This window comes from Prionailurus viverrinus, chromosome B4 (genome assembly GCF_022837055.1).
Source record: "Prionailurus viverrinus isolate Anna chromosome B4, UM_Priviv_1.0, whole genome shotgun sequence".
NCBI classification, from domain to species: Eukaryota; Metazoa; Chordata; class Mammalia; order Carnivora; family Felidae; genus Prionailurus; species Prionailurus viverrinus.
Window position 1 is genome coordinate 1,839,075 of NC_062567.1, and position 243,793 is coordinate 2,082,867.

The window sequence follows — 243,793 nt, forward strand, 5'->3', positions numbered from 1 at the left end:
TTTTTTTTTAACCTTATCATCTTTAGCCTGGGGAAAGAGGGACGAGGGGAGAGGGAGGAAGACCCTATTCCCCCTCTGGCCAATCCAACAGGCCACGCAGAAAAACAAGCTGGTCTAGGCTTGCACATTCCCTGGGCGCTGGCAGACCCGAATGGTAAACACCCAAGATGATGGGTGAGCCGCAGAGGAACATTATGAACTCCCAAATCCCAAAAGAATCAGAAAAAGAGAGAGAGAGAGAGAGAGAGGGAAAGAAGAGTTGGAAAGAAAGAGAAAGGCCCCACTAAAGTCTGGAGAGACTCACCGCACCAGGAAAAGAGTTTGGGGTGAGCGAGGGGTCTGAGGCTAAGACCCTGGGGCCACTGGAAATGGTTCTCTTTGCTGCAACTGCTGTCTCAGCACAACGAACCCCACAAATACTGTTCACACGCCCCTGTTTTCTCCCCCACAAGCAGCAGGCAGCACCAGTGTTATGCCCCTTCCCTCCCTTGGCTGCGAGAGTCCGAAATTCAGCGCATTCACGAGTCATTGCCGGGGCACCAGGCTGCGTCCGTGCTGGGCAAGCAAGCTGGTGCAGGAGGGCTCTCGGAAAGTCTAGCGGAACAGACCCGTCCCCCACGCGGCTCAAGCTCCTCCTGGGCCAGGTCCCCGCTGCCAGTCCGAGGACCCCAGGGGCCCAGCACCGGCCAGATCTTGCACCACCCGCCCAGCGGGTTGGGCCTGGGGTCCTCAGAGCTGTCACAGGAGCATCTGAAGCCCCTCCTCCGTTCCTAATCCGCTCACTCCAGGCCCCATCCGTCTTTGCCCGGCGAGAAACATCTGGGTGCATCTCCCTAACTTCAGCGGGGCTGCTGGCACTTTGTGGATGTGACCTTCACTTTGGCTTCCTGGTCTCAGTTGTCCCCCAAAGCATCTCACTGGACGTGACCTTCATGTCTCTGCCCTCTGCCAATCCGACCTTAAGTAAACAAGTTCCCAAACCACCCCCTGCCCCTGAAATAAAGGGCTCAGGCATCAACACTAGGCTTCAAGTTCCTCCTGAGGTATCACTACCTCATCCACAACACAAGTCAAACATCTGCTCGTGACAGAGGAAGTGCTCATGGGAAGTCCCTTCACCTTCCGGGTGCTCGTCGCACTTGGGTCTGCACATAGTCTTCAGACACACCAAAAAACTTAGACTCAAGGAGAGAAAACATTCTGTTCTTGCTGCACACCTTTCTCTAGAGCTGCTGTTGTCAATGACACAACCCTGAACTGCAGTGGACCCAGAAGCCCCAGCTACGGCGTCTTCCCCAAGGGCCTGGAATGTGGGGGTCTGGCAGGCTCAAGTTTGCAATGGATTATAATGAGGACGAGCTCAATTCCCAAAAAGGGCACTGAGGCTCGGTGCGGAAGACAGAGGCCAGACGCCCGACTCTGATCCGGCCTCGAGCAGATCACAGCGCTCGATGTGCCAAAGCCACAGGGTGGTCCTCGCTAATGTTGGCATGGACACCATGCTGCTTTTCTCATCATGGTGGCAGATTGGTGTTAAGGCTGTCACACTCCCATCTCGTTATTCTTCGACCAAGAAAACACATGGGTAACGGACGGTGTGCTCGTGCCCACCCAGAATTCCTGTGTTGAAACCCTCCCTCCAGGGTAATACTATCGAAAGGTGAGGCCTCTGGGAGATAACTGGGGTAGATAAGGCCATGGGGGTGAAGCGTCTCGAATGGGACTAGCGCCCTTCTGAGCATCACAAGAGACCTGGCCTCCTCTCTCTGCTCTCAGCCACAAGAGGACACAATGAGCAGGTGACAGCCTACCCCTCGGAGGGAGGTCTGCCCATGCTGTCGCCCCGATCCAGGACGTCCAGCCCCCAGACTGTGAGAGATAAATGTCTGTTGTGAGTAGGTCTACGATTCTTGTTACAGCAGCCCAAATGGATCGAGACACGCCTGTGCAAAAGGACTGAGAGTTTGGGGTGCAGTCTGCGGTTAATGGGTAAAATTAAACCAACAGGCCACAATGTGTGTCCAAGTATCCAAAGATCCAAGCATCTTCGTTTATGAGCGTTTCCCCAACATATTCCACCCAACCGAGTCCCCCCCCCCTACAATCCACACAGAGATAGGAGTATAGTACATGCACCTTCTCCCAGTTTTAAGCTCGAGTTTGATGTAGAAGAGACATCCTACTGCTTCTTAACATGGCTTCTGCCTGTTATATTTAAAAGCATTATCGACACATTATATGTAAAGTTTCTCTACTGGTCATTATATGGTACTATTTGAGGGGGGTGACTAAAACAATTTTAACACAGACACAGCTTCAAGATATAGGACCTTAGAGGACGAGATTTTGGAGGAGACCAGCCAGATAAGGAGGGCTTCAACACTGAACCTTGAAAACCCTTCCCATGATGACACGAGGCGATTTTTCTCCTTTTCTGGGGTTTTATTTTATACAGAGTCCTTTTCAAGGACCTACGCTTGCTCAAGAGTTTTGTTTATGTTGTTGAGACCTAGGATTGAAAAGGAAAGGCACTGGTGAACAGATGGAGAAAATGCTTCTGTGCCTGCCACCCCATCGTCCCCCGGAGGCCCATGACTGCCTCATCCTTGACAAGGTCCAACTGAGTTCTCATCTTTTGCCCAAACACTTGCCTCCCCAGCTCCCAGGCTCTGAAAATGGTGGCAACTTCCATGGGTTTCCCCAAGTCCCACCCATGAATCATTGCAGACTCCTCCTGTTCCCTTGTCCTTGGTTGATTTGAGCCCTTAATTTACTCCAGATCTGTTCTTCCTCTCCATCCACATGGCCACTGCCAAATTTCAGTCCTACATCGTTGGTTAGGACAGGCCAGGTTGGTTGCAGTATTAAACAATCCCAAAGTCCCGTTGACTTAAACAGCAAGGGTCTATTTCTTGCTCGTGATACAGGTCCAGTGTGGGCTTGAGGGAGGACTAGCCTCACTTAGGACCCCAGATTCACTGAGATTCCTCCGCTTCACCGTGCTGATGTCTCAATCAAAACTTGGAGGTTCACCATGGTCAAGGGTTGGGAAGTTGAACACTAACAATTAAGTGCTTTAGTCTGCAAGTAACACATTGTGATGGTTAACTGTATGTGTCAACTTGGCTGGGCCACAGTGCCCAGGTATTTATTTGGTCAGACATTATTCCGGATGCTTCTGTGAGGGTTTTTGGATGAGACATCAATCCAAAATTTACATTTACATCAATGAACTTTTTGTAAAGCAGACTGCCCTCCTTAATTTGGATGGACCCCATCCAATCAGTTGAAGGCCTGAATAGAACAGAAGACGGACTTTCCCCTGAGCAGGACAGAATTCTACAACAGCAGGTCTGTGGACTAGAACTGCAACACCACCTTCTCCCCGGGTCTCTGATTGGCTAGCCTACCCTGCAGATTTTGGACTTGTCAGACTCCATCATCGTGGGAGCAAATCCCTTAAGACATGTTTCTTTCCGTTTATATCTACAACCCATCAGTTCTGTTTCTCTGGAGGACATGACTGACACATGCACATGACAAATGGAGCTCCTTCCATTTTCGTGTCGTTTCCAGAACAAGTTACCAGCCCTGCGTGCCATCAGGAAGTCACATCAGCCTCAAATTCTAAATCCTTAGACACCCCTGGTTTGGTCCATAGCTACCTTTTATACTTCCTTTTCTATACTTCTAGATTTAACCATCGGTAGGTTGCTGGCCCCAGGCAAGCCATGCCCCCACTCCCCTGATGCCCCCCGTGCAGGGAAAGACACTGGTCTGTTTGTTGACCAGTTCCTGCTCGGCTGTCACACATCGCTCCTCTTCAACGAGGTCTCTCATGAGGCTTCTCTTCATGAGGATGAGCGGAGGTTCTTTGCACATTTCTCTGTCCTGACACATTACATTTTAGGGATCTGTTCCAATAAGAAGAAGAATTCAAAATAATATAAATAACAACATAACATGTTGAATAATGTTTAAATACATAATACAAAATAACTAGTATTTCTTAAGTGCTTGTGATCTAACTGGCCTTTTACCTGCTGAGTCTCATTTAATGACCAAAAAACCTTCTCATTTTGCAGATGAGGAAACTAAGGCTCAAAGAGGTAAAACCCAGTGCCGATCATCTCTCGGGGTTCACGAAGCCTGGCTCGATGTCTCACTCTGGGCTCTCTTCGTGTTCACATAGCCTTGCTGTTCACGATCTGTACACTAACCCCACACCTCCATCGTCTGCCCTTCCAGTCTGTCCCCCTCTGGACAAGAGTCCCTTGAGGGCAGGGACCAGGTGTCTGTCTGCCTTGTGGCCCCAGCCCTTTGCCCACTGCTGACTCACGAGCTATCAGCACCATAGCAGATGCCAGCCAAGGGCTAGAAGGACAGCCAAGGCAAGAAGAGGACATCCGTCCCTGTTCTACAAGACTCTGGAAAGTCAGAAAGGCCGTCAGCCTCCATGGTCACCCAGAGGAACAGAGTGGGAAGAGGAGAGGCGGGAGCAGCAGAGCCCTCCCCCCACCAGGAAGGAAATGAGCAGGTGTCTGCTGGAGGGGACGCTGAGGAACATAGCCCGTCTCTCAGAAAGCCTCCAGCCACGAAAGGAGCCAAGGACCACCGCATGCACACATCAACACACACACAGCTGTGCACACACACGCAGGCATGCTTGTGCACACAGGCGCATACACACAATAGACCCACCATCTACACAGGACCTGTCGTAATGGCAGAGGCCTCGGCGCCCGCAGAACCGGACTGAGACCGGGGGTCACTGCCACCAACCACACTCTCGATCAGGTAAGCCAAACTGCTATGCACCCCCCTTTCTTCTAACTTCTGAAAAATCATAAAGCGTAACGCACATTGAGAAGAGTGCATAAAACACAAGCGTTCAGCGATGTTTGTGAAGGAATAGCAGGTAGGAAGCAACCGCGTCTGCACCCCATCTTGTCTGCTCAGCCGTCACAACCGACCCCTCAGGCTGAGCGGCTTTCGGGACAGACACACACAGATGTCCTCCTCCGTCCTGGTCAGGGCGCTGGGGCCTCCTCTGGGTTTCAGGCTGCCGCCTTCTCCCGGGGCCGACAGCGGGGTCCTCACGTTCTGTTCCTCATTTCTCTGTGTGTCCGGTAGGGTGAAAGAGAAAAGTCTCCTTTTGAGTTAGCGGCGTGAGGAAAACTGAAAGAAAGGTGGTTCGAGGCTTTGGTGACGTGTGGGTTGCTTTAGAGATTTTCTTTTTTTTTTTTTAATTTTTTTTTCAACGTTTATTTATTTTTGGGACAGAGAGAGACAGAGCATGAACGGGGGAGGGGCAGAGAGAGAGGGAGACACAGAATCGGAAACAGGCTCCAGGCTCTGAGCCATCAGCCCAGAGCCCGACGCGGGGCTCGAACTCCCGGACCGCGAGATCGTGACCTGGCTGAAGTCGGGCGCTTAACCGACTGCGCCACCCAGGCACCCCGCTTTAGAGATTTTCAAGGAAGCACGTGAGCTTTTCTCAGGCTGGTGAACGGCAGGCGTCAGGCACACGTCATTCTCAGGAGACATCTGCCTCTTTTCTAAATTACTGGGTCAAGAATTTGGTTAGAGAAGAAAGAGAGGAAGAGGAAGGGGGAGGAAGAGGAAGAAAAGGAAGAGAGAGAGGAGGGAGAGGAAGCCGGCTCCCGGCGACAGCGCGTGCATGGGCTGCAGTGGCTGTGGTCCCTTCACAACGACCTCCTGGGCCAGGACAGGGCTCCCCGCCTGCCTCAGCCACCCCAGCGCTCTGGAAGGTGGGCGAGCCCTGGGAGCCGTGGTGGGACAGCAGGGGACAGCATCGCTCCCGGCTCTGGACCGAGGTTTCCCCGAAACGCCCGCCTTCTGTGCACGCGGTCCTATTTGGAGGTGCCAGTTTTCACAGACATCTGATGACACGACTTCGTCTTCAGGTCCCTCAGAAGAGGAGGGACAGACAACGGCAGCCAGAGGAAGCCAGGCACAAGGCTCTGTCTGCTCCCACTCATCTGAGCTGTAAGGACAAGGCGAACCGACTGGGCCGTTCGCCATGGGCCCCGCAGCTCCCCTGGGGTGGCGGGGGCGTGGAGGGGACAGCCAGGGCACTTCCGGGGGCCCGAGGTTGTGTTTCTTGAGCTGGGTGCTCACGTGTATAAAATTTCACCTAGCTGAACACTCTTGGCGTGGGTGTTTTTCTGTAAGTATATTCACTGGCAAGCTAAAGAGAACAAGAGAGAGAGAGAGAGAGAGAGAGAAGGCCAGCACAGCTAAGCCACTCTTCAAATGTTCGGGGTTTCTGCAGACTTGTGTGCTGGCTTGTCCTCTACGGAGGACTTCCTTCCTGCCCCCCATAAAAGTTGTAGTAATGTCTCATGCCCCAAATCAGGAAGAACCTGCTCTTGGATTTCGCAAGGGGGAAGTTCTGAAGTCCACTGTCCCATTGTCCACACTGGACCCCTCAAAGTGAACCAGCACCGTGATGCGGAGGTCTGGGTGACCCTCGGGCCCTGGGACGCGGAGCAGGGCCCTGTATTCAGCTAATGCGGGCACCTGCACAGACGTGCGTGTGCACTCCCGGCCAAGACCCTCCCCGCCTGTCTCAGAACTAGACTCCGTTCCCCTGACTTCGTCTTGAAGGATCTCCACGTGCGTCACCACAAGGTTCTTCTGAGGAAGACCTGGAATGTGAGGTGTAAACTGAGGCCGCAGGGGGCCAGAATCAGGGTGCAGCCCGAGCAACATTCCTCAGGCAGCTTGATGGCCAAAACTCGGGTGAAAACACCACCTTATTTCCCAGAACAGGCATCAGGCACGCTGAGTCCCACGCCTCATAAAACCTAGTAAATAATATCTATCTCCACCTGAAAATAGAATCGGGATTTAAAACCAGCCCAAAGCTGAGGTGCCTGGGGGGCTCAATCGGCTAAGCGTCCCACTTGAGCTCAGGTCATGATCTTACGGTTCGTGGGTTCAAGCCCCGCCTGGGGCTCTGCGCTGACAGCTCAGAGCCTGCTTCGGATTCTGTGTCTGCCTCTCTCTCTGCCCCTTCCCCGCTCGCGCTCTGTCTCTCTCTCTCTCTCAAAAATAAATACACATTACAAAAAATTAAAACCAGCCCACAGTTACAAAAAGGCATACAGAGCAAGGAAAGTGGAAAGGTAAATTCCTGTTCTCAAATATAAACATCATGCCCACGAGCAAGCGTGGACCTTGTTGGGGAGACCCTGTGAATATCCTCTTGCGCTCTGTCATCCCCTTCAGTGCCCACAATGTCCCCAGGGTAAGTCCTGAGGACTTCAGGATGCCTCCAGAAATACCTCACTGACTCACAGTAAAATCTTTATTTGGCAGACTCTCTCGCGTCACACTTTTCCTAAAGCATCTTAAGGCAAAACTGTCCCCGAAACAGACTGGGGAGCTGCTCCCAAGCCAGTGAGCTCCCTGAAAGCCGGGGCGACCCCTGCCCACCTGAGTTGGGCGTCATGGACAGGTGAGCATCGATCCTGTTGTGAGTGGAAAACCAGAAACAGGGAGGCGATAAGACTCCCCGGGGCTGTTCATACTTCTGCCTTTAGGTCTCAAAAGAGTCAAGAGTGTACAATATTTGAGCCATGAATTCTTCTTTTAAAATTTTTTTTTCAACGTTTATTTATTTTTTGGGACAGAGAGAGACAGAGCATGAACGGGGGAGGGGCAGAGAGAGAGGGAGACACAGAATCAGAAACAGGCTCCAGGCTCTGAGCCATCAGCCCAGAGCCCGACGCGGGGCTCGAACTCCCGGACCGCGAGATCGTGACCTGGCTGAAGTCGGACGCTTAACCGACTGTGCCAACCAGGCGCCCCATGAATTCTTCTTTTAATGTTTATTTATGTTGAGACAGAGAGAGAATGAGTGGGGGAGGGGCAGAGAGAGAGAGAGACAGAGAGAGAGAGAATCGCAAGCAGGCTTCGTGCTGTCCGCGCAGAGCCTGACATGGGACTTGAACCCACAAACCGTAAGATCGTGACCTGAACAGAAATCAAGACTCAGACACTTAACCAACTGAGCCACTCAGGAGCCATAAATTCTTTAAAAGGTGACACGTATCCACGTACATGATACATTTGTAATAAGAAGTCCAGGAACGGAGATCAGGAGGCAGTAAGTCCAAGTTCAAGTTCTAATGGCATCGCTTTCTAGTGCTTAATTTTGGGGGTAAATCTTGTCCTCTTCTCTAGGCATCAATGTCCTTCTATATTAGCTCGAAGGACGGAATCTGATGACCTCTAGGGTCACCTGTGTCTGTTTCAATTCTTCCCGGGTTGTCCTATCTCAGCTTTCAACCCCCCTCAGCAGCGGTGCCTCATGGGGTCCGACAGTCAGTCCCCACAGGGCCCCAGCCGCCGGGTCCAGCCAGGTCACACCGATGGGTCTAATTGCTATGAAACTTGAGGCTCGGCAGGCCCAGTGCCTCCCAGGGGTCGTTGAGTGACCCCCGAGTCAGTGGCCGCGAGTGGGTGCAGAGGCCCCTGTCACAGAGCAGTCAGCACTGAACCACGCGGAACGCAGCTTCCCTGGGAGCCAGAGCCCCTTCCCTTCACCGCACGGATTAATGTGCTTTCCCGCCTAGGAAATGCCGTGGGGCTGGACACCGAGGACAGCAAGTGCCGCCTGTGGCTTCCGGCCTCCAGGAAGCAAAGAACGGAGAGGTCACATATCATCGCGAACTGGGTGGGCAGGGGCCTCTTCCGGACTTTCTGCCATAAAAGAAACAGAAAGGGCTGATACCAGTTCTGAGGAAATCACGTATCAGATCGGTGCTCGAGGTGAAGGCTGGTAACTAGAAGCCTCTCTCCTGGTTTCCTGCTGACTCGTCTCTGCTTCCTCCCTGGAGAAACCGAGGCGTGTAGCTGGGTCAGTGGGAACCAGGTCCAATGCGCTCAGCAAAGGGCTAATTTTAAACTGCCTCACGGGGCGCCTGGGTGGCTCAGTCGGTTAAGCGTCTGACTTCGGCTCAGGTCATGATCTCGAAGTCTGCGTGGTCCGTGAGTTCGAGCCCCGGGTCGGGCTCTATGCTGACAGCTCAGAGCCTGGAGCCTGCTTCCGATCCTGTGTCTCCCCCTCTCTCTGCCGCTCCCCTGCTCGTGCTCTCTCTCTCTCAAAACTATACAAAACGTAAAAAAGATTCACACTGCCAAGAAAGAGTTGGAGGTGTGTTCGAGGTGGAGAGAAACGATTCCAGTCCTTCAGGGCAGCCATACTGGACGTCACCAGTCGGGCTATCCCAGGACGGGCGTCCAGAAGGGGCCCCGCTGCCTGTGTCCCTCTCTTCTTTCCGCAGACGTGATGTGCTCTCAGGTACCTTGCTTGGACTCAAGCCAAACTCGAAGACAAGGTCCTTCTAAACCCACCCTTTCCAAAGCGTAAGTGGTTCTCTCAAGAAGCTCCCCGCACTGTCTCAAATACCGCGTCTTTCTAGAACGGCTCTCTCGTGCCCAGAAGCCTCGCATTTGGGGGCCGGGCAGGAGCTGGGGCTTGAGCATTCCCACACTCACTCATGATCCCCATCAAGTGCCCCCGCCCACACCGCCCTTCGACCTGGGTAACATGTGATGCTATTTTCTCAATCTTATGGACACCGGGGACCATCCCGCCCACGCCGACCGTTTGCACGGGGACTGACACAGCCCCAGGCTCCCGGCGAAGTCTTGCTACAGATGGTTAGGGGAGGGACACGAAAACTCAATCCGTGCGTTCGGAGTGAAACGCAGGCTTTGTTCCCCCTTAAAGAGAAGAGGCGCCCTCCTCCTCCTCCTGGAGGTGAACCAGGAGGCACATGCCTCCCCCCGAGGGTCCCAGCCTAGGGACAGGCTGCCCCTCAGAAGAGCTGGGGGCTCAGCGAAGAACATGCAGGCCCGAAGAGACTGAGAACTCGCAGAGCAAATCACCCGGAAAGAAGCTCACTGCACTCTGGGTGTTTCTGTTGGCCCAGTAGGATGTGGATTTTCTGTTGCTGAACAGAAGCCCTCTGCTAAAATCGCCTTTGGAAGCCTTTGCTGTTCGTAGGCATCTGTGATCGCAAAGAAGTAAAACCAGTATGCCTGCTGCAGAAGTGGCCTCCGAGGTGAGCCCCCACCCCTCCCTCCCGCCAGACTGTCCTCCTATAGATACTCTGGAGCCTCCCAAAAGTCCCATCAGACACCCCGACTTGTCCTGCACCCTGAGACGGTGGGTTCCCGGGCAGGATGGACAGCGTGAAGAGTGAGGTGTTCTAGAAGGCTGGTCTGGAGGGATTCCGCAGACCAGCGGCAGATGGCAGCAACGGAGGCCAAAAGAGAGGAAGGAGGGAGTGCGAGAGCCCCTCCCGGGAGAAATGGCCTGATGCAGTTAGACGGCGGGCTTTCACAAAGGACAAAATGGGCAGGGTGGGGGGTTTAGCGCCTTGGTTACAGGAACCGCGATGCCCACAGGGTGGTAGAGGCGGCTATCTTGGCCTTAGACGGTCCGCAGCGTCGTTCACTCTTTGAGTTCCACGCCCTTTGCTTTGGCAGGGGTGGCGTGGGAGCTCCAGCGGGCACACTGGAGAGTCGCGGGCCTGAGAGCGTGAGAAATCACGATTCTGCTGAAAGCAGCGAAGGCAGAGATGGAGACACCGTTCCTCCTCTTTCACGGCAAACACCCCGTGGGGTCACGGGGCAAATATCACCCGTGCTGACACGTGGCCACGGGGCTTGGCGCCTTACGAGGCAAGCTCAGCTACAAGGCCCTCCCTTCCAGGAGGTGTTCTGGAACACGTGGGGCAGGTCGCCCCTCCGCAGAAACGAGCTGGACTACTGCCGTTCGGGAGCTAGAGGCCAAGCAGCATCCGGTAGAATCACACCGTCCAACAGCCGGGGAAGCCGTGGAGGAAGCCAGGACGGCCCGTGGCCTCGTGGCCTGGCGTGCAGACCTCCTGTGGGCACCCGTCTGGGGCCCCTCCACGTCCGGCGTCGCCACCGCGTACCCCTTTCACTCTGAAAAGGGCCAGATGTGGGCCGCCAATGATCCGGCCCACCACCTCCAGGACTGACGCGTCTGGGAACGTAGCATCACCGAGTCCTTTTCTTCGTTGACCGGGACAGCCCGGAGGAGAGATTGGGGTCCAGTGGAAAGCGACCCCGAGCCTTCCAGCACAGCGTCTCGTGCCTTCGGGGCGCGCTGCGGGGCTGGGAGGGGGGCCCTCTCTCCCGGGGGTGCGTGCTGCGGGCCCTCCCCCCTTCTCTTCTGTGATGGGGGGGTGAGGACAGCGCCTGCACACACGGGGGGGCGTGCTGGTTGCCTCCCCCCAGGCACACACCATCCGCACACCGTGCACGCGGGCTGAGCACTCGAAACACAAGCTCGACTGCGGTCCCGGTCTCCCGGGGCCCTCAGAGGTGTGGGGGGCTAGCCTGGGCCAGTGCCGGGCACGGGGTCAGCAACCGTGAGGCAAGGGCAAGGCCTCGGGGGTTCATGGCTGAGGAAAGCAGGAGAGGGGCTGGAAGGTTCTCACGCGGTTGAAGTCCGTCCGTATGGATTCGGCCAGCAGATGGGGATACTGAGTCACGCCGGGGCCTCCTTGTTCCTCCAGGCAGCTGTGCACGGCTCGACTTCGGGATTTCCCTGTGCATGGGTTACAGAGCAAGGTGGGCATGACCTGTCCAAAGAGGAGAAGGTCAAGGCCCAGGAGAAGAGACCCAGGGCAACTGTCCTGCGCCCCGATCTCCCCCACTGCTGTCCTAGGAGGCAGGAGGGCCCTGCTGGAACCCGTCCCTCTGGTTACTGACCCATCCACAGCGAATCTTGGCATCGGCGCTGCTCGCCGATCCGGACAGCCTCCAGACAGCAGGATGTACCCTCACTTTGCATTTAGAGCCTGAGCTCCGTCTCTCCTAATCTCTCCGCACAGACCGCCGTGCCTGAGACCCCAGCCAGGACAGAGTGAGGGGTCTGACCCCAAAGGCGCAGTCAGGTATCTGAATGCTGACCTCCTCTTTTGCACTAAAATGCTTGTGTGTTATCAGAGGGGAGCGCACAAGAACAAAACCTCTTGAGCCTCTGCGTCCTCAGGCTGTGGTCGGTCCCTGGGGCACACCGCTAGTGGACGTGTTTGCGGACTCGCACGTCCTTCAGGTCTGCTCACCAGCGCAGGAGCCACCAAGTGGCCGGTTTTGATTTATCAGGTCACTTCAGCACCACACACGGAAGCACCTCGGCAAATCTCCTCTTCCCCTGTCTTGCCTTCCAGACTCTCCCAGGCTCTGGCGGACCAGCGAGGACGAGCACGTCTGGTGGTATCCACTCTCTTGTCGGTGTGCCCCGTCTGTGCGTGTGCGTGTGCAATACCATAGTGGACGAGGATCAGGTTGGGGATCTGAGGGGAGGCTCACTGCGGCCCACAGCCCTCAGCGGTCTGTTTGGCTCTTGGCCACTGAGAAGAGAGAACTACGGCCTCTGGGTAACTCCCTCTCTCTTTGGCCTTGTAAGGAAATATCTAGGGAAGACAGCAGAAGGTGTGTCGGTGAGATTTGCAGGTGGCATCAGAAGGTATGAGAGAAAAGTGGGTTCTTCCCCTGCCCCTCCCGCCCCATCCACCCGGCCCCACCCCCTGGCAGATAACTTCTCTTTCTTTTTTTTTGTTTTTTGTTTTAAATATTTATTTATTATTGAGAGACAGAGAGACACAGAGCGTGGGCAGAGGAGGGGCGTAGAGAGGGGGAGACACAGAATCCGAAGCAAGCTCCAGGCCCTGAGCCCGACGCGGGGCTCAAACTCACAAACCGCAAGATCGTGACCTGAGCCGAAGTGGGGCGCTTAACCGACTGAGCCACCCAGGCGCCCCGGTAACTAGTCTTTCTTTCCTCATTTCCCTTGGGCATTTCACCTCCCTCCCTCATCGCCCACTCAACGTATCTGGAACCTACTCTGTGCGACATTTTGTGTGAAGGCCTGAAGATACAAGGATGGATGAGGCCGCATCCCCGCCCGGAAGGTCCAAACGGAGGCCGTCCAGGAGGGTAATCTTGGGTCACGTCACCCCGAGCGCTGGGCAAGGGGAAAACGGAAGCTGAGTCCTTGGCTACTACTTCTTGCTAGTGAACGGTTCGAAGAGGAAAGACTTCCGAGCTTCCGGCCTTACCTGGAAACCTGCAGGCAGCGCAGGGTGTGAGTCAGGTTTGTGGCTCCTTTTTCTGCCTTCACACCGCCGGCCGCCCAGAAGGAACTCGCTGAAGCATAGAGTCTTAAGCTTAGGAGATGGCCTCCGTGTGGTTGGTAATGGCCAACCTGCCCAACCAGACCCCCTAAAGATGGCGGGATGGAACAGGGTTCTCCTGGAAAGGCCTGCCGCCTTCCCACAGAAGCGTGGAAGGAAGGAGGGGTCGCCCGGACAGGTTTCCAAACCCAGGCCACTTAGGCCTGGCATTTTTTTTTTTTATTAAATTTTTGTTTTAAACGTTTATTTATTTTTGAGACAGAGAGAGACAGAGCATGGACGGGGGAGGGTCATAGAGAGAGGGGGACACAGAATCCAAAGCAGGCTCCAGGCTCTGAGCTATCAGCACAGAGCCTGACGCGGGGCTCGAACTCACGGACTGCAAGATCATGACCCAAGCCGAAGTCGGACGCTTAACCGACTGAGCCACCCAGGCACCCCAGGCCTGGCATTTTTGTCTGCATCTTATTGAAGTCCGCAAGCCAAGCCATGTCACGGGGTGACGCTGACAATCAGGAAGCAGACAGAAGACCTGCGTTCACAAGCCCCTTGAATCTGGTGGCTTCTCCGTTAGTCAAGACTGAATTTCCCGAAGCAGACAAGGTCTGGGCATTTGGAAGGCTTTTGTTTGCTTGTGTGTTGTGTTTTGTTTTGTTTGATGGGAGGGGGATGTGGGGGCAGCTTGGAAGTGACAGAGGGTGACCGTTGACCTTTTACCCAGTTAAGGTCCTAAGGGCCCAGAGCCCAAGCGTGTGAACAGGTGGTTAAGGGACCTGGGAAGCCAAGCCACAGGCTCCCCCTTAGCCCTGCTGATCAGGAAGCATAATGCAGATAATAGTCAATCCATGGAATCCTTGGACAGCCATGTGGGGGGTTACCTCTCCCGTTCCAGCAGAATTATGGTGGCCAACTGAGAGACGACTGCCGGGAAGACAGGACTTGGTGCACAGTCCCTCCGGCCTGGAAGCATGCTTCTTCAGGACTGGGCCCCGCCAGAGACTCAGCCTCACATCCGCATCTCTCTGTCCCACCTCCATCACCTCCCTGCAGGCTCCGGGAGGCTTAGCAGCTAGAGGTGATAGACTCTGGTGAGGCTCCAGCCCATCGGAGAGCTTGGTGGTGTCCCCAGGGATGCCGGGGATGGACGTATGCAGGCCTGGTGTGTACAGGGGCCATTACTGAGGCTCACAAGCCCAGAGAACCTGGGCGGGGCTGGGGAGGCAAATGGGAACCTCTCCTGGGCTTTAGGAACATTTGTTCATGTACAAATTCAACAACCTCAAAGCTGCTGCCTGTGGTTAGCGGGGGGGGGGGGGGGGGGGGGGGGGGGGGATCTAATGAGGGCCATTTAGCTAAAGCTGTGTGATCACTTTGTGGAATATTTCTCAGGAAATCGATGTCTGCCAGGAACTCGGAATCTGGGTGTGCTCAGCCCTGCACACTACCCCTGACGGTCATGGGATCCCCTGAAACCCACCCCGCCCGACCCACCCTAAACTCAGCATTTTGGTCAGGTTTGTTTTGCGCTGTCTCATCACAAACCCTGTGGTTTTCAAATGCCTCCTCCCTGCCCTGGTCCACGAGGTTCCTCTATCCCCAGGAGGGTCTGGTGCCCAGAGCCAAAATAAACCCCGGGCATTGGAAAAGAGGGCTGAGAGCCGCGGGTCCTTCTCTCTGTAGGGTTCACACACGTCCACTGCGTTTTAGCTGCGCACCACGGCCGGCTAAAGGCGTCTCCGTGGCCCTGGCTGCTAACGTTCCGTGAGTTTCTTTAGGTCAGCAGCTGCAGTGGAAAAGACCCCTTTCCTCCAATGGTCACGAATGTGGGTGTCCCTGCCCTACCACTGCTGGGAAGCAAGGACAAACCATTAACAGACGCTCGAAGTGGGGTGCAGTCCATGAAGTGGGGCTCAAGGACAGTCTTGGCTGGCTTGGGTAAGGGTTCTGCTTTCGTTATGTCCCTAAAGGATAAACTGCTAGCGTTTCACAGCCGGGGCTCAGATGCCACCAGTCCTCTCCTATAATAACCCACTGCAAGATATAGAATCTTCGTTAAGTAAGCAAATATTTATCATAACTGAGATTCAAATAGGAGCCTGAATAGCAATTGATTTTCATTCTTCTTGGCTGTGATGTTCTAGCTATTTATTTTTCTTTTTTTTTAATGTTTAAAAAAAATTTTTTTTTCATCTTTGAGGGGGGTGGGGGGAGAGTCAGTGGGGGAGGGGCAGAGAGAGAGAGGGAGACACAGAATCCAAAGCAGGCTCCGGGCTCCAAGCGGTCAGCACAGAGCCCGATGCGGGGCTCGAACTCACGAACTGTGAGATCGTGACCTGAGCCGAAGTCAGACACTTGATCGACTGAGCCACCAGGCGCCCCTATGCATTTCTTTTTTTATCTTGAGCCCTAACATCCTTATGATTTTTCAAAGTGTTTAGATAAGGTGGGTCCCCAAAAGGCTGCGGTCACCTATTCCAGTGCCATTCAGTGGCCACAGTCAGCAAGGTCTACCCAGGCTCTAACGTAAACCATGTTGGCAACTGAAATAGGCCTGTCTTCTTGGGTGGGCTCCTGTCCCTGTCATTCTGTATGGACCTCACAAGACTTTGTAACCGAGACCGAAGTTGTGGGAAGAAGAAACACTAAGGAGGGTGAGAAAATGGTATCTCGGTGGATGAAGCAAGAGACTAAGTCTCTCACAGACCCGGCATCAGAAGGAAGCTCAGGAAATAATTTATCAAGTGACTTCTATAGGCCAGTCCTGTGCTAAGCAAGCGCGTATGTATCGCATCATTTCGTCCTCCCAACAGCCCTCTGAAGTAGATCTCCTTACCTCGATCCTACAATCAATAGCTGCGGAAGCTGTGACTGTGCCAAGGACACACGGCCACTCAGAGGCACAACCGGGTCCAGGCTGGGCCGTCTGCCTGGGCTCCTAGTCCCTGGGGTCCTGGGGTCTGGATCTGGTTCCCTTGGTTATATACTCAGCACCTGACAATAAATTACTTTTCTTCCATGGCTTCAGTCTCCTGAACAGCCCTCCTACAACGAACGTCATCGTCAACCATTGGCTCAAGAACCTCCTGGAACCCAGTGCCCGGCACGGGCTGAGCTCTGTGAGCGGGAGGTTCTGCTAAGCTCCCCCGCCCCTCAGCCACAGGTATGGTACAGATTGAACATGATGGGGTAGAGGGATTGATACACAGAGCCGGCTCGTGGTTGGCACCCCATGGATGGCCCCACCAAGCCTTGCTGGAGAGCCCACGGCCACCAAACTTCTCTTCTTCTGAACACGTTGTGACACTCATTTAGCACGTCTGCTCCCCACCACAACACAGGATCTGCCCCTTACCCATCGAGCCTGGCCCTGGCTCACCTCTGTGTCCTCCAGCATCTAGCAAAGTGCTGACAGCATAGACGAGGCCCCCGAACGTTGCTTAGTCGATCCCCAAAACGCTCTCTACCCACAGCACTGGGCATCCCCCCCCCACCCCCTGCACGGCCAGGGCGTGGTTGATTCTATGTGTGACCTTGACTAGTCTAAGGGAGGCCCCGGAGAGCTGGGAAGGATTATTTTTCTGGTGGGTGTCTCAGGGCGGTATAGCATTTGAATGGGTGCTCGGAGTGTGGGAGGAGCCTTCCCCCATGGGGGGGATGGGCATGGGGGGCATCATCAATCCTGAGGGCGCGAATGGAACAAGAGGTAGAGGCAGGGAGAATTAGCTCTCCGAGCTGAGACATCCACTTTGTCCTACCCTCAGAGGGACGCTGTTTCCCAAGCCTGGCCCTTGGGTTTGAAGCGGAACTATGGCGTCCAGCCTGCAGATGGTGGGATTTCTCACGTCCTTAATGGCAAGAACGAGTTCTTCTGTGTATCCTGTGTGTCCCGTTGGTCCTGTTTTTTCCTGGGCTTCCTCACCTAATACACTGAGTCCTCCTCTCTCTCTTCCCACCAAAGCCATTGAGACCATCAACCCCCTTGGCACAGAATGACGCAATTCTCTTCTTTGAATAACTGCAGGGTGGTGGTTGTTGTTCTTGTTTTCCAGTCATTCTTGTCCTGAGCGATCTCAAGTGTTCTTAAGGACTCTTGAAGCTCGAGGAGACTTCTGTTGTATCGGCTGTCAGAGGAACCTTGCGGTCCCTCCGCTGTCGGTGAGCAAACATCAGATGCAGGCGTCTTTAGAAGGGGGTGGTTTGAGTTTTCTTTGGCTTTGGGACCGGGCAGAGACCCCCAGGTACCCCCGGAGGCTGTGGGGGGAGGGGGCGATGAGATCATGTCTGCAGAGGCCCACAGCCCCTTGGAAGGAGGTCCCTCTGTAAGTTCTTGGAAAAGCCCCCCCTTCTAGCCATTTCTGCTCACACCGGCTCGGTTTTCCTGGTCTGGCTGCCGCTACAAATAGCCTGCGTGCTCTCGCCAAGTTTCCGTCTGCTTGCCCTCTGCTCTCTTCTCATGGTTGGGTTTCTCCCTTCGGGACCAGGTGTATGTCTGACACATGAGCCTGGGGGTAAAACTGTGTGGTCTCCCCCCATCCCCGTTACTTAATCCTTCAGATAACTCTAATATAAAGGGTGTTTGGGGATTGGGGGGACATGTTTTGTTTTTTCATTTGAACGCATTCCCTCCCTCTATCCTGATACAGGAGCCTGGGAAGGGAGGGAGAAGGTAAGTTTTCTCAGTAGGAGATGTTTGCCCGTGATTTGGGATTTGGGGACAGTCCTCTGTGGGCTCCTTCTCAGTGCACTGGTGGGGACGCGGGCAGGGAGGCCCTGTGGCTCCCTAAACAGCCCCACCTGGGACCCCACGGGACTGGGCTCCAGTCTGGATTCTCCCGTGGATTTTCTTGGGGGTTGATGGAAAATCCTTTGCATCTTTAGTTTGGATCCTCTCACCTGCAAGATAGTCACGGTCAGCTTTCCACAATTGTCCCTGTGGACATGAAGGTGCTCAGGCAGAAGTCGCTGACCCAAGGAGGTTGGGGGGCGGTGCGGGGCAGAGGGAATGGGAGCTCCCCAGCTGGTGGGGGAGGGTGCGGGCCCTGCGGCCGATGCATGGGCTGGCTGGGGTGGCAGACAGGGATGCAGGTGGCTGCTGGGACAGGGAGGGCTGGACAGGCAAGTCGGGGCAGGTGGTAAGACCTCGAATAACAGGCCAAGGACGTTGGGGTTTGCTCTGAGGACCAAAGGTCCTCAGCAGGATGTCAAGGGGGCTTGGTGAGACTACAGACAGGAAGATTCGGCCAACGCCTGGGGGAGAGGGCGGCCCTCACGTACATGACATTAGAAGAGGGGCCAGGGGGGCCCCTGGGTGGCTCAGTCCATTAAGCATTCGACTCTTGGTTTCAGCTCAGGTCATGATCTCACAGTATGTGAGTTCAAGCCCCACACTGGGCTCTGTGCTGACAGTGCAGAGCCTGCTTGGGATTCTCTCTCTCTCTCCCTCTCCCCCAAAATAAATAAATAAACTTCAAAAAAAAGATTAAAAAAAAGAAGAAGAAGAAGTAGAAGAAGAGGGCCCAGTGGAAACCCAACAACTTTGAGACGTCAAGGCAAGAAGGAGCCTTGACCTCTGGAGACAGGGCTGGAGCCAGAAGCAGGATTTCTGAAGGAAGGAAGAGTGCTATGCTTCAGAGCGAGATCCTCGCCCCCATGCTGGACGGTGGTCACGCAACTGAACCAGCACAGTGACCTCGCCCCATCGCCCAAGGGCGGGAGGGGGAGGGCAGGGCAGGGCAGGACTCGGCATTCTGCTTTGAAGGGAAGGCCAAGGTGCCATAAAGCAGGGGCCCTTGGTGGCTGACCGTCTTTTCCGCACTGGAGGTGGAACGGGGCCATGGCTACTGCGGGCTCTCAGTTGTACCCCTTAAACGGACACGATGTTCTACGTCAAGCGGGCCTCAGGGAGGCCGAGGGGTGCGGCAGGTTGGGGCTCTGGAGTCCCACCAACATCCAGGATGGAATCCCAACTCACCTCTACTAGATACGTGACTCTGCACACATGCTTTACTTTCTCTGGACCTCTGCTCCCTCACTAGCAAGCTGGCCATCCTGGTAACGTCTCTTCTGTAGAGACAGTCTGAGCACGCGTAAAAGCACTGAGCGCCACACCTGGTATTTTGAGAGACCACCATAAAATGAAAATCGAATAATAACGAGCCTCTTGAGATTGCGGAGGTAGGAACGGCAATTACCCTCGCGCTCCTGATGAGGCCATGAACCTTCGAAGGTTAAACAATGTGCAGAATGGCAGGGCCGTGCCAGGGTGATGCTCGGGAGGCTGGCCCCCCTTCGCACACTCGGGTCAGGGAGGAGGGATGTGCCGGCCTGAGCCTCACGCGGTGTCTGGTGTTCAAAAGGAGGGGGACAAAAGCTATGGAGGGCCATGTGCTGGAGGCTGATTTCCTGGAGGGCTCAGGTGGGCAGAATTAGGGCTCCGCCGGCTCCGTGAGAGCACGCACAGCTGCATTTCCGCACAGGTTGTGGGAGGCGCTGGATTTCCCTCTCCGGAGCACGGGCCCCAGGCTGGCCGGAGAGCTCTGGGTGCAGGCCCCACCACGGTCGCGGCTGCGGTCAAGGCGGTCTCGCAGCAGAGGGGACACAGGAGCCCGAGCCTAGAGACCAAGTCTTTCCAGCCCCACACCTGCAGGGCCACCTGCCAGGCTAAGAAAGAGCCTGGAACAGAGCGAGTGCTCAGGAGATGCTCAAAGCCTGGACGCACGAGCGGGTGAGTGACGCCTTCCTCTCCTGGGTGGCAGGGGTACTGGCCCAGTCTGCGGGGGGTGGGGGGGCCAGCTCCAGGCCCCAGGAAGGGGTCCCGCGCCTCCCCTCCTGCGGGGACCCCTCGGGCTCCAGGTGTGCTAGGGCCGGACCCACCCCGCCTCCTGGAAAGGTGAGCAAAGGGGCGCTCCCTTCCCAAAGGAGGCCGCGGGCCAGAGTGCAGTCCCCACCGCGCCAGGGGAGGCCCAGTTCCGCTCGCTCCCCGACCCCCCCCCCCACTCTGCAGGCCCCCTCCCAGCCCTGCCCCACGGGGACTGTCCCTCCTGCGGCACGTTCCCCCGCTTCCCCGGGCAGACCCTCTCCTTACTGGTGCTTTGGAAGTGAACCCAGCTCTGGGCTTTGAGGTCAAGATACATTTTTTAACTTGTCCCCCTTTGTTTTGTGCTGGCGTTAGGGCTGGTTTGGAGCCCCGTGTTGGGGGAGCAGATGCGCCGCAGGGGTGGGGGGCGGTGGGCAGGAGGGGCGCAGCGTCCTGGCTCTGTGAGGTCCCTCAGGTGAGCGGGACAGGGACAGACAGGAAGATGCAGGGAGCCCTTAATGCGAGTACTCGGCATCCCTGTTCTGGAGTGACCTGGGGTGACCCTGGTGCCTGGGGTCGTTGAGGGGCAAGACGCAGGCCTCCCCCCAGGGCCGATGGGGGTGGAGGGGGCGGGGATGTGTGCGGCCCCAGACTAAACAGGAGACTGGAAATGCTGGCTCGCAACGAGGCTATTTTTACATCCTCCATATGCCAGAATTCCAAGGCACTGAGATACGATTTAAAACAAAAAGAAACAAAAAAAGAAAGGGTAGAAGAAAAAAAAATAAAGAACACCCACTAATGAAAATTGTTCTTTCAACAACATTTCTACGGCCTTATTTCACCTGGCCAGCTGGTTGGGAGAATGGCGATTTCTGGCCCCACCCCAGGCCTGGGGAATCAGTCTCAGGAACAGGGCCTAGAACTCTGTTTTCTTCACCAACACCCCCTCTTGTGTGCCACTGCTGTGGGGGGCTGCTGGTGCCAGCCCCTGGGCCCCATGCTGGAGACACGGAAATGTTCAAGTACAAGGCCATTCACAGCACCGTGAAGGCACTGCCATTAAAAAGCAACAATCAGCATTTCTCATTGCAATGGTCTCTGAGCAAGGCTAAGGCAGAGCTCTTGTTGGGAGATGAGTTGTTGGATGAGACCGTGGAATTTGCAACTGGGGCTCGGCCCTCCTCCCATTTTCTGCCTGTACCCCTAAGCCTTAGAACAGCAGAAAGGTGGAAGGTTCTAGTTTCCAGGTGCAGAGGGTCTGGCAGCCACCCTGGGAGGCAGGTGAGAGAAGGCAAAGGTCGTGAGGGCCCGAGGACGCTGTGGACAGGCTGGGGGCCTAGTGAAAGGCCTCTCTCTTACAGAGGAGGCAGGTGAGAGCCACAGAGATTCCCTGGGCAAAACCAGGCCTGGGCAGGGAGGGCAGCAGGCTGGCTCATTGGTGCCCCCATGTGGCCAAACACAAAAAGCCAGTCTGGGGACCCATAGTGCAAGTGCCACTTTGCCCCAACCAACCGGCACCTTTCACCCCTGTGGGTCACTGGCCTTACGCTAAGGAAGCCTTAATTGAGAGTAAGACTCAGGCTATAAATGTGTGTCCTACCCGTGGCTGGCCAATATCTTGGACCGAACCCTTGGCTCCTTTATGAAAGCTGAGGACACGTGGGGGACCCCAAGCTTATAGGAGCAGAATGGTGACATAAAAAGCTAACCTCCAGGGGCACCTGTGTGGCTCAGTTGGTTAAGTGTCCGACTTCAGCTCAGGTCATGATCTCACGGTTCGTGGGTTCGAGCCCCGTGTCGGGCTCTGTGCTGACAGTTCAGACAGAGCCTGGGGCCTGCTTTGGATTCTGTGCCTCCCCTCTCTCTCTGCCCCTCCCCACCCCCTGCTCACACTCTGTCTTTCTCTTTCTCAAAAATAAATAAAACATTAAAAACATTTTTTTCAAAAAGCTAACCTCCAGAACCTCCCCTTTGGTTCTGTCTTCAGCAGTTACAGAATTCCAGAACAGCCTCTTAGCCACCCATCCCAGTGACTAACTTCCTATTCAGTATCAAGGGTTAAGACACACAGGGCCACCTGGTCTCTGTGCACAGTAGGGACAGTGCTTCAGGCCCACAATACTTGTAACGTCGAGCTCTTTTAAAATGAGAAGAAAACATGAATATAATAATAATGAATATATAATAACGAGCCCAGCCTGGATTAAATTCATCTTTGCACCAATACAGTGGTTAATTTAAAAAATTTTTCTTAACGGAGGCAGAGACCATGAGAGCAAAAGTGTGTAGGGCTCACAACACTCATAATGTGGGCCTCAACGCGACATGCCTCCAGAAAGCTCTTATTAAAGTAAAATTATAGAGGTGCCTCAGTTGGTTAAGCATCTGACTTCGGCTCAGGTCATGATCTCACAGTTCATGAGTTCAAGCCCCGCATTGGGCTCTGTGCTGACAGCTCAGAGCCTAGAGCCTGCTTCAGATTCTGTGTGTGTCCCTCTCTCTGTCCTTCCCCTGCTCACACTGTCTCTCTCTGCCTCTCAAAAAAGGAATAAATGTTAAAAAAAAAAAAAAAAGTTCTAGGGGTGCCTGGGTGGTTCAGTTGGTTAAGCATCCAACTTCGGCTCAGGTCACGATCTTGCCGTTCCCGAGTTCAAGCCCCGTGTCGAGCTCTGTGCTGACAGCTCAGAGCCTGGAGCCTGTTTTGGATTCTATGTCTCCCTCTCTTTCCCTGCCCCTCCCTCACTCATGCTCTGTCTATCTCTCTCAAAAATAAACACTAAAAAAATTTTTTTAAATAAATAAAGTAAAATTCTATTTCCAGAGATAAGGAACACGATTAACACATTCTCACCTGTTTGCAAAGAAGTTCATTTGTTCTCTGACGCAGGCAGTCATTTGAGGGAGTGAGGTCAGGCCATGCAGCCAGAAAGGTGAAGTTGTCTGAAGAAGTGATGAAGGGAAGGGAGACACTTAGCATTGAGACAGGAAAACTCAGAGGGTTGGGCAGATGGACTGCGGGGCACGCGAGCCATCTCCACAGGCAACAAAGCAACAAGAAGAAACTAGAAGATACACCCAGGTTCCTCTCCACCTGCCGTCTCTTCCTTACAATGTAATCTTGAGTAAATGGTTTAACTTCTCAGAACCTTCTCTCATCTGAAAACAAGGCAGGCACACTTACCTGGGATAGCTTTGGGGACACATCGTGCATGCTCAAGAAATAGGGCTCAAGGATACAAAACCGGTATACAGAAATCTGTTGCATTTCTACACACTAATCACTAAGTAGGAGAAAGAGAAATTAAGAAAACAATTGCCTCGACAGTTGTACCAGAAATAACGAAATACTCAGGAGTAAACTTAACCAAGGAAGCAAAAGACCTGTATGCTGAAAACTGCAAAATGCTGATGAAAAAAAAAAACTGAAGAGGGCACAAACAAATGGAAAGATATTCCATGTTCATGGATTGGAAGAACAAATATTGTTAAAATGTCCGTACTACCCAAAGTAATCTACAGATTTAATGCAATTCCTATCAAAATACCAGCAGCATTTTTCACAGAACTAGAACAAAGAATCCTCAAATTTGTATGCAACCACAAAAGACCCAGAATAGCCAAAGAAATCTTGAAAAATAACAAAACTGGAGGTATCACAATCCCAGATTTCAAGATATACTACTAAGCTATAGTAATCAAAAATGGTACTGGCACAAGAATAGACACATAGATCAATAGAACAGAATAGAGCTTACACGGTCCATTATGACAAAGGAGGCAAGGATACGCAATGAGAAAAAAGACAGTCTCCTCAACAAATAGTGTTGAGAAAACTGGACAGCTACATGCAAAAGAATGAAACTGAACCGCTTCCTTACACTATACACAAAAATAAACTCAACATGGATTAAAGACCTAAATGTGAGACCTGAAACCATAAAATTCCTAGAAGAAAACCTAGGCAGCAATTTGTTTTTGAAATTAGCCATAGAAACATGTTTCTAGGTATATCGCCTAAGGCAAGCAAAATTAGCAAAATAAGACAAAACAAAAGCAAAATTAAAGTATTGGGATTATACCAAAATAAAAAGCTTCTGCATAGCAAAGGAGAGCATCAACAAAACAAAAAGACAACCTACCAAATGGGAGAAGATATTTGCAAATGATACATCTGCTAAGGGGTTAACGTCCAAAATATATTAAGAACTTATAGAACTCAATATCAGGGAAAAAAACCCAAATAATTAAAAATGGGCAGAAGACATGAACAGACATGTCTCCAAAAAGATGGCCAACACGCACACGAAAATGTGCTCGACATCACTCATCATCAAGGAAATGACAGTCAAAACGACAATGAGATATCATCTCACACCTTTCAGAATGGCTAAAAGAAACAACACAAACAACAGGTATTGGAGAGGATGTGGAGAAAGGGGAACCCTCTTGCACTGTTAGTGGGAATGCAGACTGGTGCAGCCACTCTGGAAGACAGAGGGAGGTTCTTCAAAAAATTAAAAATAGAGTTACTAGGGGTGGGTGCTTGGGTGGTTCAGTTGGTTAAGCGTCCGACTCTTGACTTCAGTTCAGGTGACGATCTCACCATTTGTGGTATCGAGCCCCTTGGGCTCTGTGCTGACACCGTGGAGCTTGCTTGGGATTCTCTGTCTCCCTCCCTCTCTGTCCTCCCCTACCTCGTGCGAGCATGCACTCTCTCATACTCTCTGTTTCTCTCTCTCTCAAAATAAATAAAGTTTTTTTAAAAGATTAAAAAAAATAGAATTACTATAAGATCCAGTAACCCCATTAGTGGGTATTTACCCAAAGAAAACAAAAACACTAATTCGACAAGGTCCATGCACCCCTATGTGTATAGCAGTATTACATACAATAGCCAATTTATGGAAGCGGCCAAAAGTGCCCATCGACAGATGAACAGATAAAGAAGATGTACTATGAATACACAGTGGAAGGTTAGCCATAAAGAAGAATGGAGTCTTGCCATTGGCAACAACACGGATGGATGTGGAGAGGATAATACTAAGTGAAATAAGCCGGTCGGAGAAAGACAAATACCATATGATTTTACTCATGTGGAATTTAAGAAACAAAACAAAGAAAAAGACCAGAAAAACCAGGCTCTTCAATACAGAGGACACACTAATGGTCACCAGGGGGAGGGAGGGACAGCAAGCAGGTAGTGGGGACTAAGAGTACACTCCTCACAATGAGCACTGAGTAGTGTATAGAATTGTTGAATCACTATATTGTCCATCTGAAACCAATACAATGCTGTGTGTTAACTATACGGGAATTTTCAGAATAAATAAACTTTAAAAAAAATAAGAGAGAAATGGAAGCTTCATAATAGTGACAAGGAATCAGGTTGCGGGAGGATTCGTGTCTTTATAAGAGAGACCAGAGCTGACTCTCCCCACCATGTGAGGACATGGCAAGAAGGCTGCCATCTGCATGCTGGGAAGAGAGCTCTTACCAGGAATCAAACCTGCCGGCACTTTGGTCTTGAACTTGCAGCCTCCAGAACCGCGAGGAATAAATGTCTGTGGCTAAGGCGGCCCAAGCTGATGAAGACAAATCATCATCGTCGTCGTTATTTGTGGAAAAAGTAGCCATGTTTCCTTTAGTCCCAAGGATAGAGCAAGACCCATGATTCAAAAGCTTCCCTGTCCTCTGGGAGCAAATCCTGACTTGTCCAAAGACGGGCAGACGCCCTCTGGTGGTGGTGGCCAGTCCCTGCCTCAGGTAGCAGGGCCCCCTCAGCACCGGATGGTGAGGCGGCTAGAGCTCAGGACAGACGGCCAGACCAGGGCACATACACTCCCTTGGGAGATACAGGGGACGGAGGAGGAAGCCTTCTCTCCCTGGGAGAGAGGGAGGACCGGCCTTGGGAGAGAGAACCTTCACAGAAGGTTCCAGAAAAATCGCAAGAGATCTCCTCCATTGATCCTCCAGGAGCTGGCCCATCGCTGACAACCCTGCATGGCAGGGCTGGTCTCTGATATAGAAGCCACCCAGCTTTGTCTCCGGTTGTTACAGACTCCGGCTTGAGGACAAGGTTCTGCAGACTGGTCGTGAGGCCAGGACGTGCCGATCACTACTGGTTCAAAGGTCAGAAAGCCCAAAGGGCAGTTGAACTTCTGTCCACTGTGGGGGTGAAGCTGGTGGTGGCCGACATCTTGGCCAGAAGGCTACTTCTTTCTGGCAGGTTCTGGAAATCTCCATGGAAGGCTTCCTGCCTTGTCTGGTCAACAAGCTCAGGGCAGGGACGTCATCACCTGTTCACGCCACGCTGCAGCTGAAGCTCAAACTCCGCTATGAGGCAGCCCCCTCTCTTTAGCCACTGACCCCAGAAATGGCCTAGCCAAGCTGTCCGCTCTCGGACCTCTCGGCGTCTCCAGGAGGCTTCGCCTGCAGTTGTGCTACTCGTGGCTCAGTGTCTACGTGGAAATGATAACAAAATAAAGTCCTGAGATGTTCAGGCTCTTTCCTCAGTGCCCAGTATGCACCGGAGAGACAGGGAGGGCGCGGCAGCACCCCTCCCCCGCACTGTGGGCACCCGGGGACGGGACACGCCATCCTGAGGCACACCCAGGCAGGTGCACCAGGATTATGGCTGATGAGAGCCAGGACCCGGTCGCCACCCTCAGGGCACCTACGGTTTGGGCAACTCCACAAGCTCATGAATTAATTATTAGAATGGCGTCTGATCAGACTGTCACAGAAACGTCAGGTGCTTTGAGTGCGGTTGTAAGAACACAGGCAGAAGCCCGGAGAGGGAGCGCGTCTTTGGTCAGAGAGAATTTATGAAGATTCCGAAAAGGCCCCACATGAGCTGAAGCCCTGAAAACCGAGTTTAGCTCTGAGCTGGTGAGCCTTCCACACAGTCTGAGCTCATTTTCACAGCGAGACGGAGGAGAGGCAGAGAAGGCCGTGTGGGGTTTGCAGCTGGCCAGACGTCTCCTTGTGTTCACACGGATGTCTGGGGGGGGGGGGGGTACCGATTACGGTGGGAGACACAGATTCCAGTCCCAAAGCCACAGATATCCAGCACGAATCTCCTTCCGGAACCACCAGCTGCACAGACAGGGTCTGAGCCATGCACTAGAAAACATGGAAGCTGGACGAGAAAGTGCCAGAAAGAGTCAGAAGGGAGGGACCCAGATGGGTGTCAGAGTCACTAAAAATATGTAAAAACCAGGGGACGCAAACCACCACCTAGGGCCGTCACTCGACCAAGGGGACAGGCTGGCCGGGGGGCATGGCAGTCCCCTCCTCTTCCCTACCAGCCCTCCCGGGTTCTAATGCTAACTTCTCATCCTGTCCTTGTCACCAGTCGCTCAAAAGAAGGCACCCATTCTGCAGAGGAGAAAGGGATGCTGGGAAAGAGAATGGAAGAGACTATGACACTTTCGTCCCCAAGGACATGGGCCTCCCTGGGTGTGCAGGTCAGGCACTCTCTGCAGCACTCCGTGCCTCGGGACCAAGAGTGTCCGCAGGGTCTCTGCTCTGCAGTTTGGAGACACTTGCAGAAAAACAGAGCAAAACCTGGGGCTCGAGAACTCCCACCCTGTCATAAAATGCTTTTGGAAGAGGGAGCATTAGAAATGACGGCCCAGGGGCGCCTGGGTGGTGCAGTCGATTAAGCGTCCGACTTCAGCCAGGTCACGATCTCGCGGTCCGGGAGTTCGAGCCCCGCGTCGGGCTCTGGGCTGATGGCTCAGAGCCTGGAGCCTGTTTCCGAGACATCATGGAATCTGCTTCCCTGGACACAGTCCCAGGCACCCACCGCGGGCCGTCAGTCCTGTCCCCGAGGCCGGGAGCCTCCAGCTGTCCCCTCCTGCTGCCCACAGTCACTGTGGGCAGCCCCACACCACATCCTTGCTCCCCGGCCTCCGCCTTCTTGTTCCCCACGCAGCTGGACAGGAGTTGTTGACTTGTGTGGCCTCTTGTTTTCGACAAGGATCAGAAAGTTCCAGAAGTCTTTTTGCAGCATTACACTGTGAAAGTTGTACCCTCCTCTGAGGACTTCAGCATGGAGTGAAGTTAGTGACCTGAAATGAGTGAACGGGGGAGACTTTATGGACAGATCCTTGGAGGGTTGTTTCCAAAAAACAAGCAGCAGTGGTAGGAAATGCTGGGTGCTATTTAACATCTGTTATTTGTTTTCTTATAAGTTTTATTCATCTAAGTCTCCCCTTAACTATCTGTTCTTCTTTCTTCGTTAATATCTTCGTTAAATAGAAGCTATTAGGGACGCTTGGGTGGCTCAGTAGGTTAAGTGTCTGACTTGGGCTCAGGTCATGATCTCACAGTTCATGAGTTCAAGCCCCATGTCAGGCTCTGTGTTGACAGCTCAGAGCCTGGATTCTGTGTCTCCCTTTTTCTCTTCCCCTCCCCTGCTCACGTTCTGTCTCTCTCTCTCAAAAATAAACAAAACAATTTTTTTAAATTTTTCAGTTTTTTAAAAAAACTGAAGCTATTGGGTGGGGCCTCCAATAAACAAGGCTTATGTAGCTGGCAGACCTCGCTTTGTCCCTGCTCCTTGCTTTTTCTTCCTGCCTGGAACAAGGACATGATGGTTGGCGCTGTGGCAGCCATCTTGGGACCACGTGGGAAAAGTCAAGAAAGTTAAAAAACTTTGGCTCTGGCATATTTAAGCTTTGACAGCAGGGGTTGGCCAACTATGGCCCACGAGCTGAATCTGGCCCACCACCACCGAGGGAAATTCTAGGAGGAGGATGCGTTTGGCATGTCTCAATACATGCGCATGACCTGGGCACAGTGGCAGACTCTGGCTAGCTGTTCGCCAGTATCCATGCTTGCAAACTCCCCACCAGAGGGCTATGCTACATTCTCAGCCCCGCTCCGTCGAGGGGGAACCTGTTCTCCCCAATAGGCTATAAGTGGCAGTGGCAGGCATCTCCCCCCACTACCCGCCCCGGCTGAGGTGGGGGAGAAGCTGTCTTCCACGTGTCCTTTCTTCCCTTATCTGTGGGAAGAGATTCAGAGAATCCCAAGGCCCCACGTGTTGACCACAGGGAGCAGACCACCAACCCACGTTGTCCAGTGCCATGGAGAAAATGTAAACTATATTGTATTATACCCCTGGGGCTTGGGACTATTTGTTACAGCAGCTGGCTCCCCTGACCACTACAGAGACTGAAGAATGGAGCCTTGGAGAAGGCTCAGAGTGGAACTCTCAGGCTTTCAAGAGGACGGTCCCATTCCTTCTCCCCTGAGGAACCGACTCACAAGGGTGACGAGACTGGACGTCAAGGTTTTTACAGGAGAGAATGAACCTCTAGGCTGAGCTTGTTGCTGGAAACATGTGGAAATAGTGGGACTGCTTTCAGGGGGCTAACTCCCCCAGATAAAGATTGCGGGGACTCTCTTCCTGTCGCTATTTGGGTTACATAAAAGGAGAGAGAACCTTCCCAGCTTGGCCAAGGTCAGAGAGCCAAGGATGCCCTCGAGCTTTTGAGTGCCAGCAAGGACAAGCTCGCCCCTGCGGGGAGAAAGGAAGTTCTGTACTCTGGGAATCTCGGCTCCATTGATGCTACAGGCTGAGTGGGGAGTTAGGCCGTTAGCACACGGGCGGGACCGAGGCTCCCTGGCCCTCATTTCCACCAGTTTCGAAGTCCGTTAGTCTTTTCGTTCTTGACTTGGCTGTTTCACTGCCTCTGCCTCCCGGCTCTGAGCGTCAAGGTCAGATGCGTGACCTTAGAGCGCCCCTGTCAGGTGACTGGGAACCAGGGTCCTCAGGTGGGTGAGGGAGTGGCCGCAGGGCAGCCTGCCCCATTTCTCCATCCCTTTATGTTATTTTATACGGCATCCCATTTTCCCAGGAGCTGAGGCTTGGATTCACCAGGCCAGCCACCCCCACACTTACCCTATTGGTCACCCATCCAGTGGACGGTAGTCCGGATTGACAGGCACCACCCTCCTCACTTTTCTCCCTCCCTCTCCTACCTCTCACAGACCCCGCGCCCCCCTTCGCTGCTTGCTGCCCATCTTCCAGAACATTCCAGAATATGCATGCGTGTTTCTGCTCTTATCACCTCCTGACTGAAATCGGTCCCCGGAATAAAACTCCCCTGTGCTCCTTCCCCTGGCATTTACAGCCCAGCCATCTCCTCCTCCTTATTCACGGGTCAGCACCTCACGTGTCCTGTGCCACGGAAGGTGGTCTTTTCCTCTGTTCCCTGCGCTCCCTTCACGGGGGTCCCCGTGGACTCCCGACACCCACTCCCCCCAGTGATAGTGTGGACAAATCTCAGTGACTCCTTGTTGGTGATCGGTTCAGGGTTGGACGTGAATTCAAATCTACCCCGTGTCTGCTGAGTGGGGCGGGGGGGGGGGGGCGCTGTAGAAAGACGAGGGATGTCAGCTGGGGGGATTTAGGGAATGCTTCCCCCTCCCACAAGAGAACAACAGAAAAGAGATGATGTCGCTTCCTCCCCTGGACACTGTCGTGTGGGGGCGTCACAGTGGCCCTCTGCCCAGGGGACCACCTGCGATGGTCTGGGGCCGGGGGTTAGATGACCTGGGGCCTGCCCGTAGCTCAACTCCCTGTTCCCTGAGAGAACACAGTTAAAAAAAAATTTTTTTTTAATGTTTATTTTTGAGGGGGTGGGGAGACACAGAATCCGAAGCAGGCTGCAGGCCCTGAGCTGTCAGCACAGAGTCCGACACGGGGCTTGAACTCAGGAACCCCGAGATCATGACCTGAGCCAAAGTCGGACGCTCAACCGACTGCTCCACCCGAGTGCCCCAAGAGACCACATTTGTCTTTGATGTCAACTTATTTATTTTGAGAGAGAGAGAGAAAGCGGGAGTGGGGGGGGGGCTGGGGGCGAGGAGAGAACCCCAAGAAGGCTCAGTGCTGTCATTGCAGAGTATAACAGGGGCTCAATCTTATAAACCTTGCGATCATGACTTGAGTCGAAATCAAGAGTCGGATGCTCAACCCACTGAGCCACCCCGACGCCCCCACCCCACTTTGATTCTGGGGGTCTCCTTGTGGTCGAATACACCCTAAATGCTCCTAAAAGCCTCAGCTTTCCTGTCCCTCACCTTGGGCTGCTGTCCCATTCCCTCCCTGTAGGAAATCATCCCGACCCCAGGCAGCGGCCTTCCCCGTGTCCCCCGGGGAGCCCGCCACAAGCCCAGGGGGGCATCCTGATTTCCTAAGGGGACCAGAGGTCCCAGCTTGGGCCAAAGGGCCTCCTGAGGAAATAGGGTGCGGCCCAGGACACAGTCTGGCAAATTCCCAAAAGTGAGAGGCCCTCCCCATCCTGCCATGTGCTTGGATGTGGCTGCTTCCCGATATGAGCGGGTATCTCACGGAGAGACGCTGTCTCAAGGTGACCTTCTGGTGGGCAGCACTGTCCCCCTAAGCTGTGTCTTTGTTCTCCGTGTTTCGGTGCAGAAAGATGGCAGGATTCGTCCCCTTGACCTCACAAAGCTGCGGAGGGCCAGCTTTCCAAAGGGGCCTTGACTTGCTCGGAAGTAGAAGAAACACCAAAGAACCCCGCTTCGCGAGGCAAGGGCTTACCCACTGGTAAGACAGAGATTTATCTGACGTCGCGGGGCCCCTTCCGTTCATCAATCATTTCCTTCAGCGGTCGGAGCGGCCTGAGGAAAATGGTTTGCAGCTGGTGTCAGGTAATGTGCCCTCCTCTGTCGGCACCACATTCACCGGGCAGCTGGGCCACAGCTGGACGCCTAAGCAGAGGGCGGCACGGGGGACAACACCACCGTGTGCCTTACGGTCAAGGCCTGCAGAGCGCGTCTCCAGGGCCTCAGCCTAGGAACCTGGTCCCTGGGGTGCCTGGGGAGGCTCAGGTCATGATCTCGCGGTTCGTGGGTTCGAGCCCCACGTCGGGCTCTGGGCTGACAGCTCGGATTCTGCTTCGGAATCCTGTGTCTGCTTCGGATTCTGTGTCTCTGTCTCTGCCACTTCCCCGCTCGTGCTCTGTCTCCGTCTCTCAAAAATAAACATTAAAAAAAATAATATATTTTAAGAAAGAGAGAGAGAAAGAGAAAAGAGAGAGAGAGGAAGGAAGGAAGGAAGGGAGAGAAAAAGAGAAAGAGAAGGAAGAGAAGGAAGAGAAAGAAGGAAAGAAAGAAATGTGGTCCAAGCGGTTCCTCCAGGAAGCATGGAGCAGGGTCCACACGGGAAACAGCCTGGCTGGGTGCAGTCTCGAAACTCCGTGTTTCCCTAACAAATGAGGCTTCAAGGACATTTCATTACACCCGGGCTAGAAAGTAAAATGACACAGTCTGGTGAAGGGCAGACTGCAGCAGACGAGGGCAGTGGCCTCACGGTGTGGCTTCTCCCGATACCCCCACCAGCAGCAGCAGCCCTGGAACTTACTAGAAATGTACCTCAGGCCCCACCCCAGACCCCCCGAGTCAGAAACTCTGGGAGTGAGGCTCAGCGATCTGTTTGAACAAGCCCTCCAGGTGACTGATCCGCGCTGAGAGCAACTGGAATAGATCAGGAAGGTTGCATGACCACCATTGCCGCCCCCCCTGGTAAATCGGGGTGCGGGATTTGACGTTTCAGCTCCGTCTGACCCTGAGCCCTGGAAATCCCAGCGTAGCTGCTTTCCTACATTACCGCCCTGACAAAAAGCAAAAAGCTCAGGAGGTAATAGGCTATATCTTCACAAATGCCAAATTTAAACAACACTGGTGCATAGCAAATGATGGGTCCTAGGTTCAAGGTCAAACGGGATCACCACGTTGAGTTATGACAGCGAGATTTGCGAACCACTCAGTCATTGTGGTAGCCAGGGTTCTCCAGGGAACTAGAACTAACGGGATATAGAGAGATAAATGCAGATATAAGGGTTTATTATCAGAGTCGGCTCACGTGGTTATGGAGACTGAGAAGTCCCACCGTCTCCCATCTGTGGCTGGAGAACCCGGGAGCCGCTGGTGTGATTCAGTCCAAGCGCAAAAGCCTGAGAAGCAAGGGAACCTGTCGTGTAAGTCCTGGTCTGAGAGCAGGACAAAAGCGATGGCCCAGCTCAGGCAGGAAGGGCAAACTCTCCCTTCCCCCACCTCTCTGTTGTACGTAGGCCCTCAGCCGAGTGGGCGATGCCGGCCTTGCCGACGGCCGCCTGCTTTACCCAGTCTTGCAAACACAGTGCTCATCTCTTGTGAAAACACCCTCACGCGTGTGCCTGGAAATAATAACTGGAAATAATAGCTGGAAAATAACCTTCCAGCTACCTGGGCGTCCCTTGGCCCCGTCAGGGTGACACATAAAATGAACCCTCACACGCCTCATGGAATCCCTTTCTCTCCATCTACCCTCAAGAGTCCTGTCCGTGAATATGTTTCCAGGTAGTAACTAGGCTATGCTGGGCCAGATTTCTGATTATCTCTAACCTATATGTTATTGATTTCTTTATAATCTTTTTAGTGTGTATTTGAGAGAGTAGGGAGGGGGTGGAGGTGAAGGGCAGAGAGAGGGAGACAGAGAATCCCAAGCAGGCTCCACACTGTCAGCGTAGAGTCTGATGTGGGCTCGAACTCACGAACTGTGAGGTCATGCCCTGAGCTGAAACCATGAGTCAGAGGCTTACCTGAGTGACCCACCCAGGCGCCCCAACGTTGTCGCTTTCTCACTTGACTTTTGCCCAGTAGCTTGAGAAACCTTTTTTACATCTCTCTCACTCTCCCCTGCCATTGTTGGCTCAGACTGGCCTCTCTGGTGACACACAATAGATCTGGAAGTGCACCTGTGATGAGAAGGAACCACCCGATGGTACAAACTTGTAAAACCCTTCCAGGTTCCCACAGCCCCTCTAGCATCCCAGGAAAGCTTCCCCGCCCCTCCACCTCTTCCTGCTTTCTCTCACGGTCCGTACAAATCGGAAGCCTATCTTGGAAATCATGTTTTGTTTTGCTGGGCTCGAGTTGATGCAGTCACGTTTCTTGACCATCTGTCCTTTGGACTCCATCATACGTGCTTACGGGACATGGTTGCCCATTCCCGACAGCCCCCAGCAGGAACCTGTGTTTGCAGCTGGCCGGCTGCCTTACTCTGGGTTTCATTCCTCCTGGACCCGGGCAGAAGCCCGCAGAATGTCCTAACCATCACAGTTAAGTGTTTCTAGAATGTGAAGGGATACGTGCTTGGAGGCTGCTGGCCCGGGAACCTGTAATATTTGTTTCTGTGAAGGAACGTGTTCAAAATAAGAACCGAAGGCCCCCATCTTGGGCCACAGTCTCCTCGTCACTACAAATGTCAGTTGGCTTCATTGAGGCTTAGTTATTACACTGCCCTATTGTAGGGCCGCACAGGCGTGATCCGCGGACAAGGTCAGACCGTCTGGGGAAGGCCACCCGAGCCCTTCAGGTGCAGCTCTCGGGTCTGGGAATGGCTCGTTGGTGGGACAGCGGGGGCGGGGAGAGGCGGATGTCATCCAGGCGTTCAGATGACATCGCTCTGGTCGGCGCCATAGGCATCCAAAGCTGCACCCTACTGTCAACCTGCTCTGAGTGGAAAGTTCCCATCCCCACACGGCGCTGGCTGGTGTCCCCTCCGGTGATGCCACAAAGGACAGCTGGTTTCCCTTGCCTGCCCTTCTTCCATTTCCAGTCTGGTATATGGAATTAAAGCATATTGTTGCTATGTTCCTTGAATAAAATTGTATACTCTTTGTTTTAACGTCCATTATTGGAGAGAAGGAGACAGTGTGAGCAGGAGAGGGGCAGAGAGAGAGGGAGACACAGGATCCGAAGCAGGCTCCAGGCTCCGAGCTGTCAGCACAGAGCCCGACGTGGGGCTCGAACTCATAAACCGTGAGATCATGACCTGAGCCGAAGTTGGACACTTAGGTGACTGAGCCCTCCAGGCGCCCCCTCTTTGTTTTTTTAAAAGAAGCAAGGGACCCCTCTGACTTCCATCCCCCACTCACCGCCACCAAAAGAAAAAAACCTAACAATGAGTCATTTACCACAGAAACGTACAGCCAGTAATGGCCATTTTATAAGGCTTTGTAAACTACACAGCACCGTGAATATAAAAATGAACGCAGTTGCACTGATTAACCCAAGACCCGGGAGCCGAATCCCGGGCATCCCGCTTCCCTCCTCTGCCAAGAGCAGAGTTAGCTCTTCGTCCTGTGTGAGGCTCATGCCCCAACCACCACGTTTCTGGACACAGCACTTGCTCCCGTGTCTCCTCCCCGAGAAATGGTCCCTGAAATCCTTCAGAGCCAAGCTTCGTTTTTATGGATTTTTTTTTTTAATCCTTAGTGACCAGCAGAGAACCTAAAATGAAACAACTGCTTTAAAGTAAATAAAAAGAAAGGAACAAAGGATAAATGTACGGAGGGAGGGAGGAGGGATGGCTGGCTGGCTGGATGGATGGGTGGAGAGAGGGCAGGAGGGGAAACTGAGTGCATGGAGGGAGGGAGGGAGGGAGGGCTGGATGGGTGGCTAGAGGGAGGGTAGGCTAGCGGGCGGGCGGGCTGGCTGGCTGCACGAGGAAAGTGAACCGAGGTTTGAGTCAACGTTCCTGCCTCTTGTCCCATCTGGCACTCTGTCTCTAATGCAGCAGAATGAATCTCAGGATTTGCATTAACAACAGGAAGCAATGGGGGTTTTCTGCATCGATCACGCAGAGAGCAGGAAGCAGAAGTAATCGCACAACCTGGCTCAAGGTTCAGCTTCAACTTCTCTCTCCGCTCTGACGTCTGGGTCCCCAGAACCACACACCTGCAGACCAGCTGCTGGAAAGGAAAATTTCATATAAAGAAGTAAGTGTGTGTTTGGGGGGGGGGGGGGGGAGACCTCTCATGAATCTTCTCTCCCTTGATTTATGGTTCTGAGACATTAGGCTTATAGGAGGCGCCTTGTTTAGATTGGACCCACTTAAGACACAGTTTCATTCAAACTGCTGGAGATCACAGGACTTTCACACCAACGTAATGGGGCTCGGCTGTCAATGCCATGAGGTGCCCACACGGAGGAAAGAGAGAAAGCAAAGCCCCAGGGCTGGAGGTGTTTTCTGGGCCATTACAGGGAGAAGAATAAAGGCTACAGAGCCGCCCTGAGGCCGGGACAGCCGCCAGCCTGCTGGCCCTCCTGACGGCTGTGGGACAGCAGCTCATGACGTGAGCACACAGGGGGCCTTGTGTGCAGGGCCCGCGTTAGGCCCACGTTCATGAATAACGGAGCGCAGCGGCTTGAAAGTAAAGGTGGCTTGCTGCCCCCGGACAGAAAGCACAGCCAAGCAACCCAGGAGGGAAAGGGGACGTGCTACGAAAGGCATTCTTTTTGTCCCCAACAACTTCGAAGCTTTGCGCAGACTCATCCCGAAGTAAGGACGGGCTGCCACATGCAGCATTTCAGTGAGTGCGAACATCAGTGCGGGAAGGAGGAAAGGAGGCAACGCCTCGTCCTTCCCTCGTGACAGGAGGGGGCCCAGAGAGGGGCAGGACAGTGCACCTCCCCTCGCTTCAACCTGTGTGTGCGGGGGGGGGGGGGGGGGGGCTGGCAGCGCCCCAGAGCCCGAAGATGGGTCTTCCTAGTGAACCAGGTCCTCAGGCTCCCATCTCTCCAAAGAGGAGGATTTGTGGCTGGGGGCGTTGCCCAGAGCCACATCTAGAAGGTTCACAATCACCTAAGGGCTAAAACCTCAGATGAGAGGCGGGCAGGCCCCGGGAGCCACACGGCACGCTCAGGGCTTTCGGAGTCTAGTTTACCTAAGAAAGTAGCTACAACCTGTTTCCCTGCCCAAAAATATGGGCGGTGAGCGAGTGTCAGCAACTGTTGTGAAACGTAAAGTCTCCCGACCAAAATAGGACCTCGTAGCCGGTATGAAGCTGCAAAGTATTTTTTTTTTAATTTTTTTTCTATGTTTATTTTTTGAGAGCGAGAGACAGCATGAGCTGGAGAGAGGCAGAGAGCGAGGGAGACACAGAATCCAAAGCAGGCTCCAGGCTCTGAGTCATCAGCACAGGGCTCGACGCAGGGCTCGAACTCACAGACCGTGAGATCATGACCTAAGCCGAAGTCGGACGCTCAACCGAATGAGCCACCCAGGTGCGTGCCCCAAGCTGAAAAGTATTCTTAAACAGAGTCCACTTTATAACAGTAGCAGGGATCTCTTCCTCTTTTCTTTTTTTTTTTTTTTTTTTTAATTTTTTTTTTTTTTCAACGGTTATTTTTATTTTTGGGACAGAGAGAGACAGAGCATGAAGGGGGGAGGGGCAGAGAGAGAGGGAGACACAGAATCGGAAACAGGCTCCAGGCTCTGAGCCATCAACCCAGAGCCCGACGCGGGGCTCGAACTCACGGACCGCGAGATCGTGACCTGGCTGAAGTCGGACGCCTAACCGACTGCGCCACCCAGGCGCCCCTCTTCCTCTTTTCTTAAAAGACATTTTTGCCATTTGTTCCTCCTCTGGGCCTTACATTGTTATTATGAAAAAACACAAAACACCAAAACACATAGAGAATACACCCATGTTACCTGTTTGCTGCCCAACCTGAACAAATAGAATTCTGTGTTTGCTTATAACTTTAAGAAATTAAATGTCACAGAGAGATGACACTCCCTTTGTGCCTGTTCCCAAGTCACACGTCCCTTCCTCGCCCGGAGGAGACCCCAGCATGACATTGGCTCCGTGATGGTGTGCATTGACTATACACACAGGTATCCTTAGATACTCAGGACATGAATGGATCCATACTGCACATAAATAAGGTGCACAACTTTTTTTTCCATCTCCCATTCTAAGTCTTAAATCTATTAGCATTTAGATTAGTCTATTAGTGAAAACATGTAACTCTAATTCATCTTCACCTTAACAGAACATAGGCGTTGTAAGAATATACTCTCCAACTTACCCCTTCTAATGGGGTCTTTCACTGTTACCAACGCTACTGTGCTAAACGTCCTCATACACGTCTCCGCAGGATATGCCTGAGTTTAACGTACGTTTATAAAAGGAGAAATACTGAGCACGTGTGGTGTGCGCTTCTAATGGGGCTCAGTATCATCTACTACCCTTCAAAATACACACTTCAACTGACACCCCCATAAGCTGTGTCCCCCTTATGCCCCATCCACATAAACTATCAGACCTTTTAACTGTAATCAGGAAGATGCTATATATTGATATCCTTTTGTTGAATTAAATATTTACTAATTTGCATTTCCTTCATCATTACTAACCACGCTTTCCCTTCAGGGGACATTCGAGGTTTCTCTTTCATAAATTTCTTGTCCAGAGTCTTCGCCAGTTTTCCTTCATCTGTTGGGTTATGAATCCTTTTCTCAATGATTTCTAGGTCTTTATATATCTTGATTACCAGTCATTTGTTATCTGTGCTGCAAATGTCTCTCCAAATCCATCAGCGACACATTGAGTTTTAAAATGTAAACTGAGTGGGGCACCTGGGTGCCTCAGTTAAGTCTGACTCTTGGTTTTGGCTCAGGTCATGATCTCATGGCTTTGTGAGTTTGAGCCCCATGTTGGGCTCTGTGCTGGCAGCGAGAACCTACTTGGGATTCTCTCTCACTTTCTCTGCCCCTCTCCCACTTGTGCTGTCTCTGCATCTCTCAAAATAAATACTCTTAAAATATATATATATATATATATATATATATATATATATATATATATATATAAAATAAGATGTAAACTGAGTGCTCTTTCTGATCTATGAAATAAGTCCGGACCATCCTAAGTCAGGACTATCTTGAAATAAGCCAGGACCATCCCAGGGTCAGAAGAGAATCATTTACACGGCTGTAAAGTCTACAGACATCAACAAAACCACAGTACCGACAGAAACATGTAACTTTTATGTTTGGGGAGCACTTTATACTTTTCAAGGCATCTTTTAATCACCTTATTTTTCAGCTTCACAAGAACATAGGAGGGTGTCGGGGACCCACTTTCAAATGTGTAAGATTGAGGAGTTGGTCACCGATGTCCTCCTAATGATCAGTCAGCCTCCATCCTTCCGCTGCAGTGGGGGACGCCGGGGCTCCGAGAGGCAGAGATGCATCTACGGTCACAGCCCTACTAAGGGTTCGGGTGGGTTCCATGTCGATTACATCTCAATAAAGCCGGGGGCGGGGGAGTGGGGGAGGGACAGGAGGCCCTAAAATCTTAGTCATCTGATCCCCCGGGCAGCGTGTCCCCACCTGAGGGCGGTACATCAGCACGAGGAGACAAGGAGAGGCAGAAGGGAATGAATCTGGGGGGCGGCAGGGCCCCATCACGTGACCTTCTAAAACACGAGACGACGACAGCAGCCCCTCTCGACAGGGCGAAGCCCGTCCCGCGTTTCCGCTCCCGACACAAGGGCCACGGGAACGGAAGGATGGACTCAGACGATTTTTATTGAGCCGTGGGTGTGGGGTCTGATCCTGCACTCGGTGTGCCGCGTGAGGAAGTGTCGTCTGCGTTCACTGCTAGGGGCAAGCTTCTGTTCCAGAGATGCCCGGGCAGATCCCGGTGCTTTGTCGCTGTCGTTACTGGCACATGCAAAAACACGGATTTACCCCCAACTCGGATCTCACACTCTAACGGAACGGGAGTGGCTCATTCTCAGCTCAAACAGCGCAGACAGAAAACACCTGCGGCAGCCATGAAACTCTCCCCAGATGTGGGCCCCACCGAGGAACCGTGAGGAGACCCCGCCGGTCGGTCATGCAGCCCAGCAATCCAGGCTCCTTCTGTTGGGCAGGCCTTCCCGGAAGCGCCTGGGGACATTCGCGTTTCTGGGGACGCCGGCTTCCAGCTTCCGGCTTCCGGCATGACTCACGGGAGGGTGCCTTCCCCGTTCCCTCAGAAACTAGATACACCTGAGCTAACTGTACAACTGTCCTCTAGTTTAACTCCCCGGTTTTGGTTTTTCAATTAGGAGACAGAATCTTAGACAAATGCAATCCGAGTATCAATGAGTTCACCTCCTGCCTACAGTGTGGAATTCGTTGTTTCTAGCACTACAGGAACAGATTCCTTCACTGCCCTGGACAGGGAGCCTGATTCCCACCCGGTTCAAAGCGCCCCGACAACTCCTGAAACGTAACAGATGTCCCGTAAGTGGCTGCAAAATGCACGAATCGGTGGTTGTGAATACCCGCTGGGCGCTGGCGACCTCTTCTACCAACTTCAGAGCTTCAAAGGAGTGAGCAAAATTCAGGGTAGGAGAAGGTTTCAGTCGGCAACAGCAGGAACAGAGGACACCTCATCCCTAAAGTCGGCTAACGGCGCTCCGTGCCGGGAACAACTCCTGGAACACGTCACCTGTAGTAGAGATCCACTGACAGCACCCAAGCACTACAGACTATATACGCTCTGTAAGCGTCTTATCCCCACATAAGCTTTTTCAGAGTTGGGGCCTGAAAAGGTCCCAAGAAGCACTGTGCTGGTTGTGGGGAATAAACGGCCCGAGCCCTTCCCTGACCAAGATCCGTGTAGAGCCCCCTGAGTGACGGGTGCACCTGGGCACAGGTGGGCCCTGGAAAGTGCCAACCGCAGCTCCAGAAAAGAGCATCCAAGCGGCAGGATATCACCAAAGCAGCTGTCCCAGGCCACAGGGTCGGGACCCGACCCTGACCTCCGTAGCTCAGGCTCCTCCCTCCGGATGCCCAGGGCCACCCCGGTGCCTGGTCCCGCCCGGCCCTCCCCTGCGCCCCCTGCAGAGCCCTTCCTGAGAGCGCCGGACGGCTGGGACCAGGCAGGGCCTTCTCAGTGCCTTGGCAACACTGTCCAGGAGTCTGCAGAGAAGACAAAGCAGGCCAGCCAGCACGGCCCCCGGTTGCGTTGCTCTATCTACAGCAGTGGAACGGCCGCAGACGAGGCAGGGCCGAGCGGCCCAGCGCTGGGCTCGGAGAGGCCAGGGGGCCCCCAGCCGGCTCCTGCCTCGCGCGCCTGCAGCTCAGTTGTAGGAAAGGTAATCGATGAGCCGGGGAGGGATGTTCAACTTGCTGATTTTCTCCAGTCCTCGGACGCCAGTGGCCTTCCGCAAGCTCACCCTGCAGAGCTGTGCCAGGGACAGAGGGGTTTCTGAAAGGGAACAGGAAGCACATGAGGTCAGCCTAAGGAAATAGCATAACATCCTTCAACTTAGCAAATACCAAGGTGGAACCGGAAATAGGCCAGCCCTGCATGCTTTCCCTGGATGGCTACCAGGACGGACGGGACGGGACCTAGGAAGGAAGATCAGGAAATGGGATATGGGTGATGTGCGCTGGGGTTTCATTTTTGCGGGATTCTGGGGAGGTTTTTCCTCTTTTCTGTAAAGTTGTAAGTTGACACACAGATTTGTCAGCCAAGGACTAATCTAAGGCTACTAGGCTCGTTTCTCAAACTTGCGGACAAATGAGGGCCAGGGCGAGGGCTAGTGCTGGGCAGGGGCCTGGCCGCCAGCTCCTGTGGGTCCAGGCTCTTGGCACCGTGTGCGGCAGGGCCAAGGCCCCCGACGAGAAGTGACACGCGTCACAAAACTGCTCCGGCTGACACCGTCTGCGCATGCACATCCCAGTGCTGAGGGTCCGGCCTTCAGGACCAGAGACGAAGCCTGCCGCTAGGAGGCCAGCAAACCAGGGCCAAAGATGGAAAGTACCTGGAGGCCCCTGGAGCTGAGGTGCCAGAACATGTGCAGAGTCTGGCCTCACAACTGCCTTTTAGAACGATTTGATTCTTTTTTTTTTAATTTTTTAAAAATCTTTTTCATGTTTATTTTTGAAAGAGAAAGAGAGAGAATGTGTGTGCAAGCAGGGGAGGGGCAGGGAGAGAGGGGGACAGAATAAGAAGCAGGCTCCAGGCTCTGAGCTGTCAGCCCAGAGCCTGATGTGGGGCTCGAGCCCACGGACTATGAGATCATGACCTGAGCTGAAGTCCGCTTAATGGACTGAGCCACCCAGGTGCCCCTAGAACAATTCGATTCTTTACAACCAAGTAGAGGGGTGCCTGGATGGCTCAGTCCATTAAGTCTCCAACTCTTGATTTCGGCTCAGGTCATGATCTCACGGTCATGAGATCAAGCCCCACACTGGGTTCCACGCTGAGCAGTGGAGCCTACGTGGGATTCTCTCTCTTTCCCCCTCACTCTGCCCCTCCCCTCCGCTCGCTCTCTCTCAAAATAAATAAACTTAAAAAAAATATTTAAAAAACCCCCATGTTTGATGCAAATATCTGCTTGATAAAAATATAAATAAGCCAAACACAATATTCTCAACTTCTGCAGATTCATGAAACAAGTTCTTTGAGAGAGAAAAAACAAGTCCTGGAGAAATTCATTTTCCCATGTTCCTTTATCTCCAGACTATTTGGATGCAGGAAAACTGTCTTCCAGGAAACATTTGACAGATGTGGATGGTATTTGCCTCTAAATTCTTTTGGAGTTTGGTTGGTGGGGCCGACAAAAATTTGAATAAATCATTCACCCCCCCCCCCCCCCGCCCGGTAAGCAAGAGGTGTTTGAAAGCCTCATGTGGTTGTAAGGCGGTGTGAACTCATTTAAAAATCTGTACCCAGAGAAGTCTTGTCCTTTTTCCCGATCACTTGCCCCTTGTCCCCTGAAGGGCGAGCGAGGGCTGCTCACAGGGATCGGGACAGCTGACTGCCTTGTACAGGGCTGGACAGACCATCTGGGACAAAGTTTCCTGCACAGGGGACTCGTGCAATTCCAAACAAGCAAGCACCACTCAAACAACAACAACAGGAAAGTGAGTTCTACTCACTTTCGTAGAACTCGAGGCGCTTGGCGGGTGCGCTGCTACTCCACGTGTAGTCAGACGGCTTCTTGCCCCGGTTGTCTCGCGCATAGATGTTGCCTCCGAACTCGACGAGCATCTCAATGAGGTCGACGTTCTTCACCTTGGCTGCGTGATGCAGGGCTGTCTCGTGAAGCTTCGCTGCGTTCACATTGGCCCCTGCGGGTCCAAAGCGAGGAACGGTATCACCGAGGAGGGTACGCGCAGCCAGGAGAAACCCCGACAGGTACCTTCTCGTTCAGCACAGTGCACAGAAGTGATGATCCCGCAGGAGAGAAATTCCAGACAGGCTCTGCCACAGCCTTTTCAAAATCTTTTTGTCTACAAGACCATGGAGCCTTCCACCTGTCTTCTTTTTCTTAATATTTGTTTATTATTTATTTTCAGAGAGAGGTGTGCCCGGGGGGCTCAGTTGATTGAACATCTGACTCCAGCTCAGGCCATGATCTCCTGGTTCATGGGTTCGAGCCCTGCATCGGGCTCTGTGCTGACAGCTCAGAGCCTGGAGCCTGCTTCAGATTCTGGGTCTCCCTCTCTCTCTCTCTGCTCCTCTCCCGATTGTGCTTGCTCTCTCTCTCTCTCTCTCTCTCTCAAAAATGAATAAACACTAAAAAAGAATTTTGAGTGAGAGCACATGCACAAGGAGGGGAGGGCAGAGAGAGAGTAAAAGAGAATCCCAAGCAGGCTCCATGCCGTTAGTGCAGAGCCAGACTCAGGGACTCCATCCCACGAACCATGATATCATGACTGAGCCAAAGTCCAGAGTTGGACACTTAACTGACTGAGCCACCCAGGCGCCCCGCTCAAAATCATTTTCAAGATCCAAATGCAGTAATTAACGTTTTTTCTTATGGCAAGAGAGCTAAACACAGATCGCGGTAAGAAAGTAATATAATTGGAAACAGAAGCAAAAAGAAGAAAAATAAAACAGAAAACTCCCCTGAGTCAGAAGCAGTTCTAAGACCCTATGTAGTCCGTCCCCACTGGTCCTGAGGCTCTCTGATGGTTCCCACACGCGCACGACGGGCGCAGGGCAGGGGCGCTAACAACGTGTGCTGCATGAATGGATGAAGAGTCCTTAAACATAAACATCTTTCACAAAAGAGAAGCTCAAAGGGAAAACAGGTAATGTTCCCCAAACATTGTCCACCAGTTCAGGTAAGAGATGAGGTGTCTCACTTGTGAATCCATCTGTTTTGGGGACAATAGTAGACATACAGAAAGAGGTGAACAAGTAGTAGCTAATTACAGTAGTTTTAGATGCATTAAAAAGTAAAGATTTTGCTAAAACTATGATTTGTGTAAGGCGTCATTCTTAGGGCACGACCACCACCAATTCAATGCAAGGGCATCTCCTACAGCCTTGGAATTTTTTTTTTTTTTTTTAAGAAAATACCAACTTCTTTGAAGTCTGCACCTAATGGATAAGGAGGTTATAAGAGAAAGGGGGGGTAGGAGAAAAGCATTTTATTTTATTTTATTAAATATTTATTTATTCTGGGGACAGCATGAGCAGGAACACAGAGAAAGTAGGACAGAGGATCCGAAACAGGCTCCAGCCTCCCACCTGTCAGCACAGAGCCCAATGTGAGGCTCAAACTCACAAATGGAGATCATGGCCTGAGCCAAAGTCAGATGCTTAACCAACTGGGCCACCCAGGTGGCCAGAAGAATTTTAAAGAAGCCAAGCAAATAGTCCAGCATCACTGAAGCTATCCCCCCAAAATAGATTCAAGTCACAGTCACAAAATATCAGCAAAGTGGGGTTTAAAGAAATCATATCACCGGCCTGTCTCCATGTAATGATAAATTTAGAGGCCCAAAATAGGAAATAAGGGTGTAAGGCTATTAGATTTCCTATCCCACTGAAAATAGTGAGTAATTTGGATTTCTGACTTAAAATAGTTTTAATCCCCTGGTAGACATAAAAACTGTGTACATACACAGAGGTCATCGCGTGACCCTAAGAACACAGCAAGCACCGCAATGAGATAATACAAGTAATGCTCTCCACTGCCCACAGCCCAAACTCCCAAGTCAGGTCCGGGAAAAAAAAAAAAAAAAAAATCCCTCAGGAAGAAGACTACATTACCTAGCTATTCAATTCAACAGCTATGCCTGGTAAAAATAGTACTAAAGAGCAATCCGTTCAAAAACATCCCCGCATCGTGCACCCGCTCCACCACCTGAGGGCGCTCTTCCAACACCTGCCCCGTAGAATACAGACTCGCATAGTTCCGCGGTCATAAAGCAAAGGCAGGTCTGGACGCTAGACGCAAACTTGCAACGAAAAATAAACTGTAAAGTCTAACGGTCTGAAGTGCAGGTAGCTGTCTCGCAGGTCATTAATTGTCACAATAATCTTGCCAAGTGGGGAGGAAAGAGACTGTCTCTACTTATAGCAAGAGAGAAGGGGGCCCAGGCAGTCAAGCTCCTCTCAAGGTCAAGGAGAACACTATGGCTAGGGGTGGCTGTACAACTCACACCTCCCTTCCATCCCGCTTACTAGGACTTCTCACGATTCCAGGCCTCAGAAGGTGACTCTTTCCTCCAGGTGGCATACCAAGGTACACAACAGGACCTTTTTACACCGTGCGCTGGGCTCCCTTGGACGGGGACTAGGAGGGGTCCGGCATGCTCTGCAGCTGGGGAGCCACACCCCTGGGCAAACAGAGTACATGGGGGTGGGGGGGCTTGAGACGACAGAGCAGGACAAAAAACAGCAAAAAGGCAAACTCTGTAACACAGCACCACTTAGGTCGAGTAAAAATACATGCCCCAACCCGTAATAAGTGTCTTACAAAAACACAGATGAAGCACATACACATACACGTTAGAATGGGGGCTGGGGGGCAGGGTAGAGGAAAGAGGGAAGGGGAAGAAGGTGGCTTCGTGGGAACTGATGATGATAATGTGCCTTGAACTGAGAAAGAGAGAGAGGGAGGGGTGCAGGGGGAAAGGGAGAAAGAGGGATGGGGTAGGGGGGAGGAGGAGGGAGGGAGAGGGGAAGAGGGAGGGGAAGAGGATAGGAGGAGGGAGGGGGAGGGGAGAAGAGGGATGGGAGGGGGAGAAAGAGAGGAAGGGGGGAAAGGGGGAGAGGGAGGGAGAGGAGGGGGAGGAGGAGAGAGGGGGTTGGAGGAGACAGGGAGAGGGAAAGAGGGGGAGGGAGCCGGTTCAGGGACATTAAAGCCAAGCAGCTCAGTACCTGGCCCTGTAACACCCATCACTCCTTCTGACCACTTCCTGCGGAGCTAAATGCTGTGGCAGCTGTTAAGCGTCGCTATTACTTCCCCACGCTGCACCTTCACCCTCCCCCTCCTCTGCACAACCAACCTGCAGCTGGGCCATCTGGTGCCCACCCCGTGGGTCGGGGGGCACCTGCTTTCCAGAGATGCCGCTTCCACTGGGCTTTCCAAGGGGCCTGCCCACCCCCCCAACATGAAGAATGGCTACTTTAAGAGGAACCCATGTGCTGCCCTCCCTACTTTTTCTGTATGCTTGAGGTTTCCTGTAGCTGAAAACGTTTTCTTTGAAAAGAATCCATTTGATCTAGGGAGGAGGAGCTGTCACAGGAGAGCTGCAGTCAAGCCCAGAGCTGACGGCCTGGTGGTGGCGGCCACCACTGTCGCATCCGGGGAACCCCTGCTTGAGACCGGCGTGAACCCCACAGCGCCCTCCCACTCTGACCAGCCAGCCCCGCCGCGCTGACAGCCTGCAGTGGCGGCGTGCTATTAGGGTGGGGGTGGGATGACCTAGGCTCCAGCCTTGGGTGTGGGTCCTGATTGGTTAATCCCTCTCCCCAGCCCCAGTAATTGGTTCAAATAATCTGGGCCCCACCCAATCAGAATTCGGCTGAGTCTGGAAGAAGGGCCTGGATTCGGTTTGGACCCAGGTTTCAATCTGGGCGCAGGTTCCTCTTGGACACAAGAGGGAAGGGTTAGGCAGGCATCTGGACAAGTGGTTTTTCACTCTTCTCAGAAAGCTACCAGAAGCCTCCAGAAGCCTCCTGAGCAAAAGTATTTGGATTTCAGCCCGACCCTGATGCAGCCATTTTAACCCCGTTAGGGGCCCCGGGCATAGGATCAAGTGAACACTTTGGACAGGAGACCTCCAAATTTCAGGGAAAGTGAGGGCTCGATGATCTTGCTGACCCTCAGGACAAACTGGCCTCGAAAGCTGCCTCCTTCTGGTCCCCGCAGCCCCTACAGTGGGTTTTCCATTGCTTACACATGAGGAACCATTTCCATTAAGTTAGGACTTTGTGCAGAAAGGATGTTGGGGTTCAAACCCCTAGTCTTATCCTTCCCCCTACAGCCACAAGGAGAGGAAGGAAAAAAGGACGGGCGCTGAGGTGTACTGAGCACACAAGTACCACGCGCTCTGCAGATGGCTGTGGACCAGAAAACTATTTCAAAAGTTCGGCAGTAATGCCCGGCAGGTACCCTAGGCTGACAGAAAAGCTGAGTGAATTGGTCGGAAGATCTAGGGCTGCTTCTCATCTAGACATTCTTTCACTATATAAAAAGTAAAAAACAGTCGGTTAAGCAGCCAACTTTGGCTCAGGTCATGATCTCACAGTTCATGAGTTCGAGCCCCGGGTCATGCTCTGTGCTGACAGCTCGGAGCCTGGAGCCTGTTTCAGATTCTGTGTCTCCCTCTCTCTCTGCCCCTCCCCTGCTCACCCTCTCTCAAAAATAAATAAACATTTAAAAAAATTTTTTTAATATATAAACGACCCCAATGGCAAACCTTATACAAAATGAATCCTTTTTGCTCAAAAGACTTAAAAGTGCACATTAAAGTGAACAAGACTCACAAATAGAAAAGTACATACAACCTAAGCTCAAACGACCGTCCTCTGGAGAGGACGTCAAGCTCCAGACCGTCCTCTGGAGAGAACTGGTAAGCTTTCTATTCCTGACCAGTTTTGTTTTTTTATCCTAAGTTGCACCCAGCATGGCTGAGCTAAAATTTTCCAACAAAATATTTAAGTTGGGTTCATAATGAAAACTCCTTCCCAATACCCAGTTTGGCTACATTTGCAAACTCCTGTGGTAGACAGGTCCCGAAGCCAACCTCCACTTGACTGGGCTGTTTTCCATCTTGTTTTTTATTTTTCACCCTGGGAGCCTCCCTATCCTTTTTTGAACACCCGACAAGGATCTGGATTCCACATGCTGCCAGCTCCATTTCCCTCGGATCCCCGTCTCTTTCTGATTTAGAAGGCACCCGGGGCGCCTGGATGGCTTAGTTGGTTGAGCGTCCGACCTCGGCTCAGGTCATGATCTCACAGTCCGTGGGTTCGAGCCCTGTGCTGACAGCTCGGAGCCTGGAGCCTGCTTCGGATTCTGTGTCTCCCGCTCTCTCTCTGCCCCTCCCCCACTCACACTCTATCTCACTCAATAATAAATAAACATTAAAAAACATTTAGATGGCGATCGAATTAGGAAGGTATTGGGGATGGTCCCGAGGCCACCAAAAATAACGATTAGCATTCACTCAGCATCAGGCCCTGCAGAAACGTGATCACAAATCCTTCTGACAACCCTCCAAAATAAGGTTTCCTTTTCCAGTTGTATAAATACAGAAACTGAGGCCCACGATCTCGGCTGGCAAGAGGGAGAGCCAACTTCCAACCTGGTCTGAGTCCACCGCCCAGCGCTCGGCCAGCGCACGGTGCAGGTAAACAGAACACCTGTGCCGAGCAGGGCGGATACAATCACCAACACCCCTGCAGCGAGCAGGGCAGGCAGAAACAGGACACACCTGCCCTGAGGAGAGCAGCCATAAAAGCCAATGGACTTGCACACCTGCACTGAAGAGCACGAGTAAACACAACACAGCTGCACTGAGGAGCATGCGTATAAATGCAACACCCCACACCGAGCACCACGGGTGTAAACCCACCACGCCTGCGCCGCATAAATACCGACACGCCAGCGGCAGCAGGCGCCAGCACACCTGCGTTAAGCAGCACTTTGACACAGTCCAGATGCTCCCGGGCACAGGCGACGTGAAGAGGGGTCCCGAAGTGGCAGTCGTGTGCTTCCAGATTGGCCCCCACGTCAATAAGAAGCCTCACGCATTCGGAACTTCCTTAAAGCAAGCGGAAAAGGATGGGGACCGTTAATGAGCATACACATCTGAAATAAGCCTGAGAGAAGCACAGCTGAACAGGTAAGCCCACGCCTGCCTGCTGGGGGAGAATGGGGAACCAGAACCGCACCCCAACTGAAAGCAGGTCACAACCCCAAGTTGCCTGGCGGAGCCAGAACGTTGTGCTTTCTGGGCATGCACGGTTCCCCCGGCCTGGCGGCACGAGGGACAGAGGGCACGGGTGAGCCTCTCGTGGGAGAGCAGTAGGTTTGGGAACAGCACCTCTGAGCAGCCAGACCCGGCTCCTCAGCAGGAAGGAAGGTGCTCCCCACCTCCGGGGTCTCCTAAGCGGCATCGGGAGCACCAGGCCTGGAGGTGATAAGCTGAAGCTGCCGGCAGCTCAAGTCCGAGCCCCCTGGAGGAGGTTCCCAAAGCTTTCTGACCTCACAGGTCCCCCAGCCTTCTCCCTGGCAGGTGTTTTTCTGCCTCTTTCCCGGCATCTTTAACTGGGTTTGGGTGGAGGTTCATTCTGTCCCAGGCTCCATCCTCTCTCCTCACTTATTCGTGCTTCATCGTCAGCAGCGGCCAAGTTTTCCAACTGTGGCCCTGAAATCCAGCCTCTTCCCTACAGCCCTCTGCTGGCCACTCTCTTGGGGATGTCTGGACCACTGCGTAGTCCTCTCCCCCGTACTAAATCCTGCTGACTCTTCCCCTAAAGCTTTCTAAATGAATCCACCCTGCCTGGGCTCCAACTCCTCTCTCCACGTCAGGATACCCCAGCCCCATCGCTCCTCTATGGAAGAGCAGCAGCTACGCCACCCCCAAAATCTGCTTCTTTAGCATAAGGATTATTTTGAGCTTAAAGCAATTATATGGCAGATATAAGAAAAGCTCTCTGCCCCCCTCCCCATCTGCCTAATAGCGGGACAGAAATTTATAACGGTCTCCCCATCCCCCTCTACCAGGAAAGACAGAAAGTAATGACCAGAGAAAATTCCAGACCCTTATCAGCCCAGAGCATTGAGAGGACTCTACAGACCAGGTGGAGCACGTAACCTCTAACGGGAGATTCTCCTGTCCCGGCGCTCCAGTCTGCAGAGGTGGGGATCCCAGGCGGAGAGGCAGGTGTGGAAGGGCGGTGGGCACGGAGCAGCTACAGGTGGCACCGGAGAGGGGTCGGTGGTGGGGGAGGGCTCAAAGAGGTGAGCAGGTCCCAGGTCGCCACCCCCGACAGGCCAACGAGTATGACTGGTAGGCCCGTCCAGCAGTGAGGATGACCCAAGGATTTTGAGGAGCGTTGGGACCAACTCTGTGATCCTACGCAGGGTCCTGGGTTTCATAAAGTGCCCTTGGAACTGCTCTTGACTTGAGTGCAAGTGGCATCTCAGCAGAGAATGATGGCTCTGAGTGGAGCCACGAAAGGACATGCACCCACACCTGAACATAACACTGGCCGGCACTGTGCCGGCCAATCAAAATATTGGCCACAAGTTTGCAAACTTTGCTCAGAAGAGTAGAATCCAAACTCCTTAGTATGTCATTTAAAGATTTCCCACCTGCCGGTCTCGCCCTAAATTTCGTCTTCTCTGTCACCCCTCTCCTGGGAGCTTCCGGTCCAATAAGCCTGGACAAGTCACTTTCTCTCGCTTGGAGTGGCCTTCCTCTTCCTCTGAAACCTACTCCTTCTTGCAGGGCGGCTGAAATCCCACCTGTTCCCCGAGCCCCCAGGATGAGCGCCCTGTCCTTGGCCCGTGCTGGGTCTCCTCGAAATACGACAGGGGTCCACAGGGCAGAAGACGGTGAAGACCAAGTGAGCCATCACAGGGTAGGCTGATTTCCAGCGTTAGTATCTGAAAGGCACTGGAGACCCAGCTAAGAAGTAGAATCCTACCCTAGAAACCACGGCCCCTGCTCCTGGCGGGGAAGGGTCTGCAGGAGGAAGAGCTGAGGATTTCCACGGCTGGGTACCCGAGCTCCAGAAACAGAATGGCGGGGGGGCGGGGGGGGGGGGGTGGTTCTCGACCGGCTGACGGCTTCAGCTACAATGCTCGCTTGGCTGGCGCGGACTCACCGCTCATGCAGGCCTCGTGCAACGGGGACGCCGTGTACAGGGGGGGGTTGACCTTGGCCCCGTAGGAGAGCAAGAGCTTCACACACTCGATGCTGCCGGAGGCACAGGCATCGCAGAGGGGCGTGCTGCCGTCGATGTTGCGGGCGTCCACCTGGTGGGGAGGAAGAAACGAGCGTCAGGGTGGAGGGGAAAAGCCCACACGACTCGCTTCCTCATCCTGACACACATTCATCTCTGCAAAGTCCCTTATTAGCAGTTTTGCAGCGTGTGCCAAGGTGCCGTCCCGGGCAAGGGCGTTCAAGGACAAAGGGAGACGGGCTGGCAGCGCCTCTGAGCCCACCAAGTGCGGGAGGGGCCCTTTTCCGGGCTCTTCTCTTGGGACAGGGTCAACTCGGCCTCACTCCTGCCACCTCCTACCCGTCCCCTAGGCCCCCCTCCCCCCCAAGACTGCAAGGTGACGAAGGCAGGATGTAAAAAGGGCGTTTTAATTCCGGCTTAGGGCTGCCCGGAGCTGCTTATCGTGCCCCCTCTAGCCGGGAAATGACCCGGAGGGGAAAGCCAACCCCCAGGCTGGGGGGCTGTGCTCAGACTTCAGCTGCTGCGTGGGTATGCGTGACACCTCGGTCCGCTTCCTGCGGGAGCGACCTCACAGCCAAGCTCCTGGGTGCGTTCGGCCCGGAGGCTGCAGCCCACGCTCCGGGCTCCCGGCCCGCTGCTGCCGCTGCCCTCCGCCCAGCGACTCTGCCCGCGGCAACAGCTGGAGGCTCAAGCCAGCCCGCAAGCAGGAGCAGGTGTGCAGGGAAGCAGATCCCGGTCTTGCGCTTAGAATCCTGCTCTTGGACCCAGGCAGTGGCTCTTCGGCCACGGCCTCCAGCCCTCAGACGTCTCCCTCGCGAGAAACTAGAACCGCCCGCTCTTTGGCCACCCGTGCCCTCCCGGCAGCCCAGCCGTGACCACTGCTGCCCCAGAACCGGCTCCTCTGTTGGCCTCCACTACACCCCACGCTAGAGGCTTCCTTCCCCTCCCCCGTGGTGTCTCTACTTTCTGTGCATTTGCAACTCGAATACCGAGCCTCTTAGTATTTCCCCCCCTCTATACGCGCTCCATCCATTCCCGTCCCTGGGGGTCTGTCCCGAAGGGCCCCTCACCTGGGCCCCAGCGGCCAGCAGCAGCTGAACACACTGCGCCTGGCCCTGCAGGCTGGCCGCGTGCAGGGGCGTGATGGAGTCCACGGTGACCTGGTTGACACAGGCCCCGCTCTCAATCAGCTGCTGCAGCTGCAGGGTCTCGCCACGCTGGGCGGCCTCGTGCACAGGGGTGCGCTCCACCCAGAAACCTGGAAAGGAAGGCAGACCCAGTGCTGAGACCCGGGGACACGTGTACCCAGGTCAGGAGACCATGGCAGTGTCACAAGAACGCTTCATGAAACCCAGCACCCGATGCAGGATCACGGAGTTGGCCGAAACGCTCCTCAAAATGCTCGGGTCATCCCCACTGCCGGAGCGTGGAGGTCATACTCATTGGCACGGCCTGTCGGGGGTGGCGACCTGGGCCCTGCTCACCTCTTTGAGCCCTCCCACCCCCCACTGACCCCTCTCCGGTGCCACCTGTAGCTGCTCCGTGCCCATCGCCCTTCCACACCTGCCTCTCCGCCTGGTATCCCCCCCCTCTGCAGACAGGAGCGCCGGGATGGGAGAATCTCCCGTTAGAATCTCCTGTCACTTGCCGTACCTGCACCCATTTGAAGTCTCCCCTTCCTCCAAGACACTCGAGCACACACCCTCATTTACAGCTTGACGCCCTCTCCACCCCAACCTTGCCCGGGAGTGCCTTGAAAGTGGGGACCACCTTTAATCCACTTTAACAGGTTCTTCAGGACTTTGTACATGTAAAATCGTGTCACCTGCTAACAGAAGTAGTTTCACCACCTCCTTTCCAATCTGGATGCCTCTTCTCTTTCCGGCCTCACTGCCCTGGCTCGGACTTCCAGCTCGATGCTGAACAGAAGCGGTAAGAGCACGTCCCGGCCTTATTCGTCGACTTTCACGTCAGGGATGAGCTTAGCTGTGACTTTTTCACAGGTGGCCTTTATCAGGTGGAGGACATTCACCTCCCTTTCTAGTTGTTGTTTCTAATCACCAGATGGCGTTGGATTTTTGTTCAATGCTTTTTCTGCATCTAATGCAGTGCTCCTGCCGGCGTTCCTTAATTGTGGAAGTGGTTAGTACATTAACAGACTCTCAGATGTTAAGCCAACTATGTATTTCTGGCATAAACCCCCTTGGTCATGATGCCATAGCATGTTTGGTTTGCTAGTGTTCTCAGGACTCTTATAGCTACACTCTTAGGTCAGTTGTCTTATGATTGATGTTTTTATCTGGTTTTTCCGGCTCCATAGAATGAGTCAGGAAATTATTGTCTCTTCCAAAAATTGGAAAGCACTGGTATCGAATCTTTAAATGTTGGGTCAAGTTCATCTGGGAAGATCTCTGGGTCTGGGCTTTCCTTTGCTATAAGCTTTAATTCCTAATTCCACATCTTCATTTGCTACAGGTCTATTCAGAGTTTCTATTTTTTTTTTTTTTGAGTCAGTTTTGGTGTCTATTTTTTGCCAATTTTGGTAGTTTGTGTCTTTATTGGAATTTCTCCACTTCGCGTACATCCTCTAATCTGTTGGCCTACAATTGGTTATGGACTGAATTTTGTCCCCAAAATTCGTAAGCAAAGCCTGAACCCTATATACCTCTGAATGTGACTGCGCTTGGAGTCTGCACGGTTTCAGAAGTAATGAAGTCAAGGTGAGGTCATTAGAGCCGGCCCTAAACCCATCTAAGTGGAGTCTTCATGAGGGGAGATTAGGACACAGACACCTGGGATGGGCTGAACAGAGGAAGGGCCATGTGAGGACACAGTTAGAAAGTGGCCATCTGTAAGCCAAGGGGTGGAGGGGCCTCCGCAAAAACCAGCCCGGCTGAGCCCCTGATCTTGGACTTCCAACCTCCAGAGCTGTGAGAAAATGAACGTGCACTGTGTAGGCCACCCAGTGGCATTTTGTCACAGCAGCCCTGGCAGACTGACACGCCACCGTTCACACTGTCCCTCTGTGGTCCTCGTTTCTAGAAAGGCCAGAGTAACGTCATCCCTTTCCTCCTTGATCTTCGTGATCTGCATCTTTTTCCTTGAGGTTTGTCGATTTCATTGCTCTTTCCAGAGAACGTTTGGTTTTGTTGGCTTTCTGTGTTGTTTTTTCTATTCCCTATTTCACGGATGTCCTGTCTAATCTTTGTTTTTCCCCTTCTACTCCTTCAGCTCCAGTTTTCTATTTCCGGTGTCTTCAGGTGGAAGGATATTGATTTGAGCTGTTTCCTCTTAATATGAATGTTTACGGCTATAAAAGTCCTTCAAGTGCTACTGGGACTCTCCTCTCATGAGTTTGGTAGATTATCCTCATTTTTATTCATCTCAAACTAAAACTTTTCACATTCATTCCAACCTCAATGTATACATTCAACAAACCTGTAACTGATCAAGGCACTGCTCTGATCCCAAAATGGAGTAAAATTCTCTCTCCTACGCTGGCTCACCCCTCCCCATCACTCCCTTTGGCTATACAAAAAGTGTTCTGACCTCCTGATCCCTTTAACCAGTGGCCCTCACACCTGAGCATCCAACAGTGTCACCTGGGGGCTGTAAGAATGGACTGCTGAGCCCCACCCCAGAGTCAGCAGGTCTTGGTGCCTGAGAATCTGCATCTCTAATAAGTTCCCACATGATGCTGATGTTGACGCTGTGGTCTGGGGACTGCACTTTGAGAACCACTGCTTTAGACAATACCTCGCCCTCTGAATGAAGGCCCTTTTCTCTCCCCATCTCCTCACCTCACTCCCACCTTTTCCCACTCACCCTGGATGAGTTCTGCTTGTACCTCTCCACGCTGCAATCCAGTGCTTATTTCTTCCAGGAGGACTTGCCCCACCTCTGCCCCTACCCACCCTGGGTTAGCATCTCGTCTGTGTCCCGTCAGCCTGCCTCCCTGTCCCCACCAGCCTGTGGCAGGGACAGCACGGCGACTAAGCTCTGCTACATCTGAAACTTGGCTCAGCCACTTATCAGCTTCTGTGGGATGTAGCTTCCCTTGACTGTCTCTTCACCTGTACATGGGGATGATGATAATAGTTTATTCATTGGTGGGTTATGAAAATTCAGTAGATTATGGTGAGTGAAAGCACCTAGTGTGGGGACTGGCACAAAGTGCTCAGTAAATGCGGTCTATTTATAATACCCCTCCTCCCCCATCGTGCCTACCTGTCTTGTCCGCTAGCCAAAGAGCCTGTGACCCCATGAAATGGGGACTTGATCGTGTGACTGGCGGGGGGTGGAGGATGGAGCAAAAGGAGAGTTGAAACTCAGATTTGATTCTCACAAAATATAAAAGCCAAGCTTGTGGAACTTTCTATTTACCACTTCAAGAAGGGGACCCCCCAGTATGTTTGTTTAGCAGTGACTACCAGGCATGGGCACACCTGTCTTGGGGGTCAGTGAAAAGTGGCTATCATTCCAGAGTCACACTGGAAGAAGCAAAACCCCACAGGTAGGACGAGGAGTTGCAACCTTCAAAAGAGGAGGGCAGGGCGAGGCCCTCGATCATATAGCAAAAAAGGGAAATGCAGCTCAGGAAAGCCAGTGCACCTTCCATTTCTTGCACTTTGTGGATAATTGGGTTTTTTTCCGAATCGAAGGCTTGTGGCAATCCTGTGTTGCAATGTTTCCAGCAGCGTTTGCTCACTCTGTGTCTGTCATGTTTTGCTAATTCTTGCAATATTTCAGACTTCACTACATCTGTCATGGTGATCTGTGACTAATAATCTTTGTTAGTATGGTGATGTTTCAGGATGCCATGAACCGTGCCCACGTAAGATGGTGAACTTAATCGACAAACATTGTGTTCCAACTTCTCCACCAACCAGCTCTTTTCCCCAGCCTCCCTATTCCCTAAGACCACCACACTGAAATTACGACCAATTAATAACCCTACGATGGCCTCTGGGTCTTCAAGTGAAGGGAAGAGTCCTACATCCCTCACCTTAAATCAAAAGCTAGAAATGATTAAGTTCGGTAAGGGAGGCATGTCGGAGGCGAAGACGGGCTGAAAGCTAGGCTTCTTGACCCCAAGAGCCAAGGTGTGAATGCAAAATTTTCTTGAAGAAAATTAAAAGTGCTACTCCAGCGAACACGTGGATGATAAGAAAATGAAACCGACTTACAGCTGATCTGGAGAAAGTTCAGATGGTCTGGACAGAAGAGCAAAGCAGCCACAACATTCCCTTAAGCCAGAGCCTAACCTAGGGCGAGGCCCCACCTCTCCTCACTTCCACAGAGGCTGAAAGGTGAGGAAGCTGAATAAGAAAAACTGGAGGCTGGCAGAGGTTGGTTTGTGAGGTCTGAGGAAAGAGGACAGCTCTAAAACTTGGAGGCACAGGATGATGCAGCAAGTGCTGATGTCAAAGCTGCAGCAGGCTATCCAGAAGATGTAGCTAAGAAAATTAACGAAGGTGGCTATGCCAAACAGATGATTGGTGGAGATGAAACAGCCTTCTATTGGAAGAAGATGCCATCTAGGACTTTCATAGCTAGAGAGAAGTCAGCCTGACTCTCTTGCTGGGGTTAATGAAGCTGGTGACTTTCAATTGAAGCCAGTGCTCGCTGACCATTTCAAAAATCCCAAGGCCCTTAAGAATTAGGCTACCTGGGCTCTATAAATGGAACGACAAAGCCCAGGTGACAGCACATATGTTTGCAACATGGTTTACTGACTACTTTAGGTCCACTGTTGAGACTTACTCCTTGGAAAAAGATTCCTTCCAAAATATTCATTAATAATGTGCCTGGTCACCCAAGAGCTCCGATGGAGATGAACGAGATTCATGGTTCCATACCTGCTAACACAACGTCATTCTGCAGCCCATGGATCAAGGAGTCATTTCAACTTTCAAGTCTTATTATTTAAGAAATACATTCCATAAGGCTATAGCTACCATAGTGATTCCTCTGATAGATCTGGGCAAAGAAAACTGAAAACCTTCTGGAAAGGATTCACCACTCCAGATGCCATTAAGAACTTTCATAATTCATGGGAAGAGGCCAAAATATCAACATTCACAGGATAACAGGAGTTGGGAGACGTTGGTTCCAGCCCTCGTGGATGACTTTGAGGGGCTCATGACCTCAGTGGAGGGAGTCACTGCAGATGAGATGGAAAGAGAGAGCAGACCAGAATCAGAAGTGGGGCCGTAAAGTGGAATAATAGCTGTAATCTCCTGACAAAACTTGAACGGAAAAGAAGTTGCTTCTCACGGAGGAGCAAAGAAAGTGGTTTCTTGGGGCGCCTGGGTGGCGCAGTCGGTTAAGCGTCCGACTTCAGCCAGGTCACGATCTCGCGGTCTGCGAGTTCGAGCCCCGCGTCAGGCTCTGGGCTCATGGCTCAGAGCCTGGAGCCTGTTTCTGATTCTGTGTCTCCCTCTCTCTCTGCCCCTCCCCCGTTCATGCTCTGTCTCTCTCTGTCCCAAAAATAAATAAACGTTGAAAAAAAAAAAAAAAAAGTGGTTTCTTGAGATGGAATCTACTCCTGGTAAAGACTGTTGAAATGACAGCAAAGGATTTAGAATATAACATAAACTCTGCTGACAAGGCAGCAGCAAGGTTTGAGAAGACTGACTCCAATTTTGAAAGAACTTCTGGGGATAAAGTGCTATCAAACAGTATCACATGCTCCAGAAAAAGTTTGTGAAGGCAAGAGCAACGCAGCCAAGTTCGTTGTTATCTTATTTTAAGAAACTGCCACAGCCACCCCAACTTTCACCACCCTGCTAAATCAGCAGCCATCACCATCGAGGCAGGACCCTCCACCAGCAAGACGATAAGATGACAGCATTCTTCGCACTAAAGCACTTTCACAGTTAAGGTTTGTTTTCAGAGGACCGCATACTCGACAGGCCAGTGTAAACATAACTTTTATATGCACTGGGAACCCCCCAAAATTCATGTGATTCTATTGCAACATCCACTTACTGTGGTGGTCTGGAACTGAACCCAAAATATTTCCAAGGTGTGCCTGTGTAGGTTCCCAGGCACGGGGATGCAGACCAAGCTGTGCTTCTGATCGTGGACCCCACAGGCAGACACATGTCTCACGGCGGGAAAGGCCATATAGTAACAAGTGGAGACGGGAGGTAGGCAGTAAAAGCCCCTGAGAAACCCACAGCAGGACGCGGCTTATCCACCCAGCCCAGCAGTCCAAGTAGCCCTACAAACCGATTACAGATGAATGTACTTGACGTGAAGGGTGTGAGCCTTTTAGCATAAAACCAGCAACCCAGGAAAGCCCCGCCTGGGTTTAAACCTCAGCCTTGCCTCTTTCTAGCTGTGTGAACTCCACCGTACCTCGAAATTATCAATAATCGTATTGCAGCTGCCTCTGGGCTTGTGACCAGCACTGGCACATAACCTAAGCAGCACCAGGCTCTTATCGTGGTCCCAGAAACCGTCTCTCCTTTCTCTCTCCAGCTGACCAGATGGCAGCGTTCCCCCCAGATGGCAGCGAGCTGTGTTTAGAGTTCACGGCTAAGGATGACAGAAAAAATCCAGCTCACCTTGCTTAGAACCTCAAATCCTTAAGGTACCCTTTTATCATTGTCTGCCAGCCTCTCGAATACAGCTCTTGAGTACAGATCCTGAACATAGGATCACCTTTTCCACTTCGCAAAAGGATGCTTGCCCTTGGGTCCGTAACAACCTGTATTACATTGGCTAAGTTATAAATATAGGATTCACTTAGGAGGTGGCTTGCCCTAAATTCTCTGCCGAGCTTTACAATATGGCCTTAATAAGTATAATCTTTACCTCTGTGAGGCGTTCTACTAAAAAAAAAAAAAAAAAATGGAAAAATCTACGTGCTTTGAAGTATATATACACCACACATCTACAATTTCAGATCAGAAAGTTAAAATGGGTTGTAGTCCCTACAGTGGGCCATTGCTTCTGCTGGGATAGCGGTGTTCTGGATTCAATACATTCAGCTTATCCGTTAATGCTGAGAATGAAAATATCAGGAACCTATTTTTAGAGGAAATAAACAATGACAGTCAAAAATATCCATGAACCCCAGAAGCTGTAAAATCCATTGGTTGAGCAAACTCTTCTCTTAAAGATTCCTTAAACCATGCTCAGAAAAGTGAAGGCTGCGCTATTGAAGATTCTCCCTGAACAAAAACATGAAAACGTGTCCACGTGGCCCTGGTTAGCCATTCTTTGCTTATTTTAACTGAACCAAACACACATGCACTGGAGGGGTCAAAGTCTTGCACCTGCCTGCGGTGGAATGCCAAGTACAACCAGATGTTTACTAAATGTCTTTGATCATGTTCAAGGTGGCTATTTTCCAGGATCCATTCAAATATCTGCCTTGCTATGACTTCAAGTCCCCTTACGCCAAATTTACCCTTAAGATGTCTCACTTTTACTGGCACTGTTTTCACCAGTGTAAAAGTACTTTAGTTTTGTTTGGTTGGTTGGTTTTGGTTTTTTGCTTCCAGGCTTTCTAAGTGCTTTCTCGGGTCACTTCATCTGCTGTAGTATTTACTTCGTAGGGAAGTCTCCTTCCCCACAGAATGTCCCTTTGCCCTCGGATCCATTTTATTCTCCCGTAGCCTGAATGGTAGGAAGAACCGAGATGGCTTTTTTTTTTTTAAAAAAACATGGGGTGACCTGTCACAAGGGCATTACCTTCCTTCTGGGGCACACGCCTTCGGTCACAGCCGTCACAGCCGGATAGACCTGTAGGATGCTAATGACAGTGCGACACGACCTTCCCACAGGGTCCCTGGAAGATGTTCCGGCTCCCACACGGGGCTCTGCGGGACTGCCCTAGGAGCGGTCCCGCAGAGGCAACTCTGGGTGCTCTGAACTTGGGGATGACCATGCCCACCCCTCCCTGCGCCTTCCCCAAGGTGCGCCGATGGGTCTGCGGTTGGGAAGTCCCGCGACTGGCGCGTCACAACGCTGACCGGGGCCAAGAGGCCGGACGCAGAGAGCGCCTGAGATGCTTGGGGTTACCGACCTCGCGCCCCGTAAGGACACGGCGGCGCTCCAACCTGGGCCCACCGAAACGCCCCTGCCGGCGTCCTCCGACGCACCTGTCCGGCCGGGAACAGCCCCGCGGTCCCCGCGCCCCCCGCGCCCGAACGTACCCACGTCGCCCAAGAAGCAGCCGTCCGCCGCGCTGGACTCCATGCCGCACGCCCGCCCGCTCGCCGCCGCGCGCCGGCCCGCACACCCCAGCGGCTCGGGCGCCCGCGACCTGGGCGGAGCTCCGCTGGCTGGGCGGGCCTACGGGGCGCGGCGTCCGCCCGAAGGACCACGGGAGTTGTAGTTCCGCCGCGGCCTGGCGCCGGGGAGTCCGTGCGCGCCCCGCGGGTGCTCCCGGCCCCGCTTCGGCTGCAGCCTCCGCGGCGCCCCAGGGCCGCTCCGCCCTTGGGACGCCGAGTCGGGCTTCCTGCCGGAGCGGGGACGCTCCCCGTGTCTGTCACCTGAATCGCTTAGGTTCGGGAGAACCCAGCAGGCGCGCCTTTCCGAGCCTCGCGGCGGGAAAGAGCCGGTTTCCTAATAAGTCCAGGCGGACACCTGAATGAGCCCTTGTGCTTTGCTTTGCTTTTACCAAAGGCAGTTGCGCGATGCGGCAGGTTTAACTTTGTCCAAGTTCCTTGCGGCCTGGTCACGAGGTTTCTCACCCGGTCTGACCTGTGCTGAGCCTACCTGTAGAAGTTAGCTTGGGCTGGAAAGTAAAAATACCAGAAATTATCTGATGCGGAAATACAGGAGGACTACTGGAGTGCGGAAGGTCTGATCTCTCGCTTGGACGACTCGAATGTTCCTCCGGTCCAGACCACAGGCACGCACTGAGTGGAGGCTGAACCTTGTCGGTCTGACCAGAGCTGCTGGGGAGTCACAGCCCCAGCCTTGCAAGTGACATCTCAAGCCTATTAGTGTGGCTTTGCACCCCTTTGCGTACCATAATTAGGCTTTTGCATTTTTCTTGCCAGTTTATTGCATTCTGTATTAGCCGTACGTTTAAAAAATCTGTTTGCTGCGGGATGTTATGTTTTTTCCTATGACGATGCCTTGTTTGTATGTTTGTATTTTCTTTGATTTTTCTTCCTTGGCAAAGTCTCTTCTAGGTCTTAGTATAGACTGTATATTTGTGTAAGCTATATATATATTTATAAACCATATATTTTTGTTTGTATACGTATCTAGTACTTATTTGTTAAATGTTAGCAGATATTTCCTCATTAGCTTATTTTGTAAATTTTTCCTTCTGTTGCTTGATTTCAGTATTACAGAAGAGCTTTAAGTGTTTATATATTCAGACACACATACTCTGAGAGTGTTCCCTCTTCATATTCGGAATGTACTTCCCTAGCAAGGGCCAGAGCAGGTATGTTATTTTTGTTCTGTTCTGCTGGTAAGTATTTAAGTGTGGAATTTTTTGCGGCGGTTAGAATCTAAGTTAATTTTCCTCCAAGTTAAAATAAATTTCTTTAAAATATTATTAAATAGTAACTTATCTATCTTTGTGTTAATTTCCTTTTATTGCATACAGGCATACTCATTTTATTGCATTTCACTTTATTGCACTTTGCAAATCTTGCCTTTTTTTTTCTTAACAAATTGGAGTTTGTGACAAGCCTGTGGCAAGCATCTATCAGCACCATTTTGCCAACAGCATTTGCTCACTTTGTGTCTCAGTGTCACTTTTTGGTAACTTTTGCAGTATTTCAAATGTTTTCAGTATCATGGTGATCTATGATCAATAATTCTCGATGTTACTGTTGTAATTGTTTGGAAGCGCCATGAACCACACCCATGGAAGACCTCAAACTTACTTGATAAATGCTGTGTGCTCCACTGACAGGCTGTTTCCCTCAGTCTCCCCCTCTCGGGCCTCTCTATTCCCTCAGATGCAATAATGTTGAAATCAGGCCAATCAACAACCCTACGATGGCCTCTACCTGTTCAAGTGAAAGGAAGAGTCGCACATCTCTCACTTTAAATGAAAAGCTAGACATGACTGAGCTTAGCGGGGAAAGCATGTCGAAAACCAAGATGGGCTGAAAGCTAGGCCTCTTGCAACAAACAATTAGCCAAGTTGTGAAGGCAAAGGAAAAGTTCTGTTCTTTTTTTTTTTTTTTTAACGTTTATTTCTGAGAGAGTGCATGTGGGGGAGGGGCAGAGAGAGGGAGACACAGAATCCAAAGCAGACTCCAGGCTCCAAGCTGTCAGCACAGAGCCCAACTCAAGGGCTTGAACTCACAGACCGCGTAGATCATGACCTGAGCCTAAGTCGGACACTCAACTGACTGAGCCACCCAGGCACCCCAAGAAAAGTTCTTCAAGGAAACTGAAAGTGCTACTCCAGCAAATACAGGAATGATAAGAAAGCAAACAGCCTTATTGTTGATACAAAGTTTGGTCTAGATGAGAGAGCGAACCAGACACATTCCCTTAAGCCAAAGCCTCATCCAGAGCAAGGCCCTGACTCCTCAATCGCACAAAGGCAGAGAAGTGAGGAAGCCGCAGAAGAAAAACTCACAGACCTGGGTTGCCCGTCTCCCGAACAAAAACCTGCGTGGTGAAGCAGCAAGGTCCAGAAGATCTAGCAAAGAAACCAAAGTTGGCCACGCCAGCTTATCAATGTAGATAAAACAGCCTTATGTTGGAAGAAACCACCACATCAAATTAGTGTCTTCATTTTCTTCCTATGAATACCCAGAAGTGGTAGTTCTATTTTTTTATTTTTTTGAGGAACCTCCATACTGTTTCCCATGATGGCTGTGCCACAGTGTGGTGTTCCCTTTCCTCTGCGTCCTCACCAATGCTTGTTATTTCTTGGGGTTTTTTGTTAATAGCTAGTCTAACAGGTGTGGAGTGATATCCCATTGTGATTTTGATGATTAATGATGTTGAGCACGTTTTCATGTACCTGTTGGCCAATTGTATGTCACCTTTGGAAAAGTGACTGTTCAGGTCCTCTGCCCATGTTTTAATCAGCTTATTTGTTTGCTATTCAGTTGTAGGAGTTCTTTATATATTTTGGGTATTAACTCCTTATCACATCTATGATTTGCAAATATTTTTCTCTCATCCAATAGGTTGGCTTTTTATTTTGCTGATGGTTTCCTTTACTGTGCAGAGGTTTGTACTTTTTTTTTTTAAGTTTATTTATTTTGAGACAGACCGTGATAATGCAAGTGGGAGAAGGGCAGAGAGACAGGGAGACACAGAATCCCAAGCAGTGGGGATTCTGCACCGTCAGTACAGAGCCTGATGGCAGGACTCAAACTCATGAAACCATGAGATCACGACCCGAGGCAAAACCAAGATTTGGACAGTTAACCGACTGAGCCACCCAGGCACCCCAGAAGCTTTTTACTTTGATGTAGTTCCAATTGTTTGTCTTTGCTTTTGTTACCTTTGCTTGTGGTGTGAAATCCAAAAAAAAAGAAAAAAAAGAAAAAAATCACCAAAATCAATGTTCAGGAACTTACCGCTCATTTTCTTCTAGCAGTTTTATGGTTTCAGGTCTTAGGTCCAAGTTTTTAACGTATTTTGAGTTGATTTTTGTGTATTTTATAAGAGTGGTCCAGTTTCATTCTTTTGCATGTAGTTATCCAGTTTCCCCAACACCATTTGTCCAAGAGACTGTCCGTTCCCCATGGTATGGTCTCGGCTCATTTCTTGTGAATTGATTCACCATATACACTCAGGGACTTACTTCTGGGCATGCCGTTCTGTTCCATCAATTTATGCGTCTATTTTGTTAAATTCCAGTGTAGCTAACATACAGTGATATACTAGTCTCAGGTGTAGAATATGGTGACTCAGCAGTTCTGTACCTTACTCGGTGTTCACCACGATAAGTGTGCTCTTGATCCCCTTCGGCTATTTCACCCATCCCCCACCCAGTCGTCTCTGGCAACCATTGGTTCTCTATAGTTAAGAATCTGTTTCTTGATTTGTCTTTCTCTCATTTCCTTTGTTCATTTGTTTCTTAAATACTGCATATAAGTGAGAGCATATGATATTGCCTTTCTCTTTTATTTTGTTTAGCATCATACTCTCTAACCCATTCGTGTTGTTGCAAATGGCAAGATTTCACTTGTTTTATGGCTAAATAATATTCCACTGTGTATATATACCACATATTTATCGATTCATCCATCTACAGATACTTGGGCTGCTTCCATAACTTGGCTGTTGTAAACAATGCTACTATAAGCATGCAGATACATGTATCCCTTTGAATTAATTTTTTGTATTTGGGGGGTAAGTACCCAGTAATGTGATTGCTGGATCATAGAGTACATCTATTTTTAACTTTTTGAGAAATCTCCATACTGTTTTCCACAGTGAATGCACCAGTTTGCATTCCCACCAACTGTGCACAGGGCTTCCTATTTCTCCAGGTGGACATTTGTTATTTATTGTGTTTTTTTATTTTAGCCATTCTGATTGGTGTGAGGTGATCTCTCATAGTGGTTTTGATTTGCATTTCTCTGGTGATGAGTGATGTTGAGCATCTTTTCACGTGTCTGTTGGCCATTGGCATGTATTCTTTGGAAAAATGGATGTTTATGTCTTCTGCCCATTTTTAATTGAATTATTTTTCTTTTGGTGTTGAGTTGTATCAGTTTCTTATATGTTTTGTATACTAACCTGTTATCAGATATGTCATTTACAAATATCTTCTATTCGGTAGGTTGCCTTTCAGTTGTATTGCTTGTTTCCGTTGCAGTGCAGAAGCGTTTATTTGATGTGGTTCCATTAGTTTATATTTGCTTTTATTTCCCATGCCACAGGAGACATAATCTAGAAAAACATTGTTTCATCCAATGTCACACACATTGCTGTGTGTGCTGCCTGTGCTCTCTTCTATGATTTTTATGGTATCACGTTTAGGTTTTTTTTTTTTTATCCATTTTGAATTTATTTTTGTATATGGTGTAAGAAAGTGATTCAGTTTCATTCTTCTGCATGTAGCGAGCTGTCCAGTTTTCCCAACATCATTTACTGAAAATTATCTTTTTTCCATCAGTTATTCTTTCCTGCTTTGTTGGAGATTAATTGACCATATAGTTATGGGATTATTTCTGGATTTTGTATTCATCTGTATTCATCTACATGGCTGTTTTTATGCCAGTACCATACTGTCTTGATTCCTACAGCTTTGTAATAAAACTTGAAGTCAAGAATTGTGATACCTCTAGCTTCGCTTTTCTTTGCCTTTGGATATTCAGAGTCTTTGGTGGTTGCATACAAGTTTTAGGATTATTCTAGCTCTGTGAAAAATGCTGCTGATATTTTGATAGGGATTGTGTTGAATCTGTAGATTGCTTTGGATGGTAGAGTCATCAAAACGATATTTGTTACTCCAACCCATGAGTGTGGGATGTCTTTCCGTTTCTTTGCATCATCTTTAATTTCTCTCATCAGTGTTTTATAGTTTTCAGAGTGGTAGGTCTTCCACCCCTTTGAGTTTATTCCTAGGTGTTTTATTATTTTTGGTGCTATTATGAATATGGTTGTTTTCTTAATTTCTCTTTCTGCAGCTTCATTCTATCATGTATAAAAATGTAATGGATTTCTGTACGTTGATTTTGTATCCTGAGACTTTACTGAATTAATTGACCGGTTCTAGTGGTGTTTTGGTGGAGTCTTTAAAATTTTCTGTATATACTTTCATGCCATCTGCAAATAGTGCAAATTTTACTTCTTCCTTACAATTTGTATTCCTTTTTCTTGTGTGATTGTTGTGGCTAGGACTTCCAGTATGATGGTGAATAAATGTTTTGAGTGGGTATCGTTGTCTTGTCCCTGACCTTAGGGGAAAAGCTCTCAGTTTTTCACCATTGAGTACATTATTAGCTGTGAGTTTTTCAAACATGGCCTTTATTGTATTGAGGTATATTCCCTCTAAGCCTGCTTTGTGGAGGGTTTTCATCATGAATGGATGTTGTGCATTTTCAGCATCTATTGAAATGTCATATGGTTTTTATCTTTTCTCTTGCTGATGTGATGTAGCATGTTGATTGATTTGCAAATACTGAGCCACTTGGCACCTGGAAATAAATCCCACATGATCGTGGTGAATGATTTTTTGGGGTGTTTTATTGGATTTGGTTTGCTAGTATTTTGTTGCGGATTTTTACATCAATGTTCATCAGATATTAGCCTCTACTTCTCTTTTTTTTTTGGTGGTATCTTTATCTGGTTTTAGTAACAGAGTAATGCTGGCCTCATAGATTGAATTTGGAAGTTTTCCTCCCTCTTCAATTATTTGGAATAGTGTCAAAAATAGGTAATAACTCTTCTTTTAAATGTTTTATAGAGGGGCACCTTGGTGACTCAGTCAGTTGAGCATCCAGCTCTCGGCTTTGGTTCAGGTTATGATCTCATGGTTTCAGGGGTTTGAGCCGTGCATCAGGCTCCGAGCTTCCGAGCTGGCAGTGCAGAGGCTGCTTGGGATTCTCTCTCTCTCTCTCTCTCTCTCTCTCTCTCTCTCTGCCCCTCCCCCACTCAAGCTGTCTCTGTCTCTCTCCAAATAAATAAACTTAAAAGAAACTACTTTCTTAAAATTAATATGGGGCGCCTGGGTGGCGGAGTCGGTTAAGCGTCCGACTTCAGCCAGGTCACGATCTCGCGGTCCGTGAGTTCGAGCCCCGCGTCAGGCTCTGGGCTGATGGCTCAGAGCCTGGAGCCTGTTTCCGATTCTGTGTCTCCCTCTCTCTCTGCCCCTCCCCCGTTCGTGCTCTGTCTCTCTCTGTCCCAAAAATAAATAAACGTTGAAAAAAAAATAAAATTAATTAACTAATTGAATGTTTGATAGAATTCTCCAGTGAAGCCATCTTGTCATGACTTTGTCGGGAGTTTTTTGATTACTGATTCAATTTCGTTGCTGGTAATCAGTCTGTTCAAATTTTCTTCCTGTTTCAATTTTGGCAGGTTATATGTTTCTAGGAATTTATCCATTTCTTCTAGGTTGTCTAATTTGTTGGTCAATAGTTTTTCATGATATTCTCTTATAATCGTTTGTATTTTGTGGTATTGGTTAATTCTCCTCTTTCATTTCTGATGTTGTATATTTAAGTCTTCTTTTTTTTTTTTTTTTTTTTTTTTAACGAGTCTGGCTAAAGGATTATCAATTTTGTTGGTCTATTCAACAAACCAGCTTCTGGTTTCATTGATTTGTTCTTTTGTCTTTTTAGTTTCCATTTCATTTATTTCTGCTCTAATCCATTATTTCCTTCATCCTGCTACTTTTGTGTTCTGTTTGTTCTTTTTCTAGCTCCTTTGGCTGTAATGTTAGGTTGTTTGGGATTTTTCTTGCTTCGTAAGGTAGGCCTGCATTGTTATAAATCTCCCTCTTAGAACCACTTTGGCTGTATCCCAAAAGTTTTCAACTGTTGTGTTTTCATTTACATTTGTTTCCATGTATTTTTTATTTCCTCTTTGATTCCTTGGTTGTCTCATTTTTTGTTTAGTAGCATGTTGTTTATTTTCCATGTATTTGTTCTCTTTCCATTACTTTTTCCCTGTGGTTGATTTCTAGCTTCATAATGTTGGTCACTATGGTGAGAAAAGATACATAATATGACTTTTGTCTTTTGGAATCTGTTGAGGCTTGTTTTGTGGCCTAACATGATCTACCCTGGAGACTATTCATGTGCACTTGAAAGAATGCATATTCTTCTCTTTTAAGATGGCATGTTCTGAATATATCTGTTAAATCTATCTGGTGCAATGTGTCATTCAAAGCCACGGTTTCCTTGTTGCTTTTCTGTTTGGATGATCAGTCCGTTGATGTAAATGGGATGTTAACATCAAGTACTAGTATTGTATTACTATAGATTAGTTCCTTTATGTTTGTCACTAGCTGCTTTATGTATTTGGGTTCTTCCATGTTGGGTGCATAAATATTTACAATTGTTATGTGTTCCTGTTGGATTGTTCCCTGGATGATTATATAGAGAGTGTCCTTCTTTGTCTCTTGGTTATAGTCTTTGTTTTAAGACTTTATTTTGTCTGCTATAACTATTGCTATCCCATATTCTTTTCACATCCCATGCATGATAAACGCTTCTCCATCACTTCCCTTTCAATCTGCATGTATGTTTAGGTCAGAATTGAGTCGCTTGTAGGCAGCATATGTATGAATCTTTTTATCCATTCCATCACCCTATGTCTTTTGATTGGAGTATTTAATCCATTAACATTCAAAGTAATTATTGATAACTATGTATTTATTGCCTTTTGTTACTTGTTTCCAAAGGTCTTCTCTGTCCCTTTCTTCCCTTGCTCTCTTCTTTCATAATAAAGTGGCTTCCTTTAGTTATATAATTGGCTTCCTTCCTCTTTATTTTTACAAATCTATTTCTGGTTTTTGAATTGGGGATACCATTAGGTTTGCATATAATATCTTCTGCATATAGTAGTGTATATTAAGTTGATGGTCACGTAAGTTTGAACCTGTTCTTTTTTGGGGAGATGTACCAAATTCCTTAATTTAAAGGAATGGTATAAATGAAAGAAGTTAAGTAGATGTTTTGGTACAACTTATAGAAAAGAGAACCCAGTCTTTACTGCTCTCCCTCCCATCCCCATGTTTTAAGTATATGGTGTCATACTTTACATCCTTTTATTTTGTGAGTCTCTTGACTGATTTTTACGGATATACTTAATTTTCCTGCCTTTATCCTTCCTACTTTTCTTACTCCTGCTTATGTTCTTTCCACTCAGAGTCACCTTTAACATTTCTTGCACAGCTGGTTTAGTGTTGGTAAATTTGTGTTTTGTGTTGGTAAAATTGTGTTTAGTGTTGGTAAAATTGTGTTTTGTGTTTCTGGGAAACTCTCTATCTCTTCCTCTATTCTCAATGATAGCCTTTGGATACAGTATTCTTGGCTGCAGATTTTCCCTTTTGGCACTTCAAATATATCATGCCACTCCCTTCTGGCCTGCCAACTTTCTGTTGAAAGATCCACTGATAGACTTATGGGGTTTCCTTCATATGTAACTGTCATCTTTTCTCTTGCTGCTTTTTTAAAAAAAAATTTTTTTTTAGTGTTTATTTATTTTTGAGAGAGTGTATAAGAGGGGTATGGGCAGAGAGACAGAGGGAGACACAGAATCTGAAGCAGACTCCAGGCTTTGAGCTATCAACACAGAGCCCTACGTGGGGCTCAAACCCACGAACTGTGAGATCATGACCTGAGCCAGAGTCAGATGCCTAACCGACTGAGCCACCCAGGTGCCCTTCTCTTGCTGCTTTTAAGATTTATTTCTTTATTACTACTTTTTGCCATTTTAAGTACCATATGTCTTGGTGTGGACCTTTTTGGGTTGATTATGTTGCAGGCTCTCTGGGCCGCCTAGATCTGGATTTCTGTTTCCTTCCCCATATTGGAACTCTTTTCAGCTGTTATTTCTTCAAGTAATTTTTCTGTCCCCTTTACTCTCTTCTTCTGGGATCCCTATAATGTGAATGTTATCATATTTGATGGTGTCACTGAGTTCCCTAAGTCTATTGTCACTTTGCATAATGTTTTTTCTCTTACTTGCTCAGCTTGAATATTTTCCATCACTCTGTCCTCCAGGTCGCTGATTCATTATTCTGCTCCCTCTCGTCTACTGTTTATTCCACCTAGTGAGTTTTAATTTCATGTATTGTGTTCTTTGTCTCTGGTTGGTTCTTTCGATCTCTTTATTATGGGTCTCATCAGGTTCACCATGCTTTTCTCAAGTCCACTGAGGATCTTTATGACCATTACTTCAAATTCTCTATCATATTACTTGTCTCCATTTCACTTAGGTCTCTTGCTGTGATTTTTCTTTTTCTTGCATCTGGGACATGTTGCTGTGTCTCCTCTTTCTCTCCATGTCTGTTTCTGTATGTCAGGAAATTCAGTTACATCTCCCTATTCTTGAAAGCAATGGCGTTATGAAGAAGAGGTCCTGTAGTACCCTAAAGTGTAGTATCCCCTGTGCACCAGGACCTGGTACTTCTAGGGTGTCTCTTAGGTGTGTTGTGTTACCCTATTTGTGGTTGGGCCACTTTTTCCTCCAGCCCGATTGTCTGCAGTGGCTCTCTTTGCCTGTTGTGAGCAGTGTTTGGTCCCTGTGGTGTTAGTGGGCCAGTCTGGGGCTGCCGTGGGTTTGAGTTGAGTCAGACCAGGCATTTGCCAGAGATGCAGTGGCATTAAACTGCAGGGTGCTTTTCCTGTGTTGTCCCCTGGGAAGCTTTCATTGGTGTGCGGGGCCTCTAGTCAGACCAGATGTCTGCTGGGGCCCAGTCTGACTGCTATGTGTGTTCACCTTTCCCTCTCCCCGGGGCAGGAATCACGGTATAGTGGTGTTGGCCCTTGATGGAGCTTTCACACACTGCCAGGCCTGTGACGCCATCCTGGATGGCCTCTGGCCAAGAGTGTTTTAGAGGGCAGATCATCAACACGCACGGGCTGGCAGGGCAGTGTTGTGACATACTGCACGCCACTGGTCCTCTGCAGGAGGGGCCCTGCTACACTGGGAATGAGACAGGCCTGGCTGGGGTGGGAGGTTGGATCTGCCGAAGCATGCATTTCCCGTGGTGTGAATAAGTTGTATAGTGAGTGCAGGGAACACCGGGTCCCATAGGTGGCTGTGTGTTTATGGTAGGAGGTGCTGTGGGGGATGGGAGAAGGAGGGAGCTCCTGCCAGCTCCTTTGTTCCTGGAGAACCCCCCAAGGATCTCTGCCTCTCTGGGAGTTGCTCTGAGATTAGTAAGTAACTCTCCCTTCTGTATGCCCCAGGAAATTTTCAAACTGCTGCTTCTTGTCTGCATCTCTACAGGGTGTTTGTTGTGCTGCCTCTTTAAGGGTGGGCACTCAGTTGCCTCCTGCTCTCTGGGCTCGCCTTGATCCAGCCTGCCGATTTTTAAAATTCCATGTTTTAAGTCCAGTTTGACAGTGCACCTTCTCTGCACCTGTGGGGCCCTCCCTCCCACGGATAGTCCCTGGGGTCTGTTTAGCTCCCCACCCATCCCTGCCCTTCCCTACCCTCTTGATGTGGGCCCTTCTCTACATTTAGTTGTGGAGTTTGGTTTGCCAGTCTTTGGGTCCTTTTGTGGGTTATACACACTAATGTGAGTGTCCTCTAGTTGTGTCCGTGAAACAAAGTGAGCTCAGGGTCCTCCTACTCTGCCATCTTCCCAGCGATCCCTCTACGTGTTTGTCTTCATGCTAATTTTATAGCGGTTTAATGACCATGGATTCTGCAATATAGTTTGAAGTCAGGAAGTGTGATACCTCCCCCTTTGTTGCTGTTCCTCGAGGCTGCGTTGACTCTTCAGGGTCCTTTTTTGGTTTCAGACCAATTTGAGGCTTGTTCTATTTCTGTGAAATGATGCCACTGGAATTTTGATAGCAATTGCACTGAAGCTATGGATTGCTTTGGGGAGGATGGGCATTCTGACGATATCCTTCAGTCCATGAGTACGAAATACCTTTCCATCTATTTGTGTCTTTCTTTCTCAGCTTATCTCATAAGTGTCATAATTTTCAGTGTACAGGTCTTTCACCTCCTTAGTTCAATTTATTCCTTGGTACTCTTTTTGATGGAATTGTAAATGGGATTGTTCGGTTCTTTTTCTGATAGTTTGTCATTTGTGTATAGAAATGCGACAGATTGTTGTAGAATGATTTTGTATCTTGAAATTGTACTGGATGTATGTATTCTAGCAGATTTTCTGTGGAATACTTTATGGTTTTCTATCATGTCATCTGAAAATGCCTTTTACTTTTCTTGCCTATTCGTTCTGGCTGGGACCTCCAATACTACTTTAAATAAAAGTGGCAAGAGATGGGCATCCTCGTTTCTAATCTGAGAGAAAAACCTTTGGGCTTTTCACTGTTGAGTATATGTTAGCCGTAGGCATGTCACATGTGGCCTTCGTTATGTTGAGGTATGTTCCCTGTATACTCACTTCATTACGAGTGTCTGATTATCTTTCAAATCTATGGTAAGACTCTCTATGATATAATAAAAGTTCTATTCATTTAGCAAATATTTACTGATCGCCTCTTTTTTAAGTAGGTAATTTTTAAACTAACCACTACATTTTTAACATAAATGTCCTTTTATAAGATCATAACTTTTTTCCTTTGAAATAAGACAGCTATTTGGAAAATGGTGTACTAGGGACTCTCACACATCATGAACTAAGAAGTCTTAAAGAGTTAGATTGCCTGCCAGATAACTTTCTGTGAAGTGGCAATTAAGTCGGTAATAAAACAGCATGATAATGTGGAATGTAAAAGAACTTTCCAGAAACAGATTCACTTACATGAGGGAACCTGGTGTTCAGTAGAGGGAGCATCCATGGGAAAGACTGACGCATTTAATAAATTGTATTGAGTCAAATGTCTATGTGAAGAAACATAAAATCACATCACACATGAAAATGAACTCCAGATTAAAAAGTCAAGTGTGAAAAACAACAACGTGAGTATAACATAGAAAAAAAAAACTGTCCTGACACTATGATAGGGAAGAATTTCTTTTTTTTTTTTTAACGTTTATTTATTTTTTGAGAGACAGAGACAGAGCATGAGCTGGGGAGGGGACAGAGAGAGAGGGGGAGCCACAGATTCCAAAGCAGGCTCCAGGCTAGAGTCCGACACGGGGCTCGAACTCATGAACCATGAGATCATGACCTGAGCCGAAGTTGGCGACCTAACTGACTGAGCCACTGGGAAGAATTTCTTCAGACACAAAACACACAAGCCGAAAGGAAAATATTGGTCGTGAAAAACATTGAAGTCAAATAAAAAGCTTTGGTATAACAAAAGACCCCATAAACAGAGAAGATAAACCACAGTCAGAAAGAAGATAGTTGCAATCCACGTAGTCAACAAGATTGATCCGTGGTATAACATAATGAAGTTCTACGGATCCATGAGAAAGAGATAAGCCAATAAAGTATACAGATGGGCAAGTCACAGAGAAAGAAATCATTTGATATGCCAGTGAGATGCCACTTTATACCCATTCGGCTGGGCTTAAAAGTTTAAAGTCTGACAATAAGGGGGGTCAGTGAGGTTGTGAGGAAATACAAACTCTTGTACATAGCTAGCAGAAGGGCAAAATGGTATCACCACTCTAACAAAGCCTAGGAAATCCGAAGAGGCACACACCTAAGGCTCTTTGGGGAAACTCCTGGCTTCAGCCTCTTGTCCCGGAATAATTATTAGTAAGCCTTCCTTTCATCTCCCGAGTGTCCTGGGCCACAGGGTAAATTATATGGTCACCCTATACACACCCTGTGGTGACGCACTTCTGCCTCTCTGCCAAGTATGCTGTGAGAGATGTGCAGAAATCTGCACGGTGGCACTGTTTTCAACAGAAAATCTAGAAGCCATCTAATTGTACGGGATTGAGTGAATTGTATTATTTTATTAATAAACATTTACATGCATCAACCTGAATATATATATATATATATATATATATACATGTTTTTAAATTTTTTTAATATTTTATTTTTAATCTCTCTACCCAACATGGGTGTAGAACTCACAACCCTGAGATCAGGATTGTGATCTCAAACCACAGTCAGATCTCAAAACTGGATCTCAAAACTGTTTTTTTTTTTAAGTTTATTTATTTATTTTGAGAGAGAGAACACCAGCAGGTAAGGGGCAGAGAGAAAGCAGGGAGAAAGAGAATCCCAAGCAGAGTCCAGGTGGAGACTGACATTGGGCTGGATTATGAACTGTCAGATCATGACCTGGGCCCAAATAAAGAACTGGACACTCAATTTATTGAGATACCTAGATGCCCCCCCAAGACTGTTTTTAAACTTTGAGTAAAAAAGGAAGGGGTATTGGGGTGCCTGGATGGCTCATTCAGTTGGAAGTCAGACTTTGGCTCAGGCCATGATCTCGAAGTTCATGGGTCCAGGCCCCGCATCGGGTTCTGTGCCGACAGCTCGGAGCCTGGAGCCTGCTTCGAATTCTGTGTCTCCCTCTTTCTCTGCCCTCCCCCACTTGCAGTCTGTCTCTCTCTCTTTCTCAAAAAAATAAATATAAAAAAATAAAAATAAAAAGGAAGGGGGCAAGTGAATATTTGCAATATGATGTCATTATATAAAGACATACTTTCATTTATGCCCCAAAAGAATAGAAATATATGCAGAGAAATTATAACCCCATATAAGATAATGTTTCCCCAGAGGAGGGGAAATACTTTGTAAAAGTGGAGGTCTATATTAAATATAACATTAGTATCTATTTAATCTTCAGGGTAAGTACATAATCTATTTGTAGTTCTATATGTTTAAAATGCTTCACAATTAAAAATAAACATCTCTGTTCCCTAATTCTCCGAAATAACACAGAAAGAACATGAATAAAATGTTTTTAAATGCCATAAATAAAGTCTAAAATGAAGTTTTTTGGTTTTTTTTTCCAATGTTTTTTATTTATTTTTGGGACAGAGAGAGACAGAGCATGAACGGGGGAGGGGCAGAGAGAGAGAGGGAGACACAGAATCGGAAACAGGCTCCAGGCTCCGAGCCATCAGCCCAGAGCCTGACGCGGGGCTCGAACTCACGGACCGCGAGATCGTGACCTGGCTGAAGTCGGACGCTTAACGGACTGCGCCACCCAGGCGCCCCTGAAATGAAGTTATCTGTCCCATTAGTAGTTAGAGGCTAAATTGCCCAGCTTCCAAAAATAAAAATACAAACTAAAAAAAAAAAAAAACCTGGGAAAATAATTCTAGAAAATGTACTAAATAAACGATTAATTTATTTAATACATTATTAGCTGTAGCAAACAAACAAAAAAAACCCCTCACAAATGGTGAACCTAAAACAGACTGTGGTGTTGTGGTTGTACTGGATCAAACATGAATTGAATATTTACTATATGCTAATTGCTTTACACATGTGGCTGTTAATGCTCATAAAACCCTACCCGGCAGGATTCTTACATGTTGACTTTCCCAAGGTCACATGTAGTAGGGGTCAGAGCTGTGATTATAGCTCAGGTTGGTTTGGGTCCAAAGCCTTCAGTGGGGTTTTTCCTATGAAGTTTCACTGATAGGGTAACCAGATTGGTCAACCATGATATATGCAGACTATTCCTACCTCAGAATCACAAATACGAGAAATAAAACAAGAGTTAACACATTATTTATCCTAATGGGGGATACTTTAATCTTGGTTAGTTTATTTTCTAATATTAAATGAGAATATTTAATATTAAGTAAAAGGCCAGGGAAACCTATTAGAAACGATCACTTTTCAGTTCTGCTGGCAAGTATGTAAATTAAGAAACTTTTTTTAAAGTACGCTCCATGCCCAAAGTGGGGCTTGAACTCAGTTCCTCAAAATCAAGAGTCATACGCTCTTCAGACGGAGCCAGCCAGATGCCCTAAATTAGGAAACTTTTAAAAATCAACTTGGCATTGGGGCGCCCAGGGAGCTCAGTCGGTTAAGCGTCTGACTTTAGCTCAGGTCATGATCTTACTGTCCATGAGTTGGAGCCCCACATCCGGCTCTGTCCTGACAGCTCAGAGCCTGGGGCCTGCTTCGGATTCTGTGTCTCCCTCTCTCTCTGCCCCTCCCCCGCTCATGCTCTGTCTCTCTCACTCTCAAAAATGAATAAATGTTAAAAAAACAATTAAAAATCAACTTGGCATTATATATGAAGTCTTTTTTTTAAATGTTTTTATCTAAATTCTAGTTAAGATATAGTATAATATTGGTTTCAGGAGTAGCATTTAGTGATTCATTACTTACACACTCATCACCAGTGCCCTCCTTAATGCCCATCACCCATTTAGCCCCTCCCCCCCACCCACCTCCCTCCATCAAAGCTCATTTTGTTCTCTGCAGGTAAGAGTCTCCCTTTTCTCCTCCTCCTTTGTTCATCTATTTTGTTTATATTTTTAAAAATTTTTAAACGTTTATTTTTGAGCGAAAGAGAGCATGAGCGGGGGAGGGGCAGAGAGAGAGGGAGACACAGAATCCGAAGCAGGCTCCAGGCTCTGAGCTGTGGCACAGAGCCCAATGTGGGGCTCGAACCCACGAACTGTGAGATCATGACCTGAGCACATTTTTTAATTGGATTATTTGGCTTTTTGCTGTTGATTTTTATAAGCTCTTTATATATTTTGAGTAGTAACCCTTTATCAGATATGTCATTTTCAAATATCTTCTTCCATTCTGTAGCTTGCCCTTTAGTTTTGTTGATTGTTCCCTTCACGGTGCAGAAGTTTTTTATTTTGATGTAGTCCTAATAGTTTATTTTTGCTTTTGTTTCCCTTGCCTTGGGAGCTCTAACTAGGAAAAAGTTGTTACAGTTGATGTCAAAAAAGGTACTGGCTGTGTTCTCTTCTAGGATTTTTACAACTTCAGGTCATACTCTTAGGTCTTTAACCCATCTTGAATTTATTTTTGTTATGGTACAAGAAAGTGGTCCAGTTCGATCTTTTGCATGGAGCTGTCCAGTTTTCCCAACACCACTTGTTTAAGAGATTATCTTTTTCCCATTGGATATGGTTTCCTGCTTTGTTGAAGATTGATTGATCCTATAATTGTGGGTTCATTTCTGGGTTTCCTCTTCTGCTCTCCTCATCTCTGTGTCTATTTTTACACCAATAACATACAGTTATGATGACTGCCACTTTGTAATATAACTTGAAGTCTGGAATGTGTGATACCTCCAGCTTTAGTTTTCTTTTCCAAGATAGCTTTAGCTTTGGGGGGTCATCTTTGGCTCCCTACAAATTTTGGGATTGTTCTAGTTCTGTGAAAAATGCTGCTGGTATTTTTATAGGGATTGCATTGAATATGTAGATAGCTTTGGGTTATATCGACCTTTTAACAATATTTGTTCTTCCATCTTCAATTTACTTCATCAATATTTTATGGTTTTCAGAGAACAGGTCTTTCACCTCTTTGGTTAGGTTTATTCCTAGGTATCTTATTATTTTGGGTACAATTTTAAATGGGACTGATTCCTTATTTTCTCTTTCTGCTGTTTCTTTATTGATAGAATAATAAAGAATTCTGTATAGAATTGCAACAAATTTCTGTACATTGATTTTTGTATCCTGAGACTTTACCAAATTCATTATCAGTTCTGGCAGTGTTTTGGTGGCGTCTTTGGATCTTCTATACATAGTATAATTTGTTCTACAAATAATGCATAGTATAATTTGTTCTACAAATAATGTTCTACAAATAATGTTTTACTTCTTCCTTACTGATTTGGATGCTTTTTATTTCTTTTTGTTGTTTTATTGCTGTGGCTAGAACTTCCAATACTATGGTGAATAAAAGTGGTGAGAGTGGGCATCCTTATCTTGTTCCTGACATTAGAGGAAAGGCTCTCAGTTTTTCACCATTTAAGATGATGTTAGCTGTGTGATTTTCATACATTGCCTTTATTATATTGAGGTATGTTCCCTCTAAACCTAATTTTGGGGGGATTTTTATCATGATGGATGTTGTGTTTTATCAAATGCTTTTTCTACATCTATTGAAATGATCATATAGTTTCTACCCTTTCTTGTATTGAGGTGATATAGCACATTGATTGATTTGCAAATATTGAACCACCCTTGCATTCCTGGAATAAATCCCACTTGATTGTGGTGTATGATTTTTTAAATGTATTGTTGGGGAACCTGGGTGGCTCAGTTGGTTGAGCATCTGAACTCTTGCTTTCAGCCCAGGTCATGATCTCATGGTTCATGGGATTGAACCCTGTGTCAGTCTCTGCACTGACAGGGTAGAGCCTACTTGGTATCTCTCTCTCCCTCTCTCTCTTCCCATCCCCTGCTTTCTCTCTCTCCCTCCCTCCCTCAACATAAATAATTAAGTTCTTTTATTTTTAATTTTTTTAATGTTTATTTATTTTTGACAGAGAGAGAGACAGAGAATGAGCAGGGAAGGGGCAGAGAGAGAGAGGGAGACACAGAATCCGAAGCAGGCTCCAGGCTCTGAGCGGTCAGCACAGAGTGTGAAGCGGGGCTTGAACTCACAGACCGTGAGATCATGACCTGAGCCGAAGTCGGACGCTCAACTGACTGAGCCACCCAGGTGCCCCATAAATAAATAAGTTCTAATAAAATAAAATGTATTGTTGGATTTGGTTTGTAGTATTTTGTTGAGGATTTTTACATCTATGTTCATAATGGATATTGGCCTGTAGTTCTCTTTTGTAGTAGTGTCTTTATCTGATTTTGGTATCAGGGTAATGCTAGCTTCATAAAATAAATTTGGAGGTTTTCTTTCCTTTTCTAATTTTTTGGAATAGTTTGAGAAAAATAGGTAATAACTCTTCTTTATTTTTTTTAATTTAATTTTTTTTAAATTTACATCCAAATTAGCATGCAGTGCAACAATGATTTCAGGAAGTAGGTTCCTTAGTGCCCCTTACCCATTTAGCCCATCCCCCCTCCTACACCCCTCCAGTAACCCTCTGTTTGTTCTCCTTATTTATGAGTCTCTTCTGTTTTGTCCCCCCCCTTGTTTTTATACTATTTTTGTTTCCCTTGCCTTATGTTCATCTGTTTTGTGTCTTAAAGTCCTCATATGAGTGAAGTCATAGGATATTTGTCTTTCTCTCACTAATTTCACTTAGCGTAATTCCCTCCAGTTCCATCCACGTAGTTGCAAATGGCAAGATTTCATTCTTTTTGATTGCTGAGTAATACTCCATTGTGTGTGTGTGTGTGTGTGTGTGTGTGTGTGTGTGTGTGTGTGTGTGTATATATATATATATATATATATATATATATATATATACCATATCTTCTTTATCCATTCATCCATTGATGGACATTTGGGCTCTTTCCATGCTTTGGCTATTGTTCATAGTGCTGCTGTTAACATGGGGGTGCATGTGTCCCTTTGAAACAGCACACCTGCATCCCTTGGATAAATACCTGATAGTGCAATTGCTGGGTCATAGGGTAATTCTATTTTTAGTTTTTTTGAGGAACCTCCATACTGTTTTCCAGAGTGGCTGCACCAGCTTGCATTCCCAGGTAATAACTCTTCTTTAAATGTTTGATAGAATTCACCTGTGAAACCATCTGGTCCTGGACATTGTCGAGAGTTGATTCCTGATTCAATTTTATTGCTGGTTATTAGTCTGTTCAATTTTTCTATTTCTTCCTGTTTCTTTTGATAGTTTATAGGTATATAGGTAGTTTATAGTTTATAGTAATGGGTATGTTTCTAGTATTTTATCCATTTCTTCTAGGTTGTCCAATTTGTTGGCATGTAGTTTTTCATAATGTTCTCTTATAACTTTATATTTCTGTGGTGTTGTTATTTCTCTTCTCTTATTGGTGATTTTAACTGAGTCCCTTCTGATTTTTTTCTGTAAGACTGGCTAAAGGTTTATTAATTTTATTGGTTTGTTCAAAGAAACACCTCCTGGTTTCACTGATCTGTTGTTTTCTAATTTGTTTTTTTGAGAGAGAGAGAGTGCAGAGGGAGAGAAAGAGAGAATTTTAAGCAGGCTCCATGCCCAGCACTGAGTGCAACATGGGGCTCAATTTCACAACCATGAGATCATGACCTGAGCTGAAATCAAGAGTCAGATGCTTAACTGGCTGAGCCACCCAGGCACCCCTCATTGGTCTGTTCTAATGTTTTTTTTTAGTTTCTATATCATTTAATTCTGCTCTAATATTTATTCTTTCCTTGCTTATTCTAGTTTTAGGCTTTGTATATTCTTTTTTTAATGTTTATTTATTTATTTTAAGAGAGCACATGAGTGGGGGAGGGGCAGAGAGAGAGGGAGAGAGAGAATCCCAAGTAGGCACCTTGCAAAGCCTAGTGAAGCACTTGACCTCACAACTGTGAGATCGTGACCTGATCCAAAATCAAGAGTGAGACATTTAACCAACTGAGGCACCCCAGTGGTGTTCTTTTTCTTGGTGTAAGGTAGGTTATTTATTTGAGATTTTCCTTGCTTCTTGGGGTGGGCCTGTATTACTATAAAGTTCCGTCTTAGAACTGGTTTTGGTATATACCAAAGGATTTGGACCATTTTGTTTTCATTTTCATTCATTTCATTGTGTTTTCATTTTCATTTGTTTCCATGTACTTTATTTTTTCTTTTATTTCCTGGTTGAACCATTCACGTTTAATAGCATGTTTTTTAACATCCGTGTATTTGTGGTCATTCCAGATTTTTTCTTGTGGTTGACTTCTATTTTGATTGCATTGTGCTCAGAAAAGTTTCATGGTATGACTTTAATCCTCTTGACGTTGTTGAGGCTTGTTTTGTGTGCTAATATGTGATCTCTTCTGGAAACTGTTACATGTGCATTTGAGAAGAATGTGTATTCCTCCTGTTTGAGGATGGAGTGTTCTGTATATATCTGTTAAATCCATCTGGTGCAATGTGCATCCAAAGCCATTGTTTCCTTGTTGACTTTATGTTTAGATTATCTGTCCATTGATGTAAATGGAGTGTTAAAGTCCCCTAGCATTACTGAATTATTATCAATTAGTTCCTTTGCTAATTTGTTATTTGTTTGGAATTGTTATTTGTTTTAACTGTTATTGTTATTTGTTATTAACTATTTTATATTTCTGTGCTTCTATATTGGGTGCATGAATATTTATAATTTGTTATATCTTCTTGTTGGATTGTCCTCCTTCATTATTATATAGTGTCTTTTTTGTCTCTATTGCAGTCTTTTGTTTTAAAGTCTGTTTTGTCTGATATAAGTATTGCTATCCCAGCTTGCTTGCTTGCTTGCTTGCTTGCTTGCTTGCTTGCTTGATTGGCTGGCTGGCTGGCTGGCTGGCTGATTTATTTATTTGTTTGTTTGTTTGTTTGTTTATTTAAGATTTAGAGAGAGAGTGTGTGAGCAGGGGAGAGAAGCAGATGGAGAGACAGAGAGAACCCAAGAAGACTCCATGCTCAGTGAAGCAACCAATGCAGGGCTCAATCCCATGACCCTGGGATCATGAGCTGAGCCAAAATCAAGAGACAGACACTACACTGACTAGGCACACAGGCACCCAACCCCAGCATTCTTTGACATCTTTGCATGATAGATGTTTCTCTATTCCTTCGATCTTCAGGTGTCTTTAGGTATCTCTTTGAGGAAGCATATAGATGGGTCTTCTTTTTTTTTATATACATTCTATTCTATGTCTTTTGATTTGAGCATTTAGTCTATTTACATTCAAAATAATTATTGATAGATATGTGTTTATTGTCATTTTATTTGTCATTTTGTAGTTGTTTCTGAAGACTTTCTCTGAACTTTGTTTGTCTTACTCTCTTTCCAAGGTGTGCTGCTTTTCTTTGGTGATATATTTAGATTTCCTTCTCTTTATTATTTACATATTTATTAGTGGCTTTGATATATGGTTACCATTAGGTTTGTATATAATCTGTTCTACATATAGCAGTCTATATTGAGTTGATGGTCAATTAATTTTGAACCCATTATTACTGCTGTCTTCCCCAGTTTTAGATGTATGTTATTATATTTTACATCCTTTCATTTTGTGAGTTCTTCCACTGATATCTTACAGAAATATCTTTTTATTTAGTTTCCTACCTTTGTACTATTACTTTTTATCTCCCCTGTCCACTCAAAGAGTCCCCTTTAATATTTCTTACAGGGCTGGTTTAGTGTTCATGAACTCCTTTAGTGTTTGTCTGGGAAACTCTTAATCTCTCCTTTTAAAAAAATCTTTATTTTGCAAGAGAGAGAGAGAGAGAGAACAAATGAGCATGAGTGAGTTTGGGGGAGGGGCAGAGGGAGAAAGGGAAAGAGAGAGAGAGAGAGAATATCAATCCCAAGCAGGTTCCACGCTGTCAGTGCAGAGCCTGATGTGGGGCTTGATCCTATGAACCATGAGGTCATGACCTAAACCCAAATTAAGACATGGATACTTAACAAACTTAGTCACCCAAGTGCCCCTCCCCTTCTATTCTTAATGATAGCCTTGCTGGAAAGAATGTTCTTTGCTGCAGATTTTTCTTATCCAGCACTTTGAATATATCATGCCACTCCCTTCTGACTTGGAAAGTTTCTGCTGAAAAATCCCCCACTAGCTTTAGGGGTTTTCCTTTGTAAGTGCTGTCTTCTTTTGTCTTGTTGATTAAAATACTTTTTCCCATATCACTATATTTGCCAATTTAATGACAACATATCTTGGTGCGGGTCTGCCTTTGTTGATTTTGTTAAGGGTTCTCTGTGCCTCCTGGATCCGGATATCTGTTTCCTTCCCCAGATTAGGGAAGTTTCCAGCTATTATTTCTTCAAATAAATGTTCTAATGTTCTGCCACCTTCTCTCTTCTTCTTCTTCTTCTTCTTCTTCTTCTTCTTCTTCTTCTTCTGGGACTCCTATAATATGAATGCTATTATGCTCAATGGACTCACAGAGTTCCCTAAGTCTAATTGCATTTTGCATAATTCATCTTTTATCTCTTTTGTTCGGCTTGATGACTTTCCATTACTCTGTCTTCTAGGGTATTAATGCATTCCCCTGCTTCTTCCAGCCTGCTGTTCATTCCATCAAGCGTGTTTCTCATTTCATTTGTTGAGCCCTCTATCTCTGTTATTATTCCTTATCTCTGTATTAAGTGTCTCACTTCTCTTCTACTCTTAAGTCTGGTGATCATCCTTATGATCATTACTTTAAATTCTCTATCAGGCATGCATGTTACTTAGATCTGTTTCTCTTAGATCTCTGGTGGTGGCCCTGTCCTGTTCTTTCATTTGGGATAAATTTCTCTGTCTTCTCATTTTCTCTAAGTTCCTGTGCTTGTTTCTGTGTGTTAGGAAAGTCAACTATGTCTCCTGTGCTTTAGGGTAATGACCTTATGAAGAAGAGGTTCTCTAGTGCCCTGCTATGTAGTTTCCCTTGGTCCCCAGGGCCTGTCACTTCAGGGAGTGTCTCTGCTATGTGCTGTGTGTTCTCTGATGATCTGTCCCAGATACTGTATAATTCAGGTCAGTCATCTGCAGAGGCTGTCTTTGCCCTTTGTGGGCAGTGTTTAGTCCCTGGCCTGAATGTGGTGCATTATAACTAGGTGTCCTCTGGTCTATTTGTGAAATGACACGTTTTGCCGCCACCACCAATTGAAGCTCTGCAAAACTCCTACATTGGGAAGGGTGGTATGGACAGAGATATGGGCCAGTCTTCTGGAGGAGGAGGCCCGCTGCTCAGGGGTTGAGGGAAACTTGACTGGGAGGGGCTATTCCACTGGAGTATGGGGGATGGTGTTGGAGTAAAGTTAGTAGGCAGTATCATCTCTGTGCTAGTTATTGCCATTGGCCTGTGCTTATGCTGGAGAAGTGCGGAAGGGAAATGGTGCCTGCCAGTTCCTTTGTTCCTGGAGGGGTCTCTCTGAAGGGTGTCTCTCTGGGATGTACACCAAGATAAGCAAATAACCTTCCCACTGTGTGCCCCAGGAGCTCTTCAGATTGCTGTTTCCACACTATATGTCCAGGAATTGTCTGCCTGCCTTCTCTCCAAGAGCAGTGTAATGCCCTCTGGGCTCTATCCCAGTTATGCCCACTGACCTTAAAAACTCCAGGTTTAAAGCCCCGCTGGTTGCAAGAGCTCACGAAATTCAGCTCCTCTCACTTTCCAAGCCACTTGCTATGGGGACTTGTTTTCCCTGTGAGCTCCCCTGTGTGCTAGTCTGTTTCTAACCCTTCCTCATGACCATGGCTGTCTCCCCATCTCAGTGGACACCATCTGTTTCTCTCCTAAACCAGGTCTCCACACTTCCTACCTCCTTCACTGTGGCCTCTTCTCTACCTCTAGTTGTGGAATTTGTTCTGCCAGTCGTTAGGTCTATTTCTAGAGTATTTAGGATGAATTGATAGTTATCTCATTGTGTTTGTGGGATGAGGAAAGCTAGTATTCTCCTACTCCACTGCCATCTTCCAACCTCCATCCTCACTTAGCATGTTTTTGAAATACATTTATATAAAATGTATCAACAATTTATTTCCTTTTATTACTATATAATATTCCATTGTTTGGAATCTTACATTTGCTTTATAAATTAGTTGATGGGCATTTGGGCTATTTCCAGTTTTGGTCCATCAATGCTGCTATTGACATTTGTGTACAAGTATTTGCATGCACCTATGCTTATATTTCTCTGGGGCAGGATATATAGGATACAGATAAGATATCTATAGGAGTAGAATTGCTGGGTCATATGATAACTATGTGTAATGTTTTTTAAGAACTGTCGACTCATTTTCCAAAGTGGGCTATCTGCATTTTTATTGTTGGCTGGAGTTCTTTCTGAATACAAGTCCCTTATCAGATATATAATTTGAAAATATTTTCTTGAAGTCTTTGTATTGTCATTTTACTTTCTTCATGGTATCATTTAAAATGCAACAGTTTTTAATTTAGTTGAAGTCCATTTATCAATTATTTTGTCACTTCTACTTTTGTGATCAAGTCTAAGAAACCATTGCCTAACACAATGTCACAAAAGTTTAGTCTTAAAGTTCTCCTAAGTGGTTTATAGTATTCTTACATTTAGATCCATAATCCATTTTGAGTCAATTTCTGTGTGAGATACAGATTCAAATGGATTCTTTTTCTTGTGTTTATCCACCTATCCCAAAAATACTGATTGAAAAGACTCTTTTTTTTCCTCCTGGTTGGCATCCTTGTCAAAAATAATTTGACTATAAATGTAAGGGTTTATTTCTGGAATTTTAATTCTATTCCATCAATCTATATGTCTATCCTTATGCCAGTATCATTCTTTCCTGATTATTGTAATGGCATGGTGGATTTTGAAATTGGGAAATATGAATCTCCCAACTTTGTTCTTTTTCAAGATTGTTTTGGATATTCTGGGTCCTTTACATTCACCTTAATTTGAAGATTGGCTTGGCAATTTCTGCAACAAAAAAAAATGCAGCTGGAGTTTTGGTAACAAATACATTGAATCTGTAGATCATTTTCAGGGGTATTGCCTACTTAAAATTCTGGCCCATGAACATGGGATGTCTTTCCATTTATTTACATATTGTTTAATTTATTTCAAAAATATTTTGTAGTTTTCAGTACATGTCTTCCTCTTCTTTTGCTAAATTTATTTCTAAGTATTGTGTTCTTTTTGATGTTATTGTACATAAAGTTTCTTAATTTTGATTTGGATTATTTATGGCTAGCATTTAGAAATACAATTGATTTTTGTATATTATATCCTGCATCCTTGTTGAACTCATTTATCAGTTCGAATAGTTCTTGTGAAGATGCGCACTGCTTAGGGATTCCTATATATAAGATCGTGCTTTTACTTCCTTTCTATCTAGGTTCATTCCCCCCCAACCCAGGATCTTGTGTACTTGCCCTTGGTATAACCTGCAGTTCCATGTTGAAGAGAATTGGTGAAAACAGACATCCTGTCTTGTTCTTGATCTTAATGGTAACATAGTCTCTTACCAGTAAAGTGTGATATTCGAGAGGGTATTTTATAAACACCATTTATTAGTTTGGGGAAGTTCCCTTTTATTCAAGTTTTTTAAAATGCTTTTTCTATCATGAAAGTATGTTGGATTGTGTCACTTTTTTGTATATATTGTGATTCTCTTATAGTTTTAGTATTTTATTCCATTAATATAGTACATTATATTGATTTTAGATATGAAAATACCCCTGTGTTTCTTGGGTAAATCATTTTTGGTCATGGTGTTTAACTCTTTTTTATGTGTTGTAGGTTTCAGTTTGATATTACCTTGTTAAAGATTTTTTAAAAATTTTGTTATATTAATTTCATGTGTACAATACACTGATTCAACAATTCTATATATTACTAAGTGCTCATTAAGTGTACTCTTAATCTTTTCACTTAGTTCACCCATCCCTCTGCCCACCTTCCTTCTAGTAACAATCTGTTGGTTCTCTGTAGTTAAGAGTCTGTTTTTTGGTTTGTATCTCAGTCTTTTCTTTAACGTTTGTTAATTTGTTTTGTCTCTTAAATTCCACATGGGTGAAATCATGCTGTATTTGTCCTTCTCTGACTAGGTGATTTTGCTTAGCATCACTCTCTTGAGCTCCATCCATGTTGTTGTAAATGGCAATATTTAATTCTTTCTTATGGCTGAATAGTATTTCATTATGTGTACATACCACATCTTCTTTACCCACTCAGCTATCAAAGGACATCTGAGTTGCTTCCATAATTTGGCTATTGTAAATAATGCTTCAGTAAATATCGGAGTGCAGGTATTCCTTTGGTCTACTGGTTTTGTATTCTTTGAGTAAATACCCTGTAGTACAATTCATTGCCAGGTCATATAGGAGCTCTATTTTTAATTTTTTAAGGAACCTCTATACTGTTTTCCACAATGGCTATACCAGTTTGCATTCCCAACAGTGCATGAGAGTTCTTATTTCTCCACATCCTCTCCAATACTTATTGTTTTGTGTTTTTATTTTAGCCATTCTGACAGGTTTAAGGTGATATGTTATTGTGGTTGATTTGCATTTTCCTGTGATGAGTGGTGTTGAGCATCTTTTAATGTCTTTGCTGGCCATCTGTAGGTCTTCTTTGGACAAATGTCTGTCCATGTCTTCTGCCTATTTTTTTTATTAAAATTTTTTTTAATGCTTATTTATTTTTGAGAGATACAGAGACAAAATGCGAGTGGGTTAGGGGCAGAGAGAGAGGGAGACACAGAATCCAAAGCAGGCTCCAGGCTCTGAGTGGTCAGCACAGAGCCCGATGCAGGGCTTGAACTCACGAGCTGTGAGATCATGACCTGAGCCGAAGTTGGACGCTCAACCAACTGAGCCACCCAGGCATCCCCTGCCTATCTTTAATTGGATATTTTTGTGTTGAGTTTATAGGTTCCTTATATATTTTGGATACTAACCCTTTTTTGGATATACCATTTGCAAATATTTTCTCCCATTAAGTAGGTTGTCTTTTAGTTGATCATTTCCTTTGCTGTGCAGGAGTTTTATATTTTCATGTATCCCAATAATTTATTTTTGCTTTTGTTGTTTTTGCCTCAGGAGACATGTCTAGAAAGATGTTGTTATGGCCAATGTCAGAGAAATTACTGTCTATGCTCTAAGATTTATATGGTTTAGCAAAGGGATAAAAATCATATCACTTTAATACATGCAGAAAAAGCATTTGACAAAGCACAACATCCATTCATGATTTTTATAAAAAGCCTCAACAAAGTAGGTCTAGAGGAAAATATACCTCAACACAGTAAAAGCCCATATATGGAAAACCCACAGGTAATATCATACTCAAAAAGGTGAAAAACTGGAAGCTTCCCGCTACAATCAGGAAAAAGACAAGGATGTCCACTCTCACCACTTTTACTCAACGTAGTACTGGAAGTCTTAGCCACACCAATCAAACAACAAAAAGAAACAAAAGGTATCCAAATTGATGAAGAAGAGACACAGGGGTGCCTGGTGGCTGAGTCAGTTAAGCGTCCAACTTTGGCTCAGGTCATGACCTCTCCCTTCGTGGGTTTGAGACACCTCCCTTCACCCCCCATGGGATTCTGTGCTGACAGCTCAGAGCCTGGAGCCTCCTTTGGATTCTGTGTCTCCTTCTATCTCTGACCCTCCCCCGCTCATGCTCTATAGCTCTCTCTCTCAAACAAACAAACAAACAAACAAAATAAATAAATAAATAAATAAACGTTAAAACTAATTTTTTAAAAAAAAGAAGAGGTGCAACTTTCACTATCTTCAGATGACATACTATATATAGGAAACCTGAAGGACTCCCCCCACCCCGCCAAAAAAAAATACTAGAACTGATCAATGAATTCAGTAAAGTCACAGGATAGAAAACTCAAAGTATAGAAATTCACTGCATTTCTATACACTAATAAGCTGCAGAAAGAGAAATTAAGAAGACAATCACATTTATAGTTGCACCAAAAGTAATAAAATACATAGGAATAAACTTAACCAAAGAGATGAAAGACCTATACTCTGAAAATTATAAACCATTGGTGAAAGAAAAAAAAAAAAAAGACAACAACACAAAGAAATGGAATGACATTCCATGCTCATGGATTGAGAGAACAAATATTGTTAAAATCTCCATACTACCTATAGCAATCTACTGATTTAATGCAATTCCTATCAAAATACCAGAAGCATTTTTTCACAAAAATAGAACAATCCTAAAATGTGTATGGAACCATAGAAGACCCTGAATAGCCAAAGCAATCTTGAAAAAGAAAAACTGGAGGCATCATAGTTCTGAATTCAAGTTTTATTAAGCTGTATTAATGAAAATGTATGGGATTGGTACAAAAATAGAGATAAATGGAACTAAATTAAGAGCCCAGAAATAAACCTATGACTATATAGTCAATTAGTCTTTGGTAAAGGAGGCAAGAATAAGCAATGGGAAAAAGACAGTCTTCTCAACAAATGGTGTTGGGAAAACTGGACAACTACATTCAAAAGAAACAAATTGGACAACTTTCTTACACCATACACAAAAATAAATTCAAAATGCTTTTAAAGACATAAATGTGAGATTGAAACCATAAAAAATCCTAGAAGAGAGCACAACTATAATTTCTCTGACATTAGCAGTAGCAACATATTTCTAGATATGTCTCCTGAGGCCTCAAGAGAAACAAAAGCAAAAATAAACTATTGGGACCATACAAAATCTGTTGAAGATTTTTGAATCTGTATTTATGAGAGATGTTGGTCTTCAGTTTTCTGGTTATGTTTGTCTACCTCTGGTAAGAGGATTATAAGAGACTTATAAAACAATTTTCCAAGTGTGCCCTTGTCTTCCATTTTTAGGGGGAGACGTTGTAAAATCTTGGTGTTAAATCTTTAAATGCTGGATAGAATTTGTCAATAAGGATGTCTGGGTCTGGGCTTTTGTTAGTGGGAAGTTAATAAATTACTTATTTAATCTCTTTACTTGCTGTAGGTTTCTTATAGTATTACATTATAATCTTTTTATTTCTGTAAAGTTAGTAATGATGCACCCTCTAATATTTCTGATATAATTTCTTTTTTGACCCTTGGTTATTTACCCATGTGTTGTTCAAAATGCAAAAAAAACAAAAAACAAAAAACCAAAAAACACAAAAAACCTATATATTGTTCATTTTCCACACATTTGTGTATTTCCCAAAGGTCCTGCCATTGTGATTGCAGAAAATGCATTCTATGATTTCAATCCTCTCAAAATTATTGAACCTTCTTTTATCACATAGCATATGGTCTATCTGGAGCACCTGAGAAGAATGTGTATTCTGCTGGCTTTGGGTGAATTGTTTCCTCGATGTCCATTAGGTCTCATTGATCAATAGTGTTGGTTAAGTCTTCCAGTCCCTTGTCGATTTTCTAACTGTCCTATCTCTTATTGAAAGTGGGATGTTGAAGTCTTCAACTATTATTGTTGAATTTGTTGACTTGTTTTACCCTTCAATTCCATCAGGTTTTGCTTCATGTGTTTTGGTGCCCTGTTTTTTGATGCATATGTCTATAGTTGTTATGTATTCTTAAAAATTTTTTTAATGTTTATTTATTTTAATTTTATTATTTTAATTTACATCCAAATTAGTTACATAGAGTGCAACAATGATTTCAGGAGTAGATTCCTTAATGCCTCTTACCCATTTATACTACCCCCCCATCCCCCCTCTCACAACCCCTCCAGTAACCCTCTGTTTGTTCTCCATATTTATTTTGTCCGCCTCTGTTTTTATATTATTTTTGCTTCCCTTCCCTTATGTTCATCTGTTCTGTCTTAAAGTCCTCATATAAGTGAAGTCATATGATATTTGTCTTTCTCTAATTTTGCTTAGCATGATACCCTCTACTTCCATCCATGTAGTTGCAAATGGCAAGATTTCATTCTTTTTGATTGCCGAGTAATACCCCATTGTATATATGTACCACATCTTCTTAATCCATTCATCCGTCGATGGACATTTGGGCTCTTTCCATACTTTGGCTATTGTTGATAGTGCTGCTATAATCATGGGGGTGCATGTGTCCCTTCACAACAGCACACCTGTATCCTGTGGATAAATGCCTAGTAGTGCAATTGCTGGGTCATAGGGTAGTTCTATTGTTAGTTTTTTGAGGAACCTTCACACTATTTTCCAGAGTGACTGTACCAGCTTGCATTCCCACCAGTAACACAAAAGAGATCCTCTTTCTCCGCATCCTCGCCAACATCTGTTGTTGCCTGAGTTGTTAATGTTAGCCATTCTGACAGGTGTGAGGTGATATCTCATGGTGGTTTTGGTTTGTATTTCCCTGGTGATGCTCAACAGAGCATTTTTTCATGTGTCGGTTGTCCATCTGGATGTTTTCTTTGGAGAAGTGTCTATTCATGTCTTTTGCCCATTTCTTCACTGGATTATTTGTTTTTGGGGGGTTGAGTTTGATCAGTTCTTTATAGATTTTGGATACTAACCCTTTATCTGATATGTCATTTGTAAATATCATCTCCCATTCCATCAGTTGCCTTTTAGTTTTGCTGATTATTTCCTTTGCTGTGCAGAAGCTTTTTCTTTTGATGAGGTCCCAATAGTTCATTTTTGCTTTTGTTTCCCTCGCCTCCAGAGACGTGTTGAGTAAGAATTTGCTGCGGCCGAGGTCAAAGAGGTTTTTGCCTGCTTTCTCCTCTAGGATTTTAATGGCTTTCTGTCTTTCTGTTTAGGTCTTTCATCCATTTTGAGTTTATTTTTATGTATGGTGTAATAAAGAGGTCCAGGTTCATTCCTCTGCATGTTGTTAGCCAGTTTTCCCAGCACCATTTGCTGAAGAGACTGTCTTTATTCCATTGGATACTCTTTCCTGCTTTGTCAAAGTTTAGTTGGCTATACATTTGTGGGCCCATTTCTGGGTTCTCTATTCTGCTCCATTGATCTGAGTGTCTGTTTTTGTGCCAGTACCATACTGTCTTGATGATTACAGCTTTGTAGTACAACTTGAAGTCTGGGATTGTGATCCCTCCTGCTTTGGTTTTCTTTTTCAAGATTGCTTTGGCTATTTGGGGTCTTTAATGCTTGTTTACTTTTGAGAGAGAGACAGAAAGAATAAGAGTGGTGGAGGGGGAGGGGCAGAGAGAGACACACACACAAAATCCAAAACAGGCTCCAGGCTCTGAGCTGTCAACACAGAATCCAATGTGGGGCTTGAACTCATAGTCCACAAGCTCATGAGATCATGACCTGAGCCGAAGTCAGGTGCTTAACTGACTGAGACACACAGGTGCCCGTATAATCCTGTATTCTTGATGAGCTGACACTTTTATCGTTATAAAATGACCTTCTTTGTCTCTAGCAATAATTTTTCTCTTAAGGTTTCTTTTGTCCGCTATTAGTTATACTGTCCACTCCATCTCCCTTTTGGTTACTTTTTGCAACGGCATATCTTTTTCCATCCTTTAACTTTAAACCTATTTATGTCTTTTAACTTCAGATGTGTCTCTTGTAAACAGTTTATTATATCATGTTTCCTTAACCTATCTGAAAATCTATGCCTTTTTGAATATCTAATCCTTTACAGTTCAGGTAATTACTGATAGACTTTTCACTTGCCATTTTGCTCTTTTCTATATGTTTCTTTCTTTTTGGATCCTTTATTTTTCCATGACTACCTTTTTATATGTTAAATAGATGTTTTCTAGTGCAACATTTAAATTCCCTTTTTACTTATTTTACTGTATATTTTTTTAATTTTTAAATTTTATTTAAATCCAAATATAGTGTAATAATGACTTCAGGAGTGGAATTTAGTGATTCATCACTTGCATATAACACCCAGTGCTCATCCCAACAAGTGCCCTCCTTAGTGCCCACCACCCATTTAGCCATCCCCCCACCTCTCCAGCAACCCTCAGTTTGTCCTCTGTATGTAAGAGTCTTTTATAGTCTGCCTCCCGCTCTGTTTTTATCTTATTTTCCTTCCCTTCCCCGTGTTCATATGTTTTATTTCTTAAATTCCATATAGGAGCGAAATCATATATTTGTCTTTCTCTGACTCATTTTGCTTAGCATAATACACTCTAGTTCCATCCACACTGCTGCAAATGGCAAGATTTCATTCTTTTTTATGGCTGAGTAGTATTCCCTAGTGTGTGTGTGTATGTATATGTATGTGTGTGTGTATCTCACATCTTGTTTTTAAAAATTTTTTTACCTTTTTATAGATTAAATAGATATTTTCTAGTGTAACATTTAAATTCCCATTTTATTTATTTTGCTATATATTTTTAAATTTTTAAATTTTATTTAAGTCCAAGTTAGTTAACCTATAGTATAATGATGATTTCAGGCATGGAATTTAGTGATTCATCACTTACATATGACACCCAGTGCCCATCCCACCAAGTGTCCTCCTTAACACCGATCACCCATTTTCCCCACCCCCATCAACCCTCAGTTTGTTCTTTGTACTTAAGAGTCTCTCATGATTTGCCTCCCTCTCTCTTTTTATCTTATTTTTCCTTCCCTTCCCCTATATTCATCTGTTCTGTTTCTTAAATTCCACATATGAGTGAAATCATATGATATTTATCTTTCTCTGACTGACTTCTTTCACTTAGCATAATACACTCTAGTTCCATCTACAGTGTTGCAAATGACGAGTTTTCATTCATTTTGATCGACAAGTAATAGTCCATTGTGTATATATAGACCACAACTTCTTTATCCATTCATCAGTCGATGGACATTTGGACTCTTACTATACTTTTGAAATTTTTGTTTAATTATTTCCCTGGGGATTACAATTAACATCTTAAGGCAATCTCATTCAGATTAATACCAACTTAATTGCAATAGTGTATTAAAAAACTTGCTCCATTAAAGTTTCATTATCTCACCCTTTTCTTGTGCTGTTACTGTCATACAAACTGTATCTTTTTTTTAATGTTTATTTATTTTTGAGAGAGAATCAGAGGATGAGTGGGGGAGGGGCAGAGAGGGAGGGAGACACAGAATCCCAAGCAGGCTCCATGCTGTCAGTGAGGAGCCCAACACTAAACTTGATCCTACAAACCATAAGATCATGACCTGAGCTGAAATCAAGAGTCAGACATCTAACTGACCAAGCCACCCAGACACCTCAATATATTAGACTTTTAAAATCTCCCTATAGATATCTCATTTACCAGGTTTTCCATTTAAGTTCTTGTCCACCATTCATTTGCCCAAACTGGTATCTTCTCAGATGGCTTCCTGTTAAACACTTGCCACTGATGGTTTTCAACCAATGCTTTTGGGATTGGGCATTTTTCATGGAGTAAAATCTTTCCAGGTGAAATAAAGACAAACTTTGTGAGTGGGATTTTTCTAGGAGCCTCCAGCAGAGTAAATAGTGACAATTCTCTGGTGATGAGGATTTGGGGTAGCTTCAAACCTGTCCTCTCTGATGTCTGCTGGCTACTGGTTCTCATGGCTACCATGGTTGTGAGGCATCTGATTTTACCAAGTACTACATAGCTTGTGCAGGGAGGGAGGAGAGAAGGACAAGTCAAAATACCACAAAGCTTACTCTTTTTACCGTGATCCAGCTATTTCTCTTAAATTTCCTCAGATTATTATAAGCCTTTGGATAAATTCCAGAGTTCTTACAAAATCATTTTGGCTACTTTTACCAGCTGCTTTTTATACAGGAGCGGGTGTTTGAAAGTCTGTACTCTGTCATTCTCAAAGTGCTTCTCCCATCAATTTTCTTCAAAGACATTGTTTAAAAGGAGAAAAATATCCTTTCCGTATGATTGCAATTATGTAATTCCACCGTGGTTTTACCAGTTTGCATTCCCACCAACAGTGCACCTTCATATCCTTGCCAACACTTGTTTCTTGTGTTTTGATTTTAGCCATACTGACAGGTGCGAGGTGACATCTCACCGTGGTTTGATTTTCATTTCCCTGGTGATTAGCGATGGTGAACAAATTTTTCTGTGTCTGTTGGCCATCTGTGTGTCTTCTTTGGAGAAATGGCTGCGCATGTCTTCTGAATTTTTGGTGTTCATTTTTGTAAGCTCTTTATATATTTTGGATACTAACCCTTTATTAGATATGCCATTTGCAAATAACTTCTTCCATTCAGTAGATTACCTTTTAGTTTTGTTGATTATATCCTTGGCTGTGAAGAAGCTTTTTATTTTGATGTAGCTCCAATAATTCATTCCTGCTTTTATTTTCCTTGCCTTGGGAGACATATCTAGAAACATGTTGCTACTGCCAATGTCAGAGAAATTTATGTTCTTTGAGGATCTTTATGCTTTCAGGTCTCACATTTATGTCTTTAATCCATTTTGAATTTATTTTTGTGTATGGTGTAAGAAAATGGTCCAGTTTGATTCTTTTGCGTGTAGTTGTCCAGTCTTCCCAACACCATTTATTGAGGAGACTGTCTTTTTCCCATTGCTTAATCTTGCCTCCTTTGTCAAAGATTAATTGATTATATAACCGTGGGTTTACTTCTGGGCTCTCTATTCTGTTCCATTGATCTGTGTGACTACTTCTGTGCCAGTACCATACTGTTTGGGTTACTACAGTTTTGTAGTATGGTTTGAAGTCCAGAATTGTGATGCCTTGAATTTTGTTCTTTTTCAAGATTGCTTTGGCTATTTGGGGTGTTTTGTGGTTCCATACACATTTTAGGATTATTTATTCTATTTTTGTGAAAAATGCTGCTGGCATTTTGATAGGGATTGCATTAAATGTGTAGATTGCTTTGGGTAATATGGAGACTTTAACAATATTTGTTCTCCCAGTCCATGATCATGGAATGTCTTTTTTTTTTTTAAGTAGGTTTCACACCCAGCACAGAATATGGGGTTTGAACTAACAACCCTGAGATCAAGACCTGAGCTGAGATCAAGAGTTGGACACTTAACCGACTGAACCACCCATGTGTCCTGAGCATAGAATGCCTCTATTTGTTCATGTCATCTTCAATTTCTTTCATCAGTGTTGTATAGTTTTAAGAGTATAGATCTTTCACCGGCTTTTATTATGTTTGGTGCATAGTAAACGGGAATGTTTTCGTAATTTCTCTTTCTGTGCTTCATTATTAGTACATAGAAATGCAACCGATTTCTGTACATTGATTTTGTACCCTGAAGCCTTACTGAATTCATTGATCAGTTCTAGTAGTTTTTTGGTGGACTCTTTAGGATTTTCTCTATGTAGTCTTATCCTTTTGCTTGTCTGATTACTATGGCCTGGACTTCCAGTACTATGTTGAATACAAGTGGTGAGAGTGGACATCCCTTTCCTGTTCCTGATCTCAGGGGAAATGCTCTCAGGTTTTCACCATTTTGAACATGTTACCTGTTTTTCATATATGCTTTTTGTTATGCTGAGGTATGTTTCTTCTAAATCCACTTGGTTGAGTTTTTATCACAAATAGATGTTGTACTTTGTCAAATGCTCTTTCTACATGTATTAATGTGATCGTATGGGTTGTTTTTTTTTTTTTATCCCTTCTCTTGTTGATTTATCACATTGATTGATTTGATTATACTGAGCCACACTTGTATCCCAGGAATAAATCCCACTTGATTGTGATGAATGATTTTTTTAATGTATTTTTGGATTCAGTTTGCTAATATTTTGTTGAGTATTTTTGCATCTGTGTTCATCAGAGTTACTAGCCTATGGTTCTTGCTCTCTCTCTCTCTCTCTCTCTCTCTCTCTCTGTCTCTCTGGCTTTATTTTTTTAATAGTGTCTTTATCTTGTTCTTGTATCAAGGTAATACTGACCTCAGAGAATGAATTCAGAAGCTCTCCTCCCTCTTCAATTTCTGAAATAGTTTGAGAAGAATAGGTATTAACTATTCTTCAAATATTTAATAGAATTTATCTGTGCAGCCATCTGGTCCTGGGCTTTTGTTTGTTGGGATCTTTCTGATTACTGATTCAATTTCATTGGTGGCAGTTGGTGTGTTCAAATTTTCAATTTCTTTCTGATTCAGTTGTGGGAGGCTATGTGTTTCTAGCAATGTATCCATCTTTCTAGGGCTTTATAGGTATTTATTTTCTTATTAAGATTTTAAATTCCAGTAAAGTAAACGTAGTTTTTTACTAGTTTTGGGTGTATGATATAGTGATTCAACAGTTCTATACATTACTCAGTGGTCAGCATGATAAGCATACTTCTTAATACCCATCACCTATTTCACCCATCCCCTGACCCGCATTTCATCTTTGTTGTCCAATTTTGGGGTATATATTTTTTAATAATATTCTCTTACAATTCTTTGTATTTGTGGTATCAGTTGTAATTTCTCCTCTCTCATTTCTGATTTTGTTTCTTAGAGTCCTCTCTCCTTTTCCTTCTTTTTGATGAGTCTGGCTAAACATTTACTAATTTTGTTGATCTTTTCAAAGCACCAGCTACCAGTTTCAATTACTTGTTGTATTGTTCTTTATAGTTTCTGTTTTGCTTATTTCAGCTCTAATCTTTATTTTTTTTCCTTCCTTCTACTGGTTTGGGGTTTTGTTTGTTCTTATCTTTCTAGCTCCATTAAGTATAATATTAGGTTGTTTATTAGAAATGTTTCTTGCTTTTTGAGGTAGGCCTGTATTTCTATCAACTTCCCTCTTAGAACAGCTTTTGCTGCACCCCAAAAATTTGGACCATGTGTTTTCATTTTTATTTGTCTCCATGTTAGACAACTATTCTGGAGGATGTTCCATGTGCACTTGAAAAATATGTGTATTCCCCTGTTCTGGGATGAAATGCTCTGAATACCTCTGTTAGATCCATCTGGTGCAATGTGTCATTCAAAGCCATTGTTTCCTTGTTGATTTTCTGTTTGGATGATCTTTCCATTGGTGTAAGCAGGGTGTTAAAGGTCTCCTACTATTATTGTTTTACTATAATTTAGTTCCTTTATGTTTCATATTAGCTGCTTCATGCATTTGGATGCCCTCATGTTGAGTGTATAAATATTTACAGTTGTTATATCTTCTGGAGGGATTGTTTCCTTTATGACTATGTCATATCCTCCTTTGTCTTTTATTACAATCTTCGTTGTAAAGTCTATATTGTGCCATATAAGTATTGATACCCCATCTTTCTTTTACATCCATTTGCATGATAAATGCTTTTCCATCCTTTTCCTTTCACTCTGCATGTGTCTTTAGGTCTAAAATCGGTCTCCCGTAAGGAGCATATAGATGGGTCTTGCTTTTTATCCATTCCATCACCCTATATCTTTTGATTGGAGCATTTAGTTCATTTACATTTAGGTAATGATTGATAGGTATGTATTTATCGCTATTTTGTTTCTTGTTTTGAGGTTGTTTTTGTAGTTCTTCTCTATTCCCTTCTTGCTCTCTTCTCTGATGGTTTGCTAGCCTTTATAAGTGATAAACTTGGATTCCTTTCTCTTTATTCTTTGCTTATCTATTACCAGTTTTTGATTTCTGTTTACCATTAGGTTTATATATATAGAATCTTAGGTATATACCAGTCTGTATTAAGTTGAGGGCCATATTAAGTTCAACCCATTCTAAAAGCACTAAATTTTTATTTCTTTCTTCCCGCATTTTATGTATTTGGTGTCCTTTTATACATCCTTTTATTTTGTGAATCCCTTGACTGATTTTCACAGATATACTTAATTTTACTGTTTTTGTGCTTTCTACTTTTCTTACTCCTGCTTATAGTCTTTTCTTTCCACACACAGAAACATTTCTTGTACGGTTGGGTTAGTGGTGATGATTTTCTTTAACTTTTATTTGTTTCAGAAACGATTTCTCCCTCTACTCTGAATGATAGCCTTGTTGGGTAGATAGTATTGTTGGCTTCAAATTTTTCCCGTTTACCATTTTGAATATATCATGCTGCTCCCTTATGACCTGCAAGATTTCTGCTGGAAAATCTGCATATTGCCTTATGGGGTTCCCTTGTCTGTAACTGTTTTCTTTTCTCTTGCAGCTTTTTAAATTCTCTCTTTATCACTACTTTTTTGTCACTTTAATTACTATGTGTCTTAGTGTGGACCTCATTGTGTGGATTTTGTGGAGGGCTCCCTGTACTTTTTGGATCTGGATTTCTATTTCCTTCCCTGGATTGTGGCTATTTCTTGAAATAAATTATCTGCCCCCTTTTCTCTTTCTTCCTTTTCTTGTGTCCCTATAATGCTAATATTATTACTCTTAATTGTGTCACTGAGTTCCTTTTATCTATTTTCATTTTTTATTTTTATTTCTTCTATTTAACTTGATTGCTTTCCATTAGTCTGTGCTCCAAGTCACCGAACCATTCTTTCTCTTCCTCTAGTCTACTATTTATTCCCTCTTGTGTATTTTTAATTTCAGTTATTGAGTTATTCATCTCTTCTTAGTTCTTTTTTATTTCTTTGGTATGGGTCTCACTGATGTTCTCCACTCTTTTCTCAAGTCAAGTGAGTATTTTTATGAACATTAGTATAAACTCTCTGTTAGGCATATTACTTATCTCTGTTTAGTTTAGCTCTTTTGTTGTGATTTTGTCCTGCTCTTTCATTTGGGACATATTCCTCTCCCTCCTCATTTTGACCAACTCTCTGTTTCTATTTGTTAGGAAAGTCATATATATCTCTTTTTCTTGAAAGTAGTGTCCTTATGAAAAAGAGGTCCTGTAGTGCCTTGCAGTGCAATGTCCCCTATTCACCAGAACCTGATCCTTCAGTGGTGCCTCCTATTATATGTGTTGTGTACACTCTACTGTTGTGGCTGAGGTGTGTTTGCCTTCATCCCAGTTATTTGCAATGGCCTTTGCCTGTTGTGGACACAGTTTGATCCCTGTTTGTTGGTGAGCCAGTCGGGGGCCACCTTGGGCATGAGTTGTGTCAGACTAGGCATTTGCCAGAGTTGTCGTAGCACCAAATTGCATGGTACTCTACTTGTTGTCTCCTGATAACTTTTTGTTGGTGAGCAGGTCCTGCAGCAAGACTAAATGTCTGCCCCCAGCCCAGTTCTGGGCCACAGTCAGACTGATATGTGTGGTTATCTCTCTCCAAAGCAGGAGTCACTTTAGAGTGGTGCTGACCTCTGTTGGAGCTGCTTGCATACTGCCACACTTGTCTGGCCTGTTTGGATGGATTTCTGCTGTGGGCAGGTCCACAGTAAACAACAGGGGCAGGCCATACGCTGTTAGCAAAGTTTGTGCTGTTCTGCTGTGAGAGAAGGCCAGAATGGAGGAGTCCACGAAAGAGTATGGGGAGGGTGAGAGGTGTTAGCAACCTAGGTTAGAGGGTTGGCTCTATGCTGATTCTCTATCTAAATATATCTAAATACATCTGTCCATGTATCTAGGCTAGGGTGGGTGGAAAGAAATAGTGACTGCCAGCTCTCTCTTTGTTTCTTGGAGAAGTCTCCCAATGATCCCTGCCCCTCTAGCACATGTTTGGAGATTATTAAACAAATCTCTATCTTGTATACCCAAGGAGTTTTCTTTTCTTTCTTTCTTTCTTTTTTAAGTTTTTATTTAATTTTACTTAGTTAAGATATAGTGTAATGTTTCAGGAGTAGATTTAGTAATTCATTACTTACCTATAACACCCAGTGCTCATCACAGCATATGCCCTCCTTAATACCCATCATCCATTTAGCCCATCCCCACCTACCTCCCCTCCAGTAACCCTCAGTTCTCTATACTTAAGAGTCTCTTAAGTTTGCCTCCCTCTCTTTACCCCTGCCCCTCCAATACACTCTTCTGTCTTGTTTCTTAAATTCCACATATGAGTGAAGGCATAGGTATTTATCATTCTCTGGCTGACTTATTTCACTTAGCATAATACATTCTAGCTCCATCCACGTCATTGCAAATGGCAAGATTTCATTCTTTTCGATGGCTAATAATCCATTATTTATACCACATCTTTATCCATTCGTAAGTCAGTGGACATTTGGGCTCTTTTCATAATTTGGCTATTGTTGATAATGCTGCTATAAACATTAGGGTGCATGTGCCCCTTCAAATCAGTATTTTTTTAATCCTTTAGGTAAATACCTCGTAGTGCAATTGCTGGATCATAGGGTAGTTCTATTTTTAACTTTTTTTTTAAATTTTTTTTTCAACGTTTATTTTATTTTTGGGACAGAGAGAGACAGAGCATGAACGGGCGAGGGGCAGAGAGAGAGGGAGACACAGAATCGGAAACAGGCTCCAGGCTCTGAGCCATCAGCCCAGAGCCCGACGCGGGGCTCGAACTCACGGACCGCGAGATCGTGACCTGGCTGAAGTCGGACGCTTAACCGACTGCGCCACCCAGGCGTCCCTCTATTTTTAACTTTTTGAGGAATGTCCATGCTGTTTTGCAAGGTGGCTATACCAGTTTGCATTCCCACCAAGAGTGTAAGAGATTTCCCCAGGTGTTTTTCAAACTGCTCTTTCTATGCTGTATCTCAGCAGAGCTGTTTGTTGTGCCCTCTCTTTAAGGATAGGGACTCAGTTTCCTATCACCTTCTGGCTCTTCCAAAGTCAAGCCCACTGATTTTTTTTTTTAATTCCAGGTGCTAAGCTCCACTGATTGAAAGAGTTCATGTAGTTAGGCCCTTTTGGTTTTCAAAGCCAAATTTTAGGTGATTCATCTTCCCAATGCAGCTCTCCCATGCCTGGGGTACCTGGTGTAGGGTCTGATCCTCTCCCCTCTCTGTGCTCATGGGGTCTCTCCCTCTGCAGACAGGCAAGTGCATCAGTTTGTCTCCTAATTGTGTCTCTATACTTCCTACTCTCTTTGATACAGCTTCTTCTCTACACTTATCTGTGGAGAGTCTGTTCTTCCAGTGTTTGGATCATTTTCTGGGTTATTTACACTGATGTGGGTGTTATCTAGTTGTATCCATAGGAGGAGGTAAGCTTAGGATCCTCCTACTCTGCCATTTTCTGCATATACCATTGTAAGTTAACAGTTATTAATTTCACTACTTTAAAGAAGTACTTCCATTGTTTTATGACTTGAGTTTTTCTTGAAATATCTTTTGCTATTATTGTTGTTTTTTCCATGTATCAAATTTTCCCTTTTCCCTTCTGGTTGTTTTTTGAAGATTTTCTCCTTATCATTGATTTCTAACAATTTCATTATAATGTGCCTAGATACGCTTTTGTGTAAAAAACAAATACTTCTTAGGATTTTTATCGAACTTTGTGGGGCTATGGGTTTATAACTTTCATCAAATTTGGAAATGTTTTAACTATTGTTTCCTTAAGTATGTTCTACTGTCTCCTTTTTTTCTGAAATTCTGATTGTACATATTTTAGGCTTTTTAATATTTCACAAATCACTGGAGTTTTTTTTTTTTTTTAGAATTTTTCTTCTGTACTTAAATGGAGCATCCATTACTATGTCTTCATGTTCACTGATCTTTTCTTCTGCCATGTCTAATCTTCTATTTAGTCCATCTAGTGAATTTTTCATTTTATTTATATTTTAAAATATTGTTTTATTTTGAGAGAGAAAGAAAGAGCATGTGAGAGCAGGGGAGGGACAGAGTGAGAGGGAGAGAGACAATCCCAAGCAGGCTCCATGCTCACACAGAGGCCAACATGGGGCTTGTTTCCACAACCTCAAGATCATGGCCTAGGCTGAAATCAAGAGTTGGATGCTTAACTGATTGAGCCACACAGGTGCCCTGAATTTTTCATTTTAGATATTATTTTTTTCAGTTCTAGAAGTTCCATTTGATTTCTAATGTAGTGTCCATTTCTTTCATTGTTTCATTTTTTCTTTAAATTTTTGATCATATTATAGCAGCAATGTAAAAGTGCTCATATGCCAAGTCCAATGTCTCTGTCATTTCTGACTGTATTTCTATTAACTGATTTCTTTCTCATTATAAGTCACTTTTTTTCTGCTGTGTTCTATGTCTAATGATTATTGAATGCAGAATATTGTGAATTTTACATCATTGTTTGGATTGTGTTGTCTTCAAAGAACATTGAACTTTGTTCTAGCAAGCAGTTAATTTACAGATCCATTTGATTCTTTCAAGTCTTGTCCTTTAACTTTGTTAGAGCATGTGTATGGTAGCTTTCCTTTAGGGCTAGTTTATCCCTACTAATGCATGGCTTTTATAAATTTCTGCTGCATGCCCCTCATGTTCAACAAGGTATTTCTGCTCTGGTAGCTCAGAACTCAAATGTTTCCCAAGCCTGTGTGAGCTCTGGTACTTGATAGTCTTTCCCTGGAATTTTTTCTTCTCCTGACTTCTTGGTCTCTTTCCCTATCCATGTGCAGTTTAGGATTCTGTCAGAGAATCAAGGATATCCCTAAAAAGATTTCTGAAATTCTCTGCATACTTTCTCCTCCTTGGGTGCTGTCCCAAAAATTCAAACCATGTTAGCCTCTTGAAGTTGAAATATGTTTCTTCAGCTCAAGAAAACCATCATTCTATGTAGGGTCCTCCCTTCCTGTCCAAGGTGCAATAAATGCATTCATTCAGAAAACTAGAACAGTTATAAGGCTTGCTTTGTTCACTTTCTTTAGGAAATTAAAGTCTAGGGGCGCCTGGGTGGCGCAGTCGGTTAAGCGTCCGACTTCAGCCAGGTCACAATCTTGCGGTCCGTGAGTTCGAGCCCCGTGTCAGGCTCTGGGCTGATGGCTCAGAGCCTGGAGCCTGTTTCCGATTCTGTGTCTCCCTCTGTCTCTGCCCCTCCCCCGTTCATGCTCTGTCTCTCTCTGTCCCCCCCAAAAAAATAAATAAACGTTGAAAAAAAAAAGAAATTAAAGTCTTGGACTGTGTTGGTCAAAGTCTGAAAATGGTTATTTTGTATATTTTTCCCAGAGTTCCAGAAGTTTATAGTGGGAAAGCTAGACTGGTACCAATTACTCCATCATGGTTAGAAAAAAAAAAAAAGCTGACTTTGGGTTTTTTTTGTTTTTTGTTTTTAGCTTTAACCACTACTAATGCATGGCTAAATTTGTTTTGCCCATAATTTGCTAATTCTTTATGCCACTGGATTATTTTGGATACAATTATTTGGATACTGGATTATAATGTAATATTTAATATTTAAATATTTCAGGACATATCTCTGAAATATAAAGAATTTTTAAATATGAACCCAGTGCCATTATCCTCATCTTAAAAAATATTAATTCCTTAATATTGAAACTCTAGTTAGTATTCCAGTTTTCTATATTATCTCCAAAAAATATTTTTACCATTTATTTAATTGGAGAGTAAAAAAGGTCAATATATTGCTGGTACACTACTTACATCTCTCTTGAACTAGATTTCCTCATCTTCTTTATTTTCCCCCTTGTAATATATTTTTTAAATAAACTAGTCATTTTAACTATAAAATTTTCCCATTCTAGATTTTGCTGCTCACATCTCTGTGGTGTTATTTAACATGTTCCTCTGTTGGGTGTCATTCCTATACACTGGAAACTGGATCTATAGTTCAGATGTCTAATTAGATTCAGGTCATTTGGTAAGAATTCTCCATAGATTGTAAAATTCCTATTGCGTTAAATCAGGATGTTGTGATGTCTGCATTTTCCTCTTTGTATGATAGTTAACTTGATCAATTGGTCTAGGAGTTGTCAGCCTGATCCATCCATTAAAATAACTTAAAAAAAATCTTCTTTACCACATACCAACCCATGTGCAAGAAATTATATAATCACATTTTATTATTATATTAATCCTATGATGTAGGTACTCTTACTATCTCCATTTTATAAATAGAATACTTAAACATAGATTAACTATCTTCTTAGCTGGTGAGTGCCAGAATTAAAACTTGAACTCAGCTAGTCTGTCTCCAGAACTTTCACTAGGTTCACTAGGTTTACTTTATTTTCATTAAGTCTTTATGGCAAAGGTTGACATTTTTTTTTTCTGTAAAAAGTCAGATGGTAAATATTTTAGGCTTTGTGGGACAACTCCCATGGAAAAAATTCAACCTTGCTCTTGAAGTACAAAACATCCATACTCAATACAGAAACAAATGTGTGTGATGGAGTCCCAACAAAACTTTATTTTAAAAGGTAGCAAGCTAGATTTGGCATGTGGGCATAATATGCCAACCCCCACATTATGGAAGTAATTCTACTCTTTTTTTTTTAATGTTTATTTGATTTTGAGAGAGAGAGAGAGAGAGAGAGAGAGAGAGAGAGAGAGAATGAATAAGCAGGAGAGGGGAAGATAGAGAGAGGGAGACACAGAATCTGAAACAGGTTCCAGGCTCTGAGCTGTCATCACAGAGCCCGACTGAGGGCTCACACCCATGAACAGTGAGATCGTGACCTGAGCTGAAGTTGGACGCTTAACCACCACCCAGGTGCCCCAGTAATTCTACTCTTTATACTTGCCATCAATTTTTTCATTTCATCTTTAGCCCTGAAAAGTTTTGCTCTTTCTTTTTTAATGTTTATTTATTTTTGAGAGAGAGAGAGCATGCATGAACAGGAGAGGAGCAGAGAGGGAGATAGAGGATCCAAGTAGGCTCCACTCTGTCAGCACAGAGCCCAAAGTGGGGCTTATACTCATGAACAGTGAGATCATGACTTGAGACAAAGTTGGATGCTTAACTGACTAAGCCACGCAGGTGCCCCTGTTCTTTTTTTTTTTGATATTATAGCAGGTGCTTTTTAGGTTGGAATTTCTTTTGTGTTGTTGTTGTTATTATTATTGTTGTTAAAAAAGAATCAGTTTCAGTGCTCTTAAATTGGGTTGATGGTCTTATACTGATTTTGAGTCATTATTATTGATAAAGTAGTGTCTCATCAAATCTCAACTGCAACAGAAGCACCTGACATGCTAGTGAGAAAGTAATTCCTTGGGGCACCTGGATGGCCTCAGTAGGTTGAGTGTCAGACTTTGGCTTAGGTCATGATCTCATGGTCTGTGAGTTCAAGCCCTGCATCAGGCTCTGTGCTGACAGCACGGAACTTGGAACCTGCTTCAGATTCTGTGTCTCCCTTTCTCTCTGCCACTCCCACCTCTCAAAAATAAACATTAAAAAAATATTTTTTTTTAAGTATTTCCTGGGGCGCCTTGGTGGCTCAGTCAGTTAAGCGTCCGACTTCGGCTCAGGTCATGATCTCATGGTCTGTGAGTTCCAGCCCTGTGTCCAGTTCTGTGCTGACAGCTCAGAACCTGGAGCCTACTTTGGATTCTGTGTCTCCCCCTCTCTCTCTGCCCCTCCCCCATTCTCTCTCTCTCTCAAAAGTGAATAAACATTAAAAAAAATTTTAATGTAGTTCCTGAGCTCTACCTCTTACCTAGTTAAAAATAAGTACCCCAGAGTTGGGGTCCAGGATTTCCATTTCTAACAAGCTCCACAAGTGTGCTGGTTGTGTTCTCTGGGAAGCAGATGCTAAAATTAGTTAGGTTTAGGAATCTAAAATGTTTGTCGAGGAGTGTTCCAGTTTGGGTCCTATAAGAGGCAGACACCAAGATGGATTAAATGTTTAAGAGACTTATTAGGGGAAATTCCACAAAAGATAAGTGGGGAGAGCACAGGGATAGGCAGAGAGAACCTACAGATGGGGCTATAAGTCTAACAACTGTGGAAAAAGAAAAGGAAGGTTTGACTAGAAGGAGTCTCAGGTGGAAGCTAAGGCCTATAGAAGTCTTGACCAGGCTGATGGAGAGTCTCTGAGCAAAAGTTATCCACTATAGGAGTCAGGTAGGAATGAGCCAGCACTAGTAACCCTGATGTGCCCTGTTGCTGTTCGGGAACATCCTGGAGGAAATTTGAATGCCATGATAGGGTTCAATGGTTTGGCAGTTGAAGTCCATGAGTCAACTATGCTTCCACAGCAGGTTCTTTTGAAGGAGATAACTTCTCTTGCTGCCACAGTCTAACTCTTGCACCACATAGATCCATTTCTCAACACATATTTGTGGAGCATTTCCTCCATTGTTACCAGGGGTCTCTCAAGGAGGAATTTGTAAAAAGAAAATTTATAGGCTACACTACAGCCTCTGTCTGTAAAGTTAGTCTCAGGGCTCAATGGGTATCCTTGTTTTCCTCTTCCACTGTCAATTTTAAATTCCCCTCACTATCAGCTATCTTCTCAATCACTTGGTGATGGGACTCAAACCTGGATTCCATAGTAATCATTTCATACATTCATACACTGGAATTGCTGTGTTTGTTCATTCACAGTTATAATGGGAACGGGAGGACCAAGTTGCAACCAACTGGCTCCTCTGGGTACACAGGTATTCTTGTGTGTAAAAATAGCCCTACCTCCTCCTCTTGATCAGTGTCAATTGCAACTGTCAAGACTGTGACTCCTCTTCTCACCTGCTGCTCTTTAGCTGTAAGAGGCCAAAATGTTCTGTGGCAGCTTTAGCTTGCAGTGTGGAGGGCACATAGTGAATCTTCTGATAATAGAATACCTCTTTGAGGAGAGACAGGAAGGTGGGGCAGAGTAGAAGGACCCTAGGCTCACCTCGCCTGATGAATACAACTAGATAACTATCAAATAATCCTAAATACCCCTGAAGTCAACCTACAGATTGGCAGAACAAACTCCACAACTAAAGGGAGAGAAGAGGCCATATCGAAGAAGGTAGAAAGTGTGGAGATGTAGCTTGAGAGAGAAATGGATCCTGGCCTCTGTAGAGGGGAGGGAGCCATGGCCTCAGAGAAGGGAGAGAAGAGAGAATAGGAGAGATAGAGGAGCATACAGGGGAATGCAACACGGAGAATGTTTCCCCATAGCAGTGGGTTTAGAAAAGGAGAGAAGCCAAATTTTGAGTTATTACAACCAGTGGGGGCTTAAATGCTGGAGTTTTAAAGGTCAGTAGGCTTGGCTGAGATAGATCCCAGAGGATACTGCACTGCTCCTGGAGAGAAGGCAGACAAACAACCCAGGGGCAGGCAGTGTGGAAATAGTGATCTGAAGAGTGCCCAGAGCATACAGTGGGGAGAGTATTTGCTTTTCCTGGAGCATGTCCCTGAGAGGCAGCATTCACAGAGAGACCCCTACAGGAAAAAAGGAGCTGGCTAGCACCATTTTCCTCCCCCACCCTTCAACGTAAATACAGAGCCACCTATAAGCAGCAGCACAGCACTGACGCTAGCTGCCTATCTTGCTTATACCAAGCCCCCAACCCTGCTCTGGTGGGACTGTCCCTCTCAGTCAAGCTTACCTCAGTGGAGTAGGCTCCTACTCCAGAAGACCAGCATAAACGCCTGCTGACACCACATCTCCCAACCAATGAGATTTGCAGGCCCTCAGTTCTGGTGGAGGTGGTGACAGGTCTCATTTCACAAACAGACTAAAGAACATCTAGGTAAAACTCACCATATTCAGGCCAGGGACCAAACACTGCCCATAGAAGGTACTCCCTGAAGTACCAAACACCAGGCACTATATAACCTCTTCTTCATAAAGCCATTAGTTTCAGAAGCAGGAGACATAATTGGCTTTTCTAACACAGAGAAGAAGGCAGAGACAGACAAAATGAGAAGGCAGAGGAATTTATCCCAAACGAAAGAACAAAATAAGGCCATGGCCAGAGATCTAAGCAAAACATATAAGTATGATTGTGAGGATGGAAAGGTAAGTAGAGTCAGCTCTCAAAAAGCCTTCTAAAGCATGTAAAATATAATAATTTATCAAGTTAAGGAAGATCCCTTCTATTCCTAGTTTATTGAATGGTTTTTTAAATTATAAAGTGTATTGGATTTTGTTTAAATTATTTTACTAAATCTATTGAAAGAATCATGTGACTTTTGTTTTTTGTTCTATTGATATGATTTATTACATTAATCAATTTTTATATTAAACCAGCTTTGTATTTCTGAGATAATCCCACTTACTCCTGTTGTATAACTCTTTTTATATGTTGCTAGATTCAGTTTGCTAATATTTTGTTGAGAATTTTTGCATTCATATTCATAAGAGATACTGATTTATAGTTTTCCTTTCTTGTGACCATTTTGTCTGTTTTTTTTTTTTTGTTGTTGTTATCATTATAACACTGGTCTCATCAAATGAGTTGGGGATGTTCTCTCCCACTTCTACTTTTTGGAAAAATTTGTGGAATATTGGTACTAATTCTTCTTTATATGTTTGATAGAGTTCAGTTGTGAAGCCCCCTATCTCTGGGCTTTTCTTTGTGGATGTATATTTTTTAAATACTAATTCAATCTTTTCACTTGTTAGATTCCAGTTAGGCTGTTTATTTCTTCTTGAGTCAATTTTCAGTAGCATGTCAGTAGTTCTATGTATTCATCTATTTACCTAATTTATCTGATTTGTTGCCCTACTGTTGTGTATAGTACTCCTTTATAACCCTTTTTATTTTGGTAAGGTTTATGTTAATGCTCTTTCATTTATGATTCTAATAATTTGAATCTTCTCTTTCTTGGTCAGTATCACTAAAGGTTTGTCCATATTTTAAAAGAATCACCTCTTGATTTCATTGATTTTTCTCTATTGTTATTTTATTCTCTATTTTCCTAATTTCTATGCTGATTTTTATTATTTCTATCTTATTGCTTGTATTAAGTTTAGCTTGTTCTTTTATAAGTTTCATCAGGTAGGGGTTAGATTATTAACTTAAAATTTTTTATTTCTTTTTTTTAAGTTTGTTTATTTCTGACAGAGAGAGAGAGGGGGGCAAGCGTGAGCTAGGGAGGGGCAGAGAGAGAGGGAGACACAGAATCCAAAGCAGGCTCCAGGCTCTGACCTGTCAGCACAGAGCTGGACGCGGGGCTTGAACTCACAAACCATGAGATTATGACCTGGGCTGAAGTCGGACATTTAACCGACTGAGCCACCGGCACCCCTAAAATTTTATTTCTTAATATAGGCATTACAGGTATAAATTTCTAAGCATTGCTTTCACTGCATCCCATAGGTTTTCGCATTTAGTGTCTTAATTTTCATTCAACTCAAAATATGTCTTTTAATTCCCTTTTGATTTATTATTAAATCCACTGGCTACTTAGGAGTGTGTTAATTTCCACATACATATAAGTTTCCTAATTTTTTTCTGGCAATCAATTGCTAATTTGATTCCATTGTGCTCAGAGAAAGAGATAAAACTTAATAGGGTTTGTTTTATGACCTAACATATTATCTATTTTGTAAAATGTTCCACATGCATTTGAGAAGAATGTATATTGTTGTGGAGTGTTCTATAGAGGTCTATTAGGTCTAATTGGGTTGTAATGTTCAAGTCTTCTGTTGATATTCTATTTATTTATTCTACCCATTATCAAAAGTGGAGTTTTGAGGCCTCCAACTATTATTGTCTATCTCTCCTTTCATTTCTGCAATTTTTGCTTTATGTATTTTGTAGTTCTGTTATTAGGTGCATATCTATTTAAATTATATTTTCCTCAGAGATTAACCCTTTTAGCATAAAATTTTCCTCTTTATTTCTAGTAACTTTTTTTTTGCTTTAAAGTATATTGTCTTAATATAGCCATTTCAGCTTTCTTATGGATGTTTTCTTCATGATATACGTTTTTCAATATTTTTACTTTCAATATATGTATGCCTTTAAATCCAAAGTTTGTCTCCTGCAGACAGTTTATAGTGGAATCATTTTTTAATCCATTTTATGAATCTTTGCATTTTGATTGTTTAAGCACTCACATTTTACGTTATTGATATAGCTGGATTTAAGTTTGCCATTTTATTTTTTTTTGTTTTATTTTCTATACCTCATGTTTTATTTGTTCCTCTATTCCTTCTTTACTGTTTTCATTTTCTTTAAGTGAACATTTTCTATTGCATCATTTCTACTTCTTTAATTTTATTTGCTTTTTTAATGATTGCTCTAGGATTTGCCAAATACATCTCGTCAGAATCAGATCAGATTTATACTAGCTTAATTCTAATGATGTGCAGAAATGCTATACATATATGGCTCTAATCCTTCCCTCCACCTTTTGTGGTATTATTGTTATTAATGTTAAAACCCAAAAATATATTGCTATAATTATTACTTTACCATCTGATGTCATTTCCTTAGTCAAATACAGCTTTGCTCCCACCTCCTCCTTTGTGTTTTTATTAGCAGATGTATTATGTGTGTATGTATGAATATACACACACACACACATTATATATATATATAATACTATATACATTATGCAATACATTGTATAATGTATATAATATACATGTGTGTATGTAAATTTAATATATATTATACATTATATAGTATACATTATGTTACATTATATATTATATTTCTATATGTTATAAGCCCAATAATCCCAATATTATATACATATTATTCTGTAGATTTAAAATTATTTATGAAAATAAAAGAGAAAATATGCATTTATACTTTTATTTATCATTACATAATTAACTTTACCAGTGTTCTCTATTTTTTCACATGGATTCAGATTACCATTTTGGGTCACTTGGTTTCTTTTTTTTTTTTTTTTTTTCTTTTCAACGTTTTTTTATTTATTTTGGGACAGAGAGAGACAGAGCATGAACAGGGGAGGGGCAGAGAGAGAGGGAGACACAGAATCAGAAACAGGCTCCAGGCTCCGAGCCATCAGCCCAGAGCCTGACGCGGGGCTCGAACTCATGGACCGCGAGATCGTGACCTGGCTGAAGTCGGACGCTTAACCGACTGTGCCACCCAGGCGCCCCGTGGTTTCAACCTGAAGAACTCTTTAGTATTTTTTGTAAGACAGATCTGCTGACAACATAATCTTTTGGTTTTTGTTTATCTGGGACAGTCTTTCATTCACCTTCATTTTGATAGATTTGCTGGATATAAGATTCTTGGTTGATAATTTTTTCCTTTAGATCACTTTGAATATGTCATCCCACTGCCTTCTTGATTCCATTAGCTCTGCTAAGTCAACTTTCAATCTTATCATGTGTCACTTGTAAGTGACAAGTTAGTTTTCTTTTTTTTTTTCCAACATTTATTTATTTTTGGGACAGAGAGAGACAGAGCATGAGCGGGGGAGGGGCAGAGAGAGAGGGAGACACAGAATCGGAAACAGGCTCCAGGCTCTGAGCCATCAGCCCAGAGCCCGACGCGGGGCTCGAACTCACGGACCGCGAGATCGTGACCTGGCTGAAGTCGGACGCTTAACCGACGGCGCCACCCAGGCGCCCCGACAAGTTAGTTTTCTATTGCTGCTTTCAAAGTTTCATCCTTGGCTTTAACTTTCAGCATTGCTACCATGATGTGCATGTTTGTGAATCTCTTTGAATTTATCCCATGTGGAGTTCATTGAGCTTCCTGGATGTGTGTATTATTAATTTTTTTATATAAATTTGGGGAGTTTTCAGCCATTGTTTCTTCAAATATTTTTTCTTTTTTCTCCTCTCTTGGTCCTCCCATTACACATATATTGAGGTACTCAATGTTGTCTCACATTTCTGTGAGGTTTAACATTTTCTTCATTCTTTATCTTTTTTTCAGTTTACATAATCTCTATTGATCTACCTTCAAATTTGGTAATTCTTCCAATTCAAATCTATTGTTGAGTCCCTCTAGTGTTTTTTATTTCAGCTTTTGTGCTTGTCAACTCCACATTTTCCATTTGGCTCTTTTTAAATAATTTCTCTTTGTTGATATTCTCTATTTGACGTGGCATTGTCATATCTTTCTTTTATCACACTTTCCTTTAGTTTGTTGAACATATCTATAAGGGCTACTTGAAGTCTCTGTTAAATCCAAGACTAGTCACTCTCACAGGAGTTTCTGTTGCTTTTTTTTCTCAGTGTCTAGGTCATACTTCCTTGTTTCTTTTCACACATAATAAATTTTGGCTAAAAACTGCTAGAATTTAGATAATAAGTTTATCCAATTCTGTGTATTGGTCTTCCCTCCTCCCTTTGGGTCTTGCTACTGTTATTTGCTTATTTGTTTAGTGACTGGCTGGATTATTTTAGTGATCTCTATTTCCTCATAGGTAACTAGTCTTCTGCTATTCCTTCTCATGGAGGCACACCTGTATGTCAACAGTCATCCTGGTATGACTGTAACATTAGTAGAGCTATCTTTCTTTGAAATATTCGTAATAACTCTATATTATTAGTAAAAAAAAAAAAGTACTAAAAAATCTTTCCATAAAGAAAAAAACAGACACTGATGACTTTGCTGATTAAGTCTATTAAACACTTTTGCAAGAGATATTACCAATTTTAATGAAGGTATTTTGGAAATTAAAAGAAGGAATACTTATCAGCTAATTCTGTGAGGTTGGAGTTACCTGATAACAAAGTAAGATATTACAAGAAAAGTAAAATGTATAGACCAATATCCCTCATGAATGTAAATGCCAAAATTCGTAACAAAATATCTGCAATTTGTGTCCAGTAATATATAAAAAGGATAATACATCCTAATTAAATTGGATTTATCCCAGGAATTCAAGGTTGGCTTAACATCTGAAAATCAATTAATGTAATTCACCAAACTAATAGGCTAAAAAAGAAAACTATATAATCTCAATAGATGCAGACGGAATTCACTTATTTATTTATTTATTTATTTATTTTTATTTTTAATTTTTAAATGTTTATTTTTGAGAGACAGAGAAACAGAGTGTGAGTGGGGGAGGAGCAGAGAGAGAGGGAGACACAGAGTCCAAAGCAGGCTCCAGGCTCTGAGCTGTCAGCACAGAGCCCGATGCGGGACTGGAACCCACAAAGCATGAGATCATGACCTGAGCCAAAGTCGGACACTTAACCGACTAAGCCACCCAAGCACACCAAAATTCACTTATTTGTGATAAAAGTTCTCAAAAACTAGGAATAGAAGGGAAAATCCTCAACCTACAAAGATGTAAAATACTAAAGCCAACATTATACTTACTTAATGGTAAACAACTGAATGCTTTTCCTCTAAGATCAGTGATACACAAAGATGTTTGTTCTCACCTTTTCTATTCATCATTGCATTAGAGGCCATAAGGTAATAAGGAAAAATACAGATTATAAACAAAGAAAAGTATTTTTATGTGCAGTCATTATGTTTACCTCAGAAAATCTTAAAGAATATACATAAATATACTAATAGCCATCAGATCTAATAATTGAATTCAGTAAGTTGCAGGTATAAGGCTAATGTGGAAAAAATCAATTGTATTTCCATATATCAGCAACAAACCATTGTAAATTAAATTTTTAATCATCATAAAAATATAGAGGTAAATATAACAATGTGAATAATACCTGTACACTTAAAGATTTAATATTGCTGGGAAATTTTAAAAGACCTAAGTAGAGATATCATGTTCATGAAGATGGAATATTAAGATGGTAATTCTCCCCAAACTGATCTATATATTGAACAGAAGCCCAAACAAAACACTAGCAGTTTTTTTAGATAGAAAAGTTAATTCTAAAATTTATGTGAAAATTAGACTAGCCTAACATATATGAAAGTTAGACTAGCCTAAACATATATGAAAAAAGAACAAAGTTGGAAATTATGCAAATTCAAACCATAACACACCCTCCAGAGTAACTAAAAAAGCATTGGCAGTTGGGGCACCTGGGTGGCTCAGTTGGTTAAGCTTCCAACTCTTGATTTCAACTCTTGGTCTTGCAATTCATGAATTCTAGCTCTGTGTCAGGCTGTGCTCTGACAGTGTGGCGCCTGCTTGGGTTTCTCTCTCTCTCTCTCTCCCTCCCTCCCTCCCTCCCTGCTTCTCTCTCTCCCTCAAAATAAATAAACTTTAAAAAAAGTTTTAAAGTGTTGGCAAAAATGTAAGGCAACTAGAATTCTCATACATTGCTTGTAGGAATGTACTTGGTAAAACTGATTTATAAAACATTTGGCATTATATTTTGAAGTTGAATATACAACTTTTTTATTGCCACAGTGATGTTGCATAAGAAACCACCCCAAACTCAGTGGCTTAGGACAACAGCATTCTCATTCTCATCAGTCCTCGGGAGGTCTAACATTCTGCAAATCTAAGGTGGGTTTATGCTGCAGGTTGGATTCACATCTGCTCCACACATTTGTTCTGAAGGCCCAGGCTGAAAGGGCACAGTTATTTGAGACATGGTCTCCTTCTGCGCATTATCTGAGTTCAAGAGTCAAATGAACTATATATGGATATTCAAGATTCGTGTTCATAACATGTCTGCAAATAGTCTATCAACCAAAAATATTCACATGACTAAGAGCAGTAATAGTGGAGTAAAGAAATAAACTTGGCCAGCACCATAAGGAGGGAGGGAATAAATATTTGCTGAAACAATTCCAAATTATGTCCAGTATGGTATACACCCAACATAAATGGTGTACATGTGCACCAAGAGACATGGATAATAAGAATGTTCAAGAAGAATTATTCATAACAGCCAAGAACTGGCAACAATCAAAATGTCTGTCAACAGTACAATGGAGGAGTGCCTGGTTGGATCAGTCAGTAGAGCACGAGACTCTTGATCTCAAGGTTGTGAGTTCAAGCCCCACACTGGGCATTGAACGTACATTAAAAAATAATACAATGGATAAAGAAAATGTGCTATAGCCACATCTGTATAGCAATGAAAATGAAAAAATAAGTATCCACAAAAACATGTCTCACTAACCATGTTACTCCAAAGAAACTTGGTACAAAAATCATTCAACTTATGTGAAGTTCAAACCACAGGCAAAACTAATGAATGTTGAAGTTTAGGGATGTATGTTTGGGCACTAAAGCTAATAAGGCAGAGATGATCATGGGAGCTAGATTAGTGGTTAGGTTTGATGGTAGGGAAGGTGGGTAGGTATTGATTGGGAGTGAACACAAGATGGAGCTTCTCAGGTTTAGGCGGTGTTCTATTTCTTGACCACAGTGTTGTTTCATGAATATTTGGTTTGTGATAAATCAGGGAGTTGTACATTTTGGTTTTACGTATTTTAAAAATATTCTATTTCATTCCATTTCTACAGCCAACCCTCTTTAGTTCTTGAACACGCTTAGTTTCATTTCTAGGGACTTTGCACTTGCTTTGCCTTCTGCCTGGAAAGCTCTTCCTCTGCATGTTCCAAGGACTAGTTTGGTCTGTTTTTACTATTGAGCTTTCACATCAAATGTCCCTTATTCAGTGAGATCTTGCAGCTCTGCCTCTCCTGCCCCTGGCCGCCAGCCTCCAACCCCATTCTCCAGCATTTCCAGCTTGCTTTTCAAAGCAGTACTGTTAAATGAAATTCTAGTTTTGTTGTGGTGGTGGTTTACTTGTTAATGTTTGAAATCCACTTCTAGAAAAAGTTCCATTATATGCAGGGTGCTCGTCTAGCTGTTCCCAACTATAATCCTAGTGCTTTAGCAGCTGGCAAGAGTAAACAATAAAAGCTGTTATTTTTTTTAAGGTTTTTCTTTTTTTTCGAAGTTTATTTATTCAGACAAAGAATGAATGGGGGAAGGGCAGAGAGAAAAGAGAGGAAGTGAGAGAATCCCAAGCATGCTCTGCACTGTCATCACAGAGACCAATGTGGAGTTCAATCTCACGACCCTGGGATCATGACCTGAGCTGAAAGAATGGGAGGTGAAAGCTATTGAGTTAATAAATCTATTCCCAGCATGTGGAATAGTGCCTGGTTTCTCATATCTGTAGTACTTAATATCTCTCATTTGTAGAATTAATGCTATATGTGGTCGTTTGTAACCATGTAGAAGTGTTTTCCATGGGAAAATTAATATTACATGCACTTAAATATTACATGTATTTAAATATGCACTTAATTACATGCACTTAATTAAATATTACATGTGAAAATAGAAAAAAAAACTAATTCAAAACGAAGTCAGGAAGCAATGAAGGGTTCTCCATGAGCACCACTCCTGGAATATTAGTTTATTTTTATTTTTAAATTTTTTTCTAAAATTTATTTATTTATTTTTGAGAGACAGAGACAGAGCACAAGTGGGGCATGGGCAGAGAGGGAAGGAGACACAGAATCCGAAGCAGGCTTCAGGCTCCAAGCTGTCAGCACAGAGCCCAACACAGGGCTCAAACTCACAAACTGAGATCATGACCTGAGCCGGAGTCAGATGCTCAACCAACTGAGCCACCCAGGTGGCCCTGGTGGAAGCTTACCCCAGCAGGAAGATTTTTCTCCTTCCAGACAACAACCCAGGCAATGAGAACTGACCACAACGTCTCCTCCAATGAAATGTCACAACTCCCTCTCCCAACTTCCTCCTTTATAAAAGTACACGTTCCTCCTTTGTCCTTTGGATTTGCCTGTAGTTCACCAGGCCTGTCTTGAATGACATTTTGTTGCATCCACACCACTCCTGAAACAGAATGCCACAGGCACCAGTGACAGTCACAACAAAGTTTATTGTAATGAGAGGCAAGGCAGACAGATCGGGACCAACACTCTTGATCAGAGTGCAGCCTCGAACAGTCGGGGTACAGAGTTTTTATAGCCGATCACATCGTTTTATCATCACCTGGGAACAGAACAGAGAAACAGTTCCCAGATGAGTTAGAAACAGTTGCCGGATGAGGTGATTATTTCAGACTTTCTGTGGTTAAGTTGCAACCAGTGGATCTCCTTGACCCTGGCTCTGATGTTTTCTTTGAAGTTTTGTTTCCTTAATTGGTGAAGCCTGATTTACAAGAGTATGAAGCGTAATTCACAAGAGTAAAGCAAGGCTGTTATTTTTCAAACTACAGTGTCAACACAAAGCTGTTCTCTCTCAAGCTACACGTTACCCCTACACTACAATTTAACCCTTACAATTTCGTCTGTTTATAAATAAGCCTGGTAAAATTACAGTTCTATTTTTCAGGTTAACACTTCAACGTTTAAGGTTATTTTTAGGGCTGTAACATTTATTAAGCTACAAGGTTTTATAAATGTCGCTTTGGGGCAAGACAAAACAAGTGTCTCCACCGCACCCTCACGAGACACGATGGGAGACAAACATCCCAGGCCAACGCAAGCCAGAGGCTGGAATATACGCAGAGCCATCATGGCGGCCGGACATGTTCCCGGGAACGTCTTCCGCATCCGGCCACGCACCAAGCCCTGGAGACACCCCGCTCGACTTCGTCCCACCCGCAGCTGCGCACGCCAGACTCCGTACTCCAATCCCAGGGCTCGCTGCAGCGTCGCGCCTGCGCAATGGGGAGAGGCGAACGCCGCGTGGACGCCGGCCGCAGCCCGCGCCTGCGCATAGATTCCCACTCAGTGATTGGCTCCTGCCTTTCACCACGGTTCAGTTTTCACTTTCTCTTTTTTTTTTTTTTTTTTTTCCTCCTCCCAAGCTCTCCGGTTCCTGAGGCCAGGGGTTTTACTTCCGGTTTCGTGCCTCTGTGTCTGAGGTAATCGACATGTTCTCTCAGGCTGGGGCGCGTCTCGGGGTCCGTTCTTTCCTATGAGTTTCTGTGGCAAGAGCGACATTTGGCTGACGAGCGTGGCGGTGCCTGCGGGCTGGGCGCCGGGGCCGCCGGGCGCTGCCGGCGTCGGTGCGGAGGGGAAGGACGCGCGGCGCGCCTCTGGAGAGCCTGTGCAGACCGCGCCGACGGCTCCCTCAGGAGGTCCCGGAGCCGGCGAGTCGGCGGCCGGGGAGAAGGACGGGCTCGGCGGGTGGTGAACCAGCCCGGAAGTCCCTGTCACATTCGGCCGCGGGGACCGCGAGGGAGGAAGCGCCTGCGTGGAGAAGCGGGCGGCTGCGAGCATGGGGAAGAAACTGAACCAGAACCTGAAATTCCGGGGGGCGGCGGCGGCGGCGGCGGCAGCTCCGAAGACAGGTGAGCCTCCCCCGGGCTGGGCGCCCCTCGGTGCACCTGGCAGGCTGGCCGGAGGAGCCGCCGTCCTCCCGGCGGGCGCTTTCGCGGAGGCTCGTCGGGGCTTCGCTATTGTCACTCAAACCCGGTTCTAATTGACGTTTGCCGTCGCCTGCTTTTCTCGCTTGCCGGGTGCCAGACGCTTCCTTGCGGGTTTGCTCGGGGCGGGGGGCGGGGTGGATTTCAGGCTGGCTTGGGCGGCGCTGCTCCTTCGAGGAGTCCACCCTTGGTCGTCCGCGGCCGTTCGGGGTGTTGCTGGCAGAGGGACCCCAGCTCGTGGCCGCGACGTCAGCATTTGGCACGTCCGTGGGGGGGGCTTCCGGAGTGCTCTTTCCCCCTGGGAGGCACAACGTCCAGGGCTGTTGAGGCGCGTCCCCCGAGCTGCGCGTCCCCGGCGGGCGGTGGAACGATCCGTACTCGGGCGAGCTGGGCTCCCCGGGCTCCCCGGGCTCCCCGGGCTCCCCGGGCTCGGACTGGCTATTCGGTCGTTCTTTTTTTTTTTTTTTTTTTTTTTAAGGCTTGTGTGTGAGGTCTGCCTCTCGGGTTTCCTTCCTTCTGGGTGAATCCACGGCGGTGCGGGACCTTTTCTTCCTTCGCGCAGGGCTGGAGGGAGGGGGTCCGTGCACGGGGCGGGTCGTTGGGCAGGAGACTCCAGGGGCGCCTAAGCCGGGTGGTAGTTGTGTCTGTGCACGCCCACCCCGCGCGTTCAGCCCCCCAGCCGCGTTGCGTCGGGGAACGCGGCACGTTTACCTCGGGGCTTGAGGAGGACGCTTTGCACATCCTCAGGTTTCACGGAGTCCGTACTGGTCTGTTTGAAGTCAGAAGCTGAAATAGGCCCGCCTTACCCTTCTTTTACTTTCCCTGTAAGGTACAGTTAGGCCGGTGGGGGTCATGAGCAAAAAAATACACCATGAACTTGAGTGTCGAGAGAGTGTACGGTGTTACTGGGGTAACGTTAGCGATCCAAGGGCCCGCTGGTGCTTTAGGTGTCGGAAGGGGGAAAGGGGGTGTGAGATGGGGAGGAAGCCGACTCCGGAGTTTCCTAACAAAGCAGCTGTGACGATACTCTTCGGTTGGAAGACCTGCCTTCTCGAACTGGACAGGGCCAGGCAGCGTGTTCAGCCCGTCCGCAAATGACTAACCCAGACTAGAGGAAAGTAAAAAGGGACCAAGTGTACATGATGACTGTAGGGAAGGCAGAGAACAGTGTTTGAAATGTGGGGTTTTCGGGACATTTGCCCCAGTGTAACCGGGTCTCTTTAAAAGAGCTGTATTGCAAGCATCTGCTGAACCCCAGACATAGTTGCTCAAATGAATTAAAATTCCCGAAGTGCCTAAAAACACTCGAGACGTAGTGTTGGTTAAATACACGTAGTGTATTGTCTACTTAGTGTAGTTAAATAGGTAATGGCGTCTTTACCATTACCAAACGGGTCTTTTATTACCGGTGGACATTTATTTTCAAATTTTACGATGTTCTAGTTATTTTTTTTTCTTGTGACAAGCAATGCATCGTGTGCCAGTGATAGTATTTCTGAAGAGTTAATTCCCTGTGAGAATGCTGGCTATTAATGCTGTTAAATTGTCCTCAAATAGTGTATCCTTAAATATCTACTATCTAAGGGTATGCTTTGTTTCCCTGCTAGCTAGCCAGCAGTGGATGTTAACAGTATTTCTTTCATATCTGACTAATTTTCTAACTTGAAAATAACATCTTATTTTAATTTTTATCTTCCTTGGGTGGAAGGACATTTTGGCTGGGTCATAATCCTTGCCTTTTTTTTGTCCCCCCTTAATTGGGTTCAAAACTCTTTGACCCATTTAGCTACTACCGCACTGTTTTAATTATTGTAGCTTTGTAATACATTTTGGTACTTTCTTTTGAAAAAAGCTTTGGGCTTTTTTTGCATTTTTCTTCCAGGTGAAATTTAGAACCATCTTTCCAAGTTCTATAGAAAATCTTGGGATATTGGCATATTGTTTGTGATTGCATTGAATTTATAGATTAATTTGAGAAGAGACATTCTTTTGAGTTTTTCCTTCTAGGAGAGTAGGTATGTCCCTTTGTTTCTTCTATTAAAATTTTTGTGTGAAGTATACCATTTATATGTACTGCTAAAAAAAAAAGTATATCTGTGTGCCCAGCTTAACAGGACATCACAAGCACCTTACAAGCTTTTGTGTGTGCCTCTCCCCAGAAGCGTGTATTGCTGCCCCATCACCATGGTCATCCTGAATTTTGTGTTAATTATTCCCTTGCCTTTCTGTGCAGTTTTATCACTTAGGTATATATTCTTAATCAACGCACTGTTTACTTTCACCTGTTTTTGAATTATGTGAATCACTTAAACATTATGTTTCTGAAATTCATCAGTATTGAAGCATGTGCCTGTAGTTCAGTAATTCAGAAACTCTTTGGTCTCATGACTCCTTTATGATCCTAAAAACTGTCGAGGACCCTGAAGCGTTTTTTTTTATATGGATTATATCATGTTAGTTATTAAAACTGATTGATCTTAAGTATAGTAGATACAGTATCTATTTGTATATGTATTGGCACCTCTAAATAATGATAATAAGCCTCTTACATCTTAATATAAATAACATTTTAATGAAAAAAAAACTATTCAAAAATTAGTGACAAGAGTGGCATTGTTTTTACATTTTTGCAAATACCTTTAATGTCTCAGTATCATGTCTGCTTCTGCATTCAGTCTGTTGCAATATATTGTTCTGTTTGAAAGTATATGAGGAACGGGCACCTGGGTGTCTCCTACAGTTGAACATCAAACTTTGCCTCAGGCCATGATATCACAGTTCAAGGGTTTGAGCCTTGCATCAGGCTTTGTGCTGACAACTCAGAGCCTGGAGCCTGATTCGGATTCTGTGTCTCCCTCTCTCTCTGCCTCTCCCCTGCTAGCTTGCTTGCTCACTTGCTCTCTTTCTGTCTCAAAAGTAAATAAACATTTTAAAAAATGAAAAAAAAAAAAAAAACAGAACAAAAGTATGTGAAGAAAATCCAGACGCACTCAGCTGTGTATTTAGGAAAGGGAGAAATGTTTTAATAACCTTTTAAGATAGTTATATTTTTCTCTGATACTCCTCAAAGCCCCCCCCCCCCCCAGGATGCATTGCTAAACTTGTATGTTTTGACAGTTTGATAAATCCATTTACAGATCATTATGACTGAGCATCTTTTCATAAGTTTAAAAGCCTTTTTTTTTTTCCTTTGTACTGTTCATATCACCTACCCATTTCTGTTTTTTATTGGGTTGTTGGACTGTAGGACTTCTTTACACATTCTGGGTACTAATGTTTTATAGTTAAATGGGTTGCAAATACCTTTTCTTTCTGTGATGTAATTTTAAAGATTTTCATTTTGTGTCTGTATACTTGGGATTCTTAATTGTGGGTAGTTTGGAATATAGATATAATTTAATTTTATTCTCAGTAGATAACCAGTTGTGGTAGAATTTACCATTGAATCCACTTGCGTCTGAAATTTTATTGGTGGCAAATTTTTGATTTAATTTGATCAAATTAAATCAAGTGATTTAATTTTTTTTAGTGGCTACAGGATTACTGAACATTAAAAAAATTGTCAATATTGATTAGATTTTTGTAGGTCTCTATTTTGTCTGAATTTTTAATATTTATAGGCACAGAGTTGTTAAAAGTACCCTCTTGCTATTTTTAATGAGTGAAGTGTATATAATTATGTCTCCTTTTATCAGTTTTGATGTTGAATATTTTTCCCTTCCCTCCATGCTGTTAATTCATCTTGCTCATAGTCTGTTACGCTTCATGATTTTCTCTGTCATACATTTCTTTTTGTGTTTAATTTTATTCATTTGTTAAACTCTTTGGAAAAAGTTACAGACTCAGGCACTTGTATGTTCTTGATGTCTCTTTTAAAGAGCATCTGTTGGAATTTTTAAATGCAGTTTTAGGGGCGCCAGGGTGGCTCAGTCAGTTAAGCCCATCTCTTGATGTCCGCTCAGGTCACAATCTCACGGTTTGTGAGATCGAGCCCCATGTCAGGCTCTGTGCTGACAGCGTAGACCCTGCTGGGGATTCTCTCCCTCCCTCTCTCTTTCTCTGTCCCTGCCCCCCCTCTATCCACTCTCTTACAAAATAAATAAATAGGAGAAAAATTTTTTTTAAATGCAGTTTTAGGGCATGGGACATATAACCTATTTACATTCACTGTAATTGCTCTTATTTTGTGCTGTTTGTCCTGGCTGTTCTATGTTTCTTTTCTCTCCCTTTTGTTATTTATTAAATATTCATTTAATATCTTTATCATTCCATTTTCCCCATGTCCTAGTTTGGAAAATAAACTTTTTTTTTCTTTTTATAATTCTCCCATAAATATGCATCCTTGACATTTAAAAACCTAAAACAGGGGCACCTGGGTGGCTCAGGCAGTTGAGCATCCTGCTTCGGCTCAGGACATGATCTCGAGGTCCGTGAGTTCGGGCCCTGCGTCGTCAGGCTCAGTGCTGACAGCTCAGAGCCTGGAGCCTGCTTCGGATTCTGTGTCTCCCTCTCTCTCTGCCCCTCCCCCACTCATCCTCTCTCCCTCTCTCTCTCTTTCTCTTTCTCTTTGTCAAAAATAAACATTAAAAAAAATTTTTTTAACCTAAAACAAAGCAGAACAACAATACTTTTACCTTCCTCTTAGACAATACAAGAACCTCAAAAATTTAACTTCACTCAGCCCCTGTATGACTTATATGTTATCATATATTTTAATTTTTTAAATACTATTCTTACCAGACAGAAGGGGGCCTGTTTAGAATTAATGTTGTGTTTTACAGTTGATGCTTATTTACATGTCCCCACATTTGTACTACTTTTCTCTATTGCTGCTTTTATCTTTTATTTAAAAAAAAATTTTTTTTTAATCTTTATTTATTTTTGAGAAAGAGAGTGTGAGCAGGGGAGAAGGAGGTACAGAATTGGAAGCAGGCTCCAGGCTCTGAGCTGTCAGCACAGAGCCTGACGTGGGGGTTGAATTCAGGAACTGTGAGATCAGGACCTGAGCTGAAGTCTAATGCTTGAACGACTGAGCCACCCAGGTGCCCCAACTGCTTTTATCTTTTAGAACATCCTCTAGGGCCCTTTTCCTTCTGTTCAAAGAATATCCCTTGGGATGGCTTTTACTGAAGGGTCATTTGATGATGAACTGTCCCTGCTTTTGTTTGCCTGAAATTGTCTTTGTTTCACTGTCATTTATGGAAGATGTTTTTGCTAAATAGAGTGGTTTCTGTTGGCAGTTGTTTAGTACACTGAAGATCTCCTTCCTCATTCCTTTGTTTTTTTCCATTATTGCTATTGAGAAGTCAGCTGTCAGTCTCTCAATTCCTTTTTCTCTGGCTGCTTTGGTACTTTTCTTTTTGTCTTTAGCTCTTGCTATTTCAGAGTAATGTATCTTTATCTTGCTTGGAATTGTTTGGCTTCTTAAATCCATAAATTAGAGATGTTTTGAAATGTGTTTGTTGGCTATTCATAATTCCTGAACTGTGAATTTCCAATTCTATCTTCTGTTGATCTGTCCATCTTAATGTATAAATCAGTCTTTTATAATCTGTATATATAGTAAATATTTTCTCCTGTTCTTTTGCTTTTCTCTTCACTTTGTCTCTTACAGCCTTCCCCAACAGAATGCATTGCCAAACACATGGATTTATGATAATCTGATAAGTGAGAAGTGAAACTTGACAATGAAACTCTGGAACTAGTCTTTTGGGAGAAGGGGTAGGACTATGACTACCGTTTCTGTGCTTTCATCGTAAATGGTTTTTTTAGACGTTTCTTCTTTTTAGACCAATGTTGGTAAAGTATATTTTTATAGTTTTCAAATTAATTGGTATAAGCTGTGTATGATAACATAATTTTAGGACTATCTTTCCTGTATTTGTGGTTATAGCCTCCTTTTCTGATATTTAATTTTTCTTTCTTGATTATATTTGCTACAAGGTTATTTCATTTATGCTAAAAGTAACAGTTTTTATTGATTAATTCAGTTGGCCTTTTGTTTTTGTTTTAAATTTGGCTTCTCTTTTTAAAATTACTGCTTTTATCATAAGAAATGTCTGGGGCATACTTTGTTTTCCCTTAATAAGATTTTAATAATACTTAATTGGATAATTAAATCCCTTGCTATATTCTGTGTAAAGACTCACTACTTTCCTTGGCATGGTGAAATGGACCCTGTTTAGAATTTTTTGAGTACACCTGCTCCCTCCCTCATTAGAATATTCAAGACCCCAACTCCTGAGATCCAGTTTGACCAGTTGAAGTACCTGCTTTACCTGTGGTTATCCTTTCTCTGGGAGCCACTGTCAGCGAAGAGGCCTCTTCTTTGCCCAGCGAATTTGGAATGGGATATTTCTAGGGGTGTGAGCAAAAAAAAAAAAAAAAAAAATGATTTTTGTTATGGCACAAATTAGGTCACTCTCTCTTTCATCATATGTGACAAACGAATCCAAAGCAGGTTTGAAAATGTAATTGTCCCTGAGAAAAATTTATTCTTAGGATTTTCTTGTAAGAGGTACAAAACTACCTAACAATGTCCTTGTAATAAATACAGGAGTAAGTGTCATGCAGCCATTTCATTGCAGGCTGATAGTTTAAGGCACAAATTAGTTAATCCGGTTTGATAAGGAGCCAGAACAAAGGTCAGTTACTTTCTACAGATGTCTAAAAATGACACCATATAAACTTCGAAATGGTTCCAGTAAAAGGTGCATAATCTTGAACGTGGAAAGTATAGTGGCCAAAGAATCTATATAGCATGGCAAGAGAGAAAACAAAATTTGGTAGATACAAGATTATAAGCATTTGCTTGATATACAAAAATACTTTTTACTGTCAGAGTGGATTCTGAGGATGTTAAACCTATCTTTAAAAATTGAATGTTAAATCCAAAAGTAAATGAAAGTTAAATGAAAATGTCATAATGCGTGGGTAGATCTCATTTCACACAATGGATATAATCCTCCAAAAATGTTTTTTTAAAAAAAATTTCTCTTCCACTGGATATACTAAATACCCAAAGTGAGTTTGTTATTTTAAATACTACATAATTAATCGACGTGATTCATTATGATTTAAGCAATTTGCTTTGTGAGTTCAGATTTTCCTGAATGTTTTCTATATGTACAACACAATAGTGGTAATGATTCTCTAGGATCTCCTGATTAGATTTTCCTCTAGCAAATGCAGATATGGTTTGGGAAATGCATGTGGATGTCTTCTCTAACTTTGTTAAAACATGAGTCAAAAGCAAAGATGTCCTTGGGTCAGGCCAAATACTTCATGCCCCCTCCCTCAGTTTTATTTTTGGTAGATTTTGTTAGGGCTGCGGGGCTCTGTGTGTGTGTGTGTGTGTGTGTGTGTGTGTGTGAGAGAGAGAGAGAAAGAGAGAGAGGGAGGGAGGGAGGGAGGGAGGGGGAACCCCCATCCTGACCACAGGTGCTTGATATCAGCATCTCCTGGAGTATGTGGAGTACTCAAAATCATGTTCTATAGACCTATTTTTGTAAATTCTACAAGAAAGCCCCATGAAACTGTAACTGGTGGATTTATATAGACGATACTGGGAAAGCTTTATAGGGGCACTGATTTGGAATAATTGGGGATCACTGTAGTGAAAAGGCCTGGATTTCAGCTTAGATCTGAGGTTTGCCATCCGTCATCACGACTGAGAGCCCGTGAGCAAGACCCTTGAAGAAACGGAAGCTTAGAGCAGTCACTGTAAAATACCAATGAACACCTAGGGGTATTGGGAGACCTCAGAGAAGGAGGAAGGACGAAGGGCGCTCCGCTCAATCCGCCAGGCCTGGAGCCCGATTGCATCTCCCACGACCGCCTTGCCGGGGTCTGCACCTGGGGGTCTGGGCCCTGCGCCTACGCCGTGCGCCGGCTCGCGGTCGGCAGTCCTCGTTGACTTTTAAAAGGAGCAGTCCCGCGCCGCCCTGGCTGCCGCACTGGCCTCTGCTGGCGGGAGGGGGCCGACCGGGCCGGCGGGGCAGGGGCGCAGCCCCCTGCCCCATGTACCATGAGGTGAGGGAGGGGCCGGCCCCCAGCGCGGGCCCGGCCCCCCACTGCTGCCAGGGCGCCCCAGCTGGCCAGCCAGCTGCCTTCCCCAGCGCCGGGCACCAGCGAGACTGGAAGAAGGGACAGACTAGGTGTCTAACCTTTAAGGGACTTTAGGGAATGAAGCTTTGGCGGGGGGGGGCTTCGGGAACAGGTTGGAAGGTCCATAAAGGCTTCCCGAGGTCCTTGCTCCTCAGTCCTCGCTCCTCAGTACTCCCTGGATTCTGTAAGTATGGTGGTGAGGAAGCCCTTGCGGAAACTTCTAGAGAGCAGGATTGCTTCTTACAACTCTCCCGTGTGTGCAGACGGTCCGTGTTTTAGGTCATCTTCTGAAATGTAAAACAGTGATACGGGTGTTTTGTGCTTCATTCACATTTGCTTTTTTATTCCTTCTGTGTATGATTATCTGGGCATGAGAAAACATTTAAACTTCTGTGTCTGGCAAACTTTTTTATATCTTTTAAAAATTTTGTGAAATTCCTACCTTTCTCATTCCATAGTATTTTCTTTTTTTTAACAGAACACTTTGTTTATGGGGCTCCATTGTTTTGCCTTATGGCAACTGTTATTTACACTTGTTTTCTTTACTTTGTCTTCATATTTAAAAAACTAGCTTGCTTCCACTTAGGGCTGTAGGAGATCTCTTTTTTTTTTTTTTTTTTTTTTTACAAAGTGAAAATTGCTTTATTTCCCCCAGATTGTATTTATGCTTATGTCAACTTTTAGATAATACAAAAAGTTACAAAAAAACAAAAACAAAAATTACCTATACTTGACCCACCTAAAGATAACTTGGTATTGAGTACCTCCTGTGGTGCTGTGAGCTCTGCTGGACACTGGGGGACTCTGGTGAACAAGAGAGAGTATCTGCCTGCATAGGTCTTACAGTCTGGTGGGAGAGATGAGCCCCCAAAAAGGAAATTGATAAAATAATTGCATGTTGTAATGAGTGCTTTAAAGAAAACAAGGTTTCTCTGAGGGAAAAACTTGTAGATTTCACTAAAGGAAGAACAGGAACTAAGCCATGGATGGAACAGGAGAAAGAACGTTTTAGTCAGAAATAACGGCATATGCAAAGGTCTGAAAAGAGGAAAGAGCCTGGATCAGAAAGATCAGTATAGCTGGAACTCAGTGGTAAGTCAGGGGAAGGTGGGTCAAGGTGAGTAGAAAAATGATCTGGAATTGATGATTTTTCCAGTAGAAAAATGAATTGATTCATTACATAAGTGTTTATTGAAACCTTATTGTGTACCAGGCACTGATCTAGGCACTGGGGATACAGCTTGGAAAAGGACAGATTCCCTGTACTCATGAAATGAATAAACTAGTGCTGAGAGGATAACCAAATAAACAAGAAAGATAGTGGATGTTGTTAAGTGTTATGCAGAAGATGACTGTTGTTTAAACTGTGTTGTGTGTTCTTAAAGATGTATGGGTACATATGCTTCTCTTTTATAATTTGCTTTTCTTTCCCCTAAACAGTTTATGGTAGGACATTTTTCTATGTTATTAAATAAATCTTCTATTTGGGAGCATCTTAGCTTGTTTTTTAGATTAAGTGTGAGAGATAATCCATAAATTAAAAAAACCCTCTTCAACAAAAATTTGCACATTATAAGGCATCGTAATATAAACAGGTAGAAGGTAACTTCGTTTTGACAGTCTGCCATTTGGTTTCTCTTCTGCGTCACCCCACCACCCAGCAGCCTCTCTGTGGTTGTCTTACTTCCACCTATCGATGTTGTTAGTTAAATGTTTGGATTTCCTATTTATTGAACCAATTTTTAACAATCCTATAATGAATCTGGATTGATACCTGTTATCATTTTCACATCCTGATGGACTCTTTTTGCCAGTGCATATGTTTTAAGATTTTAGTTATCTGTCTTCATAAGAGAGGTAAATCTTTAATTTCTTTTTTTATGTTTTCTTTGTCAGACTTTGGTACTAGCACTTGGCTGCTTTCAAGATGGGAAACTTGATTCCTTTTACTGAGTTTTGGGACAGATTAAATAGTCTAAATATTATGTACTCTTTTATTTAGTTACCAGTTACATATTTACTGTATGCCATGCGTTGGGTTGGATGCTGAGTAAGCAAAACAGAAATGGTTTCTGCCCTCATAGGGCTTGATTCATTGGGGAAGTAGACATTACTGAAGTAACCATGAATATGTAATTGTGAATCATAACAAGTACTCTAAAAGGAAGGAAGAGAGTGCCGTGCGAGAAATATCATTGAAGATCTACTTGAGATTGTACTTTTTGTGATATGAAGACCTGCTTATTGAGTATATATGCACTAAAAGGTAATTCTTTTTAAGTGAAATATTTATTGGCTGTTTGATATATACTTAGGTCTGCGGCCAATACATTAAGTAAGTGAAGTCTTCATAATGATAAAAGTTAAAGTAACAACCACTGGCAATAGTAACTACCAGAGTTAGGGGATATAGTCCACATGTTTTAATTGAAGAAATTAAGACTTATATTAAGTAGACACTTGTAGTGTAACATGTCCAATTGTATACACCCTCTGGAAATCCCACTGAGGTTACAGTAAAACAATAAAGTTGTAAATCCACAAAAAGAGAATGGGAAAGTAGATGCCAGGTGCAGTCAGCTTTGGGAAACTAGAAAGAAGATGGTCAGGTGATAAGTGACTTTGTGGATTAGAGGATGCTGAACGCTGAAGACCCGGAAGCCATCAAGGGGCAGGCGTAGTCCCACCAGGCAGTCTGGCAGCAGCTCAGGATTTAGAAGTACCGGGTACTTGTCAAGGTGGGAATAAAGGGTGGAGTGGAAATAGAAGGTCTGAGTCATGATTTTTGTAGTTTTCACGCTCTGGATTCCCTTCCCTGCTGTCTGCACCCAGACAACTGTCTACCTCCCCTCTACCCAGACAGAGGACTGAAGGTTGACACTCAGGAGACGTTCACTGGGCATGCCAGACAGCAGAGGTAGGGGCAGAGCACCTCAATGAAAATGAAGATTAAGTGAAAGTGTACTGAAGCGTGAAACCAGAACTGTCTTCCTGTGTGATTCTCAGAACTAATAGTCAAGCTTATGCTCCCTCTAAACAAGATATTAAAGGAATCTTTTCTGGGGAAACATACCAAACCATGGCAAAATATTTAACAGACACGGACTTCGGGAGTTTGCCCGATTCAACAGCTGCATCACCATCAGATCATGTGAAAGAGTAAGGGCTGCTGGTCAAGAAGCACTGTTGATGCACCAGACTTTCAGGCAGCTTTAAGTGCCTCACGTGTAAACATACATGGACAGCAGAGGATCCCCAGCCACTGGGTGCAAGTGTCTAACATGAAAGAAATCAAACAGGGATAGATAAGTAGGAAATAAAAGGAGCTTGGTAGAAATAAATTTACTGCAGTTAACAGAAGAAACTTCAACCAAATAAAACTATAGCATCTTTAGAAATGATACGACATCCATGAAAGAAGAGGAGGTTCTATTTTTTTTAATTATTTGGAAAACAGAAAAGGGCTCTGTAAGAGCAGAAAAAAATATATAAGGATTGGATAATAAAGCTGAAGAACTCTCCCCCCAAAATAAAATGGCCACAAGCATTAGAAAATAAGGGTGCGAAGATAAGAAAAATAGAGCACCAGTCAAGGAGGTCTTTTGTCTTACACAGTGGGAGGAAACCACCATCCACCATCTAGTCCCAGAACTGGAAGATGTGAGTTTGTGGGTTGAATGGGTCTTCTGTCTGATGCCCTGAAGAACAAAACAGAATGAAACCAAATCATCAGACTGAACGTATAGTTCCAAAAGGAACAAGGCCAGATTAGTTTTTAATCATTCTACTTCCATAAAGAATGGGAGGCAGGGGGCAGTTCTCAGACTACATTTTGAACAAGTGAAGGAGAAAAAGAAACCCGGTAAACTTGAATATATACATAAGTACTGTTCGGAAGCCCCAGTAGTTCTATGAGAAAAGGCAGAGTTGTGCAGAGGGGGCATAGCTCAGAAATTTCCAGCAGCCATCCAGTCCTGGCAGCAGTCCCATCCTAAAAGAATCGTTGCCTACCAGGCTGAGACTGAACAGCCGTATGGTGTCCATTAAGGAATGCAGAGAGGAATTGGAAAGTACCTGAGTGGCCCAGAGATCTTAAAATGAGCTAGCAAAATACTCCCTAGAAGTGAGTATATAACCTTGGAAAGCAAGGGATGTGTCGTCTTAGTGATCTTGAAGAGGAAAACAGAGCTGGAAGTACACACACCCTCCTGATCCACAGTACACTTGCAGGTTGACAACAAAGGAACCGTATTATTTTTTCAAAAATCCTTGGATGCAGGAACGAAGAAGGGGGAACTCCTAAAATAAGAAAACGGAAAACTGCTCTCACCCTGCCTACATCCTGAGCATTCTGCTGGTTCAGGATAATTCATCTTGTTTAAATATGAAAAACAAGAATATGCACAACATCCTTACAGTGATACTGTGGTAGATTGCATTTCTTTCTTATTTTTTTAATGTAGTATTTTATTACATTGGTTTTTAATTAATTAGTTTTTAGTATATTCACAAGGATGTCCAACCATCATCACTATCAATTGTATTATGAAGCCCAGGGCTCTCCTCCTCTTTGCGTTCCTGCCCTGACTCTGCATTTCTTCCCACTAAAGGGACAGGATATCTCTTCCTCCCCGCTGACTTTGAGTTTGGCTGTATGACTTGGTGTGGGCAATAATATCAGGTAGAAATGACAGTATGTTAGTTTCAGGCCTGATAAACCTTAAGAGGACTTGGTGTTCTACATTTGTTCTCTGCACCTCTGCCATTTCCATGAGAAAAACATGCCTCTGCTAGTTCACTGGCTGAAGGAAGATGAGAGAGATATGGATCGGAGCTATGCCAGCTGGACTAAGCCTAATTCAGCCCACATTGTAGAAATGTGAGCAGTAGTAAATGATTGTGGTTGTCAGCTACTGAATTTTGAGATGGCTTGTTACTAAGCAGTAGTTAACTGATATAAATATGTGAGAAAAGGCTCAGGTGGGGGGATATGTACCACATATGTTCCTGCTCTGTGGTTCTTTGTTCTTCTATTCAATTAGCTTCTAATCTTTATTACTTACTTCCTTTGCTTATTTTCTTTGAATTTACCACTTCTCTGTTTTGTAAGTTCTTGAATTGACTCTTCAGTTCACTGATTTTCAAATGTTTTTCTTTAACATGTACGTTTAAAAGTAATGGTTTTCTTGTAGTTTTTTCTTGTAGATATTTTGCATGTGCCTAAGTTCAGATAGGTGTTTTCATTGTCATTCAGTTCAAGCATTTTAAATTTCATTATAATTTAACTTATGTCATTTATAAGTAGTTCTTGGTTTTTGTTTTTTTTTTAAGCATGGGGCTCTTGAGATTAATTTTTTTATGGTCACATAAAATCCAGTAATTTTACTGGATTTGGGTCAGATGTTATATGCTATCTCATATCCATATTTGGTGCTAAACACATTTTAAGTATATAGTTCAGTGAATTTTGGTAAATGTGTGGACCCTGTGAGCAACACACCCATAAAAATATAGGATGTTTATATCACCCCAGAAAGTTCCTTCATGCCTGCTTCACTTGCAATCAGTTTTTCTATTTCTGCCCTCCACCCGCAACAACCACTGATACGATTATCACTACAGATTAGTTTTACCAATTCTAGAACTTCGTATATGTATGGATCCTACAGTGTGTACTTTTTATGTCTGATTTCTTTTGTCCAGTTTAATGTTTTTGAGATTCATGCATGTATCAGCAGGTTTTTTTTTTTAAATCCCTGAGTAGAATAGTATATTGTATGAAAAGACCATAGTTTATCCAAACACCTATCATGAACATTTAGATTGTTTCCAGTTTTAGCTTATGTGCCCCGTTCGTGTACACATTTTTTTTTTATGGACATAATGTTTCATTTTTCTTGGGTAAATATGTAGGAATAAAATTGCTGGGCCATAAAGTAAGTACATATTTAACTTTGTAAGAAACTGGCAAAACATTTTTCCAATTAGCAATACAGGTTTCTATTCCTACCAGGAATGTATGAGAGTTCCAGAGGTTCCTCATCCTTGCCAACACTTAGTATTCTCAGTCTTTCTAATTTTAGTCATTCTGGTGAGCAAGTGGCACCTCCCTGATAACTAATAATGTTGACCATTTTCCCACGTACGTACTTGCTGTTAGTATGTTGTTTGTGAATTGTGTTTAAGAGTCCTTTGTATACTCTGGGGCCGCCTAGGTGGCTCAGTCAGTTAGGCATCCGACTTTGGCTCAGATCATGATCTCACGGTTCATGAGTTCAAGACCCACATTGGGCTCTGTGCTCAGAGCCTGGAGTCTGCTTCGGAATCTGTGTTTCCCCCTCTCTCTGTCCTTCTCTCCCTCACGCTCTGTCTCTCTCTCTCTCAAAAATAAATAAATATTAAAAAAAAAAAAAGACTTCTTTGTATATTCTGGATACACATCCTTCACAAATACTTTAATTTCTTAATGATGTCTTTTGAAGCTCAGAAGGTTTTATAGTTTTCATGAAGTCCGGTGTATCAGTTTTTCTTTTATGAGAACTGATTTTTATGCCCTAAGCAATCTTAACCTGCCCCCTGGTCAGAATTTTCTCTTTTGATCTTTTTCTAGGAACTTCATAGCATTAGCGGTTACGTTTATGTCTGTCATTCATTTCCATTTGAATTTTATGGTTTGAGGTAGGGGTTGAGGTTCATATTTGTTTGTTTTTTCTGATTTGGTGGTTATAGCATCATCTTTTTTCAAGTTCTTTTCCTCTTGGGTTATATTGGCAGCCTTCTGACAGTTTCTGAGCTCTCATGCTGTCCCACTGATCTGTATGTATTATCGTTAAAACACCACAGTTGTGACTGCGTTAGCTTTGTGGTGATTCTTGAAATCAGGTGGTGAATCCTTCAAATTTGCCATTTTTTCTAAAATTGTTTTGGCTGTTCTGTATCCTTTGAATGTAAGTTTGAGTCAGGTCATTGGTTTCTGCCAACTGGGATCGTGCTGAACATTTATACATCAGTGCTGTATCTCAGCATCCCCCACCAAGGGCGCAAAGCTCTTTGGTTCACTGGAGAGCACAGGTCCTTCACCGGGAAGCACAGGTCTTTCACCAGGAAGCACAGGTCCTTCACCTGGAGCACAGGTCCTTCACCGGGGAGCACAGGTCCAGACTGAAGCCGGAGGACACAATGCTGCACAAACGGCGTCTCCAAACACTTGATGTATCTATCTGTTCGGGGGAGATTTGGGTTCTCTGGGAGAATTTTAAGCAGAGACCATCTTAAATTCAGAAAAATGAAACATCATGTAAAAAAGGAAATTGACTACCCAGTGTGGCCCAGCTATGATTAATGCATACAACTTATTGAAACATTGAATAATGACGTAGCAAAATTAGTGATATGAGTTTATACAGCTATTGTATTTAGAAACATGGAGTTCTACCAGAAGATAGAGCTAAAGTTGAAAGTGATTGCCTAAGAAGAATGGAAATCAGGGCTCCCTGGGAGGCTAGGGGCAGTGATTGATAAGACTACTGGCATGCGGCTTTTTATTTAGTGTATGTGCCTTGATGACATTTATTTTTAAAAAGAAGGGGAAGAAAGATTAAGCAGCTTTCTCAGAGTCACAAAGGTAGGAAGACCTAGCTTCAAAATCTTGTCTTGCCAAGTCCTTCTGATTACAAAATGTGTGCCCTTCATTACTTGTTCCATGGAAGAGGAGCTTATTCTGAACAGAACTTTGACAGACAGTTCTGAAATTATGACCTAAATGTTAGAGACCACTCTCGCAGGTAGACAAGACATACAGTCTCCCGTTTGTTCCCGTGTTCCCTAGCTCCAGCCCAGACCTGTACATAGAGCAGGACTATGGTAAATATCCGTGGAACGCTTGTGAAGAATGATTCTAGCCAGGTGGAAAATTTTTAAGTCATCAGAGAAGCTAGATTTGGGGGCTTTCAATGTGAGGAAAACTTGAAGTGGTGGAGGAGTGTGAAAATCAGACTTTGTATATAACTAATAAGGGAAATTACATTAGGAGTGATCTGAATCAAGGGTCTTTTTCCCTTGTGTGTGGGAGGGAGGTAAGACTTACTGAGTAGGTGGGAATCAAAGGCTTTAAATACCCTTATATTTTAGGTTTCAAGTTATATTAGCTTTTGTGATTTCTTGCTAATAAATACTAGGATAAATGTCTCCATGCATGGTGACAAATAAAAGAGGAATTTGATAAATTACCTAGTGCAGTGCACAATGCCTCATACATAACAGGGCTTCAGGAAGGCAGTTGGTAAAGTCACAGTGTTAGAATGGAAAGGAGCTTTAGAAACATAATTTCAGGGAGTCTGGGTGGCTCAGTCAGTTAAGCGTCCAACTTAGGCTCAGGTCCTGATCTCACAGTTCGTGAGTTCGAGCCCCATGTCAGGCTCTGTGCTGACAGCTCGGAGCCTGGAGCCTGCTTCCGATTCTGTGTCTCCCTCTCTCTCTTCCCCTCTTCCACCTGGCTCGCTCGCTCTCTCTCTCTCTCTCTCTCTCTCTCTCAAAAATAAATAAACATTAAAAAAAACTTTTTTAAAAGATAATTCCAAGTAAATGAGACCTTAAATGATTTAACCAAGTTCATAGTGTGTTTTCAGTTGCCAACGAGAGTGGTTTAAACAATAAAGGAACATTTATTATTTCACATCTCAAAAGATTGAGAGGCAGGGCAGCTCCAAGTGAATTTGTTCAGCATTTCAAGGACTTCTTCAGTGATTGAGATTCTGTTTTGTTTCACTCTTAATGTGCCGGCTGATGAATCTCATCTTGGTTGCAAGGAATTCCGGGCAGCAAACACATCTTAAAACGAGGCCCTAAGGCTAGAAGAATGGAGATGGGGAGAATGTGTTTTTTCCTTCAGAATTCTCTCTACTGATGTCCATTCACATCTCATTGGCCAGATACCATAATGAGCGTAAATTCCCTCTCTCTATATATCACACACACTCATTCTCTCTCTCTCTCTCTCTCTCTCTCTCTGTCTCTCTGTCTCTCTCTCTGTCTCTCTCTCTGTCTCTCTCTCTGTCTCTCTCTCCCTCCCTCCTCCTCCCGCCTAAAGCATGGAATCACCTAATACCTAAACAAAATTGTGATTTGGGGGAAGGAAAGAAAACAGGGCATGATATTTGGGAAGGCAAGTGTCAACAATACTAACGTCTTAAAACAAGTTAGTGGTAGGCCTACCCTCCTGGTCTCCTGATTCCCAATTTAGTTCTCCCCTCTTGACATAAATAACCTATTTGCTTAATGAATGAATATCGTCAGTATTACAACTTCTGAAAAATCTTGATAACATCCACACAATTCTGCCTCAGATCCTTTTTGAAAAAGGGTGTACTATTATAAAACTAAAAATATACTAATTTTTTTTAAAGTACATTGAATTCTTCAAATAAACTACCCACAGTTCCTTTTACATATGTTTCTCTCTCTCTTTGCTCATACTGTTTCTGTTGCCAGAAAATATACGGGCTAGCCCTTCTTTTGGCTTTATTATTTGAGCACCTACTCAGACTTCAAGTTATCGATCCCTCTGAAACGTCTTGATATATCCCATCTTAATGGAATCCCTATGATGCATCCACTACATTGTGTTCTAGATTCTCCCACGTATTTATAGTACTGGTTCTGTACAGGTTCATCTTCCTTTTCTAGTCTAAGCTTTCATTGTAGAGACAGTTTCTCATATATATGTAATAGGCACCCTAATAGTTGTATCTAAAGAATGGATGAATCATATTTAGTGGTGGGAGAGATTTTCTTTAACTGTATTCTATTTGATTTTGTTACTTTCCACCAGTAGAACATGCATGCAGTTCTATAATCTCTACTCTTCATTTCAAAAGATTTTTTTTTAAGTGAGGCCAATGTGATTACTATAAGCATAACTTATTTCTGTGAACAGAATTTTCTTCAGAACTTAAAGAATATTAAAAGAAAGGCATTTCATCTTATGTGTGTTACTGCTTATAGACCAAATTTCGCCCTTCGCTCTGGAGACCTGTCAAAGATGGTAAACGTTACAGAATTGTACCTAATATAAATTAGATGCTCAGTAAACATTTGTTTATATGGTAAATATGCTGTGAATAGAACTATTCGCTTTATGATTTCATTTTTTCTTTTCTCATTTTAGCAATTATGACACTAACAGAGAACAGGACTATGTCAAGAATTCTGGGGGTGTACTTGGTGACAATGAATTAAGACCACCCTCCCAGCTACATTCTGTCTTAGAGGAGACCGAGCCAGGGTTCATATCAGAAAAGAGTGGGTATTAAACTAAATGCTTTAAGTTATTACTAACAAATCCAAAGGAAAACGGTAGAATTAAAAAATTTTAATTTCAATCATGTAAAATGAAAGGATTTTTTAAAAAAATTATAAGTCATTAATCCAAAATTAATGTGATTACATTTTCAAATGGCATTGGAAAAGGTATATGTTCAAGGGAAATTGTCACATTTCTCTATTTGTATTTCTTTGAAGTTATGATTCATTTTGGTAGAAGTAATACATGCTTATGTAAGAAAACCTCAGTTGTAATGTGTATAAGGTAACAAGTAAAAGTTCCCCTTTATCCTCTTCTCCTTCAGTAACCATTGGTTTAAACACTGTTAACAATTTGGTTTCCCATCTTTCTAGATCTTTTTCTGTAAATTTTCAAACACATATTTGTAATGTATTTTTTTTTACCAAAATGACATTATATAATACATGTTATTTACTCAGTATGTAATAGATATTTTTGTATGCCAGTATATATGTATTTATTTTGATTTTTATTCAGTAGTTGTATGGTGTTTCCTTACTGACGGCAATTTAGTTGGTTATCTTGTGTTTTTGTTATTATAGATACAAGTGCATGGAATACCCCTTGTACATATAGCCTGTGCACTCAGGCTGGTATGTCTAAGGAGTACATTCCTGGAAGTGGAATGCTTATCTGGTATACACATTTAAGTTTTTGTTAGGTCCTGCCAAATTGTGCTCTAAAAAAGTTGTACTTACCTTAAACTGGCAATCCCTTAATGTCTGAAAAGTAAAGGTAATACATTTTAGGATCCGATAGTTAAGAAATGGGCTCTTCTTCAGCACCTATCAAAGGGCCAGCTTAGATTGATGGAGGATGGATGCATCAATAGTGTTACCAGAGGTAGGTTGCAGTCCGTCTAAAGGGAATACTAATAAGGACCTTTAGTGGCAGGTGGTGTTGGGTTCTGAGTGTTTCTGTCTTTGATGAGTGCTCCTGCCTATAAACAGGGCATGTGGTCATGAGAGTTTGGGGGCGATGTAGAGGTGGCTAATTTGTGTTAACAGTTGTTGTGACACTGAAGTTGTTGGCATTAGTTCATCTCATTATTTGCTTTCAGACCAGATAGATGCTTATAGAATAGAAAACAGATACTTGTGCCATAGCATCAGAGGTTGGTTTATAATTTTCTAATTCCTCTCATTAGAAGTTAAAAAGAGAAACAGGTGTCCAAAAGCAGACACTCAGTATCTCTGATGGCTTTTGAGAAAGGGGGAGATAAATACAGGGTACTTTGAGCAGAATCCAGCTTGTGTCAAGCTTGACTTAACTTTTTTTTTTTTATTATTTACTTCCAAGTTAGCATATAGTGCAATAATGATTTTAGGAGTAGATTCCAGTGATTCATCCCCTGTGTATAACACCCAGTGCTCATCCCCACAAGTGTCTTCCTTAATGCCCCTTCCCTATTTAGCTCATCACCCCCCCATCCCCCCCCACTCCCAACCCTTCCAGCAACTCTAGGTTCTCTGTATTTAAGAGTCTCTTAGGTTTTGTCACCCTCCTTGTTTTTATATTATTTTTGCTTCCCTTCCCTTATGTTCATCTGTCTTGTATCTTAAAGTCCTCATATGAGTGAAGTCATATGATACTTGTCTTTCTCTGACTAATTTCACTTACCATAATACCCTCTAGTTCCATCCACATAGTTGCAGATGGCAAGATCTCATTCTTTTTGATTGCCAAGTAATACTCCATTGTATGTATGTATGTGTATACACACACACACACACACCATATCTCTTAATGTTTTTAATTATTTTGAGAGACAGAACAGGAGCAGGAGAGGAACAGAGAGAGGGAGACACAGAATCCGAAGCAGGCTCCAGGCTCTGAGCTGTCAGCACAGAGCCTGATGCGAGGCTTGACCCCATGAACTATGAGATCATGACCTGAGCCAAAGTTGGACGCTTAACTGACTGAGCCACCCAGGTGTCCTGATATACCACATCTTCTTTGTTCATTCATTCGTCACTGGATATTTGGGCTCTTTCCGTACTTTGGCTGTTGTCAATGGATGCTATAAACATTGGGGTGCATGTGCCCCTTTGAAACAGCACACCTGTATCCCTTGGGTAAATACCTAGTAGTGCTATTGCTGGGTTGTAGGGTAGATCTATCTTTAATTTTTTGAGGAACCTCCACACTTTTTTCCAGAGTGGCTGCACCAGTTTGCATTCCCACCAACAGTACAACAGGGTTCCCCTTTCTCCACATTCTAGCCAACATCTGTCATTGCCTGAGTTGTTAATCTGAGCCATTCTGACTGGAGTAAGGTGGTATTTCATTGTGGTTTTAATTTGTATTTCCCTGATGATGAGTGATGTTGAGCATTTTTTTCATGTGTCAGCCATCTGGATGTCTGCTTTGGAGAAGTGTCTATTTATGTCTTTTGCCCATTTCTTCACTGGATTGTTTTTTGGGGGTTGAGTTTGGTAAGTTCTTTATAGATTTTAGATACTAACCCTTTATCATCTGATAAGTCATCTGCAGATATCGTCTCCCATCCCATTGGTTGTCTTGCAGTTCTTCCGATTGTTTCCTTCACCATGCAGCAGCTTTTTATTTTGATGAGATCCCAGTAGTTCATTTTTGCTTTTGTTTCCCTTGCCTCTGGAGACATGTTGAGTAAGAAGTTGCTGCGGCCGAGGTCAAAGAGGTTTTTGCATGCTTTCTCCTTGAGGATTTCGATGGCTTCCTGTCTTACATTCAGGTCTTTCCTCCATTTTGAGTTTATTTTTGTGTATGGTGTAAGAAAGTAGTCCAGGTTCATTTTTCTGCATGTTGCTGTCCAGTTTTCCCAGCACCACTTGCTGAAGCGACCATCTTTATTCCATTGGATACTCTTTCCTGCTTTGTCAAAGATTAGTTGGCCATATGTTTGTGGGTCCATTTCTGGGTTCTCTATTCTGTTCCATGGATCTGAGTGTCTGTTTTTGTGCCAAGCTTGACATAACTTTTGAGACTGAATCCACGCCTAGTAGAAATGTGCCCAGATCTAGGTGCTACAGGAAGGAATATTAACTCAATGTCTAGAGCCATTGTGATTGAACTTGAATTTTCCCCACATGCTCTCTGTTGGTGACTTAAGTCCCAAGAGACACTCTTTCCACTTTACTGACAGGTATTTTTCAAGTTGTTTTAGTGTTTCTTTGTAGGATAGCTCCCTCTTCAGTCTCTTAATATTCTGATAACCTTGAATATTTAAAAGAAGCGTGTGTATTGCTCAGCAAAAATGCAGCCATCCACTTAGTGCTCATACTATTTTGTATACTAGCAAGACTCTTAAGTGGGAGTCTATTGTTCAAGAAGAGGTAATGTCAAATAATTTCTTGATGAAATGCTCATCTCTCTCCTTAGCTATGGAGCATGAAACTTGTGCTTTCTTGAATATAATTGAGATCATTTATTATGAAAGAGTCAAGATTTACTGTAGATTTCTAACAGTTATAGTGTGGACGTGCTTTTCCTTCTGCTAACTGTAAAATTATTTTGTAAATATATTGCTGTTTGGAAAATGCTGACTTAAAGGGGAAACATTTTTAACCATAGATAGTTTTAGGTATAAAAATATATTAGCACACAGTCACTTCCTATTGTTTATTTTATTTTATTTTTTAAGCATTTTTTTAAGTTTATTTATTTTGAGAGAGACAGAGAGAGTACAAGGGAGGAGGGGGTGCACAGAGAGAAGGAAGGAGAGAACCCCAAGCAGGCTCTGTACTGTCAACACAGAGCCCGATGAGGGGCTCAAGCTCATGAACTGTGAGATCGTGACCTGAGCCAAGATCGAGTCAGACACTTAGCCGATTGTGCTACCCAGGTGTCCATCCCCTCCTAGTGTTTATTTTAAACCATCGTCTCTATTCATAGCTTTGTTGAGAACAGTATTCCTCACACTGACAAATAGTGTTCTCTGACACATTTATTTTGGAAATACTGTGTTGGATGGGCTTTTTTTATTTTTCAAATTGCACTGTTTTTCACAGTTTTTAGTTTGTTGTGCATTGACCCTCAAAAATGTGGATATATGTAATATTCATTACTTCTGCAATTTAAAACCTGTGTCTTCGTATTAACATCTTGTGGAATTGAAGAGTTGATAATCATAGAATGTTCATTTCCAAAGCTGTTTTATTTCTTTCACTGTAAGCAACCTATTTCTCAAACATTGAGCCTCAGAGTTTACTTAGATTTTTAAATATTATTTTGCCTTTTTAAAAATATGAAATACAAAATTTCCCAAGTAGAAGTTTTAGAGGAATCCTGATTTGCATTTGAGCTAGCAGGGCACTTTATTTGTAAGACAGAGTTACAAAGACATAGGCTTCTCACTTTGAGTAACATGGCTAAAGCCATCATTTTAATTCTTACCCCTGGTGTTTTGCTATTCAAGCCTCTTAAGAATATCCATGTGCTATAACATTTGTACCCTGCTATCGAAGGAAAGAGTGAAACTGAGAAAAAGTAAAACAGTTGATCTGGATCATGGATGAGATGTACGAATTTCAGAATAGTCTTAAATGTTTCATCCTCTTTTCCTTCCATGCTACGTACAGTCTTTCACTTTGGATACTAGGACATTTTGTTTATTAAAGCGTTTTGTTTATTAAAGCATTACTTAGGTAGTTGAAGTGGTAGGAGAGTTGAGTCCAAATTAACTTGACTGAAATGTTTGTTTCCATTTCTATAATAGTTCAGTTTTTTACCGTTGCTTATTAGTTACTTTTAACTAAAATTCCTGTTTTTCCTTTAGGTTTTGGACTTTTTTTTTTTTTTTCAACGTTTTTATTTTATTTTTTTGGGGGGACAGAGAGAGACAGAGCATGAGCAGGGGAGGGGCAGAGAGAGAGGGAGACACAGAATCGGAAACAGGCTCCAGGCTCTGAGCCATCCGCCCAGAGCCCGACGCGGGGCTCGAACTCAGGGACCGCGAGATCGTGACCTGGCTGAAGTCGGACGCTTAACCGACTGCGCCACCCAGGCGCCCCTAGGTTTTGGACTTTAATGTAATCGGCAGGTTCTGGCAGAAGTAGGAAGCCGTAGTAATGGTTTATTTATCCTATATGACCAAAACTTCTAGTCCTTAGTTTGTACCTCCCCACCTCGACCTTGTTAAAGAGAATAGAAATAGAAGGGAGTAAACAGTTAAATGTTATGAGAACTCACTAGGCCCAGTTTTTGGCTAAAGTAAGGACTTGTAAAATCAAAAGTCACGAAGGCTCAATCCAGAGGATTATCGGGCCAAGTCAGTAACTCTGGATTAGGAGCCCTGCCTGTCACAGGAGGGGCGGCGCAGAATCTCTGGGATAGCATGTGTCTGCGTAGGTTTTCTAAAAAGTAACAAAGTTTCATTTTGGGGACATGGAGAAAAGTAATTTCATAATATAACCCATAAGAAGTCAAGTTCAATAGACTTGTCTAGGCTCTGAGGAACCCCCAAAGATACAATGCTTTCTAATGTGTTTGTGGAGTGTGCACTATTAGGCCCCTTGAAAGGAACCCAGCAGGCTCACTTGGGGATTTGATGACAAGACGGGAAGGGTAAGTGTCTCAAAATGTGGCTTACGTTTTAAAGAATTTCAGGATGAGAAACCTTGGTCTAAGTGATTGCTGACCACCACCTTGGCACTATCACGTTTGGTGTGCTTGTCCCGGCGGTGGTTACAGCGCACAGCTTTAAACCAGAAGGCCCGAGGGATCCGGCAGGGTTTATTTTACTCTTGCATTGAAAGTAACTCACCCTCAGTAACTCACCTCTGTTTTAAAAACTTGTTTCAGCGTTTATTTATTTTTGAGAGAGAGCTCGAGCTGGGGAGGGACAGAGAGAAAGAGACGCAGACTCTGAAGCAGGCTCCAGGGTCAGCACAGAGCCCAGTGCGGGGCTTGAACCCACAAACTGTGGGCTGAAGTTGGACGCCCAACCGACTGAGCCACCCAGCTGCCCCACTCACCTCTGTTTAGATTATGTTCTTCCCGTGAGAGGTCTTTTAAGACAGTACAGGTACAGTCGCCAAGAACACATTGTCAATGTCTGCGTTCTCCAGGCAGGGACTAGATGACGTGTTCAGTGATATTTAGTGTGCCGCTTTAAACCCCATCCTTTGGTTATCTTAAACAGTTGCATTATTTTTGTTTGTGTTTTACAGTTTTTGAGACAGTGTCCTTGAGTTCAGACTCTCTCTTCCAGAGGGCAATTTCAATTCTTCATACTTCTTACTTGGACTCTGCATCTGAGCATGGTTTTCAGTACAGTCAAGTGACTTTGGTGAAAAATGACATTTTCTTAAATGAGGTGAGGTGCTTGGTACACACTGTGTCTGTGTGTTAGTTTTATTTTAGTTTTAAAGAAATAGACCCATCATTTTTGGTATATAAGCCTTGTTCTTCTCAGCTGTCACTTTCAGATGAGATAAGAAATCCTTGGAAGGTAATAAGAATGTATTCTAGGGAATAGAAAAAATAATAAATTTCATTAGTTTTTTAACAGGAGGAATTCAGATGATGCATTTTTAAAAATTAATTTGCAAGGCAAAATAAATGTTTATAGCATTCAATTATTCTCTCTTTATACAGTACAAAGCTTTTTACCAAGAAAAAAAAGCAAGTAATTATACTCAGGAAGAACTTAAAGAGACTTACGGATTTCTTCTGTTTGAAACTGAAAGTCAGGTAAGGGGGGTAGGTCATAGAACACTAATTTTGTGATATTAGTGTACAAAATTAATGATATCGTTAAATATCGGTATTTCAGTTCTCTAAGATTTGTAAAATTACCAGTTCACCAGCCTTTTTTGTTACGTAATTTTGGTGGCAGTATAAATGATTGTGAAGGCTGATTATGAAAGAGATTTGATTTCTACACCTTTTCACAGGCCTGCTTTAGTTTCATCTGCAATACACTGCCAGCTCGAGGTCAGATTTGCATGAATGCAGGTTTCTTAAGTATCAGTAATGCCTTTTTAAATTTTTTTTTCACTGTTTTTATTTATTTTTGGGACAGAGAGAGACAGAGCATGAACGGGGAAGGGGCAGAGAGAGAGGGAGACACAGAATCGGAAACAGGCTCCAGGCTCTGAGCCATCAGCCCAGAGCCTGACGCGGGGCTCGAACTCCCAGACCGCGAGATCGTGACCTGGCTGAAGTCGGGCGCTTAACCGACTGTGCCACCCAGGCGCCCCTCAGTAATGCCTTTTGACGGGGTGAATGGATATTTCACCGTTCTGGATCATGGTTCACATAGATACTTTCTGTTTCTTTTGGAGGCTTTTTCAAGTTTCAATTACATGGTGGGATAAGGTGAACACTTTCAGCAGTCAGGTTACTTGAAATTGGTTCATGACTGTCTTTGAAGATTGAACTTCTGTATTGTTTGTACCAAAACTTTGGGAGAAGGAAACTGCTATGTGGAGGGTGTGCCTCCAAAGATGTGTATGGCTTCCTCGATACAGATTTAACAACACTAGAGGTTTATAATTCAACTTAAGATAATTCAGTATTTTGATTGTGATTGTGATTGAAGAATAAAGGTAGATGCTTAAAAAATACTTAACGTTAGCATATACATAAGGATTATATAGTATACCAGAAGAATTCATTTATTTGCTTAATCATCCACTTACAAATAAGAGACACTGAATTCATACTAAAAGAGGCATTTGGGGTTAACACATCTTCCAGTTTAGTGATTCCATAGCTATAATTGAAATCTTCAAGAGAGGACTTAATCTGTGAGCTTGTTCAATTTAGTTTTGCTGATGACCTGTTTGTTAACAGAAACGATAACATTTCATGAGCTATTAACCAAACACAGTTACCTTGCATAAGCTTGCTTTGTGCCGTAAATACATACTGTGTACACATTCCATATCTATTTGAAAGGTTCTGTTGTAGTGTTATTTCATTGTCTCTCCTAAGACTGATACGATAAGCAAAGTTCTGTCTTTTATTTATTTCAAGGCAAAGTTAGTATGTCAGCGTGGGCTCTGTGTGGGCAGCGGTGCTCTTACTACTCTTGGTGACCCAGCCAAAGGTAAGTCTGTGAGAAAAAAGAATCTCTTTTACAGGATGAAGTGGGGTTTAATTAATTTCGTGAGCTACTTCTATTAAAAGTCAGTTTCATTGATGATATAAAAATCTTTAAAATCAGAGCTTTAAACAAATAAATGAGCTTTGAGTCTAAGAATTAAGAGTTTCCAATAGAGGTTACATATCAGAACTTTTTATATTTTTTTCTTTTCTTTCTTTCTTTCTTTCTTTCTTTCCTTCCTTCCTTCCTTCCTTCCTTCCTTCCTTCCTTCTTCATGTTTTATTTATTTTTGAGAGACAGAGCATGAATGGGAGGGGGCAGAGAGAGAAGGGGGGGAGACAGAATCCGAAGGAGGGTCCAGGGACTGAGCTGCCAGCACAGAACCCAACACGGGGCTTGAACCCACGAACCACGAGATCGTGACCTGAGCTGAAGTTGGACGCTTAACCGACTGAGCCACCCAGGAGCTCCAGAACTTTTTTTTAAAAGGTTGATTGGACTAGAAAAGATACTGAAGGTATCTTCCAGCACCAAGAGATTAGTACAGTCATCCAAGACTAATGAGGATGTCCTCTAAACTATTATAATGGCAGTAAGGAATAGAGAATAGATAGACCTGACCAAACTTGGCAACTGTGGAATATGAGGAGTAAGAGAAAGAAATATTCAGATATAAAATTGTAAACTTACACTACAGCAATATCGTTAATAGAAAAGAGGCACAGAAGGAGAAGACATTGTTAGGGAAGCCGAGGAGTTAAAAGAGAAAGGTAATCTTATAGTCAAGAATATGGATTAGCACTACATTTCTTTGAGCTTCAGTTTCCTCATCTGTGAAATAGATAAAACTGTCTTTTAGATCTGTTGTGAGGATAGTGGGAGGCTATGTGACGTGCTTAGCTGGGAGCACATACCTGGTAAGCTCTCAGTAAATGGACACTACTTTCAGGAGTTGGATTTGAGAAATAATGAGATTTTCCTCAGTGTTTCTGGGAGATATCCTGCTGATGGTAAAAAAGTTGCTGGAAAAGGATTTAGATTGGGGTTCACGGTGGCGGGGCTGGGTGTTAGTTGAAGTCAAAGATACCGTTACGTGGGACAGTATCAGGAGGAGAAGGTGGCAAAGACCAGTCAGGACTGTTGGATCGTTGTGGGACCATCAGGTGGGGAGGGGAGAGGAGGGCAGCAGGGAGCAGCGTAGTGGAGGAACAGCTGGGGAGTGGAGTTTGACTGAAAGCAGAAGGACCTAAGGAGAGCTGTTTAGCTCTCTCAGATGCTAGCAGTGTGGGGATCAAGACTGAGATGATTGGGGGAGTGGCCAGATTCCTGCTGACCTTTTCTTTCACAGAGCTTCACCGAGATAAAGTTCATATACCCCGCAACTCACCCAGAGTGTCCAGTTCAGCGATTTTTAATGTGTTCATAGAGTCGTGCTACCCACAGCACAGTCCGTTGTAGACCGTTTGCATCACCCAGGAAAGAAGTCCCGGGCCTGTTAGCGGTGACACCGCATCCCCCGCCACCACCAGCCCAGGCACCCACTCATCTGCTTTTCCCTCTGTGGATTTGCCTAGCGCAGACATTCCACCTAAATGGGACCCCATGTTACATTGTACGACTTCTTGCCTCAGTTTAGTGTCTTCCGGGCTCCTCCGTGGTGTAGCTTGTACCGGCACTTTGTTTGCCTTTTGGCTGCATAATATCCCGTTGTAGGGTTCTACCCGTTTTCTTTATTCTTTGAGCACTTGAGGGACATTGGGTTGTTTCACTTCTTGGCTGTTACGAAAAATGCTGCTGTGCACACTTACATCCACGTTTTTGTGTAGACATTTGTTTCCACTTCTCTTAGGCATAGACCCGGCAGTGGAATTGCTGGGTTATGTGGTCACTCTGTGTAAAGCAACGTGTTTGAAAACTTGTGTTCACATCTTCCAAAGACCATGAAAGGGAATGTATATTCTTAACCCCCGAAACATTTTACATAAAACCTTTTTTTCTTCTTACTCTTTTTCACCACCCTCTTTTCATTATAAAACATAATAACATAAGAAGAGAGGACCATGTAGTACACCCATGCCCTAAGTTTAACAGAAAATGTTTTGCATTCTTCCTTTAATTTGGTTATAAAATTTTGTTGTTGTTGGAGAATTTGAAAGTAAATACTTCAGCTTACATCCCTAAAACAATAAGGCCGGTTTTCTACATTACTATAATCCCATGATTATATTGTTTAAGATACAGGCTGGCTTCAGTAGGGTGGTAGAGTAGAAACTGGATGATTCCAACAAGTACATTTTCTTCTTGAACACGTAGTTGGCTGGGTAATAAAATAACACTCCTGGCTGTGTGCATTTTAAAGTTTTTGCCTTGGCGCCCCTGGGTGACTCAGTCAGGCTTCCGACTTCAGCTCAGGTCATGATCTCACGGTTCGTGAGTTGGAGCCCCACGTCGGGCTCTGTGCTGACAGCTCGGAGCCTGGAACCTGTTTCGGATTCTGTGTCTCCCTTTCTCTCTGCCCCTCCCCAGCTCACACTCTGTCTCACTCAATAATAAATAAACATTAAAAAAAATGAAGTTTTTGGCTCACATAGAAATGGATAGTTCTGTGTGTAACAGTAATATTTTATATAATATTTTATATTAGTGTAGTATTTTATAGTAAATCTTCCTGAGGACTGCTTCCTGTGGCTGCTGCATCCATGACCCAAGCCCACTGTCCCCGCTTAAGTGACTTACTCCTCAGTCATGTGGTTATTAGTAGGAAGAAAGGACTTGGCCCTGGAACCCAGCGCCGACCACAAGCTCATTGCTCCCTCCAGCGTATCACAGTGCTCTCGCCTTGCATTGTCTTTGCGTTTCGAGAGATGCGGTTCAGGAGTCTCTGTGGGACCTGCTCTTTCCTCCCTATTCCCCTACCGCTGCCACATGGAGACTTTCCTCTCCTGTCTCATCTCTTACGGCAGCTTTCTGGTTGATCCTGATTCTCATCTCTCCCCTCTTGAGACTCTGCCCTCTTTTAAGTGGCAGCCTGGGGGCACCCGGGTGGCTCCATCCGTTAAGCATCCGACGGCTCGGGTCATGATGTCACTGTTTGTGGGTTCAAGCCCCGCATCAGGCTCCACGCTGACAGTGCGGAGCCTGCTTGGGATTCTGATTCTCTCTCTTCCTTTCTCTGTGCCCCTCCTCGACTCATGCTCGCTCGCTCTCTCTCTCTCTCTCTCTCTCTCTCAGAATAAACAAACTTAAAAAAAAAATGTAAGTGGCAGTCTGTTGCTGAACACCTTTGATGGGTCTCTGTTGCCTACAGCAAGCCCTACAAAGATCTCTACTGTTCAGTTCCAAGCTTCCTTTTCAGCCTCAACCTTCTCGGGCTTTCTCCCCTGCTCCCCACACCGTGGCCCCACTGTCCTAAACAATTTATAATCTTTTATGCTTCCATGCTTTTGTTCACTCTGTTCTCTGAGAATTTCACTCGTCTGTTGAAAGAACTCCTTTTCTAAACAAATACATTGCTTATTTCCATTTCTTTGTGTCCTCAAATACAGCATGTGTCTGACAGTTAAGTACTTCCTATATGTTGGGCTGTGATGTGGCTTCAATGGTGAAGAACACAAACGTACCTCCTGCCTTTCTGGAAGTTTCACACACTAGCAGAATAAGCTGCTTGAAGGCAGGAACTTGTTTTATTTCCTTTGGTGTCACTGCTGCCTAGCACATACCTGTTATCTAGTAAACCTCAGCACTTATTATTATATGAGTACTTACTGAGATGTTTTGTAAAAAAATAACTTGAGAATCAGATTACTGTAGGCCTTTCCACGGAATGATTGCCTGGGGAAAAAAATAAACTTAGAATTTACCAAGAATGTGATTGGTTCATCCCTCTTTAATTATTGTACCCAACTAGAAAATTCGTTGTCCGTCAGATAAATTCTATCTTGTCGTAGCTCTCATGTTTCCATACTTTTAGAATATCTCCAATAGTTTTTAAAAGGTAAGCAGTTTTGGAACAGTTTAATGTTGACTTTTATTTGTCTTTTTAGTTACAGGTAGCCCTTACATGTGAAATGTATATGAGTAAACATTCCTTTTAAAGTGTGAATTAATCTATATCTTATACTTTTATAGGTGTGTATATTTGCAAATATTCAGACTATCTTCATGCAAGACCATGGTATCATGGGAAGTCTGGTTATGTTGTAATTTTTAACCTAATTAAGGTAAAGCCCAAATGCGCTTCTATATAATTTTTCTTTCAAAAACTAAAGGTTATCAGTCTGTGATAATGTTCTTTGCAGATCATTTGCTAAACATAGTGGTCATTGAAGACAGCTATCCAAATTCAGAAAAGATTACTGCTATTTTTGCTTTCCTCTAAAGACAAAGCTTTTTTTGTTCCTTTGATAGATCATCTATGAATATGTTTTTAAAAAATAAAAAAAAAATTCAAAATAATACAAAAGGTATTCAGTGAAAAGCCTTCTCTCACCCTGGCCCACAATGCCTCTTTTTAAATATTAAATAACAGGACACCAGTAGCAGCTTATAAAACATTGTGATTCCAGTTACAAGAGATGAATTTAGAAGGGAACTTTCGTTTTTTGGTTTAAATTGTCGAAATAAGAGAGGCTGTTTCCTCGATCCCTAAAACATCCAGACCCTGTTCACAGCTTTATGTGGCATCTATAACTGCTGATCTCAGAAATTCTTCAACACCCTTACATAGTTCAGTACAAGTGAATAGCATGATTAGAAAGTTCACTTGGGTAGATCCAAGGCAAACTTGATTTTAGTGCTTGGTGGGCTTTGTGAGGACACATTGTGTGGTCTCGTTTTGTTGTTTTTGCTTTCATTGTAGCTTTCTTACTATCTTGAGTTCTTGGATTATAAACACTACTGACGTGTCTTTTTAAGTGTGAATCCTTCTTATTCCAAAGTGTGTCCCCAAGAACTGGCGAGCAGGTAGCCTCCCCTGGGGCACAGTCCCCGCTTGCCCTCCCTCGTCCACCCGCTCCACGGCAGAGGGTGCCGGCTGCCGTCGGGGGTGTGTTTATGTCCGCTGGGCTTTGCCCTGGGCTTCTTGGCCCTGTGCCCTCCTGCTGCTGGACACGCTGTTCAGTGTTTACCTGTATGTGCTCTCAGTTCTTCCTTTACTGCTCAAAAGTCAGCCATGTCCGACACCATAAAATGTTTGAGGGGGAGACAGTACAGGCTGTGATTGCTCACTGAGAAGTGCTGTCTATATGCTTTGGCTTATTATTATGGCCCCTGACTGTTCTGTAAATGAAGAAGCAGGACCTTAACATCAAAAAAAAAAAAAAAAAAAAAAAAAGTAAATTCTTTTTGTAAAGATAAAAATAAAAGTTGCCTATAACTTTACCTCATTTGGTATATACTTTGTGTATTTTTCCACATATGTCATTATATTATTTACAAAAGCTTTTAAAATTACTGTATGATATTTCATTGTATATATGGCAACTTTGATTGCCTTCCTTTTTTTTTTTTTTTTTTTTTTTACTTTTTCTGAAAGACCTATAAGAAATCTATTATAGGAAATACTATCAACTGTTCAGTAATTGGGGCCAATGACCTGCTAAGCACTTTACTGCATATCTGCTCCTTGCTAATTTACTGAGTCCCAGCATAGTAGAAATATCTTGATGTGTATTAAATTATAATTGATAACTTAATACTTCAGTTTGAAAACTCATCCTGTGAAAGTTTGGATTTTTTTTGTCATCTTTTATGTTATAGTCATTGACTGAGCTAATCTATTCGGTTGGTAGGCTATATAATTTTTCTTTTAGAGAAATGGTTCACTTAAATTTGGGGTGATTCATGTCCTTCTTTCATGTTGAGATAAAAACTATGGTCATTTACCTCAGAAATATGCCCAGGTATACCAGATTTTTAAATACAGTGTTAAGAGGCTTATGGATAACTAAAACAATTGTTGGCCTTAACGTAATTTTCTAAGAGCCATAGTTCTTAACAATCTGTTTGAAACACGTCCACATCCTCATTAGGCTACTTTTAAATGAATCCTAGAATAAGATTATTGCCATTTAGAGACATCTGATTAGTCTTAATATTTTCATTCTAGGGAAAAGTCAAGTTTGTGTCTGAGAATTATACAACTAACTATACTAGCCCATCTTCTGGCTATGATTGCCACGTGGCTGCAAATACTAACAAGGTTTCTCACAAGACGAGTCATTTTCGCGCATTTGAACTGAGTCAGGTATAGTCACCGGGGAATAAATCGTTCCCAGGATACATTTCTGAATCTAATGTGTTAAATGGCAGGACTGGGTGGAGTTGAGATGAACTTGGTGCCTATGGAGTTCCATAGTGCTACCCTGATAATCCTTATTTCTCTTCTTTCAGTATTACCTCTATGAACTTTCAGGCAGCACTGTTATTGAGCGGCCCAGGCAGATCTGTCCTTATGTTATTGTAGCTTTTCAGTACAGGGAACCTAAAAAGATGGCAGCATCAGCTCATGAAAGCATGTAAGTAATTGTGCACATACTTTGTTTTACTGGATCTGTTTCGTTTGCTCTTATAAAAATACCTTTTCTTTTTCCCTAGATTTGAACTCAGTGAAAATGGTAAGAAATTATTTAATTAGTTCTTTTGGGTTTTTTTTCAGTAAATGTTTTGTTCATAAGTAATCAGTTTCTTTTTTTACTCATTTCTTAAAGCTCTTACCCCTTTGTGGCAAGGCAAATTAATTATTCAAGGCTGTCTGCTGTGTGATGTCAGTCTTTGGTCCTCTTACGGTACAGCTGTTCCAGCCCAACTGTAAGTATTGAGTTTGTGTCCTTTACTAATGTTTGTCTCTTTTTTTTTTTAATTCTCATTTTGAGGTCTTGTTTGTTGGTACTGGTGTGAAATGAAGCAGTTGTACTTGGTGTCAGATTAGAGTACGTTTGGGTAGATGTACGGAGCACAGGCAACCTAAATTCAGATCTAAATTCCAACCTTGGCTTTGAAATAGTTTTATAATCTTTGACAGGCCACTTTTGAAATTTTAATATCTTTATCCATTCATAGGAATATGACTTCACAGGCTAAACTGAATTGATACTAGATGTTTGACTTTCCCCAAGAAAGAGATTGGATTTGTCTAGATAGCAGGTGCAGCAGATTATAGGCACTTATGCTATTGTCGAGTCTTTATTAAGAACTACAGTATCTGATTTTCTGATTATCCCATGATTTTCCTAGACTCCTATTAAGTGGAGTAGCTATTACATGTAGTTACATTACAATGAATTATTTTCGTCTGGGGCACTGTGAAGGGCATCCTATGAAATCTTTTTATTTAATCTGTTCTTAGTTAACCCCCAAAACTATTGAAAGATAGACATATTTTATTGAAATATGAAGTGAAAACAGGTGTGCTGTCAGAATTAATTTTCTTTCTATTGACCTGTTTTAAGAAGAGGGAGGAGTGAGGGGGGTATTAGAACCCAGAGAGTACAGTAAGAATTCTGGAAATAAATGGGAGAGACGGGAAGGTTCTTTGTCACTATGGAATGCAGTTAACCTATGTAGAGAGAAGTGGTCAGAACAATGACCTAAATGGTCCAAGTTAACGTCACCAACAGTGGAATAAGTATCATGTGCTTCCTGATGGGATGCAAGGAGAATGACATAGTGCCACTTGTGTGGTTTTCCTGCTGTCCTAATCAGCAGGAAACCTCAGACATACCCAGATTGAGGGGCATTCTGCAAAATACATGGTCTGTGTTCTTGAAAAAATACCAAACCCATTAAAGATAAAGAAAGACCAAGAGACTCGCCAGATTGAAGGTGATTAAAGAGACATAACTAAATGGATTGTGTCATTCTGGATTGGATCCTGGACCAGGGGGGGAAAATGTTTTGTTACAAAGCCCCACAGTGAGACATTTGGCAAACTTTGAATAAGGTGTGTGGGCTAAATAATGGTACTATATCATTGTTAATTTCTTGATTTTATTAATTGTTTTGTGGTTGCATAAGGAAATGTCCTTTTTTAAGGACACACACACTCAGAAGTATTTAGGGGCAAGGGGGGCATTTATAAGTCCAGAAGTATTTGAAAATGAGTTTTAGAGAAGGAAACAGTCGGGGGAAATGGTGCAAAAGTCTGGATGAGGTTCATTCTGTGGCACAGTGTGGTGAACCAGTCCACTATTGTCCGAAGTCGCCAATTCTCACATAGTATAACATTTAGAAAATTCTCATCCCAGGATGCGTAATTCTTCCATTCATGTGGATGTTTGGCTTCATCTCAGAAACACACGCATTCAGAAAATGTGAATGTATTTGCCGACGTGGTCTGTGGGGTTCTGTATTTAAAAATCTGCAGTATTTATATATGTGCATATTACCTGACTGGGATTTTATCAATTTAAGGACTTTCTTGTTTTGATATTTTTGCTTGCATTTATATTAGAAAATCAAAAATTATGAAGATGTAGTTTAAGTGTTTATTAGATTGCATGATATTGTTGTTTTGTTTTTTAGACCACATGAACTAGATTTTAAGTATGTAATGACAATCTCATCTTTGAAAAAAAGACTACCAGAAGCTGCCTTTCGAAAACAGAATTACTTGGAGCAAAAAGGTCTGTTCACATGTAATGATACATTGCACGTCCTGGGCTTTATTCCACTGATTTTTATCTATCATGCACACACGCATACACACACTGTTGTGTTTTGGCCCTAAGCGATTTGCAAAAGGGCCTTTCATGAAAGTTGTAGGGTTGCTATGTGATTGAGTTCCTTGGAAGCCAACTAGAAACTGTGAAAGGTAGTTTATCTAAGGTGGCAAAGACTACATTTACTATAGAACACTGAGGGCGTTAAGCAGAAAGATGCTTACAAATAGTTGGAACCACATGACAATGCCTTTCAAGGAGAACAGAGGTTTTGCGGTGGTGGTTTTTACTTATTTATGTACTTCTAACTGAAGAAAAACAGCAGAAAACACAAGAAGGAAATTTCCTGGTCATTTAGATTGATTCATGGAACATTGATGTTTATATTATTTGTATAGTATTTTTTTTGGTCTCGTCAAATACTGTAGTAGAGTCAATGTTAATGAAAGCGTTGTTTCCAAATGCTTTATACAGTAACTTCTTATTAAGGAGTTTTGTAACAAAGACCATTGAATGATGAATGTTTTTTTAAGAGTATTCCTAGCTCTTCTTTCATCTTTCAACATCTAGAATGGATAAATTGGTTACTAAAAGGCATAATGGCATTTTAAAAAATTGTCCTGTTTTTCTGATTTTCTCCACAGTCTGTTGCCAAGATATGTGCTTCAGGATGTATGAGGTGGAACTGTCAAACAAACAAGGGGAAAAAATAGATAAGCTAATAGAATACATTAAAAATAAGCAACTGGTAAGGCTCATCAGTTTAAAATGTAATTACTATTTTTGCCTTGCATTAAGAAATCGATAGCTAATTATTAGTTGGCTGTGCCTAGAGTGAATCATTTTAGTTTGCTGAAAGGATTTTCATCACTTAATATTTATCGACTAACATCTTCATCCCTTTTTGTGCCTCGGTGAACTCTCGTGTCTCGTTAGTCTGTTTATACTCCTGATTTTAAAAATAATAGGACAGTTTTTCCCAAATCCTTTTTTGTTGTTGTTTTTGTTTTATGACAGAGGAATTGAGTAGATCCCTAGGGTGTCTGAATTAATCAAAGTACCACTTGTGAGATACTTCTTTACAAGTGATGTGTGTTGATCTATAGCTATATGAGGGAAAAAAAATCAAAAGCTAGTGCCCCTACTGTTTCCATATTGTAGAAAGTAAGACACTAATGAGAAGCATATAACAATCTGAAGACTTCTCTCCATTTTATTTTATTTTATTAAAAAAATTTTTGTAAACATTTATTTATTATTGAAAGACAGCGAGAGACAGAACATGAGCATGGGAGAGGTAGAGAGAGGGGGAGACACAAAATCCGAAGCAGGCTCCACGCTTTCAGCTGTCACCACAGAGCCCTACATGGGGCCTGAACTTATAAACCATGAGATCATGACCTGAGCCAAAGTTGGACGCTTAACCAACTGAGCCACCCAGGTGCCCTAAAGGCTTCTCTCTGTTTTAGAGATCACAACCAACAAACACCACAGAAATATGAACACTTATTAGAGAGTACTATGAAAAACTATATGCCAACAAACTGGACAATCTGGAAGAAATGGACAAATACCTAGACACTCCCACACTACCAAAACTCAAACAGGAAGAAATAGAAAATTTGAATAGATCTATAACCGGCGAAGAAATTGAATCAGTTATCAAAAATCTCCCAACAAGTAAGAGTCCTAGGCCAGATAGCATCCCAGGGGAATTCTACCAGACATTTAAAGCAGAGTTAATTCCTATTCTTCTGAAACTATTCCAAAAAATAGAAATGGAAGGAAAGCTTCTAGACTCATTCTATGAATTCAGCATTACCTTGATTCCCAAACCAGACAAAGACCCCACTAAAGAGGAGAATTACAGGCCAATATCACTAATGAACATGGATGCAGAAATTCTCAACAAGATACTAGCAAATTGAATTCAACAGTATATTAAAAGAATTATTCACCATGATCAAATGGGATTTATTCCTGGGCTGCAGGGCTGGTTCATTATTCACAAATCAATCAATTAACGTGATACATCACATTAATAGAAGAAAGGAAAAAAACCATATGCTGCTGTCACGAGATGCAGAAAAAGCATTTGACAAAATACAGCATCCTTTCTTAATAAAAACTCTCAAGAGTTTTTCTCAAGAAAAGTTGGGATAGAAGGAACATACCTGAACATCATAAAGGCCATATATGAAAGGCCCACAGCTAATATCATCCTCAATGGGGAAAAAATGAGAGCTTTCCTCCTGAGATCAGGAACACAACAGGAATGTCCACTCCCACCACTGTTGTTTAACAGTGTTGGAAGTCCTAGCCTCAGCAATCAGACAACAAAATGAAATAAAATACATCCAAATTGGCAAAGAAGAAGTCAAACTTTCACTCTTTGCAGATGACATTATACTCTACATGGAAAACCCAAAAGATTCCACCAAAAAACTGCTAGAGCTGATACAGGAATTCAACAAAGTCACAGGATATAAAATCAATGTACAGAAATCAGTCGCATTTCTATACACCAATAATGAGGCAACAAAAATATCAGGGAATTGATCCCATCTATAGTTGCATCAAAAACCATAAAATACCTCGGAATAAACCTAACCAAAGAGGTAAAAGATCTATACACTGAAAACTTTAGGAAGCTTTTGAAGGAAATTGAAGATGACACAAAGAAATGGAAAAACATTCCGTGCTCATGGATGGAAGAACAAATATTGTTAAAATGTCGATACTACCCAAAGCAGTCTACACATTCAATGCAATCTCAATCAAAATAGCACCAGCATTCTTCACAGAACAGAACAAACAAACCTCTAATTTGTATGGAACCACAGAGACCATGAATAGCCAAAGTAATATTGGGGGGAAAAAAAAAGCCAAAGCTGGAAGCATCACAGTTCTGACTTCAAGCTGTATTACAAAGCCGTAATCAAGACAGTATGGTATTGGCACAAAAACAGATATATAGATCAATGGAATAGAATAGAGAACCCAGAAATGGACCCACAAACATATGGCCAGCTAATGTTCGACAAAGCAGGAAAGAGTATCCAATGGAAACATGTCTCTTTAGCAAATGGTGCTGGGAGAACTGAACAGCAACATGCAGAAGAATGAAACTGGACCACTTTCTTACACTGTACACAAAAATAAATTCAAAATGGATGAAAGACCTAAATATAAGACAAGAAACCATCAAAATCCTAAGGAGAAAACAGGCAACAACCACTTTGAACTTGGCCACGGCAACTTCTTACTTGACATGTCTCTGAAGGCAAGGGAAGTAAAAGCAAAAATGAATTATTGGGATTTCATCAAGATAAAAAAAGAAGCTTCCGCACCGCAAAGGCAACAGTCAGCAAAACTAAAAGGCAACCGATAGAATGGGAGAAGATATTTGCAAATGACATATCAGATAAAGGGTTAGTATCCAAAATCTATAAAGAACTTATCATACATTAGAAAAAAAAAAAAGAACTTCTCAAACTCAACATCCGAAAAACCAATAATCCAGTGAAGAAATGGGCAGAAGACATGAAAAGCCACTTTTCCAAAGAAGACCTCCAGATGGCAAACTGACACGTGAAAAGATGCTCAACATCACTCATCATCAGGGAAACACAAATCAAAACCACACTGAGATACCACCTTATCAGTCAGAATGGCTAAAATTAACAACTCTGGAAACTCTGATGTTGGCGAGGATGTGGAGAAAGGGGCACCCTCTTGCACTGCTGGTGGGAATGCAAACTGGTGCAGCCACTCTGGAAGAAAGTATGGAGGTTCCTCAAAAAACTACGAAATTACCCTATGACTCTGCAGTTGCACTCCTAGGAACTTATCCAAAGGGTACGAGTGATGATTCGAAGGGTCACATGCCCCCCGATGTTTAAAGCAGTGCTGTCAACAATAGTCAAATTATGGAAAGAGCCCAGATGTCCATCCATTGATGAATGGGTTACGAAGATGTGGTATATATGTATATAATGGAATAGTAGTGATGAAAAAGAATGAAATCTTGCCATTTACAACAACATGGGTGGAACTGGAGGGTATTATGCTAAGCAAAATAAGTCAACCAGAGAGACAGATACCACATGATTTCACTCATATGTGGAATTTGAGAAACTTAACAGATGGTCATAGGGGAAGGATAGGAGAAATAAGATGAAAACAGAGGGGGAGGCAAACCATAAGAGACTCAAATACAGAAAACAAACTGAGGGTTGATGGGTTGTGGGGGTGCCCTTTGGTGACGGGCATTCAGGAGGGCCCTTGTTGGGATGAGCACTGGGTGTCCTGTGGAAGTGATGAATCACTGGATTCTATTCCTGAAGCCAAGACTACACTGTATGTTAAGTAACTTGAGAATTAAAAAAAAAAAAAGACTTCTCTCCCTTTTTGTTAACCAGGGTTCCTCAGTGTGAGGAAGGAGGATGCTGACTGTGTTAGTATAGTAAGTCCTAAACATCCCAAAGGCGCTGGTGTTAAAGGTAAGACAGTGAGCAAACACTGAGCCCGTTAGCGGCCTGCTGGACTATCCCCGTAGTAGATAGCAAGGGATCGAGAAGTTAAAATAGGACACGTATAGGAGCTGTGAAGGTAAGGGGTCTTAGGGCCAGCCAGTTAAGATACTTTGAGTTACCTGTAACAGAAACCCAAACTGGCTTACGCAGTAAAAGGGTTTAACAGGCTTACTCTTCAGTTCCAGCCGAGGGGCGGGTTCAAGTACCATTTGCCCAGGACTCTCTGTTTCACCTTGCCCTCCCCTGCACAGTAGTTTTGTCCCGAGGCTGCCACGCGGCGCTCCCTGCTTCCTTTGCGTGTCCAGGGAGGGAAGCCTCCTCCTAACCTTCACTTCAGTTTCCACAGCCCAGTTGGTCGTCTGCACACCCCGCGCAGACTGAAAGGGCACAGAGTGCCCTGGCTAGCTCAGGCCGTCCCGAGCCCGTCTTCCAGAACCGGGTCCGGGTCAGTCCTGCCCAGGGTCCGTCAGTGCTCCTGAGCCCGGCAGGACCGGCTGCGGCACCGGATGCCGAGTGGGTGGACGCAGACTGTCCGCTGTGGCGCGGGGGCTGTGTTGTTTCGAAGTAGCGTGACCCATTTTACATTTGGAAATTGAGAGGAAGAGAGGCCACAGAGCTTTTGAGAGAATGCATTAGCTAAGCAACTGCTTGTGAGTGTGAGTGGTGTCAGAAGTACCGGAGACTCGGTGCCCGAGCCACACGTCACATGAGGTCCTTCCTCCTCCGTGTCCGTGTCTTTTCTCTTCTTAAGTTTTTATTTTAATTCCAGCAGTTAGCATACAGCGTAATGTTGGTTGCAGGTGTACAATATAGGGATTCAACACTTGCGTACATCACCCAGTGCTCGTCACAAGTGCCTCCTTCATCCCCCATCACCTCATCCCCCCGTCTCCCCACCCTCCCCTCAGGTAACCAGCAGCGCGTTCTCTGTAGTTAAGAGTGTCTCTTGGTTTGTCTCTCTTTCCCTTTGCTTGTTTTGTTTCTTAAATTCCACATGAGTGAAATCATATGGTCTGTGTCTTTCTCTGACTGACTTATTTCATTTAGCATCTAGCTCCCGTGCTTTTTTTTCTTGCCTTATTGTGTCATGAATATTTTTTATGTGTCAGTCTCCCCACCTAGACATTGAGTTCCTTGAGGGTAGTTATCATATCTTAAGTATCTCTGACGCCTTAGTGCCCATGCCTGGCGTATAGAGGACAAGCAATGAGTGTCCCTTGAATAAAGCGTATGTGGGCTTCTACCTACAACACTGAATTTCAAGAACAGTACAGACCAGGGTCTCTTTTTAAAAGGGTGTTGGGGGGGGGGGTTACTCAGTCAGTTAAATGTCCAGCTCTTGATTTCAACTCAGGTCATGATCTCATGGTTTGTGAGACCGAGCCCCACGTGCTGACATCACGGAGCCTGCTTGGGAATCTCTGTCCCTCCCTGTCTCTCCGCCCCTCCCCTGCTCATGCACATGCTCTCGCTCTCTCTCTCTCTCAAAATAAACATTAAAAAAAATAATAAAAGGGTGTTAAGGACTTGTATGGCTGTATTTTTCTGTATGTAAATGGAAGAGTCTAGTAGATATGGAAAAAATTCTGTGATTTCTTCCCACAAAGGTTAAAATAAGGAACTTTAGCCCTTTCAGTACATAATTTGAGAAAATAAGAAGATATATATTTCTGTTTCATTTCCCCATTTCTTGGAAGATAGAAATTTCTGGTTTTCAGTAGATGGAGAGGTTTTACTTCTCATCTGTGTTGCAAAACTAAAATGCAGAATGATGTAAAGGCTGTTGTTGCTTTCACTTTTTACAGCAGTAGAAAATGAAACAAGATTTATACATGTTTGCAGCTTACTAGATACAAAAGCTGTAGGTTTATATAACTATTGGTATATTTATACCATAATTCTTTCGCGAGTCCCTACTGTGTGCCAGAAGCACAAATACAAAGTAGTCCCTGCCATCAAAGAATTTGTAAGACTGGAGGCAACAAAAACAGAAACTATCAAATGCACAAGGGCTGTCATGGAAGCGTGTGCAGTGATTGTTCCTGTGATGAACTCACTATCAGAACTTATTTCTTTTGTAATAATTAGTAGTCTTGTTTTCATATTTGAATTGTTATCAGTTTATAAGTTTACCATATTTGTAGGCTCATGAGCTGTCAATCTTTGAAGTAGGATGTTTTATCACTTCTATAAAATGGTATATTCTGTTTAGGTTTAGTGAAAAAAAAAAACTTACTGTATGAACATTGGATTTTACCTTTGTTATAGGTATATAAGCTTTTGAAATGGTGACTAATGGAAGAGAAAAGGTGTTATGATTCAGAATGATGGCTTTTAGATAACTTCCCTCACTGTCTAGGGGCACAATTCCCAGAGTTACTGTCAACATTGAAATTTCAAGTTTTTTTCTGTCCCTCAAGCTCAAGATGCCACTAAAGATGGTGGTAAAGAGAAACGAGAGGAAGGATTTATTTTCATCTGCGTCTCTCGTCACAGGACCGGATTATGTTCTTTTCTCTTATTTTCTGTCCCTTAGGATGCTGTAGAAAGAATTATTTTATTGGATGGTATCTTCTGGTCTTTCAAGTTCCAGGATCATGTGATATTTTGGGGGTAAACATGAGCTTAGGACATTAATCACAGGTCGGAGTCACCTCGAATTCGTAGTGGCTGAATAGTTTACACCTGGCTACCGAGGCAGCAGGATGAACTGTGAAGCATCTCAGTGAAAAACTGAAATGTTTTTTCTAATTGATTTTTTATAATAGGTGAACACTGTCCTGAAACTAACCTCGATGTTCTGGTTACTGTATATGGCCCTAACAGGGCCAAGATTATTTGGGCACTAAGGAACTCGTGGTTTCTAGTACCTGGGACAAAATTCTCCTGATTCTCACAAATGTTAACGTTTCAAGAATTGTTTTTAATATATACTTTTCATGAACTCAAAATTCACTGCAGAGCGTGGTAGAGGGAGAAGGAGAAAGGAACTGAATCTTTTTTCACCTTTCTTTTCTTTTTTTTTTTTTTTAAATGTTTAAGGCGATCGTCAAATGCTTAGAAGATCGGGGGTTTTTCATTTTACTTACCTCATCAGCCTTAATGTCAGAAACAAGTAAGGACAGCTTTTTTAAAAAACTACTTTTCAGTGTGTTTACTTTTGTTTTATAAGATCAGCAGCCTTAACTTTTCTTACGATTTTCATCCTGTGTAGATTTTGCAGATGAGCGGGTGTGCCTCCACGGGTTACACTTATTCCATTCGTCCCCTCCAGCAGGTAAGGGCACAGTGACTTCCGTTCGCAGCGTCTGTGTGGCGTTGGTCTGTCCTCACGTTAACCCTTCAGCTGCACTAGACCCTGGTAACTGTTTGCTCCTCTTAAATAACACTTCTTCCAGCTCCCCAGGTGATCCCCACTATCCGCTTAGCACATTTCTTTCCTCTGAGCTTCACATGCACATAGTCACTTGCCTATTGACAGTTCCACTGAGATGTCTCAGGTGTCCCTCAAATTCAGCATGCCCCAGACGCGCTCCTGTGTCAGCACGCAGCACTAGCTAGGAGACACTGTCCCCGTCGTCTGCCTGGTAAACAGGACTCGGCCTTCACAGACGTGGCTTTCTCTGTGAGGACTGCTTATTTCCTTCCCCTTTGTCAGGTGAAGTTGACCCCTATAAGGACCAAGAGTTGGCTTGTGGGGGCAAAAAAATTAATATTTACGGTATGTAAATAGACGTACAGTGTATTCGCAGTATTAAAATTTCAGAGGACGATTAGGAAACAAAATCTAAAGAGGCTCTTGGGTGGGAGAGAGGAGGAATAAAATCAGGAGAAGCCCCGCCTGAGCCTGTCACTCAGGTCTGTCAGGTGTCCGCTTAATGGCCTCGTTACTGATTCTTGTCACCACTGTCCCCTCAGTGAGGACTTCTGGCTTAGGAGCGGTACCATTTCAGTATTTATTCACATAATTGTTTAATGCCTGCCTTTCTTTCTTTTTTTTAATTTATTTTTTAATTTACATCCAAGTAAGTTGGCATGTAGTGCAACAGTGATTTCAGGAGTAGATTCCTTAATGCCTCTTACCCATGTAGCCCATCCCCCCTCGCATACCCCCTCCAGCAACCCTGTTTGTTCTCTATCTATTATTTTAAGAGTCTCTTCTGTTTTGTCCCCCTCCCTGCTTTCGTATTATTTTTGCTTCCCTTCCCTTATGTTCACCTGTTTTATATCTTCAATTCCTCATATGAGTGAAGTCATTTGATATTTGTCTTTCTCTAATTTCACTTAGCATAATACCCTCTAGTTCCTTCCACGTAGTTGTAAATGGCAAGATTTCATTCTTTTTGATTGCCAAGTAATACTCCATTGTATGTATGTACCACATCATCTTTATTCATTCATCCACCGATAGACATTTGGGCTCTTTCCATACTTAGACTGTTGTTGATAGTACTGCTATAAACATTGTGCCCCTTTGAAACAGCACACTTGTATCCCTTGGATAAATACCTAGTAGTGCAGTTTCTGCGTCGTAGAGTGGTTCTATTTTTAATTTTTTGAGGAACCTCCATATGGTTCTCCAGAGTGGCTGCACCAGTTTGCATTCCCACCAGCAGTGCCAAAGAGATCCTCTTTCTCCACATCCTTGCCAACCTCTGTCATTGCCTGAGTTGTTAATGTTAGCCATTCTGACAGGTGTAAGGTGATATCTCATTGTGGTTTTGATTTTAATTTCCCTGACGATGAGTGATGTTGAGCACATTTTCATGTGCCTGTTAGCCATCTGGATGTCTGCTTTGGAGAAGTGTCTATTCATGTCTTTTGCCCATTTCTTCACTGGATTATTTGTTTTTGGGGGGTTGAGTTTGGTGAGTTCTTTTTAGATTTTAGATACTAACCCTTTATCTGATATGTCATTTGCAAATATCTTCTCCCATTCTGTCAGTTGCCTTTTAGTTTTGCTGATTGTTTCCTTCGCTGTGCAGCTTTTTACTTGATGAGGTCCCAGTAGTTCATTTTTGCTTTTTTTCCCCTTGCCTCCAGAGATGTGTTGAGTAAGAATTTGCTGCAGCCGAGGTCAAAGAGGTTTTTGCCTGCTTTCTCCTCTAGGATTTTAATGGCTTTCTGTCTTACGTTTAGGTCTTTCATCCATTTTGAGTTTATTTTTGTGTATGGTGTAAGAAAGTGGTCCAGATGCATGTCGCTGTCCAGTTTTCCCAGCACCATTTGCTGAAGAGACTGTCTTTATTCCATTGGATACTCTTTCCTGCTTTGTCAAAGATTAGTTGGCCATATGTTTATGGGTCCATTTCTGGGCTCTCTATTCTTTTCCATTGATCTGAATGTCTGTTTTTGTGCCAGTACCATACTGTCTTAATGATTACAGCTTTGTAATACCGCTTGAAGTGCAGGATTGTGATGCCTCTACCTTTGGTTTTCTTTTTCAAGATTGCTTTGGCTATTCGGGGTCTTTTCTGGTTCCATACAAATGTCAGGATTGTTTGTTCTAGCTCTGTGCAGAATGCTGATGGTATTTTGATAGGGATTGCCTGCCTTTTCTTTATTTTATTGTATTCCTATCATCTACTAGTGCCAGGCATCTGAAAAGTAACAAATGTTGGGGGACCTGGCTGGCTCAGTTGGATTAGTGTATGACTCTCGATCTCAGGGTTGTGAGTTCGAGCCCCACGTTGGGTAGAAGTTACTTAAAAGTAGGGGCACCTGGGTGGCCCAGTCAGTGAAGTGTCTGACTCTTGGTTTTGGCTCAGGTCATGATCTCATGGTTTCGTGGGTTTAAGCCCCACATCAGGCTCTGTGCTGGCAGCATGGAGCCTGCTTGGGATTCTCTGTCTACCTCTCCCCACTTGCTCTGTCTCTCTCAAAAAAAACCCAAAAAACTTAAAAATAAATAGGGGCACCTGGGTGGCTCAGTCAGCTAAGCATCTGACTCTTGATTTCAACTTAGGTCACGATCTTAGGGTCATGGGACCAAGCCACATCAGGCTCCGCACTGGGCAATTTGCTGAACAAATAACGAAAGTAAAGGAGTCCTTTCTTTTTGTCATATGAGGATATTTCCCTCATAACTTATAATCGCACTGTGTATCTTTAAACATAAAATTATATGTAGCATTTATAAAACTACGACCAATATAGACATGTTTTTAAAGTTGATTTTTAAAAACTGTATTCAGTTACTGGGGTGCCTGGGTGGCTCAGTCGGTTAAGCATCTGACTCTTGATTTTGGCTCATGTCATGATCTCCCATTTTGTGAGTTTAAGCCCTGAATCAGGCTCTGTGCTAACAGCATGGAGCCTGCTTGGGATTCTCTTTCTCCTTCCCTCCCTCCCCCCACCCCTCCTTCTCAAAATAAATAAACTTTAAAAAAAATTAAAAATATGTTTTATTCATTTTTTAAAATTTTTTTTTAATGTTTTTTTATTTTTGAGACAGAGACAGAGCATAAGCAGGGGAGGGGAAGAGAGAGAGGGAGACACAGAATCCGAAGCAGTCTCCAGGCTCTGAGCTGTCAGCACAGAGCCCGACGCGGGGCTCGAACTCACGGACCGTGAGATCATGACCTGAGCCGAAGTCGGACGCTCAACCGACTGAACCACCCGGGCGCCCCAAAATATGTTTAAAAAAAAATTGTATTCAGTCACTGAAAGCAGAGAACTGCACTATGTTGGGCATCGCTATGGCCAAAGCAAGACATACTGGTTATGAGAACATAATGGCAATAAGTGTTGGCACTTTTCAGGCCTTTGCTCTGTCAGGCATCATGCTGTGTGACTGACAGCAGCCCTTACCTTACTGCTTATGGTGACAGCTCAGAGGTGACGGACTGAGACCTGAATTCGCCCAGGGTCAAATAGCTGATTCCTGAGCTGCCTTCCAGCCCCTACCCCAGACTGCCTCACTCTTCTGTGATAACTCGGACTTCAGCCTTATTTTTATTTGTGTGTGTGTGTGTGTGTGTGTGTGTGTGTGTGTGTGTGTGTGTGTGTGTGTCTGTTTTCCAGCCTTATTTTTAAACGTACTTCAGCTTTAACGGAGAAACACTGGTGCGTGTGCCATTCACAGTTGAGCAGCACAGGGCCCATATGTGAGGAAACAGTGAGGATACGTGACCACATTCAGATCCTCCGCTGGGTCATTGAGACATTTTCTACCTAGGCACATCTGGAAGCTCAGAACTCTGATTGTTTTAAATTGGTACTTTGCTTAGCAAACTTTAAAAGTTCCTCGTCATAGATTTTATGATAGTTTATTACAAATCCTTCTGTTTCTGCCTTTCTACATTCTTGAGATAATGAAGTTGTCTAGAAAAATACTACATGGTTGTGAGCTATATTAGTGCTATATCAACTTTTTAATATTTTTCCTTCACTTATTACTTTTTATATGATGAACCACTTGAAGGGAATTTTTATTTTAAGTCTACCCACATTTTCCTATTTATCCATATTTGCTATTCTTTTTCCATTTCCTAATACTTGTTCAAGGGCAAATGTATTCATCTAGGACTTACGTGGCATTTCTTAATTCTGCAGTTACTTTTTCTTTAAAAAGAGTGGTATGATTTGTACTTCAGTTTAGTAGCACTAGAGGCTTTTATTATCTGTGGGGTTTTATTTAAGAGTTACTCTTAATGATGTAACTCTAACTTTTCTAGGACTTTATTTCCCACATCTTAGTAACCTGACCTTTTCCCTTTTTTTCCCTAGTACTGTTTTCCTATAGATGGTTGACTTGCTGAAAAATTAGCATTTCAGTCAAAGAGGGAGTGGAACACAAGAGTAGTTGGTTTAGTTATTTAATTTTTTTAAAAAAGTTTATGTCATTTGACTAAGAAGGGGGAGAAATCAACACCAGTAGTTAACCATGAGATTTGGGGGCCTTTCTGCAGGTCAGTTGGCTTGCATTGTAACTTAAAAGAATTTGAATGAATTAAATAAGATGCACATAAAGGAAGACCTATTTTGAAAGCAGGAAATGAGCATTAAAAAGTAAACGCAGGGGTGCCTGGGTGTCTCAGTGGGTTAAGCTTCCGACTCTTGATTTCATCTCAGGTCATGATCTCATAGTTCATGGGATCAAGCCCCACATTGGGCTCTTGCTCTGACAGCATAGAGCCTGCTTGGGGTTCATTTTCTCTCTCTCTCTCTCTCTCTCTCTCTCTCTCTCTCTCTTTCTCTCTCTCTCTCTTTCTCTTTCTCTCTCTCTCTCTTTCTCCCCACCCCCACCCCACCCCCCTGTGCTCATGCTATGTGTCTCTCTCTTTCAAAATAAACATTTTTTTTAAAAAGTGTGGAAAGCAAATCCATGATGGCACTTGAGCACACGCTGGGGTCCTAGTCAGATGGAGTGGACCTGGAGGCGGGTCTGCCTTCTTCTAACCTAGTGATTGCATTTGAATGATTTTTTTTGGTGTGTGTGTGTGTGTGTGTGTGTGTGTGTGTGTGTGTGTGTGTGTGTTTCCATATATATGGAGAGAGAGCTATTCATTAAATGTACCCAGAGGTCCTCTATTAATTGTGAGTTAGATTACTATTTGAAACACTTTCATATTTAACCATCCCATAATTTTATAATCTAAAGCATTTTCTTCCTGCAGGTTTTTGTAAAAAAAAAAAAAAGAACTTCAGGTTTTAATGTATGTATATATGTTTTAGGGCTGAAAGAATTGAAAGTTGAAGATGACATCTCATCAAAGGTAACACCTGTTTTACCTGCCCTTAATTGTGCCCTTCTGGAAGCAAAGAAATCGTTTACTGAAGAGGGAATCTGTCCAAACACGTTAGTAAAGCGTAGTTTCCAAGAACTGTACAAGGTGGACAAAAGTCCCTCATTGACTACTGCTTCTCAGGATGGAATTAAAGAGACTGCGTTCTTCGGCCAACTGTCCAATGGCTTTGACTTGGCTCCTCCAGCAGAAAAGTGTCCTTTACAGTCATTCACTCAGTTGAAGTCTTATTTTTCAGATCCTACTGGGTACATTTTGGAAGTGTCTACCGCGTTAGATTTATTAGCAGAGCGTCCTCAGTCCCCTTGTATCTCAGATGGGATTTGCGATGCTGGATTTTCTTTAGTTATGACTCCAGATCCTGAATTTTTGGAGTCAGAGGCAGAAGTAAGAAAAGAAACTGAAACAGAAAAGAATCCCGAAGACATGTCGAAAGCAAGGCAGGTAGCTGTGATCTCGCTAAACCCAGCCTTAGGTCGGAGAGTCCAGCCCAAGAGGAAGGCAAGCGTGCCGCCCACCGTGCAGAGTAAACGGGTGAACTTGTGCCGTCCCTTCCCCAAGAGGGCTGCCAGTGCGGGCAAGGGTTCCGACTGTCCCACAACGCTCAAATTAGTTAAAGGACCGTTTCCTCAGAAAAGAAAAAGAGGTAAGCACGATTTCTGTGGATTACTAACTGCGCAGTTAAAAGTAACTGTGGTTCTCTGACACTGTTCCTGTCTGATCGTTGTGCACTGAGCTGGGCGGTTGCAGAAGTGTGTTAGAGATGCCAGCATTTCCCTCTGGGTGATTGTCTACGGGCTGAAGTTTGAGAAGCACTGATCTAGATAACAGGTGAAAATCAAGAAATGGGGGAAACTAAGGCATTTCAAAAGCCCACCCACCAAAGACTACATTTCATTTGTAAAATGGCTCAACCGTCACTCAGTCGCTTAAACACACACCATTCTGGGCAATGATTATTTAGTTTCTGAGCTGTCCTCGGACAATTAAGGGTGGAAGAAGAGGATCTTCTAAAATCAGGCTCACCAATAGCAGCAAAAAGTGGTAGCTGAGAGGGGCGCCTGGGTGGCGCAGTCGGTTAAGCGTCCGACTTCAGCCAGGTCACGATCTCGCGGTCCGTGAGTTCGAGCCCCGCGTCGGGCTCTGGGCTGATGGCTCAGAGCCTGGAGCCTGTTTCCGATTCTGTGTCTCCCTCTCTCTCTGCCCCTCCCCCGTTCGTGCTCTGTCTCTCTCTGTCCCAAAAATAAATAAATGTTGAAAAAAAAAAAAATTTAATAAAAAAAAAAAAAAGTGGTAGCTGAGAGTCTGAACATGTAGAAAGAGAGAATGAAATGCCTGGATTTTCCGAACCTGAAACAGTCTGGCCCAGAATTTCCCTTCCTTTGTGTGTATCAGAGTTTGAAAAATAGTCACCTGGATCCTACGTAAACCTGTTGAAACAATGGCCAGTGGCCTGGAGACACATATATTGGAACAGTTCTACAAATGGCTTTGTTGACCCTGAAAATCGAACCAGAGTCTCAGGCCAGTTAGTGTATAGTCAAATGCACTTTACCAAGCCTAGTACAGCAGACAATGTGATTTTGGCTCGGGGTCATCCTAGATTACATGTAGTGGATTTTGCTTAGAAGTAGGCAACCATATGCCCTGGGACCCATTAGGGAACCTGAGGACCCCTCAGGGGTTTACCTGTCGTCTCTGGCTACTTCACACGGTGCCGGCAGAGGTGGGCAGCTGTGCCTTAGACCGTATGGCCTTCAAAGCTGGAAATACGTCCTGCCAGCCTGTCTCAGAAAACGTTTGCTAAGCCCATCTGTAGTGTTTTGAATTTAGAAATTGTGGTGCTTAAAGAGGAAAACATCAAGGATCTGCAGATCATCAGGATTCTAGATAGTTATTTGTGGCTTAGTATAGTTTGGGAGATGGGGTGCATGTGCTCACATGTACATTCAGAGGCTGATGGGAAGTAGGGCAGTAGGAAACAGCGAAATTCGACTGCACCGCTCCTCACAAGTACATTCCAGGCCAGCCGTGTTGAGTTTCTACTATATATGAACCAGTTTACTTCAAGGTATTAAATAAATTATCTACAATTCAACATTCACTGTTTCTCAAATGTTTTTACTTTCCTCCACTATAAGAAATATGTTTTATATTACAGTCCGGTGCGCACAAATTCATGCATGACTGAAACAAATTTCAAAAAACATTTACCCTGCCTCTGCGTAATGCAGTCTGGTTCTTTCTGTTCTGTTTCCTTTAAGAAAGGATCCTGATTGCAGCCCATTAAATTTATTTTACAGCCCACCAGTGGGTGGTGCATACAGGTTTGAGAAACATGGCACTGAGTGAGGCAGAGAAGCAGGGCAGTCCCCTGTAGGGTCACCTTGCTTCGTGTTTGTTTCCCTCCCAGGACCCGGGTTGTGCGGGGTCTCCCTGCCTGTGCAGGTCCTCGGAACCTCCCCCACGTCTTGGTCCTCTCTTATTCTTGTCTGAATTTAGTCTGAACTGTTTTCCTGCTTCAGTTATATTTTGCCTTTCTTTGTGCTAAAAATTTTAGAAAATAACTAGAGTAGAATGAGAAGTATTCTTCAAAGAAAAACAAAACCGTATGTTGCTCTGTTACTTGCAATAGTTTAGGAGGGAGGAACAGCATTAGACTCAGGGAGACGTCGTACACCAAGAGATGTGAAAGTTTTTTTTAAAAGCCACTCCTTTCTCTAACCTCCAAGAGAATGAAATGAAACTGGTCTCTTTTCTACATTTTACTAACAGCGATCATGATTTCTTAAACCAGTGTCGTGTTTCCTGTTCTCAATTAGAAATACAGTTGACCTTCGAACGATGTAGGCATCAGGGGCACTGACCTCCCACCCCCTGCAATAGAAAATCTCTAACTTTTGATTCCCCAGACTTAACTACTGATAGCCTCCCATTGACCAGAAGCCTTACTGATAACACAAATCATTGATTGACATGTACTTTGTACATTGTATGTATCATACCCTATATTTTTACAATCATGTAAGCTAGAAAAAAGTTATTCAAGTCATAAGGAAGAGAATACACTCACGGTAGTGTACTTACATTTATTGGAAAAAAATCCACTCAAACCAACATTCAAGGATCAACTGTAGTGTTTTCTGTATAATGTAGTTTTAAAATATCTGCGAACACAACGCGTGATATTTTTATTGGTATCTTTGGGACTAGTTTTTTGGTTTGACAACTGAAAGTATGAAAAGTCAGTGGGAAGGGACGTTTTCAAAGGGAACATTTATTAACTTTTTTTTTTGTTTAACTCTTCAAAGGTTGAAACACTTTCTGTTGTGTTAGCAAGTGGTCCTCAGGTTTTCTCCTTACTTGCCTCCACTGGTAGCTGTTCCCTTCGGTGTGCGAAGCAAAGCTGAGCATTTTGTAAGAGAGAGGAGCAAGTGTCAGAGACTTGTAGGAGATTAAATCAGGCGAAGGCTTCTTCAGTGGACCTTCCTCTGTCTTTTCTGAAAAGACGATTTTTCCGGTGATGTTAAGACGTGGATATTTGGGAGCAGTCCAGTGAAATCTGTAAGGTGGCTCTGTGTGTCTAGTCTCTTCTCTGCAGTCTGGTTACGGTTTCACCTACCTCGCCTCGTGGTGGCTGTGTTGCTTTCCCACAAATTCTCCATTCCCCAGTGCTGTGAACCACCGTCTTCAGCCTTACCTGCCACAGCAGTCAGGAAAGATTATGGAGATTTTTTTTTTTCTTTTAAAGTCATGCCGTGTTTTTATAAAGTTAGGACTCTAGCAGTTTTCTTCTTCACCTGACAGGGCTATCGTCTGACGCTTAGAAAGTTCGTGTTTTTACATTGTATATGAGAACTTTGGACTTCTGCTTTGTTTAAAAGAAAATCTTTATTAGAATACCCTGAAGTTTGTATTTTCTTCCCTATTGCTAAAGTTACCTCTCCGAAAACCAAAGCAAAGAAAAAGCTATTGCTGATAAGTATCTGAGCCCCCTACCCCTTAAAACACGGTGTGTTTTCTACATAAGGTGCTGAAGTGCTGACTGCACAGTTTGTACAGACAACCAAATTGGATAGGAAAAACCAAGAAGCTCCCATTTCTAAAGATGTTCCAGTGGCAACGAGTGCTAAAAGGGCAAGGAAACAAGAGAACTCTCCAGTCAAAACTGTTCCAAGGGCTAAGCCACCCGTGAAGAAATCTCCACAAAAACAGAGGGTAAATATAGTAAGAGGCAATCAGAATCCCAGACTCAAAAAGCAGCCACAACCTGGTAAGAAATACTCTTCCTGTGAATTTAAACACCGCAATACAGACTAACTGAGATTGCAAGAGAGTGTATTGGAATAATGTAAGAACGGTTGAGGTTTACCAACCGTTCCTGCTGTCCCCCTTCGCTCCCACACCGACAGGACTAAGTAGGTTGGGTTCCTGTCGTAAACACATCCGTGAGGTGCAGATTCTTGCCTTCACACAATAGAGCCTCCCTGTTAGTTTGCACAAAGCCTCAGCGTGACCGTCTGCAAGAGTGTACGTGGCAAGGAGCTTTTTTATAACTAAATGCACAGGCACGTAGTCTCTGGCTGTATTTTTCTGGGCCGCAATCACTTACAAAAAGTAGAAGCCTGTAAGTTTATTTGTCCAAAGGGAATTCTAAAGAGATCATTCAAGATACTCGGGAATCCAGAAACCTGGTTTTGGTGTTAAAAGGCATTAAGTTCACTTTAAAAGCAGTTTTACTTTTCTAGTTTTGTTGAAGTGAACGATGAAGTTTAGTTCCGTGAACCCATGGCCAGCTGCGCTGGTTCCACATCTGCAGCTGCTGGAAGCGGCCTCCTTACCAGAAGGCCCCATCGGCCTCGGAGGCCTCCCCTCTGGAATGGAACACCTGTCACGCCCGCGCCCCTGCTCTGCTTTCCCATCTCTGCGTGTAGCGTGCGGCTTCCGCCTGCAAAGTCTGATGTTCCTTCACGCTCCATACGGAGTCCTGTTCCGGAGCATGTGTGTCGTGCTCTTGTTTTAACACAGACTTGATTCCTCATGCCTTTTTCCTGGCAGTTCTCTGTCTACCCTTCCTGATTCTGCATTCTCCCTTATCTAGTTTTAGATTTTTAAAAAACCTCAGAGTCAGTGGAACTTCAGAAAATACGGGTTTTTTTGAGGTGAATCGATTATGAATAAGTTTGTTTTTTCCTGAACTTCTGTAATACTGTTATTTTATGACTGAAGAGTTGTTTTGGTTTGGGGTTTCTTTTAAATGAGGGAAGGATCTTTAAAAGCTCTTCATGTCATTCTAACACCAGTCTTGCCATGGTGACACCCATACACGCCACATATAAGCTCTTCTCGTCTCCTGGGCATTCACAGCAAGGCCGTGTCCCACCCTTCTATGCTTCCCTCCTGCTGTTTCTTGTCGTGTCCCTGCCCCACCAGGTACCCCAGGCTCACCCCCACATCACACCGACGTCTGCTCGTGTGCCGTTCCCCTGTACCAGTCCAGACCTCAGCCAGGTCCTGCCTCCACTGTGAGACCTTTCCTGCCGCTCTGATCTTAAGCGAGCTCTGTTTTCTTTCCTTTCCTTTCCTTTTGAGTTTTTGAGAACACTGCGGAATCAAATTCATCCTTTTTTCGAATCATCTGATATGTCTTGGTCTTGTCTTTCCAGTGAATTTGTAAACATTATGAGCGTAGACACGTGTATAAATGCCTTGTATGCTTAGCTGTGTCATTTGGATCATTTGTACCGAACTGGCTCTCAGGTATTTGTAGACTAGTTGACTAATGGGAGGAATGCAGCTGGGTATTAGCACAAAAGGGAGCCCAGGAAATGAAAAGTTTTTAAAACATGTATTCAGAAAAAGGCTGATTTGCATTCAAATGTCTGTATATATTATATAGCCACATTCCAAGGTAAAATTTTAAGATTCCCACCTTTTAAATAATCTCTTAGTTTTTCTTGTATTTCTTAACCACCTATACTAATCAGTTTCATTTCTTTTGCTTAAAGCATCAGAATTTAAGAAGGCTCATTTTTGTTACTGAAACTAATGCCTTTGTGTCCTTTTATAAGTTTTTAATACAGTTTTTATTTATTGAGCTCTTTATTTTTTATATACTTTATTTGGTGTTGTCTTATTTGTATTTCTTAAAAGAGATGATCAGTATTCTATTTTTAATTGATAGAGAACCTCTAACAAGTCAGTAATTAAGTGATTTACCAGAGACTACACATATTTGTTAAACTGGATCCTTTTTCTTTCGGTGCAGTGTTTTTTATATTAGGCCTTACTCATAAGTGATATCCTATAATACCAGCAAAGATAGGATGAAATTAGTATGAATAAACCTATCAGGTCACAAAATGGATTTCATGTTTCTAGTATATCCATGGGGCGAATGAGATGATTCTCCGCCTTGGGTCATTTTCTTCTACTGAATCCCTTGGGTTTTGCTATTTTACCTAAAAAATGGACAGTGGTTGTTACTTTTATCCTTCCCACCATATGCACAAACCCTTCTCATTCTGTTTGATGACCTCACAGGCCAGAGTTTTCTTTTTTTTAAACGGATTAGTCATGGGGCACCTGGGTGGCTCAGTCGGTCGAGCATTCGACTTTGGCTCCGGTCATAATCTTACAGTTCGTGAGTTCAAGCCCCACATCAGGCTCGCTGCTGTCAGCACAGAGCTCACTTCACATCCTCTGTTCCCCTCTCTCTGCCCGTCCCCTCCTTCCACTTTCTCAAAAATAAATAAAACATTTAAAAAAAAAATGGATTAGTGTGCTTGCTTCGGCAGCACATATACTAAAAAAATGGATTAGCCATTGGCCTTTGCAGGCAGGTCAGTAATCCGTTTCAGACCTGCTGCTGTTATAAAGAAAAACGCATGGTTTTCCTATCCATGCACCTGCCGCAGGGAATCGTTCCCTAGTGTTGTCGTGAACTTTGTCCTTCATGACAACCGCATTTAAGGAAGCTGAATTAATACCCTGTGAATACACATAAACCACTGGAGAAGGTCAGTTTTCTGGTTAAAGGCGAATGGCTAGATGTGATTATCTACAGAAAGAATTATCGGGCAAACATGCAGACAGAGGGAATGTTTTCAGTGTAGAAATTAAAGTTTTAAAAGGTGATAAAATTGGTGATTTTGAGGGAATACTCATGACTTTTCTGATTTTTTATTTATATCATTACTTATTATAATTAAACATCAATATGATTAAAAGTCATCTCTAGTTTGGGGCATCTGGTGGCTCAGTCGGTTAAGTGTCCGACTCTTGGTTTTGGCTCAGGTCATGATCTCACAGTTCATTTGACTGAGCCCTGTGTCAGACTCTGCCCTGATAGCACCAGGCTTCCTTGGAATTCTCTCTCTCTGCCTCTACCCTGCTCGCACGCTCTGTCTCCCCCGCTCCCTCTTTCTCTCTGTCTCTCAAAATCAATAAATAAGCACTTTTTAAAAAAAAAAGTCATCTCTAGGGGCGCCTGTGTGACTTAGTCGGTTAAGCATCTGACTTCGGCTCAGGTCATGATCTCGCGGTCCATGTGTTCGAGCCCTGTATCGAGCTCTGTGCTGACATCTCGGAGCCTGGAGCCTGCTTCAGATTCTGTGTCTCCCTCTCTCTTTGCCCCTTCCCTGCTCATGCTCTGTCTCTCTCTGTCTCTCAAAAATAAATAAACATTTAAAAATTTTTAAAAAAACAAAGTCATCTCTAGTTTGAATTTAAGTGATTTCTCTAATAAAGCACTTGTTAAGGGAAATGATTCCTAAAAGTATGTTAAAATGCTATAATATACACTTCAAATTTAGAAAGTCACTAGATTGTAAGCTCTCTGAGGGCAGGACTCTTCTTCTCTTGTTTATTCTTGTTCTTTTTCCTCTTTGCATGTTTTCTCAGCTAAGTAGTATGTCTTGTGTGTAGATTGGCACATACATTTCTGAAAGGTGATTTCTTTTTAAATCAGTATGCACATTCCTTAAGACTTGTTCTTGTGGTAAATATGTTATAATAGAACTGATAGTTGGAAGGAATCTGTCTGATAGTGAAATTTTAATATATAATCTATGTAACCTATCCAGAGGTTTTTCTTGAATATGTTGACTTAATCATTGATTTTCACTAAACGGTAATAATAGAGCAGAGAATTAAAATACATAGAAATCAAATGTTATATGTCTTTTTCTTTTATACTGAAGCAAAAGGAGAAACTGGTTCACAGCTTCAATCAGAAATCTCATCAGTTGGTCAAGAGGATGTTGACATAAATGCAGCTCGGGCGGAAAGCATCTCAGTGGCTCAGAAAGATCTACCTGAAAACTCCATTGTCAACTGTGACTCCCAGGCCCTAAATATGTTAGCTGACCTAGCGTTAAGTGCTGCTTCTTCCGCCACGCCGCCATCTGAGCCCAGAAACTTTCCCTGCCCCTCTGAACTGCCACAAGATGATGTTTTGCTTTCTAAAGAACATTCTCTGCACAGTACGTCTGACCATGAATATCACAGAGGAGTTAAAAATCAGAAAGGTGGACTGTTCCCGAAACCCTCCACTGGGAGGAAGAGCCCTCCAACGTCAGACTCCGCTGTCAGCCAGGAGGAAGAGAGCTCGGTTCCTGGCAGCAAGGCCCCTGTGGAAGCTTCACCAGCACTTCCCGAGGAAACACTAGAAACTTCTGAGGCAAGCCAAAGCACTTTCGTTGCCGTGGAACATTCCTATGCCCTGCTGCTTGCAGAACATTCAAAGAAACATCTGCAACAGAGAGGAATCCCAAGCCCGGCCTTCGCCAAGAATGGCACCAAAGGCCCCGAGGCAGGGACCCCTGTGGGGAAAGTCATGCCCTTCCGACATCAGCAGAGCACCTCCCCGCTGCGGAAGCTGTCTGAGGACCCGCTACCCAAGTGCAGGAGCCAAGTGGTGTCCTCTGACCCGAGAGACTTCCAATGCTCTCACACTGTGCTCAGCTGTGACGGCTCCGTCAAGGTCACGTTCCAATGTGAGACAGAGTACGTATTCGGCTTAGACAGCAAGTACACCAACCACCCGCTGGAGAAAACTGTAGTAAGAGCACTGCATGGGTAAGTGGGAGTGACACTTGATGAAAATGGACGTAACTCTGGTGTGGAGATCAACGTCAAGGGAAGGGATACCTGTGCCAGAATCTGGGGAGAGGGAAAGAAGGGTACTGTGTGTAACTCCAGTAACTTAGGAATAGTATCAGGCAGTTGTGTTTACTGCCTAAGAAAATGAGGCTGGTTTTGCCACCATCGGTGGTCACATGGAGCCCTTTAGCAAGCTAACTTTAGCCCTGTGAACAGCTTTCCATTTTGAGATGCTCCCACATAAGCCTTTGTGGCCTTTGAATTTACAATATGTCAATGAGATCTTAATGTAGAATCGTGAAATACAGAAATAATGCCTTACAGACTGAATTCCAGAAGAAATGTTTCAAGAATTACTTCTAACTTCTTAGGTTGGTCCAGTGGTCTGAGCGAGCAGTCTTACATGGGGTTGTTCTGTAAATCTAAGGAGTCAGAGCATCAAGGCAGTAACAGCAGAGCAGCTGAAAGCATGGGCTTTGGAGCGTAGACGAACCCGGGTTTTAATCTCCCGAGTTACCAACTTACTAACTAGCTTCTGGGACCCGGGGGTTCCTGTTCTTTGGGACAGTGCTTCTAGGGGTCTCACAGGAGTGCAGATTCTGACTCTGGTCTGTTTGGGATGGGGCCCGAGAGTCTGCATTTCTGGCGAATTTCCAGGTGGTGCCAGGGGAGCGTCGGTGGCAGTCCGTGGGCAGTGCTTTTAAGTGTTTAATGTCAGCAATGGCTACCAGCAGGTTGTTACGTATATTAAGGTTTTGCACAGTGACTGACCCGTACTAATAAGTGGTACTCGTTGCTAGTAGCAGGGACCATTAGTTATATGAAATGACATTCAGCTTCCTGTGAATGGAATATTTCACATGGAAGCAACTAACCTGTATCAGACTTCTTTTCTTGCTCCGGTTACACGCTCACATTCCTAGGAGCATATACTTAACGTTCCCATCTACTCATGAGGGGTGTTTCTTAGCTCTAATCCTGTGTAACAGAGGCCCAGCTCCGTAGCCCCTCCGACGCTCTCTGCTGTCATCCTGCCGGGCAAGTGGCCAGAAGTGTTTTCTCCCCATTCAGTTTCAGGAGATTTTCTGGAACTATAATCTGAAAATAGTGTTGTTCTGCTGACTTGCCCACAGAGATATTTTAACCTCCAGACTTTCCCAACTATTAGAAGAGAAACACAAAAATAGAAATGAGTTGGCCAGACTTAGCAAAAGCAAGACGAGGATTGGGGTAGTTGCTGGAGCCATTCTTCACATAACAGGTGTATTGTGTCCAAAGGGAGTTGGAGTGGCATAAAAGAGAAATCCTAGACCGGGAGTCTGGAGACTTCTGTTCCAATCATGGTTCTGCTTAAGGGTTTTGTGATCTGAAGAAGTCACTTTTCAAACCTCCGATTTTCAGTTCCCTTTTCTGCCTCTGTAAAATGGGTGGATTAGATCCGTCATAACCACTTGTTAAGTCAACTTCATTTTTACATTATTGTTTCATATCCATGTATTTTAAAATAAAAATGAACAAATTTAAAACTAAGATGCAAATGAAGGCACTTATGATAAGACAGTCCACCAAAATCACCATTCTCAATGACTTTTTACATGTTTTTTCTTTAAAATCTCAGGCCCTGGAACACTGACTTACCTGATAATGTGGAAGAAGTGAAGCTTTTACTTCATATGTGGGTGGCTCTGTTTTACAGCAGCCACAACAAGGTGATGCGGTCATCCCGAAAAGTGGTGGAGCACAGCAACCCCGCAAAATACGTGTCTATAAATAGCACATTAGAATCGTTGGAATTCAGCGAACTTGAGGAGGCCTCCAGCGTGCAGAGGTGTCCTGTGGACCCTCCGTTGGAGACTAACAAATCTCCCAGAGGTCCTGCTGCCGACGTGTCCTTCCCAGACGCCGACTCCTTGCTTCCCTTCATTAAACCACCACCCACAAGAGGCTTGGAGCTCTGGGTGCAGAACGAACAGAAAGAGATTTTTGCAGGAGAGGGTCTTCCAGACACCCCAGAGAGCCAGAATTTCATCTATTCCTGTAATAATGAGGTAAGTACGTGCTGACATCATTTTTGAAGAAATTTCTTTTTTCTCTCAATGTGTGAAATCACATTCAAGACGTGCCGTGGGTTTCTTTTAGGAAGGTGGATTGTCTGTGTAAAGGATTAATAAGCCAGGCACTTAGTTTCTGTAAGTACCGCTCTAGATTGTCTGCAGGTGGAGCTCGTCTCCATCCTGATTGAAGAAGCAGAAGTGGAAGAAGACCATGGGGGCCACATGGGTCGGGGGCCAGGCATAATTGTGGCACTTATTAGTTACGGAGTTTGGGGCAAATTACTGGTTTTCTCTGAGCATACGCTCCCATCTTTTAAAAGAGGTAAATAATATCTGATCTGTCTTAGAACAGTTTTGAAGGATCAGATGCAATGATAAGAGTTAGAGATCTTTGATAAGCCTTGAACTGAAATGAAGTCTGTTAAAGATGATTCTGGAAAACAAATGCTGGCACGGTAAACGTGATGCCATGCCCCTGTGGGCCTGTTGGTAATTGTGGCAGATATGGAAACTACACTGTGATTCTTTGCGCTGCTCGCCACTGACGCTCCACAAGGCCAGATGGTCACGTGTTCACTGGAGCCCGTAAACAAGTTGCAGCAAACTTCTAAGCAAACGGCTTAACAAAATATATGCCCTTTTAAGTTTTCAGCTTGGTCTATTCCAGAATAATTTTGCATGCATTTGGGCACCTACAGTGCCTGTTTTAACACTGAGTTGACAGCGTGTCCGTATCTGGGGTTACTTGGGATTTGCGCCTCCAGGGAGACTCAGCCTGTGTCTCCAGATGCTGGTATCATCAAAATGGCTGTGAGCCCCGTAGCGGTCTAAGCTTTTTGCTCACATCAACTCAGTTTTCATGCAGCCCAGTGAGATAAAGACCACTCCACCCCATCTTATAGACGAGGAAACTAAGGCACAGAGAAGTGTGCCAGTTGCCTGAAGTCACACAGTAAATTGTTAAGCCTTGATTCAAAGCTAGACATCTAGATACTTGTCACATTCTGTGTGCGTGTGTGTGTATGTACATGTGTGTGTTTACGTGTGTATGCATACATACATATGCATGTGTGTGGGGTTTTTTCTAAGGATGGGTTTTATAAATTTCATCTGATTCTTGAGGAGATAGATAAAATCCAGTTAAGAATCTCTACTTAGGGTGTGCCTGGGTGGCTCAGTTGGTTAAGCGTCTCTTTTTTTTTTTTTTAAAGCATATTTATTTATTTTGAGAGCAGGGAGGGGCAGAGAGAGGAGATAATCCAAAGCAGGCTCCACACTGTCAGCACAGAGCCCAACATGGGGCTCGAACTCAAAAAACCATGAGATCACGACCTCAGCCCAAGTCAAGAGTTGAATGCTTAAGCGACTGAGCCCCCCTGATGCCCACCCCCCTTTCTAAGTTTATTTATTTAGAGAGAGAGAGAGAGGAAGCATCTGGCTCTTTTTTAATTTTATTTATTTTTATTTTTTAATTTACATCCAAGTTACTTAGCATACAGTGCAATAATTATTTCAAGAGTAGATTCCAGTGATTCATCCCCTATGTATAACACCCGTGCTCATCCCCACAAGTGTCTTCCTTAATGCCCCTTCCCCATTTAGCCCATCCCTCGACCCCCAACCCTTCAAGCAATTCTGTTTGTTCTCTGTATATAAGAGTCTCTTATGTTTTGTCCCCCTCCTTGTTTTTATATTTTTGCTTCCGTTCCCTTTATTCATCTGTTTTATATCTTAAATTCCACATATGAGTGAAATCGTATGATATTTGTCTTTCTCTGACTAATTTCACTTAGCATTATACCCTCTAGTTCCATCTGCAAGTGTTTGACTCTGGATTTCAGCTCAAGTCATGATCTCCTGGCTCATGAGATCAAACCATGCTTCAGGCTCCATGCTTCAGCACAGAGACTGCTTGGGATTCTCTCACTTTCTGCCCCTCCCCTGCTCACTCGTGCATGCTCTCTCTCTCAAAGTAAATAATAAACTTTTTAAAAATTTCTAAAAAATAGAATCTCTACCTTAGAATGAGACTATAAACTTAGGAAGACTTAGATTACTACCTAGTAAAGTATTTTTTGTTGTGGTAATCTGTAATCAGCTATCATCATTACTAATTCTAGGATTTTTTTTTTTTTTTTTTGGAAACATGAAATAGACTATTAAGAAGTAGAAAGAGCATTAAAATTAATGATGCCTGACAATTTCTATAGCATATATTCAGAGATTTTTTTTCCAACATCTTCTTGGCTACTCTGCCCCTGCTTTACAGTTGGTGTGTATATATTGGTGTGTATATTATAAGAAAAAATCCTGTTTGGGGCTGTGGTAAGTCTCCCTAAGAAGAGTCTACCTAAGAAGAAAGTGGTTTGCTTAGTCTCTACCCTGTGCTATTGTGAAAGAGTAGAAGATCCAAAAGAACAAACTGGAATTGATCCTCTATCATTTCCTTCTTCACCACATGCAAATGTAAAACCATCTATTTGATTCTTGGGGTTTTTTTGTGTTTGTTTCATCATTTTAGGTAATTGGGGAAAAAGCCAAAGAAGATTCATCAGATAACCTAGAGACTTCTAATCTTGTGCTTTCTGGTGTTGGAAGTACCCAAACTAATGGGCCTCCTATTCCTGGTGAAGATAAAGCCTTTGAGCCACCTGATAGCACAAGAGTGACTTCTGATGATACTGTCACGCAAACCGCACTCACCAAGACTTACGATGGGATCAGCAGTCAGTCAGTGATTTGTCAGAAGTCTGCATACAGCACCCTGGAAAGCAAAGCTGATATTTTTCATGCAACAGTGCAGACAAAAACAGGTACCTTACAGGGCCATGTCCAGCACAGAAGCCCCGTAAACCAAGAACGCCAGCCTTCATTGGAGAGGAAGGATGATACAGAGTATGTGATGATTAATCTGGAACCAGTTACGTTCACTTTTGAAAAAAATAACTATGTACCAGTACAGACAGAAGTTGTAAATAGAACCCACGAACCTATGGCCTTTACTATGGAGTCGGTTAAACAGGTACCACCTGCTATAAGTCTTAGACATCCCGTGTCTGCATTTGAAAAAGCACAAACACAAGGCCTTAGGGACGTTCCCTCTCTAGCAACGTCCAGACAAAAAGGCACTAAGCACCTGTGTGCCTCCTCCGTCGGTAGAGAGACACTTGCCGAAGAAGTGTGTTCGCTACAGAAAGAGATTCCTGTTCCAGGCTCATCGTCACCATCTGATAATTCAGTGGTGGCGGAAGCATTATCGTTAGTTAAAAGTTCTAATTTTTCGTTACCCAAAGAAGAAATGAAACTCTCTCAAGAATTTTTTCTGCAGACTCCAAGTCTCTTTGGCATATCTTCGGAAGAGGTCGTTGAGCCGTCGCAGGTTGAAGAGGTGGTCCTGGCACCAGCCTCTGCCACTTTGGAAAAAGGTTATTCACATGACTACATGCCACCGATGGGTAATACAACCGATAGCTCCTCAGGACTGACCGATGACAAGAGCGGTCTCCAGAGTGAAAACAGGAGTTTTGAGTCTTTGAATTCAGCATTTACCCAACCAACCAGACTCTCTCTGAATAGAGAGGAGGCCAGCCTGGAGTTCTCAGAGGAGGATTCCGACATAGACCTCACGCTCACGATATCGCCACCAACCAGCCCCAGAGAAGAAGTGCCGGCTGGCAGACTGGAGCTGCAGCAGGAGGCCTCGGCATCAAATGTAGAACTTCCTGACGTGACTGACGAAATAATCAAGCCAGAAGAGGTGACTTTCATAGAAAACAGAAAAGTGAATTCTGCTAACTGTACATCCACGTATCCTGCAGTGTCAGAGAAATCATTAGAAAACGAGAGAAAAGGTGATAATTTACAAACAGTCACCTTAATACTTTCTAAAGAAACTTGTGCCCTTGAGATTGCAGAGGAGGTTAATGTCACCTCAGACTTTCCCTTCAGTTCTTTAATTGAAGAAGTGTCACCAGCTTCTAGTCCTGACCCCCAAGTGCCAGTGGAAGGAACACAACTATGTCAGGCTGTGTCTCTGTGTAGTTTAGAACTTGCTGATACACATTGTGAGAAAAGTGACCGATTCTCCCAGGTCGAGTCAGTAGATTCGGCCATCACGGAGAAAGAAGGCTCTTTTGTCAGTCCTACCCGTCCAGGGGAACGAGACCGCGTACCTGGAGTACACGAGACGTGGCTTTCTGCCGGGCTGCCTCACCCAGGAAGAAAAGATGGCTGTTTGAGCCTTCCTAGTAGAGCAACCGAGGAAGTTGTCCCGAGGGAGCATGGCGAGGGTTCCTCTTTCTCAGAAAAGGTGCCGTCCTGTGATACGGGCTTGAGCCAGCCTACCTCAGCTGCCCAATATGGAGATGACTTCAAGCTTTCTCTAGAAAAATTGGTAACATCAGGAATTCCACTGCAGCCACTTAGCATACAGAACAGGAATTCAGACTTAAATCATCTGGTCTTGGAGACCTGGGAGTCTCCATTTAGCCCTAGAAAGATGATTGAAAATAAGTCTTTGGCTGACACATTTGTTTCTACTGCTGCACCAAGTGCTATAGCAAATGTGTCACTGAAACAGGAGATTGGCCCCAAAAGCATCGAGAAGAATCTCTTTAGCAGTGATTTGAAGACAAATGAAGGCATTTACGTCCAAGCCAAGTCCTTGAGCTCCGGCTCCGTTGGCGGAGCTGACGCCACACAGACACGCAGGCACTCGGGGCTCCCCAGACTTGCCTTTCGCTCACATGGCGCTGCTGCCTTCCCCCATTGTTCAACAGCCACGAACGCAGAGACGGGCTTTCAAACTCAGGAAATAGCCGTAGTCAGAATGGCCAGTTTGCTTAAGAATAGTGACACTGAGGCCAAGTTCCACGAAAAAGCCATAGATCTAGGAGGTGTTGATTCTCAGTTGCACATCACATCTCCAGAAGATAAGCAAAAAACAATCCATGTGCTGCAAGACGGGTCAGTGTGTGAAACAAAAGATGTGTTGAAGGCTGGGCTTTCCCCCACGTATTTACATGCTGATTCTTACCAAGGTACAGCAGTCACCAGTGAAAATAGCAGTAGAGAGCCTTGTGCTTCCTTTGTTCCCCAGTCTCAAACCCCTCTTATCTGTGGAGTCTCTGAAGAGCAGACGGCAAATAAGGGTCCTGGTGAGGGGCTCAGAGCCAAGGAAGACTCGGGGACCCTGAGCAGAGACATGGACCTCGGTGTGAATTCTGACATCCATTACGAGCCACTTTCTGGAGAGTCCGATCAAGACTCTTGTGGTGGGTGTAGAAATCCCCAATCAGTGGTGGAGGGTTCCTGCTCTGTGCGATGTAGTCAAACCAAGAAGGAAGATGCTCCAAAAGATGATTATGACTCTTTCCTGAGCCCAAATAATAGTGATAATGAAGAGTGGGGCTACTGCAAGCAGTCCTCAGGGTTGGAAACAGGCCTTCCTCCCAGGCACTGGCTCTGTGGACTCAAGAAGGAAGACCGGTGTGTGCCATCTTACGTCCAGATCCGAGACCTCTGTGGCATCCTCAGGACTTACGCTAATTTCACCATAACGAAAGAGCTCAAAGAGACCACGAGAGCTTTGCACAGCCTGAAGAGGTGCCCCGGTTTCATGGCAAAACGTGGTTTGCTCAGCAACTGGACAAATACTTGGCAGGTGGCAGATGACCTCACCCGGAACACTTTGGATCTGGAGTATCTGCGTTTTGCACATAAGCTAAAACAGATTGTAAAGAATGGAGATTCTCGGCATTCTGCCTCTTCTGCCAGTGTCTTTCCAAAGGAGCCCCCTCTCCAGATCGCTGCGGGAGCTCCCCCTCTGACAAAACTATCCGAGGCCCCGGCTCTGCGCCCTTCGTCCCGGAGCAGAAGTCCCCTCGTGGTAACAGTGGTTCTCTCGGACCCCAGACAGCAGAGTCTGCATAGGAGAGGCCAGATGCTTGGCGGTTCGGGCAGTTCCTGCTTCTGGAAGGAGAGGTGTGGTCACGGTAGAAATCATCTTACAAACTCTGAAAGAAATCACACCGTTTCATTCCACCTCAACAAACTGAAATACAACACGACTTTGAAAGAATCCCGGAGTGATATTTCGCTTATTCTCAACGAATATGCCGAATTCAACAAGGTGATGATGAATAGCAACCCGGTCATTTTCCCAGAGAAAGAGTCAAGTGCGGCTCCTGGGGAAGCCGCCTCTCCAGAGCTGTACTCCTCTCTCCCGCGGGCAGCCTCCTACGAGGACATGATCACAGACCTGTGCACCAGCTTGCACGTCAAACTGAAGAACGTGGTGAAAGAGGCCTGCAAGAGTCCCTTCCTGTTCTACCTCGTTGAGACCGAAGACCAGTCATTCCTTGTGAGGACGAAGGTAAGGTGCCCGCTCCGTCTTGGGGTGTGAATTCTTCTCTTTGCCACCTAACTTTATTTTGGAGGTGATAAATGTAGCGTCCTTGCCTTCGGAAAGAAATCAGGACACGGAGAGGCTTTAAGTCTCACTGCTCAGTCTTCACTGCATCTGCCACTCATACTCCATCTGAATGTTCCATCACGTTCCATGTTAGTGCGGTGACTGATTTTCACACCAAAAAGCTACCACCCAAATTTTCACACCAAAAATACTATTCCTGTTCAGATGCGAGCACAGACGTATTCCAAAGGGAAGATTCGGACTTAACAAGAAAGTAATAATACCTGTGTTCCTCCATTAGCGTGGATAGTTGATGGGGATCTCTTTTGGTTTGGGAGGTTTTTGGTGGTGTTTTTTTTTAATTATTATTATTTGTTTAATGTTTGTTTAGAGCACGAGTGGGGAGGGACAGAGAGAGAGGGAGACACAGAATCCGAAGCAGGCTCCAGGCTCTGAGCTGTCAGCACAGAGCCCGACACAGGGCTCGAACCCACCAACCAGGAGAACATGACCTGAGCCCAAGTCGGCCGCTCAACTGACTGAGCCACCCAGGCGCCCTTTTGCTTGTTTGTTTCTTAAATTCCACATATGAGTAAGAGCCTATGATACTTGTCTTTCTCTAACTGACCTATCTCACTTAGCATCCTACTCTCTGGCTCCATCCACATCACTGCAAATGGCAAGATTTCATTCTTTTTTATGGCTGAGTAATATCCCTGTGTATACACACACACGCACACACACACGCACACCATCTTTATCCATTCATCTATTCAGGCTGCTTCCATAGTTTGGCTGTTGTGCATAAGGCTGCAGTAAACATAAGGGTGTGTGTATCCCTTTGGATTAATGCTTTTGTGTCTGAGGGGTAAATAACCCACTAGTGGATTACCGGAGCATATGGTATGAAATCTATTTTTAATTTTTTGAGGAACCTCTACATTGTTTTCCCCAGAGGCTGCACCAGTCCGCACTCCCACCCACAGTGCAAGAGGGTTCCCCTTTCTCCACTTCCTTGTCAGCACTTGTCATTCTTGTCATTTAGATACTAGCCATTTTGACAGGTGTGAGGTGATACCTCAGTGTGGTTGTGGTTTGCATTTCCCTGTGATGGGTGATGCCGAGCATCTTGTCATGTGTCTTTTGGCCATCTGGATGTTGTCTTTGGCAGAATGTCTGTTCACGTCTTCTGCCCATTTTTAATTGGTTTATTTGGCTTCTGAGTATTGAGTTTTAGAAGTTCTTTATATGTTTTGGATAGTAACTCTTTATCAGATACGTCATTTGGAGATATCTTCTTCCATTCCGTAACTGCCGTTTAGTTCTGTTTCCTTCACTGTGCAGAAGCTGTTTATCTTTTTTTTAATGTTTTAATTTTTTTTTATTTTAGAAAGAGCATGGGGGGGGGGGGCAGAGAGAGAGAATGAGAGAGAGAGAATCTTAGGCAGGCTCTACCCTAGCACAGAGCCTGATGTGTGGGGCCTGATCCCACAACTCTGGGATCATGACCTGAGCCAAAATTAAGAGTCAGAGGGTCAACAGACTGAGCCACCCAGGTCCCCCAGAAGCTTTTTATCTTGATGAGGTCTCAATAGTTCATTTTTGCTTTTGTCTCCCGTGCCTGAGGAGACCTATCTAGAGAGGAGTTGCCATTCTCAGATTATTGCCTGTGCTCTCTGCAGCTTTATGGTTTCAGGTCCCACATTTACATCTTTAATCCATTTGGGATTAAATTTTGCATATGGTGTAAGAAAGTGGTCCAGTTTTCCCAACAACATTTGTTGAAGAGACTTTTTTCCATTGAATATTTGTTCCTGCTTTGTCGAAGATTAATGGACCATATGATTGTGGGTTCATTTCTGAGTTTTTTGTTCTGTTCTCTTTTTATGCCAATACGATGCTGTTTTAATTTCTGCTGTTTTGTAACATAACTTGAAATACAGAATTGTGATGCTTCCAGGTTTGTTTTTCTTTTTCAAGATTCTTTGGCTATCAGAGGCCTTTTGTGGTTCCATACAGATTTTAGGATTATTTATTCTAGTTCTATGAAAAATGCTGTTGCTATTTTGATACGGATTGCATTAAACGTGTAGATGGCTTTGGTAGTGTGGACATTTGAACAGTATTTATTTCAGTCTTTCATTATTTACAGTAGTGCTCAGATTGTCCCAGACCCAGCCAGTGGGACCCAGTCCTCTTAAGCTGGCTTCGGTGTCCTTGGAGCCCTTCTTCCTTTGTGGCACACCTTGATGTTGCAGGTTATCTCACAGATTCTTTGCCCACCCCCCGCCCCCGCAGCCTTGAAGTCCGCCATTTCTCCAGGGAGCAGGATTCCGAGTGAAGAGTAGCATTCGGGATCAGCATCTGGGCACTGGGTGAGCTCGGCGCCACTGGGTATCACCGCTTTCGGGCCTTCCCAGCGGAGCCAAGAAGCGCGCATGTCTGTGTGTAAAAGCTGCAGCCTCCCCCCCCCAGCCCCAGCCCCGGCTCATCCCCGCCACCATTGCCAGAGTCGCGGCTGTCCCCGTGTGGCAGGGAGCTGGCTCCCATCACCCCACCTGCAATCACACTCCCGGCCCACAGCTCGCCCCTGGACGTCCGGCCCCGTCCTCACTGCCTGGGGCACTGACCGGCACCGGTCCCTCGGCCCTCACACAGGAGCGGGAGCCCGTTCGGAGGACGGCGGTCCTCAGTGTGTATTCTAGAATCCCAGCGTGTGAGCGAAGGGGGAATGTTGCCAACACGACAGCCCCCGGATGGCACAGGTGCTCTGACGATGTTCCAAGGACAGTCAGCCTAGTCGAGAGGGTCAGGACCTTTTCCTTAAGGAAGCGACACCGGCCTCGTGTACGTGGTGCGGGCAGCTGGACTGATGAGTGTTTAGTTCATTGACCGGATTTGTTTCGGGTCGCTCAGGTCAGCACTTCAGGGTGTCCGGGGTGCCTGTCACGTGCTGTCACCTGGTAAGCCCCATGCATGGTGAATTACAAAGTAACATCAAACCTGTGCAGCCGTCCTGGCGGTCCTCCAAGGGACGAGGCCCCGCGGGGACTGAAATGCTGGTGGCTCCCAGTTGCCCCGTTCTCCCTGGGCCAACGGGAAGCTGGTGGCACAGGGCTGTCGCATTTCCCATCTGGAGCGAGTCTGGAGGTGTGGACCCAGCCGGGTCGGGAAGGAAGGGCCTCACGGAGGCCCCGCGAGGGCACTGAGCACCGAGGTCACCGGGAGGCAGTGACACCGTTTCTTAAGATAAATAACGTCGTGTCTGCATTTCAGAGAGATTTCTGCCACAGCGGGGAGGCCTGGAGGCGAGCTGGACGGCGGGCCTCAGTGGGAGGCTGAGGGAAACGAGTTCTTCTCTGAGATGGCTGGTGCCTTCCAGCTCGGACCTTTTACATGACTTCCGTTTAGTTAAATGCAAACTTTTTTTTTTTTTGGCCATCAAGGATCCTTTTCCAAGGTTTCTTGTTAAGCGGTTGCCAGATTGGTTTCCCCAGCCCCTTCCGCCAATGTCTTTGTTCTAATTTCCACTGCTTTGGTAAGCAGTGTAGTTGAAAAAAATGAAGCTTTACACGGGCTTGCAGACTCTTTGAAGGTGCCTGGCCTCTAAAAGTAACCTAAAAATTGTTGTATACCTTGAATGAAGTTAATTTTGTTTTGGGCAGATTCTATATGCTGTACCTTGACGTGTGCTGAAATAAGTCAGGGATCGACTCAAGTGGTGTCACAACCGTGTCCCACAGTGAGCAAAATACCTGATTTCTTTCTGCTTCCATCATCCCAAGAGCAACAGTGCCATTCACACCCTTGACAGAGCACAGGTTTTCACACAGGACAGAAATCATAGCCAGGGTCGGTTTCCTTCCAGCAAAAGGAAGGAAACCTTCCTGCTTGTTTAAACAGTAAATGTTTTGTTTGCTGATATTTTTTCATGTGACCCCTGTTTACAACAGAGAATAACAAATTTTGTGCAAAGGCAAAACTAACCTTCCAGGGAGAAAGTGGACACATTAGAAAATAAACTTGAGAATAAAATATTACCAAGGTACTCTAGGGGTGCCTGGCTGGCTCAGTAGGTTAAGCATCTGACTCAGCTCAGGTCATGATCTCATACTTTGTGGGTTCAAGCCCTGCAGCAGGCTCTCCGTTGCCAGCACGGAGCCTGCTTCAGATCCCCTGTTCCCCCCCTCTCTCTGCCCCTCCCCTGCTGGTTCTCATTCTCTCTCAAAATAAACTTGGGGTGCCCAGGTGGCTCAGTCGGTTAAGCGACCGACTTCAGCTCAGGTCATGATCTCATGGTTTGTGGGTTTGAGCCCCGCGTCGGGCTCTGTGCTGACAGCTCAGAGCCTAGAGCCTGCTTTGGATTCTGTGCCTCCCTCTCTCTCTGCCCCTCCCCCACCCCCTTTCTCTCAAAAATAAACTTTTTTTTTTAAGTTTTTTTTTTTTTTAATAAACTTAAAAAAATTTTTTTGAAAGGGGTGCCTGGGTGGCTCAGTTAGTTAAGTGTCCAACTTTGACTCCAGTCATGATCTCATGGTTCATGAGTTCGAGCCCCACGTTGGGTTCTGTGCTGACAGCTTGGAGCCTGGAGCCTGCTTCAGATTCCGTGTCTCCCTCTCTGTCTGCCCCTCCCCCACTCATGCTCGCTCGCTCTCTCTCTCTCTCTCTCTTTCTCTCTCAAAAATCAGTAAACATTTTTAAAAATTTAAAAAGATAATCCAGAGCAAAATGTTTCTGAAAACTGAGAAAACTACCCCAGACGATTTTTCTGCCCTGGAGAGTCCTGGGGAACTCAGTAGTGATGGGTGTCAGGGCCCGTTTATTTGTAAGATGAGGAACATCTGGGAGGCCCTTTGTTGTTGAAATTCAGAGTGCGCGACAGAGTAGCTGAGAACGCCACAGGATGTGATGAAAATGTTGAACATCTCAGAAAATGTATTCGTTCAAGTGGTTTATTAGTAAAATAAGTCAGAGCTAAAGATTTATATTTAGATGTTTTAGTGGGCTCTCTGAAAAGAAGTCTCATCTGCAGGAGTTTCTTTCAAAATACATCGCTGTGCATTTTGAGTAAAGAATCAAAATGGTCCAGGGCTGGTTGATACTGTATTTTTTACAAAGGACAGAACCAGAGATGGTCAGACACCAGGTTCCTGGGGTGCGGTGGAAGCCTCCAGAACCCTTCAGGCAGAAGCCCTGTCAGCGTCACAAGGAGAACAGGGTGAAGGAGTTCCCTTTAATGACATGGACTTACCCTGCCGTTAGGCCTGTGACCGTAATGTCTGACAGGAAGGCGGCGGCCTGGTGACCTGAGGTTCAGCCCACTTACCCCACCCCCCTCCCCCATGCTCACCAACACCTGCCGCACCCAGGGCTCCCTCCACAGCCGTGAACGGCAGTCCAAGTGATGCTTACAAGTCGGGAGTATTATTTCCCAAAGTTCTGGAAACGTTTTGACTGGAGGTGGCATTTTTAGAGTGAGCATCTGCGTGCCACCAAGTAATCGCCTCAGGGTGGGTGAGAGTCCTAGGCGTGTATATCAGTCTGATGCTGATCAGACTGTGGACCACAAAAGGTTTACTATGAAGTGCTTTGCCTTTGAAATGGGTTTGTGGGGTGCCTGGGTGGCTCAGTTGGTGGACCGTGCGGCTCTTTCTTGATTCTGGCTCAGGTCATGATCCCAAGGTTGTGGGATCGAGCCCCTCGTCGGGCTGCATGCTGAATGTAGAACCTGCTTAAGATTCTCTCCCTCCCTCTCCCGCCATCACCAAAAAAAATTTTAAACAACACAAGAAACTTTTGAGTCCAGTTAGTGACACCCACGAGCCATGTTTTAGATGCAGAAGCTCCTTTAGAAGACAAACTGCCGTTTCTGTTGCCTTGTTGGGATGCAGGTTAGTAAATAGGATGTGCTTTCTGATGTTCAGTGAACTGTAGAAGTAATTCTGTGCAAATACCCTTTTTTATTGTAACGGTTCCTTGTAAATCTTTCAGGCCCTTCTGAGGAAAGGAGGCCATACAGAAATGGAACCGCAGCATTTCTGTCAAGCTTTTCCCAGAGAGAACGATACACTGGTGGTCGTCATCAGAAACGAAGACATAGCATCGCATCTGCATCAAGTACGTGTGGTGATCTTTTCTTACAGTGTGTGTGTTCTGGGCATTTTATGTTGTCTTCCAAATGACCCGACCTCCTCAGTCGCTTCTCAGGGCAGAAGTGAACTTTCCCACTGAATCCAAGTGGGAAGCCGACGGGGGTCGAGGGTGCACCCTCGGACCGTATACTTACCGAGGCGTTTCTGGCACGTCGCGTCTGAGTTGAGACTTTCATAGTAACTGGGGCAGAACCACGGAAAGGGAGGTATCGGGACACTTTCTCAGCTGAGATACAAACCTGTGTCTCTCAGTGCCTGGCAGCAGTAAATCTCCCTTCGGAAGGACTTGTGAAAGTGTTCTTACCTCTTTGCTATGATATTTATTTACCCGTTATTTGCATCAGAGTAATTGCCTGTCCCAAGAACTGCGCTCGGGGGTGGGAACCGAGCCCTGGCGGGCAGGAGGCCCGGGGAGCCGGAGAGAGAGCAGCGACGGTGCGAGCCTGTCACCTGCTTCACTACTGGACGGGTGTCCAGACCTCCGCTGTGCCTTCCCTCCGTCACCGTCCCCGGCCTTTGGAGTTAGAAGGGGACGGGCCGGAGCGAGTGTGCGGCGTGGATGGTGAACGGAGTCAGGACTGCTTGTGAGGGGCGCTCCTACTGTTGGATAGGGCTTTGCAGGATTCCCGGTCGGTCGTCCAGGCGAAGTTCTTTCCACCTGTCCCCGAACCTCGAAACCCTGGGATAAAAGTGCCGAAAGTGACCTGACAGACCTCTTTCCCGGGATGCGTCTGTGTTTGCTAGATTCCCTGTTTGCTGAGGCTGAAGCACTTCCCCGGTGTCGTGTTCGCTGGCGTGGACGGCCCTGAAGACGTCCCCGAGTGCACCTACCAGGAGCTCTTCCACGCCGGAGGCTTTGTGGTCTCAGATGACAAGATCCTGGAAACTCTGACATTAGGTTGGTCTTGTATTTTCCTCTCTTCTTTCTTTAAAGGACAGTCAAATCGGTTTCTCTTCACCCAGTGACCCGAGTATGATTTCATCCAAAAGAAAGTAACAACTCAGTCTCAGTCGCCACCTTCAGAGGCCTGAGTTTATGCCGCGTGCTGAGCACTCGCACCTCCCTGGGGATCGCTGGCATCCTCCTCCCCAGCTCACGTGCTCCCCGCCTCCTGGTGCTGACTGGTGATGGGACCGCCAGCCCCGCTTCTCGGTCCCTTCCTGTCAGTGCTGCTGCGGAGCCGTTCACCGTGGACTCTTGCTGTAACTGTCCCTACACTGGCCCCGTCCGCCCCCCAACCCCACCCCACCCCCCACCCCCCGTTGCCATCACCCCTGCCGTGTTGTTGATGTTCTGGAAGTCAACAAATGGCTCCCAAAAGCCTTCTTGAGTATGTGCCGAACACTCACAATTCCCTTCTCTCTGGGCACGGGCCAGACGTGGAGGGAGGTGAGGGCAGCAGCCGGCTTTGAGGTCTCGTCGGAACCTGCCCAGGCTGACGGCCCAGAGAACTTGCCGTAGGTGCCCTTCGTGGGCCAGAAGGCGGGAGGGGGTTACCTCCACAGGCATGACTTCCGCCCGGGCACCTGTCTTCCTCTGGCGCAGCGGGCGCTTCCGCTTGTTCCGTGTGTCCGTGCTGCGTCCGCGTGGCGGTCCGGGCGCTCCTGCCACGGCCGAGGGGACCGCAGGTCGCCGCGTCCCAGCCGTGTGGGGGAGGCGCGTGCACTGAGGCCCGGGAACCGTCGCCGGGCTCCGACCGCACGAGCCGGGAGCCGACAAGGCCTCTTGTGTTCCGCTGTGTAGTTCAGCTGAAGGACATGGTCAAAACCCTGGAGAAGCTGAACGGAAACGGGAGATGGAAGTGGCTGCTTCACCACAGGGAGAATAAGCAGCTGAAGGAAGACGTCAGGTGAGGTCTGCGCGCGGGGGTGGGGGGTGGGGGCGGCCACCTGCACGTCCAGGCGCCACCTTCAGCTCCGCTGGGGGTTGAGATTTGGTTTCTGGGGCCGGGCTTTTGGGGTAGGCAGCAGGGTCGGGGCCACCACCCAGAGTTTGGGGCCCACGCTGTGTGCGCTCGGCCGGCCTGGGGTCAGATGCGCGAGTCCGGAATGTGCATGTAGCGAAGTTCAGGTTCCGCCACCGTGAACGGAGGGGACGGAGAGCGAGCCGTGGGCTTGCCGCCATGGTGCTTTGTCTGGTGTTGATTCGTGTGTTGTTTCCACGGTCACGAGGATGGAAAAATTGAGAGCAGGACGTATTCTGTTAAATTTTACCCCAAACAAGACCAGAAACAGGTCTTGTTTCAGATGTACAGCTGCTGAGCCCTGGGGCCTGCGGAGCCTCCGCGCTCGGGGAGGCAGGAGCCAACAGGGTCTGGCGTGGGGAGCTGGGAGGAGGCCCCACAAGCCCCGGTCGAGGACCTGCGGGGGCGCTGACGGGCCTTTTTGGCGGCGTCCCGGCCCAGCTTCCGAGGCTGCTGATGCCGAGGACCTGCTTCAGTGGCATAGTGGAAGCACAGGGCGAAGACAGAGCTGATCCAGCTCAGACAAGAAGTTGTGAAGCTGGGCTTCGAGCCTGGAATGTCCATCTCTAAGATGACCACGTCTCCCCACACCACGCCCTCCCAAAGAGGACAAACGTAGGTGCAAAACCACACACGCAGGAGATCTTGAAAGGGACGCAGGCGGCCCCGAGCAGGGTTCCGGGAGAGGCTCGTACCTAGGAACAAGCGCAGGAGGGCAAATGAGCCAGGGGGTCCAAGCGGACCCGAGCCCACGATGTCGTGGAAGGGGTGCAGGGCTCCAAGGACCTGGTGAGCGCAGAGGCCGTGGCCAGGAGATCCCGAGGAGGTGGTGAGCGGGCACTTCAGAGGAAAGATTCAAGTGCGAGAAGGAGTTCCGAGGTACCACCTCACCCCTGGTCAGCTGGCACGAATAAGCTTATTTCCCGTTCATGGGACTTTGGGGTAAACGGACCCCTTGTTGCTGGCGCTGTCCTCTTCAGAGGGCACCCGCCTCACATGGAGCTGGCGCAGTGGGAACTCGTCAGAAAACTCCCCACGTCCTGTGGCCTTCAGAGGAAGTCATCTTAATCTAAAACCCAAAAAACCTAGGCGTTAAAAACTGCAGTTTCCCCAAAGAACGTTTACAGCCACGTGATTATCAGAAACTACAAAAGCAGCCTCCCGTCCATCTCTAGGCGAACGTGACCGACTTCTACGGGAGCGTACACACAAAAGCTGGTGTCACAGAAGTGCACCGTGTGGTGCCCGGCGGGGCATCGGGTTCATCCCTGCTACAGGGCGGGAGAGCAGACACAGGGACGTTTCACGGTCAGACACCTTCCACTAAAAGAGGAAGAAAAGATAGGTAGTTACAAGATTTTAAGAGAGGTGAGAAATTAAGAAAATTCCCGCTGCTACGTAAGTGTAAGGACGTCGGTGTTTGGCAAGCAGTGCGGGGCCTGAAGAGCGGCTTTGGAAGCGCTGCTGTGACAAAGCGCCGCCGGGCCCGCTAGGAATGACTGAAGGGCCCGCCAAGCAGCGTCGTGGGGAAGTGGCAATAGGTGAGCGCGTGGACGTCCCTCCTGCTCAGAGTGAGGCCCGTGCTTCCCGGACACCCGGAACGCTAACGGGAGGAAAGAGCCAGCCTGTCAGGTCGTGAGGGAACCTGACGGGACGGTGACGTCCAGGAAGCCAGGGGCCCGGTGGAAAAGAACAGAAAAGGCAAAGAGCATCCGGAGGTTTGAGTGTTTTGACGTAAGAGGTCAAAGTATAGCGAAGGCAAGTAGCGAAGGAACGAAACAGCTGAAAATCCAGATACGGTAAAAAGTAGCCTCCTGCAAGTTGCCAGGGAATCCACGTTTGGTTATTGTTTCTGTGTACGTTGCAGAGTGGATTCGATAGCACGTAAGAAGAACTTAATACTGAGATCCTATCAGAGTGCGAATCTCATCGAACTGCTGCATTACCACCATTGTGACTCTCGATCGCCAACAAAAGCAGAACATTTGAAATGTCTGCTCAACCTGCAAGTTCAGCACGTCCACGCCAGGTTCGCGGTCTTCCTGACAGGTAAACTCACCGTGTCCGTTCTGCCAGCTCCGGAAGGGCCCGGGTGTGGTCATCGGATGCCGCACGGGATCTGTGCGCACACGCACTGTACGGGGGCAGCCGGGACCCCCCCTTCCTGCCTGGTATGTGCTCCTAAACGCACGGGAGGCCGGGCCGAGGGGCGCCGTGGGCTCTGTCTGGCGGCCCTCCGGTCCGCTTGTCTACTAGCTGTGGCCTGCGGGCACCTCAAGTTTTAGGTGAACGTTCGCCGAGCCGTTAGAACTACGGAAGGTAGGGCCACCTTCTGTATCAGCGGTGCTCGGCACCCCACCCCCACCCCGGCCGCTCCCAAAGCTTCATACCCCTTCCTCCCTGGACCCATTCCCCACGGACCAAGTCATTCCATAAAAGTTTTGCTTTTTAAATAAAAGGGGTTCTGATGCCTGAAAAGTATACATCAGTGACTTTTTCACCAAAAAGGTATTTTTTTTTCTTTTTACAGAAAAGCCTACCATCTCCAGAGAAGTCTTTGAAAACAGTGGCATCCTTGTTACAGATGTAAATAACTTTATTGAAAATATACAAAAAATAGCAGCTCCGTTTAAGAGTAGCTATTGGTAAGAACACTTTCCAGAACTCTCCCTCTTGAGCAGGACAGGACTGATATGGACATTCTGTCTGTGAGGAAACCAGTTGTTTGAAAACTCCGCTCTTTAGTATACATCATGCTGTAAATTTTAAATCTGTGTTAGGGGTGGGACTGCTGTTGGTTTGGCATTAAAGTCAGAATTTTTGAAGGATCATCTACTTCAGGGTCCCCCGTTTCATGTGAATGACTGAACACATTTTCACTTGCGGTTCATCTCGTTCCCAGGACGGAAGATAACGTCCCTCTTCGACAGCATCCCATTTACAAAACATTTCTTGGTTATTCTGTGTATAAAGACGGAATGACCAATTTTGTGTTTATGCAGGGGACTCCGCTGCAGCTTGCCTAGAACACCAGTGGTGCCACCAACAAATTAGTATTTTCCTTTTACTTTGGAAACTTTTTAGATACACAGAACAGCCTTCTCATATCTGAACAATCAATGTTCTACGACATAGGAGTGTTCTTCATTTCTTCACACTCTGCTCTAAAATCTTGGACTTCACTCACAGTGGGACAGCAGCTGTCTACCAGCTTCGGGTTATACTATTAAATATCGTTTTAAATTATTTCATTTTTACGGAGCGCCTTCAAAGCTATTAAGCTCAACGTTAAAAAGAGTTTTACAAACACGTTTACTTAGGTGTAGCAAAAAGAAGTCTATTTTAACCAATAGCTTTGTTTTTGCATGTCAATGTCGAAAAGGCGTATGTAGTGCATGTTACAGCCTGTTTGAAAGGTTTTGCCACCCTTGTAAAAGCTGTAATCTTGGTTTTATTTGCTGTTACTCTAGCAACACTACAGGAAGTTAAATGGTACAAATTTATGAACTGTCATTTTTCACTTAGATTTTGTAAACAGCGCGTTACAAAGTCAACCCTCGGAGGAAGAAAATCATTTATTTATGGTATTAGAAATAATTTCTAGGGTAATGTAATCTTTAAACTCAAAACCAAGCAAAAAAGTTTGTAGAGATACATAGTATCTATTTGGAACAGAGGTTTTTCTAACCAATTTGTTTCATTTTTTAATAAAGACAACTGAAAATCATTCAGCTGTTTCTGCGATTCCTTCCGTGGAGAACCTTCTGGCAGTTTGTAGCCCATTTAACAGGTAGGACTTCGCTTCCACTCCTACCACAGGACCTCCATCTGCCGGTCCAGCCCCCACAGCCCTGACCCGAGAGAAGGCTCACAGAACTCCAGGACGGGACCTCCGCCCTCCCGCCGAGTCGGAAGGTGGGCGTCTGACGCAGTTTCTCACCTAGAAACACCCCCACTCAGGGAAGAATCCAGGAAGGGGCTGTAACCCTCCTTGGTCCACTTGAGCCCCCGCTGTGAGCTGAGCCTGCTGTCCTCTCATCTCCTCCTTCAAACGTCCACCCCTCCCCCTCTTGCCGGAAAGTCTTCCCACAACCCTTTCCCAAAACTGCTTTTCCCCTTAACGGAGCCCCAGGGTCAGTCTCGGCCCTGCTGCCCTTCCAGACCGCCTCTTTCATCCTCGTACCCACTGGCCTGGCACCTAAGTATTACAGGCGCTCCGTGGCTGTCGAGTGAGGAATGTGGAAATACAGTTCTTCTCTGTGCTTCCAGCCCGGCGGGCAAGGAAAGGCTCGCTGGGATTTTAGGTGATCTCACCATGTAGGCCAAGCGGTGGGGTTCTCGACTGGGGCAGTTCTGTGCCTCAGGAGGATGTGGCGAGAACACAACTTGGGGTCTACTCACAGTGAAGCCAGAGGACGGGTGTATGTTTAGCCATCGAAACCTGCACGTGGCCCCATCCGCTGCAGCCACGCCGAGGGGAGTGAGCAGCCGGGGCGCACCCGGGGCGAGCCTCACTAGCTCTTAATGTCGGGACACAGACAGACCAACCGAGAAAGAACTGGTTTCCAGAGTTTGGCTTTATTTGCAGTACAGAAATCACCTGGAGCCATTCTGAGACAGACACCACTGAAGCGGAGGCTCTGTCAAATCAATACTGCGTCGCAGCTTTTGGTCCGTCGAAGAAGCCACACCTGGGATACAAAAGAAGCTTCTACGTTTACCTGCTTCACGATAGGGGTCTTTCTTTCCCCTCTGCTCTTCTCAATCTTATAAGGTTAAAACACCGCACACAGGCCTCCTCCAAGATGACTCTCACGGTCCGGAGTTGTGTTAGAATTTCAGGCCCACGGAACCCCAACTTGGGGCCGTGTTCCATGGGCGCTGTCGTAATACTTGATAGGAGATGTGAAGGTGTAGGGAGAACGCAGGGATGCCGTCCCGAATTACGGAACATTCCATCTCGAATCTCCTCCATGTCAAGAGGATAGACGGCACGCCACCCACCGATCCGGCTCTCGGGCGGCAGCAGCGCGCCTGCGAAGGCTGCGCTGATTAAAAGATACAAATCCTGTATCAAGTGCTCTGTATCAGTATCACGAGGGATTTTTAAAACTGATGCTGCACTAGGGGAAAAAAAAGCCAGTACTGGTTAAACCGAACAGAATGTGGTCACCCGCCAATTCTGAATAGCCACTCCAGGAAAACGAGTTAATACATGATATTAGAAAGGGGAGGAATATTTACTGGTACAGTGCTCTGCAATCTCCGTTTTGATTACAAAAGCAGGCCTTACAATATTGATTTCATACGATACGCGTCATTTGCCAAAGGTAAGTCTGTCCTAATGAGATGATAATTGCACTGCCGTTAGTCTTCCCCGTAGATGTCATTCTTCTTGCGCTTCATTTCCTCGAAGTCAAACTCGGATCCGGTCATCCTCTTATAGATGTCTTTAATGTCGTCACAAGTTGTCTCAAAGTGAGTTGTAGCATCGTATGCGCGGGAAATAAAGATCTACAAACGAAAATCACAAAGACCTGAGATGCTGCAGGGGTGTCTCCTAATAAAGCCTGCGTGTTGATACTCTCTTCAGAGCGCCACACTCACCTGGCTTTCTGTTCCCAAATCTTTTGGTACAAGGAGGTCACTGATGCTAACAAATCTGGAGGGAAAGAGAGAACGGAGTCAGCAGGTGAGCGGACCCCAAGCCCACACTCCCAGCTCTGCCTGAAATTCAAAACCCAAAGGACGAGACTGGCAGGCACAAGGCCCACGCCACAGCCACTGGCGGCTCTCACCCGGCTCGCCACGCTCCATGCAAGTATCAATCTCGGATTTCAGCTAAATGAACACATCGCTTACTTCTGTTCAATTGGTTCCAAAAGCTCCAGAGCCGGTCTGATTTCTTTCTCCGGTTCCTTGGTCTCCACAGTCGTACTGACTATGGCGATGTACTTGCCTTGTGCGGCCACGTTGTGTGCGGAGGAGATCATGCAGACGTAGATATCTGGAAACAAGGGAAGGCACTCACTGCCGGGGCTTGTAAACCTTGGGAATATGTGCGTCCCCCGTGTATCTCCTCGAGGTGTGCGTTAAAATTGCTTGGGACTGACCAGATCTTGGCAAACCGGGTCATACACAAAAGTCCGCAAGTATCCAGCGACTTCTAGCCCACTGGACAGTAAGGACACGCGGAGCCGTGAACCGCCAGGCTCAGGAGGTTTCTTTCCCCGGCTCTGCTACGGCTACCTACAGAGCCTCACAAAGCAAACTGACTGCTCTGGGGTCATCTTCCTCTCCACGCCTTGCATTTAGAAAGGTTTATTAAGTACCGGTTTTTCATTTATTAGGATAACAAAACCGCAAATCAGCATAAGCTATTCTTCGGTTGGCATAACAAACTCTGTAATTAGGGGCGCGTGGGTGGCTCCGTCAGTTAAGTGTCTGTCAGTTAAGTGTCTGACGGGCTCAGGTCATGATCGAGTAACTCTTGAGTTCCAGCCCCGTGTCAGGCTCTGTGCTGACCGCTCGGAGCCTGGAGGCTGCTTTGGATTCTGTGTCTGTCTCTCTCTCTCAAAAATAAACATTAAAAAATAAACTCCTATAATTCTTCCTGTGTCCCACTCAGTTAGCTACTCATTTTCCAATGTACAAAATCATGACTGAGCTCCCTTCGCTCTTTTGAGACTTTCACAGACCCTGCGATCTGCTTGGGGCCTATGAATATCCGTCTGTTCCAGTCATGACCTGTGATTCTGGTTGCTCCCGTGGAAAAACAAACACAGCTCTTAATAGTGTGTTCAAAAGCTCCTAACTCCTTTTAAGTTGAAGATTCGATAAATACAAGCCTTAGGGCTTCTACCTGGAAGGAAGATGGAAAAAGGTAGGGGATGAAGACAGCTGCTTAGCACAAACAGCTTAGGAATTAACAATTTCAGAAGTGAGTCCTGATCTTCCTCAGAGTATTAGGCTGACACATAATGTCAGCTACTGACAGAAACCTCCAGAGGCACATAATCACGGACACCACACTCCTCCAGTCCAGCCTCGATCCCTCATTCTAGACAAGCGCACAGGTCTAAGGCAGGGCTCTGGGACTTGTGTGCACCTTCCAGTGTGAGGATCCCTCACACCTTGTTTCTCATATGTAACTTAAAGTTTCTTCACTATAACAGAGCAAATAAAATTAGGAATTTGGGACAAAACATGAAGCGAATTATATTTAACAAAATCCTACAAACATCTGCCAGATCCTCAAAGCTCACCCGACTTCCGATTGACTTGGTTCTGGGGAATGATGATCTGGCAGGAGTTGGCATCGTTGGTGTTCTTGATGGGGTGGCTGAGGATGCAGATTACTCTGAGCACCTGGCCCACTTTTTCTACTCGGTCTTGGACGTAGCTGGGATCACAGATGAGCTGCTTACAGCGAGCAACCTGTCACAAAACGTGTAAGTAACATTTATAATATTTGGTGTCCACAATGTTTTTGATACAAGGTTGACGCCCCTGTCCCTGGAGTAGAATCTGTGGCTCTCATAAGGTTAACCGTAACTACGGACAACTTAAAACTAGTTTTGCCAACAATCCCACCAGAGTCTCCTGGAACAGATCCGTGAATCCGAAGTCCTGTTCAAGTATTCGGCAACCTGGCGCACAGCCTTTAGAAGTACAGGTTTTAGAACTGCACAGACAGGTTTCAGATCCTGGCTGTAGCCAACCTCAAAGGGTGGTTGTTGGGTTAAACGGAATACTGTACCGAAGGCTGTCATCACAGGGGACTGTCCCCAGTAAGAAGTACATGTTCCGTAATTTCCTAAGAGGGAGCAGCCCTGAGAAACGAGGAGATGAAACTCCGTGCTAACAAAGACTCTGAGATAGCAGATTATTTCCCAGAACCTCCCATGCTGAAAGCACAAGACAGTTACCAAAGGTCTACAATAGTAACGCTTCGTTCCGACGGCCACCCGGCGGGTGTCGATCACGTGGTCCTAACCCACGGAAGACCATCAAGAACACCGAAGTAGGTCTCTATCCCCAGCTTTGGAGCAGTTCTCACTCCTTGTGAGGGCTGCCATTTCACAAAATACAAATGATCTGGCTGGCAGACCCATGGCATCAGCATCCCCTGAGAACTTGTAAGAAACCGCAGGCCCACCGCATCAGGATGTGCACGTTACGAGGAGTAACACAGGTTTGTGTGCAGTTCAAATCTGAGAAACACTGCGCGAAACTCCACCTAGCCAACACCCAAATAATAAAGTCCTCAGTATCCACCAAGTCCAAACTCAACCAATAAATTATAAGCGGTACAAATAAAGCCAAATCTAAAGGAACACTCAGGAGACAGGCACCAACCTACACTACATAAATACAGACTACTTACCACTTAGACTTCATCCATAATGTCTATTTCCATCTGAAGCGCTAATCAACCCAAGAGGAAATAATACTTTTTAAGCACAACATCTTTAACTAGTCCTTAGTCATTACAAATGACAACCTGCCATAAAGAAACCACATGTAGTCTGGAATCTAGCATCAATGTCCATTCTACATTATGTTAAATAACATCTCCTTCAAAAAAACATGGTATTTTTTAAATTGTAAAAGATCTTACCTCTCCTTCAGATTTCACACCAATCACTTTTCCATTTTGCACAATGATTTCCTCAATTGGCTTGTTGAGCATGTAGGTACCACCATAAATAGCACTTAGCCTAGAAAAATGTTTGAAATTATAATTTATAATTGTGTCCACGACTAAAGTCTCCTTTCTTAGATCTTTGTGAGTTACACAGGCAACGTATATCTGCTCAATTTCCTTCTAGAAGGTATTAGCTTAAAAGTCATTAAAGCAACAATTTACAAGATAGAGTCAAAACCATGAAGTCTCACATTCAGTCCTGAACGCCAAGTCCTTTTGAAGTGCTTATGCTAATCCTCCAGCATATAAATAAAACTGAACTAAAAAAAACAAACAAAACCAATCAGGAGGCCCTGGAGAGTGACTAAAAAAGCAGACTGACACTGGAGAAGAGACTTGAAGGAACGAGCGAGATCCTTTGTGGCTCCTATGGCTCTCCCCCCGAAGGAACCCCTTTCTCCCCATCCCTGTAACAGCGCGGCTAGAACGAAGCAGAAAGCCAGCAGTCTTACTGATTCAAGGTGCCACAGGACAGAATCTGGGGCTGTCAAAGGAGATGAAAATTGTGAGAGGAAATCCACAAAAGTGCAGCCACCAAATCTATAAAATCTCTTCAAATCGTTAACTAACTCTGAAAGTGCTTGTACCTGAGAGATTCCAAGAAATCCAGCAAAAGCAACAGCCAGAAGGCGAAAAGAGCGGAGCCGAGATTATAGCTGAGGGCCTTAAGGACAAATGGGTTTGAAGTCTGAAACTGCCACATTAGAGAGCTTGGTCCTTGCACATCTTGAGCTTTCCACTGTAAACCCTAGGAGGATCACACCTCATCACAGCAGGACTAAAGATTAAGCCAAAGACACACACACACAACACGCCCTCCCCATCCAACAAAGTGTCAACTCAAGCCTCAAAAGCTCAAGGTGCCTGGCCAATAATTTAACTACCCACTTGAGCAAAAATCGACACTCTTCAGAGAAAGAATCCAGCATCTCTAAAACGTGCCAATCAATGTGTCTAGTCTGCAATCCACTATCACCAGACATGTGAAGAGACAAACTGTGACCCAAAGTAAAGATTTCGGGAAAAGCAATCGATACAGATGCCCAGATTACCTACCGATGTTAACATATGCAGGGGTAAAAGGCCGCTATTATGTATACATTCAAGGACAAACATCCTCATTCAAACAGACATTCAAGAACACATTATTAGCACAGGGGCGCCTGCCTGGGTGGCTCAGTCGGTTACACGTCCAACTCTGGATTTCAGCTCAGATCACAATCTCACGGTTTGTGAAACTGAGCCCCTCACTGGGCTCTGTGCTGACAGTGCAGCCTGCTTGGGTTCATTCTCTCCCCCTCTCTCTCTGCTCCTCCCCCACTTGTTCTCTCTCTCAAAATAAACTTAAAAGAAGATTAGTATAAATGTATCCAGTAGGATCAAAACGAGTAAACAGAATCTCATATAAAAAAAAAACTATACTTAAAAAACTAGAAATTCTACATATAGAAAGTACAGTACCAGAAAACAAAGTTAAAACTCACTGACTGGGATTCATAGGCTTTTGGAAATAAAAAAGGGAGCCTGTGAACTTGAAGACAAATCAATAGGCATTATCCAATATGAAGCATGGAGAGAACAAAAGTTAAAAAAAAAAAAGCAAAAAAAAAAAAAGCAAAGAGTCTCAGTGACCTGTTGAAGTAATACCAAGCATCCAACATGCACCGAATTGGGTGTCCCGGAAGGAGAGAAAGAGGAAATGGGACGAAACATCTGAAGAGGACAATTATAAAATTCCCAATTTGATATACACGATTAACTCACACATCCAAGCAGTTCAGCAAATCCCCACGCAAAACCACACAGAGGCGAATCCTAGCGAGACCGCCAAAAACCAGAAAGAATCTTGCAAGCAGCCAGAGGGAAAGACCCCATTCCACACAGCGACACAGCAACCGAGGACAGGGCGGCCACCTTCTCAGCAGGAACAGCAGACACGAGTGAGGGAGCCACAGCTGTCACGCGCGGAAGGAAAAAAATCTCAAGCTGACAAACATCCTTCAAAAATGAAGGTGACAGAATACTTTCAGACCGAGGCCAGCGGAGACCCCTCACCAGCAGACCCGAACTACAAGAATGCCACAGAAGGGCTGGACAGAGAGGTGACCACATGGAAACAAGGATTTACGAGAAGAAGAGCAACACGGATGGCAACGTGGTAAAATGATTACTGTTCCTTCTCTCCGCTTTACACTGTTTAGTGCAGAACTTGTAACACTGCACTGTGGAGTTTAGTGAGTAGACGTAAATTACAGGCAACAAGAGCACTAAGGAGAACGATGGACTAAAGGTGTTGCGAAGCGGTTCTATCTTATGCAAAGTAGCACAATATCCACCCCAAACTGATAAAGGATGCATATGATAATTTGCAGAGCACTAAAAAAGTAAAAATAAAGAGGCATGGCTACAAAACCAGTATAGGGATTAATCTGGAATGGTAAAAAAAGACTTGATTAATCCAAAAAGAGAAAAGAACAGAAACGGGATAGAAACAGAGGGGAGGAAAAAGGAAAACAAGCAACAGATCCAATCCCAGCCATATCAATAATTAAATATACATAAACCGAACTAATCCCATTAAAGGCCAAGGTTGTCATACTGGATAAAAAAGCAATATTCAACCATATGCTGTCTCTAAGAGACTCACTTCAGTATAAAAACAAAGGATGAAAGTAAAAGAATGGGGAAAAAATATAAACAGGAAGCAAGCAGGAAAGGTTGTATTTAGCATGAGACAAATCAGAAACGAGTCTCACCTTGTTAAAGAACTCTAAATGTATGAAGTACGAACTGACAGCACTAAATTGAGAAATAAGTAAATCCACTCTCTTGGTGGGAGACTCCCTCTCACTAACAGAACTCGAAAAAGAACACGGAAGAACACACGTGCGAGCAGCTCTCCCAGCTACCCTTACCGAGCACTGAGCCCAACACACACCGAATGTACGTTCCTTTTTCAAGGGCGCACCCATTCACCAAAATACATCGTTTATTTGACCATAAATTAGGCCTTAATTTCAAAGATTAAAATTTTACAAGTTTATTCTCTGATCATCGCAGAACTGCATTAGATAGGAGTAGCAATACACTATTTAGGAAAATCTCAAAATGTTTAGCAATTAAACGCTACCCTTTCAAGTAACCCAAGGATCAAAGAAGAAAAACAGGAAAGATAGGGTACCATTCTGAATACTACATATTTAGAGAGAAACTTTGAGACTTTTTTAAATCCTCATGTTAGAGAAGGAAAGTGAAAATCAATGATCTGTTTCAATGTTAAACAGCTAGAAGAGGGGCACCTGGATGGCTTCAGTCGGTTAAGCGTCCGACTCTCGGTTTTGGCTCAGGTCACGATCTCACAGTTTGTGAGTACTGGCCCCGTGTCACGACCCACGCTCTCAGCACAGAGCCTGCTTGGGATTCTCCCCCCTCCCTCTCTGTCTCTCTGCCCCTCCCCCACTTGTGCTCATGCACTCGCTTTTTCTCAAAAATAAATAATTTTTTAAAAAATTCAAGAATTCATTTGAAATGGTCAAATTTCTTGTAACACAACTGATGAAACAAGCAACGGGACATTTGAGTAGCCTCATTTTCAATTCCTATGTGTGTTTACACACACATACACACACTTGCAAATTAAATCCAACAATAAATTAAAAGAAAAATACATCATGAAGTGTTGTTTCCCCTGGGAATGCAAAGTTAGTTTAATATCCAAAAAATAAATCTGTAGTTCACCATAATAACAGCATAAAAAGAAAACCTGCATTATTAACTCAATGTCAATATCCATTCATAATAAATCTCTCAGCAAGCCAAGAAAGAGGAATTAATTTCAACAAAGCCACCTATAAAAACCCATAGAAAACATTTAATAATAAATAAAGCAAGGATGTCCATTGTCACCAGCAAAGAACTTTACTTTTTTTTATGTTTATTATTTATCTTGAGAGACGGAGAACGCCAGTGGGGGAGAAGCTGAGAGAGAGGGAGACAGAGAATCCCAAGCATCTCCGTGCTGACAGCGCAGAGTCTGACGTGGGGTTCAGACTCACAAACCATGAGACCATGACCTGAGCAGAAATCGAGTCATATGCTTAACCGACTGAGCCACCCAGGTATTCCACCAGCAAACAACTGTAAAATAAACTGGAAATCATTTCATTAACAGCAGCATCTAAATAGCTTATTTGTGATTAACTGAACAAGAAAGGTGCTCAATCTCTACAAGGAAAGCTACAAACACTGCTCCAAGAGAACCTAATACACGGAGAGAGCACGCTCACGGACTGCAAAACTCCACATTAAGATACTTTAAACTCAACTGCGATGATAACCTCAGCGTTTTTTTTTTCTAGAAATTGACAAGCTGTTCTAAAAATGTATGTAGGAACACAAAGGACCTACCGAAGAGCCAAAACAATGTTGGAAAAGAACAAAATTGGAGCTGACTTCCATTACTTGATTTCAAGACTTCACATAAAACTACACTAATGAGGATGCTGTGGCAACAGCATAAGAAACATAAACCTATGGAACAAAACCGATACGTATCTATGACCAACCGATTTGCCACAAAGGCACCAACACAGCTGGAAAAGAAAGTGTTTTCAACAAATGGTGCCAGAACAGCTAAACATCAGTGTGGAAAGATACGAACTTCAAGCCATACCTCACCTCATACACCGACATTATTTTACAATGAATGAGAAATTTAAACATAAAGCTAAAACCATAAAGTTTCCAGAAGAAGACATCAGACCCTATCTTTGTGCTGAGGCGGGCAAAGCTTTCTTAAACAGCACCGAGTAAGCAGTAAACACAGCCAAAAATCTGGATATACTATCAAAATTTAAAACTTGCACTTATCAGAAGAGAAGCCATTCACTGGGAGGAAGCACGTATAATACGGACTTCTGACAGACACGCTGCCAGAATACAAGACCTCCCACAAATCAGCCAGAGGCGAGGCAACCCAACGAACGTTTAAAAACGTGCAAAAAGACGCCAACACCACAAAAGTATACAAATGGCCAGGGGATCAACACTAGTTCTCAGGAAATGCAAATCAAAGCCCCAAGGAGACTGCATTTCACACGTACGTGGGTGAGTAAAACCGGGAAGCCTGACGACACGAAGTGCGGACAAGGAAGCGGGGGCGACAAGAACTCGCACGGGCTGCGGAGCGTGCAGACGGCACGAGCGCTCCGGCGAGCGGCTTGGCCGCGTCTCCTGGAGTCAAACGTACACCTTCCGGGTCAGCCGGCGGTGCCGCTCCCGGACACTTACCCAAGAGAAACGACACCCTATGTCCACAGGAACTTTTACACGGAAGTCCATCGTAGTTTCGGTCAGAATACCCCCCAAAGTGAAAACAACCCAGACGCCCACTCACAGGAAATTGTGCCGCATCTGTGTTTTTCATATAATGGAAAACTACTCAGTATTTTTAAAACGAACTAAAATACATGCCTCGACACAGATGAACCTCAGACAGATCATGAAGCAAAAGCCAGACACAAGCGAGTACATATTCTGTTACTCCCTTTATATGAACTTCCAGAACAGGCACAAGTCAGGTACGGTGACAGAGCGCACGGCGTGGGGGTGATGGCTGTCGTGAGGCGGCGGCAGGGGGACTTCCCGGACCAAAGGTTTTCTTCTCTTGATTGTCGCATTGGTTACACAGGTCTGACGGCAAACTAATTTTTTAACTGTAGATGGGCGGTTTCATTATGTGTAAATCTTACGACAATAAAAATAGAAAGCATCTCCTGGCTCCCAGACCTCTCACCTCATCGCTCACAACCACATGTCACGCACCCCCGCTGTAGAGGGGACCCGGAGTCACCGGGGTGTCGGCAATCAGGGCAGCGACGGGCACTCACCTTGCAAATCCCTGGGGCAGTTCTCCAAGGCCATAGAGAGGGTAAAGGTATGGGCTTTTGCCGTATCTTGCCAGAGACTCGCTGTAAAGTTTAATCCTATTGATGGTTTCACAGCATGGTTGATCTAAATAGCTAGAAATAAGGAAATAAATATTAGAAAATAAATACTCAAAGGGTTTTTTCTGAAGTGATTTCATTTCCCTACTTTCCTATTTTACGGCAAAGTTTCCATACCACTAATTTATAGCTAGAGGCTTTCATAATATAACACGGTTATCTTTGTTTTGTTAGAATTTTCATTTTGGAGAAGTGAGAAATTCAGCGACAGTTTCAAGAAAAATACAAATCTAAAATGCAAAAAACTTACTCATCGGTTCTGTAAAGTGCCAGGGCATGGCCCGTAAAATCTATGACATCTTGTCCCAAGTCAAATTTCTTGTACACATCTCGCATCGCAGTCTTCATAGGATCGATGCCCTCAAAAGTCCTGGGATCTTTTTCGTCAAAGTTGGCAACATACACTAGGAATTTTCTGAAGCGACGTTTTTCAAACAGTCCCATTAAGCCTAAAGAATTTGTCAAAAAGCAAACACTGACACTAGGACTCTGAGGAAAAGAGAGCGTGAGAGGCAAGTTGAAACGTGCCACGTTATTATCTGAGGCTCTGCTAATGCAACGTGAGACTTAAGACACAGGAGCTCAGACAACACGGCTTCTACCTCCACTACCCTTTAAAATAGACCGACATAATGACAACAGATCAGTCAGTAAGTCTTCAATTTTACAATTACAAGTAATTATAACCAGTACTTAACTAAAGGTAATATGCGTAATCGTGTCTCTCATCAGGCACAAGGTGAACAGGACCCCGAAAAACTATCCTTCACCAGGGCATCCACCCGAATGTCCTCCTCTGGACAACTGTGACCTCTACTCAGCCAACTGCCTAAAACTCTGAATGTTCTTCCTTTATCCTGTGTGCTACGATTCCCTCTAGAATTTCACAGAAAAGATGATTATGCTGCCAATCACTTACTTCAATAAACTCCTAGATAATCAGCCACTTTTCACACTAAAATAAAGATGAGGAGACAGGTATGAACTACTAGTTTCTAAACCCTCAGCTTACTAGTCAGTATTCCTTCTAGAGTATACAGCTTCTAGAAAGACAAGGCCTTCTTCCCCTTTCCTAAACTGTATGTACGGCTACCTTAAAAAACAATAAACTCTCGGGCACCTGGCAGGCTCAGTCAGTAGAACGTGGGGCTCTTGATCTCGGGGTTGTGAGATCGAACCCCACACTGGGTGTGGAATGCTTTATCAAGAGGCTGGAGAAGACCTGTTCAATACCACTCAGGAGCAGAGTATTTTCCCACAAACTAAATATGGGGAAGTATCAAGAAAATGTAAATACTAGTTTCAGAGTGCACATTTTAACATTATGATCAGTAAATATTCTGGAAAACCACAGAAACCTGGTAAGAGATAGATTTTTTTTTTTAAACGTTTATTTAGTTTTGACAGCGCACAAGCGGGGTAGGGGCAGAGAGAGAGAGGGGGGGCCATAGGATCCAAAGCAGGCTCTACGCTGACAGCAGTCCTGATGAGGGGCTCAAACTCATCCTCCGAGGTGCCCCCAAGAAATGGATTCTTAAGTCACATGATGGCAAATGTCCTGAGGATTAGCTACTGGACTCTGATCTACAAATTCCAAACACAGATTCACAGTCTGTGGTAGGGGCTAAAATCAAACATTTAACCATTCTGCACAGGGCACCTGGGTGGCTCAAGTCGGTTAAGCATCTGACTTCAGCTCAGGTCACGATCTCACGGTTTGTGGTTTCGAGCCCCACGTCGGGCTCTGTGCTGACAGCTCAGAGCCTGGAGTCTGCTTCAGATTCTGTGTCTCCCTCTCTCTCTGCCCCTCCCCTGCTTGTGATGTCTCTCTCTCTCAAAAATAAACATTAAAAAAAAAAATTAAAATGTTTTGCAAAGGCAGTTTACTGAAATTACTTAAAAATAAAATCTTTAAAAAAATAAAAAATAAGGGGCACCTTAGTGGCTCAGTAGGTTAAGCATCTCACTTCAGCTCAGGTCATGATCTTGCACTTTGTGAGTTCAAGCCCCGCGTCGGGCTCTGTGCTGACAGCTCGGAGCCTGGAGCCTGCTTTGGATTCTGGGTCTCCCTCGCTCTCTGCCCCTCACCCACTGGCACTCTCTCCTGCGCACTCTCTCAAAAATAAACGTTAAAAATTTTTTAAAGAAATAAATAATAAAAGCAATAAAGTCCCATTGAACAGTGTACTATTTTGAGTATTATTTTCCCCAAGACTATCGTCAAAACAAACAAAACTAAAAATTAAAATGGTCTTGAGGTTATTAATGACAGCTGACTACACTTAACATTTTAAAATTGTACTTATGGGGTGCCTGGGTGGCTCAGTCGATTAAGCAGCCGATTCTTGATTTCGGCTCAGGTCAGGATCTCACAGTTTGTGAGTTGGAGCCCTACATCAGGCTCTGCGCTGACAGTGCAGAGCCTTCTGAGGATTCTCTCTGTCCCTCCCCCTCTTGGGCACTCTCCCTCGCTCTCTTTCCCCCTCTTAAAATGAATAAATAAAACTTATAAAAAAATAAACTAATGGGACAGGGGCACCTGGCTGGCTCAGTCGGTAGAACATGCAACCCTTGATCTTAGGGCCGCACACCTGAGCCCCATGTTGGGTGTGGAGCTTACTTACAAAGAATTAATAAATTTTTAAAAATCATAAAATTGAAAAACGGGACAATGCACATACAGTAAAAGTTAAGGCTGAAAAGAAATACCCTGTGACCACATCAGCACCACACTTCTGTTTCGTTGTCAGGGGTGAAAATAAGATAGCCAATATAAGACAGTCCAATCTGCAGCCGCTTCTCTGACGATGCCTTCGTTCCCTGATCACACTAAAACTGTGCCCTCCCCCACCTCCCTTCATCTTTCTGCACAGCATTACCACCAACGGATACACTTGCCTTATTTATTTATAGCCTGTCTCCCAATGTAAGCTCAATAACAAAGTATTTTTTATTTTCCCCTTCTGTTGAACCTTCCCTGCCCGAAATCTAGAAGGGCACCTGGCATGTTAAGAAGTGCTCCCCACTCAATCCACACAATGTCTGATGAGAGCAAATGTAAGAGAGTTCAAATGTCAACCTGTTCACGTACTGGATATACAATATATAAGAAAAAATGTTCAACCATAACGTAAGCGGGTTAGAAAAAAATCCTTTTCCAAAATACTCAGTTTCCAGAATACCGTTTGAATATCATTTCAAAGACTGTAAATACTGTTTTACTTTCTTTCACTTTCACGCTGAGGTTTCCAAAAATTACACTTATATCAAGACTTTTAAAATACAAAAAGCTACAATATCCAGAACAGTTTTAAGACAATAAATACAAGCTTTGCAATTAGCTAACAGGTATAAAATTTGATCATAGAGAATTAGAAGAATATTGTTAAAGTGTCCATACTACCCAAAGCAACCTACAAATTCAATGAAATCCCTATCAAAAATTCAGCAGCATTTTTCACAGAACTAGCATAGTACTAAAATCTGTACAAAACTACAAAAGACCCTGAACAGCCAAAGCAATCTTAAGACAGACAAAGCTACATTTCAAGATTTACAACAAAACTCTAATAATCAAACAGTATAGTACTGGCACAAAAAGAGAAAAAGAGATCAGTGGAACAGGACAGTGAGCACAGAAATAAAGCCACACCTTTATGAAGAACTAATCTATGTCAATAGATGCAAGAATATCCAGCGGGGGGAAGACAGTCTAGTCTCTTCAACAAATGGTGTTGGGAAAACGGGACGGCAACACGCAGAAGAATGAACCTGGACCACGCACAAACACCACCACAAACATAAACTCAAAATGGATTAAAGATCTAAACGTGAGACAGGAATCCATAAAACTCCTAGAAGAAAACATAGGCAGTAATTTCTTACTGACATTGGCCATAGCAACAGTTTTCTACATGTTGGACTTCACCAAAATAAAAAAGCTTTCGCCCAGCGAAAGAAACCATCAATGAAACAAAAAGGCAACCTACTGAATGGGAGAAAATATTTGCAAATGATATACCTGATAAGGGGCTAATACCCAAAATACATAAAGAACTTACACAACTCAACACCAAAAAAAACAAAAAAAAACAAAAAAAACAAACTTCTGATAAAAAATGGGCACAAGACCTGAATAGATCTTTTCCCATAAAGGACCTACAGATGGCAAACAAACACGAGAAAAGATGCCCAAAGTCAGTAATCATCAGGGACACGCAGATCAAAACTGCAATGAGATCCTGCCATCTGCAACAACATGGACGGACCTAGAGAGTCTGATGCTACGTGAAGTCAGAGAAAGACAAATACCGGATGATCTCCCTCATATGTGGAATATAAAAAACAAAATAAACAAACTGACAAAAAAGCAGAAACGGACCCACAAATACAGAAAACTGATGGCTGTCAGGGGTGGAGGGGATGGGAGGCTGGGCCAAGTGTGTGAAGGTGACTGGGAGGTACAGGCTTGCGGCTGTGGAACGTACATGTCACAGCGATGAAAGACACGACCCAGGGAAGAGTCACTGGTGCTGTACGAGCACCGTGCGGTGACAGGCGGTGGCTGCACTTGCGGTGGGCGCAGCACAGACCTGCTGAATCACTATGCTGTGCGCCTACGACAACGATGTGTGACAACTATATTTCCATTAAAAAAGAATCTGAATTCTTCAATAGAATTTTTGACAGAGAGTAGAATTCGCGTCGAAACAACACTCCTAAAGTAGAGGACACCACAGAGAATCCTCACGGTGGGCGTACATGCCCGCACTCCACACCCCTAGCTGGGTCCCACAGCAGACACGTCCCCTACAGACAGCCACGGCCCTGAGAGCACCTCAGCGCTGCAATGGTAAAGGTGATCTGCTGTCAAAGGTGCTCTATAGAGGGGCGCCTGGGTGGCCCAGCCCATCAAAGGTCCAACTCGATTTCGGCTCAGGGCGTGATCCCAGGGTCCTGGGATGGAGCCCCGGGTCAGGCTCCACGCTGCGGCACAGCCCGCGTGAGGTTCTCTCTCTCCCTGTCCCTCTCTAAAAAATTTTTAAAGATAAATTAAAAAAAAAAAAAAAAAAAAAGGAAAGAAAAAGAAGGTACTCTACATAAATAGATGGCTCGCTGCAGTTAAGAGTGAAAATAAAGATTTAAGTGAAGACAGAAGACTTTGCCAGACACATTTCAAAGCCGTTCATGAAAACTTCTCCAAACATTTCTGAATACGTACGTTCAACATTACTTCAGAAATCAAAGATACACCTGTCATGTCACTGTTTGATTAACATAATGCTTGACCAATCAACAGGTATTTACTAGAACCTTAAGGTTTTACTTGATATTATCAACTATCACAAGAACAGCATACACGGCTCCTAAAAAGCCAACGTAAACTCAGGTGACATTAACAGTAACACACTCTAGAAAAGAAACAGTCTCAGGGACACTGAGCGAGCAGACGACACCTGGAGTACTTTGTCTAGTCTGGCTGCCACACAATTACACACAGGCTAATCTTGACAAATCAGAATTTCCACAGAAAAGTGGCAAAGAGTGGCATATTATATGAGAAAAAACTGGGATGGAAACTAGCGTTAAAAAAAAAAAAAGGACTACAGAGTATATGATACTTGTTAGAATTTCTTTTAAAAATCTGTATTTTTATACTATATAGAATATACGTTGAGAGTGCAGGGTCCTAGACAGTCAGACAAATCTGGCCTCACACCAGTTCTATCAGTCATGAGCTCTACTTCGAGCTTTTCTTTCACACCTGTGTACCTGTAAAAGATCGTTTTCCCATCTGTAAAATAAAGACAACAGCACCCACATCTCACAGAGTGACAGCAAAGGGCTATAGAAAGTTAGACAACACCTCTGAGGTACTTGGTACGCGCATGCCTGTACATAATGTCCAAACACGTTAGCTATTAAAATGATAAATTGTTCTTTTTCATCTTTCTACTGAACTTCCCCACTTCTACAACTTTCCTCATCCCATTCATTGTGCCCAGGATTTTCTTCTTAAATGTCTATTTTTGAGAGAGAGCAAGCGGGCACTGGCGGGGGAGGGGCGGGGGGCAGACAGAGGATCTGAGGCAGGTTCTGTGCTGACAGAGAGCCCGATGCAGGGCTCGAACTCAGGAACAATGAGATCATGACCTGAGCGAAAGTCGGACACTTAACTGACTGAGCCACCCAGGCCCCCCTGCCGAGTATTTTCCTGCCTGCCATTTTGACTTCAAGATCCTACTCATTAATAGAAAGCCAGTTGCTGTTAAGGTAGAGATCTGGTAAAAATTCATCAAACTGTATACTAAAACAGGTATATTCTACTGTACGTAAATTATACCTCAATAAATCCAACCATAAAAATAGATACATAAACATATTTGCTTATTTTTGGAAAAAGAAACAGGAGAACGATAAACCAGAGGGGCACCCAAGGGGCGCAGTCAGTTAAGCGGCTGACTCCTGGTTTCGGCTCAAGTCGTGATCTCAGGGTCATGAGTTCGAGGGCCTCGTTGGACTCTGCACTGACAGCACGGATTCTCTCTCCCTCTCTCTCTGACCGTCCCCTGCTCATACTCATGTTCACATTCGCTCTCTCTTCTCTCTCTCAAAAAAAAAAAAAAAAAAAAAAAAAAGAATGGGGCATCTGGGTGGCTCAGTGAGTTGAGCATCTGAGTCTTGGTTTCAGCTCGGGTCATGAGGTCATAGTTCAAGCCTCACGTGGCACTCTGCACTGACAGCACAGATACTGCTTGGGATTCTCGCCACTCTCTATCCACCTACCCCCTCACAATAAATAAACTTTAAAAGAAAGAAAAAAAAGAAAAACCAAAAACAAAGATGACCATCAAGGTAGAAGGACTGGAGTAGAACAGAAGACGACTCTAAAATACATCTTCTGAATTTTGACTTTCGAGGCATATAAATTTTTCCATATTTGAAAAAATCAAATCAGAAAAACAGAACTGCCAGAAGGTAAGTCCTTCAATCTGTGTTCAATAAAGGAGGTAACTAAAGCAATTAACATATGTAAGAGCTCAAAGAGAGAATAAAAATTTAGAATACAAACTTTAAGATACTCTTCATACTGCTGAACTCTTACTTCTATGAAAACATGTTATTTAGATAAAACTGTCATTTAGAATAATTTCTAACCCATGATTACGCCACCAATTCAGCTTTATTTTTATTTGTGTTTAATGTTTGTTTATTTTTGAGAGAGAGAGAGAGAGAGTGTGTTGAGTGGGGGAGAGGCAGAGAAAGAGGGAGACACAGAATCTGAAGCAGGCTCCAGGCTCTGAGCTGTCAGCACAGTGCCTGACACGGGGTTGAACTCAAGAACCGCGAGATCATGACCTGAGCCGAAGTCGGACGCTTAACCAACTGAGCTACCCAGGCGCCCAACTTCAAAGACAGAATATCTTTCTTAGGAAAGTGTTTGCTATTTAAGAGAGGCAGGAATAGAAAATGTTAACAGGTTATCTATCTTTCGCTGAGCCAAGAGACGAAATAATTTTGGGCAAAGAATTAAATCTACTCCATACTCACCAGAAATTCCTAAAAAAAAGAGATTTCAGAGGACGGCAACAGCACCAATTAGAAGATTAGTTTCGCCAGAACAAAGTTCTTTTCTTTCTCAGCAGTTTGGACAGTAAGGCGAAGGTGGTCAGCTTAGCACTGTGATTAAGTTCACAGGCTCTAGATTCCTCTAGAGTTTCCTTCCTAATCCTGCTGCTTACCTGCTTGACCTCAGGTCTGAGTTCTCTCATCTAGAAGATTCTTCCAAATAAGAAAAGGAACGTGAAGTGTTTAGCACAGAGCCCAGCGCACAGGAAACACTCAGAAAAACACCAGCTCTTCCGAACTACTCCTACGAAACAAGCACTGGGAACCTACACAGGCCACAAGCTCCATGGGACGCACAGTCACTTCAACTCTCTCTGAGCTTCCAAAGGCAGGGTTTTTGAACGTCCTCTTCACTGATGATCCAGCAACTGCCCCGAACAGTGTGTGGCACTTAACGCACATCCAGCAAACACTGCTGACTGGACGAGTGAGTGGATGGGTGTCAGAACAGGGGACGTTACATTTGATCTCTAAGATTCCCTTCCATTGTAAAATCTCATTATTCTGAGCAAATAAAATAAAATTACTTACTAGATGCCAGGGCTTCTGCTTCGGTGGAAGGAACCTTGTAGATTTTTCCTCCCTTATAGACAAAGCTCCCTTCGGTCACTTTGAAATCCAGATAGCGGGTGACCTCTGTATAAAGCAGCATCTTCACCAGCTGACCTAGAAAAGTCCCACAATTCCAACCGTAACTTAAATCTTACTGCCTCCAAAAACTAGCAGGAATAAAAGTACATTTATTGTTGGCTTGTACTGATGGCCTCCTAGTTTTTTCTTAACATTGTCCAATAACTCCTGCCCAAAAAAGTCTCCAATGCCACATTCCACATGGGACAATCAGAACGCATACCTGTTGCTTAGCATATTTAGAACTATCTTTTTTAATGTTACAACTTCAAGATTAATAACTTTATCAACTTGCTTTTGTAAAATCTGTATTAATAATTATTAGAGGTACATATGAAGTTTAGAATTAGAGTACTACTGCAAATAGGTCTGAGTTTCCTTAAATTCTTATTATGTTTTAAAGAGAGGCAACTAGGGGCGCCTGGGTGGCGCAGTCGGTTGAGCGTCCGACTTCAGCCAGGTCACGATCTCGCGGTCCGTGAGTTCGAGCCCCGCGTCGGGCTCTGGGCTGATGGCTCAGAGCCTGGAGCCTGTTTCCGATACTGTGTCTCCCTCTCTCTCTGCCCCTCCCCCGTTCATGCTCTGTCTCTCTCTGTCCCAAAAATAAACGTTGAAAAAAATTTTTTTTAAAAAATAAAGGGAGGCAACTAATAGGGAAAATTTTTCAAGAATTTGTGCCATTCAGTTTGTATTATTCAATTTGTATGAGATGAACATTAGTTTCAGATAAAGAATAAACCAGGCATACAATTTGAAATATTACCTGTCTATAAACAAAAGAAATTTAGGTATACTAAAAACAGCAAACTTCTTTGAGAAACCAAATTATTTTAAAGCTCATTCGAAAGGATAAAAACACCAGGACAATCAAAAGAATTTTTTTTGAAAACAAAAAACAAAGTTTCAGCTTTATGCAGCAAATATTAAATTGTACAGTTACATTAATTAGCCCACAAATTAGAGGGGAAAAAAGAGACCCATATATAAAAATGTAATATATTATAAAAGTTCAAATAAAAGTGGAAAAGATAAATGGTATTGAGGGACAAATAAATAACCATTTTAAAGATTTTTTTTTAAATGTTTATTTGTTTTTGAGAGACAGAGAGAGAGAGCGAGCAAGTGAGCATGAGCAGGGGAGGGGCAGAGAGAGAGGGAGACACAGAATCCGAAGCAGGCTCCAGGCTCCAAGCCATCAGCACAGAGCCCGACGCAGGGCTCGAACTCACAGACTGTGAGATCATGACTTGAGCCGAAGTCGGACCCTTAACCAACTGAGTGACCCAGGGCCCCCTGAATAATCATTTAAAAAAATAAATCTCAGGGCAACTGGGTGGCTCAGTCGGTTGAGCATCCGACTTCGGCTCAGGTCATGATCTCACCATCTGTGAGTTCGAGCCCTACGTCGGGCTCTGTGCTGACGGCTCGGAGCCTGGAGCCTGCTTCGGATTCTGTGTCTCCCTCTCTCTCTCACTGCCCCCCCCCCCCCCCCCCGCTCATGATCTCTGTCAAAAATAAACATTAAAAAAATTTTTTTTAATAAAAATTAAAAAATAAATCTCAATCTCTAGATCTCAAACAGGATAACAGAAAGGGCGCCTGGCTGGCTCAGTTAGCAGAGCATGAGACTTTTGATCTCAGGGTCACAAATTTGAGCCCCACATTGGGTGTAGAGATTACTGAATAATAAAAAAAGTAAAGAGGCTTAATCTCAAACAGGATAACAGGTAAATTAACTTATAAAATAGGTGAATTTACTTACACAGTGAAAAAATAAAACTATAAAACCAGTGATAGCAAATATCAGTATTTGTTAACCTTGAGGTAAAGAGAAAAATTTTAAACATACCCTTCCAAATCAAAAAGAATAAAAAGATCAACCTATATAACTACATGAAAATTAAAAGCTTGTGTATGAAAGAAAACTATAACACAATTACATATAAAGCCAATCACAAACCAGAAAAGAGATCTTCAACATTCATTAAAAGAGTATTTATTCAATAGCCTTTATAAAGAGCTCTTTCATATCAATAAGGAAATATTTTAAAACCTCAAAAGAAAAATATACAAAGCATAAGGCTGGCCAATTCACTAAAGACTATGAAAGCCGGGGGTCCTGGGTGGCTCAGCCTAAGGTTAAGCTTCAGACTCCTGATTTTGGCTCAGGTCACGATCTCATGATTTGTGGGATCGAGCCCCATGTCGGGTTCCACACTGACAGCACGGAACCTGCTTGGGATATTCTCTCCCTCTCTCTCTCTGCCCTGCCCCGTGATGTGCGTGCATGTGTGCACTCTCTCTTTCAAAAATAAACTTTAAAAAATATATATATAAGCCAATAAACATCTAGAAATCATTTTACTCTCAGATACTTTTTAAAAATCCATTATTTTGCCTTTTGGTATGACAAAGTGACAAAAATTAAAATGAGTTAATATTTACGACTGATAAAGGTACTAGGAAAGGTGCAGCCTCACAGTCTTCTGGTGAGAGTCACAGTGGGCAATAGAAAATCAAAGCCTTAAGAACTTACTGCCTTGATCCCCACACTTCTAGGGCTGTACAGTGAGGTTCAACACACACACACAGCCTGGCAAGTCATATACCAAAATATTCACCATAATTCTAGATGGTGAGATTCTGGTTATATAAATTTTACTTCCTTTCTGCTTATCTGTGTTTTCTAATTTTAATAAAATGATTTCATTACTTATGTAATTTGAAAAGTGCTTATAATTTACTTCAAAAGAATTTCAAAAAGGTAACTTTAAATTTCAGAGAAAATTCAAAAATCTTTCCATTAAAAGAAACTATAGGGGCACCTGGCTGGCTCAGTCGGTAGAGTGATTTTTTTTTTTTTAAACACTTATTCATTTTTGAGAGACAGAGTGTGAGCAGGGGAAGGGCAGAGAGAGGGAGACAGAATCCAAAGCAGGCTCCAGGCTCTGAGATGTCAGCACAGAGCCCCACAAGCTGCCAGATCATGACTGGAGCCCAAGTCGGATGCTTAACTGACTCAGCCACCCAGGTGTTCCTGAATGTGTGACTCTTGATCTTAGGGTTGTGGGTTCAAGCCCCATGCTGGGAGTAGAGATTACTTGGGCGGTGGCGGGTACTTAAAAAGAATGAAAGCAAAGAACTGTAGAATATAAATTCAAAACCAAAAAAAAAAATAAATAAAACGCCAAAAAAGGGAAAGGGTGGCTCATTTTATACATGGGCCGTAGACTTCACACCAACAACTTGGTTTTTTGATGTCATTTAAGAAAAAGTCACTAATATCATAGCAATTTTGCCCTTCTAATTAAAAATGAGAAAATATGTGGAGAAAAAAGTTTTAAAAGCCTCCAAACTAGAAAAAACCCTGTTTCTGAAGGCCCAGTTATCTAAGACCATCACCAAAGCCCCTTAAGAAGAGTCTGTGCCACATCCTAAGTTTGCGCCTCCAGAACCAACTACAAAGGAGTCACCCTCCCCCTCCATTTTTATGGACTCCAGATGCCTCTAATGGACCATATTATACTCACCAAACTGTTGCCATTCAACGAAATCTATTTTCACATACCTGGAATAATACTCTCTGTCAAGAGTTAGTTTCTACTTTTAAACCAGATTCAATGGCATAAATTTCAGTTAGAATTCTTTACCATTGGCCATAAGGAACTTAGGAATTAAGTCAACATTCCAGTCTCTTCCTCTCCCCATTGACGCTGGTGGTGCTCCTGGTATTTTAAATCTCTTGTATAACTAAAACCAAAACAAAAATTACCCATAATGTAATAAAATTTTCGTTATGCTATGCAACTATTCAATGTAACAAGGGCATGTCATTTTTTATCAGATAAAATTTTTAGAGAAGTTCCAATACACATCTAAATTAAATATATTACTAAACTAAGGAATGATAAATATTACAGGGGTAGTATTTCTTACTAGCAGGAAAGTAATAACACAAAACAACTTGTCAATGACACATAGCTCTGTAGATATACCCCTTATTTGTAGAAATCTTTTTTTAAATGTTTATTTATTTTTGAGAGAGTGCATGCACGAGCAGGGGAGGGGCAGAGACAGAGAGGATCTGAAGCAGGCTCTGAGCTCGAACTCACAAACCATGAGACTGAGTCACCCAGGTGCTCCTGTAGCAATCACTTAAACTCATTCTCGCCTGAATAAAAGGCTAACAAAAGGCTTACTTTTTCTTTACTGTTTATTTTTGAGAGAGCGCACGCATACGTGCACACAAGTAGGGGAGGGGCAGAGAGAGGGCTAACGTGGGGCTCAAACCCACAAACCGTGAGATCATGACCTGAGCTGAAGTCGGATGCTCAACTGGTGCCACCCAGGCGCCCGAAATGGCTTATTTTTGCTTCTGTAGTGATGTAAGGAGTTAAAACTAAATTCTGGATTCTTCAAATCAAACAAGACAAAGTTAGTTCCAGTTAATTTATAATGTATATAAGTGAGTTGAGTAGGAGATCTAGATAAACAGCAGCTTTCAAGGGCGCCTGGGTGGCTCAGTCAATTAAGCATCCGACTTCCAGTTAGGTCATGATCTCGCAGTTCCTGAGTTCTAGCCCCGCGTTGGGCTCTGTGCAAACAGCTCGGAGCCTGGAGCCTGCTTGGGATTCTGTGTCTCCCTCTCTCTCTGCCCCTCCCCTGTTTGCACTCTCTCTCTCTCTCTCTCAAAAATAAACATAGAAAGAAAGAAAGAAAGAAAGAAAGAAAGAAAGAAAGAAAGAAAGAAAGAAAGAAAGCTTTCAGTCTAAAATTTGGGAATATTCACTTGAACTCATGGATTTTATTGTTAATGTGGAATAGACAAAGTTGGTATATATTTACTCATAAAAATCCCCAAGTCCTTGAGTATATTCACTGGGGGAGAAAAAAGGCAGCTTGCTCATCTTATTGAAGATTAATAAACGTACTAAGTGTAGAAGGAATGGTGCCAACGTACCACTCTACGGATTATTCTCAATGGAGAGATGTGGTGGCCATCACCTTAACTAGGGTCAAACTTAGCATCATGAACAGTGGGGAAATCTAGACATTATGTGCCTCTGATATGATGCAATATGAGGTACACAGCAATGCTTTATTATAAACTAGCTTGAACTTTTCAAAAGGGAAAAACAAGTCAGGAGACTTTTGTAGATTAAGAGAATAAAGAGAAACCACACTAAAGGCAATGTTTAAACTGGTTCAAAAAAAGAGGGGCGGGGGGATGCCTGGGTGGCTCAGTCAGTTAAGAGTCCGACTTCGGCTCAGGTCATGGTCTCATGGTTCTTGAGTTTGAGCCCCGAGTCAGGCTCTGTACACACAGTGAAGAGCTTGCTTCGAATTCTCGGGTCTCTCTCTCTCTGCCTCTCCCCAGCTCATTCGCACACACGTGCTCTCTCTCAAAAATAAACATTTAAAAAAACAAAACAAACAAACAAAAACCACCACCATACACAATATAAGACATTCTTAGCATCAGTGGGCAATTTGAGTATGATCTGGATATTACGGTTAATTTTCTTAAACATGGTAACGAATGATACCATGATTACATAGGAGAATGCTATTCTTAGCCAGTGAATGCTGAAAGATTCAGGTCGAGTATCATGATGTCTATTACTTCTAAGGACTCAACCCAGTAACAAAAAAGACAAAGCAAATATTGAAAAATGTCAGCCGCTAAATCCAGATGGAAGGTTGATCCATTGTTATTATTCTTTCTACTTTTCTGTAGGCCTGAATACAGAAAAAATTTTTGATAAAAATATGAAGTCTATTTTATCAGTCATTATTTAAAGTAATTGGTGATGTCTATAGATCTCCTATAAAATACAGTACAGCTCATATCCATGCGTGTGGATGTTGAACAAACCTCACAGAGAAAAAGTTAGTAAAACACTTTTTGTGTGTGCTTTAAATATTTAAATATTATTTGTTTTATCATGAGAAGAAGCAAAAATAGAAGAGTTGATTAAAACACATAGGTACAAATTAGAAAACAATAAGGAGATGAATATCCATTTTTAAAACACTCAGATTAAGAAATAAAACACTACACGGTGATCAGGGGCCCTTGTGGGCACCTCCACACTACATCACTCTGCCTTTCCTCACCCTTGAGGCATCTGCTCTCACGATTTTTTTTTTTTTAGTAAAACACACTTTGGAAATGCTTCCTGTGCCCATGCTCTAGAAAAGTAGGAAGCAGGGCAGTAGAGCAAAAGGGACTACACCTTTGGAGTCATATAACCTAGGTTCCCAGCCCTTCTCTGGGGTTGTAACAACACAGACTATTTTGTCACCTGAAAACTGAGGATAAAAATACCTCTTCAAGTAACTAGGAGAATACATAAAACCAAGTGGAAAACACTGGCACTGTGCTTGGCATATATCAGATATCCATCAGGAGTCTATACCTTTAGCTTCAAGAGATAACGGGTAACTGCTCCAAGATGGCAGGAAAGGTCACAACTTAAATTTCTACAAGCCCTAAACTAGCAGCCCCTTTTGAAAAAATAGGTTACGGATAATCTATTTAATAAAACAAAATTAAACCTATCTATAAGGAGTGAAATTGAGATTCACAAGTCAAAGATTCGAAGAATGAAAGGCACAAGTAACTTAATACTTACATCTTCCAGAGGTGTTATAGATGCACTCTCTCCTCCATAATATGGGTTTCTATCCATGTGAAGAACTTTCTTTCCGTTCACTGACATTATACCTGACAGGATGCATTCCTACAGGAAAAGCATAAGTATCTTCAAAAGAAGTAAAGCATTACAGCACGTTTTGAACATTACTTTTTTTTTAAAGCCCCTCATTAAACATTCTTTCAGTAATTAATACTTAGTATGTACAATATATGACTTAAGGACAAAGCCCAAAGTGACCAGGGTTCCAAGAGTGGTCTGTGGACCCCCGTGGGCCTCAAGGTTAGAACTATTTTCATAACGATAAGACAGTATTCACTATTTGTCCACTGCGCTAGCATTAGCACCAATGGTCCAAGACCAACGGCAGACAGAACAATTAGGACAGTAGCCCCACTCTGCACTACTCATTATATTCGCCACCACCAGGTACTCAGTTTTTAAAAAAGGCTGGCTTACTCAAACGTGTCCTTTATGAAGCATTAAAATTACCTTTGTTGGAAAAAAAAAATTACCTGTTAAGTATACACCACTGAATGCCCACCATTTTATTTTAATACTGTGTGACAAAATGGGAAGTCCACATAAGGTAACTCTGGCTCAAGGAAAACCATTTGTGCAACTGATGTGTATGCTGAACTAACCACTTCTTTGTTCATGGGTCATCTTTTTTTTTAATTTATTTTGAGACAGTGCCCGTACAAGTTGGGGAGAGGCAGAGAGAGACAAGAGAGAATCCCAAGCAGGCTCCAGACCATCAGTGCAGAGCCCAACATGGGGCTCAATCTCACGAACCATGAGGTCATGACCTGAACGGAGATCAAGAGCTGGATGCTTAACAGACTGAGCCACACAGGCACCCCTCATGGATCATCATTTTTATTTGAAAGAACAACTGACCAATAAACTATTACTCAGACCTAGATATATGTCAGATGTGGTTTCAGATTTCATACTACAACAAATATTAAAAAAAAAACAACCTGCCACTAATATTTTGGTATAAATCAAAGAATATCCACAACCTTGTGGAAGGCTATTAGAATACTCGTCCCTGTTCCCACTGCACATCTGTTACGAGGCTTGATTTTCTTCAGATACTTCAGCTGGTATCTGACAAAAGTCTGAACACCAAAGCAGGTGAAAATTCAGCTTTTAAGCCAGACATTAAAACTAGACATTCTCCACATTAAAGAGATGTGCAGAAAATGTAAAACAATAATACTCTTCTCACAATGTTTTTGTTTTGGAAGATACAGTCATACTTCATAAAACTTATTCATGTTAACACGTAATGGGTTTATCATTACTATCTTTAAGTGAATTAATACAAATTTTTTAAATTTCTCAGTGTTGATTTCTAATGATAAATATTGATAAACATAACCACTATAAACAAAACTCTTCAGGGTCCTTAATTTTTCAGTGTAAAAAGATCCCAAAGTCAAAGAGTTTGAGAACCAGAGCCCTAAAGGAAGCATCCAGAATAAGCACTAGTAAGTGGCAACAAATAGAGAATTATAAATGACTACTCTCAGGAAAAAGGTAAATGAAACATGAATATACTAAGATACACCATATCAGGATGGAGGGGAAAAAGGAAAAAATTAAAGAAGAATATGATAAATGAATTAATGAGAAGAAACCCAGAGATGGGTTACACATTCACTCAAAACCTGTAGCATGGTTTTGGTGATCAGGGCTTTATCTTTTAAAAAGAAAAAGGAAATTCCATGTATCATCACAAATCCTAGGGCTTTTCAAAATTACCCCAAAGACCCTACATAGCAGAGAACAATCTCACTCCCCTAGAAGTCTGACTCTGATACCTTATTTTAAAAATTCTTAAGTATTTCAAATTTTATTCCATAATATTGTCTATTCATTTTAGTATTTTTGAAAGGTTTTAAGTTCTTATCAGGTTCAAATTTCACTTTACGAGGGTGTATCATTTCTTATTTAGATCAAGAACCAAAACACTATGAGTGCTCCCTCCAGAAGGCCACTTCATGCCCTGTTCCGGTCACAACCACACCCCCCACCCCTTCTCATGATTTCTAAGAGCAAAGATTTGTTCTGCTGGTTTTTAAACTCAGAATAAATGGAATCACGCAGTATACCTTTTTTTTGTATATACACCTTTTATCCAACATTATGTTTACAAGATCCACCCACGTTTTGTGTGTTCTTGAAATTCACTTATTCTCACTGCCACAGAGCAGAGTCCCCAAGGTACAAGAGCCAAGTCCGGCCTGCACGCGGTTTTCATCAAGATTTACTGGGAAACACCCATTCCGATTCATTTACATAGTGTCCACGGCACGTTTCACGGTCCCACAGTAGAACCGTGGTTGTGACAGAGACTGCATAGCCGGCATAACCTAAAAGATTCACTATCTGGACCTTTACAGAAGGTCTAACCCTGCAAGCAGTGGATGGATCTCAGCGTGTGCTTCCCATGTAGCATCACCCGCGAAGGGCTGAGAAACGTCAATTCTAAGCAGGTTCTCAGACTTCACTTTGCATCCACATCACTTGGAGGGCTTGTTAAAACAGATTGTGGGGCTTCCATCCCCAGAACTGGGTTGGGGCTTTCTCACCAGACTGGGAGCGTGCCTTTCTCACCAGGCTGAGAGACCACTAATGAGGCTGGTCCAGGACCAGTTTCAAGAACGGTTATGAAAGCACCGCCGCTCCAAACTCTAACAAAGGTGAGAATCAACTGGGGATCACGCTAGGCAGGGGTGCCTGGCTGGTAGAGCATGAACTCTAGGTCACGGGGTCACGGAGTTCGAGCCCCACGCCGGGCTTAGAGCCTACTTCGACAAAACAAAACCTAGGATCATGCTGGCCTGCAGGTGTTGCTTCGGCATATCCAGCGTGAGGCCTAGCCTTCTGCACTTCTAGCAAGCCCTCAGGTGTTGCAGAAGCAGTTGGTCCAAGGACCACGGTTTGGGTAACAGAGCTGTAGAGACTTTAGTTGATGGGCATCTGGACGGTTCCAGTTTTTGACCATTACAAATGTTCTCAACGTGTTTTTATTATGTATTTGTTGGATACATATCAAGGAAAGCACAATTGTGTTCAACTTCAGGAGATACTCCCAAACAGCTTTCCAAAGTGATGGTACTAACGTACACTTTTGTCAGCAGTGTGTGAAAGTTGCTGTTGTTTCAAATCCTTGCCCAACACACTTGTGTCTTTTTAATTTTAGCCCTTCTACTTAGGATGTGGTTTAATTTGCATTTCCTGACAACTAATGAGGTTGGGCATTTTTTTATAGTTTAACTGATAATTAGTATCTTCTTTTGATAAGTACCTACTCAAATTATTTGCCCTTTTTAAAAACGGGCTTCTTCTTACTGCTACATAAAAGTTCCTTTCATATTCTGGATAAAAGTGCTTTATTAGTTATATATATTGCAAACATCTTCTTCCATTCTGTGGCTTGCCTTTTCAGTTTCTTAACGACGTCTTGATAAACAGAACTGAAGACATTTTCCAACCCTAATATTACCAAAAGCAACTCACTTGTTCAAAACACAAAATCCAAAGCAGCACTAACGTATACGGCTCAACATAATACATGAGTAAAATAAAACTTACTATCTCAAAAACAGGTTAGGGCACAGATAGAGGAAGACTAAATAGTCCCATTTCCAGCCAACAAAGGCAGACTTCAGAGTTCAACTTTTGGAAGCAAAAATACAGCAAGCAAATCTGCATGGTGCATGTCTTCTATATATAACTTCTCATGCTCCCCTGCAAATAAGCATGATCCACTCACTGGACCATGGCTCTAAAGCAAGCACTAAAGGTGGAGGCCTAAAATAAAGGGCTCAATAATTTGAAGATTCACTAAAGTCCAAAGAGCTGATAATAACTACCTTTAAAGGCATCGCTTGTTACAGTTGTTACAGGAAAAACAAAACTACAGCAAAAAACACCAAACAGAGTAAACGCACACAAAAATTAGGAAAACAGGTACCTAAAAACCGATACTAAAGAAAAGTCCCTTTTGAAACCCACTTACCTAGAAATATGAAGAAAATGTTAACTTGAACATTTCTGAATGCACTAATCTCAATGATATATGCTTTACAGCAATAACAAAAAAAACACTGTTTTCAGCAGAATGTTCCTTTAAATGTCTGTCCCTTAAATGCATCTCATTAAATGCTGTCACAAGATAATTTTTCTTGAAATTGGCTCTAATTATATGTTTCCTGCTCAAAATCCTCTCCCACTGCTTAAAAAGATAAAGTTCAAATTTCTTAGCCTAGTACATTCAACCTTTTTACCAACAGGCCTTCTTTCCAACCTTATTTCCCAATCTGCCTCTTCATACCTTCTGTTTGAGGCAAAATAAACTTCCTATTCCTTCCATACATCCTGTTCTTACTACCAACCTATCCTGCTCACTCTGCCTAGAAAATCATTCCTCCTGCTCAAAGCCTACCAATATTTTAAAAAGTCAGCTTACATACTTCCTTCTTTATGAAGGTTTTCCTGATTCCCCTGTCTGAATTCCCACGTGTAGCTCTATTACAGCTCTTAGTACTTTCTCATAGCAACTCCTACAGTTACCGTCCTCTATGAGAAGCTATTTGTTTATAGAAAGTGCGTTTACCTCTTTATTGCCTGTAACTGATCACAACAGTCACAGTTTAAATAACTGAAATTGGGGAAGACATCACTCCATTAAGAGTCTTCGGGGCGCCTGGGTGGCTCAGTCAGGTAAGCCTCCGACTTCAGCTCAGGTCATGACCTCACAGTTCGTGGGTTTGAGCCCTGCATTGGGCTCTGTGCTGACAGCTCGGAGCCTGGAGCCTGCATTGGATTCTGGGTCTCCCTCTCTCTCTCTCTCTCTGCCCCTCCCCCGCTTATGCTCTGTCTCTCTCTCTTCCAAAAATAAATAAACATTAAAAAAAAATCTTTAAAAAAAAAAAAGAGTCTTTAATCAGATACAAGGAGAAGGAAGATAGAGGTAAACGTCGATTATCATCTATGTGAGCCAAAATATTTACCTAGTGGTTTTTCAAACCAAGTATCTCACTACTACCTCTAGATGCTGAAATGCATCTGATTTTATTTCTGTTCTATTGGGCCAGTATGCTTGAAACGGATTTAAAATACAGACTGCAAAACATTTATACCTTCCAAAAATAAGACATTTGTACATATTGGCCCAATGATTGCTACTGCAGTGAATAGAAAGTCCTTTGTGAACAAAACTCTAACAGAGCAATGGCAAGGATTTTCAAAGAGCAAATCTGAGAAGCAATTTAAGATGTTTAAATCAGATATAAAAACTCCTCTTTTAAATCACAAAATTTTAATAAAGAAAAAAGGAGAAATTACATCTGGGATGTAAAATAATTTCTAAATATAGAATACTGAGAATACTGGTTAAGTATCACTAGAGTACGTTTCTACTCATGACCCTCTACCAGAATTATTATGTAGAACAAAACAACATAAATACCTCCTCGAGGCACCAACAGCTGTGGAACTAGTTACCCTTTTATATACTATTTTTAAGAAAATTCAAGAATTCACTGCCAAACCCAAAGTCAATTAGAAGCAGCATCTTAGGTGGTCAGATGAGGTCTACACACGCTGCCATCAAAGAAAAGTAAAGGTCACCTTAACAGCAAAGTAAGGGAGGAGGAAGCAAATGAAAAGCAGACTGAAGCACTCACTCACAAAGGCAAGCAGTCTGCGACTATTTAGGAAGGAGGGCCAAAGCTTACCAGGTGTCTCAGCAGCTTCATCATGTCACGGCATGACACACACAGTGCTTAATCCTCAGGGTGTGAAATCTTAGTTATCAAGTAAATTATGTTCCTTAGTTTGGTAAACAAGTTGTGATGTCATTTGGAGCAGCTTTTAGCAGAAAGTTGTGGTTCTTTCTTTAAAGGGAGAATCAATCCTCAATTCCTCAGAAAATTGAATTATATGGAATATTCCCTTTCTCCTAGACACAGAATGATTTTGTTCTAAGGTATACATTTTGTGTCTTATTTATTAAAGTTACCAGCAACATCTGTGGATCACTATGACCTTCATTTTAGAAGGAACAACTGACACAAAACAGTGCCAACACTAGGCAACAAACTCCGACACTTTCTTTAAAAGTAACAAGCTCACAGCACTAAAAGTACTTGACACACTGCCCTCCTGCGATATGTGGTACCCATAGTTGATTGCGTATGCCTGTTTGCAGGTTCTTAAGCCTCAGGTACTAAATATTTAGAAGCCAAAAATTAAGAAAATTAAGTGGTATGTTCACTCCAAATACTCGGCCAAGCGTGATTTCAGGGTTTTTAACTTTGGTGGTCTCATCTCACTTTGAGCAGTCCTGGTGTCACTAGAAAAAAGGATACAAGATTTACCATGGTCAAATCATCCTGCCACCGCCGCTCCCATCAACGAGCGTGGATGCTCTGAATGGAGAGAATTCTCAAAGAAAATCTGAGAAAACAATGTAAGAAGGCTCACAGGGATTAAAGCTATCACAGCTGTAAAGTGAGGGCAGAAATTGGTCTGATTTCTAGTTAGGCATGAATCTACCACTCATCAAAAAGATCACAATCGACCCAAATGAATGTTTAAATTTTTTTAATGTTTTTTTATTTTTGAGAGAGAGAGAGACAGGGAGACACAAAATCCAAAGCAGGCTCCAGGCTCCAGGCTCCGAACTGTCAGCACAGAGCCGGATGCGGGGCTCGTATTCACAAACTGCGAGATCATGACCCGAGCCCGAGTCGGCCGCTCAACCGACTGAGCCACCCAGGCGCCCCAACCCAAATGAATACTTAAATTAAATGCATCATCTCCACTGGGTCGTTATCCAGTACGACTGTGCTATCTCTGACACAAACTGCTGCTTCCAAACCAGGCATGTAGAAACCTGCAAGATGGATTTGCACTCGTTCGTCCACGTCCAACGGACCCAATCAAGAGCAAATCTGAAAGACCAGCAATAACCGCAGGAAAACAGAACGGGCTCTTACAACATGCCGGCAGCAACGGTCCCCATCCCCATGGGCAAAATCCTCCACAGACCACAGGGCTCAGCTTGGAATCCCAATCAGACGCTTTAAAAACATTCACTGAAGAAAAACAGCCCAGCCGCACAGCTTGGACACTTTAAAATCAGACACTTTAAAAATATTAATTGAAGAAACATTAACAGCAGGTGGGCCTGTTCATTTAGGCATCCTACAGTTGGCCAACTCACCACCTGGAAAGAAATTCAACCGAATCCCGCACGTTCAAAACAACCCGGTAGTTTCCTAGGTCAGTGGTCTCAGCTACTTGGTGCTGCTTCTCAGCCAGTCACACGTGGGTCTCGACCGGCCAGTAGTAGAGAACTTGGCCTCTATAGCCATCAATCCATCACCAATCCATTTCTTAGGGGAAAGCCCCGAGAAGCGACAATGGAGGCAGGGAACAGACCGAACAAAAGGAAAAGGTGGCAAAGGTCAGCTGAGAAAGTATTCGATAGACAAGTTTTGAGCAAACTCATTTCCAACTCTACAGATGCTCAAAAAGTGAGCTGGGAGGGTGGTGAGAAGGAAGGCATAATGCCTCTCATTTGAAATGGGCGCGGAGATAAAAGGCTAATTTTTCTCCCCAAACCTAAGTTAACCGAACTGTATCCAGCACAAAACAGCGACTGTCCAAGGACCTGTCACAAAATCTTCTGCCTAGCTCTGGCAGGCAAAGACGGATGAGTAGTAGCGGCTGAAGTCTAAGTAGGAAACGCAAGAGTGGCCTCCGCCCTCCCCCACTCTGCCTGGTGCTTTTCCGTTTCCAATCGGGAGAGGCCAGCAACCCATAAAGGAGGTGGACGAGTACCGATCCCCAAGCGGGCTTCCCCCCCGCCGAGCAAAGCGGAAAAACTGTCCTTTTCCAGCTGGACCGGGTTTTCCATCTCCGGTCTCTCGATTCACGTTTAGGGCCGCGAGCCCGAGCAGCTGGGCACTGCCGCAGGCCCGGACTCGTGGGGACGCACCCGTCGCCACCCGCCCCAACGCCCTGCAGAGCAAGGCCCCCAACGACGACCAAAGACCGTGTGCACAAGGACGGCGTGCGAGACGCAGGCCCCGCTGGGAGGCCGGCCCGGGCAGAAGGCGGCGCGGCCGGGCGGGGTGGGCCCCGGCCTCGTGCGGCCGCGCGGGCGGCAGAGAGGGGTGGGGAGAGGGGGCGCGGGGCCCGCCGCCCAGAACTCACCGTCAGGCCGGTGCCCAGCACGATCACGTCGTACTCCTCATTCATGGCGGGGGAGGACGAGCACCGAAGCCCAGGAAGGGAGAAAGCTCAAGGACTCGAGGGGCCCGGGGCTACTCGACCACCCTGAAGCGACAGGGGGAGCGCTCAGACCGGTCTCGGGGCCCGACAAAAACGGGAAGCCAGGGCTAGAGGCGAAACGGAGCTGGAGAGGAGGGACGCCGGCCGCCACCTCAGACGGGAAGAGAAGAGCGGGGCAGGGAGGGGAGGGAAGACGGGGAAGGGAGGGGAAGGCGGGCGGCGACTGGGGCCTCCGCAGCCGGGGCGGGGCTTAGGGAAGGCGCTCGGAGGGCCGTCGATCACAGCCTTCCCGCCCTCTCATTGGCTGCATTCGGTCGCCCGACCAACTTTCTTCCTCTCTCACGTCTCGCGAGAAGAGGGCGGGCTGTGCCTTTAGCGGTTCCGGTCTTCCCCCGGCCCGCTGCCACCGTGGTTGGGGGCGGAGGGGGCGGAGGGGGCGGAGGCGGTCCCCGCGCCTGGGCCCTTGAGGTCGTACGGCTGGGAGCGTGCCGGCGGTCGGAGAGCGGCGGTCCGGTTCGTTGCTCCCGCAGTGGTGTGGGAGCCGAGGCGCGCCCAGGGCCCCGAGACCTCCCGCCGCCCTTGGACTTTGAGCCCGAGTCGGCCACGTGCGCCGGGGCCGGCCGGGGGCCCAGCTCTCCCGCCCTGCCACCGGCTGGCTATGCACCGCGGGCCGAGCGTCGTGCAGGCCTCGGCCCCGAGTGTTCGCGCGGCTGCGCCTACCTCGGCCAGTGGCAACTTGCTTTGTTTTCCTTTTTGCCCTGCCTCCTTTTTCTCAATGAAAGAGGACCCGAAGTATTTTAAGCAGCTCAGAACTCACTCGTGTTACCTTACTTCCCGCCCTGTGTCTTGCCTGTGCGGCCTGAGGAAATTTAAGGGAAGGGAAAAAAAAAAAACAACAATTTTTTAAGAAAGAAAACGCTTAGCGTAAATACAGGGGAAGTCCAGGTTTGGGAAGCAGGCCTGAGAGCTGTAGCTCAAGCCGGCTATAGAAATTGTAACTGACCAGTGTATGCACTCCTTCCCCCACCCCCAACTGTTTTAGGATTCCCACTGGAATCTCCAGCTTTGGGTATGGAGACAGGTGTAAGGAGAGGCTTGTGTTCTCGACCAGAGTACACCCTATAGGGGCAGTGTAGACAAGCGATTTCCCTAAAGCCTTGGACAGCCTGTGTTTTCAGCCTGGGATAAGTCTGCATACTCAGACGAAAGAGTTGGCGTTTCCTTCTAGATTGACTCCCAAGCACCGCTGGATAAGAGCTATTCAAAGAGAATCTTGGTGGACAGAACTGCCTTCATACTTAAATCATTCAGATCCCGGAGATAATGTAACAGTATTGTACAATGTTTCTTCGCCCCAGAAAAAGTTTTAAGTGTTCTACCAGACGGTGCACCTTTGGCGGGTGCTGGACAGTTTAAATTTACGTACCTTAATTGGATTTGTATCCATTAGCGACCGAATGAATTTCTGTAAGTAGACAAAAACCAAGTGCAGAGTTAACTACTGACCCCATTATGTGCCAGTGGGTGTAACTGACTTTTCTGGTAGCTAAGCATGTTTTAAGAAGGTCCTCCAGTTCCTCTCCAAGTATGTGCACGTGTATATGCACATGCTTATAAACAACAGAAATTTACTTCTCAGAGTTGTGTAGGCTACCAAGTAAAAGATCAAGGTGTGTCTGAGGGCCTGCTTCCTGGTTCTAGTTGTCTTTTCGCTTTGTCCTCACACGGTGGGAGAAGATGGGAGGGGGAAGGGATCTCTCTGGCTACTTTTACAACATTACCTACATTTTTTAACTGACATGAAATATTGACCCATTTTTAAAAACTAGCAGTAACGAGTCCAGGCTGGTTCAATCAGTAAAGCATGTGACTCTTGGTCTAGGAGTAATGAGTTTGAGCCCCATGTTGGGCTTAGAGAATACTTAAAAAAAAAAAAAAAAATCTTTAGGGCACCTGACTAGCTCAGTCACTGGAGCATGCAACTCTTGATCTCCGGCGTGTGAGTTTGGGCCCCACACTGGGGGTGGAGCCTACTTAAAAAAAATTATAAAAAGTAAAAAATAAAAATAATAAAGAGGCTTTTTCATGTATTGCTGTATTGCCATCAACCTCTGAATGTTGAAGAGGCTTTTGAGCGTATCTGCTGAATTATGTTACCATGTTTTAAGTAAAGGGTAATTTATCAATATTCAGATGAAGTTAATGAGAAACTCCAAAGCGTTGGATAAGGGATCTGAATTTAAGGCTAATGAGGCTCTTCAATCCGATCCCTTACACTGAAGTTTAGTTTGTGGAAGGACACACACACACAAAAAAAAACCCAAAAACAAAAACAAAAAATAAAAAACAACCAAACAGACAAAAAACCAAAAACAACTGGATTAATCCCGAATTCTGTGCCTGCTCTAGGATCTTCAACCTCATCTATTCCAGTTGCCAAGGAACTTGGTAGACAGCAAATACTGTTTACGGTGAAGTGGCTTGAAAGCCACTAAATGGTTCAGTGTATTCCTAAAAGAGTGAAACTTAGGTTTGGGGGAAGTGGGTGACTTGTGGAGAGCAGTGGAAAATACCATCCCTCGTAAAGGTATTTAAGTCTTTGTACAAAGCAAGAGTTCAGTGTGATTGTAATTTAGAGCCGGGTGCTTGGGAATCTGTTTGCACTAAGCCCCCGCCCGCGCTTTACAGAGGGAGAGACTGAGTCCGAGGAAGATAGCAGAACGAACCCCAGTCCCGGACATCTTTCTGTCCTGAACCCCTGTACCAGTTTCTCAACCAGTTTCCCTTCTGTCTGTGGTAACCATTATCTTCCCGAAATGTGAATCGGATCCTGTTCATGCTTCTGCCTACCTTTTGCGTCTAGAATAAAATGCAAACCCCTTGCTATGGCCTAAAAGGTATTGTGTAATCTAACCTCCGTATCTCTCTCCCAACTTCATCTTGTGTGCTTCTTGTCCACTACACTCCAAACACACTAGTCTTTCAGTTCCTAGAGTCTGGTCAAGCTTTTAACCGCCCAAGGGCCTCTGCGCTCTTGTGGGTCCCATGACTACCAAGCCGCACTTCCCCTCCTACATACGCTTCTTCGCAGCTGGTTCCTTCTGCTTCCTTAAGTTTCTGCATGAAAATCTTCCCTGACCACCTTGTCTAAAGTAGCTTTCTCCTCAAATTTCATTCTCTAAGAGCACCCTGCTTATGTCTTTCGTTGATTTCTATCAAATTGCTAATTACATCCTTTACTTGTTTCTTGTCTGCCTGCTAATCAGAATGTAAAGTCCATAATGATGCCATCGTGCCTGACAGATGATGAGTAAATATTTGATGAATGAATAAGACACCCGGAAGTTAATCCCTAGATCAACAAGGACTAAATGTGATGAAATAGTACCAGTTCCTTTTGATAACTTTTGACAAGGGCAGCTTTTCTTATTGCAGAAGATACTAAAATTAATACTTTACAGGCTCTTAAAGCTAGAGATCTATACAATATAAATCTGTTTAAAATCTGGATAGCTAATGCTGAAGATAAAACATAATAGGATATCTGGGGGAAATTTTTAATTAGATCCCCCAAATAAGTATTTCCTGGTTTATGCTGCATTCATTTATCCACACCCACAAACTGCAATCTGCTCCCAATCTCCAGTTTAGTAGTGACTGGCTCCACCCTGGGTCCAAACCAGAATTCTAGATCTCATCCTTGCTTCTGTCTTCTTTCTCTCCTTCCACATCTATTCCGATTTTGTTTTGCTGTGTAACGAACCACCCCAAAGCTTAGTGGCTTTAAAAAACAAACAAACAAACAAACAAACAAACAAACAAAAAACTAGTGACTTAACAAGGTATTATTATCTCTTAATGGTCCCGGGGGTTGAACGGGTTCAGATGTGTGGGAATTGCTTGGGTCTATGATGCAGTTGTAAACCAGGGGGTTTACATCATCTGAAAACTCGACTAGACTGGACATCCAACATGGCGCACTCCCGTGGCTCACAGCTGATGATGGCTGTCAGCCGGGCGCTGAGCTGGGGCTGTCAACAACAGCAGCTATGTATGTGTGTCCCCTCCACTCGGTTTGCACGTCTCGAAGTATGGTAGTTGTCTTCCAAGGGCATACATCCCAAGAAACAAGAAATGGAAGCTGCCGGTCTCTTAAGGCCTGGACCCAGGAACTGGCGCAGCATCCCTTCTGCCATATTCTACTCATCAAAGCAGTTACAGAGCACACCCAAATTCAACAGAAGGAGCTACACGGATGCCTGGGTGGCTCAGTCAGTTAAGTGTCGGACTCTTGATTTTGGCTCAGGTCATGATCTCATGGCTGTGAGATCCAGCCCCATGTCGAGCCTACTTGGGATTCTCTGTCTCCCACTCTCTGCCCCTCCCTCCCACACTCCCACACACACACACACACACACACACACACACTCTCTCTCTCTCTCTCTCAAAAATAAATAAATAAAAACTGAAACAAAACAAAAAAAGGAGCTATGAAACCCACCTGTCAGTGAGAAAACTTGCCAATGTGTGTGTACCCATCTTCAATCTGCCACAATACCCCCCATTACGTTCTGGCCATTCCGCCTCATAAAAATCCCAGTCCCTTCTCTCCAACCTCATTGCCGCTACACTGGTGCAACCCACCGTCAAGTTATCTCCTTAGATAAGTGCAAAAGCTTTCTTAATTGGACACCTGGCCTTCAGTACAGGTGTCTCAAGCTTGTTCTCTATAGTCTAATCCAAGTGAACTTCATCAAAATCTAAAGCAACTGGGGGTGGCACCTGGGTGGCTCCATCGGCTGAGCATCTGACTTCGGCTCAGGTCATGATCTCGTGCTTCAGGAGTTCAAGCCCCGTGTCGGGCTCTGTGCTGACAGCTCCAGAACCTGGAGCCTGCTTCGGATTCTGTGTCTCTCTCTCTCTCTGCCCCTCCTCAGCCCCTCCCCCACTCACCCTCTGTCTCTCTTTCAAAAATAAACATGAAAAATGTTTCTAAAAAATCCAAAGTGACCAAGCTGATCATGTCTTTAAAATCTTTCCAAGGCCTCCACTGCTCTTGGAATAAAAAGTCCAAACACTGGTCATTTCCAAAGATGAGCTTAAATGATCTGGCCCTCAATTACCTAACCAACCAAACCTCTCTCCACAACGCTCCTCTGCCCCTAACCGTTGCTTCCAATTCACTGCTGTATTAGTCGGCGTTCCGTCAGAAAAACAGCAACCACTCTAGGTATTTTATTTGCTTGTTTGTTTTTAAGTTTGTTTATTTATTTTGAGGGAGAAAGTGCATGAGAGGGGCAGAGAGAAAGAATCCTAAGCAGGCTCCACACCATCAGTGCGGAGCCCAAGGTGGGGCTCCAACTCACAAACCCTGAGATCGTGAGCCGAGCCCAAACCAAGAGTCGGATGCCTGACCGACTGAGCCACCCAAGCACCCACACTCTAGGCATTTTAAATAGAGGCAATACAATATAGGGAATTGGTTTCAAAACTGGAAATGGCTGGAGAGGCAAAAGGGAGAAAGTTACCCAGAAGTTAGAAACAGCCTGAAAGTCTGGAGCAAGAGGGAAAATGGTGTTACCCAGCCTTCAAGTCCACTGTGCTCTCAGGCTGACAGACCGCCATCACCGCCTCTGCCAGAGCCTCTACCGCCGCTGGAGCCCAGGAGTCCCCACCCACGGGCCGCTACTGGGGCCACGGCCGGAGGTGCTACCAACAGCAAGGGAACATGGCTGCTCCTGCCCCCAGTCTTCCACCAGCATTTTCCACTGGCAGAACTCACCGGAAGCCGGTTGGCAGAGGGCTCTGGGAAGTGTCATTTGCTGACTCAGCTCCTGCAATACAGAGGAAAGGAGGAATGGAGCTGAGGGCCAACAGACGGATGACTGGCTGAGCTGTTCCATTTTCTGTTTCATGAACTCATCATGTTCCTTTCCATCGAGACATGCTTTTCCCTTTGAGACATTCTTCCCCTACTCTTCTACTTGAACCTGCCTGCTCTCTTCTGCTCGTAAGAATTCTCACTGCAGGGGCGCCTGGGTGGCTCAGTAGGTTGAGTGTCTGGCTTTTGATTTTAGCTCAGGTCATGATTTCATGGTTCGGGGGATCGAGCCCGTGTGGGGCTCTGCAGAGCCTGCTTGGAATCTCTCTCTCCCTCTGCCTCTCCCCTGCTTGTGCTCTCTCTCTCTCTCTCTCTGTCTTTCTCTCTGTCTCTCTCTCTCTCTCAAAAAAAAAAAATTATAATAAACTTAAAAAAAAAAAAAAAGGAAGCTCTGTGTATGGAAAAGGAATGAATTCACAATGTTCCCAAGACTTGGATAAAGAACAATATGACTTCCAGGAAGAAACTAAGTATCAGAGACCCTTTCAGTGGCTTACCTTACATCATAACTTTTACTGAATTTCTGTGTATAGAGAAATGAAATCAGTACCAAGACTGGTGATGAGCCTAACAACACAACATAATATGCAAAATAGAAATCATTAGCAAGTGTAATTAGTGGCAACTCTCTGGAATGCAGAGGAGTTGGGTTGGTGGAACAGGGTGGGGTTTCAGGTGTAGTGGCCAAGCAGGTGAGTCAGGTGTCCCAATTTCCAAAAAACTTCCTAAGAGTAGTGCACGCGTGTTCTAGATCCCCTTTGCCTTTCAAAAAGCTTCAACTTACTCTGGCCTCTAACTGCAGAGACGACTGACTGAAATCCTGATTTATTTGTTCCCTCCTAGACGAGAATGCTCTCTAAGCTGCCCAAGCCTTAACGTTTCTTAAGTCACTTTAAAATCATTCACTGGAATGTTTTTTGGATTAGCTTAAATAAACTTCAGTTTCAAGTAACAAAAACCACGTCAGGGTATCTCAAGTATAGAGGGGGGATTTATTAGAAGGATGAAGGGCAAAAGCATAGTCGGTGTGGAAGGAACTGGAAGCCAGGAATCAGAAAACTGTCTCTACACTCAGCTCCTCTCTGTACGACTTCATTATTTTCTCTCTTTGCAGGTGGACACCGTCTGCTTTCCTTGGACGTGGATGGTGGATGACGGCTGTCAGCCCCATTCAACTGAGTTACACCACGTCTATTCAGATGCTCACAACAGATCAGGGCTCCTCAGCCTCATGCTCACATTGTCGGCCAGATCATTCTTTGTGGTGGGGCCAGTTCTGTGCACTGTAGAACATTCGGCAGCATCCCTGGCCTCTCCACACTAGATGCCAATAATACCCAACCTCTCCCTGGCCCCCGCTGTGACAATCAAAACGTCTGCAGACAATCCCAAGGTCCCTGGGACGGGGGCGCAAAAATCACCTAGGGTGAAACTGTTGGACTAGGCTATCCAGGTTTTCTTAACACGATATCAAATTTCCAGAGACAGAATCCAACTGGCCCAGCTTGAGGTGTTGTGTCCAACTTGATCCAATCAACTAAAGACATAGAGTCACATGGCAGAGATATGGCTACCAGGAGTCCACAACCATGGGGACGGTGGCCAGTTCCCAGAAAAGAGGGATGAACACATGCTCTAGTAGGTGTGCCGTATGTTTCCTTAACCCTAGAAGTGAGGTGCTCTACCCTGACTTTATAGACTATAGTCATTGGTGATTTAGGAGAAAGTTTCCTGAGATATATTTGTAATATCTCCATCCCTTTAAAATTTTAACCCCAAATCTTCCATTATAAGGCTTTTGAAATAAAAATATCTGATTTTTTTTTTTTTGGTTCTCTTCAACAATTATTTATTGTGTCTCCTCTGTGCCAAGCACTGGGCTAGGCCTTGGTGAGCTAAGTAGATCGGGTCCTGTTTGCACATTTTAACTCCAGATTGATTTATGAGTTGTGATAGTATAATTCTACTTTGGCATGGCCATTTTACCCTTGATATCTAACTACTGTTTCTTTTTTTTTTTTTAATTTTTTTTTTCAACGTTTATTTATTTTTGGGACAGAGAGAGACAGAGCATGAACAGGGGAGGGGCAGAGAGAGAGGGAGACACAGAATCGGAAACGGGCTCCAGGCTCCGAGCCATCAGCCCAGAGCCTGACGCGGGGCTCGAACTCCCGGACCGCGAGATCGTGACCTGGCTGAAGTCGGACGCTTAACCGACTGCGCCACCCAGGCGCCCCATCTAACTACTGTTTCTAATTTTGAAGTTTTTAAATCAATTCTCTTCATTATTTTTAATTTTTTTAATATTTGAGTTTTTTTAAGTTTATTTTTGAGACAGAGAGAGAGAAAGTACAAGCAGGGAAAGGGCAAAGAGAAGGGGACAGAGGATCCAAAGCGGGCTCTGCATTGACAGCAGAGAGCCCGATGTGGGGCTCGAACTCACGAACTGCAAGATCATGACCTGAGCCGAAGTTGGATGCTTAAGCAACTGAGCCACCCAGGCATCCCTCAATTCTCTTCTTTATGCCAGTGTGGGGCTATCTGCCTGTCAGAATCGAGGGTTAGTCTTGGACTTCTTACCAGCAATTTGTGAACACATGCCCATGGTTTACTAGAATAGCCACAGTTTTGACCACTGAAACTCAGTTGTCCATGGCCCCCAAAATAAATAACAAAGTATTAGGAAGAACATCTTGTCTTTTCTCAGACAGCAGAAAAACAAGTTCTCGCATTAGCTGGCAAAGAAGAATTCACTAAGCAGTGAAGGTTATATAGAATGACTCTGTTAGGTTAAAAATACGGAAATAAGGTAGATTTATAGCTTTTCTTCTCTGCCCGTCTCCCAAAACAGGGTGCTGCTTTTCCAGTGCTGCTTAATCTATATCAGCATCTCCCAGCACATTCTGCAACACACTGAAGACTCGAGGTGTTTTTCAAGGGAAGAATCCCAGGGTCATATAAGTTTGAGAAATGCTGACCATTATGCCCTCCTTTGGGAGTGTCACGATTCAGGTGGTAAGGTCTCTGGGAGGGTTTCACTGCCATAGCCCTCGTGGAGAGAAACCTGGCAGTATTTACTGTCTCTAACATGTGCAAATCCTATGTCCCAGCTCTCTATTCCTGGGTATGCATCAAAAAGAAATTTCCTGGCATGTAAGAAGCAGCTGAAGTATTCATGAAATTCTAGTACACGGTAGCAGTGAGTTGGAGGTAACCCCCAGCAGCAATCAGAAGGATTACATCGCAATGCAGCACAGTGGAGGAGGCGGAAAATAGTGGAGACGGGGGAATGAGATTTCTAATCTATACCACTGTCATACACTTTTACAATGTCAGACACCGTGCAGAGAGACTTACGACACGAGTGGAAGCTGAGTTGCCATGGCATTCGTTAGAGGATAGGGGTGGGGTGGGGTGGGGGCACAATAATAAGAGATGAAACTTGAGATAACTGAGTGCAGATTGAGCGCAGCCCTTTACCTTCGTTCCCTCCCCAAGGTCTGCTAAAATGGCATTAACAGAATAAAAAGGGTATAACCCTTTGAGCTCAAAGAGGGCAGAAAAGACAGAAAGCAGATGGTCAAGTCTATGACCTGACAGGCCAAAGAAAGCTGAGACGTCAGGGCCTATATAGAGAGGCAAGGCATTAAGAAGCAAACTCATTCAAGCCAGGGGACTCCAGAAAAGTCCAGGGGTTAGGAGGACAGGTGCCTCCAAGGCCAGGCCGGGAAGCACAGAGCTGGCTGAGAGGGCATACGAGGAGCAGTGGTTTCCTGGATTCCCTTCTACTGCCAACCCCCCTCCCCCCACCAAGAGGCAGGTGGTTGACCGTGGACAGGTTGAGTCAGAAAAGCCCTGGTTCTGGCTCGCCAGGAAGAGAATCATGCCACCTGCAAACAAATGGGATTCTGGTGTGGGGTGCGGATGGTGGGGAAGCAGGGGCTGATGGGAACTCTCCGGGCCTTCATCTCAATTGTGCTGTGGACCTACAATTGCTCTAAAAACTAAAGTATATTACTGGGGTGCCTGGGTGGCTCAGTCGGTTAAGGGTCCGACTCTGGATTGGAGCTCAGGTCGTGATCTTGCAGTTCATGGGTTCAAGCCACAAACTGCACTGACAGAGAGAGAGAGGGAGAGGGAGGATCCCAAGCAGGCTCCATGCTGTCAGCACAAAGCCCGATGCGGGGTTTGAACTCACGAACCAAGATTATGACCTGAGTCCAAATCAAGAGTCAGATGCTCAACCGACTGAGTCACCCAGGCACCCCCAAAATAAAGTATATTAAAAAAAAACAACGAAAAGGGGGCAACTGGCTGGACCAGTGAGCAGAACGTGTGACTTTTGATCTCAAGGTTTGGAGTTCAAGACCCGTGTTGGCTATAGAAATTACTTTAAAAATTTTTTTTGTTTTAAAGAAATGCTCTGGGATAGAATCTCATTTTAAGAAAATAAAATAGGAGTGTCGGGGTGTCTGGGTGGCTCAGTCGGTTAAACGTTTGACTTTGGTTCAGGTCATGATCTCATGGTTTGTGAGTCTGAGCCCCACATCAGGCTCTGTGCTGACAGCTCAGAGCCTGGAGCCTGCTTCGGATTCTGTGTGTGTGTGTGTGTGTGTGTGTCTCCCTCTGACCCTCCCCTGCTTATGCTCTGTCTCTCTCTCTCAAAAATAAACATTAAAAATTTTTAAAAAGAAAAGAGAAAAGAAAATAGAGCATTTTCACTTTGAAAAACTCAAAGGAATCCAAAGGGCACCTAGCAGATAAGAACACTGAGGTGCAGGGAGTCTCCCCTCGTCCCTACCGGCTCCCTGCTCCCGGTGACCGACGTGGGCATCAGGCAGGGGCAGGTCTGGACCTGACCACTCTGGTTCTCTAAGACCACAGGCATGTCCCTGGCTGCTTGGGTGAACGTCTGGCAACAACTGGACCTCTCGTCTTCGGTGGAAACAGAAACAACCTGTCTGCATCCGTCTGCAAACCTAGGCTGTAGCCACTTTATTCTCGCCATCTCCTCGCTCACATGAGCTTTGTCATAAGGTTGTCAGGCTCGGGGCGCCTGGGTGGCTCAGTTGGTTAAGCATCCGACTCTTGGGCTCAGGTCACGATCCTGCGGTTCGCGAGATCGAGCCCCGCGTCGGGCTCTGTGCTGATGGCACAGAGCCTGCTTGGGATGCTCTCTCTCCCATTCTCTCTGTTCCTCCCCTGCTCGTGCTCTCTCTCTATTAAAAATAAATAAATAAGATTAGGGGCATTCACTTTCGAATGTCCCCTCTCTATAAAGAGAGCTTTTCTACTATTCTTCCCCATGCATGTGAACTCGTCCGCCTGGCCCGCCCTGGTGTCCCAGCGCTATCCGCTGGCGGGCCGCTCAGGGCTCTGTTGCCTTGCCGGGGATTTTGCTGACTCTGATGCCCAAAAAAATCCTCAAGGTATAGAGTGGCAGTGCCCTGGGATGTGGGTTTGAGGGGCACGCCTGTCACCAACTTTCCAGGTGTTTCCTGAGCCTTTCCCAAGAATTAGCACCTTGGTCCAACAGCTTTATTTGCACACCGGGGTCACTCAGCACTTCCTCTCCCGTGGGGGGTACCTGAGTGTGCAAGGACCTTCCCTCCCGTCACGTGACGCGTGAGGCTGGCCTGCCCGGAGTCTGTGGCTGGGTCTGGTGGGCAGGAGAGGAATCCCGTGACGGAGACTCGTGACCCTAGAGCCCACAATTCTAGAGCGTTAGGAGACGGATGCTGTAGATCTCACCCTTAAACAGACAATATATAAGAAAAGCCAATATCACGTACTTGTATTACTCAATGTTTGATTTCAACATGACACGCCCGGTAAGAGAAGAAAAAGTCAAATGATACTTAGGAGTTTACTGTGGAAAACAGCACATGTTCCTTCCATGCAGACCTCCGATCTCACTTTCTCGTGCATCCTTCCAGAAATATTAAACACACACACACACACACACACACAACACACACAAAACACACACGTAATGCAAATGACAACACACTTATTCCTCTCCTTTTTTCACTTAACAATGTATTTTACAGATTATTTCTTTTCTGCATGTATAGATCTACTTCACTCTTTCTTTTTTTAAATGTTTATTTTGAGAGAGAGAGTGCATGTGCATCACACAAATGGGGGAGGGGCAGAGACGGGGGGTGGGGGGAGAATCCCAAAAGGGCTCTACGCTGTCAGTGCAGAGCCCAACATGGGGCTCGATCCCACAAACTGTGAGATCGTGGCCTGAGCTGAAACAAAGGTTTGGACGCTCAACCGACCGAGCCACCCAGGCGCCCCCTTGGCCAAGCACTGCATTCACAGCAGGACAAGGGGTTACCCCCAACGAACATGTAGTCAGTTGAATGGTGCCCCCCCCAAAGCCCCATGTCCTTACTTACCCCTGGAACCTGTCAATGTGACCTTACTTGCAAAGAGGTCTTTGCAGGTATAAGCAAGTTAAGGATTTTGAGATGGGATTGTCTTGGATATACGTCCAATGACCAGTATCCTTGTAAAAGAACCACTGAGGAACAACTGAGACAGACACACGGGGAGGAGCCACGTGACCATGGAGGCAGCCACCGGGGCCCCAAGCCAACGAATGCTGGAGCCCCCAGAAGCTGCAAGTGGCAGGGGAGGACCCTCCCCTAGAGCCTTTGCAGGGAGCGTGGCACCATCGACACCTGGATTTCAGACCTCTGCCCTCCAGAATAAATTTGCGGCACCTGGGCCAGTCAGTCAGTTAAGTGTCTGACTCGTGGTTTCAGCTCAGGTCATGATCTCACAGTTCGTGGGTTTGAGCCCCACATCGAGTTCTGCGCTGACAGCACGGAGTCTGCTTGGGATTCTCTCTCTCTCTCTTTCTCTCTCTGCCCCTCCCCTGTGCGCTTTCTCTCTCAAAATAAATAAATAAACATTAAAAAAGAAAAAAAGAGCTGTGAGGGAATAAATTTGTAGTTTGTGGCCGTTACGTTGAGCCAGCCCTAGGAAACTAACACACAGCACCAACCTAGGTATCAGGAATCGTCCTCACTCTGGGTCTTGGTTTTCTTCATCCCTAAAAATGAGAAGGTTGGGCCACAGAATCTAAAGTTTCTTTGTGGTCCAAACAGTTTCTGGCCTCGTTAGGTTCCCTGCATAAGGGCCCCCTCGTTCAAGGCCAGGCTGGGATCACATCAGCTCCCACAACGTGGCTTTCTTCTCCTCTCTCTTCGGAGTGTTTCTTGTCCTTGTGGTCCCCTAATGCTTTTCCATGCATGCTGGTGTGAAACAACATGACTCTTCTAGCCACAAGGAACAATCTTCCCTCCGAAAGGTCGGGACTCTTGTAAGAAAATGCGATTCAAAGTAGCTTAGGGAAAAGGGGAAATAGGTGAATGTTATGAGTCATCGCCTAGTTCTCGTTCAAGAATGAATGACCCACCACCCAAAATGCTGGGGGTCCCACTGGCTGCAGCTTGAGGGCTGTGTCAGCTGCAGGGCCACCTTGCCCAAGGCCGTGCCCTTCCCAGGCCTGCATCCAGGCACTGGTCCTCCAGGGGCACCACGACCTGCCCTCTCTCCCGCCCCGACCGTGACTCAGAAGGACCGCTCCAGCTTTCCAGACCTCCAGGGGACTGCGGCTTCTCTTGCACCCAGTGCTGCTTCCCCACCCTGCCTTCCACAGGTGCCAGCACCAATATACTCCCGGAGGAGCCACCAGCCCACGGAGCCCCCTCTGCGCCCCAGTCTGGGGCAGAGGACTCACTGGCTCATGTAACCAAGCCAGTAATGGAGAAGCAGCCCAGAGACCCAGGAACCTACTGGATCTGGGGTTCCACCAGAGGCTCTGGCTCCCCGCTGGCCTCGTAGGGGCCCCAGGCAGAGGAACCCTCACACCAGAGAGAAGCCAGACTTTGTCACGTCTCTGCCCTCCGAGGGCAGGTGCAGGAAAAGGCTCTGATCGGCCTAGTGTGTGCCAGGCCCCCAGCTCCAGACCACGGAGGAGCCAACATTAGAAACCGCTGGCAGTGGGGCCCCTGGGTGGCTCAGTCGGGTAGGCGTCCGACTCTGGATCTTGGCTCAGGTCACGATCTCAC

At 44.4% G+C, this 243,793-nt stretch overlaps 3 protein-coding genes across 8 annotated transcripts; 1 reads left to right on the plus strand and 2 right to left on the minus strand.

Moving 5' to 3' along the window:
• Positions 1-39,382: 39,382 nt before the first annotated feature.
• ASB13 (ankyrin repeat and SOCS box containing 13) lies at positions 39,383-60,347 on the minus strand. The gene is made up of 6 exons (XM_047867834.1): positions 60,197-60,347; positions 52,100-52,287; positions 50,952-51,102; positions 48,746-48,880; positions 42,752-42,943; positions 39,383-41,072 (listed from the first exon to the last, which is right to left on the minus strand). The coding sequence occupies exons 1-6, from the start codon at positions 60,237-60,239 to the stop codon at positions 40,945-40,947; spliced, it is 837 nt and encodes a 278-aa protein (XP_047723790.1). The 5' UTR covers positions 60,240-60,347; the 3' UTR covers positions 39,383-40,944.
• Positions 60,348-117,494: 57,147 nt separating this feature from the next.
• Positions 117,495-195,612, plus strand: TASOR2 (transcription activation suppressor family member 2). Of its 6 annotated transcripts, XM_047867610.1 has the most exons (24): positions 125,778-125,816; positions 136,057-136,190; positions 142,383-142,528; positions 142,810-142,905; positions 144,193-144,265; positions 148,391-148,482; positions 150,369-150,506; positions 150,653-150,777; positions 150,857-150,876; positions 150,970-151,069; positions 152,783-152,883; positions 153,564-153,667; positions 160,497-160,569; positions 160,669-160,731; positions 166,131-166,847; positions 170,232-170,474; positions 174,403-175,279; positions 176,922-177,351; positions 179,879-183,730; positions 189,761-189,886; positions 190,666-190,819; positions 191,666-191,771; positions 193,753-193,934; positions 194,416-195,612. In XM_047867610.1, exons 1-24 carry the CDS (start codon positions 125,812-125,814, stop codon positions 194,532-194,534), a joined length of 8,076 nt encoding a protein of 2,691 aa, XP_047723566.1. In that variant the 5' UTR covers positions 125,778-125,811; the 3' UTR covers positions 194,535-195,612. The 6 variants fall into 6 exon arrangements, with proteins under 6 accessions (XP_047723567.1, XP_047723571.1, XP_047723566.1 ...); XM_047867611.1 differs by lacking the exons at positions 125,778-125,816; positions 136,057-136,190 and adding an exon at positions 117,495-117,710; XM_047867613.1 differs by lacking the exon at positions 170,232-170,474.
• Positions 195,613-196,444: 832 nt separating this feature from the next.
• On the minus strand, positions 196,445-230,037 carry GDI2 (GDP dissociation inhibitor 2). Its single transcript, XM_047867617.1, has 11 exons — positions 229,751-230,037; positions 221,492-221,599; positions 218,507-218,606; positions 214,758-214,892; positions 206,848-207,046; positions 206,481-206,612; positions 200,506-200,605; positions 199,151-199,322; positions 197,748-197,892; positions 197,493-197,547; positions 196,445-197,399 (listed from the first exon to the last, which is right to left on the minus strand). The coding sequence occupies exons 1-11, from the start codon at positions 229,793-229,795 to the stop codon at positions 197,253-197,255; spliced, it is 1,338 nt and encodes a 445-aa protein (XP_047723573.1). The 5' UTR covers positions 229,796-230,037; the 3' UTR covers positions 196,445-197,252.
• Between the last annotated feature and the right edge of the window lie 13,756 nt (positions 230,038-243,793).

Coding starts and splice junctions, on each gene's coding strand:
- ASB13 (XM_047867834.1), bottom strand. CDS start 60,239: ATGGAGTCCAGCGCGGCGGACGGCTGCTTCTTGGGCGACGTGG. Junction 52,288..60,196: donor CTGCTTCTTGGGCGACGTGG/GTACGTTCGGGC, acceptor CTTCCTTTCCAG/GTTTCTGGGTGGAGCGCACC. Junction 51,103..52,099: donor TGCTGGCCGCTGGGGCCCAG/GTGAGGGGCCCT, acceptor CCTCCCCACCAG/GTGGACGCCCGCAACATCGA.
- TASOR2 (XM_047867610.1), top strand. Junction 152,884..153,563: donor GAATTACTTGGAGCAAAAAG/GTCTGTTCACAT, acceptor TTTTCTCCACAG/TCTGTTGCCAAGATATGTGC. Junction 160,732..166,130: donor CCATTCGTCCCCTCCAGCAG/GTAAGGGCACAG, acceptor TATATGTTTTAG/GGCTGAAAGAATTGAAAGTT.
- GDI2 (XM_047867617.1), bottom strand. CDS start 229,795: ATGAATGAGGAGTACGACGTGATCGTGCTGGGCACCGGCCTGACG. Junction 221,600..229,750: donor TGCTGGGCACCGGCCTGACG/GTGAGTTCTGGG, acceptor CTTTTCCTGTAG/GAATGCATCCTGTCAGGTAT. Junction 218,607..221,491: donor CTATAACACCTCTGGAAGAT/GTAAGTATTAAG, acceptor TTTTGGTTTTAG/TTATACAAGAGATTTAAAAT.